Here is a 288,358-nt window from a genome sequence, read left to right as displayed (position 1 = left end):
CTAACTAGGGATTTGTACAGAGGCAGTATAATGCTCTCATCATGTGTATCCAGACCTCTTTTAATGCACCCCATGATCCTGTTTGCCTTGGCAGCTGCTGCCTGGCACTGGCTGCTCCAGGTAAGTTTATCATTAACTAGGATCCCCAAGTCCTTCTCCCTGTCAGATTTACCCAGTGGTTTCCCATTCAGTGTGTAATGGTGACATTGATTCCTTCTTCCCATGTGTATAACCTTACATTTATCATTGTTAAACCTCATCTGCCACCTTTCAGCCCAAGTTTCCAACTTATCCAGATCCATCTGTAGCAGAATACTATCTTCACTTGTATTAACTGCTTTACATAGTTTTGTATCATCTGCAAATATCGATATTTTACTGTGTAAACCTTCTACCAGATCATTAATGAATATGTTGAAGAGAACAGGTCCCAATACTGACCCCTGCGGTACCCCACTGGTCACAGCGACCCAGTTAGAGACTATACCATTTATAACCACCCTCTGCTTTCTATCACTAAGCCAGTTACTAACCCATTTACACACAATTTCCCCCAGACCAAGCATTCTCATTTTGTGTACCAACCTCTTGTGCGGCACGGTATCAAACGCTTTGGAAAAATCGAGATATACCACGTCCAATGACTCACCGTGGTCCAGCCTATAGCTTACCTCTTCATAAAAACTGATTAGATTGGTTTGACAGGAGCGATTTCTCATAAACCCATGCTGATATGGAGTTAAACAGTTATTCTCATTGAGATAATCCAGAATAACATCCCTCAGAAACCCTTCAAATATTTTACCAACAATAGAGGTTAGACTTACTGGCCTATAATTTCCAGGTTCACTTTTAGAGCCCTTTTTGAATATTGGCACCACATTTGCTATGCGCCAATCCTGCGGAACAGACCCTGTCGCTATAGAGTCCCTAAAAATAAGAAATAATGGTTTATCTATTACATTACTTAGTTCTCTTAGTACTCGTGGGTGTATGCCATCCGGACCCGGAGATTTATCTATTTTAATCTTATTTAGCCGGTTTCGCACCTCTTCTTGGGTTAGATTGGTGACCCTTAATATAGGGTTTTCATTGTTTCTTGGGATTTCACCTAGCATTTCATTTTCCACTGTGAATACCGTGGAGAAGAAGGTGTTTAATATGTTAGCTTTTTCCTCGTCATCTACAACCATTCTTTCCTCACTATTTTTTAAGGGGCCTACATTTTCAGTTTTTATTCTTTTACTATTGATATAGTTGAAGAACAGTTTGGGATTAGTTTTACTCTCCTTAGCAATGTGCTTCTCTGTTTCCTTTTTGACAGCTTTAATTAGTTTTTTAGATAAAGTATTTTTCTCCCTATAGTTTTTTAGAGCTTCAATGGTGCCATCCTGCTTTAGTAGTGCAAATGCTTTCTTTTTACTGTTAATTGCCTGTCTTACTTCTTTGTTTAGCCACATTGGGTTTTTCCTATTTCTAGTCCTTTTATTCCCACAAGGTATAAACTGCTTACACTGCCTATTTAGGATGTTCTTAAACATTTCCCATTTATTATCTGTATTCTTATTTCTGAGGATATTGTCCCAGTCTACCAGATTAAGGGCATCTCTAAGCTGGTCAAACTTTGCCTTCCTAAAGTTCAGTGTTTTTGTGACTCCCTGACAAGTCCCCCTAGTGAAAGACAGGTGAAACTGTACAATATTGTGGTCGCTATTTCCTAGATGCCCGACCACCTGCAGATTTGTTATTCTGTCAGGTCTATTAGATAGTATTAGGTCTAAAAGTGCTGCTCCTCTGGTTGGATTCTGCACCAATTGTGAAAGATAATTTTTCTTGGTTATTAGCAGAAACCTGTTGCCTTTATGGGTTTCACAGGTTTCTGTTTCCCAGTTAATATCCGGGTAGTTAAAGTCCCCCATAACCAGGACCTCATTATGGGTTGCAGCTTCATCTATCTGCTTTAGAAGTAGACTTTCCATGGTTTCTGTTATATTTGGGGGTTTGTAACAGACCCCAATGAGAATTTTGTTACCATTTTTCCCTCCATGAATTTCGACCCATATGGACTCGACATCCTCATTTCCTTCGCTAATATCCTCCCTTAAAGTGGACTTTAGACAAGACTTTACATAGAGACAAACCCCTCCTCCTCTCCGATTTTTACGATCCTTTCTAAACAGACTGTAACCCTGTAAGTTAACTGCCCAGTCATAGCTTTCATCTAACCATGTCTCGGTTATTCCCACTATGTCAAAGTTACCTGTAGATATTTCTGCTTCTAGTTCTTCCATCTTGTTTGTCAGGCTTCTGGCGTTTGCAAGCATGCAGTTTAGAGGATTTTGTTTTGTTCCAATCTCCTCGCTGTGGATTGTTTTAGAAATGTTCTTACCTCCCTTCTGAGTATGTTTTCCTCCATCTTCTTTGTTCAAGTCTAATGTTTTTCTTCCCGTCCCCTCTTCTTCTAGTTTAACGCCCTCCTGATGAGTGTAGCGAGTCTTCTGGCGAATGTGTATTTCCTAGGTTTGTTGAGGTGTAGTCCGTCTCTGGCGAGGAGTCCATCGTACAAGTAATTCACACCGTGGTCCAGGAATCCGAATCCTTGTTGTCTGCACCATCGTCTTAGCCAGTTGTTTGCATCAAGGATCCTGTTCCATCTCCTGGTGCCATGCCCGTCTACTGGAAGGATAGAAGAAAAAACTACCTGTGCATCCAGTTCCTTTACTTTCTTCCCCAACTCTTCAAAGTCTTTGCAGATTGTCGGTAGGTCCTTCCTTGCCGTGTCATTGGTGCCAACATGTATCAGAAGAAATGGGTGGACATCCTTGGAGTTGAAGAGCTTTGGTATCCTATCAGTCACATCCTTGATCATTGCACCTGGAAGGCAGCATACTTCTCTTGCAGTTATGTCCGGTCTGCAGATGGCTGCTTCTGTGCCTCTCAGTAGTGAGTCTCCCACCACCACCACTCTTCGTTGCTTCTTGGCTGTACTTTTTGCTGTCACTTGTTGCTGTGTGCCCTTTTCTTTTTTGCTTGCTGGTATTGCTTCATCCTTAGGTGTGCCATCTTCATCCTCTACAAAGATTTGATATCGGTTCTTCAGTTGTGTGGTGTGTCTTTTTATATACAGTAGTGTTTGTAAACTTCTGGTTTTAACTAGATATACAAACACACACACACGTGACATATGTATATATAGTGCGTGTACTATATACAGTATATATACAGTACAGGCCAAAAGTTTGGACACACCTCATTTAAAGATTTTTCTGTATTTTCAATGTCTATGAAATCTGTACATTCACACTGAAGTCATTAAAACTATGAATTAACACATGTGGAATTATATACTTAACAAAAAAGTGTGAAACAACTGAAAATATGTCTTATATTCTAGGTTCTTCAAAGTAGCCACCTTTTGCTTTGATGACTGCTTTGCACACTCTTGGCATTCTCTTGATGAGCTTCAAGAGGTAGTCACCGGGAATGGTTTTCACTTCACAGGTGCGCCCTTTCAGGTTTAATAAGTGGGATTTCTTGCCTTATAAATGGGGTTGGGACCATCAGTTGTGTTGTGCAGAAAAAACCCAAAAGAATATATACGGAAGCAAATGTCATAGGTATACAAACAGCAAAACTTTATTAAATCCTGATTAAAACAACTTCTTTTTTTATATAAAAAATATATTATATACCGTCCTCTGGGAAATACACATGCAAAATACAACTGCAGGCGCAAGGCCATGTACAACAACCATTAAAGTATGTAGAAAAGTCAGTATGCAGGGGTTGGATAACTATTACACAGTGGATTAATAGGCAGAGTAGTATATATTGTCATTCAAGATCAATCCAGGATCATTAATATATCTCTTGCTTATAGGGGTCACCGTACCCAGTATTATAATATGCATGGACCTATACCAAGAAATAAACATTAAGTAAAGTGCTTAGTGCTGTATAAACCAGTCTACATAGCTGCCACTAAATAGTTAATAGTAATCAAAAATAGGCTGTGCATAAAGGGCTTGTCACCACGCCATGCCCCATACTAGGTGCGTATCAAAGATAGAAAAAATGGAGGCAATACATAACCTGCACGTGCGGTCCTGAAGGCCCCAACGCGCGTTTCGCATCTTGCTTCTTCCAGGGGACTGTATGTATACTATGTAGACTGGTTTATACAGCACTAAGCACTTTACTTAATGTTTATTTCTTGGTATCGGTCCATGCGCCTGCAGTTGTATTTTGCATGTGTATTTCCCAGAGGACGGTATATAATATATTTTTTATATAAAAAAGTTGTTTTAATCAGGATTTAATAAAGTTTTGCTGTTTGTATACCTATGACATTTGCTTCCGTATATATTCTTTTGGGTTTTTTCATGATTTTTTGGAAGAGTCATTTAAATAGGCCAGGTCTAAATTATATGTTTCTGTGTTGTGCAGAAGTCTGGTGGATACACAGCTGATAGTCCTACTGAATAGACTGTTAGAATTTGTTTTATGGCAAGAAAAAAGCAGCTAAGTAAAGAAAAATGAGTGGCCATCATTACTTTAAGAATTGAAGGTCAGTCAGTCCGAAAAAATTGGGAAAACTTTGAAAGTGTCCCCAAGTGCAGTTGGAAAATCCATCAAGCGCTACAAAGAAACTGGCTCACATGAGGACCGCCCCAGGAAAGGAAGACCAAGAGTCACCTCTGCTTCTGAGGATAAGGTTATCCGAGTCACCAGCCTCAGAAATCGCAGGTTAACAGCAGCTCAGATTAGAGACCAGGTCAATGCCACACAGAGTTCTAGCAGCAGACACATCTCTACAACAACTGCTAAGAGGAGACTTTGTGCAACAGGCCTTCATGGTAAAATAGCTGCTAGGAAGCCACTGCTAAGGACAGGCAACAAGCAGAAGAGAATTGTTTGGGCTAAAGAACACAAGGAATGGGCATTAGACCAGTGGAAATCTGTGCTTTGGTCTGATGAGTCCAAATTTGAGATCTTTGGTTCCAACCACCGTGTCTTTGTGCGACGCAGAAAAGGTGAACGGATGGACTCTACATGCCTGGTTCCCACCGTGAAGCATGGAGGAGGAGGTGTGATGGTGTAGGGGTGCTTTGCTAGTGACACTGTAGGGGATATATTCAAAATTGAAGGCATACTGAACAAGCATGGCTACCACAGTATCTTGCAGCGGCATGCTATTCTATCCGGTTTGTGTTTAATTGGACCATCATTTATTTTTCAACAGGACAATAACCCCAAACATACCTCCAGGCTGTGTAAGGGCTATTTGACCAAGAAGGAGAGTGATGGGGTGCTACGCCAGATGACCTGGCCTCCACAGGGTTCTTCAAAGTAGCCACCTTTTGCTTTGATGACTGCTTTGCACACTCATGGCATTCTCTTGATGAGCTTCAAGAGGTAGTCACCGGAAATGGTCTTCGAACAGTCTTGAAGGAGTTCCCAGAGATGCTTAGCACTTTTTGGCCCTTTTACCTTCACTCTGCGGTCCAGCTCACCCCATACCATCTCGATTGGGTTCAGGTCTGGCGTAGCACCCCATCACTCTCCTTCTTGGTCAAATAGCCCTTACACAGCCTAGAGGTGTGTTTGGGGTTGAAGGACTATTGAAAAATAAATGATGGCCCAACTAAACGCAAACCAGATGGAATAGTATGCCGCTGCAAGATGCTGTGGTAGCCATGCGGGTTCAGTATGCCTTCAATTTTGAATAAATCCCCAACAGTGTCACCAGCAAAGCACCCCCACACCATCACACCTCCTCCTCCATGCTTCACGGTGGGAACCAGGCATGTAGAGTCCATCCGTTCACCTTTTCTGCGTCGCACAAAAATACGGTGGTTGGAACCAAAGATCTCAAATTTGGACTCATCAGACCAAAGCACAGATTTCCACTGGTCTAATGTCCATTCCTTGTGTTCTTTAGCCCAAACAAGTCTCTTCTGCTTGTTGCCTGTCCTTAGCAGTGGTTTCCTAGCAGCCATTTTACCATGAAGGCCTGTTGCACAAAGTCTCCTCTTAACAGTTGTTGTAGAGATGTGTCTGCTGCTAGAACTCTGTGTGGCATTGACCTGGTCTCTAATCTGAGCTGCTGTTAACCTGCAATTTCTGAGGCTGGTGACTTGGATAAACTTATCCTCAGAAGCAGAGGTGACTCTTGGTCTTCCTTTCCTGGGGCGGTCCTCATGTGAGCCAGTTTCTTTGTAGCGCTTGATGGTTTTTGCAACTGCACTTGGGGACACTTTCAATGTTTTCCCAATTTTTCAAACTGACTGACCTTCATTTCTTAAAGTAATGATGGCCACATGTTTTTCTTTACTTAGCTGCTTTTTACTTGCCATAATACAAATTCTAACAGTCTATTCAGTAGGATTATCAGTTGTGTATCCACCAGACTTCTGCACAACACAACTGATGGTCCCAACCCCATTTATAAGGCAAGAAATCCCACTTATTAAACCTGACAGGGCACACCTGTGAAGTGAACTGAAAACCATTCCTGGTGACTACCTCACCAAGCTCATCAAGAGAATGCCAAGAGTGTGCAAAGCAGTCATCAAAGCAAAAGGTGGCTACTTTGAAGAACCTAGAATATAAGACATATTTTCAGTTGTTTCACACTTTTTTGTTAAGTATATAATTCCACATGTGTTAATTCATAGTTTTAATGCCTTCAGTGTGAATTTACAATTTTCATAGTCATGAAAAATACAGAAAAATCTTTAAATGAGAAGGTGTGTCCAAACTTTTGGTCTGTACTGTATATATATATATATATACACACTAGATGGTGGCCCAATTCTAATGCTTTGGGTATTCTACAATATGTATGTATATAGCAGCCACATAGTATATAGCACAGGCCACGTAGTATATAGGAGTACTATGTGACCTGTGGTATATACCATGTGGCTGCTATATACATACATACATATTGTAGAATATCCGATGCGTTAATATAGGCCACGCAGTAAATAACACAGCCCACATAGTATCTAACACTGGCCACATAGTATATAGCAGCCACGCGGTATCTAACACAGCCCACATAGTACTTAGCAGTGTGGGCACCATATCCCTTTTAAAAAGAATAATTAAAATAAAAAATAGTTATATACTCACCCGGCGGGATCCAGCGTAGATCCAGCAAACCTCTGGCGATGCGCACGCGGCTGCCACCATCTTGCATTGCGAAATTACCCAGATCACTTAGCGGTCTCGCCAATGAATATCCGTGACAGAAGGACAGACAGAAAGACGGAAGTGACCCATAGACAATTATATAGTAGACTAGATGGTGGCCCGATTCTAACGCATCGGGTATTCTAGAATATGCATGTCCACGTAGTATATTGCCCTGTCACGTAGTATATTGACCAGTCACATAGTATATTGCCCAGCCACGTACTATATTGCCCAGCTACGTAGTATATTGCCCAACCACATAGAATATTGCCCAGCCACGTAGTATATTGCCCAGTCACGTAGTATATTGCCCAGTCACGTAGTATATATATATATTTTTTTTTAATTCGTTTATTTATTAATCACAAATAAAATACAGTATAGATGTTTGTCTTTGTTATTGACTTGCATGGTTACATTCGCAAGAACGAAAAAGACATCAGAGCATACATATGCCAATCATTTATATACTGTATATATAAAAGAAAAACATATATGTGAAATTATGGAACTGTCAGTACGTAAAGTTCCTAAACTACAACCAAACTAAGCCTCCAGAACTATTACTACGCCGCCATTTAACAGTAACATTATACTCTCCATTGCGCAATATCTGCAGAACAAGAGGTCAAATAAACTGTATCTTTATCAATTGGTTAGATCACAAAGTGAGATGGGATGCATTCCACCTATCCCTATTTTATTAAATTTGCCCGGGCAACCCCTATTCTGATAGAGTGTACACTCATATGGGACAATCGTGTTCACCAACTCAACCCAGGACCTGAGGATGGGGGGTGAGTTTCCCATCCACCGCAACGCTAACATCTTCCGTGCCAGAAATAGCGTTTCTCGTAAAAAAATCCCAACATAATGTTCCCAAGCCTCCTCATCCCACACTCCAAACAGACAGACCAGGGGTTCAAGAGGAACCGGGATTGATAGCAGTGAAGTCAATAATGACGTTACCTCCCTCCAATATTGAAAACTAATTGGGCACTGCCATATCATGTGTATAAAGTCAGCATCTGGTGAATGGCAACGCAGACATTCCGACGTCGAATATCGACCCATCCGAAAAAGTCTCACTGGAGTCAAATATGACTGATGAATTATATATAACTGGGTCATCTTGTTATTAATTGACGGGGATACTTTAAGGGGAGAGTCTAGAATGTCCTCCCACACTTCACTCTGCATATCAGGGATAAGTCCCTCCCACTTACCCTTAACCAAATCTATAGCTGAGTTCGTTCCCATTGACAACAGATATGTGTACAAAGATTAAATAAGACCCTGAGGTCTCTGTGATTTAAGAATACCTATCAGGGGCAAAGATGAAATGTTGCAGTTTGCTCCCACATTTCTAATATATGACTGAATGGCTGTTCTAAGTTGCAGGTAACGAAAAAATTGAGATCTTGGAAAAGCATATTTAGCTTGCAGCTGTTCAAAAGACATAAAGACCCCCTGATCGTGTAAATCTCCCACCGAGAAAACCTCGTAGGAAACCCAAAAACCTGCAGATGGGTGATCTACCAACATGGGGAAATAACCATTATCCCATAAAGGCATTTCAGCAATAATATCCCCAAACCCAATAGCTTTTTTAATCTGCCTCCAAGTTGATCGTGCCAATCGGAGCATGGGTAGCAAGCGGGGAGCGTTTATTATCCCCGACTTCAAAAGGCCCAATGGACATTTAGCACTAACAGAACAGACCAGGTGACTCTCAAAATTAGGGAGACAGTTATGAGGCATCCATTTACTTAGTGCCCTAGCCTGTCCCGCCAGATAGTATAGAAAAAAATCAGGCAATGCTGCTCCTCCCCCCTGCTTAGATCTCTGCAAAGTAGTTAATTTAAGTTTAGGCATACTTTTCCCCATATGAATGAAGCAACCTGAGAGTTTAAGTTGGTGAAAAAGAATTTCGGTACAGTTACTGCGCTATGTTGAAGACAATAATTGAATTTAGGGAGCAATATCATTTTAATGAGGTTAATACGACCTGCTACAGATAATGGAAGCTTACTCCAAGATGTAAATTTCGATTTAGCGTAGTCTAGCAGAGGGAAAATATTGAGTTGTAAGTCCGACCTACTATGTTGAGACATATATATACCCAGATACTTAAAGTTAGATACTATGGGCAACGAGGAAAGAGTATTAAGATTAGATGCTGGGGACTGAGAGAGAGGCAATAAAGCAGATTTATCCCAGTTAATATATAGGCCTGAGAACCCACTAAATCTATCTATGGTAGTAATCACCCTCGGTAACATCTCTTCCGTATTATCCATGAATACTATCATGTCATCAGCGTACAAACCAATGGTATCAATGCGATCCGCTATTTTTATACCCTCAATACCAGGGGAAGATCGGAGACGTATTGCTAATGCCTCTATTGCTAGAGCAAATAGGGCTGGGGAAAGGGGACACCCTTGACGGGTTCCCCTATATAATGAAAATGGCTCAGAAATGGAACCGTTTACAATTATGCGGGCCTTTGGTTTCATGTACAATACACTAACCCAATTCAAGAATTTATCCCCAAAACCATATTTCTACAGGCAAGCAGACAAAAAGGGCCATTCAAGAGAGTCAAACGCCTTAGCTGCGTCCAGCGACGCTAACGCCCAGTTATTATCAGGCAGCAAAGAACTATATTGGATTATCGATTGAACCCGCCTGATATTTATAGAAGTGCTCTTACCAGGCATAAAGCCAGTTTGATCCGGGTGTATAATGTCTAATATAATGGAGTTCAGCCTAGTGGCTAATATTTTAGTAAAAAACTTAAAGTCTACATTTACTAACGATATGGGACGATACGACCCGCATTCCAAAGGATCTTTCCCCTCCTTTCTGAGCACAATAATATGTGCCTCATAAAAAGTATCGGGCAGACATCCTCCTCTCCATATCTCTTTGAATACTTTCAATAAAAGTGGAGCTAGTACTTCCCGGTATTTCCTATATAATTCGACTGGAAAGCCATCTGGCCCAGGGTCCCTCCCAGAGGCCATATCCGTTATAGCTTGCTCTATTTCTTCTAGGGTGAATTCAGCGTCCATAAAGGCCTGTTGGGTGGAATTCAGTGTAGGGAATTCTATATCGGATAAATATTCTAAACAATCTGAAACACTGAAACCGCTCTTAGATTCATATAACCCTTTATAATAATTATAAAAACACTTAAGTATTTCCTCGGTGGTGGAGTTCAATGAGCCATCTGGTGAACGAAGTTGTATTATCATATTAGACGTATTGTGTTGACGTACCAGGAAAGCTAAAAATTTCCCAGCCTGATTCCCCATTTCAAAATACGATTGTCGCATAAAAAACAGCTTACATTTAGATTTAGTATCTAGGTGTTGGGTATATAATCTTTGCAGAGTTAACCACTCAACCTTATTATTATTAGTTTGACTAGCTGTATATGCGGCCTCAGCATCTTTCAAGCGTTGCTCAATCTCATTGTCGTCCCTCGATGTCACCCTTTTAACATAAGAGATCGTAGAGGACAAGCAGCCCCTTAGATATGCCTTAAGGGCGTCCCAAAATAAATTAATACTTTGAGGTTCTGGGTGAGATCGAATATAACAATTCAACTGGTCAACTGTCCTGTCATTTGAGTCTATTAGTTTAAGCCAAAAGGGATTCAACTTCCATATTCTACCATTATTCAGTTTCCCAAACGCAAGCGTGAGTATAATTGGACTGTGGTCTGAAATTCCTCTATTACCGTGCTCTATACTATCTACCCATTGCACCAAGCCACCAGATCCAAAAATATAGTCTATACGGGACAGGGAACTCTTAGTAGATGAGTGGCAGGTATATCCTTTTTCCCCAGGGTGACGTATCCTCCACAGATCCATCCAGCCGCTATTTTCTATGAACAATGCCAGCTGGGTCGGGGCCAATGAAGGAGACAAAGATAGAGGTTCCCCAGATGACCCATCTCCCAGTCTCAACCTATCAAGACCACTGTCCATGACTAGGTTAAAATCACCCATACAGATAACATGTGCGTCTGGGTAATTTAAAGCAAAACTCATTGCCATCTTAAGTACTGAAATATTAGCCGGAGGGGGGTTGTAAATGCACAATGTAACATATTCACGGGAATTAATTAATGCATGAACAAAAACAAAACGGCCCTCCGTGTCCCGCCGAGTCGTCCGGGCCTCCCATCGAACATCTCTGTGTATCAGCAATGATACCCCTCTCGAGTAGCTAGTATGAAACGCATGAACATGCCACTGTACCCAGGGTTTCTGTACACTTCTGGCCGTATCTCTAGTCAAATGCGTCTCTACCAGGGCCACAATATGAGGATGATATCGCCTGATCTGGGAGAACACCTTAATTTTCTTCCGGGGTGATTTAATACCCCGTATATTCCAGGTCATACATATCAACTCAGACCCCATATTGACTCCTTAACATATGGCATACAATAATGGTCAAGAGAAGTCTACAGATTACGCATAGATAATGATAACAGTTTCGGAGGCGGCTTTTACCTAAATACCCACTAGGGCTAGTTAAACTTAACAAAAAAAGAAAACCTAACAAGAACTGAACAATCCAGGAGCATAATTTAGCGCTCCCATCATCAAATAAACCTGGGGATACCCCCGCTGACTCCAGCGTCCGGTATTGTTGGTGTCTTGAACGCTCGCAGAGAGAGCTCCAATTCCGAAATTTAAGAGATATTAGTTGGTCGGAAGCTTATCAGGGTTCCGTTGCATTAGACTTCCCACGGGATTGCAGCCAGTCCTCTGCCTCTGATGGGTCAGTGAAGAATAAGGAGGAACCGTTACAGACCACCTGGAGACGTGCTGGATAGATCATGGAATAGATAATATTCTTGTCTCTGAGTTGCTTCTTAACGTCCATAAATCTTGCCCGCTGTTTCTGAAGTTCAACGGAGAAGTCCGGGAAAATCGAGATTGTAGCACTGTTAAACATGATGGGACTCTTTTGTCGTGCCAGTCGTAGGATAGCATCTCTGTCTTTACAATTAAGGATGCGTGCCATGAACGGCCTGGGTGGGGCTCCAGGAGGGAACATTGGAGAAAATGTGTCTCCCAAAGAGGATCTGAGCCAATCTTCCAGGAATTTTTCAGGTTGCTGGCCTTCTGAGCGCTCCGGCAGACCAATAATGCGAATATTGTTTCGGCGCAGTCTGTTCTCCAAATCGTCTGCCTTTTGTTTCCAGGCATTTGTAGAACCAGCAACTTTCGCTAGTTTTGCCTCCAGGACTACTGGACTCGTGACCCCGCCTAGAACTACTGAAAGGAGTCATTTTGACTCCTTGCTTGTTTTCGTTTATTTTTAGAGTTTCATTTGTGGTTATTTATTAATAATTATATTTTTTGTAATGTATTATTATTGTGAGATCCAACAGTAATGCTTTTGATTGTTTTTTTTCTGCTTTTCTTATTTTTCTACAGAAAATAACAATAATTATAATAGACGTTTTTCAAACATTTTTTTTTATTCAAGTGCACACATATAAACAACAACTGAAGAACAAAAAGCAGAGAAAATGTAGGTGGAGGAGCATAAAAATGAAAATATGGCGCAGAATTCACCTTCTAAACATTTGGTGTTTCGCATTTTAGGCATTGCCTTTGATTTATGGCAGTACATTGCCCACACAAAGACTTACCACAAGTCTTACAATTGCCGACAGATCTATTTTTCTTGCACTTTTCTTTGATCTGGCAAAATTTTGTTTGAACCATCACTTCTGAACATGTAGAAACTTGGGACGTGGAACCCTTTTCCCTATCTGTGACATAAGGACCACTCAACTCTCTCACAAGCGTTTGCAAAAATGCCTTGCGTGACATTTTTTGGTGGGTAATCTCCTTGAATATTATACATGCATTTATACCCGCAAAGTCTAAGGCATTTTCAAATGCATGAACAGGCCATCTCCTTGTGGATGTTCGTGTGGTATATTTTCGTGCCATCTGATCCACTACATCTACTCCATATTTTGTTTCATTGTAAAACTTTACCGTTTCTGGAGTTTTTTTAGCGGAATCAGACGCAACAACAACATCTGGATGGACGGAACTCAAAATGACAACATTTTTGTTGGGCTTTCCTTGATATACTGTAAGTGTAAAATTGTCTTCATTTCTAAACACTTTAGTGTTGTACAATTCCTCTTTCATGGATTTTATTTCTTTAGGCACTTCTCGCCTTATCTTATTCAGTGTTCCCACGATGGTTGTTCCTTTGCTTTTTAGCTGTTTAGCTAATTTTAATGAAGTAAAATAATTATCGGTTGTAACATTGCGACCTTTTTTCAAAAACAGGTTCAATAACTTCATTACCACATGGTCAGCTAAACGGTCCTCAGCACGGCGTGTGTCATCTTTGCCTAGATAAGGGAAGCCATTTGCCAGATATTTGCTCTCCTTATCAACAGCTAGCCAATATTTGTGGCCATATTTATCTGGTTTGGAAGGCATGTACTGCGTGAATGGACACCTAGTTTTGCTTGGGAAAAGTTGCTCATCCACCGTTATGTATGGGCCAGGTTTGTAACACGCAATACAATTTTCAATAAACCTGTCCCACACAGTAGAAAATAGAGCAAACTTGTCCGTTTGCAGTCTCTCCGATCGAGTAGATTTCTCATCAAATCTGAGAAACCTCATAATTTCAACAAAGCGGTCCCTAGACATTGTCGCTTTGCAAAACGGTATTCCCCAGTCATTACACCAAATACTGCTAATCGAGTGACGGTTCCTGCCAGATATTCCACGAGCATAGAATATCGCAATGAATGCATCTAGCTCCTCATCAGATAGAGTAAACTGTAAATTATTGTTCCTGCATGCTTCTGCAAGCATACAGTTCTTTATATGTGTCAATATATATGAATCAAAAAATAAACGCCATACGCTCAAAGGACTATCGATAATGATATTTCTTCTGGCGTATCCTGTAGGGCCAGGTGCTTCTCGAAGAATATTTTGGCTGTCACGCCTACCAGGCAAGTGTTGTCCAATTTCAACAGGTTTCCATTGAATACCATCCGCTGAAACTAGTATTCCTTCAGATTCGCCTTCTCTGGTGTTTGTTGTTGCATTACCTTCGCCGCCATCGTTATCTGTTGTTCTTTCATTTCTGGGACGTTTTGCTGATTTTTTCTGTCCACGACCAGGAGGATGGTCACGAGGCAACATAACTGCATGAGCCCGATCCCCAGTTGATGTGCTTGGAATATCTGGAAAAAAGTTGATGAATATTTAGAATTTTTGTTTTGTAAGGGTCCGTGCACACTGGCTGGATTAGCGGCGGAATATCCGACCGGATATTCTCACCACAATCCGGCCCGTACCTGCCCGCTCAGGTACAGAGCGGAGTTTCATACCTGAAGCTCCGCTCCGAACCCCGGGCTGGAGCCGCTGTCTGGGACGGAGCCGTGCTCGCGCGTAAGCAAGCGCTGCTCTGTCCCTGACAGCGGCTCCAGCCCGGGGTTCGGAGCGGAGCTTCAGGCATGAGCGGGCAGGTACGGCCTGTATTGCGGCAAGAATATCCAGATGGCTATTCAGCCAGAATTCTGCTAGTGTGCACAGGCCCTAACTCAGTGTGTGGAAGAACAAATAAATACACATAACTACTTACCTTCTGGATTTGTTCCTTCTGAGTCTTCAGATTCACTTGATATGTTCTGAGGAATGAAATCTTCATCACTGTCAGAATCAAATACATGTTCCTGCAATTCGGATTCCGATTCATCCTCCGGTTTGGATTGCAAAGTAGCCAGAATATCCTGAGGCTTTATCAAACGTCTTCTCTCCATATTCCTCACAAATTCCATAATTCTATATAGTTCCCTGCTGAAAAATAGAAATTAAATGAAAACTAAAAGAAATAATAACTGTTCTGCCACCTTCAAAAGTAGGTGGGCTGAATCAGTTGACAGACAGCTAAACTATTTCATAACAATTCATACCTGTATGAGTCTTCAGAGCTCGTATGTCTGCGTCTGTTCTCTTTGTCTCTTCAGCTGAACTGAAAGTAAAGTTACTATCCAGAATACTGTCTCCTGCTGGGACCTTAGAAAAACACCACCCTTCATTAGCATAAGATAAGAGCCTAGAGTAAACAAGCTATTTTGTTCAGCATTACACAGTAATACAAGCAGGTAAAACACAAGGAAAATGTGAAAAGTTGACATGTAAATTGAACTACATCTATATGAACATCAGGGTAAATAAGACAGAGTGAAAAAATTATGCACAAAACTTTATAGCAACATTTAGTGACAAAAGGACCTCAAAATATAGTAGGGAGTCAAAATGACTCCCTTCAGTAGTTCTTGGTAAATTTTGAAAAAAACGCGCAAATTTTTTACCAAAATTATTTATTCTCACAAAATCTTTTTTCACATCATATTTGAGGAAAGTCACCGAGTTTCAAGCCGGAATTCTGAAAAATGTAGTCACAGAAGAGAAATAAAAAACGAAAGGAGTCAAAATTACTCCATCAGTAGTTCTAGTGTTAATAGTGTCCTCCACCTGAGACATCCTTGTTTCCACTTCTGTTATACGTCCCTTCATAGTCTGCATGTCTTGCCTTAGGTGCCCCACCTCCTTGTGTACATCATCTATTTTTTCAGAAAGAGATGTTCTAGTTAGAGATATAGCTTGCATTAATTGTTCAGATGCTTGCTTAAGAGTCAAATCATCTTGCTCGCTCTCGTCAATACTATCAGAAAGACGGTTTTTCACCCGCTGAGCTTGTGAAGAATTATTTCTAAGAGATCTTGCACCACCCTAAGTGTCACTCCTAGCGAATTCTTTTAGCCTGTCAGCTGCAGTTGTATTCTTTGGACGGTGCATGATTAGTAATTATGTGGCACAGCAAGGTGATTAAGTCAGGTCTGTAGAAGTGTTATACGGTCACACCAAGGCTATTATATATGATGTATATCCCGCCTGGACACCTCTATAATCAGGAGGTACACTGATATATAATCAGGGGGCACAGGCTGGAAATATGGCGGAGACCCCTGTTACAGGGAAAGTTCTCCGCAGCAGCGGCAGCAGAGGGGAGGCCCAATAGATCTCCAGTCAGAAGTGCAGCCGGCTGAGTTGTAATTAATAGGGGAGCGTGGGGCTCAATCTTTCAGAGCACTCACCACAATTCCCCGTAATGTGTGTAGAATAAGCGCTCACCTCCCAGCCACGCTGCGGTGATGATGAGCTGCACCGCGTCTCCTACTGCAGGAGAGCGCGCTTCAGTAATGGCTGCCGCCCACACAGCCGCCGCCGCCAATGCAGGTCTCTCTGTCTCTCCATCGGGTCCGGGTCCTGCAGCTCTCACCCACAGGCGCCAGGTACCGTCCGGGGACCAAGGGGGGCTCCAGCCACAGCCACAGACAGCACCGCGCCGTCTGCCAATGGAGCGTCCTCCTGAAAAAATGGCCGCCACCACACGTGGAGCTCACCGCTCCGTTAAGTATCCTTCCTCTCCGGCTCCCTCCAGTCACTGCTGTGGTCCCTTCCAGGGGTCAGCAGCCTCCAGGTCTCCAGGAGCCCCAGCAGCAGCAAATTGTGCACTTAGAAGGGGGTCTTATATGCAGGATATATGCAGGATTCTAGGAGCTCTCTCGATATGCGTCCTTCCTCGCTCACTCCATAGCCACGCCCCAGTCACGTAGTATATTGCCCAGCCACGTACTATATTGTCCAGCCATGTAGTATATTGCCCAGCCACGTACTATATTGCCCAGCCATGTAGTATATTGACCAGTCAGGTAGTATATTGCCCAGTCACGTAGTATACTGCCCAGTCACGTAGTATATTGCCTAGTCACGTAGTATATTGCACAGCGACGTAGTATACAGCACAGAGCCATGTAGTATATTGCACAGCTACGTAGTATACAGCACAGAGCCATGTAGTATATTGCCCAGTCACGTAGTATATTGCACAGCGACGTAGTGTACAGCACAGAGCCACGTAGTATATTGCACAGCGACGTAGTATACGGCACAGAGCCACATAGTATATTACCCAGCCACGTAGTATATTGCACAGCGACGTAGTATATTGCCCAGCCATGTAGTGTATTGCCCAGCCGTGTAGCATATTGCACAGCGACGTAGTATACAGCACAGAGCCACGTAGTATACAGCACAGACACGTAGTATATTGCCCAGTCACGTAGTATACAGCACAGACACGTAATATATTGCCCAGCTACGTAGTATATTGCCCAGCCACGTAAGTAACAGGTTAAAAAATAAAAAACAAACATATACTCACCATCCGAAGAGCCCGTTGTAGTTCCGGCGCTTGTGTGCGGTGCATTTGGCAGCTTCCGGTCCCAGGATTGGTATGAGAGCAGGACCTGTGATGACGTCACGGTCACATGACCGTGACGTCATGGAAGGTCCTTCTCCCATAGCATCTTTGGAAGCGGAACCTGCCGTTTGCAGTGCCGAGGAGAGGACGCGACGGCAGAGGGTGAGAATAACGTTTTTTTTTTTTATTATTATTATTTTTAACATTAGATCATTTTACTATTGATGCTGCATACGCAGCATTAATAGTAAAAAGTTGGTCACACAGGGTTAATAGCTGCGTAACCGGAGTGCGTTACACCGCGGTCCGGTAACGCTGGCATTAACCCTGTGTGAGGGCTGACTGGAGGGGAGTGTGGAGCGGGCACTGACTGACTGCGAGGAGGAAAAAGCGGCCATATTGCCGCCGGACTGCGGCCGTCGCTGATTGGTCGTGGCAATGGTCGTGGGCGTTTTGCCACGACCAATCAGCGACTTGGATTCCATGACAGACAGAGGCCGCGACCAATGAATATCTGTGACAGAAAGACAGACAGACAGAAAGACGGAAATGACACTTAGACAATTATATAGTAGATATATACTGTGTATATATATATACATACATATATATATATATATATATATATATATATATATATATATATATATACACATACATATACACACACACACAGCTAGGTCCAGAAATATTTGTGCAGTGACACAAGTTTTGGCACTTTAGCTGTTTACCAAAATATATTGAAAAAGAAGTTACCGCATAAAATCAATGGGCTTAAAGTGCAGACTTCCAGATTTAATTTGAGGGTGTTCACATCCTAACTGGAGTAAGGGTTTAGGAATTACTGCTCTTTAGTATGTATGTAGCTGCCTCTTTTTAAAGTGGCCAAAAGTAATTTTACAATTATGGTACCTAAAAAGATCTTTAATGGACTGCATGGGCTTTCCCTTTAATCCATCATCAATTAAGCAAGTAGTAAAAGGTCTGGAGTGGATTACAAGTATGGCAATTGCATTTGGAAGCTACTGCTGTGAACCTACAACATGCGGTCAAAGGAGCTTTCAATGGCAATTTCATTAAGCTGAAAAAAGAAGAAATCCAATCAGAGAGATAGCAGAAATATTTGCAGTAGCTAAGTCAACAGTTTGGTACATTCTGCAAAAACAAGAGCACACTGGTGAGCTTGACAACTCAGACAGGCCAGGATGTCCACGAAAGACAACATTGGTGGATGATTGCAGAATCCTTTCCATAGTGAAGAAAACCCAGTCAGAACATCAACCCAAGTGATGAACACTCTCTAGGAAGTGTTTGTTTCAGTATCTAAGTCTACCATAGAAGGAAAACATTATGATATCAAATACCAAACCTCAACCCCATGCACAATGCATGTCACATACTTAAGACAAACATAAGACAGAAAGACTCACATACAGGCAACAACTGAAGTCAGCTTCAGTAAAGGCCTGTCAAAGTATCACAAAGGAGGAAACCCAACATTTGGTGACGTCCATGCTTCCAGACTTCAAGCAGTCATTGTCTGCAAAGGATTCTATACAAAGTATTAAAAATGATCATTTTATTTATGACAAAGTTAATTTGTCTAATTACTTTTGAACCCCTGAAATGAGACTTTGTAGAAAAGTGGCTCCAATTCCTAATTATTTCATATGACATTTTTCTTCAACTCCAGTAATTAACCCCTTTATGACATCGGACGTAATGATCCGTCCATGTGACCTTGGCGAATTTGACCATGGATGGATCATTACGCCATCGTGATCGTCCGCGCTCATGGGGGGTGCGGGCGATCGCCACCGGATGTCAGCTGATTCTGACAGATGACACCCAGCACTAGGTGCCAGGATCGGTCATAGATCGCTTCCACTACTTTAATCCCCAAAATACTGCGATCGAAAATGATTGCAGCATTCCGGAAGCCGGCACAGGGCTGACAGCCCCTCTGCCTTTGGATTGGAGAACCCGCGCCGTGATGCGGGGTCCTGATCGTTGGCATGGTGACCTGATGTCGTAATGATGACATCCGGGTAACCAGAGCTAGGAAACCTGGTGATCATGTGCAGTGTATGATCAGCAAATCTCCCTGTCAGTGCTGAGATGACAGTTTCTATGGCATGCAGATGCTGCTTCATCTGCATACTATAGAAGCGATCAGGCTGCAAAAAATGATTGTCCCATAGTAGGACAAAGTAAAAAAGTTGGAAAAAAGTAAAAACTATTCAAATAATTGTAAAAATATTTCAAAAAAATAAATAATAATAATAAAAAAATCAATATATAATCTACAGTATTTCTAAATGTTTGAATGAAAAAAATATTATCAATAAAAGTACATATATTTAGTATCGCCACATCCACAACGACCTGACCTATAAAACTGTCCCACTAGTTAACCCCTTTAGTGAGCACCATAAAAAAAATAAAAAACAAGGCAAAAAACAACGCTTTATCATCATACCGCCAAACAAAAAGTGGAATAACACGCAATCAAAAAGACATCTTGTCCCGCAATAAACAAGCTGCCATACAGCTCCATCAGCAGAAAAATAAAAAAATTATAGCTCTCAAGAGTAAAGCGATGCAAAAAATAATTACTGTATTTTCTGGTGTATAAGACTACTTTTTAACCCCTGAAAATCTTCTCAAAAGTCAGGTGTCGTCTTATACGCCAGGTGTCGTCTTATAGGGCAGATGCGGAGTAATCTGCGGTCGCCGCATATTGTGGGGGGAGCGGTCCCAATGACGAGGTGAGGGGGTGCCTCACCGGGAAGGTGTAAGTGAAGCAGAGGCAGAGAAGGAGATAATAGGATACAAGGGCGAGCCAGATGAGTGAAAGATGAGTTTTTTTCTAGGCACAGCACCGCTCTCTCTTTTTTGCATACCCTTGGCATCCCAGACGCTGACAGTTTGCTTCACTTACACCTTCCTGGTGAGGCGCTCCCTCACCTCGTCATCGGGACCACTCCCCCCCACTATATACGTCGACCGCAGATTGCTCCGCACCCACCCTATAAGACGACACCCGGCATATAAAACAACCCCCCACTTTTGAGAAGATTTTATATTTTAACTGGAAAAGTTGGGGGTCGTCTTATACGCCCAGTCATCTTATACACCGGAAAATTTGGGTACTTTTTCTATAAAACAGTTTTTATTGTATAAAAGCGCCAAAACATAAAAAATATATAAATGAGGTATTGCTGTAATCTTACTAACCCAAAGAATAAAACTGCCTTATCAATATTACCACACATGGAACAGTATAAGCGCCCCCCCCAAAAGAAATTCATGAGTTGCTGGTTTTTGTTCATTCTGCCTCTCAAAAATTGGAATAGAAAGCGATCAAAAAATGTCATGTGCCCAAAAATGGTACCAATAAACACGTCAACTTGTCCAACAAAAAACAAGACCTCACATATCTCTGTGGGCCAAAATATGGAAAAATTATAGCTCTCATAATGTGGTGATGCAAGAACTTTTTTTGCAATAAAAAGCGTCTTTTAGTGTGTGAGAGCAGCCAAACATAAAAACCCGCTATAAGGTCTCTTTCACACGTCCTGATATTTCCGGTACCGCAGATGTCAGTGTCCGTGTGTGTAATACCTGCGGCACATGTGTGGAATTTGAACTCAGCTTCCCAAAGATGTAATAAATGACAGTTAATTTGTGTTTTAATGATGGCAATAACTTTTTCACACAGGCCCATGTAGGTTTGAATTTCTGTTTCTCCTAAATAATAAAGACCTACATTTAAAAACTACATTTAGTGTTAACTTGTGTTATCTTTGTCTAATATTTAAATTTGTTCGATGATTTGAAACATTTAAGTGTGACAAACATGCAACAGAACAGGAAATCAGGAAGGGGCAAAACACTTTTTCACACAACTGTATATATCTTGAGAAAGGCTCCAAAGAAACAGCTTAAACATAGCTGGTTTGAGTGAATAAAGTATCTGCTTCACACTTTTTCAACATATCTACTATATAATCGTCTAAGGGTCACTTCCGTCTGTCTGTCCTCTCTGTCCTTCTGTCTGTCAAGGATATTTATTGGTCGCGGCCTCTGTCTGTCATGGAATCCAAGTCACTGATTGGTCTCGCCAGCTGCCTGTCATGGCTGCCGCGACCAATCAGCGACGGGCACAGTCCGATTAGTCCCTCCCTACTCCCCGCAGTCAGTGCCCGCTCCATACTCCCCTCCGGTCACCGCTCACACAGGGTTAATGCCAGCGGTGACGGACCGCGTTATGCCGCGGGTTATGCACTCCGTTACTGCTGTTATTAACCCTGTGTGTCCCCAACGTTTTACTATTGATGCTGCCTATGCAGCGTCAATCGTAAAAAAAATCTAATGTTAAAAATAATAATAAAAAAAAAACGCTAAGGCTAAGTGCACACGTCACAGAATTGCCGCAGGAATTTCCGCGGCAATTCTGCGCCTCCTGCCGCGGGTATATCGCATGCGGAATTGGCATGCATATTCCCGCAGAAAACTAGCATTTTGCAAGCATAATTAGCTTGCAGAATGCTAGCGTTTTCCAAGCGATCTGTAGCATCGCTTGGAAAACTGATTGACAGGTTGGTCACACTTGTCAAACATAGTATTTGACAAGTGTGACCAACTTTTTACTATTGATGCAGCCTATGCCGCATCAATAGTAAAAGATAGAATGTTAAAAATAATTTAAAAAAATAAAAAATGGTTATACTCACCTACCGCAAACAGCCGATCTCCTCAGCGACTTCCGTTCCTATAGATGGTGTGTGTGCAGGACCTTTGATGACGTCGCGGTCACGTGACCGCGGCGTCATCGCGGTCATGACGTAATCCTTCACACACCATCTACAGGAACGGAAGCAGCCGCGTGCAGCGCTGAGGGGCAGGAAGACTCCGGGGGCCATCGAAGGTGAGTATATCACGATTTTTTTATTTTAATTCTTTTTTTTTTAACAATTATATGGTGCCCAGTCCGTGGAAGAGAGTCTCCTCTCCTCCACCCTGGGTACCAACCGCACATGATCTGCTTACTTCCCGCATGGTGGACATAGCCCCATGCAGGAAGTAAGCAGATCAATGCATTCCTAGGTGTGCGGAATCCCCGCGATTCCGCAAATTTAATAAACATGCTGCGTTTTTTTCTGGAATGCGAATCCGCTCAGGAAAAAAATGCAGCATGTGCACAAAAAATGCAGATTGCATTCTATAAAATAGGATGCTTAATGTGAGCGTTTTTTTCGCGGTTTTATAGCGTTTTTATAGCGACAAACCGCAAAAAAAACATGAAAAATCTGCTACGTGTGCACACAGCCTAAGTCTTCTGGGTAATTTCGCAATGCATCCTGGGAACGGAAGATGGCGGCAGCTGCGCGCCCATCGCCACAGCGCCGTCGGATCCCAGGGGGTGAGTATGTAACTATTTTTTATTTTAATTCTTTTTTTTTAACAGGGATATGTGCCCACACTGCTAAATACTGCGTTGGCTACATGGCTGCTATATACTACGTGGGCAGTACTATATACTACATGGCTGCTATATACTACGTGGGCAGTACTATATACTACATGGCTGCTATATACTACGTGGACAGTACTATATATTACATGGCTGCTATATACTACGTGGACAGTACTATATACTACATGGCTGCTATATACTACGTGGGCAGTACTATATACTACATGGCTGCTATATATATACTACGTGGGCAGTGTTATATACTACATGGCTGCTGTATACTACGTGGCCTGTGTTAGATACTGCGTGGGCTGCGTTATATAAAACGCATCGGGTATTCTACAATATGTATGTATGAATACAGCCACATACTATATAGCACAGGCCATGTACTATTTGCATGCTATATACTACATGGCTCCTATATACTACGTGGCCTGTGCTATATAGTATGTGGCTGCTATATACATACATATTCTAGAATATCCGATGCGTTAGAATCGGGCCACCATCTAGTACATATATATTCACACACACATACATATAGTAGGGAAAAAAAGTATTTGATACACTGCTGATTTTGCAAGTTTTCCCAAATGCAAAGAATGGAGAGGTCTTTAATCTAGGTACACTTCAACTGCGAGAGACAGAATCTAAAAATACAAAAGTAAGAAAACAGAAGTTCACGTTGTATGATTTGTACATAATTAAATTGCACTTTATTGCATGAAACCAACAACCAACAAGCAATAATTCTGACTCTCATAGACGTGTTAGTTGTTTTTTTTAAGAAGCCCTCCTACTCTGCACTCAGTACCTGTATTAGGCCGGGGACACACACAACGTATTAAAAAACGGTCCGTTTTTGACGGACGAGAATCGCACAAATGTTACCAAAACAGTGATCCGTGTGCAGTGCGAGGATGCGATTTTCTCGCATCAAATGATCCATTTGACATCCGTGTGACATCCGTATGGCGAGATTTTCTCACACACTTGCAAAATGAGCAAATATTGGCTGAGCCTTTCCTGTCACCTGCCCAATGCCTGAGAATTTCTCGCAAGTCACACTGATGGTCCGTGTGCTGTGCTATTTTTTCTCACCCCCATAGACTTTCATTGGCGATTCTCGGCCGAGATACGCTGACAATCGCAGCATGCTGCGATTTCACTCGGATCCTGAATACGGCCGAGAAAATATCGGATGATGGGAGCTGCCCCATAGATTAACATTGGGACGAGCGCTATGCGATTTTTTATCGCATTGCACTCGTCCGTATTACGGTCTAGTGTGACCCCGGCCTCACTTGCACTCTGCACTCATTACTTGTATTAATTGAACTCACTACCTGATAAAAGATACCTGTCTACACCAGGGCTGGCTCCAGGTTTTTGTGGACCCTGAGAAAAAAGAGTCTCAGTAGACCCCTTTAACCCCTTAACGACCAGAGGTATTTTTGGTTTTGCATTTTCATTTTTTGCTCCCCTTCTTCCCAGAGCCATAACTTTTTTATTTTTTGGTCAAAATGACCATGTGAGGGCTTGTTTTTTGCAGGATGAGTTGTACTTTTGAATTACACCATTGGACTTACCATGTTGTATACCTGAAAACAGGAAAAAAAATTTGAAGTGCAGTGAAATTGCAAAAAAAGTGCAATCCCACAGTGTTTTTTTGTTTTGCTTTTTTTACTGTGTTCACTAAATGCCAAAAGTGACCTGCCATTATGATTCCCCAGGTCATTACGAGTTTCGACACCAAACATGTCAAGGTTCTTTTTTATCTAGGTGGTGAAAAAAAATCCAAACTTTAAAAAAAACTAATTGCGCCATTTTCCGATACCCGTAGCGTAGCGTCTCCATTTCATGATCTTGGGTTGGGAGAGGGCTTATTTATTTGGCGCAGATCCGATGTTTTGATCGCCCCTTATTGTATTTTAATGCAATGTCGTGGCAACCATAAAAAAATTAATTCTGGTGTTTTGACTTTTTTCTCGCTTAGCGTTCAGGTTACTCTTTTTTATTGAGCAGCACGGTGGCGCAGTGGTTAGCACTGCAGCCTTGCAGCGCTGGAGTCCTGGGTTCAAACCCCACCAAGGACAACATCTGCAAAGAGTTTGTATGTTCTCTCCGTGTTTGCGTGGGTTTCCTCCGGGCACTCCGGTTTCCTCCCACATTCCAAAGACATACTGATAGGGAATTTAGACTGTGAGCCCCATCGGGGACAGTGATGATAATGTGTGCAAAAATGTACAGCGCTGCGGAATATGTTAGCGCTATATAAAAATAAAGATTATTATTATTGATAGATTGGGCGATTCTGAACATGGCGATACCAAATATGTGTGTTTGATTTTTTTTTTATTGTTTTATTTTGAATGGGTGAAAGGGGGATAATTTGAACTTTTATTTATTTATTTTTTATATTTTTTAAAACATTTTTTTTAAACTTTTGGCATGCTTCAATAGTCTCCATGGGCTGCCATAACCCGATCGGCTCTGCTACATACAGGCTCTGCTTAGATCGCCTGTATGTAGCAGAATTACTCACTTGCTATGAGCACCGACCACCGGGCGGCGCTCATAGCAATCCGGCAGTCCGGCAGTGCCGAGTTGCCAACCATAGAGGTCTGCTGGAGATTTCTGGTTGTCATGCCAACCCATCGGCGACCCGCGGTCATGTGACACGGGCGCTGATGGGCGGAATTTCCGGCATGATTGCCGGGCGCGAGTGTTAAATGCCGCTGTCAGAGTTCAACAGCAGCATTTAACTGGTTAACAGCCGCGGGTGGATCGCGATTCCACCTGCAGCTGTTTCGGGCACATGTCAGTTGTTCAAAATAGCTGACATATGCCGTGAATTATCTCAGGATGATTCTGAGAAAGGTCAGGAATCAGCCCAGAACTACACTGGAGGACCTGGTCAATGACCTGAAAAGAGCTGGACCACAGTCTCAACCATTACTGTTAGTAACACACTATGCCATCATGGAATAAAATCCTGCAGGGTATGCAAGTCCCCCTGCTCATGCCAGCACATGTCCAGGCCCGTTTGAAGTTCACCAATGAGAATTTGGATGATCCAGAGGAGGCATGGGAGAAGGCCATGTAGTCAGAGGAGACAAAATTAGAACTTTTTGGTATGAACTTCACTCGCCGTGTTTGGAGGAAGAAGAATGATGAGTACAACCCCAAGAACACTGTCCCAACCGTGAAGCAGAGTGAGAGAAACTTCATACTTTGGGAGTGATTTTCTGCAAAGGGGACAGGATGACTGAAGGAAAGATGGATATGGTCATGTATCACAAGAGTTTGGCCAACAACCTCCTTCCCTCAGAAAAAGTATTAAAAATGGGTTGCGGCTGGGTCTTCCAGCATGACAATGATCTAAAATACACATTCAGGGCAACTAAGGTGTGGCTCCGTAAGAAGCATTTCAAGGTCCTGGAGCGGCCTAACCAGTCTCCAGACCAGTACCCCATATAAAATCTTTGGAGGGAGCTGAAACTCAATGTTGCATGAAACCTGAAAAGATCTGGAGAAGATCTGAATGGAGGAGTGGGCCAAAATCCCTGCTGCAGTGTTTAAACTTGGTCAAGAACTACAGGAAATGTCTGACCTGTGTAATTGCAAAGTTTTCTGTATCAAATATTAACCCCTTCATAACCTTGGGAATTTCCGTTTTTCCGTGTTCGTTTTTCGCTCCCCTCCTTCCAGAGTCATAACTTTTTTATTTTTCCATCAATATCGCCATGTGAGGGCTTATTTTTTGCGAAACAAGTTGTACTTTTGAACAACATCATTGGTTTTAGCATGTTGTGTATGAGAAAACGGGAAAAAAATTCCAAGTGGGGTGAAATTGCAAAAAAAGTGCAGTCCCACACTTGTTTTTTGTTTGGCTTTTTTGCTACGTTCACTAAATGCTAAAACTGACCTGACGTTATGATTCTCCAGGTCATTACGAGTTCATAGACAGCTAACATGACTAGGTTATTTTTTATCTAAGTGGTGAAAAAAAATTCCAAACTTTGCTAAAAAAAAAAAAAAAAAATGCGCAATTTTCCGATACCCGTAGCGTCTCCATTTTTCATGATCTGGGGTCGGTTGAGGGCTTATTATTTGCGTGCTGAGCTAGCGTTTTTATTGATACCATTTCGGTGCAGATACATTCTTTTGATCGCCCGTTATTGCATTTTAATGCAATGTCGCGGCGACCAAAAAAACGTAATTCTGGCATTTCAAATTTTTTTCTCGCTACGCTGTTTAGCGATCAGGTTAATGCTTTTTTTTATTGATAGACCGGGCAATTCTGAACGCGGCGATACCAAATATCTGTAGGTTTGATTTTTTTTTTATTGATTTATTTTGAATGGGGCGAAAGGGGGGTGATTTTAACTTTTATATTTTTTTTATTTTTTTCACTTTTTTTTTACTTTTGCCATGCTTCAATAGCCTCATTAGATCGCTGCTATGCAGCAGAAATGCAGGTGTGCTAGGAGCGCCAACCACAGGGTGGCGCTCACAGCTACCGGGGATCAGTAACCATAGAGGTCTCAAGGACCTCTATGGTTACTATACAGAAGCATCGCTGACCCCCGATCATGTGACGCCCGGCCGGAAGCGCCGGTTAAATGCCGCTGGTGAATTGCGATTTCACCCGCCGCTATTGCAGGCACATGGCAGCTGTTCAAAACAGCTGATATGTCCTGGCTTTGATGCGGGCTCACCGCCGAAGCTCGCATCAAAGCGGGGGTACTGACCTCGGACGTACTATCCCGTCCGAGGTCAAAAAGGGGTTAAGTTCTATTTTTCTATTGTATCAAATACTTATTTAATGCAATAAAATGCTAATTAATTATGTAAAAATCATACAATGTGATTTTCTGGATTTTAGAGATTCTGTCTCACACAGTTGAAGGTAACCTGTGATAAAAATTACAGACCTCTCCATTCTTTGTAGGTGGAAAAATTTGCAAAATCAGTAGTTTATCACTTATTTTCCACACTGTATCTACTATATAATTGTCTAAAGGCCCCTTCACATTAAGCGACGCTGCAGCGATACCGACAACGATCCGGATCGCTGCAGCGTCGCTGTTTGGTCGCTGGAGAGCTGTCACACAGACCGCTCTCCAGCGACCAACGATGCCGGTAACCAGGGTAAACATCGGGTAACTAAGCGCAGGGCCGCGCTTAGTAACCCGATGTTTACCCTGGATACCATGCTAAAAGTAAAAAAAAACAAACACTACATACTTACCTAACGCTGTCTGTCCTCCAGCGCTGCGCTCTGCTTCTCTGCTCTCCTCCTGTACTGTCTGTGAGCTGGAAAGCAGAGCGGTGACATCACCGCTCTGCTTTCCGGCTCACAGCCAGTGCAGGAGGAGAGCAGAGCACAGCGCTGGAGGACAGATGGCTGTAGGTAAGTATCTAGTGTTTGTTTTTTTTTACTTTTAGCATGGTAACCAGGGTAAACATCGGGTTACTAAGCGCGGCCCTGCGCTTAGTTACCCGATGTTTACCCTGGTTACCAGTGAAGACATCGCTGGATCGGTGTCACACACGCCGATCCAGCGATGTCTCCAGGGAGTCCAGCGACGAAATAAAGTTCTGGACTTTGTTCAGCGACCAACGATCTCCCAGCAGGGGCCTGATCGTTGGTCGCTGTCACACATAACGATTTCATTAACGATATCGTTGCTACGTCACAAGTAGCAACGATATCGTTAACAATATCGTTATGTGTGAAGGTACCTTAAGGGTCGCTCCCGTCTTTCTGTCTGTCCTTCTGTCTGTCTGTCATGGATATACATTGGTCGCGGTCTCTGTCTGTCATGGAAATCCAAGTCGCTGATTGGTCGTGGCAAAACGCCCACGACCATTGCCACGACCAATCAGCGTCGGGCACAGTCCGCCGGCAAAATGGCCGCTCCTTCCTCCCCGCAGTCAGTGCCCACTCCATACTCCCCTCCAGTCAGCCCTCACACAGGGTTAATGCCAGCGTTAATGGACCGCGGTGTAACGCACTCCATTAACGCAGCTATTAACCCTGTGTGACCAACTTTTTACTATTGATGCTGCGTATGCAGCATCAATAGTAAAAAGATCTAATGTTACAAATAATAATAATTTAAAAAAAAATGTTATTCTCACCCTCCGACGTCGCGCCCTGTCCTCGGCAGTGCAAGTGGCAGGTTCCAGTGCCAAGGATGCTATGCGAGAAGGACCTGCCATGACGTCACTGTCATGTGACCGCGACATCATCACAGGTCCTGCGCTCATACCAACCCTGGGACTGGAAGCTGCCGCGTGCACCGCACACAGGCGCCAGGACTACAAGGGGCCTTCGGAAGGTGAGTATATGTTTATTTTTTATTTTAGGTCTTTTTAAGCCTGTTACATACGTGGCTGGGCAATATACTACGTGACTGGCCAATATACTACGTGACAGGGCAGTATACTACGTGTCTTTGCTGTATACTACGTGGCTCTGTGCTGTATACTACGTCGCTGTGCAAAATACCATGTGGCTGGGCAATATACTACATGGCTGGGCAATATACTATGTGACTGGGCAATATACTACATCACTGGGCAATATACTACGTAGCTGGGCAATATAGTACTTGGTTGGGCAATATACTACGTGGCTGGGAAATATACTACGTGGCTGGGCAATATACTACGTGACAGGTCAATATACTACGTGGACATGCATATTCTGGAATACCCGATGCGTTGGAATCGGGCCACCATCTAGTATATATATATATATACAGTGGGGCAAAAAAGTATTTAGTCAGTCAGCAATAGTGCAAGTTCCACCACTTAAAAAGATGAGAGGCGTCTGTAATTTACATCATAGGTATACCTCAACTATGGGAGACAAACTGAGAAAAAAAAATCCAGAAAATCACATTGTCTGTTTTTTTAACAATTTATTTGCATATTATGGTGGAAAATAAGTATTTGGTCAGAAACAAAATTTCATCTCAATACTTTGTAATATATCCTTTGTTGGCAATGACAGAGGTCAAACGTTTTCTGTAAGTCTTTACAAGGTTGCCACACACTGTTGTTGGTATGTTGGCCCATTCCTCCATGCAGATCTCCTCTAGAGCAGTGATGTTTTTGGCTTTTCGCTTGGCAACACGGACTTTCAACTCTCTCCAAAGGTTTTCTATAGGGTTGAGATCTGGAGACTAGCTAGGCCACTCCAGGACCTTGAAATGCTTCTTACGAAGCCACTCCTTCGTTGCCCTGGCGGTGTGCTTTGGATCATTGTCATGTTGAAAGACCCAGCCATGTTTCATCTTCAATGCCCTTGCTGATGGAAGGCGGTTTGCACTCAAAATCTCATGATACATGGCCCCATTCATTCTTTCATGTACCCGGATCAGTCGTCCTGGCCCCTTTGCAGAGAAACAGCCCCAAAGCATGATGTTTCCACCACCATGCTTTACAGTAGGTTTGGTGTTTGATGGATGCAACTCAGTATTCTTTTTCCTCCAAACACGACAAGTTGTGTTTCTACCAAACAGTTCCAGTTTGGTTTCATCAGACCATAGGACATTCTCCCAAACTCCTCTGGATCTTCCAAATGCTCTCTAGCAAACTTCAGACGGGCCCAGACATGTACTTGCTTAAGCAGTGGGACACGTCTGGCATTGCAGGATCTGAGTCCATGGTGGCGTAGTGTGTTACTTATGGTAGGCCTTGTTACATTGTTCCCAGCTCTGTGCAGTTCATTCACTAGGTCCCCCCGCGTGGTTCTGGGATTTTTGCTCACCGTTCTTGTGATCATTCTGACCCCACGGGGTGGGATTTTGCGTGGAGCCCCAGATCGAGGGAGATTATCAGTGGTCTTGTATGTCTTCCATTTTCTAATTATTGCTCCCACTGTTGATTTCTTCACTCCAAGCTGGTTGGCTATTGCAGATTCAGTCTTCCCAGCCTGGTGCAGGGCTACAATTTTGTTTCTGGTGTCCTTTGACAGCTCTTTGGTCTTCACCATAGTGGAGTTTGGAGTCAGACTGTTTGAAGGTGTGCACAGGTGTCTTTTTATACTGATAACAAGTTTAAACAGGTGCCATTACTACAGGTAATGAGTGGAGGAAAGAGGAGACTCTTAAAGAAGAAGTTACAGGTCTGTGAGAGCCAGAAATCTTGATTGTTTGTTTCTGACCAAATACTTATTTTCCACCATAATATGCAAATAAATTGTTAAAAAAAAAGACAATGTGATTTTCTGGATTTTTTTTTCTCAGTTTGTCTCCCATAGTTGAGGTCTACCTATGATGTAAATTACAGACGCCTCTCATCTTTTTAAGTGGTGGAACTTGCACTATTGCTGACTGACTAAATACTTTTTTGCCCTACTGTATATACTAGATGGTGGCCCGATTCCAACGCATCCGGTATTCTAGAATATGCATGTCCACGTAGTATATTGCCCAGCCACGTAGTATATTGCCCAGCCACGCAGTATATTGCCCAGTCACGTAGTATATTGCCCAGCTACGTAGTATATTGCCCAGCCACGTAGTATATTGCCCAGCCACGTAGTATATTGCCCAGTGACGTAGTATATTGCCCAGGCACGTAGTATATTGCCCAGTGACGTAGTATATTGCCCAGTGACGTAGTATATTGCCCAGTGACGTAGTATATTGCCCAGTCACGTAGTATATTGCTCAATCACGTAGTATACAGCACAGAGCCACGTAGTATATTGCACAGCGACGTAGCATACAGCACAGAGCCACGTAGTATATTGCACAGCGACGTAGTATACAGTACAGAGCCACGTAGTATATTGCCCAGCTACGTAGTATATTGGCCAGTCATGTAGTATATTGCCCAGCCACGTATGTCACAGGTTAAAAAATAAAAAATAAACATATACTCACCTTCCGAGGGCCCCTTGTAGTTCGGTCACATAACCGTGACGTCATGGCAGGTCCTTCTCACGCAGGCGCGCAGGATCTGTGATGACGTCGCGGTCACATGACCGTGACGTCATGGCAGGTCCTTCTCGCGCAGGCGCGCAGGACCTGTGATGACGTCGCAGTCACATGACCGTGACGTCATGGCAGGTCCTTCTCCCATACCATCCTTGGCACCTGAACCTGCCACTTGCATGGAGTGGTCACCGGAGAGTCGCAAAAAGTGAGTATACAGTATAATGATTTTTAATTTTTTTAAATTATTTTTAACATTAGATGTTTTTACTATTGACGCTGCATAGGCAGCATCAATAGTAAGAACTTGTTCACACAGGGTTAATAGCGGCGGTAACGGAGTGAGTTACCCGCGGCATATTGCGGTCCGTTACCGCTGGCATTAACCCTGTGTGAGCGGTGACTGCGGGGAGTATGGAGCGGGCGCCGGGCGCTGACTGCAGGGGAGGGACTAATCGGACTGTGGCCGTCGCTGATTGGTCGCAGCAGCCATGACAGGCAGCTGGCGAGACCAATCAGCGACTTGGCTTCCATGACAGACAGAGGCCGCGACTAATGAATATCCGTGACAGACAGAAGGACAGAGACAGAAGGACAGACAGACAGAAAGAAGGAAGTGACCCTTAGACAATTATACAGTAGATATATATAAATATATATATATATATATATATATATATATATATATATATATATATATATATATATTATAAACATATATTTATATAGTGTGTGTGAGTGTGTGTGTAAGAGAGTGTGTGCAACAATCAGGGATACCTAATGTCCTCTTTGGTAGCACTGTCTCCCATAGTTACTTACTTCCCAGCAATCTTTAGTGTGCCAGTTTAAAACAAGGGTTGAATATAAAGCAGATGAAAGGCTAGGAGAAGACACTGAGTCTCCCCACAATAACTGAATAGTACACAAACTTGAATAATCATGATAAAACATAAAAGCATAAGACATAACATAACAGATACATTTATTATCAGATTACATACATTATGAAGAATGTCCATATCCTAATTACAGGTTAGGCACTTAAAATAACAACAGTGGGGTCATGTGTTATGTACAAGATTTTATAAATGCCCATCGTTGTTCTTACCTCACCCATCCACTTTCTAAGGAAGATTACTGGAATTGCCAAGTGATCTACATGGAAGATAGACAGGTTTTCAGGCTTGTAGCTGCTTGTATAAAGTTTCAGAGATTCTTCTCTCTCTCTAGCTATCAATTCTACTAAGAAATCCTAAAGATGGAAAGAGAAAATTGCCACTTGCAAATTACTCATGTCTTGAACACATCATTCATATAGTAGGCATTGCAAAGATGATAACACTTGAATAAAATTAGTAACTGTTGTTATCATCAAAATATATTATGTTCTGCAAAATTAAACATGTTAAGAGAGAAATTTATTTCATTAGACTTGTGCATAGTTCATTCTGTGCAGTGATGATGCACATTATGCTTCTGCAGTACAAGAAATGTTATATATAAACTAGTTAAATATGTAAAGACACATGGACCAATTCATCACTGCATTTTTGCAGATCTCTCAATTAGTGACTTTTTTGATTTATGACAAATTCATCAAACGATTTGCACCTTTTATTAAAGTTGTCCTGCTTAATTTTGTTGTCTTGTGTAATTTTAACTGTCACCTGCATCTCAAAAACAACTCCAGAATCCAACCTTTTCTCGCCCTCGAAACTGCAAAAACTCTTATTGTCGCCCTTATTCATTCTTGTCTGGACTATTGCAACTCTCTAAGATATCAAAAAGAGTGAAAGAGTGAAAGCAATACAGAAATAGGTGCATGCTAGGGATGAGCGGACCCGTGGAAGTTTGGGTTCTGGTACACGAGCCGAACTTTATTCCAAAGTTCGATTCGGATACCAGAACTGTACCCAAACTTGAACCAGAACCCGAACCCCATTGAAAACAATAAGGACCAAAACTTTTGAGCTGGAAAATCCCTCTCACTCTCTCTCTCTGTAATGGACTTCCCCCAGAACTCTGAACATTGCAACGGACTCCCAGGAGAAGTCCATGTTTGCTGTTTAGCACCCACCGGACACTACCTGTCCGGTACAAACTTTTAAGTTTGGGTACTCTCATCTCTAGTGCACACCTATAAATGCAAAAAATATATTTTATTGACATAGAAAAGCTCCAAAATTAAAAACAATTAAAACCATAATCTCCACATCGGCATCAGATTAAAAAACCAATATAGATAGATAGCCATATACCGTATACACTCATGTATAAGCCGAGATTTTGAGCATATTTTTTAGTGCTGAAACGCCCCCCTCGGCTTATACACGAGTCATTGTCCAGAAAGCCGGTGGGGGAGGGGGAGTGGCGGAACAGCGTCAGCAGCCGGCGGCTGTGATACAGTGACAACTGCAGCTGCAGCCGCCAGCTTCAAGAAGACATCATACTCACCCTGCTTGCGCCGTCGCTGCACCTTCGTCCCTGCATCTCAGTCCCTGCATCTCTGTCCCGGCGCTGGCAGCTCTTCCCCTGTGCTGAGCGGTCACGTGGTACTGCTCATTAAAGGTAATGAATATGCACACGTCTCCACTCCCATAGGCGTGGAGTCCATATTTGTTACCTCAAAGAGCGGTACCATGTCACCGCTGAGTACAAGAAGAGCTGATAGTGCCGGGACAATGGAGATGCAGCAACGACGCAAGGAGGGTGAGTAGGACGGGGGAGGTGTGAGCCATATGGGATCGGGGGAGCCGAGCCATGCGGGACCGGGGGCGCCGAGCCATGCGGGACTGGGAGCCATGCATACAACAGGGGGAGCCACATATAGCAGGACATGATGGGGGAAGCCACACATAGCAGGACAGGATGGGGAAGGCACACATAGCAGGACAAGATGGAGGGAGCCACACATAGAAGGACAGGATGGGGAGCCACACATAGCAGGACAGGACAGGGGGAGCCACGCATAGCAGGACAGGGATAAGGGGACAATGTATACCCGGCTTATACTCGAATCAATAAGCTTACCCAGTTTTTCGTGGCAAAATTAGGTGCCTCGGCTTATACTCTGGTCGGCTTATCTTATACTCGAGTATATACGGTAAATAATAAAAAAATATATGCAATGCTTCAAATATGCATGTGAATAAATAAAACTAGATATGGATCCATAGAGTTAGTATAGGTAATGTAGCAATATTGATGTCACAAACAATAACCAAATGGAGAGTAAATTAAATATCTAATCTAAATCAATTAATTTTTCTGAGGGGCCACATGAGAGACCGTGACTGTTGTCAAGGGTCGAACCAATAGACTGAAATTAAGTCTACTCAATATTAATATCAATATATTATAATATCATTGATAATTATATTATTCTTAATTGTATCACTTAATATTGAGCAGAATTAAGTATGCTGACATCGTCCTATAAAGGGTGGGCCATTTATATCGATACACCTAAATAAAATCGGAATGGTTGGTGATATCAGCTTCCTGTTTGTGGCACATTATATGGGAGGGGGAAAACTTTTCAAGATGGGTGGTGACCATTGCGGATATTTTGAAGTCGGCCATTATAGATCCAACTTTATTTTTTCCAATGGGAAGAGGGTCAAGTGACACATCAAACTTATTGAGAATTTCAGAAGAAAAACAATGGTGTGCTTGGTTTTAACGTAACTTTATTATTTCATGAGTTATTTACAAGGCTATGACCACTTATAAAATGTGTTCAAAGTGCTGCTCATTGTGTTGGATTGTCAATGCAACCCTCTTCTCCCACTCTTGACACACTGATAGCAACACCGCAGAAGAAATGCTAGCACAGGCTTCCAGTATCCGTTGTTTCAATGCTGCACATCTCATATCTTCACAGCATAGACAATTGCCTTCCGATGACCCCAAAGATAAAAGTCTAAGGGGGTCAGATCGGGAGACCTTTGTGGCCATTCAACTGGCCCACAACGACCAATCCACTTTCCAGGAAACTGTTCATGTAGGAATGCCTGGACCTGACACCCAAAAGGGTTAACCGAATGGTTCTGTTCGGAGTTTAGACGCTGGGCTGCTGAGGTTGCGTGGAATGACACCGCCTTGAGAGGGCTGTTCCGCAGGGGTCTGTCCAACCGTTTAAAGAACACTCTTAAGCATCATCCTCCCCCTGATACCTTGGAGAATGCCATGACTAAGGCGGTTTGTATAGACCGAAGGCTGTGTTCTAGAGGAATGATGCAACAGGAGGCACCTCTATACTGCAGCCTGAGGAACACAGCATTCTCTTCTGAACTCTTGGAGGTTGGTGCAGTCTCGTTGGAGGAGAGGGAGAGAAGACATCGCAGAGACAGCCAATTGTGCTTTTCCTGTAGAGCCTCTGGACATTGGAAAAGAAACTGTCCTTCCACTTCCCCCTCGGTGAAGACTTCAGTGAAACGACTAGGTCTGGGTGACGATTGAGGAGGTTGTCTAGACTCCCAGGTACTTTTGTCCTCGCTTTCTAAAATCCTTTTCCAGGTGGAGTTGGATCTTTCTGGTGGTCCCGTGGTGACTATCGCTTTGGTTGACTGTGGTTCTAGCATCAATCTGATTGACTCTCACATGGTTTCTCCTAATAAGATAGGGACAGTCAGGCTCAGGACTCCAGTCAAGGTGGTGGCTACTGACTCCTCTCCTCTCACTAAACATGGAATTTGTTTCATATCTGAGTTTTTTTCACTGAGGGTGGGTCCTGCTCACACAGAGATTACATTTTTTTGTTTTGGATAATTTGCCGGCAGGTCAGGTGTTAGGCATGACTTGGCTTCAACGTCACAATCCTATTATTGATTGGGTTTCTGGAGAAATAATTAAGTGGGGATGTAAGGCTAACAGCCAGTGTAATAATGTTGTATCTACTACCACTCCTGTGAAATCTGTTTCTGTGTGGTCTGTCGGTTTGGAGGGTATTCCGGAATACCTGAAGGACTTTGAAGACATGTTTTCCGAAAGCAAGGCATAGGTGCTTCCACGACATAGACCTTTCAATTGTGCCATTAATTTAATCCCAGGAGCTAAATTACCTAAAGTTCATCTGTTTCATTTGTCCGGGTCTGGGCGCCAAGCTAAGAAGGAATATATTTCCAAAAGTCTCCGCAAGGGGCATATTTGCTCTTTTATGTCACCTGTGGTGGCGGGTTTCTTTTTTGGTAAAAAGAAAGATGGTGGATTGCGGCCATGCCTCGACTTCCGGGAATTAAATAAAATTACTGTAAAGGACACATATCCCCTCCCTCTCATTCCGGACCTACTGTATGTAATCAACTTACTGGGGCCAAATGGTTCTCCAATCTTGATCTATGGGGAGCCTATAATCTCATAAGGGTCCGGGAAGGGGAAGAATGGAAAACTGCCTTCCTCATGATCGAGTGGCTGTTTGAAAATTTGGTCATGCCCTTCGGTCTCACTAACGCACCTGCTATTTTCCAGAATTTCATCAATGTTATTTTCTCTGATTTAATTGGGCATTTTATGGTGATTTATCTGGATGACATTTTAGTGTATTCTTCTGACAGCGAGTCTCACTTGCACCATCTGTGTATGGTTCTTACGAGACTCAGGGAATATCATTTGCATGCCAAATTGGAGAAATGTTCTTGTTTCGTTCAAGAATTGTCCTTTTTGGGTTTGATTGTGTCTGGTGAAGGATTCCGTATGGAGTCTGGGAAGGTTCAGGCCATTACAGACTGGGTGCAACCTTGTGATTTGAAGGGGTTGCAATGATTTTTGGGCTTCACAAATTATTACAGAAAGTTTATTAAGGGTTTTTCGTAGGTGATTAAGCCTTTGACCGACCTCACACACAAGGGGGCTGATGTGAGGAACTGGTCCGTATCTGCGAAAAATTATTTTCTGGCTTTGAAAAAATGTTTTTCTTCCGCTCCTGTGTTGGTTCAGCCACATTCGTCAAAACCTTTTATTGTGGAAGTTTACGCATCTGAGGTGGGGAGGGGGCAGTTTTGTCTCAGGGTCCTTCTACCCTTACTAATCTTAAACCTTCTGCCTTCTTTTCTAGAAAATTCTCTTCTGCAGAGAGAAATTATGATGTGGGCAATAGAGAGCTGTTGGCAGTCAAAATGGCCTTCGAAGAATGGAGGCATTTTTTGAAAGGGGCTGTTCACCCTATTACCGTAATCACGGATCACAAAAATTTAGCCTATATCAAATATGCCGAGAGATTGACCCCCAGACAGGCTCCATGGGCACTTTTTTTCCTTTTCCATATTACTATTACCTTTCATCCGGAATCCAAGAATGTTAAGGCTGATACTTTGTCTCGAAGTTTTGATCCCGTGTTTCCTCCCGAACCTCAATCCTCCATTCTTCAGCCACATTCACTCTACATGTATCTGGGCATGCAGCCACTGCCAGGTGCCCTGAGCCTCAGTTCCTGCACTGATTATGCTGTAATGGTTTCTGTTTGTGCTTAGGGCGTGCACGGCCACACTTCCCCTGCTTTTATCAGGGTTAGTGTGTGTACATGAAATGCTGTCCCCAGCCAATTGCTGAGGGGCAGCTCCTATATATAGTTCCCCTGCCCTATGGGCGGGGCCTGAGCTACTCACAAAGCTCCTGAACTTTGCTATGTGTGTTTTGTGTTCCTGCACCTCTCCTGTCCATGTTTTGGTACCAAAGTCCTTGCCTTGATTCCTGTTAGTCATGTTCTGGCGCCTGTCCTGGAGGAGGTATATCCAGGCCTGAATCCTTGATCCTGTACCTGTCCTGTACCTGACCCTGTCTGAATTGTGTCTGCTGTGTTATGTTCCTGGAATCCCTCTGCGTCTGGAGCCTCGCACCCAGTGACTTTGAGTCTCTTGTAACCGGTGTTTCTGCTGAGCATCTACTACTCTGTGCTCTGGCTACCATGCAGTGCTAGCTCCTGGCAGGCTCAGCAATCCTGCGGTTCTAGCACCATCCCACTTGAGTTCCTTCCTAGGTCCAATGCCCGGAGCCTGACGACCGCAGTCTGGAACCTGATGACCACTGCCTGGAGCTTGGAGCCTGATGACTGTGGTGGTGCCTGTAGGTAGTGTCGGATGTCCGGAACCGAATGACTCCTGTCTGATGTTTGCTGGTGACCCTGTGTCCTGATGTCCTGTCTGTGTCCTGATGTCTTGCCTGCACCCTAATGACCTCATGTACCCTGTTGTCCTACCCGTGGCCTGATGTCCCGCCTATGTGTGCCTCGGTGATATGTTGGTGCATTGGGGTCCACTGGGTGGTACCCTTCTGGGAGGTGTAGAATCGGGAGCCTGGCATAGTCATGTTTGGTTTATGTACTGTGTGACTTTACTTTAGTAAACTTTACTTTCTCTATACCTGAAGTTGTGCGGTGTAATCAAGCCCTACGGGTCTTTTTCCTTGTCCACATGCTCAGCTGCCACAGAACCCCGGTCTCTGCCCTCCCCTAGTTCGGGTCCGTATTGCATCCCCAGGGGACACGCGCCCCACGCCGTCGTGGTTGGTCGGCGTGGGGGCGTCTATTGGCTGGGCTGCATCTTAACATGACAATTTCCTCCTGAGAGCGGGACTCTCAGTGCCAGCGCTGCATGGTTTCAGGACACTTTTAACCTGCAGATTAACCCCGTATCTGCAGGTTAATAGCGTTATTTTACATGACAGGATCCCTTTAAGAGATATTAGAATATAATCATAGATTCTGGGGGAATTTATCAATCAAGACTGACATTTTAGTGAAGCAACAAAGACAGGGCAGCACAGTGGCGCAGTGGTTAGCACTGCAGCCTTGCAGCGCTGGGGTCCTGGGTTCTAATCCCACCTTGGACAACATCTGCAAAGAGTTTGTATGTTCTCTCCGTGTTTGCGTGGGTTTCCTCCGGGCACTCCGGTTTCCTCCCACACTCCAAAGACATACTGATAGGGAATTTAGATTGTGAGCCCCATCGGGGACAGCGATGATAATGTGTGCAAACTGTAAAGCGCTGCGGAATATGTTAGCGCTATATAAAAATAAAGATTATTATTATTATTATTATTATTAAAGACAGAGGCATAAAGTAAGTTATAAGCAATATCGCAGTAGAATAAGCAGAAAACATGAGCAATTCAAAAGCACCAAAAGTAGAAAGCCAGAGACCGTGATGAGAAGGGGGATTGAGGAGCAGATAAACCACACGTTCTGCCACATATTTTGACTTCTTCACTCTTCCCAGCACTGATTCTGGCCTTCTATTTTTGTTGCTTTTGAATTACCAGTATATTTTTCTTTACTCTACTGTGATATTCATTGCAACTCTTTGAGTTTTTATTATGTAGCATTTTGAGGCTTTTATAAGCTAGATTGTTTAAAGTGGAGTGTGATTTTGAGGGTTGAGGATTTTAGGGGGCTTATATATCAGCAGTACTGTTGTTATGGCACTTTTGTAGATTTTAAATATTTGCAAAGCTCAAGCTTCCTTTAGTTTATGTTAACTATTTCTAGTGTAGCTCAATATTATAATATGCCGCATACACATTTTAAGACAACTTATTTTATTCTTCTTGTTTGCTAAGACTGGCGTAAAAAGGAAAATGATTTGTAGCCAGCTTACCCAGTGAGGTTCACAATATACTAGGAGTACGGATATTTGTTCTGACAAAGGTGAAGTATCCAGGAGAAAAAAGAAAAATTATATCCAATGTGGGGGTAATTCACCAAAAATAAAGTATAGTTAGCACCCCCAGAAAATTTTTAATTTAAGTTCCTATTAGTGATGAGCGAATATACTCGTTACTCGAGATTTCTCGAGCATGCTCGGGGGTCCTCCGAATATTTTTTTGTGCTCGGAGATTTAGTTTTTCTTGCCGCAGCTGAATGATTTACATCTCTTAGCCAGCTTGATTACATGTGGGGATTTCCTAGCAACCAGGCAACCCCCACATGTACTTATGGTGGCTAACAGATGTAAATCATTCAGCTGCGGTGGGAGGAGTCACACATATTCCAAGCAGGGTACCTATGTCCCAGCTTGGTTATGTGGCGACGTTTCATAGATGATATTTTTTTCATCTGAGACGGACCCCATAGTGACCTAGATCTTTTTGTCTCTAATCTTTGTAAGAATGCCTTTGGTCTAGAATTTACATCTACCACCAGCACAATCAACATCAATTTTTTGGATCTTGAAATTTATGTGGAGTCGCATCACATATATACTAGGTGCCACCGCAAGGAGGTCGACTCAAATAGTTTTATTGACATAAATAGCTGTCATTTGCCGATGTGGTTAACTAACATTATTATTATCATTTATTATTATAGCGCCATTTATTCCATGGCGCTTTACATGTGAGGAGGGGTATACATAATAAAAACAAGTACAACAATCTTAAACAATACAAGTCACAACAGGAGGTACAGGAGGAGAGAGGACCCTGCCCGCAAGTGCTCACAACCTTCAAGGGATGGGTGAGAATACAGTAGGTGAGGGTAGAACTGGTCGAGCAGCGGTTTGGTCGATCGGTGGTTACTGCAGGTTGGAGGCTTGTTGGAAGAGGTAGGTCTTCAGGTTTTTTTAAGGTTTCGATGGTAGGTGAGAGTCTGATATGTTGTGGTAGAGAGTTCCAGAGTAGGGGTGATACGCGAGAGAAATCTTGTATACGATTGTGGGAAGAGGAGATAAGAGGGGAATAGAGAAGGAGATCTTGTGAGGATCGGAGGTTGCGTGCAGGTAAGTTCCGGGAGACCAGGTCACAGATATATGGAGGACACAGGTTGTGGATGGCTTTGTATGTCATGGTTAGGGTTTTGTACTGGAGTCTCTGGGCAATGGGGAGCCAGTGAAGGGATTGACAGATGCCAAATCACACGGGTGAGAAGTAACTGTTCCAGGCTTCAGGACTATACTATTGAAGCGGAATACTTAACCCAACAGTTTCTCGAGAAGGGATACTCTAGATCCCTATTGAATACTGCTAGAGAACAAGTCCGAATGACATCTAGGCATGCTCTGATCCATAAGACTGAATTAGCCCCAATGGGCTCACCCAGTCTAGCTGAACAAATTCATAATTAACCCATTATCACCCAATACCATCATAGTCATAAACAGTTCATCAACATTATTCGCAAACAATGGTTCATCCTCCAGGGTGATAAAAAGATAGGCGATCTTTTACCCGATTATCCTAAGTTTATATTCAGGAAAGCCCAATCACTAGGCAACCTGATAGCCCCGACCACAAAAGTAGCCATGCCGGTAGCCTCCGGCGCATCCCCTATGGGCTTTACACCATGTGGGACGTGCTCATGTTGTATTCGTACATCTTTTAAAAAAACGAGACATACCACATTTCATGATTGTCACAACAAAGAAACACAAGCACAAACTCATGGACCGGGTTAAGGAACATCTTAATAACATTGAAAAGGGCTCTAATGGCCACCCACTATCTAGACACTTAAAAGAATTCCACAACAAATCCACACAAGGAGTATATTTTTGGGAATTCAGGTGGTTCGTAGAAATGTAAGGGGTGGTCACTATCTTAAATGCATGTCACGGGTGGAATCCAAATTGATTTTTTACCCTAGACTGTTTGGCCCCAAAGGGTCTTAATCATGAAATTGAATTATATGCTTTTTCGTGACATCATGAAGCAATCCACACATGAGTAAAAGGATCCATTTAGCCCTTTATTCTCTAGTATGCAGTTGATTATTAATTATTATATTAATTTATTTCACTAAGGGGCCATATGTTATTCTTATTTCATTTATAGCCCTTTTTTATCTTATTTTTATTACATTTTTTATTATCAATACAAATACTGTGGCTGGCGGCACTTTTATGCAATCCTAAAAAGATGGACACCGCCGGATAACAGGTCAGACAGCATCCATAGTGCGTCCATCTGCCTCAGTATAGGGACTCTTTCACCAGAGGTTTCATCTGAATCACGTATTTCAAAGATTTACACAGAAACCCTGCTGCAAGCGCACAGCGCAGAGCGCAAGAGAAATGTGCGCCAAGCCTTACTGTGATCTTCGGGAGGCAGAATGATAAAATCAACAGCAGGTAAAAGAATTGGTTTTATTGATTTTTTTCGCCATTCACCATGGGGCACGGAAGTGATTAGGTGACTTTATTCTTTGGGTTGGTGCGATTACAGCGATCACAGATTTATATTGGGCTTTTATGTTAGTTTTTGAATCACCACATTTTAAAAGCTATAATTTTTTCATACTGTATCTTGGCCCACAGAGTCATGTGAGGGTTTGATTCTTTCTATACAAATTGACGTTTATTGGTTCCATTTTTGGGCACATGACATTTTTTGATCGCTTTCTATTCTGATTTTTGGCAAGCAGAATGAACAAAAACCAGCAATTTGTGAATTTCTTTTGGGGGGTTTATGCTTTTCTGTGAGTGGTAAAATTGATAATGCAGCTTTATTCTTCCGGTCTGTAAGATTACAGTGATACCACATTTATATATATATATATATATATATATATATATATATATATATATATATATACTAGATGGTGAATGTATGTACGTCGTGCTTAGCACAGCCACGTAGTATATAGCACAGCCATGTAGTATATAGCACAGCCACGTAGTACAGTATATAGCAGCCACATAGTATATAGCACAGCCCACATAACAGACAGCCATGTAGAATATAGCACAGCCATGTAGTATATAGCAGCCACGTAGTATATAACACAGCCCACGTAATATATAGCACAGCCCACGTAATATATAGCACAGCCCACGCAGTGAGACAGGCCACGTAGTATATAACACTGCCCACGCAGTATATAACACAGCCCATGCAGTATATAACACAGACGACGTAGTATATAGCACAGCCCACATAACACAGACAGCCACATAGTATATAGCACAGCCACGTAGTATATAGCAGCCACATAGTATATAACACAGCACACATATTATATAACACAGCCCACATTATATATAGCACAGCCCACGCAGTATATAACACAGGCCACGCAGTATATAACACACCCCACGTAATATATAGCACAGTTCACGCAGTATATAACACAGGCCATGCAGTATATAACACAGTCCACGTAGTATATAGCAGCCACGTAGTATGTAGCAGCCACAAAGTATATAACACTGCCCACATAAAATATAGCACAACCCACGTAATATATAGCACAGCCCACGCAGTATATAACACAGGCCATGTAGTATATAGCACAGCCCACGCAGAATATAACACAGCCCACGTAGTATATAACACAGCCCACAGCCCACGCAGTATATAACACAGGCCATGTAGTATATAGCACAGCCCACAAAGTATATAACACAGCCCACGCAGTATATAACACAGGCCGCACAGTATATAGCAGTGTGGGCACCATATCCCTGTTAAAAAAAAATTAAAATAAAAAATAGTTCGGTGTCCACGATGCTGTGCCGATGTGCGCGATGCTGCCGCCAGCTTCATTTCCCAGTGATGCATTGCGAAATTACCCAGATGACTTAGCAGTCTCGCGAGACCGCTAAGTCATCTGGGTATTTTCACAATGTATCTCTGGGAACGGAAGCTGCCGGCCGCATCGCGAGGAGCAGGAAAGCTGCGGAGGCGACGGAAGGTGAGAATAGCATGATTTTTTATTTTTTTTATTATTTTTAACATTATATCTTTTTACTATTGATGCTGCATAGCCAGCATCAATACTAAAAAGTTGGTCCGGGATGGGGAGACACACTGGCGCTGACTGGAGGGGAGTAGGGAGGGGGCACTGACTGGAGGAGAGTAGGGAAGGACCAATCAGCGACATGGGATTTCCGTTACGGAAATTGCAGACAGACAGACAAACAGATGGAAGTACCCCCTTAGACAATTGCATATATAGATTTAATGTTTTGTCAGTTTTACAGAATAAAAACTATCTTATAGAAAAAATAATTATTTTTGCATCGCTTTATTCTGAGAGCTATAACTTTTTTATTTTTCCACTGATGGAGCTGTATGATGGCTTTTTTTTTTGCGGGACAAGATGACTTTTTCAGCAGTACCATGTTTATATTCATCTTCGTTTTATTCCACTTTTTGTTCAGTGGTATGATGATAAATCATTGTTTTTTGTCTATTTTTTTACGGTGTTCACTAAAGGGGTTAACTAGTGGGACAGTTTTATAGGTCTGGAAGCAGCAATACCAATGCTATGCAAGCTGTCAGCGCTGCACTCAGTCAAACTTGCTTCACCATGATCTGAGCATGATCAAGCAACTTTGCTAGCCCTGGTGACCTGGATGTCATCATGACGACATTGGGTCATCACTGCAACAAGCAAGACCACACGGTGATGTCGCTGGGTCTTTCTTACCTCTGCCTGCTCCCAAAATGCTGTGATCGAGTTCAATCACAGCATTTAGGGGGTTAAAGTGCTGGGAGAAGTGCGGGACAGCTCCTGGCAGTGAGTGTCGGCAGTCAGAATCAGCTGACACCCGGCAGTGATCGCAAGCGCATAGAATCTGTGTGCACAAAATTGCCTGGACGTATCTATACTTCCCAGGTCGGTAAGTACCAGGCCACCTGGACTTATGAATACATCTAAAGTCGAAATGGAGCTAAAAGGGGTTTTTCCATGAACAAAGTATATTTTAATTAACCCATTATCTACCAATGTCCTTTTTTTGGGACACATAATCTTTAGCGTCTAGCAACTAAGATTTTATAATGTTTATAATTAGGTCCAATTTTTTGTGTTGTGTTTGTAAAAAGAATGTTTTCAAAATAGGAAATCATGTCATTGTCATTTTTAATTGAATATTGGGACGCCCTTTTCTAAAAAATCCGTACTTGTAAAAATTTTAATTTGGCAAGTAATGGGTTAATAGATCTTAAAATAAAAATAAGTTCCACAATTGGATGTGTTAACAAAATGTTCCTGTCCTGAGATAATCTTATAAATGTGCCCCTGCAGTGTACTGTGTAATGTCTGTGTCTGACCATGCAGGGACATAGTCTGATCATACCACATCTCCTGGGCAGGGGAAGCAAGCAAAGGAGAGTATACAGACAGGACAGCATGGGATCACAGCTGCTATTTTATGTGAGGCAAAACAAATTTTTAAACAGACAGGAATTTTTTATTTTTGCTACAGAAAGCAGTTGTGATCCCATACTGTTATGTCTGTATACTTTTTTGCTTCCTCCCCCTGCCCAGGAGCTGTGGTATCATCAGACCACTTCCTTGTATGGTCAGACACAGCCATTACACAGTACACAGCAGGGGAACATTTATAAGATTATCTCTACATATAAATGTTTTTGTTTTAACACATCCAATCATGAAACTTTTATTCCAAGATATATTATCGATTAAACTATACTTTGTTTGTGGGACAACCCCTTTAGGAGCAACAGAGCTTCATGTAGCAGTAGAGTTTATAAACATTTTGTTGGACAGTGAAGGATTGAATTTATACATTGGGTATTTTCAGTAATGCTGAAAACTAAAAAAAAAAAAACGAACATGCAGATATTTACAGATTTTCATTATGTACTAAAGTACTAAAACACCTTAAGTCGATGTGAAAGTAAATGTAAATTATGATGAAAAGCTTATAATAATAATAATATAATAATAATTTTTATTTATATAGCGCCAACATATTCCGCAGCGCTTTACAAATTATAGACGGGAATTGTACAGACAATAGACATTACAGCATAACAGAAATATAGTTCAATACAGATACCAGGAGGAGTGAGGGCCCTGCTCGCAAGCTTACAAACTATGAGGAAAAGGGGAGACACGAGAGGTGGATGATAACAATTGCTTTAGTTATTCGGACCAGCCATAGTGTAAGGGTACCGTCACACAGTGGCATTTTGATCGCTACGACGGTACGATCCGTGACGCTCCAGCATCGTAACAATATCGCTCCAGCGTCGTAGACTGCTGTCACACTTTGCAATGTACGGCGCTGGAGCGATAATTTCATGACGTATGTGCGATGTAGAAGCCGTTGGTTACTATGCGCACATCGTATACGATATCTGTTACACCATGCGATCATGCCGCCACAGCGGGACACTAGACGACGAAAGAAAGTTTGAAACGATCTGCTACGACGTACGATTCTCAGCGGGGTCCCTGATCGCAGGAGCGTGTCAGACACTGCGATATCGTAACTATATCGCTCGAACGTCACGAATCGTGCCGTCGTAGCGATCAAAATTGCACTGTGTGACGGTACCCTAAGGCTCAGGTGTTCGTGTAAAGCTGCATGAACCAGTTATCTGCCTAAGTATGTAGCAGTACAGACACAGAGGGCTAATACTGCATAAAGCTTTGTACAAAGTGGAGATTTCATTGTATTGAAAGAATGACAGCCAAAATCAGATTGTTTATCCAGTCGTCTTCCAAGTGTTTAAAGTCTACTAAAGAGCTACGTGCAATCCAACCTGTATACTGAGTGAGATATTATCTTATCCAGTTTGACCAACTGTCTTAGCAAAATTCTATTTCAAAGTCTTTATTAAACCATATAACAATACAGGTAATAACAAAAAAAAGCAAACAATGAGAACCAAAGGCCTCAATAGATGATCGATGCTAAAAATAAAAGTACACATAAGGAATGATCAGATTAAGAAACAGAACGTTATGGTAGTTTAGAAGCTGGGTAAATTGATAAGAATAACCGACCTGAGAGAAAGTAATTTAGCTTAACCCCTCTGTGACCTTAGACGTACTATCCCGTCGAGGTGCCCTAGGCTTATCTGACCCTGGACGGGATAGTACGTCATAGCCGATCGGCCGCGCTCACGGGGGGAGCGCGGCCGATCGCGGCCAGGTGTCAGCTGCTTATCGCAGCTGACATCCGGCACTATGTGCCAGGAGCGGTCACGGACCGCCCCCGGCACATTAACCCCTGGCACACCGCGATCAAAGATGATCGCGATGTGCCGGCGGTGCAGGGAAGCACCGCGCAGGGAGGGGGCTCCCTGCGGGCTTCCCTGAGCCCCCCGCAGCAACGCGATGTGATCGCGTTGCTGCGAGGGTCTCCTCACCTCCCTCCCTGCTCGAGCCCCGGATCCAAGATGGCCGCGGATCCGGGTCCTGCAGGGAGGGAGGTGGCTTCACAGAGCCTGCTCAGAGCAGGCACTGTGAAGGCTGCAGCGCTGCATGTCAGATCAGTGATCTGACAGAGTGCTGTGCAAACTGTCAGATCACTGATCTGTGATGTCCCCCCCTGGGACAAAGTAAAAAAGTAAAAAAAAATTTTTCCAAATGTGTAAAAAAAATAAAAAAAAATATTCCAAAATAATGAAAAAAAAAAAAAATATTATTCCCATAAATACATTTCTTCATCTAAATAAAAAAAAAAAACCAATAAAAGTACACATATTTAGTATCGCCGCGTCCGTAACGACCCGACCTATAAAACTGTCCCACTAGTTAACCCCTTCAGTAAACACCGTAAGAAAAAAAAAAAAAAAACGAGGCAAAAAACAACGCTTTATTATCATACCGCCGAACAAAAAGTGGAATAACACGCGATCAAAAGGACAGATATAAATAACCATGGTACCGCTGAAAGCGTCATATTGTCCCGCAAAAAAAGAGCCGCCATACAGCATCATCAGCAAAAAAATAAAAAAGTTATAGTCCTGAGAATAAAGCGATGCAAAAATAATTATTTTTTCTGTAAAATAGTTTTTATCGTATAAAAGCACCAAACCATAAAAAAATGATATAAATGAGGTATCGCTGTAATCGTACTGACCCGAAGAATAAAACTGATTTATCAATTTTACCAAACGCGGAACGGTATAAACGCCTCCCCCAATAGAATTTCATGAATAGCTGGCTTTTGGTCATTCTTCCTCACAAAAATCGGAATAAAAAGCGATAAAAAAAATGTCACGTGCCCAAAAATGTTTTCAATAAAAACGTCAACTCGTCCCGCAAAAAACAAGACCTCACATGACTCTGTGGACCAAAATATGGAAAAATTATAGCTCTCAAAATGTGGTATTGCAAAAAATATTTTTTGCAATAAAAAGGGTCTTTCAGTGTGTGACGGCTGCCAATCATAAAAATCCGCTAAAAAACTCGCTATAAAAGTAAATCAAACCCCCCTTCATCACCCCCTTAGTTAGGGAAAAATAAAAAAAAATGTATTTATTTCCATTTTCCCATTATGGCTAGGGTTAGGGCTAGGATTAGGGTTAGGGTTAGGGCTAGGGTTAGGGCTAGGGTTAGGGCTAGGGCTAGGGCTAGGGTTAGGGCTAGGGTTAGGGTTAGGGCTAGGGTTAGGGCTAGGGTTAGGGCTAGGGTTAGGGCTAGGGTTAGGGCTAGGGTTAGGGCTAGGGCTAGGGTTAGGGCTAGGGTTAGGGTTAGGGCTAGGGTTAGGGCTAGGGCTAGGGTTAGGGTTAGGGCTAGGGTTAGGGTTAGGGTTAGGGCTAGGGTTAGGGCTAGGGTTAGGGCTAGGGTTAGGGTTGGGGCTACAGTTAGGGTTGGGGCTAAAGTTAGGGTTAGGGTTTAGATTACATTTACAGTTGGGAATAGGGTTGGGATTAGGGTTAGGGGTGTGTCAGGGTTAGAGGTGTGGTTAGGGTTACCGTTGGAATTAGGGTTAGGGGTGTGTTTGGATTAGGGTTTCAGTTATAATTGGGGGGTTTCCACTGTTTCGGCACATCAGGGGCTCTCCAAACACGACATGGCGTCCGATCTCAATTCCAGCCAATTCTGCGTTGAAAAAGTAAAATTGTGCTCCTTCCCTTCTGAGCTCTCCTGTGTGCCCAAACAGGGGTTTACCCCAACATATGGGGTATCAGCGTACTCAGGACAAATTGGACAACAACTTTTGTGGACCAATTTCTCCTGTTACCCTTGGGAAAATACAAAACTGGGGGCTAAAAAATAATTTTTGTGGGAAAACAAAAAGATTTTTTATTTTCACGGCTCTGCGTTATAAACTGTAGTGAAACACTTGGGGGTTCAAAGTTCTCACAACACATCTAGATAAGTTCATTGAGGGGTCTAGTTTCCAATATGGGGTCACTTGTGGGGGGTTTCTACTGTTTAGGTACATTAGGGGCTCTGCAAACGCAATGTGACGCCTGCAGACCAATCCATCTAAGTCTGCATTCCAAATGATGCTCCTTCCCTTCCGAGCCCTCCCATGCGCCCAAACGGTGGTTCCCCCCCCCACATATCGGGTATCAGCGTACTCAGGACAAATTGGACAACAACATTTAGGGTCCAATTTCTCCTGCTAACCTTGGAAAAATACAAAACTGGGGGCTAAAATATAATTTTTGTGGAAAAAAAAATATTTTTTATTTGCATGGCTCTGCGTTATAAACTGTAGTGAAATACTTGGGGGTTCAAAGCTCTCACAACACATCAAGATGAGTTCCTTAGGGGGTCTACTTTCCAAAATGGTGTCACTTGTGGGGGGTTTCTACTGTTTAGGTACATTAGGGGCTCTGCAAACGCAATGTGACGCCTGCAGACCATTCCATCTAAGTCTGCATTCCAAATGGCGCTCCTTCCCTTCCGAACCCTCCCATGCGCCCAAACGGTGGTTCCCCCCCACATATGGGGTATCAGCGTACTCGGGACAAATTGGACAACAACTTTTGAGGTCCAATTTCTTCTCTTACCCTTGGAAAAATAAAAAATTGGGGGCAAAAATATAATTTTTGTGAAAAAATATGATTTTTTATTTTTACGGTTCTGCATTATAAACTTCTGTGAAGCACTTGGTGGGTCAAAGTGCTCACCACACATCCAGATAAGTTCCTTAGGGGGTCTACTTTCCAAAATGGTGTCACTTGTGGGGGGTTTCAATGTTTAGGCACATCAGTGGCTCTCCAAACGCAACATGGCGTCCCATCTCAATTCCTGTCAATTTTGCATTGAAAAGTCAAATAGCGCTCCTTCCCTTCCGAGCTCTCCCATGCGCCCAAACAGTGGTTTACTGCCACATATGGGGTATCAGCGTACTCAGGACAAATTGGACAACAACTTTTTGGGTCCAATTTCTCCTGTTACCCTTGGTAAAATAAAACAAATTGGAGCTGAAGTAAATTTTTTGTGTAAAAAAGTTAAATGTTCATTTTTATTTAAACATTCCAAAAATTCCTATTAAACACCTGAAGGGTTAATAAACTTCTTGAATGTGGTTTTGAGCACCTTGAGGGGTGCAGTTTTTAGAATGGTGTCACACTTGGGCATTTTCTATCATATAGACCCCTCAAAATGACTTCAAATGAGACGTGGTCCCTAAAAAAAAATGGTGTTGTAAAAATGAGAAATTGCTGGTCAACTTTTAACCCTTATAACTCCCTAACAAAAAAAAAAATTGGTTCCAAAATTATGCTGATGTAAAGGAGACATGTGGGAAATGTTACTTATTAAGTATTTTGTGTGACATATCTCTGTGATTTAATTGCATAAAAATTCAAAGTTTGAAAATTGCGAAATTTTCAAAATTTTCGCCAAATTTCCGTTTTTTTCACAAATAAACGCAGGTACTATCAAAGAAATTTTACCACTATCATGAAGTACAATATGTCACGAGAAAACAATGTCAGAATCACCAGGATCCGTTGAAGCGTTTCGGAGTTATAACCTCATAAAGGGACAGTGGTCAGAATTGTAAAAATTGGCCTGGTCATTAACGTGCAAACCACCCTTGGGGGTAAAGGGGTTAAGAGTGGGGTGGTTAAAACGTAACTTATTTATTTAATAAAATTAATGGACCAGTTTATGTATAGACAAAACAACCTAAGAAGTATGGATGCACATCTACTGACAAAGTAATACATGGGCAATCAAACCCTCAAGCATGTTAATGCTGTTGGCACCTTACAGATCAAAGACCTCTTCATAGAAAGAGGAACGTTCTCACCCACATCCTTCTTTATGTAGTAAAAGGTTGCAGGTGAGTTCTCCTAGTCAGGAGGATTGGGAGCTTGTTCAAAAAGTATCCAGAGGAAATTGAGCCTGAAATTCTCCCATGTGTTTCCTCTTAGTGATTCATCAGAGGAGTCTGATGGTACTTACAGTAGCGTGTTTGGCCACAACTTATCTCCTGAAGAACAAAGCGATGGGCAAGCCCCCAACTGCTAACATCTCCCCCGATTATCAGTCGTCCAGGACCTCTATTCACATTAGACTGACTGTCAGCCAAACTTTTCTGCAGATCATGTCTAAATCATTAAGATTTTGAAGCCGTTTCTTGTCAACTCAGAGCTTCAACTCCCTCCATATGTTTTCTATGGGATTAAGGTCTGGAGACTGGCTAGGCCACTCCATGACCTTAATGTGCTTCTTTCTGAACCATTCTTTTGTTGCCTTGGTTGTATGTTTAGGATCATGAAGACCCAGTGATGACAGATTTTAATGTCCTGATGGATGCAATGAGGTTTTACTCTACATGGCTCCATCCATTCTCCCTAAAACTAAAAGAAACCTCAAAAAGGACTATCATAAAAATACCGCACACTAGATATTCAATAAAAAATTGCCTTTATTAAATAATCAGTGGCAAACAGTGGTACTAAATATGTTAAAGACATGTGCACATATCTGGACCATACATCAAATGATAAAAATCTATATATAGCAATATAATATAATAGACATAAAACCTATAGAACACATGCCGGACCAAAAATATCACACAAATATATATATATATATATATATATATATATATATATATACACAGTGGGGCAAAAAAGTATTTAGTCAGTCAGCAATAGTGCAAGTTCCACCACTTAAAAAGATGAGAGGCGTCTGTAATTTACATCATAGGTAGACCTCAACTATGGGAGACAAAATGAGAAAAAAAAATCCAGAAAATCACATTGTCTGTTTTTTTAACATTTTATTTGCATTTTATGGTGGAAAATAAGTATTTGGTCAGAAACAAAATTTCATCTCAATACTTTGTAATATATCCTTTGTTGGCAATGACAGAGGTCAAACGTTTTCTGTAAGTCTTCACAAGGTTGCCACACACTGTTGTTGGTATGTTGGCCCATTCCTCCATGCAGATCTCCTCTAGAGCAGTGATGTTTTTGGCTTTTCGCTTGGCAACACGGACTTTCAACTCCCTCCAAAGGTTTTCTATAGGGTTGAGATCTGGAGACTGGCTAGGCCACTCCAGGACCTTGAAATGCTTCTTACGAAGCCACTCCTTTGTTGCCCTGGCGGTGTGCTTTGGATCACTGTCATGTTGAAAGACCCAGCCACGTTTCATCTTCAATGCCCTTGCTGATGGAAGGAGGTTTGCACTCAAAATCTCACGATACATGGCCCCATTCATTCTTCCATGTACCCAGATCAGTCGTCCTGGCCCCTTTGCAGAGAAACAGCCCCAAAGTATGATGTTTCCAACACCATGCTTTACAGTAGGTATGGTGTTTGATGGATGCAACTCAGTATTCTTTTTCCTCCAAACACGAAAAGTTGTGTTTCTACCAAACAGTTCCAGTTTGGTTTCATCAGACCATAGGACATTCTCCCAAAACTCCTCTGGATCATCCAAATGCTCTCTAGCAAACTTCAGACGGGCCCAGACATGTACTGGCTTAAGCAGTGAGACACGTCTGGCACTGCAGGATCTGAGTCCATGGTGGTGTAGTGTGTTACTTATGGTAGGCCTTGTTACATTGGTCCCAGCTCTCTGCAGTTCATTCACTAGGTCCCCCCGCGTGGTTCTGGGATTTTTGCTCACCGTTCTTGTGATCATTCTGACCCCACGGGGTGGGATTTTGCGTGGCGCCCCAGATCGAGGGAGATTATCAGTGGTCTTGTATGTCTTCCATTTTCTAATTATTGCTCCCACTGTTGATTTCTTCACTCCAAGCTGGTTGGCTATTGCAGATTCAGTCTTCGCAGCCTGGTGCAGGGCTACAATTTTGTTTCTGGTGTCCTTTGACAGCTCTTTGGTCTTCACCATAGTGGAGTTTGGAGTCAGACTGTTTGAGGGTGTGCACAGGTGTCTTTTTATACTGATAACAAGTTTAAACAGGTGCCATTACTACAGGTAATGAGTGGAGGAAAGAGGAGACTCTTAAAGAAGAAGTTACAGGTCTGTGAGAGCCAGAAATCTTGATTGTTTGTTTCTGACCAAATACTTATTTTCCACCATAATATGCAAATAAAATGTTAAAAAAACAGACAATGTGATTTTCTGGATTTTTTTTTCTCAGTTAGTCTCCCATAGTTGAGGTCTACCTATGATGTAAATTACAGACGCCTCTCATCTTTTTAAGTGGTGGAACTTGCACTATTGCTGACTGACTAAATACTTTTTTGCCCCACTGTATATAGTGAAAAAATTGGAACAGCATCAAATTACTACCTTACAAGGAGGCATGCAGAGCTCTTCCGACCAGCAATCCAATGGTCAGAAAGTAATAACTCAAAAAAGGAAAAGCAGCACAAAATAATTGGAAAAAAGTGGACTTTAATGCCTGAATGGCGTGGCCTCTACGTTTCGGAAGTGTTATCCTTTGTCAAGCAATGAATACAAGAGTGAGACCACATTTTATATCCAGCACATACATATCTCATTAGAAAATCTTTAAATATAATAAAGTCAATAATATTTAACGGTGTTATTGTGCATCATCAGTGTAACAGTGCAATTGTGCAAGTTACTCAGCCCATCAAACCACAGCTATTGACGGGTATTATGAATAACATACTGCGTGAAAATAATTAAAAATAGCTTAATGGCCAATTGTTATTAAAAACAAATCAGGTGTCCTTACTAACGATATTATAATCCAAGTATACTTATATACACAGCTCAGTAATGGCAGACATGATCACGGCGTTCCCAAGTGCCTACTGCACATGTCCGTGACATCACAGTCAGGGACCCGCAATGCTCTGCCCTGCAGCTGCTCAGAGCCTTCCGAGGACCATGGCGCCATGTTAGCTAGGGGCAGCTTTGCCCACACGGAGGACGGAACCACATAACTATTGCAATAGCAATATAAAAAATACAGTAGCGATCCTAGTAATCCCGAACTCTGCATTACTCAGGAATTACTGTACAGAATATGAAAAACATAAAAAAAAAATATATATATATATAAAAAAAAATTATGTATGCCATTCAGGCATTAAAGTCCACTTTTTTTCAATTATTTTGTGCTGCTTTTCCTTTTTTTGAGTTTATATATATATATATATATATATATATATATATATATATATATATATATATATATATATATATATATATATTGGAACAGCATCCAGTAATACCTCAATATCGTGCAGAGCTTTCCCAACCAGCAGTTCAAAAGCCCCCAGTGATAGTATCAAAAAAAGAAAAGCAGCACAAAATAATAGAAAGAAGTGGACTTTATTGCCTGATCTATATATATATATATATATATATATATATATATATATATATATATATATATAAACTACAGACCACAAAAGTTTGGACACACCTTCTCATTTAAAGATTTTTCTGTATTTTCATGACTATGAAAATTTTACATTCACACTGAAGGCATCAAAACTATGAATTACCACATGTGGAATTATGTACTTAACAAAAAAGTGTGAAACAACTGAAATATAGCTTATATTCTAGGTTCTTCAAAGTAGCCACCTTTTGCTTTGATGACTGCTTTGCACACTCTTGGCATTCTCTTGATGAGCTTCAAGAAGTAGTCACCGGGAATGGTCTTCCAACAATCTTGAAGGAGTTCCCAGAGATGCTTATCACTTGTTGGCCCTTTTGCCTTCACTCTGCGGTCCAGCTCACCCCAAATCATCTCGATTGGGTTCAGGTCTGGTGACTGTGGAGGCCAGGTCATCTGGCGTAGCACCCCATCACTCTCCTTCTTGGTCAAATAGCCCTTACACAGCCTGGAGGTGTGTTTGGGGTCATTGTCCTGTTGAAAAATAAATGATGGTCCAACTCCAACGCAAACCGGATGGAATAGCATGCCGCTGCAAGATGCTGTGGTAGCCATGATGGTTCAGTATGCCTTCAATTTTGAATAAATCCCCAACAGTGTCACCAGCAAACCACCCCCACATCATCGCACCTCCTCCTCCATGATTCACGGTGGGAACCAGGCATGTAGAGTCCATCGGTTCACCTTTTCTGCGTCGCACAAAGACACGGTGGTTGGAACCAAAGATCTCAAATTTGGACTCATGAGACCAAAGCACAGATTTCCACTGGTCTAATGTCCATTCATTGTGTTCTTTAGCCCAAACATGTCTCTTCTTCTTGCTGCCTGTTCTGTCCTTAGCAGTGGTTTCCTAGCAGCTATTTTACCATGAAGGCCTGCTGCACAAAGTCTCCTCTTAACAGTTGTTGTAGAGATCTGCTGCTATAACTCTGTGTGGCATTGACCTGGTCTCTAATCTGGTCTCTAATCTGAGCTGCTGTTAACCTGCGATTTCTGAGGCTGGTGACTCGGATAAACTTATCCTCAGAAGCAGAGGTGACTCTTGGTCTTCCTTTCCTGGGACGGTCCTCATGTGAGCAAGTTTCTTTGTAGCGCTTGATGGTTTTTGCAACTGCACTTGGGGACACTTTCAAAGTTTGCCCAATTTTTCAGACTGACTGACCGACCTTCATTTCTTAAAGTTATGATGGCAAAAGGTGGCTACTTTGAAGAACCTAGAATATAAGCCATAATTTCAGTTGTTTCACACTTTTTTGTTAAGTATATAACTCCACATGTGTTAATTCATAGTTTTGATGCTTTCAGTGTGAATGTACAATTTTCATAGTCATGAAAATACAGAAAAATCTTTAAATGAGAAGGTGTGTCCAAACTTTTGGTCTGTACTGTAAAACAATAGAAATCACTCCATTATAGTGACAATCCAAGTGCAGCAGTGTCAAAACAGATAGTGCAAACCCATAATGGCTCGCTCCAAGTGCAAATGTGTAAAAATAGGGGAAAAAGGATTTGGGGGGCAATATACCTTTAAGGTCCGCAAGGTCACAAATGACGAGCACACCCCGACACGCATGTCGGAATTCATTCCTTCGTCCCATTGATTCTACGTGGATGATGCGTAGAAGTATTCCTGTGCCTTTAGCAGAGAAACACCCCCAAAACATAATGCTTTCACCTCCATGTGTGACAGTGGGGATGGTGTTCTTTGTGTCATAGGCAGCATTTCTCTTCCTCCAAACACGGTGAGTTGATTTAATACCAAAGACCTCAATTTTTGTCTCATTTGAACACAGCACCTTCTCCCAATCACTCACATAATCATCCAGGTGTTCACTGGCAAACTCCAGAGGGGCCTGCACATGTGCCTTGTTGAGCAGGGGGACCCTGCGGGCACTGTTACCAATGGTTTTCTTGGTGACTGTGGTCCCAGCTGCCTTGAAACAATTAACAAGTTCCCCCATGTAGTTTTAGGCTGATCTCTCACCTTCCTCATGATCAAGGATACCCCACAAAGTGAGATATTCACGGTCATTTTGTATTTCTTGCTTTTTTGTACTATTGCACAACAGTTGTCTCCTTCTCACCCAGCACCTTACTTATAGTTTTGCAGTCCATTCCAGCTTTGTGCAGGTCTATCATCTTGTCCCTAACATCCTTAGAAAGCTCTTTGGTCTTGCCCATGTTGTAGAGGTTAGAGTCTGACTGATTAACTGAGTCTGTGGACAGGAGTCTTTTATAAAGGTGACTATGTAAGACAACTGTCTTTAATGCAGGTAACAAGTTGATTAGGAGCATCTAACTGGTCTGTAGGAGCCTGAACTCTTAATGGTTGGTAGGGGATAAAATACTTATTTCTCACTGCAAAATGCAAATAAATTTGTATAATTTATACAATGTGATTTTCTGGATTTTATTTTTGATATTCTACAGTATCTCTCAATGTTAACCCCTTTCTGCCAGCTGACGTACTATTCCCCTGCTTTGAGGTGGGCTCCGGCGGTGAGCCCACCTCAAAGCCACGACATGTCAGCTGTTTTGTACAGCTGACATGTGCGCGCAATGAGCGCGAGCGGAATCGCGATCCGCCCGCGCCCATTAACTAGTTAAATGCCGCCGTCAAGCGCTGACAGCGGCATTTAACTAGCGCTCCCGGCCGCGCGGCCGGAAGTGCTCGCACTGCGGACCCCCGTCACATGATCGGGGGTCAGCAGTGCATCGCCATAACAACCAGAGGTCTCCTTGAGACCTCTATGGTTGTTGATGGCCGATTGCTTTGAGCGACACCCTGTGGTCGGCGTTCAAAGCAACCCTGCATTTCTGCTACATAGAGGTGATCTGTACTTCACCTCTATGTAGCAGAGCCGATCGAGTTATGCATGCTTCTAGCCTCCTATGGAGGCTATTGAAGCATGCCAAAATTAAAAAAAAAAGTGATTAAAAATATAAAAAAAATAAAAAATATATAAAAGTTCAAATCACCCCCCTTTCGCCCCAATCAAAATAAAACAATTAAAAAAAAAATCAAACATACACATATTTGGTATCGCCGCGTTCAGAATCGCCCGATCTATCAATAAAAACAAAGGATTAACCTGACCGCTAAATGACGTAGCGAGAAAAAAAATCAAAACGCCACAATTACGTTTTTTTGGTCGCCGCGACATTGCATTAAAATGCAATAACGGGCGATCAAAAGAACGTATCTACACCAAAATGGTATCATTAAAACGCCAGCTCGGCACGCAAAAAATAAGCCCTCACCTGACCCAAGATCACGAAAATTGGAGACGCTACTGAAAATCGCGCTTTTTTTTTTTTTTTTTTTAGCAAAATTTGGAATTTTTTTTCACCACTTAGATAAAAAATAACCTAGACATGTTTGGTGTCTATGAACTCGTAATGACCTGGAGAATCATAATGGCAGGTTAGTTTTAGCATTTAGTGAACCTAGCAAAAAAGCCAAACAAAAAACAAGTGTGAGATTGCACTTTTTTTGCAATTTCATCACACTCGGAATTTTTTTCCCGTTTTCTGTTACATGGCATGGTAAAATCAATGGTATCGTTCAAAAGTACAACTCGTCCCGCAAAAAATAAGCCCTCGCATGGCCATATTGACGGAAAAACAAAAAAGTTATGGCTCTGGGAAGGAGGGGAGCAAAAAACGAAAATGAAAAAGCGGAAAAAGCTCCGGGGGTGAAGGGGTTAAAATTAACCTACCCTTAAAATTATAAACTGATCATGTCTGTCAGTGGCAAACTTACAAAATCAGCAAGGGATCAAATACTTACTTCCCCCACTGTAGGTGTCTTAGGAGGGTTGTTTCAGATGTTCACTTTTAGAATCTGAACTGTTATGATGCTTTAGTATTACTACATAAAAGGAAGAAATTTATATCTCTTTCATACTGAGTTTTTCTGTATTATCTGGTTTAATGCTATTTTGCTAACTGTCCTCTTGTGATTTTTAACCCCTTCATGACCTTTGACGTATAGATTTGTCAAAGGTCGCGCCCCTCCCTTTGATGCGGACTCCGGCACTCCGCAGCATTTTTCCCAGCACATGACAGCAATCGTAATCCACCCGCGGATGTTAACTTGTTAAATGCCACCGTCAGTCACTGATAGTGGCATTTAACTCGAGCGCGTCGGAGGCGCATCAAGAACCACCCATTGGCGCCCCTGTCACATGATTGTAGGGCGCCAATAGGTTGACATGACGGCAGGGGTCTGCAGAAGACCCCTATGCCTGTCATTGCATATCTGCCTGTGGCCAGAGTTTATAGGAGATAATTTTTTGCCACACATAGCAGGGCTGAAGACCTGCTATGTGCAGCACAAGCAATCAAATGACTGCAGCTTTAAGTCTCCAGTCCTAAGGAGACTACTGAAGCAAGTAAAAAAAAATGTTTTTTAAAAAATATAACAATTAAAATCACCCTGCTTTGCCCCATTAAAAATAAAACAATAATAAAAAAACAACAAATACATATTTTTGATATCGCGGCGTTCAGGAATGTCCGTAAATTAATCTGATCAGTAAATGGCATAACAAGAAAAAAAATCAAAATGTCAGAATTAGTTTTTTGGTCGCTGCAACGTTGCAATAAAATGCAATAACAGGCAATAAAAACATTGTATCTACCCGAGAGTGGTATCAATAAAAACATCAGGTGAGCAAGCAAAAAATAAGCCCTTACCCAGCCCCAGATTAAAAAAGAAAAAAAAAAAAATGAAGATGCTACAGCACCACTTTTTTTTACAGAAACTTTGAACTTTTTTCACCACTTAAATTAAAAAAAAAAATCCTAGGCATGTCTGGTATCTGCGTACTCTTTCTGACATGGAGAATCATAGTGGCAAGTAAGTTTTAGCATTCAATGAACATCAAAGTAACAAACAAAGAACAATTGTGGAATTGCACTTTTGCAATTTAACCGCACTTGGATTTTTTTTTTCTATATGGTAAAATCAATGGTGTCATTCAGAAGTAGAACTTGTCCCACAAAAAACAAGCCCTCACAAGGCCATATTGACGGAAAAATTAAAAAAGTGATGGCCCTGGGAAGAAGGGAAGCAAAAAACAAAATGTAAAAACGGAAAATCGCAAGGTCATGAAAGGGTTGAAAGCTGTGAAAGTTAATGGCTTTGACTGTGATAAAATTGTTGATACACCTCGGATAATGTGAATGCATTGATATCATTGTATTATCTAACATGTTACTTCAGTTCCATTAGCAGTCATTTTTACAGCACTTGGTCTATTTTTCCAGCATGATATATGCCTTTCATTTGTTCATGTGATGGTTGTAGTAAATACAAATAGCCCTGAACCCTACTGGCACAGATATATCTAATAACCTATATAATGAATACATTTGCTGCACACAAATAAATAATTTTCAGTGGTTTTCCACAATGGTGCTTTCGAAAAATACATTTGCCGGCAGTTCTCCACTGATGAGGAGACCATCGGAATGAAGGTGAAAACCAAATGATGCTTTACATCAAAAGCCCTCCAATGCTGGAAACTTACCATCTGCCTTTTTAACCACTCGTGTGGTTTTCTCTTATTGAAAAGATCCCGAATCAGCTGATGTAATTACTGTACTGACAACATATGTCAATTTTCAACAGAGGGGAAACTGTTCACAACTAATTACCCAGAAAATACTAGGGACGCGATTTGTGAGAATTCTGTCTGACGATGAAATCAGCCACTTTCCAAATGTCACAAATAAGATAGCTTGCTTAACAGAGCATCACATCTCTCTCAGCACAAAAAAAGCAAAAAATAAATGTTGCGTGAGGACAAAGGCTCTCTTGATACTAATAGAAAATGTACGCTCTGAAACACCTCGTACTCAGGAGAATTGGTGATTTAACCCGAAACAGACTTAACGCATATTGCAGTCAAGATTCTTTGAATTTGCCATAAAGCTAAGATCATACAGTATATAAGAGATTCATTATAGGGGTTGATGTAGTACAGGGGTCTCCAACATTTGGCTCTTTAGCTCCAACTACCACTATGCTATGGCTCTGGCGGGGTAGACATGGCATTATTATGCTACATGAGCCCTTCAGCTAATCAGCGGCTGTTATTAAGCTGCTGTGCTCTCATTATTTTGCACAAACCACAGACCAGTGGGAGAAGAGCACAGCGGCCCAATAGCAGCTGCTGATTGGCTGCAGGACTCACATGGCGTAAGAATGCCATGCGAACCACAGCAGACCTGGTGCCAACATCACTGGAACAACGTCTGTGCAGGGGGTAAGTACATGTTATTTTATTTTACATTGGAAACGACATTACAAGGACGGACTGACGAGTTTAATCTATGTCTGATATACAGTGGCATATGAAAATTTTGCGCACCCCTGGTCAAAATTACTTTTATTGTGAACAGCTAAACAAGTTGAAGATGAAATGATCTCTAAAAGGCCTAAAGTTAAAGATGGCACATTTCCTTTCTATTTTAGGCAAAAAATAAATTAAACAATTGTCTTTTTTTTTTTTTTTTTCCATTTTAAAAATTACAAAAAGAAAAATGGGCACATGCAAATGTTTGGGCACGGGCATAGAGATTTGTGTGCTCAGATAAACCTTGGTCAAAGTTCAGACCTTAATTAGCCTCTTAGGCTTACGACTTGTTCATCATCATCGTTAGGAAAAGACGGGTGATGTAAATTTTCCAGCTTTATAAAACCCAGCCTCCTCTAATCCTGTGCCAAAAAACAGCAGCCATGGGTTCTTCTAAGCAGCTGCCTAGCACTCTGAAAAATAAAATGGTGGAGGCCCACAATGAAGGTGAAGGCTATAAGATAGGAAAGCATTTTCAACTTTCCCTTTCCTCAGTTCAAAATGTAATTAAAGAATTGTAATAGTTAACAGAAACAGTAAATGTCAAGATAAGGTCTAGAAGATCTAGCAAAATTTTTGTGTGAGCTGCTCATAGGACTGCTAGCAAGGCAAATTAGTACCCTCACTTTAGCAGAGTCTGGAGTTGTGGTACATTGTTCTACTATTCAGAGTTACCTTCTCAAATACGGCCTTCAGGGAAGAGTCATCAGAAGAAAACTTCTCCCGCATCCTCACCATAAACTTCAGTGTTAGAAGTATGCAAAACACCAGCTAAACACGCCTGATGCATTTTGAAAACAAGTCCTGTGCACTGATGAAGTTAAAATAGAACTCTTTGCCCACAATGATCAAGGGTATGTGTGGAAAAAAAGGGCACAGAATTTCAGGAAAAAAAATCTCGCCAGCTATTAAGCCAGAAGGTGGCTCAATCATGCTTTGGCGTTGTGTTGCAGCCAATGGCATGGGGGACATTTCACAGATAGAGGGAACAATGGATTTTAAAAAATTTCAACAAATTCTTGATTAAAACATAACACCATCTGTAAAAAAAACTGAAGTTAAAAGGAGGATGGTTTCTACAAATGGATAACAATCCAAAACACACGTCAAAATCCACAATAGACTACCTCAAAAGGCGTAAGCTGAAGGTTTTGCAATGATCCTCACAGTCCCCTTATTTTAACATCATTGAAAAGCTGTGGCTAGACCTCAACATAATAGTGCATACAAGACAACCCAGGAATCTCACAGAATCGGAAGAATTTTCCAATAAAGAATGGATGAACATTCCTCAAACAAGAATTGAAAAAAACTTGTCTGGCTACAAAAAGCAAGCTGTGATACACTCAAAAGGGGGTGCTACTGAGTACTAACCATGCAGGGCACCCAAACTTTTGCTCCTGGTTGTGTCGACTTTCTGCGCTTTAACCCGTTCACCTCTTCTCTCAGACTTAGGGCTCCTTCACACATCTTTTTGTGTGTGAGTGCTATTTTCACAGATATCACTTGTACCTATAATAGTTAATGGGGCTATTCCAGACCTGGGCAAAGTGCAGTGCCACATCCGGCCCTCTGGCTTCTAAGTCCGGCCCACGGACCGACACAGCCGTGGGGCTGGAGACCAGAGGCCCACGGTCCGCATCGTGCCAGCCTGCTCGCTGTCTTCGTTGTCTCCATAGGCGCTGACTGCATTGGTGGAGGAGGGGCCTCCGACATATGGGGAGGCTATGGGGGCGTCATGCTCCACATAAGGAGGCTATGAGAGTGTCATGCTTCACATGGAGATGCTATGGCGGCATCATGCTGTACATGGCGAGGCTATGGGGGCATCATGCTGCACATGGGGAGGCTATGGGGGCGTCATTTTGCACATGGGGAGGCTATGGGGGCATCATGCTGCATTTGGGGAGGCTATGGGGGACTCATGCAGTATATGGGGAGGCTATGGGGCCTCATGCAGTATATGGGCAGGTTAAGGGGCCTCACGCAATGTATATAGGTAGGCCGTGTGGGGCTCATGCAGTGTATATAGGGAGGCTGTGTGAGGCTCATGCTGCATATGGGGAGGCTGGTGTGGGGCCTATGTCGCATATGGGGGAAGCTGGTGTCGGGCTCATGCCGCATATGGGGGAGGAAGGTGTGGGGCTCATGCCGCATATGGGGGAGGAATGTGTGGGGCTCATGCCGCATATGTGTGAAAAAGATGTGGGGCTCTTGCCACATATGGGGGTGAAGGTGTGGGGCTCATGCCGCATATGTGGCAGAAAGATGTGGGGCTCAAGCCACATATGTGGGTGAAGGGGGCCTCATGCAGTATATGGGGAGGCTATAGGGGCCTCACGCAATGTATATAGGGAGGTTGTGTGGGGCTCATGCAGTGTATATAGGGAGGCTGTGTGGGACCCAGGCAGTGTATATAGGGAGGCTGGTGTGGGGCTCATGCCGCACATTGGGGAGGCTGTGTGGGGCTCATGTTGCATATGGGGGAGGCTGTGTGGGGTTCATGCCGCATATGGGGAGACTGTGCGGGGTTCATGCCGCATATGATCATATCAATCTGCTTCTTATTTGTTTTTACTTCTGCTTTCTCACAACTCGCCCGCCCTTTAACACATTCTGGGCACTCTCTCTATATCCACCCCTCCCTTCTCCTCTCACTCATGTATAACTCTGGGGCTCTACTGACATTTCTTACCCACTCCAAACCAGCCACTACCTCCATGCAGCGCTCAAAACGTTCATACAAATCATGCCACCACCTGCTCTTTCTGTTTTTTCTCCTGCTACTAGTTGCAGGAGACATCTCCCCCAACCCTGGGCCTCCCTCCACCAGCATACATTACTCTCCTCCAGTTGCATATAGAAACCCTGCTAATCTTATTAACATTCAGTGCATGCCTTCTCCTATCGCTTTCCACTGTGCTCTCTGGAATGCACGGTCTGTGTGTAACAAACTAACTTACATTCATGATCTTTTCCTCTCTAATTCCCTTAACCTTCTGGCCATTACAGAAACCTGGATCCAACACTCAGACACCACCACCGCTGCCGCTCTCTCGTTTGGTAGGCTGAAATTTTCACATACCACCAGACCTGAGAACAGACAGGGTGGAGGTGTTGGTTTGCTCCTTTCATCACAATGTGCTTTCCAGGTCATCCCCCCAGTTCCCTCACTTACATTTCCTTCCTTTGAAATCCACGCTGTCAGACTCTTTAAGCCCTTCACCTTGCGGGTGGCGGTTGTTTATCGCCCTGCAGGCTCCTCCCGCCTGTTTCTAGACCACTTTGCCATCTGGCTTACTCACTTTCTATCCTGTGATATCCCCACCCTCATCATGGGAGACTTTAATATCCCCATCAATGATCCCCTCTCCCAATCTGCCTCTCATCTTCATTCTCTAACTTCTTCATTCGGCCTCTCACAGTTCACTAATTCTCCTACGCATGAGGACGGGAATACTCTGGTTTTCTTCCGTCCCGGATCGCTGCATGACTTTACTAACTCCCCTCTCCCGCTCTCGGACCACAACCTTCTTTCCTCCTCTGTCAAGAATTGTCTCCTCACCCAGGACACCCCCACTTACCACACTTATCGGAATACACGTACCATTAATACCCAGCAGCTTATGGACAACCTCCACACACCTTTGGCCCCCATCTCCTCCCTCTCCTGTCCAGACTTAGCATTGTCACACTTCAATATTACACTGAAGAATGCGCTAGATGAAGCAGCACCTTCTACACGCAGAAAGACAAAACACAGACAACGGCAGCCCTGGCACACTATGCAAACACGCTTTCTTCAGCGTTGCTCAAGGTGTGCAGAGCGGCAGTGGAGAAAATCTCTCTTAGCAGAAGACTTCATCCACTATAAGTTCATGCTCAAAACCTATAACTCTGCCCTTTCTCTGGCCAAACAATCCTACTTCACCATCCTCATCACCTCACTAGCCAACAACCCAAAACGACTTTTTGAAACCTTAAACTCCCTCCTGAAACCTAAAGTACAGGCCCCCATCACCAATCTAAGTGGTGAGGATCTGGCCACTTATTTCCTAGAAAAAATCAACCACATCCATCAGGATATCTCAGCCCAATCTCCTCAGTGCCTGGATCCCCTTCCCTGCCGCACCTCAAGCTCACTAGACATCTTTGAGCCTGTTTCAGAAGAAGAATTTCCAAGCTTCTCACTTCTGCTCGGCCTACAACCTGCAACAGTAACCCCATTCCTTCACCTCTCCTGCAGTCTCTCTCACCAGTGGTCACCACTCACGTGACTAAAATATTTAACCTGTCTCTTTCTTCAGGCATCTTTCCCTCCTCATTTAACCCTTATCCGGCTGAATAGGTACAATTGTAACTATTCCGTTTTAAAATTGCAATAACTTTTTTTTGAAAAGACGTAGAGGGCTGAAATTTCGTGACATCTCTACATTTTTGGTCCAGAATATATTGGCCAAATTTCAATAAAATATCTCCACCCGCTTCCGAGATAAGGGGTCGAGATCTTTTTGCATCCATAACAAGCTGCATAGGTACAAATGTACCTCATATATTTTGAATGAAGATAATGCAAGGGAAAAAGCATAAATTTTTTTTTAATGATAATGCTATTTAACTATTATAAACAAGTAAAAAACTGTTCATTTACATTATAAAAGAAAATGTAAGAAACTTTTTTTTATTGATTTTCTTTGCAAGTAATGCATGTTGGCTTTGCTACAGAGTGTTCATCGCAAATGGGTTTCACACAAACCACACAAGACTTTCTAGTCTTGCGTTGTTTTCGCCTCAGGTCTCTGCAGACATAGCAACTACCAACAACAGGGGAGGGTCCACGACTACCATGAGGTATTTTGGGGCCAGCTGCTGGCTGCGATGCTACCACAATGCATCGTCCAAGCACCATTTCTACTGCACCTCGAAGAAAATGGTTTCTCATTATCATTTTGTTTGTACTACGATCTTCAATTGCAATCATACACAGCTGATTTGCGAGATCTTTCAGGAACTTTCTTCGTTGATCCTTTGCCCTGAAGCTTGGATTGTGTTCTCTGTAGATGATGTAGGATGCTAACCCACTGACATCAATCATATTGTAGAAAAATGCCAAAGTCCAACGTGATGTTCGTCGTTTCACAGTGTACTCTCCCAACATTTTATCCATAACATCAACGCCACCTTTTGTTATGTTGTAGTATTTTATTATCTCTGGCTTGGCTGCTAGTGTCTCTTCAACTTCTCCCGTCATGTGCATAGATGATAGAAGCACGACTGATTTGTTCTTCTTTGGTACATATGAACAGACTGTTGCATCATGATTGTAGGCAAAATTTGTCGAGTATACAGGCCTTTCTTTGGCAGGCTGCATGTTGTTAGGTAGGAACCTTTTGTTTTTTCTCACTGTACCAACTAGTGTCATGTTCCAGGAGTTCAATACCTTAGCTAGTTCCATGGTTGTAAAGAAGTTATCGGTGGTGACATTTCTTCCAGAGCCTTTATACGAGCTCACTAGGTCCAATACTGTTCGTTCTCCAATGTTTACTTGTCGAGGACCATCAGTTGGTTTCCCAGTGTAGAGCTGACCTTGTAAAGGGTAGGCATTTGATGAGTCACAAGCCCAGAAAATCTTTATGCCATATTTAGCTGGTTTTGAAGGTATATACTGGGTAAATTTAGTATGACCTCTAAATGGAAATAATTGCTCGTCGACGGTGATACAATGATATGGCTTGTAGGCTCTCTCCAGATTACTGTTCAGCATTGTCCAGATGTCCCGTATTGGTGCAGCTTTATCTGTTTGCACACGTTCTGCACGTGTATTTTCGTTGTCAAACCTGATAAATCTGAGTATCATCTTGAAGCGGTCACGAGACATGGCTGCACGTATAAGAGGCAGAGCAGCAACATTCCACATTTCCTCCAGATTCTCTTTGTTGGCTCTGTGCACACCAGCAGCAATCAGTATGCCCAAAAATGCATGAAGTTCAGTTTCAGTAAATTGCTTGAATGTTTTTTGTGGTGGCCGTTTGGAAGAATCAGGAAAACGTTGTACCAGTTCGTTGTTGTAAGCATCACAAACTCTCTTGGCCTTTCGATTCGTTTCCCGTAATATGATGTCACACATCTCGGGAGTCATGATGGACTTGAATAGCTCTTTTGCTGTATATAGGTTGCTGATTGCTGCAGGGCCACCTCTTTGTCGTAGGACATTACGAGATTTTGTTTGTGCATTTGGCAGTGGATTACTGCACCATTGAGTTTCATCCTTAGCAGTCCAAATGTCGCCTGCACTTTGAGGCACAGAATCATCCTCAACACTTTCGTCTGATTCGTATTCATTTTCATGCTCTATGACCATTTCTTGTTCAATGTCTGAATCTTCTTCAGTAACATCCACTTGTGGTACATAGTTTTCATCATCAGATGGAACATATGGTTCATCCTCATGCTCAGAATCAGATTCTTCTAGCATTCGCATTATTTCGTCAGACGTAAATCTGTAAATATGAAAAAATGTAAAATAAATAATTTTCCGAAATACTACATTATTGGCTTTTCACAAAATTATACTAACCTGCAAACACGTTTTCTTGGATTATGGCGGAAACTAGATCCAGCATTACTATCACTCATGATGACTTGCTAGATGAATTTTGGCTTCGTATTTTGTGCTGAATATAAATAAAACATCGTAAAACAATATGTAGATACTAATTATTATCCATTTTTCGTATAAAAATTATACCTATAGTGATAAGTTTCATACAAAATATATGTAAGCCAAGTCCAGGCTGAAAGACAATTTGACTGTTCTGTCCCCACATAATGAGAATAAAGGTATAACTGGCTGTTAGATGCTGTGAGACTTTCCTACCTTCGTTTCCAAGAAATTGAAGACTTCACAAGCCTAGAAATGTGTGCTCACAGCAATGAGATGAACAGCAAAATGGCTAATGAGAGGAGGGAGGCAGGAAGACAAGTAGAAGCCACTCCCAGTTTGAATTAACTTAATTGACAGCAACATAAGTGACCAGTAACAACACTGAACAATAGATATCAGCATAACATTTGTAGCTGAATGAACTTTAGTTTCTGAAACCAAGTAAAGTCTTCCCACAGTGGAGGTATATGTGAAGGTACAATTGTACCTATGCAGCCTGTTAAGGTTGTAAAATTATGCAGCCTGACAAGGGTTAAACATGCCATCATTACCCCTTTACTTAAAAAGCCATCCCTGGACCAGAACTGCACTGCTAACTACAGACCTGTCTGTAACCTTTCCTTCATCTCTAAACTCCTGGAACGCTTTGTCCACTCCCATCTAATCCGCTATCTCTCGGATAACTCTCTTCTCGACCCCTTACAATCTGGTTTCCGCTCTTTACACTCCACTGAAACTGCCCTCATTAAAGTCTCTACTGATCTAATAACGGCTAAATCCAAAGGTCATTGCTCTCTGCTGATTCTCCTGGATCTATCTGCCGCATTTGACACTGTGGATCACCAGCTCCTTCTCACTATGCTCCGCTCCATAGGCCTCAAGGACACAGCCCTCTCCTGGTTCTCCTCCTACCTCTCTGACCGCTCCTTCACTGTATCTTTTGCCGGCTCCTCTTCCTCTCCTCGTCTCCTTACTATCGGGGTTCCGCAGGGCTCAGCCCTAGGCCCCCTCCTTTTCTCTCTATACACTGCCCCTATTGGACAAACAACCAGCAGATTTGGGTTCCAGTATCATCTCTATGCTGACGACACCCAATTATACACTTCTTCCCCTGACATCAACCCTACCCTAATTCAAAATACCAAGGATTGTCTGTCTGCTGTCTCTAACATCATGTCCTCCCTCTATCTGAAAATAAATCTCTCCAAAACTGACCTACTTGTGTTTCTCCCTTCTACTAACCTCACTCTACCCAACATCGAAATTACACTGGAGGGTTCGACCATAACTCCCAAGCAGCATGCCAGCTGTCTTGGGGTCATATTCGACACCGAACTTTCCTTTACTCCCTATATCCGATCACTCACTCGCTCCTGTCACCTGCATCTTAAAAACATCTCCAGAATCTGACCTTTTCTCACCTTTGAAACTGCTAAGACTCTTACTGTCGCTCTTATTCATTCTCATCTGGACTACTGCAACTCTCTTCTGATCGGTCTCCCTCTTACCAAACTTGCTCCTCTCCAATCCATCTTGAATGCGGCAGCCAGGGTCATATTTCTGTCCAGCCGCTTCACCAATGCCTCCATCTTGTGCCAGTCATTACACTGGCTACCCTGTTATGATCAAGTGACCTTGGAGCAGCATGAAAACTTTCACTGGAGTAGGTGGTAACTATACTGACTGCAAACCCTGATCTTAACACCGCAACTAGAAGTAGCCGTGGGGTGTACCTAACAAACCCTAGACACCTCGTCACAGCCGGAGGACTAAATACCCCTATAGATGGAAATAGGAATACTATCTTGCCTCAGAGCAGAACCCCAAAGGATAGGCAGCCCCCCACAAATATTGGCTGTGAGTAGGAGAAGAAAGACACACACAGTCAGAAAACAGGATTTAGCAAAAGAGGCCACTCTAGCTAAATAGGAAAGGATAGGACAGGATACTAAGCGGTCAGTATTAAAAATCCTTCCAAAAATATCCACAGTAGAAAATACAAAAACTCCACCATCTAACTAAAGATGTGGTACGTATATCTGCAACTCCTGAGAATCCAACAAGACTGAGAAAACACTGACACAGTCTAAGCTGAACAAGAGAAAAACAAATGAATAGCACAGAATATAAGCACACTGCATGTGTGCCACAGAAACAAAAACCAGACACTTATCTTTGCTGAATTGGCAGCTAAGCAGGAGAAGCCAGAAAGTGATCCAACACTTCACAAGAAACATTGACAACTGGAAAGGACTAATGAATCCTGCACACCTAAATATCCCAGTCAGAACTGCAATCAGCAGATACACCTGGCCAGGACTGCGACTCAGAGACAACTGCATTCCCACCTACAACCACTGGAGGGAACCCAAAAGCAGAATTCACAACACTACCCATTCGCTACAGGGTCTAGTATAAACTCATCTCCCTCACCTACAAAGCTCTCCATAGTTCTGCACTGCCTTATATCTCCTCTCTCATCTCTGTCTATCGCCCTACACGTGCCCTCCGTTCTACAAATGACCTAAGACTAATATCCCCCGTAATCCGAACCTCGCATCTCCGTCTCCAAGCTGCGCCAGCTCTCTGGAATGCACTTCCCCAGACGATCAGACTGATACATAGCCCCGACCTATTCAAGCGCGCTTTATAAACCCATCTCTTCAAACAAGCCTAGCACATCAACTACTCAGTAAACTAACTTTGCCCTGTTCCCTCCTTCCAATTATTCTGAATCTGCACCTAATATTCATCTGTCTCCACACCCTCCATACACATGATAACTGCACTTGATACATGACTATTGCACTTAAACACACGGGCTGATGACCAGATCATGCAGCTTTATATGAAAATCCCTATTTATTATAATTGCCAGACCTGAAATAACAAGCACTTTTCACCTATTGTGTCCCCCCATTTCCTTGTAGATTGTAAGCTTGCGAGCAGGGACCTCACCCCTAATGTCACTGTTTAAATTGTCTTAACTTGTACTCAATTTATTGTCTGTACATGTCCCTGCTTAATTGTAAAGTGCTGTGGAATATATGTTGGCGCTACATAAATAAAAATTATTATTATATGGCGGAGGCTGTGTGAGGCTCATGCCGCATATGTGGGAGGCTGTGTTGGGCTCATGCCGCATATGGGGGAGGCTGAGTGGAGCTCATGTATATATGGGGCTGTGGGGGGCTCATGCGATATACAGAAAGGGCTATACTCGGGTTCAAACGATATATAGAGGGATGTCAGAATACTTAATTCTACTCAATATTAAGTGATACAATTAATATTAATATATTGATTATCAATAATATAATAATCATAATATATCAATATTAATATTGAGTAGAATTAATTTCATCCTATTGGTTCGGCCCTCAACAACAGTCATGGTCTCTCATGTAGCCCCTCGGGAAAATTAATTGCCCACCCCTGGGCTATTCACATGTACATGATTTTTCACAGGGCAAACAGTCATGTGACATGTCTGATATTGATCTGAGTGTCGGATCAAAATTTGGCAATGGAAGTCTTTGGGTCTGTGAAATAATTGGATGTCTGTGTTCCACAAACTGGTAGATAAAAGAAGATAGAGAAACTTTTCTTTTCTCACATACCATTAAAACTCATGAAAATCGGACTAAACTCTGATGAAATTAAAATGACACTATGATGAAACTGATGAAAATCGCTAGTCAAACAGAGTCCATTTACCTCATACATGAAAAAAAACCTGATGTCTGATTGAGCCCTTATCAAAAGCAACAGGGAACCTGTATATAGCAGATAACCATGTGAAGATGAGGAAAGCATCCAAGTCTTCAGGGAGGACAGATTTCACAGTCTGAGAGCAAGATCAGAACCCACCGCAGACACTATAGGAAGAAATAATACACTCAGGGAGTCCGACCTATTGCACCCCCACGAATCCAAAGAATAAAGGGAGAAATAAAACTCATGCAGTGATCCACCGTCTCTAAGTTTTTCCAAGACAAAGGTGTTTCATCATCCGGCTAGGTAATAATCTTCAGGAAACCTCATTACCAGCAGGAGGCTGAGGTTCGGCTTTTTAGGGAAGCACTGACTACACCAATACTTTGTTCATAAAGTAATGACATATCCTAGTGATTACATTACAGTATAAAACAGGAAAACTCAACTACGGTAAATTAGTTAGCAATACTAAAAGTTTAATGAAACTTTTGATTGTTTAATATCAAGTATTGTAGATTAAACTGAATGAATATAATCTTTCAATATAAGATAAAAAGTTCATACCTTTGGGTCGAAAGTCACATTCCTTGGAAAAGTTTGTTGAAGATGAACAAACAGCTCCATATCCTCGGTTTGCAGGGTAGCCATGACTCGTTCAGCCATCGCAAAAATCTCCAGCCATGAAGGGAATATATTTTTAATCAAAAGATGTAGATACATGAATAATTCATATGGATGCTCAGCTGAAAAAGCAAAATATTTATTTCACAATCTAGATATAAACCCTGGGAAAGCAGTCAATTAGACACACAATAGAAAATTAGGAAAATGATAAAGAAATGTTACATGCAAATAAATTAGTTCATGATTCACATTTATTAATTGTCTCACAAAACACAAACTGATCTTCATTCAGTGCAGAGATCACCTCATTTTATGATCTTATAGAGTTTCTGGCTTAAATAGGTTTTGCCATGAGCAAAAATTCATTTTAATGAATACATCTTGGAATAATAATAATTGGATGTGTTTAAATTAAATGTTCCCGTGCTGAGATAATCTTATAAATGTGCTCCTGCTATGTACTGTGTAATGGCTGTGTCTGACCGTGCAGGAACATGATCTGATCATATCACAGCTCCTGGGCAGGGGAGGAAAGCAAAAGGGAGTGTACAGACAGTACAGTATCACAGCGATTCTTTTTGTGATGTAAAACATTTCTCTGCATGTTTATAAACAATGTTTTACTTAAAAAAAAGATCATTTGTTATCCCATGCTGTCCTGTCTGTATACTCTTTTGCTTCCTCCCCTGCCCAGGAGCTGTGGTATGATCAGACCATGTTCCTGCACGGTGAGACATGGCCATTACAAAGTACACAGCAGGGACACATTTATAAGATTATCTCATCACAGGAACATTAAACACATTCAATTATGGAACTTATTATTCCAAGATCTATTCATTAAAATTAACTTATATTAGTTGGAAAACTCCTTTAAGGTGTGTTTAATAGATTTCTGTAATTATTTGGCACGTTTGTGGGTATGCTTCTATTTCTGCGCTTTACCTGAATTATTATTTATTACCTTAAAGGAAGTAAAAAAAAAAGTGACTTATTGTTGAAAGTGTCAGGTTGGCGCCGTTATACTGATTAAAATGATACCTTGTTGATAAAATCTGTCTTGTGGTTGTTGTTTAACCCCTTCGTGACCGAGCCAATTTTGACCTTAATGAACAAGCCAATTTTTTAAATTCTGACCAATGTCACTTTATGTGGTTCTACTCTGGAATGCTTCAACGGATCACACTGATTCTGAGTTTGTTTTTCCATAACTTATTGTACTTTATGACAGTGGTAAAATTTCTTCTATATGACTTGCGTTTGTGAAAATATCTGAAATTTGGCGAAAAATTCGAAATTTTTGCAATTTTCAAACGTTTAATTCTTATGCCCTTAAGTCAGAGACTTATGTCACACAAAACAGTTAATAAATGAAGTTTCCCACATGTCTACTTTACATCAGCACAATTTTTGAAACATATTTTTTTTGTTAGGAAATTACAAGGGTTAAAAGTCGACCAACGATTTTTCATTTTTAAAACATTACAAAACCATTTTTTAGGGACCATATCAAATTTAAAGTGTCTTTGGGGGGTCTGTATGACACAAAATACCCAAAAGTGACACCATTCTAAGACCACACACCCCCAAGGTACTCAAAAAACACATTCAAGAAGTGTATTAACCCTTCTGGTGCTTCACAGCAGTTAAAGCAACGTGGAAGGAAAAAATGAACATTTAACTTTTTCCACAAAAATTTTACTTCAGCTTCAAATTTGTTATTTTCACAAGGGTAACAGGAAAAAATGGACCATAAAGTTTGTTGTATATTTTCTACTGAGTACGCTGCTATCCTATGTGTGGGGGAAATCCACTCTTTGGGCACAAGGCAGGGCTCGGAAGAGAAGTAGTACCATTTGACTTTTTGAACGCAAAAACAGTAAGAATCGAGAGTGGACACAATGTCGCGTTTGGAGAGCCCATGATGTGCCTAAACAGAGTAAATCCCCCACAAATGACCCCATTTTGGAAAGTACACCCCTTAGGGAACTTATCTAGATGTGTCATGAGCACCTGGAACCCCCAGGTGTTTCACAGAAGTTTATAAAGTAGAGCTGTGAAAATTAAAAAAAAAAAATCACATTTTATCCACAAAGATATAATTTTAGTACCAAATTTTAACGGGAGGTTAACGGGAGAAAATGGACCAAAAAATTTGTTTTGCAATTTCTTCTGACTATGTGGATACCCTATATGTGGAGGATAACCACTGTTTTGGCACACGGCAGAGCTCAGAAAGGAAGGAGTGACGTTTAGGAATGCAGACTTTGATGCAATGATCTGCAGGCATCATGTCACATTTGGAGAACATCTGATGTGCCTAAACAGTGAAAAAAAAACATAAGTGACCCCATTTTGGAAACTACATCCCTCAAGGATTTTATCCAGGGGTATAGTGAGCACTTTGACTGTTGTGAATTCCGCTCTTGGGCTCCCTCCGGTGGTTGTAAGTGGCACTTTTGTGAGTTCTGCTCTTGGGCTCCCTCTTGTGGTTTCAAGTGGTATGGCTGCTCCTTGGAGTTAGCTGTCTTCAGCTGCTTCCACTGATCGTCTTTTCTGCTCGGCTATTTATGCCTGGTTCTGTCCTTCAGCCAGTGCCACTTGTAATTGGTTCCTGGTTGGATTCACATCTCTTTGGATTTCCCTGTTATCCTGACCAGTTCAGCTAAGCTAAGTTTTTGCTTGCTCTTTTCTGTTCACAGTTTGTGGACTTATCCGTTCTGTGCTTCTATATTTGTCCAGCTTTATCAGTATGAATTAATTCTGTCTTGCTGGAAGCTCTGGGAAGCAGATTTACCCTCCACACCTTTAGTCAGGTGTGGAGATTTTTAGTAAACTCTGCGTGGATTTTTGTAGTGTTTAATACTGACCGCACAGTATTCCATCCTGTCCTATCTATCAAGTTAGACTGGCCTCCTGTGCTCATCCTGGTTTCATTCTGTGTATGTCTTTTCCCTCTCCACTCACAGTCATTATTTGTGGGGGGCTAATCTATCCTTTGGGGATTTTCTCTGAGGCAAGATAGTTTTCCTGCTTCTATCTTTAGGGGTAGTTAGCTCTTAGGCGGTGACGAGGTGCCTAGGGAGAGTTAGGAGCATTCCACGGCTACTTCTCGTGTTGTATTGAGCTTAGGGACTGCGGTCAGTACAGTTACCACTTCCTTCAGAGCTCGTTCCATGTTGCTCCTAAACCACCGCATCATAACAGTACAAGTGGCCAAAAATGAATTAAATGCATCTCAAAAGAAGGAAAAGAAAGTTGTGAACCATTTTTTTTTCTGTGCTCTAGTTTGTCTTTTTTTCCCTCTTGATATCTGGGTGGTTCAGGATATATGCTTTGGCATGGATGTTCAGGGTTTGTTTTCTTGTGTGGATCAACTTGCTGCAAGAGTACAGTGTATCCAGGACTACATTGTCCAGACTCCGGCTTTAGAGCCTAGAATTCCTACTCCTGATTTGTTTTTTGGGGACAGATCCAAGTTTTTGAACTTTAAAAATAACTGCAAATTGTTTTTTGCTTTGAAACCCCGTTTTTCAGGTGATCCCATTCAGCAAGTAAAAATCATCATATCCTTGCTGCGTGGTGACCCTCAAGACTGGGCCTTTTCTCTTGAAACAGGGGATCCGGCATTATTGAATGTAGACGCATTTTTTCAAGCACTCGGATTATTGTATGACGAACCTAATTCTGTGGATCATGCAGAAAAAACCCTGTTGGCCTTGTGTCAAGGTCAGGAAGCGGCAGAATTATACTGCCAGAAATTTAGAAAATGGTCTGTGCTCACTAAATGGAATGAAGAGGCTCTGGCTGCTATTTTCAGAAACCCTTTCTGAAACCCTTAAAAATGTTATGGTGGGCTTTCCTACGCCTGCCGGTTTGAGCGAATCTATGTCTCTAGCCATTCAGATTGATCGGCGTCTGCGCGAGCGCAAAGCTGTGCACCATATGGCAGTGTCCTCGGAGCAGAGTCCTGATCCTATGCAATGTGATAGGATTTTGACTAGAATAGAACGGCAGGAATTCAAACGTCAGAATAGGCTGTGTTTTTACTGTGGTGATTCTACTCATGTTATCTCTGATTGCCCTAAGCGTACTAAGAGAGTCGCTAGGTCTGTTACCATTAGTACTATACAGCCTAAATTTCTCTTATCTGTGACCCTGATTTGCTCATTGTCGTCCTTTTCTGTGATGGCATTTGTGTATTCAGGCGCTGCCCTGAACTTAATGGACTTAGAATTCGCCAGGCGCTGTGGTTTTTCCTTGCAGCCTTTGCAGAGCCCTATTCCTTTGAGGGGTATTGATGCTACACCCTTGGCCAAGGATAAACCTCAGTACTGGACGCAGATGACTATGTACACGTCCCCAGCACATCAGGAAGATTGCCGTTTTCTGGTGTTGCATAACCTGCATGATGTTGTTGTACTGGGTTTTCCATGGTTACAGGAACATAATCCGGTGCTGGATTGGAAAACTATGACTGTGACTAGTTGGGGTTGTCAAGGGGTACATAGTGACATTCCTTTGATGTCAATTTCCTCTTCCCCCTCTTCTGAGGTCCCTGAGTTTTTGTCGGATTTCCAGGATGTATTTGATGAGCCCAAGTCCAGTTCCCTTCCACCACACAGGGACTGTGATTGTGCTATTAACTTGATTCCTGGTTGCAAGTTCCCTAAGGGCCGACTTTTCAATCTGTCTGTGCCAGAGCATGCCGCCATGCGGAGTTATGTTAAGGAGTCTTTGGAGAAGGGGCATATTCGGCCCTCTTCGTCACCATTGGGAGCGGGTTTCTTTTTTGTTGCTAAGAAGGATGGCTCCTTGAGACCCTGTATTGATTATCGTCTTCTTAATAAGATCACGGTCAAATTCCAATACCCCTTGCCTTTGCTTACTGATTTGTTTGCTCAGATTAAGGGGGCTAGTTGGTTTTCTAAGATTGACCTCCGAGGGGCATATAATCTTGTTCGTATTAAACAGGGTGACGAATGGAAAAACGCATTTAATACGCCCGAAGGCCATTTTGAATACCTTGTGATGCCATTTGGGCTCTCTAATGCTCCATCTGTGTTCCAGTCTTTCATGCATGATATTTTCCGCAATTATCTTGATAAATTCATGGTCGTATATTTGGATGATATTTTGATTTTTTCCGATGATTAGGAGTCTCATGTGAAGCAGGTCAGGATGGTGTTCCAGATCCTTCGTGATAATGCTTTGTTTGTGAAGGGGTCTAAGTGCCTATTCGGAGTTCAGAAGGTCTCTTTTTGGGTTTTATTTTTTTCTCCCTCGTCTATAGAAATGGATCCTGTTAAGGTTCAAGCTATTCATGACTGGATTCAACCCACATCTGTGAAGGGCCTTCAAAAAATTTTGGGCTTTGCTAATTTTTATCGCCGTTTCATTGCCAACTTTTCCAGTGTGTTTAAGACCCTTACTGATTTGACGAAGAAAGGCACTGATGTGACGAATTGGTCCTCTGCGGCTGTTGAGGCCTTTCAGGAGCTTAAACGCCGATTTACTTCTGCCCCTGTGTTGCGTCAGCCGGATGTTTCTCTTCCTTTTCAGGTTGAGGTCGACGCTTCTAAGATTGGGGCAGGGGCCGTTTTGTCTCAGAGGGAGTCTGATGGTTCTTTGATGAAACCATGTGCTTTTTTTTCCAGAAAGTTTTCGCCTGCGGAACGCAATTATGATGTCGGCAATCGGGAGTTGTTGGCTATGAAATGGGCGTTTGAGGAGTGGCGACATTGGCTTGAGGGAGCTAAGCACCGCGTTGTGGTCTTGACTGATCGTAAGAATCTGGTTTACCTCGAGTCGGCCAAGCGGCTGAATCCTAGACAGGCTCGATGGTCTCTGTTTTTCTCCCGTTTTGATTTTGTGGTCTCATATCTTCCGGGATCTAAGAATGTTAAGGCTGATGCCCTCTCTAGGAGTTTTTCGCCTGATTCTCCTGGAGTCCTTGAGCCGGTTGGCATTCTTAAGGAAGGGGTGATTCTTTCTGCCATCTCCCCTGATTTGCGGCGGGTGCTTCAGGAATTTCAGGCTGATAGGCCTGACCGCTGTCCTGTGGGGAAGCTGTTTGTTCCTGATAGATGGACGAGTAAGGTGATTTCTGAGGTTCATTGTTCAGTGTTGGCTGGTCATCCTGGGATTTTTGGTACCAGAGATTTGGTTGCTAGGTCCTTTTGGTGGCCTTCCTTGTCGCGCGATGTCCGTGCTTTTGTGCAGTCCTGTGGGACTTGCGCCCGAGCCAAGCCTTGCTGTTCCCGTGCTAGTGGGTTGCTTTTGCCTTTGCCGGTCCCTGAGAGACCCTGGACGCATATTTCCATGGATTTTATTTCGGATCTTCCTGTTTCCCAGAAGATGTCTGTTATCTGGATTGTTTGTGACCGGTTCTCTAAAATGGTCCATCTGGTACCTTTGCCTAAGTTGCCTTCCTCCTCAGATTTGGTTCCATTGTTTTTTCAGCATGTGGTTCGTTTGCATGGCATTCCGGAGAATATTGTGTCTGACAGAGGTTCTCAGTTTGTCTCTAGGTTTTGGCGGGCCTTTTGTGCTAGGATGGGCATTGATTTGTCTTTTTCTTCGGCGTTTCATCCTCAGACTAATGGCCAAACTGAGCGAACTAATCAGACCTTGGAGACCTATTTGAGATGCTTTGTGTCTGCTGATCAGGATGATTGGGTGTCTTTCTTGCCGTTGGCCGAGTTTGCCCTTAATAATTGGGCTAGTTCGGCTACTTTGGTTTCACCTTTTTTTTGTAATTTTGGTTTTCATCCTCGTTTTTCTTTTGGGCAGGTTGAGCCTTCTGATTGTCCTGGTTTTGATTCTGTGGTGGACAGGCTGCAGCAGATTTGGACTCATGTGGTGGACAATTTGATGTTGTCTCAGGAAAAGGCTCAACGTTTTGCTAACCGCCGTCGGTGTGTTGGCCCCCGGCTTCGTGTGGGGGATTTGGTTTGGTTGTCTTCTCGTCATGTTCCTATGAAGGTTTCTTCCCCTAAGTTTAAGCCTCGGTTTATTGGTCCTTATAAAATTTCTGAAATTATTAATCCGGTGTCTTTTCGTTTGGCTCTTCCAGCCTCTTTTGCCATTCATAATGTTTTCCATAGATCTTTGTTGCGGAGATATGTGGTGCCGTTGTTCCCTCGGTTGACCCTCCTGCCCCGGTGTTGGTTGAGGGAGAGTTGGAATATGAGGTTGAGAAGATTTTGGATTCTCGTTTTTCGAGGCTGAGGCTTCAGTATCTTGTCAAGTGGAAGGGTTATGGCCAGGAGGATAATTCTTGGGTTGTTGCCTCCGATGTCCATGCCACCGATTTGGTTCGTGCTTTTCACTTGGCTCGTCCTGATCGGCCTGGGGGCTCTGGTGAGGGTTCGGTGACCCCTCCTCAAGGGGGGGGAACTGTTGTGAATTCCCCTCTTGGGCTCCCTCCGGTGGTTGTAAGTGGCACTTTTGTGAGTTCTGCTCTTGGGCTCCCTCTTGTGGTTTCAAGTGGTATGGCTGCTCCTTGGATTTAGCTGTCAGCAGCTGCTTCTACTGATTGTCTTTTCTGCTCGGCTATTTATGCCTGACTTTTTCTTTCAGCCAGTGCCACTTGTAAATGGTTCCTGGTTGGATTCACATCTCTTTGGATTTCCCTGTTATCCTGACCAGTTCAGCAAAGCTAAGTTCTTGCTTGCTCTTTTCTGTCCACAGATTGTGGACTTATCCGTTCTGTGCTTTCTATGTTTGTCCAGCTTATCAGTATGAATTATCTCTGTGTTGCTGGAAGCTCTGGGAAGCAGATTTACCCTCCACACCTTTAGTCAGGTGTGGAGATTTTTGTAATCTCTGCGTGGATTTTTGTAGTGTTTTATACTGACCGCACAGTATTCCATCCTGTCCTATCTATCTAGCTAGACTGGCCTACTGTGCTCATCCTGGTTTCATTCTGTGTATGTCTTTTCCCTCTCCACTCACAGTCATTATTTGTGGGGGCTAATATATCCTTTGGGGATTTTCTCTGAGGCAAGATAGTTTTCCTGCTTCTATCTTTAGGGGTAGTTAGCTCTTAGGCTGTGACGAGATGCCTAGGGAGAGTTAGGAGCATTCCACGGCTACTTCTAGTGTTGTGTTGAGCTTAGGGACTGCGGTCAGTACAGATACCACTTCCTTCAGGGCTTGTTCCATGTTACTCCTAAACCACCAGATCATAACACCCCCCATAGGCAGATTCTGTAGTATAAGGCAGCATCCCTTAAAAAAATACTCACTTCTCTTCTTCCTGGTTCCTGCGCTGCCATGAGTTTCCGCTCGTCTCGGCGCCAGGCAGTGACTCATCACGTCCCCTGTCAGCGTCGGCGACATCAGACGCTAACAGGGGGATGATGGGGGAAGGAGCGCAGCGCTCCTTCCCTCATCATAGCGGTCAGCAGTATCGGCTAAATGCCAGCACAGCTGACCCTGCGATGACAGGCGGGGGGCCCACTGCTGGCACCAGGCCCCCCCCCCCGCCTGGTCAGGGGCCCCATAGCGCCAGAGCAGGGAGATCGATTCTCTCTGCTCTGCCGCAGAAGGTAACTGTATCGGCCCGCGCAGCGCTCCGATACAATTACAGTAGCTTAGCTCCGGGTGGGTCCCCTCTGAGCTTTGGGCCCGGGGCGCCCACACCCTCTGCCCACCCGGTAGCTACGCTACTGTATTCACCTATATACACACACACATATATATATACATACATACACACACATATATATATATATATATATATATATACACACACACACACACATACGTATATATACACACAGTGGGTTAAATACCATAAATTAAGTTATGTGTAATAACTTGCTTACTGAAATTAAATTAATACTTCATACAATAGCTTTTGTTGGTGATAACCGCTTCAAGATGCCTCCTGTAAGGAACAACTAGTCGCATGCATTTCTCAGGTGTGATTTTGACCCATTCTTCCACACAAACACTCTTCAAATCCTGAAGGTTCTGTGGGCTCTTTCTATGAACTCTGAGCTTTAGTTATTTCCATACATTTGCCATTGGATTCTGGTCAGGTGATTGGCTGGGACATTCCAGCAGCTTTATTTTCTTTTTCTGAAACCAATTGGGAGTTTCCTTGGTTGTGTGTTTGGGATCATTGTCTTGCTGAAATATCCACCCTCATTTCATCATCATCCTGGTAGGTGCCAGATTTTTTAGAACATCTGGGTACATTTGTGGATTAATTCTCCCTGCAATTAAATGAAGTTTGCCAGTGACATATGCTTAAAATCAGCCCCACACTATGATGTTCCCATCTCCAAACTTCATTGCTTGTATGATGTTTTTGTGATTATATGCAGTGCCTTTTTGCCTCCAAACATGGTGTGTATTATGGCATCCAAAGAGTTAAATTTTGCTCTCATCTAACCAGACTATATTCTATACTTCCCCGAAGAAGTTAACAGGAAATGAGAGTAGGGGTTTCCTGCCTTCAGCAACCAGGTTAATAGATGAGTATTAGTGATGAGCGAGTGTACTCGTTATTCGAGATTTTAGTGCTCGGAGATTTCGTTTTATTCGCCGCAGCTGATTGATTTACATCTGTTAGCCAGCATAAGTACATGTGGGGATTCCCTAGCAACCAGGCAACCCCCACATGTACTTATGCTGGCTAACAGATGTAAATCATTCAGCTGCAGCGAAGAAAACTAAATCTCTGAGCAATAAAAATACTCGGAGGTCACCCGAGCGTGCTCAGGAAATCTCGAGCAACGAGTATATTCGCTCATCACTCATGAGTATACTTGTTCTTATATCTTTTGCTTGACCAGCTCTGTTCTACCTCACTTGCTAACAGACTTCAGTGTGGTTTGCATTAGTTCCAGTACAACTTTGTCTTATCCCTTTGGTATTTTATGGATCTTCTGTATGATTAATATTATGATCTGATCTTTCATCAAGACATGTCACTTGCTATTTTCTATATTTGCATCTACTAGCTCTCCCTGGCCCTCCCTATTTTTTCCACTTGGAAATTTAAAGAAATAATATAGCCTTATTTATCTCTCCTTGAACTCAGGACTTTTATGAGCGGTCACTTGCAATAATATCACTGTTGCTTGATATGTCTTGAATCGGTACATCTTAGGCTGCCGTCACACTAGCAGTATTTGGTAAGTATTTTACATCAGTATTTGTAAGCCAAAACCAGGAGTGGGTGATAAATACATAAGGGGTGACGTGTTTCTATTATACTTTTCCGCTAATTGTTCCACTTCTGGTTTTGGCTTACAAATACTGATGTAAAATACTGACCAAATACTGCTAGTGTGATGGCAGCCTTACCCTACCATGCTGCATGAAGGCGCTTTGCTACTTTGCTCTCCTTTTTCATTGTGTGTATAAGGCTACTTTCACACTTGCGTCGGTACGGGTCCGTTGCTAAGCATCGGGCCGACGTACCGACGCACGTTGAGAAATTTGTGCACGACGTGGGCCGCGGATGCAGTTTTTCAACGCATTCGCTGCCCATTCTGCAGTCCGGGGAGGAGGGGGCGGAGTTCCGGCTGTGCATGCACGGTAGAAAATGGCGGACGTGACGTACGAAAAAACGTTACATTGAACGCTTTTTCTTGACGGCGGTCCACCAAAACACGACGGATCCGTTGCACAACGGACGCGACGTGTGGCCATCCGTCGCGATCCATCGCTAATACAAGTCTATGGGCAAAAAACGCATCCGGCGAGCACATTTGCAGGATCCTAACCACAAACGTAGGCGGGCACCACTACTGGGGATCACCTATAGCATGCTACAAATAGGCACAACAAACAAAAAAGAGAAAAGGTAGCATGCATATCACAGGGATCACCACACAAAAGTATCAAAATATAATTTTTATTGAGTCAAAGCACAAACACTGCGAAAAAGTTAAAACCTTTAAAAATGCATATCACAACAAATACACAGACCCATAATAGGGTCATACCCTTGTCATACCCCAAACAAAAACAGCAGGAGACAATACATATGATGCTGATAAACCCTCACAAATAGCCACACAGAGAGAATGAGGTCATCTCATCAAAATAGTATAGCAAATGCATGTATAAAGAAGGTCCATTCCCAATAGGTTATAAGGTGCAATAATACATACTCCAAGCTTGTACGATGAAATGGTGGTCCTTCAAGAAATAATACCCAACAATAAAACGACCCATACAACCTGAGCCTGTAAATAGGGCTTCCTAGATAGGAGCCCAGTGAGGAGCATCAGTTCAATAAGAAATAGAAAAGCAGGGGTAGACGAGGGCATTGAACCGATGCTCCTCACTGCGCACCTATCTAGGAAGCCCTATTTACAGGCTCAGGTTGTATGGGTCGTTTTATTGTTGGGTATTATTTCTTGAAGGACCACCATTTCATCATACAAGCTTGGAGTATGTATTATTGCACCTTATAACCTATTGGGAATGGACCTTCTTTATACATGCATTTGCTATACTATTTTGATAAGATGACCTCATTCTTTCTGTGTGGCTATTTGTGAGGGATTATCAGCATCATATGTATTGTCTCCTGCTCTTTTTGTTTGGGGTATGACAAGGGTATGACCCCATTATGGGTCTGTGTATTTGTTGTGATATGCATTTTTAAAGGTTTTAACTTTTTTGCAGTGTTTGTGCTTTGACTCAATAAAAATTATATTTTGATACTTTTGTGTGGTGATCCCTGTGATATGCATGCTACCTTTTCTCTTTTTTGCTTACATTTGCGGGATCCGTTTTTTGCCCAAAACTACGGATTGCGACGGATTGCAAAAAACGCAAGTGTGAAAGTAGCCTTACCTTTTAAAATGTTTTTATCTTGTGATATAATAAAAATTATGTATTTTAGTATTTAGCGCAATACGTCCTTTTTTGGTTTCTTATATTCTATTCTCCCAGTATTCCACAGGCTTGTCTAAATGTTGTTGAGCAAACCTGAAACGCACTTGAACATGCTTTTTGTTCAGCAATGGAGTCTTGGGTGGTGAGCAGGTATACAGGTCATAGGGGTTGAGGGCATTAATTATAGTTCTCTTTGAAACAATTGTAACCACTGATTCCAGGTCTTTCTGTAGCTCTCCACAGGTGGTCCTTGGATCTTGGACAACTCTTCTGATAATTCTTGTCACTCCTCTGTGTGAAAACAGAACTAAAATTTTGTTTTTTATTTCATTTTTTCTAGTCTCGTTAGGAGACAATATTTTGTACTATGTACTGCATACAATTTTTTACTATATACAGCAGTATTGCAGTACACAGTATCCTGATCAGGTAATCGTAGGTTAAAGTCCCCTAGGAGAATTTAAACATTGAAAAAAAAAAACACATTACAATTTTAATCAAACCCCCCCCCCCCCCCACACACACACACACACACACACACACACACACACACATTTCTACATTAAAAATAATATTAAGTGAATTTAACATAGTTGGTTTTGCAGTATCCATAAAAGTCTGATCTATCAAAAGATGAAATTAATAAACCCAAATGGTAAAATATATTTAGAGAAAAAAAAAATAAAAACAGAAATGTGCAAGGAGGAACAGGAGGAGCACAGCCAGAGCCCTGCAAAATGACCTCCAGCAGGCCACAAATATGCATGTGTCTGCACAAACGGTTAGAAACCGACTCCATGAGGATGGTCTGAGTGCCCGACGTCCACAGATGGGGGTTGTGCTCACAGCCCAACACCGTGCAGGATGCTTGGCATTTACCACAGAACACCAGGATTGGCAAATTCGCCACTGGCGCCCTGTGCTCTTCACAGATGAAAGCAGGTTCACACTGAGCACATCTGACAGATGTGACAGAGTCTGGAGACGCCGTGGAGAGCTATCTGCTGCCTGCAACATCCTTCAGCATGACCAGTTTGGCAGTGGGCCAGAAATGGTGTGGAGTGGCATTTCTTAGGATGGCTGCACAGCCCTCCATGTGCTCGCCGGAGGCAGCCTGACTGCCATTAGGTTCCGAGATGAGATCCTCAGACCCCTTGTGAGACCATATGCTGGTGCGGTTGGCCCTGGGTTCCTCCTAATGCAGGACAATGCCAGACCTCATATGGCTGGAGTGTGTCAGAAGTTCCTGCAAGATGAAGGCTTTGAAGCTATGGACTGGCCCACCAGTTCCCCAGACCAGAATCCGATTGAACACATCTGGGACATCATGTCTCACACCATCCACCATCACGTTGCACCACAGACTGTCCAGGAGTTGGTGGATGCTTTAGTCCAGGTCTGGGAGGAGATTCCTCAGGACACCATCTGCCGCCTCATCAGGAGCATGCCCAGGCATGGTAGGAGATCATATAGGCACGTGGAGGCCACACACACTACTGAGCATCATTTCCTTGTCTTGAGGCATTTCCACTGAAGTTGGATCAGCCTGTAACTTCATTTTCCACTTTGATTTTGAGCATCATTCCAACTCCAGACCTCTGTGGGATATTAGTTGTGATTTACATTAATCATTTTTTAGGTTTTATTGTTCTCAACATATTCCACTATGTAATGAATAAAGATTTACACTGGAATATTTCATTCAGTGATATCTAGGATGTGGGATTTTAGTGTTCCCTTTATTTTTTTGAGCAGTGTATATTTTGAATAAAATATGTAGCTTTAATTTGTTTTGCCTATGCCTTTTTGTCCCTAATAACAATTTGGGATGTTTATTATGATTGGACTGAGGTTGGTAGGATACCATAAGCGGACATTTGATAGTTATAGCAGTTTTCAATATGTCAGGGGGTACTGTTTTTAAAATGGTATCACTTTTGGAGGTTTTCCAATATATAGGACCCCCAAAGTCACTTCAAACCTGGATAGGTCCCTAAAAAAATAAGTTTTGTAAATTTCCTTGAAAAAAATGAAAAATTGCAGCTACGTTTTTTAAAAAATTATAGAAACTTGATTCCAGCTCACCCAGTGAGCGTGGTTGCTCATCCAGACTCTGGCCTCGCCCTGGCCTCACATCAAGGAAAATAGAAAAAATTGGAGTCCAGCTCAACAGGACTGGATTTTCCTTTTCTTTTTGAAAAGAAATTATAGTGCATGCAAAAGAAAAATGTACATGGTCGACATGACCCAGTCGACGCGTTTCAACTGCACTAGGCAGTCTTACTCATGAGTCCCATAAACTTTAATGAGTGGATTCCGATATTGTAGTGAAATCACATAATGCTGTGATTTTTTTCACAGGCAGATTCGGTAAGTAAAAAAAAAAAAAAAAACCACGGCAATTGGCACTGACCCATTAAAGAGAATGTGACACGAGAAAAAATGCTACTAACTTGCAGATATGCAGGTTAATAGTGTTAATAACCTGTCCGACTCCTGCACTTACTCTAACGCTACAGGGAGAAAAGTAACGTAACTGGGTTCAGTCAAGGGGGTGGTGTCGGTTCAGTCACCACTGAGAATAAAGAGCAGCAGCGGTAATCGCACCCCCAGCCCTGATTGACAGCCGACCCCAATGCAGGGTCACAGTCAGTCAGGGTCAGGGGCTCGGTTACATCTGCTGCTCTGTATACTCAGAGTAGTGACTGAACCGGCGCTGCCCCGGTGTCAGAAATTGGAACGCTACTGGGGGGACGCCGGGCAGGTTAGTAACGTTATTAACCTGCAGATTAACTCCATATCTGCAGGGTAATGGTGCTTTTTTTCTGGTGACAAGTTCCCTTTAAACAATATTGGTCCAAGTGCTATCCAATAAAAAAAATCAGATAGTACTCATCCGATAAATACGGTGGTATGAGCGAGAATTTTGAAAGCAAACGGACATGATCCCACTTTGATATGTAACTATGCATGGGTTTGAAACTAGTAGTTTTGCTTTTTTTTCCCAACATATTACATAACTCAGTAAAAACAGTACAGATTTGTGGTGGCTATGGGGTGTAAATTGATTTGTGTTTAAAGAAAGTAACAAAAATATAATATCAAAATACATGATTAAATAAAATACATAATAGTTTAAACATAAGGACCTGAAGGCAATAACAACTCTGGTGAAAGATAACTAACTGGTACAAAAAAAAAAGAAATAAAAATTCCGGAAAGCAGGATGAACTTCCGATTGATTCTCCTTTTACCTGTACTTGGAGTTTGCCTGAATGCCATTTGGAGAGGGAACAGCCAATGGATATGATAGGGCTCATATAAACCATTATAAACGTAGAGAACATTTAATGTTTTGCTGGACTCATTAATCATTTCTTCATCTGATGCAAATGGATACATGGAAGGAGTGTTTCCAAATTTCTGTTAAGACACACAAGGACTCACTAATTAGCTCACCATGTATATGCCTCAGAAATAATAAAAACAATATTTGCTTAGAAAGTAAACGCGTATCACATAGATTTCATGATATATGCCATATGTAGGTATGCACAGAATGAAAGGGAACCTGTCACCAGGTTTGGCCGACAAGTTACGGCCACCGCCTTACAGGGCTTATATAGAGCATTCTATAATGCTGTATATCTGGCCCCAACCCGACTTGTAAGAGAAGAAAAATAACTTTTATTATACTCACCTGCGGGGCGGTCCGGTCCGATGGGTGTCGCTCTTCTTGGTCCGGTGCCTCCCTTCTTGCGATACCGCTCTCCTGCTTGCTTTGTGTGGATGACATGTCCCTGCATCATCCACACAGTGTGCTCGGCATTGCGCTCCTGCGCGGGTGAACTTCTCTGCCACGTTGAGAGCAAGGCAAAGTACTGCTGTGCACAGGAGCCAGAAAAGGTCAGTGCACTGCAGTACTTTGCCCTCAACAAGGCAGATAAATATGCCTGCGCAAGAGTGTGATGCCAACCAAGAAGGGCGACACTTTCTTACGCCCCGCAGGTGAGTATACTGTAATAAAAGTTATTTTTCTGTATATAAGCCCTGAAAGGGGGTGGCCACATCTCATATCGGACAAACCTGGTGACAGGTTCCTTTTAAGTATGGAGAATTATATAAAAGTGGTGCCTTGGATGACCAGTGCATTATAAGGAAAATATTCTCAGTAAGTTATAAGCAGTGCGCAAAAACTATACACTCTTGCGTTTCCTAAAAAAATGTATGCGTGATATTTGCTACAATATCATATGCCAAAAAAGAAAAGCTTAGCTAATATTGCTCGTATAGAGAATAATGAGATTACATATATTGTACATGTGATAGAGTGGTGTGCAAAAGGACTTAAATAAAAATATACCGTACTACTGCAGATGATCGAATATGCAGAGTAAAATTCGGCAAATCACACAAATTTATCAGGGAAATTCGGTTTGTATTGAAGTTATGCAATGCAAATTGAATGTTCCTTATTATGCTCTGAGGTCTCTCCATACCCCAGAGTGTGACAGACCTGATGTTAAAAAAAAAAAAGAAAAGAGAAATACTCATCTTACTCCTCACCTGTCCATTTGCAAGTGGAGGCCAGCTGGTCGCTATTTTGCTGAATTCACGTCAAGAGAACTGCAAAAAAATCTGTATTCTCCAGATTCTATAATAATTTTTGGCAAATTAGAGGAGAATTCAATTCCTGTCAAATAAAGTCGCTTATTGCGACATGCTACCTATCTACAGTATTCAGTTGCACACGTTTTCTGCAGTATTCATCTCTTAGGCTGGGGACACACACAATGTATAAAAATACGGTCCGTTTTACACGGAAGAGAATCGCACAAATGTTTACAAAACAGTGATCCGAGTGCAGTGCAAAGATGCGATTTCCTGGCATCAAATTATCCGTATGTCATCCGTACGACGAGATTTTCTCGCCGGCTTGCAAAACGGACATAGAATGGATCCATGGCCTCAAAAATTATTAAAAACATATATACAGTCTAAATATATATATATATATATATATATATATATATATATATACAGTATCTATATATATAATTGTCTAAGGGTTTTTCCGTCTGTCTGTCTGTCTGTCTTTCTGTCCTGGAAATCCCGGCTCTCTGATTGGTCGAGGCCGCCAGGCCTCGACCAATCAGAGACCGGCACAGCATCGACGTAGAAATCCCGCGTCTCTGATTGGTCGAGGCCGCCAGGCCTCGACCAATCAGCAACGGGCACAGCGACGATGATGTCATAAAGGACGTAGACATCCTGCGTCTCTGATTGGTCGAGGCTGCCAGGCCACGACCAATCAGCAACGGGCACAGCGACGATGATGTCATAAAGGACGTAGACATCCTGCGTCTCTGATTGGTCGAGGCCGCCAGGCCTCGACCAATCAGCAACGGGCACAGCGACGATGATGTCATAATGGTTGCCATGGCGACGATGATGTCATAAAGGTTGCCTCGACCAATCAGCAACGGGCACAGTCTGCCGCGAATTCTGGAATCATCATTGTCCATATATTACAGGGACATGCATATTCTAGAATACCCGATGCGTTAGAATCGGGCCACAATCTAGTGTATATATATGTACTGTATATATATATATACATACACAGTATATATATATATATATATATATATATATATATCTATATATATATATATATATATATATATGTCAGTGAGGCACATACAGTATATGTATATATATATGTATATTTCATACAGCGCCATATAGCAGAAAAGCTGGTAATTCAATTGCTGGCTTTTCCTATCTCCTTCCCAAACCCGAGAGGATATGAGACAATGCAAAATGCAAGGTTACATTAACCCTTCATTACCCCATATCCCACCGCTACAGGGGAATGGGAAGAGAGAGGCTAAGTGCCAGAATAGGCGCATCTTACAGATGTGCCTTTTCTGGGGTGGCTGGGGGCAGGTATTTTTAGCCGGGGGGGGGGGGGGGGGGTTGGGGGGTCCTATAACCATGGTCCCTCTCCAGGCTATTAATATCTGCCCTCAGTCACTGGCTTTACCACTCTGGCGGAGAAAATTGCGCGGGAGCCCACGCCAGTTTTTTCCGGGATTTAACCCTTTAATTTAATAGCTAGAGACACCAAATTTGACACAAAGACACTTCTTACATTACTCAAGAGGAATATGTAATAAAAGAAGGGATATGAGATGGTGTACTGCATGTAAACCATGTCTCACATCATGTCGGGTTTTGGAAGGAGATAGCAAAAGCCGGCAATTTAATTACCGTCTTTTCTGCTATCTAGCACTAAATTAAATATAAATATATATTCATGTGTGTCTCACTGACATATATATATATGTATATATACATATATATATATAAAGAGAGAGAGAGAGAGAGAGAGGAAAAAAAACCAATCAGCACTCCCAATGTGAACACGTGCAAGCTGCAAACTGCAACATACAGAGAGAAAAAATCACAGCAGCACATGTATATGAATCGGCCATGTGAAAACACAAACAAATATACATTTCTCAAAAATATTTTTTGATAAAAAAATTTTCAAAAATTTTTTTTTAAGAAAACTTACAGTTAAAGATGAAATGGAGATTCTTAGCGCATAAATTGGCCAATTCATGTGTGCCCATCAACCACGGCAATGTGATCTCCCCCTGATGGGTCCTACTCTACCATAGATGCCACTCTTGGGCCACCAGCCTACAACTCTGGACCAAACATGTCACTCTGGGCTAAGCCTACAATTTATGGGCAGGTTGAGTTGATTATCGCCACCTGCAAGGTCAATGGGAGGAGTGCAAGAATCTCCATTTCATCTTTAACTGTAAGTTTTCTGAAAAAAAAATTTTTGAAAAAATTCTTATGAAAAAATATTTTTGAGAAATGTATATTTGTTTGTGTTTTCACATGGCCGATTCATATACATGTGCTGCTGTGATTTTCTCTCTCTCTCTCTCTCTCTTTCTATATATATACCTATTCTATGTGTACACATTTATTCTACCTATTCTATTCTGTCAGTGTGATTTTACTGTACACCGCGCTGAATTGCCGGCTTTTCTATAGAACACAGGTGCGTATTTCTCGCAAGTCACACTGATGGTCCGTGTGTAATCCGATTTTTTTCTCGCCCCCATAGACTTTCATTGGCGATTCTCGGCCGAGATACGCTGACAGTCGCAGCATGCTGCGATTTCACTCGGATCCTGAATACGGCCGAGAAAACAACGGATAATAGGAGCTGCCCCATTGATTAACATTGAGCCGAGTGCTATGCGATTTTTTATCGCATTGCACTCGGCCGTATTACGGTCTAGTGTGACTCTGGCCTTACTGTGTGAACACAGACTATGATACGTGGTCTTTTAGCACTTACCTCCACAACAGCATTCTCAATAAGGCCAGAAATTGGGGAGCGCGTTGCACTTCTCAGCTTTAATTCATCACATCTGTGCTCCAGTGTTCTACCATAACGTTCCCTTGCTTCTTTTTCTATTATGCTGCAAAAATTATACAAATATGAAATTTCAGCAACTATAAAGTTACTTTCATAATTGGAAAACGATTCTATAAAAGTTATGGGTGATATTCTATTGTTATAATTTTGCAGGCTAAGGCTAAACGCAGGGCCGTATTTAGATTTTCTTCCCCCCAAGCACTTTTAGTGCTGCCTCCCCCATTGGTGAGTATGACACTATCCGCAGTGACTTTGGCAAGAATCGCTGATGTGAAAGTCGCCTTTTGCAGCAGATCAGGCAGTTTTTCTGCATCTGCCGCGTAACGGATCACTTACGGCAACACTGCGTTTGGTTTCATTAATTCCCTATGGGATTTGCGGTACTTGCTGTGATCTGGGAAATGCGGTACCATACCCCCCAACTTTTGAAGAAGGGAAAAAGGTGTAAAGGTTGCGGCTCACGTAGTGCGCCGCGGCAAATTTTGGGCCACGCCTCTGACTACACCCATTTCACAACTAATCACACCCATATCCAAGTCCCAACCACACCCATTCAGCACTGCTGATCACACTGTTTCATATACAATAATTAAAACCAAAAAAATATGGCCACGCAGTGCTCCATACTGTATAATGGCTACGCAGTGCTCCACATACTGTATAATGGCCCTACATGATGCTCCATACTGTATAATGACCACACATGATGCTCAATACTGTATAATGGCCACACATGATGCTCAATACTGTATAATGACCGCACATGATGCTCCATACTGTATAATGGCCATACATGATGCTCCATACTTTATAATGGCGCCACATGATGCTCAATACTGTATAATGGCCGCACATGATGCTCCATACTGTATAATGACCGCACATGATGCTCAATACTGTATAATGACCACACATGATGCTCCATACTGTATAATGGCCGCACATGATGCTCAATACTGTATAATGACCGCACATGATGCTCCATACTGTATAATGACCCCACATGATGCTCCATATTGTATAATGGCCACACATGATCCATACTGTATAATGACCGCACATGATGCTCCATACTGTATAATGGCCGCACATGATGCTCCATACTGTATAATGGCCACACATGATGCTCCATACTGTATAATGACCGCACATGATGCTCCATACTGTATAATGGCCCCACATGATGCTCAATACTGTATAATGACCGCACATGATGCTCCATACTGTATAATGACCCCACATGATGCTCCATACTGTATAATGGCCGCACATGATGCTCCATACTGTATAATGACCGCACATGATGCTCAATACTGTATAATGACCGCACATGATGCTCCATACTGTATAATGGCCGCACATGATGCTCAATACTGTATAATGACCGCACATGATGCTCCATACTGTATAATGGCCATACATGATGCTCCATACTTTATAATGGCCCCACATGATGCTCAATACTGTATAATGGCCGCACATGATGCTCCATACTGTATAATGACCGCACATGATGCTCAATACTGTATAATGACCACACATGATGCTCCATACTGTATAATGGCCGCACATGATGCTCAATACTGTATAATGACCGCACATGATGCTCCATACTGTATAATGACCCCACATGATGCTCCATACTGTATAATGGCCACACATGATGATCCATACTGTATAATGACCGCACATGATGCTCCATACTGTATAATGGCCGCACATGATGCTCCATACTGTATAATGGCCACACATGATGCTCCATACTGTATAATGGCCACACATGATGCTCCATACTGTATAATGACCGCACATGATGCTCCGTACTGTATAATGGCCCCACATGATGCTCAATACTGTATAATGACCGCACATGATGCTCCATACTGTATAATGACCCCACATGATGCTCCATACTGTATAATGGCCGCACATGATGCTCCATACTGTATAATGACCGCACATGATGCTCAATACTGTATAATGACCACACATGATGCTCCATATTGTATAATCCCCCTCCCCTCCTCCTGTATGCATGGCTCATAATTCCCCCCCCCTCCCTATGCATGGCTGATGGCTCATAATTCCCCCCCTCCCTATGCATGGCTGATGGCTCATAATTCCCCCCCCTCCCTCCCTATGCATGGCTGATGGCTCACAATTCCCCCCTCCCCCCCTATGCATGGCTGATGGCTCATAATTCCCCCCCCCCCTCCCTCCCTATGCATGGCTGATGGCTCATAATTCCCCCCCCTCCCTCCCTATGCATGGCTGATGGCGCTCATAATTCCCCCCCCTCCCTATGCATGGCTGATGGTGCTCATAATTCCCCCCCCCTCCCTATGCATGGCTGATGGCGCTCATAATTCCCCCCCCTCCCTATGCATGGCTGATGGCGCTCATAATTCCCCCCCTCCCTATGCATGGCTGATGGCGCTCATAATTCCCCCCCTCCCTATGCATGGCTGATGGCGCTCATAATTCCCCCCCCCCCTCCCTATGCATGGCTGATGGCGCTCATAATTCCCCCTCCCCCTCCCTATGCATGGCTGATGGCGCTCATAATTCCCCCCCCCTATGCATGGCTGATGGCGCTCATAATTCCCCCCCCCTCCCCTCCCTATGCATGGCTGATGGCGCTCATAATTCCCCCCCGTCCCTATGCATGGCTGATGGCGCTCATAATTCCCCCCCTCCCTATGCATGGCTGATGGCGCTCATAATTCCCCCCCCTCCCTATGCATGGCTGATGGCGCTCATAATTCCCCCCCCCCCCTATGCATGGCTGATGGCGCTCATAATTTCCCCCCCTCCCTATGCATGGCTGATGGCGCTCATAATTCCCCCTCCCCCCCTCCCTATGCATGGCTGATGGCGCTCATAATTCCCCCTCCCCCCCTCCCTATGCATGGCTGATGGCGCTCATAATTCCCCCTTCCCCCCCTCCCTATGCATGGCTCATCTCTCCACCCCCTCCCCGCTCCTTCTCCCGGGCCATATTGCATGGCGCGGGTGGCTTCCCATCCTCCCCCCGCCCCCCGTCCCTCATACTCACCTGTCAGCTGCCTGTCTGTCCCACACGCCGCGCCGACATCCCTCCGGCTCCGGCTCTGTCCCGCGGCGCCGCAGCGCCTTCTTCCTGAGTGAGCGGTCATGTCGTACAGCTAATTAAGGTCATGAATATGCGCATATTCATGACCTTAATTAGTGGTGCCACGTGACCGCTCACTCAGGACGCGCTACAGACGCTGAGACCAGGCATCGCTGGAGCAGGTGAGTATCGTCTTCAGGGAGGGTGGGTGGTACTTGGAGGTGGGGGGACTCGGAGGTGGGGGCCTGGGGGGACTCGGAGGCGGGGGGGGCGGGGCCGTCGGGCGCGTTTTTGACCCGGGCCGGGACTTATTAAAAAAAAAACACACCTTGCTCAGGTGCCGCCCCCCGCAATGTCGCCGCCCTAGGCACGTGCCCTCGCGTGCCTAGTGGCAAATACGGCCCTGGCTAAACGTCACGTCAAGTGGGACCTTTTGAGATGTTGCAGTCAAAAATGTAGGTGCACGCACCTGTATTCCTATACAATTTGAGAACAACATTCACAGACTGTCAAAAAAATAGTTTCCATTGTATCTAGATTTTATTTATTTTACTCACGTATATAACGCCATTAATTCAACAGCGCTTTATTATTATTATTATTATTTATTATTATAGCGCCATTTATTCCATGGCGCTTTACATGTGAGGAGGGGTATACATAATAAAACAAGTACAATAATCTTGAAAAATACAAGTCACAACTGGTACAGGAGGAGAGAGGACCCTGCCCGCGAGGGCTCACAATCTACAAGGGATGGGTGAGGATACAGTAGGTGAGGGTAGAGCTGGCCGTGCAGCGGTTTGGTCAATCGGTGGTTACTGCAGGTTGTAGGCTTGTCGGAAGAGGTGGGTCTTCAGGTTCTTTTTGAAGGTTTCGATGGTAGGCGAGAGTCTGATATGTTGTGGTAGAGCATTCCAGAGTAGGGGGGATGCACGAGAGAAATCTTGTATGCGATTGTGGGAAGAGGAGATAATAGGGGAGTAGAGAAGGAGATCTTGTGAGGATCGGAGGTTGCGTGCAGGAAAGTACCGGGAGACGAGGTCACAGATGTATGGAGGAGACAGGTTGTGGATGGCTTTGTACGTCATGGTTAGGCTTTTGTACTGGAGTCTCTGGGTGATGGGGAGCCAGTGCAGGGATTGACAGAGGGGAGAGGCCGGGGAATAGCGGGGGGACAGGTGGATTAGTCGGGCAGCAGAGTTTAGAATAGATTGGAGGGGTGCAAGAGTGTTAGAGGGGAGGCCACAGAGCAGGAGGTTACAGTAGTCAAGGCGGGAGATGATGAGGGCATGGACTAGGGTTTTTGCAGATTCTTGGTTTAGGAATGTGCGGATCCGTGAAATATTTTTGAGTTGGAGGCGGCAGGAAGTGGAAAGGGTTTGGATATGTGGTTTAACCCCTTCATGACCCAGCCTATTTTGACCTTAAAGACCTTGCCGTTTTTTGCAATTCTGACCAGTGTCCCTTCATGAGGTAATAACTCAGGAACGCTTCAATGGATCCTAGCGGTTCTGAGATTGTTTTTTCGTGACATATTGGGCTTCATGTTAGTGGTAAATTTAGGTCAATAAATTCTGTGTTTATTTGTGATAAAAACGGAAATTTGGCGAAAATTTTGAAAATTTCGCAATTTTCACATTTTGAATTTTTATTCTGTTAAACCAGATAGTTATGTGACACAAAATAGTTAATAAATAACATTTCCCACACGTCTACTTTACATCAGCACAATTTTGGAAACAAAATTTTTTTTTGCTAGGAAGTTATAAGGGTTAAAATTTGACCAGCGATTTCTCATTTTTACAACGAAATTTACAAAACCATTTTTTTTAGGGACCACCTCACATTTGAAGTCAGTTTGAGGGGTCTATATGGCTGAAAATACCCAAAAGTGACACCATTCTAAAAACTGCACCCCTCAAGGTGCACAAAACCACATTCAAGAAGTTTATTAACCCTTCAGGTGCTTCACAGCAGCAGAAGCAACATGGAAGGAAAAAATGAACATTTAACTTTTTAGTCACAAAAATGATTTTTCAGCAACAATTTTTATTTTCCCAATGGTAAAAGGAGAAACTGAACCACGTACGTTGTTGTCCAATTTGTCCTGAGTACGCTGATACCTCATATGTGGGGGTAAACCACTGTTTGGGCGCACGGCAGGGCTTGGAAGGGAAGGAGCGCCATTTGACTTTTTGAATGAAAAATTGGCTGCACTCTTTAGCGGACACCATGTCACATTTGGAGAGCCCCCGTGTGCCTAAAAATTGGAGCTCCCCCACAAGTGACCCCATTTTGGAAACTAGACGCCCCAAGGAACTTATCTAGATGCATAGTGAGCCCTTTAAACCCCCAGGTGCTTCACAAATTGATCCGTAAAAATGAAAAAGTACTTTTTTTTCACAAAAAAATTCTTTTAGCCTCAATTTTTTCATTTTCACATGTACAACAGGATAAAATGGATCCTAAAATTTGTTTGGCAATTTCTCCTGAGTACACCGATACTTCACATGTGGGGGTAAACCACTGTTTGGGCACATGGTAAGGCTCGGAAGGGAAGGAGCGCCATTTGACTTTTTGAATGAAAAATTATCTCCATCGATAGCGGACACAATGTCGCGTTTGGAGAGACCCTGTGTGCTTAAACATTGGAGCTCCCCCACAAGTGACCCCATTTTGGAAACTGGACCCCCCAAGGAACTTATCTAGATGCCTAGTGAGCACTTTAAACCCTCAGGTGCTTCACAAATTGATCCGTAAAAATGAAAAAGTACTTTTTTTTCACAAAAAATTTATTTTCGCCTCAATTTTTTCATTTTCACATGGGCAATAGGATAAAATGGATCCTAAAATTTGTTGAGCAATTTCTCCCGAGTACGCCGATACCTCATATGTGGGGGTAAACCACTGTTTGGGCACACGGCAGGGCTCGGAAGGGAAGGCGCGCCTTTTAACTTTTTGAATGGAAAATTAGCTCCAATTGTTAGCGGACACCATGTCGCATTTGGAGAGCCCCTGTGTGCCTATGCAATGGAGCTCCCCCACAAGTGACCCCATTTTGGAAACTAGACCCCCCAAGGAACTTATCTAGATGCATACTGAGCACTTTAAACCCCCAGGTGCTTCACAGAAGTTTATAATGCAGAGCCATGAAAATAAAAAATAATTTTTCTTTTCTCAAAAATGATTTTTTAGCCTGGAATTTCCTATTTTGCCAATGGTAATAGGAGAAATTGGACCACAAATGTTGTTGTCCAGTTTGTCCTGAGTATGCAGATACCCCATATGTGGGGGTAAACCACTGTTTGGGCGCACGGCAGGGCTCAGAAGGGAAGGCACGCCATTTGGCTTTTTAAATGGAAAATTATCTCCAATCATTAGCGGACACCATGTCGCGTTTGGAGAGCCCCTGTGTGCCTAAACATTGGAGATCCCCCACAAATTACCCCATTTTGGAAACTAGACCCCCAAAGGAACTAATCTAGATGTGTAGTGAGCACTTTGAACCCTCAAGTGCTTCACAGAAGTTTATAACGCAGAGCCATGAAAATAAAAAAAAAAAATTATTTTCTCAAAAATGAATTTTAGCCCGCAATTTTTTATTTTCCCAAGGGTAACAGGAGAAATTTGACCCCAAAAGTTGTTGTCCAGTTTCTCCTGAGTACGCTGATACCCCATATGTGGGGGTAAACCACTGTTTAGGCACATGCTGGGGCTCGGAAGTGAAGTAGTGACGTTTTGAAATGCAGACTTTGATGGAATGCTCTGCGGGCGTCACGTTGCGTTTGCAGAGCCCCTGATGTGGCTAAACAGTAGAAACCCCCCACAAGTGACCCCATTTTGGAAACTAGACCCCGAAAGGAACTTATCTAGATGTGAGGTGAGCACTTTGAACCCCCAAGTGCTTCACAGAAGTTCATAACACAGAGCAGTGAAAATAATAAATACGTTTTCTTTCCTCAAAAATAATTTTTTAGCCCAGAATTTTTTATTTTCCCAAGGGTTACAGGAGAAATTGGACCACAAAAGTTGTTGTCCAGTTTCTCCTGAGTACGCTGATACCCCATGTGTGGGGGTAAACCACTGTTTGGGCACACGTGGGGGCTCAGAAGGGAAGTAGTGACTTTTGAAATGCAGACTTTGATGGAATGGTCTGCGGGCGTCACATTGCGTTTGCAGAGCCCCTGGTGTGCCTAAACAGTAGAAACCCCCCACAAGTGACCCCATTTTGGAAACTAGACCCCCAAAGGAACTTATCTAGATGTGTGGTGAGCACTTTCAACCCCCAAGTGCTTTACAGAAGTTTATAACGCAGAGCCGTGAAAATAATAAATACGTTTTCTTTCCTCAAAAATAATTTTTTAGCCCAGAATTTTTTATTTTCCCAAGGGTTACAGGAGAAATTGGACCACAAAAGTTGTTGTCCAGTTTCTCCTGAGTACGCTGATGCCCCATGTGTGGGGGTAAACCACTGTTTGGGCACACGTGGGGGCTCAGAAGGGAAGTAGTGACTTTTGAAATGCAGACTTTGATGGAATGGTCTGCGGGCGTCACTTTGCGTTTGCAGAGCCCCTGGTGTGCCTAAACAGTAGAAACCCCCCACAAGTGACCCCATTTTGGAAACTAGACCCCCCAAGGAACTTATCTAGATATGTGGTGAGCACTTTGAACCCCCAAGTGCTTCACAGACATTTACAACGCAGAGCCGTGAAAATAAAAAATCATTTTTCTTTCCTCAAAAATGATGTTTTAGCAAGCAATTTTTTATTTTCTCAAGGGTAACAGGAGAAATTGGACCCCAGTAATTGTTGCGCAGTTTGTCCTGAGTATGCTGGTACCCCATATGTGGGGGTAAACCACTGTTTGGGCACACGTCGGGGTTCGGAAGTGAGGGAGCACCATTTGAATTTTTGAATACAAGATTGGCTGGAATCAATGGTGGCGCCATGTTGCGTTTGGAGACCCCCTGAAGTGCCTAAACAGTGGAAACCCCTCAATTCTACCTCCAACACACCCCTAACCCTTATCCCAACTGTAGCCGTAACCCTAATCACAACCCTAACCCCAACACACCCCTAACCACAACCCTAACCCCAACACACCCCTAACCCTAACCACAACCCTAATTCCAACCCAACTCTAAGGCTATGTGCCAACGTTGCGGATTCGTATGAGATTTTTCAGCATCATTTTTGAAAAATCCGCGGGTAAAAGGCACTGCGTTTTACCTGTGGATTTACCGTGGATTTCCAGTGTTTTTTGTGCGGATTTCACCTGTGGATTCCTATTGAGGAACAGGTGTAAAACGCTGCGGAATCCGCACAAAGAATTGGCATGCTGCGGAAAATACAACGCAGCGTTCCCGCGCGGTATTTTCTGCACCATGGGCACAGCGGATTTGGTTTTCCATATGTTTACATGGTACTGTAAACCCGATGGAACACTGCTGCGGATCCGCAGCGGCCAATCCGCACCGTGTGCACATAGCCTAATTCTAAAGGTATGTGCACACGCTGCGGAAAACGCTGCGGATCCGCAGCAGTTTCCCATGAGTTTACAGTTCAATGTAAACCTATGGGAACCAAAAATCGCTGTACACATGCTGCGGAAAAACTGCACGGAAACGCAGCGGTTTACATTCCGCAGCATGTCACTTCTTTCTGCGGATTCCGCAGCGGTTTTAGAACTGCTCCAATAGAAAATCGCAGTTGTAAAACCGCAGTGAAATGCGCAGAAAAACCGCGGTAAATCCACGATAAATCGGCAGCGGTTTAGCACTGTGGATTTTTCAAATCCGCTGCGGAAAAATCCGCATAGGACCAGAATACGTGTGCACATACCGAAACCCTAACCCTAACCCTACCCCTAACCCTACCCCTACCCCTACCCCTACCCCTACCCCTACCCCTACCCCTAACCCTACCCCTAACCCTAACCCTACCCCTAACCCTAACCCTACCCCTAACCCTAACCCTAGTTCTTACCCCAACCTTAGTGAAAAAAAAAAAAATTCTTTATTTTTTTTATTGTCCCTATCTATGGGGGTGACAAAGGGGGGGGTCATTTACTATTTTTTTTATTTTGATCACTGAGATAGGATATATCTCAGTGATCAAAATTCACTCTGGAACGAATCTGCCGGCCGGCAGATTCGGCGGGCGCACTGCACATGCGCCCGCCATTTTGGAAGATGGCGGCGCCCAGGAAAGAAGACGGACGGACCTCGGGCGGCCAGGTAAGTATAAGGGGGGGGAGATCAGGGCACGGGGGGGGCGTCGGAGCACGGGGGGGGTGGATCGGATCATGGGGGGGGTGGATCGGAACACGGGAGGGAGGATTGGAGCACGGGGAAGGATTGGAGCACGGGGTGGGGGATCGCTGTGCGGGGGGGTGGATCGGAGCACGGGGGGGGGGGGGTCGCTGTGTGCGGGGGGGGGATCGGAGTGCGGGGGGGTTTGATTGCAGCACAGGGGGTGTGATTGGTGCACGGGGAAGCGGACAGGAGGACGGGGGAGCGGAGCACAGGACGGAGGGGAGCGGACCACAGATCGGAGGGCTGGGGGGGCGATCGGAGGAGTGGGGTGGGGGCACATTAGTATTTCCAGCCATGGCCGATGATATTGCAGCATCGGCCATGGCTGGATTGTAATATTTCACCAGTTTTTTAGGTGAAATATTACAAATCGCTCTGATTGGCAGTTTCACTTTCAACAGCCAATCAGAGCGATCGTAGCCACGAGGGGGTGAAGCCACCCCCCCTGGGCTAAACTACCACTCCCCCTGTCCCTGCAGATCGGGTGAAATGGGAGTTAACCCTTTCACCCGGCCTGCAGGGACGCGATCTTTCCATGACGCATATGCTGCGTCATGGGTCGGAATGGCACCGACTTTCATGACGCAGCGTATGCGTCAAAGGTCGGGAAGGGGTTAAAGGAGAGATCAGTGTCAAGGATTACCCCAAGACAGCGGGCTTGTGGGACTGGGGAGAGTCGAGCTTTACACACATTATCATCACTGTCCCCATTGGGACTCACAATCTAGATTCCCTATCAGTATGTCTTTGGAGTGTGGGAGGAAACCAGAGAACCCGGAGGAAACCCACGCAAACACGGGGAAAACTTCTGGCAGATGTTGTCTTGGTGGGATTTGAGCCCAGGACCCAATCTCAGTTGTATTAAAAAGGTATACTCTAGCTTATGAGACTCAGTTGTAGAGCCAAAGGTATACAAAAAGAATATCATCATGCTAGACATTTGCCACTTAAAGGCGCAAATTGATTATTAAGGAGGACATTGTTTATCCTCTTAATATATTGCAGTCATCACATTATACAGCACTGTGCACTTACAATTGCTCATTTTGCCTTTCTACCCAGCTAATTCTTCTCTTTTCTCTGCTCTATGTAAAACAGGAAATCTCGTCTCTGCTTTTGTCATTCCTCTCTTCAACTTCCGACCCAGCCGCTCAACTCCTCACCCTGCAAGAAACGTTTGCAGTGAATCATGACTCATGAAGGGAAAATTGACCTCATGTTTCTACATAGAGCTTGGAAAGATTCAGCTATTCAGTTTTTATAATGTGATGTCATAGCTATAATGGAAAACAGAAAAATTAACAGAGTAGAAAGACAAAATGAGCAATTGTAAGTACACAGTGCTATGTAATATGATTGAAATATATTAAGAGGATAAAAATGTTGTTGGGAGTGCTTCTTAAAGGGGAATGTGTCTTTCAACTAAAGCTGCACCGACTGTGCCTCTATGAATGAAAGCCAGATGCTGCCAGGAAGAATAAAATTAATTTCTTCCCAGTAGCCAAGCTACCAGTGCAGCGGCCACATGGCCTTAGAATGCTATTAACCTCTTATCTACAGGTAATAGCGTTTTTCGTCATGTCAGGTTCCCTTTAAGAATCTTTTTGGTTGTTTCTTTGCAACATCTTTACCGTCACCATTTTTTTTTCTCGCAAGGTCCCTTTAAGAATCTTTTTGGTTGTTTCTTTGCAACATCTTTACCGTCACCATTTTTTTTTCTCGCAAGGTATAAACTAGTGAGTGGCTTCCAAGCTGCAGCTGCCTGAAGAATGGGAACGTCATCTTTGCAAAGTTAAAAGCGGTAAAACAAGCTCCAAATACTGAACATATGAACATCAAGTCGATTTTACATTGCAATCCAAATATTCGTTCTTTTTAAAGATTAGCACTTTTTCAAGATAGGCTATGGAGCGTACCTGCCTGAAACAGACCCCAAATTTGCTTCTAGTCTATAGCAAAGGGTGGTTTCAAGTACAACAAGGCCTATTGATATAGTTTCAGTTTTTGTTTATCCTTATTCTTATTTTACCAAAACTTGGCTTTCTTCAGTTATTACAATTTTGTCTCAAATGGAAAAAAGGCACTCTAAACATATCAGAAATCAAACAATCAGTAGGTATTGATAACGACTAAAAGACAACATTTTCCACTGGATAACAGTTATCACAATATATTTTTCTTCTTCGTAAGACAAAACATTCTGTTCTTCCCCAGGATGAGACAGACGGTGCTGACTCTGAAATCTGCCGCAGCACAATGAAAAGTGATAGTGTTAACCAGCTCTAGCTTTCAGATGTTATCGCTGCCTGATAATATGGAAGGCATCTTGTGTTTTCTACCGATGGAATATATGATTCTTCCTTACTGGTGTAATTTAGCCAATCGCCATTCCTTGAAAATGCAGTCATTCTTGGAAAATCCTATCTATAGATTTGAGAAGTAGCTAATCATATTCAGCAGTTGTTAAATTTGAATTCCTGGAAATAAGGTTCCTTAGGGAATAACAAAAGACTCGCTGGCAGCACTTCTGCGCGGCAGAAAAAGTGGAGAATATCTTCTGCAATTTGCACAACTCTCACTGCATTTTCCAGAGTACTGCTGCATCTTTTATCAAAAGGTCAGAATCATTCTTGTCATCCTGTCGGTAATTTGATTTGCGACTGCAAAATGTCTGCTTTACATGTATTTTGTTGCACCAGTCTATCCATCAGAGATGCTGAGCTGAGTGACATTGATATTACCGTCATTGGATTTATAAAGGGTAAATAGGTTATACTTGATTTAGGATCCATTTATCTCAATTCTTCTGTTTTATCTACTATACACGTAGATCGAGACATAAGGGTTCAGAAAAATGTACTACAGCGGTATGGAAACACAAGGTAATGTTATTTGTCTTCCATTTGAAGCACATTTTCACTTAAAGGGAACCTGTCACCTGAATTTGGCGGGACCGGTTTTCGGTCATATGGGTGGAGTTTTCAGGTGTTTGATTCACCCTTTCCTTACCCGCTGGCTGCATACTGGCCACAATATTGGATTGAAGTTCATTCTCTGTCCTCCGTAGTACACGCCTGCGCAAGGCAAGATTGCCTTGCGCAGGCGTGTACTACGGAGGACAGAGAATGAACTTCAATCCAATATTGCGGCCAGCATGCAGCCAGCGGGTAAGTTTGCCTTGCGCAGGCGTGTAGTACGGGGGACAGAGAATGAACTTCAATCCAATATTGCAGCCAGCATGCAGCCAGCGGGTAAGGAAAGGGTGAATCAAACACCTGAAAACTCCACCCATATGACCGAAAAAAGGTCCCGCCAAATTCAGGTGACAGGTTCCCTTTAAAGGGGTTGTCTCATCACTGCTCCTTTAACATGAAGGCTGCAAACATCGATTATTTAAAAAAAAAAAAATTACTGATGGTTGCTCATCTTCCCTGCAATTCCCCCTGTAGATGAAATGTTGTACTACATGCAAGAGTAAAAAAAAACAAAACACATAATCACATCCAAACAAATGTAACAAATTGTGGTGTTTCCTGATGACGAAGTCTTAGAACTTTGAAATGCATTGAATAAAACCACACTTTATACTGATAATACACCTGGACTTCCAGTTATTCAGCAGCGCAGAGTAAATCCATGTTTCACCCACTTGTTTTTTTCCTTCGGTTGGTCACTATTGGACCCGTGAATCTGCTGCAACGAATACTTCTAAAAGCTAAATTTTAGCCCTATCTGGTGAGTACAATTCAGTCATATGAAACCATTTGTATCCCGGATAAGACCCTATTTGCGCTATTTTCTCCAGCAGCACTCATGTGATTTTTTTAATTAACGCATATTTGAAAAAAGATTTGATAATGACATTAAATTGATAGAGACTGAAGATTAAAATACATTTTAGTTTCAAACCACCCTTTTAACTAGAGGAAAATAGGATTTAGCTATATTCTTTTTTTTTCATTATTAAAAAAGCAGCTATGGACAGTTGGAAGGAGGGAATTATAATGATGAAGGCAGTTACCACCCCAGTAACTACAGGGCGACAGAGGAAATAAATCAAAGTATGTCTGGATTGTACATGCCCTGAGTTAATTTTATATACATAGTCCAAAGAGAGGTAATGTAGGGTTTCATTTTTGGCAGATGGGCTCACACAATTTGATCAAAAAGTGCAATAAGAATTTCAAATACATAAGTATAGTCTATGAAGGAATATTGCAAAATTAATCTATTTATTGTATGCACTTGAAGTACTGTTATATACTGTTGTATTCTATGCTATTGCATTACAGTACACGCAATTTGCACCTGTGCAAATATTTCATCAGATGCGCTGATCTGTTCCATTTATTGCATTGTTACATGTTGGTGTGGTGACTGTTGCCATCTTGGCTGTGGACTCCTCCCCCGTGTCCAAAGTTGATTTTAATTAGAGCAGAAAATAACAGGATCCCACTTGCCATGTAATCCCTTTAAAAGTAAATATGCCAACTCGAATTTATAAGCATATTATTACATGCAACCATTAAAAAAAAACTACAACCATAGAACATGGGTCAGCAAGCATTTCTGATCCATAGAGGTGGATCAGAAACATTACTAAGAAATCAGCATTTTAATTGATATGCAAATCAGGCTAAAGAACTGTTTGTAAAATTGAAGCTTCTGTCACTCCAGCTCTATTCCATTCCCCTGTCGCCTCCTCCTGCTTGACTGATATCCTATATTTTGTTTGATTACATGCGGGAATAGAACTGGAGTGACAGAGGCTTCAGATTTACAAATATCTCTTCTGACTCATTTTCCATATCAATTCAAACATTGATTTCTCAATAATGGAGGAACAGACTGGTTACGTAAGGTACAGTACATGTGCATAGCAACAGTTTCATAGCAATTTGACTAGTTAAGCCACTAGACAAATTTACCAATTTTTCATGTCGAATTTGACTTTTTTTTTTGTGGTGACGATATCGCCTGTCATTCAATGTTACAAAATAACAGCTATAAGCATGGGCAGCCTAAGAATGAGTGCTCAGACATTCATTTATACAGTCAGTTGCTTCTGACTTTTGTTTCAAAAAGTTATAGGGAAACTGATCTCTGAATGAGTGCTATTGTTTTTACATGTAACCACATGGGAAAACGTAAAAGCGTCTCTTTTTTTGACAGATGTCTATTTTTGCCTTAGCAAGGGACTATGCCCTACAATATCTGGCAAGGAGCTTGATCAGCTTTACCTAAATTACTATGTTTGGGTTTTTAAGGTTTCAAGGAATTGATTTCCTATCTGAAGAGCATGATCAGACTCTCTATATAAACTATAATAATTTCTTAGTGTCACGCTTATGCAAGTAAAAACTCACCTTTGTGCAGCTTCACCATTGACAACGCTGGAATTACTCTGACAGTATGTGCTGAAATGAATACCATAAAATCTGATTATAGGAAGCTTACTTTATATTTCCTTCTCTGAAATTCTTTTCGGACCTTAGAAGTTTATCCATCCACATATACCGTCTGAGAGCTCTTGGAAGAAGGTGTCCATTAAGCCTATCGCATACTGAAGTCATGGTACTTGAGTCTAATGAAATGATTGCACAGATTGAATTACCCAGCACTTCAGCCCCAGAACAGCAGAAAGGTGGAGGTTTTATCTGAATCCCAGGAATTCCTATGGGAGAAACGATCATATCAAATACATCAAATAAATTGAAGGCTACTAGCTCAGCAATACAGCTTATATATTGTTATCCAATAAATCAATATCCCTACATGTAAAATATAGAAAAATTCAATATCTATGGAAGCTTTAATATGCCCTACACTACTGCTGTAGAGAATAATTCCCATAAATGAAAGTTTTACTAGAGCCAAACTGAATGTCTTGACTTTTTTTTCCTTTCTTATTATTATATTAGCAACATCCCAATATTCAATCTCTAACAAAATGAGACACATGTTCAATCATATCCATTGCACCATCATGGAGAGCATCACAGTGATTAAGAACATCTCTTTCTGTTGAATTTAGCCTAATATAGAAGTTCCAAGAAGGCCTCTTTGATGATAGCTGGAAAACTTGTTAGCGGCAATTTGGGCAGACGATTTGCAAGTTAGTTGCTCCGATGACAGAATGCCCATGTGGTTAGGCAACAGTAGTCTATTACATAAAATCACAAATTGAGGTTACAAAGAACCCTTTATGGGTCACATAGAAAGTGTAAATGTTGTCATGGTCCACTATGGTGTTCAGAATCAGAAACAAAGTTGTCAGGAAGGCAATGTCAGAACATGGTCTAAATGGAGATCACACCATGGTCAAACGTTAATTCCTATGTTGAACCTTGCCTTTGGTCTTCCCTTTTGATAGACATTGACTCTCTCTGGATACAGCACTTCATTGTTTGTTAACTGCAAACTCTGTGGGTACTTGCTGTCTTCTTATTGAAAATAATGTACTATATACAATGGGGAAAATAAGCATTTGATCCCTTGCTGATTTTGTAAGTTTGCCCACTGACAAATACATGGGCAGTCTATAATTTTAAGGGTAGGTTAATTTTAACATTGAGAGATAGAATATCAAAAAGAAAATACAAAAAAATCACATTGTATAAATTATATAAATTTATTTGCATTTTGCAGTGAGAAATAAGTATTTAATACCTCTGGCAAACAAGACTTAATACTTGGTGGCAAAACCCTTGTTGGCAAGCATAGCAGTCAGACATTTTTTGTAGTTGATGATGAGGTTTGCGCACATGTCAGGAGGAATTATGTTTATTATCCCTAGGAATAATGACTTTTATAAGTTTCCCGTCATACCTCTATTGAGACCGGGGGTACATTTTCTCCGACTTAACCACCTTGCAGCCGTCCATCATCCCCTGCCTTGCCTCAAGGGAGCCACCTCCTCTCTTTGTCGTGATGTCACGGGCGTCTTCGTGTAGCGGAGGCCCCAGATCCTGCCCTGCAGTGTGTGATGATGTATTCACACTGCGAGGCTGGGAATCTGGCACCTGCACAGTGGAGCCGGTCACCGTGCTCCATTGAAGATAGTGCCAATGTCTTGCAAGATTTATGAAGATAAACAGTGACGTTATGACAAAGAGAAGGCGGCGCCCGGAGGAGCGAGGGGGATGATGGACGGCTGCGAGGCGGTTGAGTCGGGGGGGGGGAGAAAACATACCTCCCTGACTCAATAGAGGTATGGCGGGAAATTTATAAAAGTGATTATTTCAGCGTTCTTAGGGATAATAAACATAAGAGCCACCTTCACAGAAGGCAGCCTTTGTGCTGCTGAAGGTGGCTCTTTTACTTTAATAGGCCCTGGAGGGGTGACAGGTTCCCTTTAATACTAGAAGTTAAAAAAAAATGAAGCAAAAGTGTTCCAAAAAGTAGTAAAAGCTAAAAAGAAAATGTATATAAACTACTAAAGACAATCCATGGTGCGCGCCGCATTTTAATCGATATGGATATACACTGCAAATTTCAATTATATGTCCTCTACATGCATCTGAAATGCTTTATGGCGCTCCTTAAATTGATTAAGACCTAAAAGAATCACATAATGTATACTCCTGCATCCACTGTCAATGTCCATTATCTCGCTGCAATCAATAGTCTTACGTAAGCATGTCCACAATAACAACCAATGACATATGTAACATCATGCTCAGCCAAAGAGCCATTTTTAGATCTACTAAATGAACTGTGTGACATGCTAAAGCTCGCCTGCAGAGAGGAAGGATTTACAGATTAGATTTGAAAGGATATATACTAAAACTGGGTCACTAGGAGATGCTAATTTTAAACATCTTCGTACTTATCACTTTCCTGTACCAGCCAGGCCAGTGTGCGCAGCCTTTGTTAAAAAGTGCAGTTACCGTATTCAATCTACGGTATTTATGCAATTGTTTTTGGTAAACTTTTATTCTGCAGTAAAAACACAATCTGAACAATTGTAAAACTATTCCCATTTCCTGATTCTGTCCAAATATACTTAAGAAAAAAAAAAACTAAAGGTTGATGCTACATTTTATTCCCCCCCTTTCCCCAGCCTTCTAATTACATATACATTCATGATGCAAATCTGAATGCTGTGCTGCATATGATCTTCAGCGGAGGTTCCAACAGTGGTGTGAACATAGCCGTAGGGGTGTATAAATAATGTGGAGACTGTGACATTTATTTTTGTGTAATAAGAAAATAGAAGGGTAGAAGTGTGTGTTATTCAATCTGTCTCTGAAAAATCTTCACCTACAGTTAGATCCAGAAATATTTGGACAGTGACCCAAGTTGTGGCATTCTAGCCATTTACCAAGACACTATTACATATGGGTTTAAAGTATAGACTCTCTGCTTTAAATTGGATTTATTCACATCCTAACTGGAGTAAGGGTTTAGTAATTACAGCTTTTCGATATGTAGCTCCATCTTTTTAAAAGGGACCAAAAGTAATTGGACAATTACGGTATATCAAAAAGTCTTTAATGAGGTGCATGGGCTATTCCTTTTCTAATCCATCATCAATTAAGCAGGTAGGAAAAGGTCTGGAGTCTGGAATTGATTACAGGTGTAGCATATGCATTTGAAAGATGTTGCTGAGAACCACATTGAAAGAAAACAGACCATCATTAGGTTGAAAAAAAGAAGGAAAGAGATAACAGAAATATTAGGCTACTTTCACACTAGCGTCGGATTCGGCCCGTCGCATTGCGTCGGGCCGAGATTCTGACGCTAGCGTTTGTTGTGCCGCACAACAGGTGCAGCGGATGCATTTCTCCGGCGCATCCGCTGCCCCATTGTAAGGTGTGGGGAGGTGGGGGCGGAGTTCCGGCAGCGCATGCGCGGTCGGAAAAAGCGGTCCGTCGACTGCAAAAAAACATTACATTTAACGTTTTTTGCTCCCGGCAGTCCACCACAACATGGCGCAACCGTCGCAAGACGGTTGCAATGTGTGTCGATACGTCGCAATGCGTCGGTAATGTAACTCTATGGGGCAAAAACGCATCCTGCAAATAACTTTGCAGGATGCGTTTTTTCCCCTAAACGACGCATTGAGACGTATTAAAAAAACGCCAGTGTGAAAGTAGCCGAAGTGAGTCAGTGTTTCAGTATCTAAGTCTACCATAAAGAGAAGATTTCATGGGAGCAAATACAAAGAGTTTACTACAAGTTGCAAACCATTAACCAGTCTTGTAAATAGACAGCCCAGATCAGAATTTGGCAAAAAATCTTAAAAAATCCAGTCCAGTTCTGGAGAAGCATTCTTTGGACAGATGAAACTAAGATCAACCTGTACCAGAATGATGGGAAAAATAAAGTATGGAGGAGGCTTAGAATGGCTCATGATCCAAAGCACACATCATCTGTAAAACATGGCGGGGACAATGTGATGGCATGGGCATGCGTGGCTTCCAATGGCACCAGGCTACTAGTTTTTGATGATGTGACTGAAGACAGAAGCAGCCGGATGAATTCTGAAGTGTACAGGGCTTTACTTTCTGCTCAGATTCAACCAAATGCAGCAAGGTTGATTGGACAGCACTTCATAGTACAGAGGGACAATGACGCAAAACATACTGCAAAAGCAACCCAGACATGTTTCAAGGCAAAGAAGGGAATATTCTGCAATGGACGAATCAATCACCAGATCTCAACCCCATTGAGCACTCATCGCATCTGCTTAAGACATCATTTAAGGCCGAAAGACCCACAAATAAGCAACAACTGAAGTTAGTTGCAGTATAGGCCTGGCAAAGCTTCACAAAGGAGGAAACCCAGCGTTTGGAAACCTCCATGGCTTCCAGACTTCAGGCAGTCATTGCCTGCAAAGGATTCTCTACAAAGTTTTAAAAATAAACATTTTATTTGTGGTTAAATTAAATTGTACAATTACTTTTGAGCCCCTGAAATGAGGAGACTTTGTAGGAAAATGGTTGCAATTCCCAAACATTTCACAGGATATTTTTTGTTCAACCGTTTAATTAAACCTGAAAGTCTACACTTCAATTGAATCTCAGTTTCATGTTAAATCCAAAATGGTGGCATGCAGAGCCCAAATTATGAAGATTCAGTCACTGTCCAAATATTTCTGGACCTAAATGTATTTATACATGTGGATTGGTGATATCTAAAGAGCGACGCTGCAGCGCCAAACAGCTGGTCAGCCGGCATGATACAGGAAGCCGTGTACCCTCTGCAGGTTTTTCGGCAAACGCTATGGCTTGCCAAATCAGAGTGAACCTGAGCAAATTCGCTCATCTCTAGTGATATAATCTATGAATTATTTGAATCCAAGAAGCCAGCCACATTAAAAGTGATCAAGACCCGTGGAATCGCGGCAGCGCGAAACGGCCGTCGTCTTGTGGAATCACGTTTTTTCCCCAATTCGTCCTGCCTTTTGACTACATGTCATAATAAAGAAGTGGATTTTAGCGGATGGTGAGTGCTTGCATTTTCTATAAGACTGTTGCACTTTATGTTTTGATTTTTTCATTGTGAGCACCCGATATCTGCATGGGCATTCACGCATCATGGGCAGCACGGTGGCGCAGTGGTTAGCACTACAGCCTTGCAGCGCTGGGGTCCTGGGTTCTAATCCCACCCAGGACAACATCTGCAAAGAGTTTGTATGTTCTCTCCGTGTTTGCGTGGGTTTCCTCCGGGCACTCCGGTTTCCTCCCACATTCCAAAGACATACTGATAGGAATTCTAGATTGTGAGCCCAATCGGGGACAGTGATGATAATGTGTGCAAAGTGTAAAGCGCTGCGGAATATGTTAGCGCTATATAAAAATAAAGATTATTATTATTATTATTATTATTATTATCATGAGGACATAGAAAGAGTGTGTGCAGGGGACAATAACCAGCTGTTGGTGCAGCTTCTTGCTCTCTTTTTTTCAGTTACATTAAAAGTAGATTCACACAAGCATATTTTTGGTCCGACGCAAGAAAGAAACAAACAACGGTAGGTCCAATTTTTTGTTCAATGGGGCAGTGCAGATGAGGGAATTTGCGTGAAAAAATAAAACGCAGAATGCACTGGTTTCCTTTCGTATATGGGGTGATTGGCTCATTCAAGTTTGTGGGTGCGCAGAAAAAAAACAAATCCCATATGGATCAATCGTAAGCGATCCGTTTTTTTTACAGATACATTGCAGTTCTGTAACATAGGAAACTGTTGTCTTGTAAATGATTAATAGCTGCTGCAAAAAAAATAGATTGCACTCAGATGACAAGTGAGAAAAAAAATCATCATCAAGTTTTTTGGATGATACTCTGACGATTTCATATACGCTTGTGTAAACCCGGCCTAATATGGATATTAATGCGCACTGAGATTTGGTGGTGCAGAATCTACCAATGGCAACAGTGAACTGCCAGGACACACACATATGTTATAGTAGGGTGACTACTTGAGATCACCAGCTAATGCGATCTTCAACTTCAGTTGTCTATAGCACAAAGCTGAAATACAGGATTATTATAACCGTGACATTACTGACACAAGTTCAGAAGACCATAGTGAGATATCTTCTTTTAGTGCTGTTCACTAAGGTAAATAAGCGCGCTCCTTCGTAACTATGGAAGTGAGATAATAAACCCTCACAAATAAGGAAAGAACAAGGGAATATTAATAAACCCTTGTCCCTGGTGGGAGCAGACGTGTGCGATTAAGGAACTATTTTCAAAAACTGTATTACCGTATATACTCGAGTATAAGCCAAGATATTCAGCCCACTTTTTGGGGCTGAAAGTCCCCCTCTCGGCTTATACTCGAGTCATACCCAGGGGTCGGCAGGGAAGGTGGAGCGGGGGCTGTCTAATTACACTCACCTACTCCTGGTGCGGTCCCTGCAGGTCCCTGGCTTCCCCGGTGCCGGCAGCTTCTTCCTGTACTGAGCGGTCACATGGTACCGCTCATTACAGTAATGAATATGCGGCTCCACCTCCGATAGAGGTGGAGCCACATATTCATTACTGTAATGAGCGATAACGGTGACCGCTCAGTACAGGATGAAGCTGCGGCGTCAGGGAAGCAGGGACTGCACAGCGCCAGGAGCAGGTAAGTATGACGGGGAGGGGAGCACTGCGCGATATTCACCTGCTCCCCGTTCCGGGCGCCGCTCTGTCTTCAGCAGTGGCGCTTAGGTCAGAGGGCGCGGTGACGTGGTTAGTGCATGCCCTCTGCTTGAACGTCAGTGCAGAAGACGCTGAAGATGGAGTGGCGCCCAAACAAGGAGCGGTGACTATTGAAAGTGCCGGGGAGATGATGCGACGGAGAGGTGAGTATGTGATTTTTTTTTTTTATCGCAGCAACAGCAAATGGGGCAAGTGTCTGTATGGAGGATCTATGGGGCCATAACGTTTGTGCAGCACTATAAGGGGCCATAACGTTTGTGCAGCACTATATGGGGCCATAACGTTTGTGCAGCACTCTATGGGGCCATAACGTTTGTGCAGCACTCTATGGGGCAAGTGTTTGTATGGAGCATCTATGGGGCCATAACGTTTGTGCAGCACTATATGAGGGCCATAACGTTTGTGCAGCACTATATGGGGCAATTGTCTCTATGGAGCATCTTATAGGGAATAGCAACCAAAATCCCATGTACATATTTAGAGACCAGGGTAGCAGAGAATATCTGAAAATAAAAAATCAGCTCCAAACAGTATCAGATAACAACAGGAGGGCAAAAAGAGCCAACTGATTATATCTAAAAGATATCATATCATTTTATTATATCATAGAAAAGGTAAAATGTCACAACAATATATAGAACACCAAAAACAATGCAGACTGTTATGAACCCCACCCACACCTATCCCCACCCCACATATACACTTCAATCCCTGAAAAAATAAATAAATAAAGGTCCAAAGACCGTAACTCAGGGAAAAGACAGTGCGTCCAAACATGGACATCAGGGAAGCAGCATGCATGAACCAGATGATCGGGAATAAAGTTACAGGTGTGTGCACCTGCTCGACTCAGTGTGTGCTTGCATGGCTGAGTTTTCAGTTCAAACAACAGTACTGTAAATCAAAAAAAGGGGAGGGTCGAAATGGTACACTGAGAATTTTTTCTCTCGCCTAAACGTGCACCAAGCACCCATATTTGTACAAGGATTAAAGTTCATATTCTGGATAATGAAAGCTAAGAAACTCAGCAGCATGTTGAGCACTGAGCAAACACAGTGGCAGTGTACCTTTTGTGTACTACAGTGAAAACAAACTCTCGTATTCTTCATCTGTCTGGTCTTTGTTGTAGGGTGGCAAGATGAAAGCCTCTTTGAACGAAGAAAAATAACCAGTCATGTTTTACGAAAACCTAAAGCAACTCTGCCAAAAGCATCTGGGAAGATGTGTTATGCTCTGATGAGACAAAGGTTGAAGTTTTTGACCATATTTCCAAAAGGTATGTTTAGTGCAAATCCAACAATGTGCATTATCAAAAGAGCACCATACCCACAGCGAACCATGGTAGAGGTAGCATTATGATTTTTGGGGTTCTTTTGGCAGCTAGAACTGGGGCTTTAGTCAAAATACAGGGAATTATCAACAGCTCCAAAGATCAGTCATTTTGTAAGAAAATCTCACCTTTCAGCACAACAAAGACACACAAAAAAAGTATATCTTGTAGTAAAGTGACACCATTTTAAAAACTGCACCCCTCAAACTACTCAAACCATATTACAAAATTGTATTAAAAGTTCAGGCACTTTAGAGAAATTAAAGTAATGTGGAAGAAAAAAATGAAAATGCTATTTATTCCCACAAAAAATATTGCTTTAGCCCCACAAAGTTTGCATTTTTACAAAGGGTAACAGGAGAAAATATTTTCCAACATTTGTGGTGCAGTTTCTCCTGAGTAAGCCAATACCTCATATTTGGTGGAAAACTACTGTTTGGGTGCTTGGCAGGGCCCGGAAAGGAAGGAGCACCATTTGACTTTTGGAATGCAAAATTCGATGGAATCGATAGAGAACACCATATCCTGTTTGCAGAGCTCCTGATGATGTGCCTAAATAGTGGAAACATCTCACAAGTGACCCCGTTTGGTAAACTAAATGTCTCAAGGAATTTATTTAGAGGTGTTAAGAGCATCTTGAACCCACAGGGGTTTCACAAAATTTCATAATGTTCAACTATGAAAATAAGCATTTTTCCCGCATAAATGTTGCTTCAGCCCCAAATTTTAAAGGGACCCTGTCACCTGAATTTGGAGGGAACAATCTTCAGCCATGGAAGCGGGGTTTTGGGGTTTTTGATTCACCCTTTCCTTACCCGCTGGCTGCATGCTGGCTGCAATATTGGATTGAAGTTCATTCTCTGTCCTCCATAGTACATGCCTGCACAGTCTGCAATCTTGCCTTGTGCAGGCGTGTACTACGGAGGACAGAGAATGAACTTGAATCCAATATTGCAGCCAGCGGGTAAGGAAAGGGTGAATCAAAAACCCAAAAACCCCGCCTCCATGGCTGAAGATTGTTCCCTCCAAATTCAGGTGACAGTGTCCCTTTAAATTTTCACAAGAGTAACAGAGGAAAATGGACCATAGAACTTGTTGTGCAATTTCTCTTGAGAACACAGATACACCATATATGTTACAAAACTACTGTTTGGGCACATGGCAGGGCTTTGAAAGGAAGGAGTGTTAATTGAATTCTGGAGTGCAGTTTTGACTGGAATAGATTGCGGATGTCGTGTCACATTTGAAGAGCCCCTAACATGAAAAAAACAGCAGAAACCGGCACAAATGACCACATTTTGGAGACTACACTTATTGAGGAATTAAACTAGGGGTGTAGTAAGCATTTTTAACCCTCAGGTGATTCACAGAACTGTATAACATTGAGTCAATGAAAAACTACCATTTTTTCCAGTAAAATGTTGCTTTGGCAAGTTTTTAATTTTCAAAAGAGATATTAGGAGAAAATTAATGGCACAATTTGATGTTGTTGAGTATGCAGATAACCCATATGTGATCAAAGTTCAGTAGGGAAGAAGCGCCATATTGGAGTTGAGATTTTGCTAGAATGGTTCGAGGGTTCCATGTCACACTGGCAGAGCCCAGAGGTGCCAGAACAGTAGAACCCCCATACGTGACCCCATTTTAGAAACTACACAACTCAATTAATTCATCTAAGTGATCATATTGACACTACAATTGTGTCACAGAATTGTATACCATTGGGCAGTGAAGAAAAAATAATTACATTTTTACCACAAAAAATTTGTTTTAGCCCCAGATTTGACATTTTCACATTGAGAAATGGGTACATGTAAAAACCATATGACTGTACTGTACAGTACTGATAAGCCACAAGGCAAAACTCAAGAGGGAAGGAGCGCTATTTGACTCTTGGAGCACAGACTTTCCTAGAATAGTTTGTGGACTGAATGCCCCTAAGTATCAGAAGAGCAGAATCACCCCTTAAGTGACCCCATTTTGAAAATTAGATCCTTCTACAGGTGTAGTGATGATTTAGACTCCATGGGTGTTTTCCAGTGTTTGGATTTAGGAGAGCAAAATTTCCTGGATTTCTTTAGGATGGTGAGGAGCCATAGCGCTTTTCCAGTGCCTTTGTGTTACCAATAACGTGGAAACCTCTATATCACTAAACCCTTAAATTTATGTTTTCCAATGACAGATAACGGACCTGAATGGGAACTTGATTTTTTGTGGATTGAGTTGAAAGTTTTATGGGGAACATTTTACACGACATTTTGAATCACATTTATCCTGCGTTCTCCGAATTACGTGATTCAGATGAAACACTCAACGGATCCATTCACCATAATGAGGCAGCAGCATTACTCTGGACTCTGTCTGGCCTCTGTTCAGCGGTGTCCTTCTTTTAGAAGTGCACAAAACTGTTTTTATGCATGCTTAACCCCTTCGCCACCTTGGGATTTTTGCACTTTCGTTTTTCGCTCCCCTTCTTGCTAGAGCGATAACTTTTTTATTCTTCGGTCAAAATGGCTGTGTGAGGGCTTGTTTTTTGAGGGACAAGTTTTACTGATCTTTATATCTATCTATTCTATGTGTATACACTGTATGTATTCTATCTATTCTATTGGGTCATGCTGTGATTTCACTGTACGCGGATGGCTGAATTTCTGGCTTTTCAAAGACAAGGGTGTGTAAAAATTGGATAGCACTCACATGGTCTGAGTGCCTTGCGATTTTTTTTATCACAACCATTGACACATCGGCGAGCCTCGTCCGAAATACGTGGCAAATAGCAGCATGCAGCAATTTATTTCTCAGTCCGATTTCAGCTGAGAAAAAAGATAGCAGATGAGCTGTAACTAACAGATTAATATTAGTCAGAGTGCAATCTGACTTTTTATTGGATTGCGCTTGTCTGTTTTCTTGCAGATGAGTCTGAGTCCTTATATAGAAATACATGCTGTCATGCTCATGTCAGGAGGGTGGACAGCCAGTCTGAGGATTGCAATACGATCCTTGAGCAAGTAATACATCCGTCTGACTGCACCCTAACGGAAAAATCTAGCGCTCAAAAAGTTAGACTTACAAGAGGAGAGACTGAAGTTGTTAAATACACATAATGATTTACTATTTAATTACGATTTAATTGTTCTTCACATGACTGATGGGTTCATGCCTAATTATCTTACATGCATCCAAAAAAGATGGTTCTTCTTGATGCAGTCAGTTCACTTGATGGTCTTCATTTACTCCTTTCTCTCTATCATCTACCCCCTTCATATCCTGCTTTTTAACCCCTTCTGATTTACCAGTCTTGGTTTATTTACAGTATTTCATGGCAAACTGATGTCAAGTCAGGGCGAGAGATTACATAACCACTGTGAGCTCTTTTCTCTAACCCACATGAGAGTGAATTTAGTTTCTTTCCACATGCTAATATTATCATGTTGAAGGTCTTCAATGCAGTTGCACTTTTGAACCAGTATTCAAAAATTGTAACTCCTGTAATTAGGGATTTGCATATCAATCCTGTGCTGCTGATGCTAATTTAACGGCAAATAAACTCTGTGATGTTTGCTACTTTCATTGTCTGTGCAAAACATGTGCAGAGGAGAAGCGCCCTGTTAGTCCTCAATCAGACAACCATTTTTTTCTCTCCCAAGTGAAAAATAACTGACAAAACAGTGATGAAAATCTGATCCAGCACACTGATAAAAATCGGTCTGAGTGCCAGTTTTTATTATCAGAGCTCCATCAGTATTTCTTGTACGCGAAAAAAAAAAAAATGATGGGAGGTGTATCAAGCTTCACCTTGCAAACAGTATACAAGTAGGATGCAAACAATGTGGTGTCCAAGTTATTCACAGACCCTTAGGCCATGTTCACACTATGCGTTTTTTACTGCGGAACCACGGCGATTTTGCCGCTGCGGGTCCGCAGCTGTTTTCCATGCAGGGTACAGTACAATGTTACCCTATGGAAAACAGAAACCGCAGTGCACATGATGCGGAAAAACCCGAAAAAAACCGCGCTGAATTGCTGCGGAAAAAAAGAAGGACCATGTCACTTCTTTGTGCAGAATCGCAGCGATTCTGCACCCATAGAAATGCATTGATCCGCTTACTTCCCGCATGGGGCTGTGCCCACCATGCGGGAAGTAATGCGGATAATGTGCGGGTTATACCCGGGGTGGAGGAGAGGAGACTCTCCTCCAGGCCCCGGGAACCATATTTGTATTAAAAAAAAAAGAATTAAAATAAAAAATCATGATATACTCACCTCTGAAGTCTCAGCGCTGCACGCGGCCATCCGGTCTCAGGTTTGCTATGCGACCAGGACCTTCGGTGACGTCGCGGTCACTGGTCCTGGTCGCATAGCATCTTTGGAACCGGACCGCCGCCTGCAGCGCCGAGGAGATCGGGACGTCAGAGGGTGAGTATACCATGATTTTATTATTTTTAACACTACTATTGATGCTGCATATTGCTGCATATGCAGCATCAATAGTAGGGGTAAAATCCCGCAGCGGAACCCGCAGGACAAACCGCGATAAATCTGCAGGGATAACCGCAGCGGGTTTGCCCTGCAGATTTATCAAATCCGCTGCGGGAGAACCCGCAGGATAAAAAGGAACGTTTGAATGTGGCCTTAGACTTGAGGAGCTTGATCTATGAGTTGGATTAAAAAAAACAAACAAAAAAAAAGTCTCCTTTTTTTCTTGTGTGAACAGTCTTTCCGCAAAAAAACATGGACATGTAAACAGCTTCATAGACTTATAGACTTTAATGGCTACATGAAAAGCAAGGACAGAAAAACAGAAAAGGACATGTGAAAAACAGATGTCTGAATGATACCTATAAGTCATTACCTCTCCATTCAGCAATGCCACTAGAGCAATGCCGCAGCTCTAGTCTACTACTACCCCATCTGCTAATAGGCATCTATAAGAGTAATCTTAGTATCAGATTGTCTCAACTCTGTTGTCGGGTGCCCCAGGACCAAAGGCCTCTCCCTTATCCCTAACGCTAAGGTCGCACTAGCTCACCCTTTTCCCCGGATTACTTCTGATGGTGAAGATGCTGAGGCCACGTACTTTGCCTCAGCTCCAGAATCTGCCCTCAGTCTGTAACCTTCCCCCACCCAGTGAAGAGGGAAGTTGTACTGTACCGTAATACACCAACCAGACTAACAAGGTAATACAAACAGGGATGAAGGAAAATACCAAACATACACACACAAATAACAGAGGGATGCATCGAGGAGTGGAGGATGGGGTTAAACCAAAGTATGAGAAGAAAAAGAATTATCACACACTCAAAACCAAGCAACAGTCACAGATAAATCCACCAAACCAACAACTTCTAGCCATGCAGCTTTGACAATGACTGCTAGCCAGGGCCCCGATGATATAGGTGATGGGAGTGGCTAACAGTGAACAGCTGAGCCTTAATGCAAAAAAGCATCCAGGAGCTCTCAACTGAGCAGATTAACCCCTGTACTGCTAACATAAACCTTAACCATATAATAATAATAATAATAATAATAATAATAATAATAATAATAATATGAGGGTGAAGTGCTTCTGATCAGTGCAGAAATCAGACACTGGGGTCTTCTGGCTCTTCTCTGTCGTGGTAAACCCGTGACACAGATGAATTTAAAGTAAAGAGAACTTTTCAGAAATTTACTATTATAGTCGGGTTTGACAATGGGTATTTGGCCCAAGAGTATTTTGTGCTGACAGAGCTGTCACAGACATAGACACTGTATATACATATAAGTGGCGAGTGCTGTCGCTTCCCTCGCACTAGGTAGCTCCGAGTCCTAGCACTGCCTGCTGTTTACTCCTAACAGTCAGGAGTCAGTGCTGCCGCATCCCTTGCACTAGGTAGGTCTAAGTCCTGCCAATGCCTGCTGCCTACCCCTACCCGTCAGGAGTCAGTGCTCCCTAATTCTTTGCTGAAGAGGTGGACAATGCTGCTTACTCCTTGCACTAGACATACTCCTGTCGCACTGCCACTAATCTCTATCAGTGAGGAACAGTGTTATGATCTGGTGATTAAGGAGTGACATGCGTCTAGCTCTGAGCAGGTGGCAACTATACTGACCGCAGTCCCTAAGCTCAACACTTAACATTGGTAAAGCTCCAGGACCAGATGGACTCAGCTCACGTGTCCTTAAAGTTTGTGCAGACCAGCTGTGTACTGTCTTTACACGCCTATTTAATGGAAGTATACAAACACAGAGGGTACCTGTGCTATGGAAAACTTCCTGTCTGGTGCCGGTACCCAAGACTTCTTCTCCTGCAACCCTAAATGACTATCGTCCTGTAGCCTTAACATCTCACGCTATGAAGGCCTTGGAAAGATTAGTGCTTGCTCACTTAAGACCAAGGGTCAATGCTTTTATCGATCCCCTTCAGTTTGCCTACCGACATAGATTGGGGGTGGATGATGCTATTCTTTCTCTGTTACATAGGGTACATTCATTTCTGGAGATTGACGGAACCACGATGCGAGCGATGTTCTTCGATTTCTCGAGTGCATTTAACTCCCTGCAGCCACTTTTACTACACAAAAAGATGACTGATATGAAGGTTGAGGAGGGGATGAGAAATTGGATAACTGACTACCTATCAGATCGGCCACAGTTTGTACAGATGGGAGCAGTGGTGTCAAGCAGATTATTGAGCAGTGTAGGTGCCCCACAGGGAACGGTGCTTGCACCCTTTCTATTCACACTGTATACTTCAGACTTTCAGTATAAATCTGAACTTTGCCACCTTCAAAAATTTTCGGATGACTCCGTGGTTGTGGGATGCATTAGGGGGGATCAGGGGGATGAGAAATACAGAAGTGTGGTGTCGAATTTCGTGGATTGGTGCAATGGTAACTATCTGCAACTAAATGTTAAGAAAACTAAGGAGTTGGTGGCCAACTATAGCAGGATTAAGTTGAAATGCTTACCGATCACTATTGCTGGTCAGGAGGTCGAGCAGGTGGAGAGTTACAAATATTTGGGGGTCCATTTGGATAGCAAACTGGACTGGAGATGCCACTCAGAGTTTGTCTACAAGAAGGGGATGAGCAGATTGTATTTCCTAAGGAAACTGAGGTCTTTTAATGTGTGCAGCAAAATGTTAGAAATGTTCTACCAATCTGTAGTGGCAAGTGCCATCTTTTTTGCAATCACGTGCTGGGGTAGTAGTGTGCGGGCCTCTGATGCTAATAAGCTGAATAAGATTATCAAGAAGGCAAGTTCTGCTGTGGGCTGTAATCTGGACTCTTTTGGGGAGGTAGTGGAGAGAAGAACTCTGAAAAAGTGTATGGCAATTATGAACAATAATGCACATCCATTATATGAGCTATTCATGAGACAGAAGAGCAGCTTCAGTAACCGGCTAATACTTCTGAGGTGTAAGAAGGAAAAATATAGGAAATCGTTTGTGCCAACTGCCATGGGAATGTACAATAATAACATTAGGGTTAAACCACCAAGGTGATAGTCTACTTATTTCTCTACATTTCAGTTCACTCGTTGTGTATGTCCTATTCTAATGTATAATGTTCTTCTGTCAACAAACTGTCATGTCAACTATGTAATTCCTTTATGATTTTTATGATTTAAGTTGTGCTGCTGTGATACCATAATTTCCCACGGGATCAATAAAGTGTATCGTATCGTATCGTAACACAACACTAGAAGCAGCCGTGGAATGCTCCTAACTGCCTAGGCATCTCGTCACAGCCTAAGAGCTAACTACCCCTAAAGATAGAAGCAAGAAAACTATCTTGCCTCAGAGAAAATCCCCAAAGGATAGATTAGCCCCCCACAAATAATGACTGTGAGAGGAGAAGGAAATGACATACGTAGTATGAAACAAGATTTAGCACAGGAGGCCACTTCTAGCTAGATAGAAAATAGCACAGGACAGAACGCTGTGCGGTCAGTAAAAAAAACTAGAAAACGTCCACCGCAGAGAAATGCAAAAATCTCCACACCTGACTAAAGGTGTGGAGGGCAAACTCTGCTGCCCAGAGCTTCCAGCTTAGCTGAATAGATCCATACTGAAAAGCTGGACAAATGAACAAAAACAAAGAAAGTGCTGAACAACAAGTCCACAACAAGAGAACCGCAAAAGGAGAAGCAAGGACTTAGCTTTGATGAACTGGTCAGAGTGTCAGGAATGTCCTAAGAGCAATGACTCCAGACAGGAACAATTGACAACTGGCATTGAATGAGGGAAAAGGCCAGACTAATATAGCCGAGCCAGAAAAACGATCAGTGAAAACAGCTGCTGAAGCTAAATCCAAGAAGCAGCCATACCACTAAAAACCACAGGAGGGAGCCAAAGAGCAGAACTCACAAAAATGCCACTAACAACCACCGGAGGGAGCCCAAGAGCGGAATTCACAACAGTACCCCCCCCCCTTAAGAGGGGTCACCGAACCCTCACCAGAGCCCCAAGGCCGATCAGGATGAGCCAAATGAAAAGCACGAACCAAATCGGCGGCATGAACATCGGAGGCAACAACCCAAGAATTATCCTCCTGGCCATAACCCTTCCACTTGACAAGATACTGAAGCTTCCGCCTCGAAAAACGAGAATCCAAAATTTTCTAAACCACATATTCCAACTCCACCTCAACCAACACCGGGGCAGGAGGATCAACAGATGGAACAACGGGCACCACATATCTCCGCAACAAAGATCTATGGAAAACATTGTGGATGGCAAAAGAGGCTGGAAGGGCCAAACGAAAAGACACAGGATTGATAATCTCAGAAATCTTATAAGGACCAATAAACTGAGGCTTGAACTTAGGGGAAGAAACCTTCATAGGAACATGACGAGAGGACAACCAAACCAAATCCCCCACACGAAGCCGAGGACCAACACACCGACGGCGGTTAGCAAAAGGCTGAGCCTTTTCCTGGGACAACGTCAAATTGTCTACCACATGAGTCCAAATCTGCTGTAACCTGTCCATCACAGAATCAACACCAGGACAATCAGAAGGCTCAACCTGCCCTGAAGAAAAACGAGGATGGAAACCAAAATTACAAAAGAAAGGCGAAACCAAAGTAGCCGAACTGGCCCGATTATTAAGGGCAAACTCGGCCAACGGCAAGAAAGTCACCCAATCATCCTGATCAGCAGACACAAAGCATCTCAAATAGGTTTCCAAGGTCTGATTAGTTCGCTCAGTTTGGCCATTGGTCTGAGGATGGAACTCCGAAGAAAAAGACAAATCAATACTCATCCTAGCACAAAAGGCCCGCCAAAACCTGGAAACAAACTGGGAACCTCTGTCAGACACAATATTCTCCGGAATGCCATGCAAACGAACCACATGCTGAAAAAACAATGGCACCAAATCAGAGGAGGAAGGCAATTTAGGCAAAGGTACCAAATGGACCATTTTAGAGAACCGGTCACAAACCACCCAGATAACAGACATCCTCTGGGACATAGGAAGATCCAAAATAAAATCCATGGAAATATGCGTCCAAGGCCTCTCCGGGACGGACAAAGGCAAAAGCAACCCACTAGCGTGGGAACAGCAAGGCTTGGCTCGGGCGCAAGTCCCACAGGACTGCACAAAAGCACGGATATCGCGCGACAAGGAAGGCCACCAAAAGGACCTAGCAACCAAATCTCTGGTACCAAAAATCCCAGGATGACCAGCCAACACTGAACAATGAACCTCAGAAATCACCTTACTCGTCCATCTATCAGGAACAAACAGCTTCCCCACAGGACAGTGGTCAGGCCTACCAGACTGAAATTCCTGAAACACACGCCGCAAATCAGGGGAGATGGCAGAAAGAATCACCCCTTCCTTAAGAATACCAACCGGCTCAAGGACTCCAGGAGAATCCAGCAAAAAACTCCTAGAGAGGGCATCCGCTTTAACATTCTTAGATCCTGGAAGATACGAGACCACAAAATCAAAACGGGAGAAAAACAGGGACCACCGAGCCTGTCTAGGGTTCAGCTGCTTGGCCGACTCAAGGTAAATCAAATTCTTATGATCGGTCAAGACCACAATGCGGTGCTTGGCTCCCTCAAGCCAATGTCGCTACTCCTCAAATGCCCACTTCATAGCCAACAACTCCCGATTGCCGACATCATAATTGCGTTCCGCAGGCGAAAACTTTCGGGAAAAGAAGGCACATGGCTTCATCAAGGAACCATCAGAATTCCTCTGTGACAAAACGGCCCCTGCCCCAATCTCAGAAGCATCAACCTCAACCTGAAAAGGAAGAGAAACATCCGGTTGACGCAACACAGGGGCAGAAGTAAATCGGCGTTTAAGCTCCTGAAAGGCCTCAACAGCCTCAGAGGACCAATTAGTCATATCAGCGCCTTTCTTAGTCAAATCGGTCAGGGGTTTAACCACACTAGAGAAGTTGGCAATGAAACGGCGATAAAAATTAGCAAAGCCCAAAAATTTCTGAAGGCTCTTCACAGATGTGGGTTGAATCCAGTCATGAATGGCTTGGACCTTAACAGGATCCATTTCTATAGACGAAGGAGAAAAAATAAACCCCAAAAAAGAGACCTTCTGAACTCCAAATAGGCACTTAGACCCCTTCACAAATAGAGCATTATCACGAAGGATCTGGAATACCATCCTGACCTGCTTCACATGAGACTCCCAATCATCGGAAAAAATCAAAATATCATCCAAATACACAATCAAGAATTTGTCAAGATAATTGCGGAAAATATCATGCATGAAAGAGTGGAACACAGATGGAGCATTAGAGAGCCCAAATGGCATCACAAGGTATTCAAAATGGCCTTCGGGCGTATTAAATGCAGTCTTCCATTCGTCACTCTGTTTAATACGAACAAGATTATATGCCCCTCGAAGGTCAGTCTTGGTAAACCAACTAGCCCCCTTAATCCTAGCAAACAAATCAGAGAGCAAAGGTAAAGGGTATTGGAATTTGACCGTGATCTTATTAAGAAGGCGATAATCAATACAGGGTCTTAAGGAGCCATCCTTCTTGGCAACAAAAAAGAATCCCGCTCCCAATGGTGACGAAGACGGACGAATATGCCCCTTCTCTAAAGACTCCTTAACATAGCTCCGCATAGCGGCATGCTCTGGCACAGACAGGTTGAAAAGTCGGCCCTTAGGGAACTTACAGCCAGGAATCAATTCAATAGCACAATCACAGTCCCTATGTGGAGGAAGGGAACTGGACTTGGGCTCATCGAATACATCCTGGAAATCTAACAAAAATTCAGGAACATCAGAAGAGGGGGAAGAGAAAATTGACATCAAAGGAACGTCACTATGTACCCCTTGACAACCCCAACTAGTCACAGACATTGATTTCCAATCCAGCACTGGATTGTGTACTTGTAACCATGGAAAACCCAGTACAACAACATCATGTAAATTATGCAACACCAGAAAACGGCAATCTTCCTGATGTGCAGGAGCCGTGTACATAGTCATCTGCGTCCAGTACTGAGGTTTATTCTTGGCCAATGGTGTAGCATCAATACCCCTCAAGGGTATGGGACTCTGCAAAGGCTGCAAAGAAAAACCACAGCGCCTAGCGAATTCTAAGTCCATTAAGTTCAGAGCAGCGCCTGAATCCACAAATGCCATGACAGAAAAAGATGACAATGAGCAAATCAGGGTCACAGACAGGAGAAACTTAGGCTGCACAGTACTAATGGTAACAGATCTAGCGACCCTCTTAATACGTTTAGGGCAATCAGAAATAGTATGAGCAGAATCACCACAGTAAAAACACAGCCCATTCTGACGTCTGTATCCCCACTGTTCCGCTCTAGTCAAAATCCTATCACATTGCATGGGCTCAGGAGTTTGCTCAGAGGACACTGCCATATGGTGCACCACTTTGCGTTCGCGCAGGCGCCGATCAATCTGAATGGCCAGAGACACAGATTCGCTCAAACCAACAGGTGTGGGAAACCCCACCATAACATCTTTAAGGGCTTCAGAAAGACCCTTTCTGAAAATTGCTGCCGGAGCCTCCTCATTCCATTTAGTGAGCACAGACCATTTTCTAAATTTCTGGCAGTACAATTATGCCGCTTCCTGACCCTGACACAGGGCCAACAGTGTTTTCTCAGCATGCTCTACAGAGTTAGGTTCGTCATACAATAATCCGAGCGATTGAAAAAATGCATCTACATTAAGCAATGTCGGATTCCCTGGCTCAAGTGAGAATGCCCAGTCATGAGGGTCGCCACGCAAAAGAGAAATAACTATCTTTACTTGCTGAATGGGGTCACCAGAGGAATGGGGTTTCAGAGCAAAAAACAATTTGCAATTATTTTTAAAGTTCAAAAACTTAGATCTATCCCCGTAAAACAAATCTGGAGTAGGAATTCTAGGCTCTAAGGCCGGAGTCTGAACCACATAATCTTGAATACTATGTACTCTTGCAGCAAGCTGATCCACACGAGAAAACAAACCCTGAACATCCATGCGTGCATCCAAATCCCGAATCACCCAGAGATCAAGAGGAAGGAAAAAGACAAAACAAACTAAAGAAAAAAAAATGGCTCAGAACTCTTTTTCTCTTCCTTCTTTTGAGAGGCATTCAGCTCAATTTTGGCCAGTTGTACTGTTATGATCTGGTGATTAAGGAGCGACATGCGTCTAGCTCTGAGCAGGTGGCAACTATACTGACCGCAGTCCCTAAGCTCAACACAACACTAGAAGCAGCCGTGGAATGCTCCTAACTGCCTAGGCATCTCGTCACAGCCTAAGAGCTAACTACCCCTAAAGATAGAAGCAAGAAAACTATCTTGCCTCAGAGAAAATCCCCAAAGGATAGATTAGCCCCCCACAAATAATGACTGTGAGAGGAGAAGGAAATGACATACGTAGTATGAAACAAGATTTAGCACAGGAGGCCACTTCTAGCTAGATAGAAAATAGTACAGGACAGAACGCTGTGCGGTCAGTAAAAAAAACTAGAAAACGTCCACCGCAGAGAAATGCAAAAATCTCCACACCTGACTAAAGGTGTGGAGGGCAAACTCTGCTGCCCAGAGCTTCCAGCTTAGCTGAATAGATCCATACTGAAAAGCTGGACAAATGAACAAAAACAAAGAAAGTGCTGAACAACAAGTCCACAACAAGAGAACCGCAAAAGGAGAAGCAAGGACTTAGCTTTGATGAACTGGTCAGAGTGTCAGGAATGTCCTAAGAGCAATGACTCCAGACAGGAACAATTGACAACTGGCATTGAATGAGGGAAAAGGCCAGACTAATATAGCCGAGCCAGAAAGATGATCAGTGAAAACAGCTGCTGAAGCTAAATCCAAGAAGCAGCCATACCACTAAAAACCACAGGAGGGAGCCAAAGAACAGAACTCACAAAAATGCCACTAACAACCACCGGAGGGAGCCCAAGAGCGGAATTCACAACAGAACAGACGGGGTACCTCTGTCAGTCAAGAGTCAGCATTAAATAATGCTTAAGGTAAGTGGCAGCTGTTGCTACCTATTTATTGGGCTAGGTGGCACTGACTGAGTTCAGACGCAGCCCGCCACGTGCTTCCATATTAACAGGGTGAGACCATTAACTACTCAGCCACCCAGCATTCACAGTCAGTACAGTAGTCCATCGTAGTAGAGTGCTAGCACTGGAGGCAGACTGATTGCTGCACTGTGGGACACGTAGACGGATTCCCTCCACCAGGACGGAGAGAATGCAGCCTCAGATTGACAAGCAAGCAGCGCCGCTGTCAGTCTGTACCATGTGCCAGCTCTAAACTACTACTCTGACAACTGCACTAATAAGGAGTGCTGGTATGAGAAATCGTCCAAGTTTCATCCAGAAAACTCAGACAATTTTCAACTAATTTTCAAGCGACTCTCAAACATGTGCCATCCGTGTGTCTGCTTTTTACATCTGTTTGATGATCGTGTCTGAACTGTTTTCATACATCTACATTTAAAAATGTACAAGATCAAAAATAGTTTAATAGGTTTATAATAGAAATGTATCTGTAAAAATCAGATGCCACTTGGATGTTTTTTGTGGGATCTGTTTTTTTTAGGCACCCATAGACTTGAATTGGTGAGTCTCATCCGAGACTTGGAAGAAAATAGTGCATGCTGTGATTTTTTTCTCATGGACAGTCGGACCCCCCAAAAATTTGCTCATCTGAACAGCCCTATTGATTATTATGGGTCATTGTGCTGTCCGTGTATTATGCGATTAAAAATCAGACAGCACATGTCCGATTTGTATGCTTGTCTGCATAAGTCCTTACTGGTCTGTCTCTGGCAATCAGAGTTCACTCAGCCGCTATTCCTTTCAAACTGCGTCCCTTCCGGGGTTCCTTCAGTGGTACCTACACTTTATTTCAGCCCTGATTATACTAAAATTGAAGAAACAAAAGTTGCATATTATTTATATAATCCTAAAATAGTAATCATGAAATTACAGTACTTGCCAATTCTACCTAATCCAACTGAATTATCAGTTAGTTTATTATTTGATCCTCTTTAATCCACAGTTTTCTCTCTAAATTAATAAGGACAATATATTATTGGATTGCAGCAATGTGTCTTATCTATTATTGGAGAAAGATTGCAGAAGAACAGAATGCTATATTTGCATAAAGAAGAAAGGGACCATGTCACTATGAAATTACAGTTCAATCTGCAGGCAGCATGATATGGAGCATGAGAACCTGGGCAGACAGATTCAATATAACCGATGTTATATTTATTGATATCTCTGCACATTCTGGGCTTTCCAGTCAAGTGGACGGTCCTAATCAGTGACTGAAAGCCTTTTTTGAAGTATTGGAACAATGCTACTCATCTGGGAGCGATCTGAGGTATCACAGGAACCATTTCTATTTAAAGTTCAGTCCTCATAAACAACATCACAGGAAAACTTAAATACAGCCTTTGCCAGGCATCAAGTGAAACATAAAGTAACAAATCCATACAATAGAGTTGGTGAGCCCGCCTGGCTTAGAGTTCAGCTTCTTAAGCTACCTTCACACTAAACGATATCGCTAGCGATCCGTGACGTTGCAGCGTCCTGGCTAGCGATATCGTTCAGTTTGACACGCAGCAGTGATCAGAATCCTGCTGTGATGTCGTTGGTCGGAGCTAGAAGGCCAGAACTTTATTTGGTCGCTGGCTCTCCCGCTGACATCGCTGAATCGGCGTGTGTGACGCCGATTCAGCGATGTATTCGCTGGTAACCAGGGTAAACATCGCGTTACTAAGCGCAGGGCCGCGCTTAGTAACCCGATGTTTACCCTGGTTACCATCCTAAAAGTAAAAAAAACAAACGCTTCATACTTACCTTCCGCTGTCTGTCCTCCAGCGCTGTGCTTTCCTGCACTCACTGTGAGCACAGCGGCCGGAAAGCAGAGCGGTGACGTCACTGTGACGTCACTGTGCTCACAGCCAGTGCAGAGAAGCAGAGCGCCGGGGACAGACAGCGGAAGGTAAGTATGAAGTGTTTGTTTTTTTAACTTTTAGGATGGTAACCAGGGTAAACATCGGGTTACTAAGCGCGGCCCTGCGCTTAGTAACCCGATGTTTACCCTGGTTACCGGCATCGTTGGTCGCTGGAGAGTCTGTGTGACAGCTCTCCAGCGACCAAACAGCGACGCTGCAGCGATCCGGATCGTTGTCTGGATCGCTGCAGCGTCGTTTAGTGTGAAGGTACCTTTAGTCCTTCAGCAAAGGCACTCAATCCAGGCGATCTGCACACCTCTATACACATAGACATGTGTGAGACAAACAGGTCTCATTTTACAAAGTGAACCACACCCAAGGGTGGAGATATGGTGAGCAGCAGTTCAGCTGCTCATAATCAACTTGTCATGGCCAATTAACCAATTTTTGTCCTAGTATTACTCTAGGTCAGTGTCGGCGAACCTATGGCACGCATGCCAGAAGGGGCATGAAGAGCCCTCCCGGCGGGAACGCTTGACATCTTCTCAGGACTAGTGCCGCCACCACTCTTCTCAGCCCCCTCACCATCTTCCTCATCAATAGCACTGTGGCAACTCTCCTCTGCATGTGCACCGTCCCATCAGATCACGCACCCTCCCATCAGTCTGCGTGCGGGCTGTGGAGAAAGGCGGTGCTAGTGCCACAGGTAGGTTTGTGATATATGAAGAGACCAGATCAGCGTTGGAACGGGCAGAAGTGAGTAGTTACCATATATGCTCGTGTATAAGCCGAGTTTTCAGCACATTTTTTGGTGCTGAAAACGCCCCCTCGGCATATACACGAGTCATTGTCCCAAAAGACGGCGGGGGAGAGGCAGAGCAGCGGTTCACAGGAAGCATGAGTCGGCAGCTGCGGCTAAAGCCTGTGCCCACTGCTAAATAGAAATGAATTTTCACTGCACTGGCAGTGAATATTCATTTCTCTTATAGCGCTGCACAGTGTCAGCAGCAGTCACTGGCTTCCAGCAGCTGCCGGGCTATCACGGGTGCCAGCTCATTAATGTAATAAATTTTTACCTCTATTCACTCTCATAGGTGTGGAGAGAGGTAAATATTCATTACTTTAATGAGCGGGGACACGTGATCACTCGGCCGCATATGCTGCTGGCACAGGAACAAGATGCTGCGAGGGCGCACAGGGAAGGTAAGTAGGATTTTTTTCTCATGGGGGCCATACATACAAGGATAGGGATGAGGAACCATGCATACAAGGATGGGAATAAGGAGGCATGCAGACAAGGATGAGGAAAAGGGGCCATGCATACCAGGACAGGGATGAGGAGCCATGCATACAAGGACGGGGATAAGGAGCCATGCATACAAGGATGGGGATAAGGAGCCATGCAGACAAGGATGGGGATGAGGAACCATGCATACCAGAATAGGGATTAGGGAACAAAGCATCAACGGCTTATACTTGTTTATACTTTATACTGCGTTTTCCCAGTTTTTCGTGGCAAAATTAGGTGCCTCAGCTTATACTCAGGTCAGCTTATACACAAGTATATATGTTTTCTTATGTGAGGTCATTATACTGTATGGAACACTATGTTAGCACATTATACAGTATGAAACACTATGTGGGGCCATTATACAATATGGAGCATTATGTGAGGCCATTATACTGTATGGAGCATTGTGTGTGGCCATTATACAGTATGGAGCACTATGGGGCCATTTTATAGTTTGGAGCATCGTGTGGGGCCATTATACTGCATGGAGCACTATGTGGGGCCCATTACACTTTATGCAGGACTACGTGGGGGGGGGGGGCATTACACTGTATGGAGGACTATGTGGAGCCATTATATGTTATGGAGATCTATGTGGAGCCTTTGTACTGTATGGAGGACTTTATGTTCCCATTATACAGTATGGAGGGCTGTGTGGGTCACCATTCTTTGTTGGGGAACTGAGGGGGGGACAGTAGGGTAATCATATTGTGCGTGTGGAGGAGTTCACTGTGGGGGTATCATACTGTGTTTGGGAGCACTTTTGTTTGCATCATACTTTATTATCTGTTTTATTCAAGGGTTTTTATCCTTTGTTATTAAATGTGTAAATTAGGCCATTGAGCCATATGCTTTTTACTGCTGTTACATAACATATTATATTATTCCACTATAATTCCAAAAGTTCATCGTTTTATTTGATAAGGAAAAACTTCCTCAATTATAGACATTTTTTTTAACAAATATCAAGGTTGGCCTGCAACTTTTTGCAAGCTTTTAACTTTGGTCCTCTGTGTATTTGAGTTTGACATCCCTGCCTTAAAGGGTTTGTTCTCATCAAAATAAAGGGTTACATTTGCAAAGAGGTTGTAAAAACAAACAACTTTGCAATTTTACTTTTGATTAAAAATCCTCTCCATTCTCAAGAACAGACCTTGACTAAAATTGGTGGCTAGTATGTTAGGGTACCGTCACATTTAGCGACGCTGCAGCGATACAGACAACTATGCCGATCGCTGCAGCGTCGCTATTTAGGTCGTTGTCGCCCTGCGCTTAATAACCCGATGTCTACCCTGGTTACCAGCGAACACATCGCTGGATCGGCGTCACAACACGCCAATTCAGCGATGACAGCGGGTGATCAGCGACCAAATAAAGGTCCTGATCATTCCCCAACGACCTCCCAGCAGGGGCCTGATCGTTGGTCGCTGTCACGCATAACGATTTCGTTAACGATATCGTTGCTACGTCACAAAAAGCAACGATATCGTTAACGAAATCGTTATGTGTGAAGGTACCTTTAGGCTTGGAGTGCAGTGCTTACAAGCTCTTTGATATTGAGTCTATAGCGTGCTAATGAACAAATTGTTTTTCTCATCTAAAACCTCAGTATTCAGGGCACTTTGCAAAAAATTAGTGGGCTTTGGATTGCAGTTTGGGCAATCGGTCTCTAAAAGATTTGCCATCACGGCTCTAGGTTTATTTTCCATCTACTATGTGTATAACAGCCACCCTACAGTATACACACATAAATAACTGTCAGTCACTGAATAGGACCATCCACTTGTCTGAAAAGCCTGAATAATTAGATATACAAATGAATAAAACACGAGCTATACTTATTTTTCACACATTTCATGGTACCTGCAGATTGGGCATCATTTTTAATGTGAGAGGTTTTCATTGAAGATTTTGCATGAAATTAAATTTCTACTACATTTGGACAAACACTGTCTAATGTGTATGGTGGCCACAATAGAAAGAAAGATGCGTCACATTGGATTGCAGATTGTGATCCTTTTGTTTTCCAGGAAAGAAGTTGTTCCTGTCTATAAAAGACTCAGGAGAGATAGCTGTAAGCCAACAGCTATCATACAGTATGTGAATGGGGGGGTGAGGCTTTAGGCTCACGGCTTCCATAGCAACCCGCTTACATCTCACACTCATGAGGCAGGGTGCAGAGAGGCTTATAGAGGGAGTTACCTTACCACTATAAGGGCTCATACTCACCTGCGAGAAACTCGGATGAGTCTCGCATGCTAATACCCGGCACTACACCTGACACTCAGGAGCAGAGCGTGCGGCCACATAGGAATACATGCAGCCGCACGCTCCACTCCTGAATGCCAGCAGCAGTGCCAGGTATTAACATGCGAGACTCATCCGAGTTTTTCGCAGGTGAGTATGAGCCCTAAAACAACAGTGCTACTATTGCCAAGGAGCAGCGGCATACTGCTAATGAGATGAGGGAGCCCGACACCGCCCACACCCTGCCCGGCATCCACATTTCAACTTTAGGGCTCATACTCATTTGTGAGAAAAATGTATGAATGCAATCCGATAAAAAAAATTAGATTGCACTCTACCTAATTTTATTCTATAACCTCACACCTCCGTCTCCAAGACTTCTCTCGTGCTGCCCCAGCTTTCTGGAATGCACTTCCCCAGACGATCAGACTGATACCTAGCCCCAACCTATTCAAGCGCGCTTTGAAAACCCATCTCTTCAAACAAGCCTACCACATCAGCTACTCAGTAAACTAACTTTGCCCTGTTCCCTCCTTCCAAATATTACTCCGAATTTGCACCCTACTATTCATCTGTCTCCGTACCCTCCATGCACACGATAACTGCACTTGATACTTGACTATTGCACTTAAACACACGGGCTGATGACCGGATCATGCAGCTTTATATGAAAATCCCTATTTATTATAATTGCCAGACCTGAAATAACAAGCACTTTTCACCTATTGTGTCTCCCCCATTTCCTTGTAGATTGTAAGCTTGCGAGCAGGGACCTCACCCCTAATGTCACTGTTTAAATTGTCTTAACTCGTACCGAATTTATTGTTTGTACATGTCCCCACTTAATTGTAAAGTGCTGCGGAATATGTTGGCGCTATATAAATAAAAAATATTATTATTATTCTATGATTCTCTACTCATTCAAAATTTTTTCTCAGCTCAAATCAGACTGAGAATAAAATCACAGCATGCTGCGATTTGCCTCATGAGACTTGGCAATGCAAGTCATTGGGTGCAAGAAAAAAAATCATACACCATGTGTGTGCCATCCCATTTTTATGCAACCATCTCCCAGAAAATCCAACACTTCATCAGCAGAGTACATTTAAATCACAGCATGACCTGTCAGAATACAATAGATATATATACATAGAATAGCTAGCTACAAATATGTGAGTGATATATATATATGTATATACGTATAATTAATACAGTGCTTGTGTATTTTACTGTACATGTATTTAATTCATAAATCAATAAATCACAGAAAAAAGTGGCATGAGTTCCCCCAAAATTTTGTCAACCAGCAGAGGAAAAGTGGACAAAGAAGGCTGAGTGAGGTGAGGGATCTGGTTGTTTACAATATGACTATAAGGTTAGTAATGGCGTGCTTCTCCATTACTAACCCCTGAGCTTGGTGTCAAGTGCCAATACAAAGCTGTCATCAACCCCAACCTTATTACCCCACTTGCCACCACATGACAAGTGGGAAGAGCGAAGTCAAGCACCATCTTATGCATGTGCCATTTTGAGAGCTGATGTTTTTAGTCTGGGAGGGAAACAATATTCATGTTCCCTTCCTAGCCTATTAATATAAGCCCACAGCTGTCTGCCTAGTCTTTGCTGGTTATTAATTATAGGTGGACACTACGTCATTTTTGGGGGGTCTCCTATTTTAATAACCAGTAAAGGCGAAGTATACAGCTGTGAGCTCCATGTTTATTACCCCCTTCCCAGGCTATAAACATCTGCCCCCAACTCTTTGCTTTTCCTCTGAAGGTTAACACAATTTCAGGAGATCGCTCGCCATTTTTTTCTGTAATTTATTCATTTATTAATTAAATACATGTACAGTAAGCTACATATGCACTGTACTAATTATATATGTCACTCACATATTTGTAGCTATCTATGCAGTGAAGAATATTTACTGTAAAAACTATCTTTAAATGACAGAGAATTACAGTATGTAAAAGCTAAAGTTAAAAATCGCATTGCATATGCATGTTATATGGACGCTAGGTGAGAAAAGTTGCATTGTACTTCCATGACACTCACACGACACTCGCATGACACTCAATCGACTTTTCATGAACAACATCGAACAGATTTTATTCACTTTGATGGGTATTAGCCCTTATGTGAATAATCAGGATGCCAATAAAGATGAGCACAGTGGTGGATCAGGAAACCGTCAGCTGTCTGATCTTCCATTCAGCCTGTAAATGTCAGTGCAACAGGCACAATGACATCAGCAGATCGCGTGCATCGGCTACACGGAGCCTCAAATCAAAATCAGCACAGACTAGAGCAGCGCATAGAGGGATCGAGGGGACTAGGTGAGTAATTTTTTATATACATTGTTAGCCAATACTTGTGGTGGGCAATCTGAGGACTTAATGTATGTCTGTGGTAACCATGGGAGCATCATACTATTGGAGAGGGGCTGTAGGGGGCATAACACTGTCCGTATGGAAACTGGGGTGGGGGCATCATATGGGGGAACTGTGTGGGCATCATTTTGAGTGGGAGAACTATGGGAACATCATTCTATGTTGGGGCATTGTGGGGACATCATACTGTGTTGGGGCATCACACTTTGCTGAGGGCATTCTGTAGGCATTATGGAGAATTAAGAAAGAGTAACTGTTATAGAAAAACAAAAAACAGCAAGATTACATAACACTACAATGAAAATATGGAGGCCAAAGAATATAGTAAAAAAAATTGTGTGCTTTTAAACTAGTACCATAATACATTTTTAAGGACTAGTCATTTTCATTTGCAAATCTATATAATAAACATTTGTAAACTGTTATCTGTTTTTCTCACAATAAACAGTGATAGCGGCTTGTATAATATGGATGGCAATGGGATCATTTCTATATGTGGGTAAATAAGTAATCGAGAAGTCACAGTGTGTCCTAGCTTTCAAGTAGACTAAATCACGGTAGTACAAAGAGCATCTGCTGAAATAGGCCGACAATGGCTTGGCTCAATGAGAAACAGCACTCAGTCTACAGAAGAGCACTTGATATTTATGGGCCTACAAAAGAGAACAGCAGACACATCAAAGACAGACGGCATCTCATGACACATAAGGAGTAGGAGGAGAACAGTTGCTCAGTTAGTATCCAATTCTTCTCTGACTCACTCTCGCTGGGTGACTTGTCTGTGATTTATGGTGTGACTAAAATGCCACTTAAGAGCCTTTCCCATTCATATTCCCATGTAGTTCTATGCTTCATCACCGGAACTTCAGACACACTAGTGTCATAACACAAGTGAATTACAGCTAGGCCATGTAAGACCGGTAAGAATTATTACATTTACATCCATTAATGAAAGCTAATTAAATTAACAACAGTTCATGTACCACAAGAAAAATATTTACTTACCATCACTTATTAAAGTGATCCACGGGGCCAGGGACTGAATTTAACATGGGAACATGTAAAACAGGTAATATACCAAGCACCCTCCTTTTGCAATATAGTGCCGCCAACTACTAGCCATCTTAATAATCCCAGCTTACTCGCTTTTTTGTCACCCTTTGGGCAAAATAGCTAAAGATAAGGTCAATAAATAAGTACAGTTTCTGCATGTACCTAACACAAGATGTCCATGGCACAGAGCTACACTGTGCTCATGCCCAGTTCAATGGTTTTTCAGGGACATGCCTCCAGTTTGAAATTTTGTGCCAGCCCCACCATTGCCGTAGATTGATTTCCTGGCTGTTCTGCATTCCCGCAGATTGAGATCTGGGTTCAATTACATCTCTAAAATACATCATTCAGATGAGATGTCAAACAGCACAATCATGGAGTTGATACAAAATTTCAAATAGGAGGCAGTGACCTGTTATTCAAAGAACGGAGGTAGGCGGATTAGGTGGGGAAGAAGGAGAAGACATAATGCTCAGTCCGGCACCTGTGCACCAAAATCTCATTACCCAAAAACATAAAATGCTGATTAAAGAAGAACCACAATGTGAATTTCTTGACCAAATGTATCAATGTAATCTATATTACAGCCCCATTATGGCTATGTCTTTACTTTAAATTGCAAAATTGTGCCGACGGGTTCTCTTTAAAGTGACAACGAATAACACTAAATCTACGATCTGTCACTTCATAAACATTTGTGTACCTCCAGTACTTTATGGGACAACTCTTTTTCCAACATACGACCAACACCTCATTTAAATAATGCACTAGAATAAGTAAATATAATACCTTTGTTACGGTTTGATGGAAATGTTTCCGCTCTGCTTATGGCTAAATGCAGATCTTTACTTTCAACCGATTTTGGCCGTTTCCTTGAGAATACTCTCCAAGATACAAAGTCTTCATCCATTTCTGAGCTATGGCTCTGAAACTACAATTTTGGTTGCATAAGATATGTTTAGATCAGAGTAGGAGCAGTTTAGTATTGCTTCACTATTTTTTTTAACCCATTCTGAGCCTTTTGTAAAAAATTTTCATGAGCCAGACAATCTATTTAGAGCATATTTTATGTTGCCAGTGCATCTACAGTAAAAAATAAAGTAACTTTGAAATTTACCTTGTTTTTTGGATTATAAGACGCACTTTTTTCACCAAATTTGGGGGGGATATGGGGGTGCGTCTTATAATCTGAATATAGCTTACCAGCTGCGTCCCAAGGTCGCTGTTGCACAAAACTTATGGCAGTGGCGGCAGGAGTGGGGTGATGCCGTGGGCCTCATACTGGTAGGAGGTGGTGTTCTGCGGTGCGGGGGCTTCACCGACAATTTGTGAAAGCCTGGAGCTCCCGAACTTTCCATGCTTTTCAATGCAGTGGACTCTGGGAAAATGGCCACAGGAGGCAACGCATTCGCAAATTAAGATCTTGGAACCGAGATCGGCTCCTGAGATATCAATTGCGAACGTGCCCACGCCTCCAATGACCATTTTCTTGGAGTCCACTGCATTAAAAAACATTGCTAGTGTGATGTTGCTGGGCTTTCACAAAATGTGGCTGGAGCTCCAGTACCGCTAAACACCACCTCCACCACCACCTACCAGCCTACTCCCGCAGCATCGCCTCACTCCTACCTCTGCCGAACACCACCTCCTGCTAGCCTGGGGCATGCAGCATCCCCTGCCTCCACTGCCATCTTCCTGCAGCAGCGACCCTGCCACCTGGGACCATCCCTAACTGCCGAGTCCCCCACACACACCCAGGTAAGCTACCACAAAAGTGGATTATAAGACGCACCACCATTTTATAAAAAAAAAAATTCCTCCCCAAAATTTGGGGAGCATTTTATAATCTGGTGCATCTTATAATCTGCCAAATACAGTAGCTTTGTATCTACAGCATCCATGTACACCTACAGTAGTGTTCAAAATAATAACTCTGTGCCCAAAAACATGAGTTAATCACAAAATCTTTATACTAGTTTTTATTTGCATGCATTGTGAACATTGCACACTGTTTTCAAATTCAAAACATTAAGAGAAATGTATAGAATTTTTAACTATTTTACAGAAAATAACAAAAAATGAACATTGGGCTGTCCTAAAAAACCGCAGTGTCTGCATTTGTTTTTACAAACTCACTATATGTACTATTGTTTTGGAGGATTTAGCATTCCTGTGAATCACCAACCTAATATTTAGTTGTATACCCACAATTTTTTAGAATTGCTTCACATCTATGTTGTATAGGGTCAACCAACTTCTGGCACCTGTCAACTGTTACTCCAGCCCAGGATGCTTGGACTACATCCCACAATTTTGTGGCATTTGTTGACTTTGCCTCAGAAACTGCATTTTTAATGCCACCCCACCAGTGTTCTATCAGATTAAGGTCTGGGGATTGGGCTGGTCACTCCATAACCTCAATTTTGTTGGACTAGAATCAAGATCTTGCTTGGTAGATCTGAGACCTCCGTCACTCCAGCTCTATTCCCACCCAACACCACCTTCTTCTGCTTGACTGACAGCCTCTATGTTGTGACTTCAGTCAAAGGAAGAGTTAGTCAGGCAGGAGAAAACAGTGCTGGGTGGGGAATAGAGCTTGAGTGACAGAGGCTTCAAAATTACAGGCTCATTTGTATATCAATTCAAACGCTGATTTTTCAGTTAGGCCATGTGCAGTATGGCCAGCGTTCATAGCAGATGAGATTTTTGCTACACATAGCAGGGATGCAATCTTGCAACCAAGCACAAGCAATAAAAATGTCGCAGCTTCAAATCTAAGGAGACTATTGAAGCAAGTTAAAAATATAATTAAAAAAAATATATAAAAAATATATTCAATTAACCCCTTTTGCCCAATTCAAAATAAAACAATAAAAAAGTATGAAAAATACACATACTTGGTATCGCTGTGTTCATAAACTACCTATCTATGAAAATGTAAAAATAATTAATCCAATCATTAAACGGAACAACAAGAAAAAAATTCAAAAGCCAGAATGACTTTTTTGGTACCCCGCAACATTGTGATAAAATGCAATAATGGGAGATAAAAACATAGTATTTACCCCAAAATAGTATCAATTGAAATATCAGCTCGGCGCACCAAAAAGAGGCCCTCATCCAGCCCAAGATCCCTAAAAATGGAGATGCTAGGTCTCGGAAAATGGCACCCCTTTTTTTTGGTTTTTTTTTCAAAACTTTTATTTTTTCACCATTTAAATAAAAAAGAACCTATACATGTATGGCATCTACAAACTCATAATGACCTATGGAATCACAGTAGCAGGTCAGTTTTAGCATTTAGTAAACATGGTAAAAAAAAATAAAACAATTGTGCCATTTTTTGCAATTTCACCACACTTGGAATTTTTGTTCCCCTTTTCCAGTACTCTATATGGTAAATTCAGTGGTGTTGTTCATAAGTACAACTCGTCCCACAAAAAAATTGCCCTTACACGGCCATATTGACAAAAGAATAAAAAATTATGGTTTTTGTAAGAAAGGAAGCAAAAAATTTAAACCACAAAAATGGCTCGGGTAAAGGGGTTGCATAAGTAAGCAGGAGTAATAATGTCTCCAGATCATTTGAACAAACACTTAAGATGGAGGTACAAAAAGCTGAAAATCAATATATAATTGATAACCACCAAACTAGCATAAAAGAAGCTGAACACCAGCTAGCAAAACATATGTTAACCAGAGTGGGCAATAACCATTTTTTTCCAAAAATTAAAAATATTTTGAAGAGGGGGAGAAGGCCGGTCATTTACTGGCAATCATATCAAAAGCCCAGCAGGAGAAGTCTTTTATTAAAGAGATGAAGGGAACAACATCCTAGACTATTTTAACAGTACTTCAGGGGTTATTTGAAACACATTATAAGTCTAGAGGTCCCTCCTCTGTAGACTCAAAAAAAACAGGAGGAACGAACTGGCCATGTAAAGGTATCTTTATCTTCTGACAGATTCCATTAATGTTTAATTTTAAAGAAATTAGTACAATAAAAAAGATGTATGTCATCTTTAAATAAACAATTAATATGTTTACCTTCTGTCTGGTTTCACATTGGGCTAAAAATAAATCCATTGCATTCTCAACTAGCTGGAAAGTGTGATTTATAAAACTTGTCATTTCTGGTGACACCTCTGTTGTGCCATCATCTAAAGAAATAATAGAAATGTTGCACATAAACTAATATTCCATTATTTTGTACATTAGGCGAAGATACTATTGCGTTATGAACATATCACCGCAAACCTGTTGTGCATCCAGATTGTTCGGCTGCTTTTTTCCATTGTTCCCTCAGGCTCAGCTTTACTTTTTTTTCCATTCTCGCATGCTCCACCTTACTCATGTTTGGAGGGTGCTGAACATGGAAGAAAAGGGTAATTAATGAGTAAAAAGAAATTGAGCAAATTTACTATTACTCTATAATATTTGGTGAGCATAAACTTAGTCTTGAGACTTTAATGGGCAGCGCAGTGGCTCAGTTATTAGCCCAATGCAATGGTCCGAGGTGTCTCCTCCAGCGGCTGCACTTTGCCACCACCCGGACTGAGAGTCGGACATTCTCTGAAACAGCTGTCAAGCTGACAGCACGACGGTTCTGAGTGAACAATTGTGGTTGCTTCTTTCAGACATGAGTAGAACTGAACCTCTGATAGCCGGGTCAGAGCGAAGTGAGCAACGTTATCAGGTCATGGGATCATGCTGAGGATATCACTCGCCAGCATTCAGGGGCGCAAACAACATTGGTGGTAAGTGCTCCAGACCAGTGGAACTGAATACACCAAAGATTTAGTGTAACCGGGGGACATTTGGTAGGGGTGTGGGGAGATTTAGTGTGGGGAGAGGGGTGGGGGAGATTTAGTGCAACGGGGGTTGGTGGGGAAAATATAGTGTAATGGGTGAAGATTTGAGGACACAAGTGTGGGGAGCAAGGAAGGGATGAGTGCAGACAAAATATGGGAAGCGGGAAAAAATTGAAGATGCAATATGAGGACCAATGGGTGAGATGGGAGCATGTATGAGGAAACAGTATAGGGGGATGCGAGCAGACACAATATGGTGAGAGGGGGCAAGGGTGTAGACACAGTATAGTGAGTGGGAGGATGGTTGCTGATGCAGTATAATGAGTAGGTAGTGGGTCAGGACACAGTATGAGGAGCAAGGAGGGGAATGTATGAGGGGGATGGGTGCAGACATAATATGGTGAGTGAGAGGATTGGTGCGGACACAAAATGGGAGGGATGGGTGTGAATACAGTATGGGTAGAGTAGGGGAGAGAATGTACAGTATGCGAACACAGTATTTGGAGACAGGGAATGAATGGGTGTAGACAAAGTATGGTGAGTGGGGGATGGGTGCGGACGCAGTATGGAGAACGAGGGTGATGGGATGGGTGTGGTCACAGTATGGTGAGTCGAGGGGATGTGTGAGAAGGCAGTATGAAGAGTGAGGGGTAAATATATGAGAAGATAATATGGTTAGCAAGGAGGATGTGAGAGGACACATTATGAGGAGGGATGGGGAAATGTGTGAGGAGACTATTAAGGAGAATAGTGTGGGAGACGGTATGGGGGGAAGAAAAGTGTGAGTGGGTAATTATTTTCTCAGGTGCTCAGTGTAGGGCAGATATTTATATTCAGGAGCATTATAATGACACTGCTGTTTGTAAGGCTATTGTGTTGGGATGTGCTGCAGAAGACTGGAGAAGATGGAATTCTGTAGAGACAAGCTGGGGATGAGAAAAGTCATCATGGCAGCACGGTAACTCAGTAGTTAGAACTGCAGCCTTGGGGTCCTGGGTTTAAATCCAACTAAGGACAACATCTGCAAGGAGTTTGTATGTTTTCCCTGTGTTTGCGTGGGTTTCCTCCTGGTACTTCAGCACTGAGGAATTAATGGTGCTATACAATAAAGTAAAATAAAAATAAATAAATCATGGCGTCTGGACAAGAATAAAAGGAGGAGAATAACTTCAAATCAGTGAAAATGTAATCTATAAGGTACCTGGATATAAATGTTTTTTTTCTGATACTGGCTAAATCTCATATTTATATTTGTTAGGAGCTTAAAAGTGGTATTGCAAGTTTGTGATGAGTCTGCAGTCATTCTTTGTGACTGCAGACATCTTAATTCTCACAGTGCGCACTGAACACTGTCAGGATTCTCTTGTGGTGGTGATTTGCATTTATGGGAACACATGCAAACTAGACATGTGTGGCCTCACTCAATGAAAATGAATCGAGCAAGCCAAACATGCCTACTCGGAATGTGGCCAGAAGTATGCAAATCACATAGTTGTGCTGACATGACAGTCCTCTCTTGCCCCCGGCAATGGAGAATCCTATAAGTGTGTGGTGCATGTGCTGTGAGAATTCAGCAGCCTGCAGTCATATATAGTGACTGCAGACTTTCCTCTCAAACCTGGACAAGCCCCTTAATTATAAAATGAAGCCCTGTAGCCAATCCTAACTGCGTGTAATATACTCACTGTCAGGATTCAGCTCTGATTGCAGGTTCCAGCAGTTATCACATGGTCACTTCAATCATATGTGAATTTCATACTTACGGTCACGTGAAAACGAGCTTCTCTTCAGTGAGCGAATTAGGGAGAGCAGCTCATTGGCACATGATTAAGTATGCAAATCGCATATGTGCCTGGGGTAAGGGGGGGGAAGACAAACTGAATTCTTGCCCCAGGTACCGGAAAACCTAGAAGCACCTCTGATTAGCACTATATCCTTGCAGCACTTGGGTCCTGGTTTCAAATCCCACCAAGGAAAACATCAGCAAGGAGTTTGTATGTTCTTCCCATGTTTGCATAGGCCTCCTGCCACTCTCCAAAGAATTTTCATTAGAGAATTTAGATAGTAATCTCAGTGGGGAAAGGGATGTTAATGTCTCATATTGGATTGAACTTGGCCCATCTTTGGATAATTTTGTATACATTTACAACTGTATGAAGATTGAAGTGCAAAATGCAAAAAGTGCCTAAAACCTTAAAGGGAATCAGTCACCCCCAAAATCGAAGAAAAAGAGGTTAGATTATATTCAGCCAGGGACGTTCCCGGCCTCTCTGACCTTTCCCGGTGCCTGCGCACAGCAGTACTTTGCTCTGCCCTCAACAGGACAGACAAAGTACATCTGAGCCGCAGCATGAAGACCAGAAGAGGATGTGATCCTATGAAGATGGGAGGCCCCGAACCGGACCGCGATGCCCATAGGATCGGACCGCCCACCCAGGTGAGTATAATCTAAACTCTTTTTCTCATCTTTCAGGATACATCGGGGGCTTATCTACAGCATTACAGAATGCTGTAGATAAGCCCCTGATGCCGGTGGGCTTAGCTCACCTTCGATTTTGGGGTGACAGGTTCCCTTTAATTAAGTGTTAAAGACATGTATGAGTTTTTTGTATTAATTATGCCAAAATTCTGGCGCATTTAACATATCTCTTAGAATGACTAGAAATATTGAAATCACATTTAATACTTGCAAATGACCAGTCTGTTGCAACATACTGTGAGTTACTTGAATGCTTCCACATACAGGTGCTTTTCACAAAATTAGAATATCATCAAAAAGTTTGTTTATTTCAGTTCAATACAAAAAGTGAAACTCATATTATATAGAGACATTACAAACAGAATGATCCATTTCAAGTGTTTATTTCTGTTAAATAATAGATATGTGTCATTGTGACTATTAGCTGCGGTGATGTGAGTATGGAAGTATGCTCCAGTACATATAGTGTTAAGACAGTGGCTCCAGGGCCAGGTTTTACGAGCAGTCAAAAGAGATGAGCGGGAACGACCGATCACATAACCCAACCCCAGTGGCGTGGTTTGGCTAATAAAATGAAGGCCAGATGGCTCATTCTGGGTCTGTGGCTGGAGGTGTGGAGACCTCCATTTTGTATGTGTGCTAAATACACTGACCTGAGAGGGCGGACCTGCAGTACTATATGGACTGTTTATTTTTTCTGTTTGCTTTTAACTTTGTGCCGGGAAAGGCTGTTTGTTTGTTTTCCTATGCAGAGCAGTTTATGCAGTTTTAATAACCTTGCTTGGACATTGTAAGGCAGTGACCGGTGTCATATGCGAGGGTCACTATGTATCCCCCAGGATGTGCTTAGAAGCATATTAGATCCGCTGGAGTGCCCTGTGCTCACAGCAGGTTTGCCTGTGAGAAACAGGGAAGAATAAAAGTGAGTGTGACCTGGATCAAGTTATTTGACCCAGAAATTATTCAGGAAAACCTGGTATGGGCTTTTATTTTTGAAACGGACTGCAGGAAGGTAGTGGGGCCGGTCCGTTTCCTCCAGCCCAGATCTTATAGTGGCCCATGGCCATAGAATCTGGAGGATAGAAAAAAAACCCTGCCAGAGAGTTTGGGTGTGTCAGTGTTGGTCTGGGAGTCAGACCTAGCAGGAGGCTTATGAGGAGCTCTTTCCCTGTGGAGCAACACGGGCCTGGCAGAGCCTGAAAAGCCTGACACCCCAGCGTATACAGGGGGTGTAATACGCTCACAGCAGCGGATTGTGGACTGTTGTTATTTTTCCCGGCTGCATACTGAAGGACTTGTTGCTTATGGTTTCGGTTTGTGAGTATGCTGTGAAATAAACAAGACTTTATTTTGAACTTTATATGGGTCACTGCCTATTCACTGCACAGCAAGGACATCGCTACATCACATTTGGTTGGAGAAAGCGGAGCAGTGTGAATTAAGGCATACCCAACGCCATTTGCATGTCTGTTATGAAGCCTGCTACATTGCAACTCAGGCCTACAGACAAAATGGAGGAGATCCTGAGGCAGCTGGTCCTCACACAGCAACAAACTAATAACCTGTTGCTGCAGCAAATTACAGCCCTGCGTGAGGCACCTCCAGCACCGACCCTGGAACGTCGCGATGCCCGAGACAAGGTCCGCTCCGCTTTGAGGAAATTGAGTCCGGAAGATGACGTGGAAGCTTTCCTCACCGTCTATGAGCGCACGGCAGAACGGGAAAATCTGCCAGCAGCACAGTGGGCTGAAGTTGTGGCTCCGTTCTTGAGGGGTGATGCGCTAAAGGCCTACTTTGACCTCAGTCGGGAGGATGCCCAGGACTATTCCAAGCTAAAAGGTGAGATCCTTGCCCGACTGGGGGTTAATACTTATGTGAGAGCTCAACGGGTGTTTTCTTGGACTTTTGTGGAAGCCCAGCCTGCCCGGTCTCAGATTTTTGACTTATTGCAGCTTGTGAAACGGTGGCTCCAACCTGAGACTTTGACCACAAGTCAGATAGTGGAGAGGGTGGTGGTCGACCGACTGGTGAGGGCTCTGCCAGCAGCCATACAGCGTTGGGTAGGTCAAGGGAACCCGGGTACCCTAGACCAGGTTGTAGGTCTGATAGAGCGATATAAGGCCACCCAGGACTTTATACGGGACACTGCTCCACTTCGGCTGTCACGTAAGGCTCCGCCAGCTCAGGAGTCTGAGAAAAGTCCACGACCCTCCACTGGGACAAAACCAGACCGAGTCTGTGCTGAGGGGTTGTCTCGGAAAGAGAGTGACCACAGACCTGTGTCCCCTAAACTGGCTCCAAGGTTACCTCGTGCCCCAGTCATTACGTGTTGGCGGTGCCAAGAACCTGGACATTTGGTTGCTAATTGCCCCCTAACAACGGAACCCATGGACTGCGGGTATACCCGCCGCGTGTCTATGTATGCCCAGCCAGTCTGCATTGCCACTACAGACCCTGCCGGTACCGAACCTCAGCTGTGCAGAGTGCTCGTTAACGGGTACCAAACAGATGCTCTCTTGGACTCGGGGAGCTTGGTGACCCTGGTACACGGGTCCCTGGTTGCTGGGGACAGTCCTAATGGATGAAAGGTTGGGGTAGTGTGCATATATGGGGACCTCCGAGAGTACCCGACTGTGGAGAGATAAAACATGTGGTGGGAGTGGTAAAGACTCTTCCGTATGGGACTGTGATGGGTAGAGACTTGCCGTTGCTCTGGTCCCTCTGGGAGACCAGAGTTAACCCTCTCAGGGTAAAAAGCATTCCGGGTGCGGAACCCGAAGATCCCAAGTCAGGGACACCTGCCGTAGGGGTCGCCACGATAGGGACAGTATGTAATCCCGATAGGTTTCCCCTAGAGGTATTGGCAGGAGAAGTGGAAGAGAATCCACCAATTCCTGAGCTGGAGGTGTCACCTGGTAAGTTTGGGACTGCCCAGCTCCAAGATCCCACTCTGACCCGGGCAAGGGAAAGAGTAATCGAGGTGAATGGGGTGGCACAACAACCTGGTGCAGAAAAGGAGTTTCCCCGGATGACGGTCAACCAGGAGTTACTGTACAGGGTTGATAAAATCCGGGATGAGGTGGTGGAACAACTGGTAGTGCCCCAACCCTATCGTCGGGCGGTGCTCGACATGGCTCACACTCACATGTTGGGGGGGCACTTGGGGGCCAAAAAGACGTTAGAGCGCATATTACAGATGTTTTTTTGGCCTGGTGTCTACGCTGAGGTTACAAAGTACTGTGACACATGTCCTGAGTGTCAACTAACCTCACCCACCACGAACTACCGGAGTCCATTAGTGCCTCTGTCCATCATAGAAGTACCCTTTGAGCGGATAGCGATGGATCTGGTGGGACCAATAGTAAAATCCGCCCGGGGCCATCAGCACATATTCGTAGTCGTAGACTACGCCACCCGGTATCCAGAGGCGATACCGCAGCGGCACACTTCGGCTAAACTAATAGCCCGTGAACTGTTTGCCATGTTTTGTCGCCTTGGGCTTCCCAAGGAGATCCTTACAGATCAGGGAACCCCTTTTATGTCTAAAGTGACTAGGGAGCTATGTAAATTGCTCCAAATTAAACAGTTGCGTACCTCAGTGTACCATCCAAAAACCGATGGGTTGGTCGAGAGGTTTAATAAGACCCTCAAGGCCATGCTCAAAAAGGTGGTCGCAGAGGATGGGAAGGATTGGGATATGTTATTGCCATATTTAATGTTCGCTATACGCGAGGTACCACAGGCGTCCACAGGGTTCTCCCCATTTGAGCTATTGTATGGCAGGCACCCGAGGGGACTGCTGGATGTAGCCAAAGAGACATGGGAACAGGAGCCCACTCCACATAAGAGTGTTATCGAGTATGTGGCAAGTATGCAGGATCGGATTGCAGTCGTGCAACCCATAGTAAAGGAGCATCTGTTGGATGCCCAGGCCGCTCAGAGCCGTACATATAATAAAAGGGCCACGGTCAGGACCTTTAAAGAAGGAGACCGGGTGTTGGTACTGGTACCCACCCCAGAGAGTAAACTCATGGCCAAGTGGCAAGGGCCTTATGAGATACAGGGGAAGGTGGGGGAAGTGAATTACAAAGTGTACTAACCCGGGAAAAGAAAACCCGAGCAGTTGTACCATGTAAACCTGCTAAAGGCCTGGAAGGACCGAGAATGTTTGGTCACAGATGCAACTACGGTCATACAATCGGAGGTCCCTCTGGCCCTGGCCAAGGACACAGCCAGGTGTGAGGTAAAAGTCAATGATGCCCTCACAAAACAGCAGCGGCGGGAGGCTCGAGCTTTGGTACAGCAGAATATGGATGTATTCTCAGAGCTGCCGGGGTGAACCTCAGTGATTCAGCATGACATTGTCACTGAGCCCCGGGTAAAGGTGCGGATGAAACCGTACAGAGTGCCAGAAGCCCGAAGGCAAGCCATCGCGGCCGAGGTAAAGCAAATGCTTCAGTTGGGAGTCATTGAGGAGTCCCGAAGTGAGTGGGCTAGCCCCATTGTACTAATACCAAAACCTGATGGGTCATTACACTTCTGTAATGACTTTAGGAAGTTAAATGAAGTGTCAAAATTTGACCTGTACCCCATGCCACGGGTGGACGAGCTAATTGAGAGACTGGGGAAGGCCCAGTACTTCACCACGCTGGATCTCACGAAAGGTTACTGGCAGGTTCCCTTAACAGAGTCAGCTAAAGAAAAGACTGCTTTTATAACCCCAGAGGGTCTCTATCAATACGTTGTCTTACCTTTTGGGTTACATGGGGCTCCGGCCACATTCCAGAGGCTGATGGACATTGTGTTAGCGCCACATAGAGATTACGCATCGGCCTATTTGGATGACATAGTCATCTTTAGTACCGACTGGGATACCCATCTGACCCAGGTACAAGCAGTGCTGGAGTCTCTTAGAGCCGCAGGGTTAACAGCAAACCCAAAAGAAATGCGCGATAGGTCTCACGGAAGCCCGGTACTTGGGATACGTGATTGGCCGGGGGGTTATCAAACCTCAAGTGAACAAAATTGAGGCCATTCAAAACTGGCCCAAGCCCTTAAGTTCCAAACAAGTGAGGGCATTCCTTGGCATCATAGGGTATTACCGTCGATTTATACCCAATTTTGCTGGTAAATCGGCTTCCCTAATGGACCTGTTAAAAGGGAAGAAAACGGTGATGGTCAAGTGGAATTCTCAAGCAGAGGAAGCTTTCCAGTCCCTGAAGTCGGCGTTGTGTGGACAGCCGGTCCTCATCAGCCCTGACTTCAAGAAAACCTTTGTTGTGCAAACCGATGCTTCAGAGGTAGGCTTAGGAGCGGTGCTGTCGCAAGAGGTGAACGGGGATGAGCATCCAGTCACCTATTTAAGCAGGAAACTGACCCCAGCAGAGAAAAATTATAGCGTAGTGGAGAAGGAGTGCTTGGCGATTAAATGGGCCTTGGAGTCTCTACGCTACTATTTGCTCAGGCGTCAGTTTCGTTTGGTAACAGACCATTCACCCCTTGTCTGGATGAGAAATGTAAAAGAGAGGAATGCCCGAGTCACCAGATGGTTCTTGTCCTTACAAAACTTCAGCTTCTCTGTGGAACATCGGGCTGGGAAGTCACAGGGAAATGCCGATGCCCTGTCACGGGCACCATGTATGCTGACGAATGTTCAACCCCACAAGTCTGAACAGAGGGGGGGTATGTAAGGCAGTGACCGGTGTCATATGCGAGGGTCGCTATGTATCCCCCAGGATGTGCTTAGAAGCATATTAGATCCGCTGGAGTGGCCTGTGCTCACAGCAGGTTTGCCTGTGAGACACAGGGAAGAATAAAAGTGAGTGTGACCTGGATCAAGTTATTTGACCCAGAAATTATTCAGGAAAACCTGGTATGGGCTTTTATTTTTGAAACGGACTGCAGGAAGGTAGTGGGGCCGGTCCGTTTCCTCCAGCCCAGATCTTATAGTGGCCCATGGCCATAGAATCTGGAGGATAGAAAAAAAAAACCTGCAAGAGAGTTTGGGTGTGTCAATGTTGGTCTGGGAGTCAGACCTAGCAGGAGGCTTATGAGGAGCTCTTTCCCTGTGGAGTAACACGGGCCTGGCAGAGCCTGAAAAGCCTGACACCCCAGCGTATAGAGGGGGTGTAATACGCTCACAGCAGCGGATAGTGGACTGTTGTTATTTTTCCCGGCTGCATACTGAAGGACTTGTTGCTTATGTTTTCGGTTTGTGAGTATGCTGTGAAATAAACAAGACTTTATTTTGAACTTTATATGGGTCACTGCCTATTCACTGCACAGCAAGGACATTGCTACATCACAACATACTTTATAACACCAGCTTAAAAAATGATTTTAAAATCCAAAATGTTGGCCTACTGAAATGTATGTTCAGTAAATGCACTCAATACTTGGCCGGGGCTCCTTTTGCATCCATTACTGCATTAATGCGGCGTAGCATGGAGGCGATCAGCCTGTGGCACTGCTGAGGTGTTATGGAAGCCCAGGTTGCTTTGGTAGCAGCTTCAGCTCATCTACATTGTTGGGTCTGGTGTCTCTCATCTTCCTCTTGACAATACCCCATAGATTCTCTATGTGGTTAAGGTCAGGCGAGTTTGCTGGCCAATCAAGCACAGTGATACTGTTGTTTTTAAACCAGGCATTGGTACTTTTGGCAGTATGGACAGGTGCCAAGTCCTGCTGGAGAAAGAAATTTCCATATCCATAAAGCTTGTCGGCAGAGGGAAGCATGAAGTGCTCTAGAATTTCCTGGTAGACAGCTGCGCTGACTTTGGTCTTGATAAAGACAGTGGACCTACACCAGCAGATGACATGGTTCCCCAAGCCATCACTGGTTGTGGAAACTTCACACTAGACCTTAAGCAGCTTGGATTGTCTGTCTCTCCACTCTTCCTCCAGACTCTGGGACCTTGATTTCCAAATTAAATGCAAAATTTACTTTCTTCTGAAAACATCACCTTGGACCACTGAGCAATAGTCCAGTTCTTTTTCTGCTTGACCAAGGTAAGATGCTTCTGGCGTTGCAAATTGGTCATGAGTGGCTTGACATAAGGAATGTGACACTTGTAGCCCATGTCCTGGATACGTCTGTGTGTGGTGGCTCTTGAAACAATGACTCCACCAGCAGTCCACTCCTTGTGAATATCCCCCAAATTTTTGAATGGCCTTTTCTTAACAATCATTTCAAGACTGCGGTTATCCCGCTTGCTTGTGCACCTTTTCCTACCACACTTTTTCCTTCCACCCCTTCGTCCCGTTAATATGCTTGGATACAGCACTCTGTGAACAGCTAGCTTTTTTAGCAATGACCTTTTGTGGAGTGTGTTATTGACTGCCTTTTGGACATCTGTCAACTCAGCAGTTTTCCCCATGATTGTGGAGCCTACTCAAACAGACTAAGGGACCTCTTTTAAACGCTTAGGAAGCCTTTGCAGGTGTTTTTTTGTTAATTATTCTAATTTAATGAGATAATGACTTTTGGGTTTGTATTGACTGTAAGCCATAATCAACATTAGCAGAAATAAACACTTGAAATATATCACTCTGTTTGTAATGATGCTATATAATATATGAGTTTCACTTTTTGCATTGAAGAACTGAAATAAATTAACTTTTTGATGAAATTTACATTTTGTGAGAAGCACCTGTGTTTGTGTGTATATACAGTGGGGCAAAAAAGTATTTAGTCAGTCAGCAATAGTGCAAGTTCCACCACTTAAAAAGATGAGAGGCGTCTGTAATTTACATCATAGGTAGACCTCAACTATGGGAGACAAACTGAGAAAAAAAAAATCCAGAAAAATCACATTGTCTGTTTTTTTAACATTTTATTTGCATATTATGGTGGAAAATAAGTATTTGGTCAGAAACAAACAATCAAGATTTCTGGCTCTCACAGACCTGTAACTTCTTCTTTAAGGGTCTCCTCTTTCCTCCACTCATTACCTGTAGTAATGGCACCTGTTTAAACTTGTTATCAGTATAAAAAGACACCTGTGCACACCCTCAAACAGTCTGACTCCAAACTCCACTATGGTGAAGACCAAAGAGCTGTCAAAGGACACCAGAAACAAAATTGTAGCCCTGCACCAGGCTGGGAAGACTGAATCTGCAATAGCCAACCAGCTTGGAGTGAAGAAATCAACAGTGGGAGCAATAATTAGAAAATGGAAGACATACAAGACCACTGATAATCTCCCTCGATCTGGGGCTCCACGCAAAATCCCACCCCGTGGGGTCAGAATGATCACAAGAACGGTGAGCAAAAATCCCAGAACCACGCGGGGGGACCTAGTGAATGAACTGCAGAGAGCTGGGACCAATGTAACAAGGCCTACCATAAGTAACACATTACGCCACCATGGACTCAGATCCTGCAGTGCCAGACGTGTCCCACTGCTTAAGCCAGTACATGTACGGGCCCGTCTGAAGTTTGCTAGAGAGCATTTGGATGATCCAGAGGAGTTTTGGGAGAATGTCCTATGGTCTGATGAAACCAAACTGGAACTGTTTGGTAGAAACACAACTTGTCGTGTTTGGAGGAAAAAGAATACTGAGTTGCATCCATCAAACACCATACCTACTGTAAAGCATGGTGGTGGAAACATCATGCTTTGGGGCTGTTTCTCTGCAAAGGGGCCAGGACGACTGATCCGGGTACATGAAAGAATGAATGGGGCCATGTATCGTGAGATTTTGAGTGCAAACCTCCTTCCATCAGCAAGGGCATTGAAGATGAAACATGGCTGGGTCTTTCAACATGACAATGATCCAAAGCACACCGCCAGGGCAACGAAGGAGTGGCTTCGTATGAAGCATTTCAAGGTCCTGGAGTGGCCTAGCCAGTCTCCAGATCTCAACCCTATAGAAAACCTTTGGAGGGAGTTGAAAGTCCGTGTTGCCAAGCGAAAAGCCAAAAACATCACTGCTCTAGAGGAGATCTGCATGGAGGAATGGGCCAACATTCCAACAACAGTGTGTGGCAACCTTGTGAAAGACTTACAGAAAACGTTTGACCTCTGTCATTGCCAACAAAGGATATATTACAAAGTATTGAGATGAAATTTTGTTTCTGACCAAATACTTATTTTCCACCATAATATGCAAATAAAATGTTAAAAAAACAGACAATGTGATTTTCTGGATTTTTTTTTCTCAGTTTGTCTCCCATAGTTGAGGTCTACCTATGATGTAAATTACAGACGCCTCTCATCTTTTTAAGTGGTGGAACTTGCACTATTGCTGACTGACTAAATACTTTTTTGCCCCACTGTGTATATATATATATATATATATATATATATATATATATATATATATATATATATATATATATATATATATATATATATATACACACACACAGCTCTGGCAAAAAATTTTGAGACCACTGCAAAATGTTCACTTTGTCTGATTTTTCTCTTTATAGGTATATTTTTTTGTAAAATGTAAATTGTTCTTTTAGTCTATAAACTTCTGACAACGGATCTCCAAATTTCCAAGAAATACATTTTGTATTTTTTTTTCTGACAAAGAAAAATATTCAAAATTAAAGAAAAAAACAGTGCTTTCAGACCTCAAATAATGCAAAGAAAACAAGTTCGTAATCATTTAGAAACAGCAATATTAATGTTTTAACTCGGGAAGAGTTTAGAAATCAATAATTTGTGGAATAACCTTTTTAATCACAGGTTTCATGCGTCTTGGTATGCTTTCCGCCAGTCTTTCACACGGCGTCGGGTGCAAAAATTTAAGCAGTTCTTCTTTGATGGCTTGTGACTATCCATCATCCTCTTGATTACATTCCAGAGAGAGGTTTTCAAAGGGGTTCAGGTCTGGAGATTGGGCTGCACATGATAGGGTTTTGATTTGGCGGTCTCTTAATTTTTGCCAGAGCTGTATATATATAATATATATATATATATATATATATATATATATATATATATATATATATATATATATATATATATATATCTATATCTATCTATCTATATATATTGTAGCGTTTCACCCGCTACGGGTCTAGGGGACACTCGCTTAGGTGCGGCGGGTGACACTCAGACACGTTTCTTTAAAAGTTCTCAGGTTTATTGCTCCATAAACCAGCAAGACAGGAACAGGTAAACAGTCTTACTTCAGATCGATGTTTCCTCAATGTCCATAATAGAGCTCCGCTCTCTCTCACGTCTGTGGGCACACAGACCGTGCTATGTCCAGCACGTAGGCTCTCCAGCCTAAAGATGGTCTCTGTGTGTTGTTCAGGATGTCTGTCCCCACTTGGAACCGTCCAACACACAGGCCACTATGCAGTGTCCAGCCAGGACACATGGAAGTGTGTCCACCCTGGCAGACTTCCAAACACACTCTCTCACCATGTGCTACACATCTCCATTAAGTAGCCTGAAACCACACCCATTGGTGAAGTAACGTCACATGATTAGACATGTGGCTATGACATCACCACAGGTCCTGAAACAAACATAAATAGGCATGGTTATGCCCCTTACCCAGGGGTGAGGTATATTGGTAGCCAGACCCTCCCATCTCTCATAGCTACCCGTAACCCGGACCCAAACATCCTAAACAATTCCTTATTGCCTTATGTGTATTAAACAAAACACTCCGGGTTACATCACAGCGGCAAGCCTTCTCTGTGATACATACCTCCCATCGACTATACAAGCTTTAGCCATGCTACATACCTCCCCCCTCTGCCTAAAGCCGTGGGGCTTGGCACTTGTCCTAAACCGACTAGAGACCCCTCTCAGTCGTCCCTGACAGTCAAACCGTCCGTTTAAGTCAGGGCCTGTCATTGAACCCCTTCGTCGGCATTCGTCATCCCTTTCGGTCAGATCCCTTAATAACGATGACCCCTTGTCATCTCGTCTGCTACAGGATCTCCTGCTTAGGTCACTTAACCCTGAGCTAACTGAGGCATCACTGCTTCCACCCGTTTCATCAGGCCACCTTCTCCCATGGTTTTTATTGCCTGGAGAGCAATCCATCCACTTTTCTCTATGTCCCCTACTAGCTTCCGCTTGAGGACTTCTGGTCTTACGCAAACTTCTTCGCATCTCTGGCAGCTGTCTATTAACTTGCCATCTCTCAAGTCTCAGCTGCTCTACCTCCCTTAGGTATGCCATGCGATATTCCAGGAGCATGCGGATATTCCTGAGACTCTCTGGATCCGACAACCAGGAACGGAACCATCCCATCTTCACCCAAGACCTGGACCTCTTCATCAGCGGGTATCCTCAGTCTCTTCAGACCGGATTTATCCACCATCTCCTGCATCACTCTCCCAAGTTTCCCAATGACTTTCGCCACCAGACCTTTAGGTACTTGGACTGTGTCTTCCACTAAGCCCAGCCGACTAAGAGCTTTCCTTTCACGCTCCAAACGTCGAATGGCTTCATCATTCTTCAAAATGATCTTCTGCTTTGTACGGAGGCAGTGTAGGTGCATATCCCTCAGGACAGCCACCCGCTTCACTGTGACTTCCATAGTCGACAGTATCACCAACTGTTTAGTCTCTGGTGCCCAGTGCACACTACATGCTTCCACCGCTTTTCTAAAGGCCTCATGCACACCTTCACCGGTACAGGCTTCATGCACATCCTCGGGTACATCTATCACACTCTTGAAGAGCGGGGTCTCACTCTCTTCATGGACGGACGGCTCCGGTTCTTCTTTGGACCTTTCCATTAAGACATCTGCCATCACCGGGTGACTGTCTTGTTCTGCCTTTACCGCGAGCTCTTCCTCAGTTTTACCCTTCTCAACAACCTTTGCCAGGATGGGTATCGGCAGCTCCGCCTTGTTATCACTCGGGGATGACTGCTGTACGTCTCGGACCCGTAACTTCTCCTCTGACAGAAGACTTCTTACTGCTTCTCGGAGCATTACCACATTTTCGCCTAAGGCCTTATTCTCACTGTGCCACACTGTCAGGTGACCTCTGAGCTCAGAGACCTCCTTCTCCATCTCATCCAACCTGTGCTCCGCCATTTGTCTCAGGGCCTTTTCTTGTTTGAGAGACTCTTTGAGCAGCTCTATCTCGCTTCTCCCATCCTCCGGATTGGTGGAGCATGCATCACTTGAGGAGGTATCTAATTCAGGCACCACTTCTTTGGTGGCCACCTCCACTTCTGCACCCTCAGACTTTGCACTGTCAGCGTCAACCCTCTCTGGGGTCTTAGCGGTGACATCCTTAGGTTCGTCCCGTTCCCCTGGGACTTTAAAGTACTCCAGACACTTCAAGTCCTCAGCACCAGATTTTCTGGAGCCTTCACCCTCTTCCGTCACATCTTCACAAGGTGCAACTGGTTCAGCCCCTTTGCCTTTTCTACGTCTCCGGCGACGGGAGGAAGACTTGCCAGCGGAACCTGAGTCAGCCTTACTGCACTCTTTTCCACTGGTGTCATCATCTGAATGGAAGTCACCACCACCCAATTGGTCTTCCTGGAACCGACAGTCCCCACTTAAACAGGTCACAATTTCTGGCATGGCTGTCACTGCCATCCTGTCTTCACCCTGTGGAGCCCTGTCGTTCCCCTGTGTCAGTATTTCTGATACCGGTACATCATACTCAGTTGTAGCACTTGTTACTGGCCTTGTCATGTCACAGTCACCCTTGGAGTCTGTGTCACACCCCACAATAAGGCGACCCCCCAAGTCACACTCTAACTGGGTGTCAGCTCCACTCTGTTTAACCACCACATCCTTATCTACCAGTTCATTACCAGTCACACTGTCGCACACTTCAGGTGACGTCAGGTCAGTAAGTTCGGCAGACGCACGGTTTCCTCTGGTCGCCCTTATACCTGACCCATCAGTGTTGGGAGGTGCTTCTGCCAATGTTGTCTCACCAAGTTGGGCCCGTTCACCATTTTCTTTGGGCATGTCCAGCTTAGGTCTGTCCACACTAGGGGGCGCATTCACATTACTACCTCCCATACACATAATTTCCACAAACACTTCACCTTTTTCCCACCAGTCCCACAGTGCTTCCAAATCTTGTCCTATTACCATAGGACACGGCAAGTTCGGGACTACAGCCACCTCATGGTATGTGGAAACATCAGCTGCGACAATGTAGAGAGTGGCTACCTGAAGACCTTTAGCGTCCCCACTTATGCCACTTATTTTCGCCTTTGTCCCAGGTGACACAGAACTTCCTGGAAGGGTCCTCAGCAAAGACGCTTCCCTCCCCGGGTCTAACAACCCCCGCACACGCTCTCCATCCAGCCAAAAAGGACACAGTCGTGACTCGTCACTGATCGGCTCCCCTTTTTTTGGTTCCGCCCCCTTTTGGGCAAGTGCTCTGTTTTTTGACACCACCCCTGTTCGGGTTACAGCCCCCTTTTGGGATTCCACCCCTTTTTGGGCTACTACCCCTATCTGGGTTACCGCCCCTTTTTGGGACTCCACCCCCTTTTGGGCAACCATCCCCGTTTGGGTCCCCGCCCACTTTTAGGGACACTCCCTTCCCTGGGGTACACTCTGTGGACTTCCCCACGGCACTCAGGCCCCAGTTCGCACAGTACACCACTTAGTCTCTGGGCCTGTACTGGCCCTTTAAGAGTCTGCAAAGAGAAAAAAAAAATGTTTTTTTTTTTTTTTTTTTTTTTCAACACTTCACCAGCTCCTGCTGGCACTGCTACAGCCCCTGCTGCAGTCCCAAATCACTGGCACCTCCGGGTGCTGATCACAAACAGCTGCTGCCGCCACTGCAGCTCCTGCTGCTGCGGAACCTCTTGCTGCAACCGCGCTGCACGGCTCAACCACAGACTTCGTGGACCCGCCGATCCACAGCAAGCCGCTTGTCACCTTCGTGGACCCGCCGATCCACAGCAAGCCGCTTGTCACCTTCGTGACCCCACCGATCCACAGCAAGCCGCTTGTCACCTTCGTGACCCCACCGAGCCACAGCAAACTTCGTGACCTCACTGAGCCACAGCAAGCTGACTCAGGAAAAAAAAACTCAGTCTCTTACTGACCTCTGGTCAGCAAAGCACAGACTCCTGTCTGTTACAAAAAATAATCACTGATCCCGATCAGCACAATACAAGGTTTTCAGACCGTTACGCACCCGGCTTTAACATAGCCCAAAAACAGTTTTTCACTGACCCCGGTCAGCACAATACACGGTTTTCAGACCGTTACCCGTTGGCAACTTCACGGGCTCCTGGACACCCCTCAGCCTCAGAGATGCCCAGACGCACTGTCTCTGTTTTCTTCCAGTCTGACCCCGGTCAGTACACACGGACACCTGTCCGTTACCTGTTGGTGCCCGGTTACACAGTTTCCCGGATCCCTCTTCTCCTCAGAGGTATCCCAAAACAACAGTTCTCACTGATCCCGATCAGCACTACTCACGGTTTTCAAGACCGTCCATTCCTCTGGCTCAGACCAGCCAGCGCTGCAACACGTGCTCCTTGGATCGTTGCCCGCAGTCTAAAACACCAATTGTAGCGTTTCACCCGCTACGGGTCTAGGGGACACTCGCTTAGGTGCGGCGGGTGACACTCAGACACGTTTCTTTAAAAGTTCTCAGGTTTATTGCTCCATAAACCAGCAAGACAGGAACAACAGGTAAACAGTCTTACTTCAGATCGATGTTTCCTCAATGTCCATAATAGAGCTCCGCTCTCTCTCACGTCTGTGGGCACACAGACCGTGCTATGTCCAGCACGTAGGCTCTCCAGCCTAAAGATGGTCTCTGTGTGTTGTTCAGGACGTCTGTCCCCACTTGGAACCGTCCAACACACAGGCCACTATGCAGTGTCCAGCCAGGACACATGGAAGTGTGTCCACCCTGGCAGACTTCCAAACACACTCTCTCACCATGTGCTACACATCTCCATTAAGTAGCCTGAAACCACACCCATTGGTGAAGTAACGTCACATGATTAGACATGTGGCTATGACATCACCACAGGTCCTGAAACAAACATAAATAGGCATGGTTATGCCCCTTACCCAGGGGTGAGGTATATTGGTAGCCAGACCCTCCCATCTCTCATAGCTACCCGTAACCCGGACCCAAACATCCTAAACAATTCCTTATTGCCTTATGTGTATTAAACAAAACACTCCGGGTTACATCACAGCGGCAAGCCTTCTCTGTGATACATACCTCCCATCGACTATACAAGCTTTAGCCATGCTACAATATATATATATATATAGATAGATATATATCTATCTATATATATATATATATATATATATATATATATACGTGTGCAGTGGACTATGTATAGATTTATTGTGTCACTGGCAAATGTAACATCCGTCTTGAAAGCTACAAGTAGCACCTGGGTGTTAATATGTACTTCCCTGAGACAAGTAGGCTCTGTCCCCAATCTCACCAGGGAGTCCTGCAGGAAGCCAAGAAGAAAGGTAACATTTGGCACCTCCTAGGTCTTGGAAGAGAGAGGTTAATTGCGGCCTGCTGGTATCTATCCATGAGAACCTTTACACAGGGTGTCTCAAGAGAAAAATAATATATTCATTGGGGGGCGCGGCCGTGGCCCAATCAAAAAGCCAGCAATTATGATATTAACCTGAGGGGGCGGTCAAGAAACCTGACCTCCAGGCCAAGCTATAAATTACAAAATTTAAAAAATTTAAAAGGATTGAAGTTTGGTCCTAGGTGCACTTTGTAAGCCAGTCACGTGAAGCATCACGTGTCTGTGACGTCATGCAAGGTCCTGCAGTTTCACTGCACCTTGCCGGCAATCTCTCTTTGGAAACGCCGGTTATCGCTAAGAAGCCAGGAGCGCTGCCCACGAGGTCAAGGGTGCCTGTCACCAGCCGGGACAGGATAACACCCCCTCCCCTCTCTATTTTTGGGAACATCAAGGAGCATCTTTCTGCATATCGTCGGGAGATATTATTTGTGGACACTTGGACAGTGCCATCTATTAGCCGCAAGGACTTTTCCTGGATAACAGTGCTGCATGATGTTTGCTGTCTTCGTTCTGACTAAGGTAATTGTTCAGATGAAGGGTGACATATAGCCCTTTTTTTGTAAGAAGTCTTTTAATTAACAGCTCTCTGAGAACTAATGGTATCTTCAGCGCAAATATATATATACTGCAAGCTATAAATTACGGCTGTATACAGAGAATTGTGTTCACATAATGGGGGCAGCCGAGCTGGTGTGATCCAATGTACATTTGTCCTACCCTCAGGGAGCAGAAAGCAACTACCAGTTAGATAATTTCTGTAAGTTTCTCCTCTTTATTTTTATACTGTTTTGCATAAGTTGTATGTCTTTTTATTATCATATTTTTATACCATTTTCTTATTGTAAGCACTGACCCTTTTGTTAATAAAGTATAAAACTTTAACAAGTTGAACCTTGAATGTTCTAAAATAATCCATAGCCTAAGGTGTGTGAGCCTTAAGAGTGATAGACATTATTAGTATTAATACTTCAGGACTCATCGCCCGTGTATTCGGTGAGTGGTGGCAGCGTGTATGAGCGGGTGTGTGGCCTGGGTCAGTGTGTGATTTATGCTCCCATTACAGCATAGGACAGAGGTTGAATGCCGGACTGAGAGAGGGGAGATAGATAACCCTTGCAGGAACAACCCCAAGTCACGTGTGAGAGCGGACACGTGACAAATTAGTTACACCACGGAGTAAGGGACAATTGGTGGCAGAGCGGTGGGATAGAATTATTTCTATTAGAGCATTAGTGCATGGTTTAAGCAATTATTCCCTGTACTAAAGAATTGGCATCCTTGCGAGGAGTGCACCAGTTCTACAAGGTTCAACTCAGTGCTTACTTAGACATACTTGCAAACAGTTCCCTTCCCCGTTTTTCTTTTCTATCTTTTATTTGGCAAAGGCTGTTCATCCATATGGCAGCCCAGAACAAGAAGCTGAGCAAAGAGGCTCTGAACGGCCTCTGTGAGCAGAGAGGAATAGAGACAGCTGACAGATCCAAGGAGCAGCTGATATGTGCCTTGGTCGAGCAGGACATGGTTGGGGGTTTGAAAAAAACCTGCAGGCATATACCATCTGCGTAGTGGGCGCAGTGTTGTGAATTCGGTGGCTGAATTCACTCCTGCGGTCACAAGTGGTACTGCAGCTTCTGAGCTTCCTCCCTCAGGTGTTCTGGTGAGCTCGTTAACTGCTTCATTACTTAACTCCGCCTGATGCTGCTATCCTTGCTCCTTGTCAATGTTTCAGTGTTGGATCTGAGCTTCTCCTGATTGTTCCTGTGACCTGCTGCTCTGTATAGCTAAGTGCTTTTTGCTTTTTTGTTGCTTTTTTTCTGTCCAGCTTGTCTTTTGTTTTGCTGGAAGCTCTGAGACGCAAAGGGTGTACCGCCGTGCCGTTAGTTCGGCACGGTGGGGTTTTTTTTGCCCCCTTTGCGTGGTTTTGCTTTAGGGTTTTTTGTAGACTGCAAAGTTCGCTTTACTGTCCTCGCTCTGTCCTAGAATATCGGGCCCCACTTTGCTGAATCTATTTCATCCCTACGTTTTGTCTTTTCATCTTACTCACAGTCATTATATGTGGGGGGCTGCCTTTTCCTTTGGGGAATTTCTCTGGGGCAAGTCAGGCCTATTTTTCTATCTTCAGGCTAGCTAGTTTCTTAGGCTGTGCCGAGTTGCCTAGGTAGTTGTTAGGCGCAATCCACAGCCGCTTTTAGTTGTGTTTAGGATAGGATCAGGTGTGCAGTCTACAGAGTTTCCACGTCTCAGAGCTCGTTCTTGTATTTTTGGGTATTTGTCAGATCACTGTGTGCGCTCTGATCGCTAAGCACACTGTGTTTCTGGATTGCCTTCATAACACCTGTCATTAGCAAACATAACAGCGCAGTATCTAACCCCAGGGTTGAGAGGCAAAGCCCTGGACGTTTTTGCTGGCCTCCCACCAGAGCTAGATGGGAACTATGAGGCCATAAAAGAGGCCCTGATCAGGAAATACAACCTGACACCAGAAGTGTATCGTAGAAAATTCCAGAACTTACAACGTGGATCAATTGACAGCTATGCAGATGTTGTGAGCACCTTGAGGACCACGTTCCACCAATGGATAAGGGGACTTTCTGTTAACAGATTTGAGGACTTAACGGATCTTATGGTCAAGGATCAATTTCTTCACATGTGCCCCACGGATGTACGACAATTTGGGTGTGATCGGGAGCCAAACTGTGGATCAGGCTGCAAGGAATGCAGACTGCTATGTGCCTAACAGGATGCCTGAGGTGCGGAAGCCATCAGGATTCAGCTGGAGGGGAGGTAAGCCAAATGAGGACCCTTCTCCCTCTGCCGGCCGATCACCAGTGCTGGCCAAGCCCACCTTCTATGGGGCCCCAGGGAATAGACATTCTCTAGGTGATGCACGCTGATGCTTCTCCTGCAACAAAGTGGGACATGTTAGCGCTGTCTGCCCTGATAGGGAGAAACGCCCAACTACAACCACAAAGCCGTCGGTGCCCCCACCATCTGTCCTCTTTATGGCCGGCTCTGATGCAAGGGCTAATGAGAACTGTCAATCTGTCACTGTTGGCAATAAAGTCACCATTGGTCTCAGGGACACTGGGGCAGAGGTGACCATGTTGCGTCCAGCCATGATAACCCCTGCCGATATCATACCAGGAAAGACTGTCTATAACCGGGATTGGAAGGGTCAACCCTGCCGTGCCCATGTGTTGTGAATTCCGCTCTTGGGCTCCCTCCGGTGGTTGTAAGTGGCACTTTTGTGAGTTCTGCTCTTGGGCTCCCTCTTGTGGTTTCTAGTGGTATGGCTGCTCCTTGGAGTTAGCTGTCTTCAGCTGCCTCCACTTATCTTCTCTTCTGCTCGGCTATTTAGGCCTGGCTCTTTCTTCAGCCAGTGCCACTTGTAAATGGTTCCTGGTTGGATTCACATCTCTTTGGAGTTCCCTGTTATCCTGACCAGTTTTGCAAAGCTAAGGTTTTGCTTGCTCTTTTCTGTCCATAGATTGTGGACTTATCCATTCTGTGCTTTCTATGTTTGTCCAGCTTATCAGTGTGAATTAATTCTGTATTGCTGGAAGCTCTGGGAGGCAGATTTGCCCTCCACACCTTTAGTCAGGTGTGGAGATTTTTTGTAAACTCTGCGTGGATTTTTGTAGTGTTTTATACTGACCGCACAGTATTCCATCCTGTCCTTTCTATCAAGCTAGACTGGCCTCCTGTGCTCATCCTGGTTTCATCCTGTGTATGTCTTTTCCCTCTCCACTCACAGTCATTATTTGTGGGGGGCTAATCTATCCTTTGGGGATTTTCTCTGAGGCAAGATAGCTTTCCTGCCTCTTTCTTTAGGGGTAGTTAGCTCTTAGGCTGTGACGAGATGCCTAGGGAGAGTTAGGAGCATTCCACGGCTACTTCTAGTGTTGTGTTGAGCTTAGGGACTGCGGTCAGTACAGTTTCCACTTCCTTCAGAGCTCGTTCCATGTTGCTCCTAGACCACCGTATCATAACACCCATGGCCCGTGTGTACCTGGACTGGGGAGCAGGGAAAGGACTGAAAGAAGTGGGAGTATCGGAGGCGATTCCCACCAATGTGTTGCTAGGCAGGACCTGGGGAGGATGGTGTCCCACTATGTTCCTCCCTTGCAAGTAAATGATACAGAGGAGGTGGAATAAAGTGACCCACAATGCACAGGACTGTAAATATGTGGCAGCTGTGACCCGGAGTCAGGCTGTGGCTCAGACTCACGCCCAGAGATTAAAGGATGAGTCTCAGACAGAACTGCCAAGACAGGAGGCCCATGCTGTGGTCCCGGAACCTCCTCACATGGCAGACCCACCAAGGACACTGATAACAGATACTGAAAACTCAGCTTCAGACCAGTGCCTGGCAGGCACACTAGGCCAGGGCCTGCAGGCTGACAGAGCTTCCAGGAGGCCCTGCGGACAGATGTCAGTCTGGTGGGGCTCAGATGTCTTGCAGACCAACCCCCTGCTGCTTCTGGCAAAGAGAGAGTATACTGGGACCAGGGCAGACTGTATACAGAGACTATCCCTACGGATACTACAGAATCTTGGGACTATGAAAGGCGGCTGATCGTCCCTTATCCATTTAGGGAACAATTATTGAGAATTGCCCATGAAATTCCTTTGGCCAGACACCTTGGAATACAAAAGACTAAAGCTCGCCTGACACATAACTTCTATTGGCCCAAGATGGGGACAGATATTGCCAATTACTGCCAATCATGTGTAGTTTGTCAGAGAGTTACAAAGTCCGGGAATATACAGAAAGCTCCATTGATACCACTGCCTGTGATCGATGAGCCTTTGCAGCGAGTGGCTGTCGATATCATAGGGCCACTATAAAATCACTAGCAGCTCTGGCAAAAAGTTCATCCTCACAGTGGTGGACTATGCTACACGATACCCAGAAGCTGCGTCACTGTCCTCCATCCGAGCAGACAAAGTGGCGGATGCTTTACTGACTGTGTTCTCTCGTGTGGCTTTCTCCAGGGAAATGTTGACCAATCAGGGAACCCAGTTCATTTTCGAAATGAAGGAACGCCTCTGTGGAAGAATACAAGTACAGCATTTTGTGGCCAGCACCTATCATCCCCAAACCAACGGACTCTGCGAGCATTTTAACGGAACATTAAAGCAAATGCTGAAAATGCTGGTGGAGACTGAAGGGAGAGACTGGATGCAGTACCTCCCCCATCTGTTGTTTGCGTACAGAGAGATACCCCAGGCGTTTACTGGATTCTCCCCCTTTGAACTGGTTTATGGGAGGAGGGTTAGGGGACCACTTGATTTGATTAAGGACTGTTGGGAGGACGACCCCAGAACTACTGGAGTCTCAGTGGTCGAATATGTACTTCGGCTCAGAGAGAGAATGCAAAAACTGAGAAACCTGGCCCATGAGAACATGACCCAGGCCCAAATCAACCAGAAGGTCTGGTATGACCGTAATGCCAGGCTGAGGGCCTCCGAGGAGGGACAGAAGGTTTGGGTGTTGGTCCCTATGTTGCAAAATAAATTGCAGGCCACATGGGGGACCATACACTGTACATAAGAGGCAGAATTATGTCAATCTCGTGGTGACACTAGATGAGCATGCAAAGCGTCAGAAAGTATTTCATGTGAATATGCTGAAGGCTCATGATGACAGAGAGACCTGTGTCTTGCCTGTCGGTAGCCTGCCTGAAGAGGGGGAGGCTGATCTGTTACTAGATGTGGGGGCTGGGACTCAGTACATGGAGTCCCTGGAGTCAGCAGCGTTTAACCCTGAGCTATCCGACAGTCAGAGGTCTGAGCTGATGGAGGCGCTCAGTGAGTTCACCAAAGTCTTCACAGGGGAGCCTGGGAGGACACACTTAGCAGCTCAACATGTGGACACTGGTACTAATCCCCCAGTACAGCAGTCTGCATACCGTGTGTCAGCAGAGGTGAAGGCACACATGAGGGAACAAGTAGAGGAGATGCTGAACCTCAAGGTGATACAAAAATCCCAGAGTGCCTGGGTCTCGCCTGTGGTTCTTGTCCCAAAAAAGGACCGTACTACCCAGTTCTCTGTAGACTACAGGAAATTAAATGTACTGACTACATGTGAGGTCTACCCCATGCCGAGGATAGATGAGCTGTTAGAGCAGCTAGCTAAAGCATCGTACCTCATCATCATGGACCTAAGTAGGGGATACTGGCAGATACCCCTGAGCAGAGAAGCTCAGGAGAGGTCTGCCTTTATAACGCCATTCGGGCTGTTTAAGTTTCTGGTGATGCCATTTGGTATGAAGAATACCCCTGCGACCTTCCAGAGGTTGGTCAATCACTTATTGGAAGGATGTGATGGTTTTGCCGTCACTTATCTTGATGATATAGCCGTTTTTAGCGATTCTTGAGAGGATTACCTCATACATCTTTCTCACGTGTTGCAAAGGCTTAAAACTGCAGGTCTTACTGTTAAACCAGGGAAATGTCAGGTAGCCATGCGGGAGGTACAATACCTTGGACACCGGGTGGGGGGAGGACTGCTAAAACCTGAGCCAGGGAAGGTAGAAGCCATTACGGCCTGGTCCACCCCATGAACCAAGAAGCAGGTACTGTCTTTCCTGGGTACAGCTGGCTACTATAGGAGGTTTGTACCAAACTACAGTGCTCTGGCCAAACCGTTAACTGATCTGACCAGGAAGAAACTTCCCAAAATTGTCTCCTGGAGTCCTCAGTGTGAGGAATCATTTTCTGCCCTAAAGTCGGCATTGGTTAGTTCACCTGTCCTGCAGGCCCCAGATTTCACTCGCTGGTTTGTAGTGCAGACAGATGCCAGCACCTATGGGCTAGGTGCGGTTCTCAGCCAGGTGAACCAACAAGGTGAGGAGCACCCAATTCTTTACCTAAGCAGGAAACTCCTGTCCAGGGAAGTGGCTTATGCCACCATTGAAAAGGAATGTTTGGCAATTGTGTGGGCTCTGCAGAAGCTGCAACCATACCTCTATGGGTGCAACTTCACCGTGATCACAGATCATAACCCATTGAGTTGGCTGAACAGAGTAGTTGGGGACAACGGGAAATTACTTAGATGGAGTTTGATACTTCAGCAATATGATTTCACAATTCAGCATAAGAAGGGAGTCGATCATGGCAATGCTGATGGCCTATCTCGCCAAGGTGGGGCAGAACCAGATACGTGCTCGGGAGCTGACCTGTAAGTCAACCCCCACACACGTTCATAAGGAGGGAGGTGTATTGAAATATGTGTGTGTATAAATATATATATATATATATATATATATATATATATATATATATATATATATATATATATATATATATATACACGTGGGCAGTGGACTATGTATAGATTTATTGTGTCACTGGCAAATGTAGCATTTGTCTTGAAAGCTACAAGTCGCCCCTAGGTGTTAATATGTACTTCCCTGAGACAAGTAGACTCTGTCCCCAATCTCACCAGGAAGTCCTGTGGGAAGCCAAGAGGAAAGGTAACATTTGGCACTCCCTAGGTCTTGGAAGAGAGATGTTAATTGCGGCCTGCTGGTATCTATCCGTGAGAACCTTTACACAGGGTGTCTCAAGAGAAAAATAATTTATTCATTGGGGGAGTGGCCGTGGCCCAATCAAAAAGCCAGAAACTATTATATTAACCTGAGGGGGCAGTCTAGAAACCTGACCTCCAGACCAAGCTATAAATTACGGCTGTATACAGAGAATTGTGTTCACATAATGAGGGCAGCCGAGCTGGTGTGATCCAATCTACATTCGTCCTACCCTCAGGGAGCAGAAAGCAACTACCAGTTAGATAATTTCTGTAAGTTTCTCCTCTTTATTTTTATACTGTTTTGCATAAGTTGTATGTCTTTTTATTATCATATTTTTATACCTTTTTCTTATTGTAAGCACTGACCCTTTTAAAGTATAAAACTTTAACAAGTTGAACCTTGAATGTTCTAAAAGAATCCATAGCCTAAGGTGTGTGAGCCTTAAGAGTGATAGACATTATTAGTATTAATAGTCAGGGACTCATCGCCCATGTATTCGGTGAGTGGTGGCAGCGTGTATGAGCTGGTGTGTGGCCTGGGTCGGTGTGTGATTTATGCTCCCATTACAGCATAGGACAGAGGTTGAATGCTGGACTGAGAGAGGGGAGATAGATAACCCGTGCAGGCACAACCCCAAGTCACGTGTGAGAGTGGACACATGACAAATTAGTTACACCACAGAGTAAGGGATCCGTGACAATATATATACTGTATATATATATATATATATATATATATATATATATATATATATATATATATAATTATTTATTTATTTATTTACACACACACATTTGGCTAGTTCTAAAGAAAGGGACCATCTTGGACGGTATATAGCAATTTTTCTTGCCGATATGTAAAACACTGACAATGGGTACATGATGACAATGTCTTTGCGAGAAAGAGTCCGGTTGTTTGCAGTGTAACATAAGCCAAGCTCTGGGATGCTATCAGACATTTATAAGTACATAATGCAATAGTGAATATCAGACATTATCTTGGGAGCAAATTTATGACTAATGCGTTCTTGATTTCAAGCAGCTTGGCCACAACAACATACGCTCTTAATTAAGCCACAGTAAATGTGTGTCTTAATAATATCTATATCAGGTCGTTTGTCATAAATGATGGGGTTTGTATTACTTACCAAAAGACCAGGGTCACTTGGATATTTACTAAAATGGTTTTGTACAAAGTTATTTCCTATGAGTTTGAATATCATTTGCCTTTCCTTGGGGTCATCAAGAAAAAATTGCATATTTTTGACAAAGGCAACAGTAATCCTGTTCAATACCTGCAGAAGAATTGGAGTTAAAAATGTCATAGTTTTTACTTTTTAAAAGTGAAAGAACATTTTGATCTAATTTTACCAATCCACTAAATGACATAAAAACCTTTATTGATATACCGTATGGATTTCACCAAAGGGCACAGAGGACACATTAAAAAACAAACAAATAAACACTCTATTTCATATTTCTATGTAGCAGTGTAGTCATTACAGGTGTTTCCAATTTTTGTATTACTAAAAGGGATTGGCCCCATTTAAGAAAAGTGTTTCCAATAAGTTTCCTTGGTAGCAAACACAAATTGGGTTTTACTTACCCTGCCTGGGTCCAGTGCTGGTCGCTGCGCTAATGTCACGTCGACAGCGCTGCAGACAACTGAACTGAGCGGATATGCTGATGTAGATGGCACAAGTCGCTCAGAGCTACTGAGCTAACTGATTGGCTTCCATGCTGTCACGCTCAGCCACTCGTGCTGTCTACATCACTAAATTGTCTTTCTTAAATGTACAGAGAATAAGGAGAATATGCTAAAGCCGCAACAAAGAAGCAAATTACTCTGGAAAACTGAAGTAACTGCAAATGATGAATTTGGGCCATAGTTTCTTCTTATCATTGAAGAACTCAACTGCCCACGTTTCACTCTAGATATCCTAGGATAATGTCAAGAGATAGGCTATGAGGCAGAGGCACCCAATTTCAACAGGAAGCAAGTTGTTTCTTGGAGAAGAAGGCTAGTATTTCAGTACAGAAAAAACAGCCTTACCAACACCAAGTTAGATCGCAAATGCACAAGCAGGATGCAGCAGACCACCATTATAAAGCCAGGGGCAACACAGGTGCAAAAAACTGATGAAAGCAGCCATTCACAAACCTACCAATTCATGGAGGAGGTAACTGACTTGTAAAAAATGCACACCGATGAGGTTTGAATAGAACGCCAGTCACACAGGTACGTGTGATGCGTGAGGACCCTTCTCATGGGTTGCGAACTTGTCTATTTTGGTCAAAATATCAACCAATATCTAATTTAATATTTTTATCGTATACAGTATTTTTAATTTTTTTATTGCACATTTTACCATTTTTTGCAGGATGCCGTCAGGCCCTTTTGTGTTGTCTGAGTGAACTGGGGCGGGGCGTCTGTCCTTGTGGGGTGCACTCAAAGTGCTGGACAGCCCGCCTGATATCATATTAGGGGCATCATTAATAGGATGTAAGTCAGGCATTGTGCATCACAAGTACCTGTATGACTGGCGTTCTATTCTAGCCTCATTTCTGTGCATTTTTTACTAGGCAGCCACCCCCTACATGAATTGGTCGGTTTGCTTGTAATCAGTGTGTGTGCATAAAAGCTGAGTGAGTTTCTGGGATTCAGACAGACTCTTGCATCTTTCATCCAGCCACTGACGTCACTGGATTGTGAATTATGGGGAAAGCAAAGGAATTGTCAACGGATCTACGGGAAAAGGTAGTTGAACTGTATAAAACAGGAAAGCGATACAAAAAGATATCCAAGGAACTGATAATGGAAGTCAGCAGCATTCAAACTGTGGTTAGCAAATAGAAAATCAGGGGATCTGTAAAAACAAAACCACGGTCAGGTAGGCCAACAAAAATGTTGACCACAACTGCCAGGAAAATTGTTTGGAATGCAAAGAAAAACCCACAAATAACATCAGCTGAAATACATGACTAGCAGTGTAGCTGTTTCAAGGTGCACATTAAGGAGGCACTTGAAGAAAAATGGGCTGCATGATTGAGTCGCCAGAAGAAAGCCATTAAGGTGCAAATGCAACAAAGTATCTCACCTACAATACGCAAAACAGCACAGAGACAGGCCTCAAAACTTCTGGAACAAGGTAATTTGGAGTGATCAGACCAAAATTGAACTTTTTGGCCACAACCATAAACGTTACATTTGGAGAGAGGTCAATGAGGCCTACAAAGAAAGGAACACCACTCCTACTGTAAAGCACGGAGGTGGATCGTTGATGTTTTGGGAATGTGTCAACTACTGTACAAAGGCACAGGAAACTTGGTCAAAGTTGAAGGAAAGATGAATGCAGCACGTTATCAGCAAATACTAGAGGCAAATTTGCACTCATCATCCCGGAAGATGCACATGGGACGTACTTGGACGTTCCAACATGACAACCATCCAATACACAGGGCCAATTTGACATGTCATTGGCTACAGCAGAACACAGTGAAGGTTCTGGAGTGCCCATCTCAGTCTCTTGACCTCAATATCATTAAGACACTCTGAGGAGATCTCAAGCATGCAGTTCATCTTAGACAGCCCATGAATTTACAAGAACTGGAGGCATTTTGCCAAAAAGAGTTGGCTGCTTTTCCATCTGAGATTTATTTAATCCATTTAAAAGATAATGAGCTCCAACACCGCACTATAGTGCACACTGGGACAAAAGAGCAACGCGTTTCGATCGCAGAAGCGATTAAATAACTTTAAAGAAGAAAATTCTTTTACCTTGAAGGAGCTGGAACAAAGACTCTTTTTTTTTACTATCATTCATACTCTCTGAAAAAAGGGCAAGAAAGCAAAAATTCTGTCGAGGTATGTAAAATTTTGAGCACAAGTGGGGTCTGTAGTCTTTATCCCGACCGACAAAGTCGGGGAAAAGAAGGATCATTCTAGGATCAGTAGAAATTCAACGACCAATCCCTTTGTTCACTCAAGAGGTAAGCTGCTGCCAGAGGTAGTGGCTTACACCCTTCTCCCATTCAAAAGACATGCACGCTCAGCCGTGCATGAATGCTTACAAGTGTGGAAATTGTCTCTTCAGAGAGGACGAGGACTAGAACTCTAGTGCCACCTATTGGAAGTAGCAATCCTAACAGTCAATGTCAACCCTTTAACGAGCCTTGTCAAGTGTGGGGCATGGGAGAGACAGACCGCTATCTAAGGTGTATGGACACTGTAAGTCCACATAATATAAAGTAAAGAACGGAATCCGACTAGAACATATTGCAATTGAATGTGCACAACCACGGACGATAATAATTGTCTAAATTGTCTATTTGACCATATCCCGCATAAGTCAGTTGAAGAATGGTCTAGTTTTTAATCTTCCCAATTAGCCTAACCAATATATAATTGGACATTCTTGGCATCACAGTTTATAGTGAAAAGCATTCAGTTTTATTTTCTACATTTAGAAATGAAGAACAGGTCTAGATTTCACCATGTTCCATGCTATAATTAATCTCTAATGCATCGGTACATGGCAAACAAAAGTGTGACTCTAGCGGAAATCCTACCAGCTAGAACTGTAAGAGATCATGCATCGCCTGCTAATGTATTGAATTAATATTTAATGTTGATCTGCAGGGAAGAACAAAAGTACAATAAGTATCATTGGCATCACTTTCCTTCTGTGCTGACATTTCCTTATTATCAGCTATTGACTAACTTACTAATGCACTCCACCAATGCCTGCAAATGAATCAAAAATTCAATCAATAATCAAAAGTGAATGATCTGTGAATGTTTCTTTTCAATTTGTGCCAGATGATAGTCTCTGCATAATATTCACCTATATTTTATCATGCTCTCAGAATGGAGGCACTGCGGATTTTTCAGCTATGAATTTTCGGGCAGCCAGTGCTTAAAAGCTATGAATTAACACATGTGGAATTATATACTTAACAAAAAAGTGTGAAAGAACTGAAATTATGTCTTATATTCTAGGTTCTTCAAAGTAGCCACCTTTTGCTTTGATGACTGCTTTGCACACTCTCGGCATTCTCTTGATGAGCTTCAAGAGGTAGTATATAATTCCACATGTGTTAATTCATAGTTTTGATGCCTTCAGTGTAAATGTACAATTTTCATAGTCATGAAAATAAAGAAAACTCTTTAAATGAGAAGGTGTGTCCAAACTTTTGGTCTGTACTATATATATATATATATATATATATATATATATATATAGACTGTCAGGGCCGGCGTCAGCACCAGCTGTACCCAGGCAAGTGCTGGGGCCCCGAACAAATGGGGGGCCCACTCGTGGCCGGGACACCAGGGGGCCTGGGCCGCTCCCCCAGCAGCTTCAGCACTACTTGAGCTCAGCCGTCACTTAAACAAACATGGCCACGCACAGAGCACTGTGCAGCTATGTCTGATAGTAATGATGCGGCCGGGCCGACACACAAGCAAAGTTAAAGGCACAGTGCCGGCCCGACCGCATCATTAGTAGCAGACACAGCTGAACAGTGCACTGTGCGCGGCCATGTTTGTTTAAGTGATGGCCATCAAGCAGCGCGCTATCCATAGCCACATGCCAGAGGAGCCTGATGGGCAACAAGCAAGGGGGAGGTGAGGGAGGCTTGTGTCTGTCTGTATGTCTGTGTATGCATGTATGATGTGCATATCTGTGTATATCAGTGTGTATGACTGTATATATTTATGAATTTTTGTGTATTTGTCTTCAAATATATGTATGTACATGTCTGCGTATTGTATGTGTGCATGTCTGCGTATTGTACTGTATGCGTGTGCATGTCTGCGTATTGTATGTGTTTGTATGTCTGCGTACTGTGTGTGTGCATGTCTGCGTACTGTATATGTGAATGTCTGAGTACTGTATGTGTGTGCATGTTTGAGTATTGTATGTGTATGTCTGAGTACTGTACGTGTGTGTATGTCTGTACTGTATATGTGCATATCTGCGTATTGTATGTGTCTATGTCTGCGTACTGCATCCTTGTGCATGTCTGCTTATTGTATGTTTGTGTATGTCTGCATACTGTATGTGTGTGTATGTTTACGTATGGTATGTGTGCATGTCTGCGTACTGTATGTGTACATGTCTGCGTATTGTATGTGTGCAGATCTTGCCTATGTGAAGGATAAGGGGGAAGGCTAGGCCCTGTGTAGTATATCTATATTTCTCCGCTGTATCTGTGCATCATGAATCGTATGTGGGCCCACTGAGACGCTTTTGCCTGGGGCCCACAAAAACCTGGAGCCGGCCCTGTAGACTGTATATATGTTTTCATGAATATTTGAGCCCATGGATCCATTATATGTCCTTTTTGCAAGCCGGCGATACGGATGTCACACGGATGCTTAGAAGCGAGAAAATTGCATCCTCGCACTGCACACGGATGACATATGGATCACTGTTCAGGGAACATTTCTGCGATTCTCGTCCGTGTAAAACGGACTGATTTTTTTATACATTGTGTGTGACTCCAGCCTAAAGGAGATCCCCCAACATTAAACATAATGGTATTTTACTTACTGATCAGAAGGGGTCTGAATGTCAGGACCTTGCAAAAGAGCAGGGGCAGCAGCATTTTCCCCCTCCACAGCAGCACTGCCATCTATCTGCAGTGTAGGGAAGTGCAACACAACCCTATGTATGAACGGAGCAGCTCCCTGTACAGCAGTCCCACTTTGACAGTAAAAATGATGAAGGAGAATTGACCCCATAACTGAGCGTATTTACACCATTGTATAATAATTGGGAATATCTCTTTAAAAAAAAAAAAAAAGTAGTATCTGCAGATTATTTAACCTTTTTTTTCCCTAGGGTTGGATTTTTTTTTGCAATTTTTGTAAGGTTGTTTCCACCAATCTCTCCCATGGGGAAACAATGTACAGTCTGAGTTATGTCAACGCTGCAGTTTTTTACTTGGAACCAGAGGTGACGCCAGGTCACCAATAAGCTGCAACCTTAGAAGGAATATAGACTTTTCAATGACTGTCCAATAATACGGAAAATATGATGGTTCAGAAAATCAGAACCCGTCCAGTCCCTTTTGGGCTGCATTCATTTATATCTTCAGTTTTAAAGCTGAAGTGTTAAACAGGTAAAATTTTACTTTTATTCCACTTCCACATATGTAACAAATATTTTATATGTACCTGCCTGAAATCAGCTGGGCAAGGAGTTCGGCAAGCCGGAAAGCCCCCAAGGCAAATGTTAGGATTTGTTTCAGCCTTGTGGTATTGTGCTTTGGGGTAGTGTGGTGCCACCTGCAGGTCATTTTTCCTTACTGCAGTTTTCTGAAAATGAATGTTTAAAATGTATGTGTGATAACATCGTGGATGTGTGGTTTATTTGGCTATTTTATTGCTGAAGGGGGCAAGTTTACCTTTCAAATGGTGTATCATTTGTGTGTGTGGGTGCAGTATGAACGGCGATACAAAGTAATCACCGAAAAAGAGTGTTTTGAAATAATACAGAAGGATAAAGAATGTGTGTAATTGCAATAATTTTCTGGGAGAAATATTTTTTGGAACAATTTCAATGGTGCCAACACTTCCATCCGTGACTGTATATACAGTGCTCAGCATAAATGAGTACACCCCAACAGATTTTTCAGAAAACCTTAAGTTTCAGAATCAACATTTCCTATGGGATACAATATTACAAAATACTCCCACAAATGTTAGCTATTGATAACAAACAAGAGTTGTTAGTTTCCTAACAAATTCATTCAGGACCATGTTGAAACAATAAGTACACCCACCAATTAAAGTATTGGGCTTTGTTTCCACAATGAGCTTTTGGGGAGTTTTTGATATTGCAGATTTTCTGCACCATTTTCGCATCCATGAAGTAAAATGCCGATAGTTTACCTGCATTTTTTCGAAAATACAGACAGTAAGACAATCACCCAAAACTAATTGTAGGAACGTGCACAGCCGAGTAAAAGGGTAACAATGTTTTGAACTTTTGACTTTCAGGCTCCATATCTCAAGATCTGCTACTGCTTCAAATGTGAGACTGCCATCATTTTATAGGCAATCATCTTGGCTATCTCATACATAAATTTGACATGCAGCCATTTAGAATATGATTAGTTATGCAGATTCTTGTCATGTTACTGAATTGTTACTATTTTGCTTCTGATGGTGGAAAAATCTTTTTCTTCCTGTATACTACAAATTACAACCTGTTTCTCACATTCCCGAATAGCAGAATTCAAGCACAGGTAAGACTAATTATTCTATAACAAGTGTCCAGTAACAAGTTGACTATAAAAGGGCATTACCTAACTAAGAAAACCCCATCCCATTTGAAACTGTCAGCGATGGCACCACATGGAAGAGAAATGTCACAAGAGCTGAAAGAAAAGAATAATTTATTTACAAAAGAAAGGTGATGACAACAAGAAGAGCAGCAAAGCTTAACTTATCAATCAGAATACTTTAGCGAAAGTTATAAAAAAAATGAACAAAGATGGAACTGTAACCATCTCACAGAGGCGTTCAGGCTAACCATGGAAATTAAAACCTAAACACTGGGTGTGTGAGATGAAAGCTAATGAAGTGTATGTAATCACTTTTATGTCTGTTCTACTCTGGGCACTTTGTAATAACACACAGCTCTGTAATGAAGTAATGTGAGCAGACTATTAGTCATTACATGACTCACATTGGTACCGCCCTCTTTCGTTTAAAAAAAACAAAACTCTGGAACAGATTCTCAGGGAGAACGGTGCCAGCTCGGAGATCTTAAAGGGAACCTGTCACCCCGTTTTTTGAGATTGAGATATAAATACTGTTAAATAGGGCCTGCGCTGTGCGTTACAATAGTGTATGTAGTGTACCCTGATTCCCCACCTACGCTGCGCAATACATTACCAAAGTCGCCGTTTTCGCCTGTCAATCAGGCTGGTCAGGTCGGGTGGGCGTGTTCACAGCGCTGTTTCTTCCTCAGCTTTACGTTGGTGGCGTAGTGGTGTCCGCACGTTGAGGTGACTAATCCACTGTGGGCACGTGAACAAGGAGCGCGCGATCTGCGCTATCACCCTCTGTCATCGGTGGGGGCGGCCATCTTCCTGGGACCGCGCGTGCGCAGATGTAGTGCTCTGCTGCACGGGGCTTCAGGAAAATGGCCGCGGGATGCCGCGCGTGCGCACAAGAGATCGCGGCGGCCATTTTCCCAAAGCCGAGTTTGCATCTCGGCTTTGGGAAAAGTGCGGACACCACTACGCCACCAACGTAAAGCTGAGGAAGAAACAGCGCTGTGAACACGCCCACCCGACCTGACCAGCCTGATTGACAGGCGAAAACGGCGACTTTGGTAATGTATTGCGCAGCGTAGGTGGGGAATCAGGGTACACTACATATACTATAGTAACGCACAGCGCAGGCCCTATTTTGTTCAACTTTCTATCACCTGCATTCCCATATAGACAGCAGATTCCCTTTGAAGAGAGTCTGTCATTAAGTTTTTGCAGCTTAATCGTAGAGCAGCTTAGTGTAAAGGCAGAGACCCGGAAAAGATCATGTGTCACTTATTGGGCTACTTGCTGTAGTTATGATAAAAATCACTAGTTTATTAGCAGGAGATTATCACTAGAGGACTAATAAACCTGCTGACATGTAGTCCTCCATATTCTCCCACCCCAATGTGCAGATTTCTGACTATTCACAGTGTACGTGTACACAGAAAGCTGTCAATCAGTGATGTGGGCGGGGTTATACAGAACTCAGCATTTAGAGTACTGGCAGATCTGTAGCACATAAAATAGTAATTGTATCAAAACTGCTGCAAGCAGCTCAGTAACTGGTACACATCGCTGGAATCAGGATCTTTGCTCCTGAATCATAATACCCTCAGATGAAGGAGCAAAAACCTGGTGACAGATTCCCTTCAAATGCAGGAGAAATTGTAGTTCCATTCAAAAAATATTTGCAATATGAATGAATATGACCAGGGTATGCAAGTGTCCTTAAGTCTTAGACCAGTTTATTTATGAAGAGAAATACCAATCTGATGAGAGTGGGTATTCATTATTTCTTAGTGTGATTAGGCTGCCACCATGTGGAATATAATGCAACTGTTTTCTTGGTCATAATCTTTATGTTGCCACCATGTGGTTATTAAAGGGAACCTGTCACCCCCAAAATCGAAGAGGAGCTAAGCCCACCGGCATCAGGGGCTTATCTACAGCATTCTGTAATGCCCCCGATGTATCCTGAAAGATGAGAAAAAGAGGTTATATTATACTCACCCAGGGGTGGTCCTGGTCCCGGTCCGGCGCCTCCTATCTTCATCAGATGACGTCCTCTTCTGGTCTTCATGCTGCGGCTCCGGCCCAGGCGTACTTTGTCTGCCCTGTTGAGGCCGGGCCTCTCTGACCTTTCCCGGCGCCTGCGCACTGCAGTACTTTGCTCTGCCCTCAACAGGGCAGACAAAGTACACCTGCGTCGGAGCATTACAGAATGCTGTAGATAAGCCCCTGATGCTGGTGTGCTTAGCTCACCTTCGATTTTGGGGGTGACAGGTTCCCTTTAAAAATGTCACAAATATTATTGCATCACCATCATACCTGACTATATATATTTTAAAAATAGTTTAAAATCTTGACAGTCCTAAATAACATAGGAGTCTTTGAAAATGGCATCCGGACACTCCTGGCAGCGGGATTGTCCCCAGGAAGCAAATATCAGCGGGGACAAGTTAAACATCAGAATTTGAGCTGCTAGGAAATAGTGTGGAAACCGTCTTGAGGAACGTTTTTTCGTCCAGCGAAAAAAGCGCAGTGACAGAATTGGGGGTCTCTCTCTCGCTGTCTGTCTCGCTCTCGCTCTCTCTCGCCGTCTCTCTCTCTCGCTGTCTCTCTCTCTCTCGCTCTCTCTCTCGCTCTCTCTCTTTCTCCCTCTCTCTCTTTCTCTCTCGCTCTCTCTTTCACTCGCTCTCTTTCTCTAGCTCTCTTTCTTTCTGTCTTGCTCTCTCTTTCTCTCTCGCTCTCTCTCTCTCACTCGCTCTCTCTTTCTCTCTCGCTCTCTCTCTAGCTCTCTCTCACTCGCTCTCTCTTTCTCTCTTGCTTTCTCTCACTCGCTCCCTCTTTCTCTCTCGCTCTCTCTCACGTTCTCTCTCGCTCTCTCTCTCTCTCGCTTTCTCTCTCGCTCTCTATCTCTCGCTCTCTCTCTCCCTCTCTCTCTCTCCTCCAGGAAGTCACTGTAAATGTTAAAAATAGAAAACCGGATCCGGCAGAAAAACGGATCCGTTACATCAGTTTTTTCACTATTTGCAACGGATCCGTTTTTTGGAACATTAGCTGGATTCTGCCTGAAACAAGAGAGAGGGATTCTTGCTCATTTTTCTTCATTCTTACACAAAAGAAGCAGCAGTATGGAGAAAATGAAACAGTTCAACTGAGAAGTGTAGCTGTAAACCCAGCTGTGGCATAAACGAATATACTTGCCAGAAGACCACAGCCAATGTGTTTCTCTGCTTATGTTTGGCTCTGCCCCTCTCCCCTCTTCCCCTCACTTCTCCATAAACTTCAATATGCTGTGTAACTAGATACTTCACCTATAGGTGGCACTACAGTTCTAGTCCTCTTCCTCTCTGAAGAGACAATGTCACAGAATTACCGCAACAGAATGGAGCCAGAAGACTGCTGTGTTCAATTGCTCCTACTCCTGCTGTGAAAAGAAGCAATTCACCTTCTTTTTAAATGGTGATAATTTCTTTTGGCAGAACAGGAGTTAATCGACCATGCTGGGAGCTCTGGGAGTCTGAGCTCTCAGCTGAGCTCGGTTAGCCACTTCTATTCCATTTATAATCTGGGTCCTGATTGAAACACATCGGCAGATCTAGCTTATGCTGCATGGCTTGGAGGAGAGTAGTGATGAGTGAGTATACTCGTTGCTCAGGTTTTCCCGAGCACGCTCGGGTGACCTCCGAGTATTTATGACTGCTCAGAGATTTAGTTTTCATCACGGCAGCTGAATGATTTACAGCTACTAGCCAGCTTGATTACATGTGGGGATTCCCTAGCAACCAGGCAACCCCCACATGCACTTATCCTGGCTACTAGCTGTAAGTCATTCAGCTGCAGTGCTGAAAACAAGATTTCTCAAGCAAGCTCGGGTGTCCTCCGAGTATTTGTAAGTACACGGAGGACACCCGAGCTTGCTTGAGAAATCTCGAGTACCGAGTATATTTGCTCATCACTACTCATCACTAATGATGTCAGAAGTTATTTTAAAACAAGTCGATCGCACAATCACAACTGTATTCTGTCTTACACAATTAGTTTTTATACTGCGGCGATGAAAACTAAATCTCCGAGCAGTCATAAATACTTGGAGGTCATCCGAGCGTGCTCGGGAAAACCCGAGCAACGAGTATACTCGCTCATCACTAGAGGAGAGGTGTTTTGGTGGTTATATGAGAAGACGTTTAGAGGCGTTATCTGAGACTGTTGCGTGGGTTTGTAAGTGTGATAATCCCCTGCTCCCCTTCTTTTACTTTGGTTTTTCCTTGTCCTCCCCCCCCCCCGTCCATTCCTTTGTTACATGTGAGTGAATATTTGTATGCCTGGTATTTTCGGCTACCCTTATTCGTGCGGCCTTGTTCATCGGGTTGGTGTACTGTGGAGCACGGCATCTCCCCTCTTCCCGGGGAAGGGGGGTGGAAGAACGGACGGAAGGCTGATTCAGGAGATAAGGCAAGGGTGGAGGTTCCGGCATCTTCACCTTCAGAAGTATCCTGGGAAATAGGGAGAGCTAGGGCGCTCCCTAGTGTTAAGAACACGGAAGGAGTCCCTGGTCTCGGGTTACCTGACAGCTGAGCCATGACAGATTATTTGCATATTTCCCAGAGGAGAATTGCAGCTTAAACGTCTCCTCACCTTGGCATGTCAGGCTTGACAGGTCCCTGTCCGCAAAAACGTTACCCCTTGGATCCTGGTCAGTCGCCTCTCATCCAGCCAAACCAGATCTCATATTTTGCACTGACAAGGGGCAGTACCGTGAAACACAGTGTCTGTAAATTGAGATTTTGGTTTTGAGCTTTATCCTAATTCAGGTGACAAGGCTCGTTAAGTGGTCAATATTGACTTTTAGTATTGCTACTTCCTATAGGTGGCACTAGAGTTCTAGTCGCCTTCCTCTCTGAAAAGACAATTTGCATAGATTCTTCACTGTGCTGGCAGTCCATCTTGAAAGACAAGACTTATTTCAGCTGGGTTTTTTTCAGAGTATATGGTGAGCTCAGAAGACAGGAGGGAATTGAAGGTTTAGGTCACTGACGAAGAAAGCAGCAGCATTCTCTGAAAATGTATTAAAACATTTCCTATATTTGCTTTTACTATTGCTTTATGCAAAATTTGCTGCAAGTATACTGTCCAAAAGACATCAGGCTTTAGACACGGCCCACAAGCCCAGCAGCTACGTATATCCTCTAGTTATGAGAACCTACAGAAGTCAAATGTGATTTGGATATGGTCTATCTCAAAATCACATTTAAAAACAGGAAAATAATGCCTGTGTGGAGCAAGAAGCAAATTGTGACATCCACAATATTACCAAATGAATACTTGTTTTATAGTGTAAATGTACAAGAGCCATACCTTATTCCATGGGCTGCCTGGTAGTAATGTACTGTGTAAGCAAAAATCCAGCCAAGGCTCCTTAAGACGTTCACGTCTGTCACCAGAATGGTTATGTTGAGCAGAAGGCATCTCCATTCCTGCTAAAAAAAACAGTAAACTAACATATTATACTATAACAATACAATAGAAACCAACCCAGCTGCATATCAAATGCTAAGAGAATGGGGCACCTATGGTGGCCCACCCTAAAACAGCTACACCAACTCCAAAAAACATGGCAAATAGGAGAAAAAGGAGTACCAGGCGATAATTTTACTACAAAACAGTATAAATCTTTATTAAATATCAAAAAGAATTAAAAAAAAACACATTAAATACAGTAACCCATACTCCACGGAGGTACAGACAAGAAGAGAGGTAACCACCTCAGCAGTGCAAGGTATCAGGCATTATATTATAGTCATGATGCAAAAACAAGACCACGGAAAAAGGATGCCCCCATATTAATTAAACAAACACACATCACAAAGGATAATATCTAAAAGTGCAAGGGGACAAGCTTACCCAGGTCTGTGAGATAGAGAGATGGTCACCCCCAAGGACGGATGTCAGCCCCAACGCACGTTTCGCTGGCACAAACACAGCTTTCTCAAGGGGATAACAATACAATGTATTATGTAGGTATAATGGTAATTATGTTGCTCTGACTAGATCTAAAGTGACCAGGAGAGCAAGGGTATCCTCATTTCCAAGATCCTATCTCGATATGTAGTAGGTGTAGTAATAATAATATTAGCAAATACCTCCAATTAGAAATGTAGTATAGTTGTTCAGAGTCGCAATGTCTCTTACCCCATGTGCGGGCATTGCAGGATCTTAGGTATCCATGGTTGCGACCACTAGCAACTAGCTAACTAACTGTTACTATATCAGTGGTCATAACCATAGATACCTAATGTCCTGCAATGCCTGCAAATGAGGAAAGAGACAGAGCGAATCTGAAAAACTATACTACATTTCTAATTGAAGGTATTTGCTAATTTTATTATTATTACCCTTACTACAAAATAAGATACAGTAATATCTTGGAGATGGGAATAGCCCTTTAAGGGCAGGTGCAGATGGCCGTCGATTATCTCAACCAAGAGGATTGGGCCAATTATACAAATGACAATCTGATCACAGTTTGAAGAATACTGGTGATATCATTAAGATCTCAGATACAAATACAACGATGACTTGAGCAAAAAAAAAGGGACTATATTAGTCCATCTGGTGTCGCAACGTTTCGGCTATGAACGTCATTTCTCAAGCCAAGTCTATTTTGCATATATCTATCTGTATATAATATTGTTTTATTAGTTTGAAAACTAGCTTGAAATGACAGAGAATTACTGTATGTAAAAGATGATGTTAAAAATGTATGACATACGGATGCTAGGTGAGGAAAAAACACACACTCGAATGACAAGCGGGTTCTAGGTGAGAAAAAAAAACGCATGACACTCGTCGGACACTCTCCAACTTTTCTGTCTGAGAATTTCAGCTACTTTCTATACGCAGATGTGAGCGAACCCTAATGCAGGTCCTCAGAAATGAGAGCCATGCTTTATAACCCCTCCCCAATCATTCTCCAAGATGAGAATCCTGAAGAGAGGACCCTTCCCCTCTAATCAAGGGATTTTCAAGCCCTTGACCCCTTTCTGACAATGGACGTAATGATCCATCCATGTGACCTGGGCGAACTAGACCATGGACGGATTATTATGTCATCGCGATCGCCCGTGAACTCAAGAGGTGCGCAGGCGATCGCCACCACGTGTCAGCTGATTCTGACAGCTGACAACCGGCACTGAGTGCCAGGAGTGGACTGCTCCCATCACTTTAACCCCCGAAATGCTGCAATCGAACACGATTGTATCATTCCGGAAGCCGGCAGAGGGCTGACATGCAAAAAAACAATGCTTTATCATCATACCGCCAAACAAAAAAGTGGAATAACACGCGATCAAAAAGAAGGATATAAATAAACATGATACCACTGAAAACGTCATCTTATCCCGCAAAAAAAAACAAGCCGCCATATAGCTCCATCAGTGGAAAAATAAAAAAAAGTTACAGCTCTCAGAATAAAGTGGTGCAAAAATAATTATTTTTTCTATAAAATAGTTTTTATTGTATAAAAGCGCCAAAACATAAAAAAAGATATCAATGAGGTATCGCTGTAATCGTACTGACCTGAAGAATATAACTGCTTTATCCATTTTACCACACACAGATCGGCATAACCCCCCCTAAAAAAGATATTCCTGAATTGCTGGTTTTTATTAATTCTGCCTCACAAATATCGGAATAGAAAGTGATCAAAAAATGTCATGTGCCCAAAAATGGTACCAATAAATATGTCAACTCATCCCGCAAAAAACAAGCCATCACTTGATTCAGTGGGCCAAAATATGGAAAAATTATAGCTCTAAAACTGTGATGATGCAAAAAATATTTTTTTGCAATAAAAAGTGTCTTTAGTGTGTGACAGTAGCCAATCATAAAAACCCGCTATAAGGTCTCTTTCACATGTCCTGATATTTCCAGTACCGGAGATGTCAGTGTCCGTGTGTGTAATACTTGTGGCACACGTGTGGCATCTGTGTGCCGCATCAGTACCATACGGATGGGCGCCAGCGAAGAAGCGTTACAATAAGCGCTGCTCCCCGGTGCCGGGTGCTGAACGTGGCTCTCATCAGTCTCTCCTGCTCTTCCGGCGATCGGCACGTAACCCGAGACTGTCGTAAACCGACTAACTGTATAGGATTAGTAATGGATAGGTGTCTTATACACGCTTCTCCATTACTAAGCCGTGGGTTTGATGTCACTTGACAATACAAAGGTGATATCAACCCCACCAATATGAACCTCACTTTCCACCACTACAGGGCAAGTGGGAAGAGCCGGGCAAAGTGCCAGAATTGGAGCATCTAATAGATGTGCCTTTTCTGGGCAGTTGCGGGCTTCTATTTTTAGGCTGGCGGGGGGTTAATATCCATGGCAGGATGTGATCTTTCATTGCATGCCCTTCAGTGTTCAGTAGTGAACACGGTGTGTGTGTGCTAACAGAGCAAGAATAAATTAATAAGCTGGTGGCAATCAAAATACACCTCCCTGCCCAAGAATGCAGTTCCTGAGAATCTGACCGATGGCCTGATAAAAGGTCATCGAGGGCCGTTAATGGACCTAGGGCCTGAGGTTCCCCATCCCTGGACTAAATAAAAGCGAGTGTGCTTTGAGGGGAGTGGCTTGAATAAAAGGGTGTGGCTAGCCTACATCAGAAACAGTATTACAGGATAAAGTAGTAGTATTCCATAAGGTGATCATTTACACCAAGCTAACAATATACACCCTTGATAGTACTCATGCATAATATGCCCTAGATACCCTGATAATACACAATACTATACAATATACACCCCCTGCATGCCCACATTTATTGATCACTCTGCAGCTGGCACTTCTGGTTGGCATTTGTTGGGGAAAAAGTAGCTAATAAACTGATAGGAATATATTTTGCTTCCATGTAGAAGAGCTTATTTATCACCATGGCAAAAGGAAGTTGGCACTGTGCCATCACAAAATCTGCAGCTGCCACACAATTATGCCCAATGTAAATAAAACTTAGGAAAGGAGGTCACAACATTGGCATGATTTTTTATGAGGACATCTGTGACTTGTCCTCTTATATTGCTACAGCCAAGTATCAGCACAATAACATAATGTCCCAGTACCATGAACCAGTAAACCTTTTTCCCTTTAAGAACTGTACGTTCTGATTAGAACTACCTATTTCCTTTTACTGCACCCCCTACAGGACCTCTGCCCCAGCTCATAACCTTCCTGTAGCAGCTGGCAGACAATCACATCTCTTCTCTCATTCATTACCATGGAGCACAGAGATGAGACCTGTGCTGTGATTGGCCCATGTTGCATACAGCGCTGAATGGCGGTGATAGTGCTGAGCGTTGTAATTTCCAGCTATAGAGCTTCTAGCCTTTTTAAATGAGAATGATTCGCCCCCTCCCTTGGCAAGCTGGTGAAAACTATATACCATTATACATCCCATCTGTGTAATTCCAGCCAGGTATATTTTTCTCTGACATGCCCCGCGATTCAAATAAAACATACATTATAGATCCATGTATGTGCATCATTAGAGACCTACTAGAATTGTCTGAGAAAAAGCCCGCCATGGACGGCGTCGGACTAATCTCATCTCTTTCTAAAGTCCCTGGCCAGGTCTTCTAACTATAATTTATCTGAAGCGTTTCAGAGAATATCATACCTGGTGTCACGGGTTTACCGTGACAGAGAGGGGCGAGAAGACCGTGGTGTCTGATTTCACATACTCCTGCACTGATTAGAAGCACTTCACTTTCACAGTAAACAGTGCAGGTTTCTGCTAGCGGTGCAGGGGTTAATCTGTTCAGTTGAGCGCTTCTGAAGCTTTCCTGCTTTGATGATCTTAGCTGTTCAGTGTTCGCCACTCCCCTCTGCTACATATACTCACCTCTGGCAATCAGGGATAGCCAGTGTTAGATTCATACTGCCTGGTTCTGGAGTAGGAGGTTTTGTTTGTTGGAAGAGGCATTTGGAGTGTTGTTCAAGAGACTGCTGCTTGGTGATTTGTCTGTGATTTTTTTCCTTCCTTTACTTCCTGGTGTTCCACTCTGTTAGTTGTGAGTACATATTTGTATGATTGGTATTCTCATTTAAAAGTTGAAAAGTGGGGCCCTGTAGTTGGTTTCTGGTGGGCCCTTAGCACCCCAGTCCAACACTGCATCTGTGGAATTTGGCAGTTGGACCAGGGCAGTCTTCACCTTCACGGCCGGCATCCTGGGCCCCCCTTTCGCTTACTAGGTCACTTAGTCACTAGACCACATTTGATGTCCTGACAAGCGTTCAGGGGCCCTGTATACACCAGAGGCATCCAGAATGGAACATGCCAGCCACAGATGTGAAGACTGCTATGATCTGGATCACAGGACTGGAAACCGGACCAGAGGAGTGCAAATCTTTTTGATTAACCCTATAAAGTTTTCTAAGGGGTCAGTTTTGCGTCTGGGGGTGCATGTAGCATTTTGCTGTCCAGCCGTGGACATCAGACATACACACAGAGTGTGCCACTTTTTACATCTACTTTAGCCAAAAACTATTTGGCTGCGTGAACGCACACTGGTTGACAGATACATCGCATACAGTACGGCTTTACGTTCACAGCAACTTTCTGATAATATTTTAATCATTTTTTACATCTATTAAAAAAATAACAATGGAAAGGGAATGACGCCTCGTGTGATATGTTTTGACAAATTAGTATATAAAACAAAGGTACCCAGAGATACAGAGGTACAAGGGGGTGCTCACTTCTATTGTTAGTAGCGCACCTCACTCTGGGGTAAAGGGAATGGTAGTGATTGCAGATGCCTGGCTTCTCCTGGTGTGCCTTCTGGAGTGTTCACCTGATAACAGTAGGTATATAGAAGAAAAAAGATACTATACTTGGCGCTGTCACTCCAACAGAATGTAGCATTGTTTCAAAGATAAGGTAAAAGATGTTATTTTATTCATAAAGTGTCTTAAAAGGTTACACACTTTGGGGACCTGCTCCCCTTCATCAGACCAAACACAGGACACCTCTCCATGAGTGTCATTCCATTCCTTTGGTGGGCACCTACTGTATGTCTGACACTGACTTGTCTCTGCTTCCAATCCTTATAAAAGAAGCAACATCGCCACCTAGTGGTCACTGCAGAGAATGACTTATGCTAGTGTAAACTACACCTCAACCAATGAAAACCTACTACTATTATTTTACCATGTAACAAGTGGTACTGATTCACAAATGCATAGAATCCTGGGTGCACCTGCAGACAGGACAGTGAGGGAGCCATTATACTTGGTGCCAGTCAGGCAAAACAAACTGAATGTGGTAACAGGTGAACCAGCCTCTCATAGGGAAGCACAGCTAAGCCAAATAGCCAATATGGTAAGTGGTCTCTGAATGTGATTTTATAAAGATCATTTGTATTTCTGCTTATAAATGATTCCGAAAAAACAAGTAGGACAGTCCAAGAGGCATCACATGTCACATTCAGGGGCAGCAGGACATTCAGGGCCGCTCAGAAGCTTGCAGGAGTGGGATTTATGGCAGACACCTTGGCGCCATTGTGCCTTTATGTTGTATTGGGGCACACGACTGTGTACATTTCATTTTGGTTGGATGTCACATGGTTGTCTAGTGAAGATAAGTTACCACTTATCCAAGGGATAGATAATAATTTACAAATCGGTTGGGGTCCAACCAGTGAAACCTGCACCGACCGGCAGAATGGGGCACAGGCCCAACCACAGCAACATTCATTTTTAACAGGGCTTCCAGAAAAAGTGCAGCACCCTAGGAAATTAATGGCGCAGTGGTCAGGCATGTGCACAGCCGCTCCATTCTAGGTGTGAATAATAACTGGGATAAAAGTTCTGAAGATTACTGCAATTTCCAGTGGTTGGACCCCCCACACTGGTCTTCAGCTCTTCACCTATCCTACTCCACTCAACCACTCCTTTAAAGGGAATCTGTCACCCCCAAAATGGAAGGTGAGCTAAGCCCACCGGCATCAGAGGCTTATCTACAGCATTCTGTAATGCTGTAGATAAGCCCCCAATGTATCCTGAAAGATAAGAAAAAGAGGTTAGATTATACTCACCCAGGGGCGGTCCTGCTGCGGTCCGGGGCCTTGCATCTTCTTACGATGACGTCCTCTTCTGGTCTTCATGCCGCGGCTCCGGCGCAGGCGTACTTTGTCCTGTTGAGGGCAGAGCAAAGTACCGCAGTGCGCAGGCGCCGGGAAAGGTCAGAGAGGCCCGGTGCCTGTGCAGTGCAGTACTTTGCTCTGCCCTCAACAGGGCAGACAAAGTACGCCGGAGCCGGAGCCGCAGCGTGAATACAAGAAGAGGACGTCATCGTAAGAAGACGGGAGGGCCCGGACCGCGACACCCATCGGATCGGACCGCCCCTGGGTGAGTATAATATAACCTTTTTTTCTCATCTTTCAGGATACATCGAGGGGCTTATCTACAGCATTACAGAATACTGTAGATAAGCCCCTGATGCCTTTGGGCTTAGCTTATCTTCGATTTTGGGGGTGACAAGTTCCCTTTAAAGCCACATTCACACATTAAGTATTTTACCTCAGTATTTTACCTCAGTATGTGTAAGCCAAAGCCAGGAGTGGGTGATAAATACAGAAGTGGTGCATATGTTTCTATTATACTTTTCCTCTGACTGTCCCACTCCCGGTTTTAGCTTACAAATACTGAGGTAAAATACTGACCGTGTGAGCGTGGCCTGACGTCTTCTATCAGAATGACCACTGCATGAGGCTATGTTCACATGTCCTGTCCGTTAGAACGGATATAACAGCAATCCATTAGCAACTTGGGCAGACATTAATTTTTTGTCCAGCTAAAAATCTGATTTCAACTGGATCTGTTTTTTATACATTGAAGTCTATGGAAAATGGATCATTAATCAGCCATCCATTATTCTCCCATTTGAAAAGGATCCGTTTTTTGCTGACTGGATCAGTTTCATATGGAAGAAGACGGAAGGCTATAGAATGGATCCATTTTCCATAGATTTCAATGTTAAAAACACCAGCCCCAGTTGAAATTAGTTTTTTCAGCCAGACAAAAAAGTAATGTGTGCAAAACTCGTCAACGGGTTGTTCCTGGGTTCGTTCTACAGAATTCCTAATATTTTATCACTCTGTTATGGGATAGTTGAAAAAAATAATCATAGAAAACCCCAAATGAATTTTATTTATAAATATCTAAAAGGCCACCAACCTGTGGCTGCACCAAGAAAAACAAAACAAAACACACTGTGACAAAAACTAGTGTATGGGGGGAAAGATAATCCCTAAATCGTGTCTATGCTGATCGCTGCCTACCAGCGGGGGTTAGCGCCCTAGGGGGAATGTTATGGCGTCCCCGCTCCGCGACGGCTTACCCTAGGGTCCCTAGATAGCCCTAGTATTTCCAATGGGTCCCTCTACCCACACAATGACAATGTGCTAAAGGTACCCCTAATAAGCTAGACAAGTGACACACCTATGTATAGCGAATCCTAAGCCCCAACACCGTGAAAATAAAAACAAAATGAGAACATGTGGTAGGCTTTTGACGGTGAAGATGAAGGTTTGACTATCGAGACACATGACAGATCTATCGGGCCTCCTGGTGAGCCAGAGGGGCGAAACGCGTTGAGGCGGTTGATGACAGTGGGCTGACGGCGCGGCACCTAACGATGAGTACCAATTGTGCAGCTTCATATATGATCAAGTGATGTTGACAGGGGTCTTTTTGTTCTGTGTACAGCATTGGTACTTATCTGTGCGTGATAGGTCACGATTCATCGGGCAGTTGGCCCATTCCGTGACTTACATATGAATCCATAGGATTTGATACTGATTGTGACCCACTGCACAGACACGCTTGGATTGCAGCTATTAACACAAAGAATTTTTGGATCCAAGTGGGATCGATCAGGTGCTTAATCTGTATCTTATATGACCGTCAAAAGACTACCACATGTTCTCATTTTGTTTTTATTTTCACGGTGTTGGGGCTTAGGATTCCCTATACATACAGTCATGGCCAAAAGTTTTGAGAATGACACCAAAATTATATTTTCACATGATCTGCTGGCCTCTGGTTTTTATTAGTGTTTGTCTGATGTTTATATCACATACAGAAATATAATTGCAATCATATTATGAGCACCAATAGGTTATATTGACAGTTAGAATGAGTTAATGCAGCAAGTCAATATTTGCAGTGTTGACCCTTCTTCTTCAAGACCTCTGCAATTCTCCCTGGCATGCTCTCAATCAACTTTTGGACCAAATCCTGACTGATAGCCGTCCATTCTTGCATAATCAGTGCTTGCATTTTGCCAGAATTTGTTGGTTTTTGTTTGTCCACCCGTCTCTTGATGATTGACCACAAGTTCTCAATGGGATTAAGATCTGGGGAGTTTCCAGGCCATGGACCCAAAATCTCTATGTTTTGTTCCATAAGCCATTTAGTTATCACCTTTGCTTTATGGCAAGGTGCTCCATCATGCTGGAAAAGGCATTGTTGGGCGCCAAACTGTTCTTGGACGGTTGGGAGAAGTTGCTCTTGGAGGACATTCTGGTACCATTCTTTATTCATGGCTGTGTTTTTAGGCAAGACTGTGAGTGAGCCGATTCCCTTGGCTGAGAAGCAACCCCACACATGAATGGTTTCAGGATGCTTTACAGTTGGCATGAGACAAGACTGGTGGTAGCGCTCACCTCTTCTTCTCCAAATAAGCTGCTTTCCAGATGTCCCAAACAATCGAAAAGGGGATTCATCAGAGAAAATAACTTTGCCCCAGTCCTCAGCAGTCCACTCCCTGTACCTTTTGCAGAATATCAGTCGGTCCCTGATGTTTTTTCTGGAGAGAAGTGGCTTCTTTGCTGCCCTCCTTGAAACCAGGCCTTGCTCAAAGAGTCTCCGCCTCACAGTGCATGCAGAAGCACTCACACCAGCCTGCTGCCATTCCTGAGCAAGCTCGGCACTGCTGGTAGTCCGATCCCACAGCTGAAACAGTTTTAAGATACGGTCCTGGCGCTTGCTGGTCTTTCTTGGGCGCCCTGAAGCCTTTTTGACAACAATGGAAGCTCTCTCCTTGAAGTTCTTGATGATGCGATAGATTGTTGACTGAGGTGCAATCTTTGTAGCTGCGATACTCTTCCCTGTTAGGCCATTTTTGTGCAGTGCAATGATGGCTGCACGTGTTTCTTTAGCGATAACCATGGTTAACTGAAGAGAAACAATGATACCAAGCACCAGCCTCCTTTTAAAGTGTCCAGTGATATCATTCTTACTTAATCATGACTGATTGATCGCCAGCCCTGTCTTCATCAACACCCACACCTGTGTTAATGGATCAATCACTAAAACGATGTTAGCTGCTCCTTTTAAAGGGAACCTGTCACCTGAATTTGGCGGGACCAGTTTTGGGTCATATGGGCGGAGTTTTCTGGTGTTTGATTCACCCTTTCCTTACCCGCTGGCTGCATGCTGGCCAAAATATTGGATTCAAGTTCATTCTCTGTCCTCCGTAGTACACGCCTGCGCAAGGTAAGATTGCTTTGCGCAAGCGTGTACTACGGAGGACAGAGAATGAACTTCAATCCAATATTGCGGCCAGCATGCAGCCAGCGGGTAAGGAAAGGGTGAATCAAACACCAGAAAACTCCGCCCATATGACCCAAAACTGGTCCCGCCAAATTCAGGTGACAGGTTCCCTTTAAGGCAGGACTGCAATGATGTTGAAATGTGTTTTGGGTGTTAAAGTTCATTTTCTGGGCAAATATTGACTTTGCAAGTACAGTAATTGCTGTTAAGCTGATCACTCTGACATTCAGGAGTATATGCAAATTGCCATTACAAAAATGAAGCAGTAAACTTTGGAAAAATTACTATTTGTCTCATTCTCAATAGTTTTGGCCATGACTGTAGGTGTGTCACTTGTCTAGCTTATTAGGGGTACCTTTAGCACATTGTCATTGTGTGGGTAGAGGGACCCATTGGAAATACTAGGGACCCTAGGGTAAGCCGTCGCGGAGCGGGGGCGCCATAACATTCCCTCTAGGGCGCCAACCCCCCGCTGGTAGGCAGCGACCAGCATAGACACGATTTAGGGATTATCTTTCCCCCCATACACTAGTTTTTGTCACAGTGTGTTTTGTTGTTTTGTTTTTCTTGGTGCAGCCACAGGTTGGTGGCCTTTTAGATATTTATAAATAAAATTCATCTGGGTCCGTTCTAACAGATGATTACTGGACATGTGTCACTGTCCCCGGTGGGAGTGAGATGGGGAGATGTGACAGTCACCAGTGCTGGAGCCCGGGCCCTGACAGCTGGGGAGCACAGCAGGAGCCGCACACCTCTGCCCTGCAGACAGTACACACCGCGTACATTACCCCACTAATGCACCACTCGCTCCCCACATAATAAAGATACAACATATCAGTCACCTGAGTCGGAGTCCCGTTGCTAAGGCCGATAGACGCCAGCCACCTTGTCCTTGGCAACGACGTAAGCGTCCATCCCCTCCCCCTATACGTGTGAGCGCTCAGGAGCCGGAGTGTTGGCAGTAGCTCCGCCTCCCACATGACGTCACCGCCCGTCATACCGGTAGCAGCCGGAACCCGAGTGTCCCGGAAAGCGCGGCTTACCTGTGACCTGCCGAGTGTCGCCGCTGACGGAGATGGGCGCGGACGGTCTCGCCTCTCGGCAGCAGCATGAAGCTACGAGCAAGTTCTGAGCGGTGAGGACGGGGTGCACGTAGCGGCGTGACGTCATCGGCTGCCACTGGCCGGGTACTGGGGGCGGCCACAAATGCCGTGCTCTTCCCCGGCAGCCCCTCAGGACGCGCTCAGCCTCAGTGAGGGGTTTCTCCTCCGTCCTTATTTCTTGCGGTTCTGAGACCCCATTTGCCTTCCATCTGGTAAACGTGTCCAGATGTGGTGGGCTGGTGAGACCCCCGGCTCCGCCATTGTCTGTGCCCCCATCACTCCAGGGGCTTAAATCCAAACTGAAGTTTGTTAAAAAAAAAAAAAAACCCAACCTTTAATTTGTGTTTTGTTTTTTTGTAAGGACCCTTTTCTTTTTGCATTCCAAGCTGTGGTTTTATTTGTACCATTATGGGGTACACACAACATTGTCATTATTATTTTTTTTTTATAATAACTTTTTTTAGTGTTCGGCTTTTATGGGTTAAATACTTGTATATTGGAATTTTAGTCCTACGATTTTTGACCCTGCAATCGCTCGTGCTACATGTTCTACTTCTATATACGGCATTACTCACAGGATATCCAAGATGGTGGCCGTCAGCAGGACTGTGGTAACCTTGGAAACCCATCGGCACCCCACTATTATTGCGCCTCAGTGAGGGGAGGGGCGCGCAGTGGGCATTCCGATTACCAGGGCTATATAAGTGGTTAATCGGCAGCGAGCTCTGATCCGGGGTCCGTGTGCGAATTGTGCCCCCTCCAATGCTGCTAGCAGAGGTAGCGTGCCCCTGCAGTATGGGGGAAGCGCAGGGAGGCTGATGCTGCTCAGATCTTGCAACCCAGTTGGCACAAGAGCAGGCTGTAAAATAGCGGGGCACATTCCCATACTGAACCAATCCCAAGGGGCACTTGCATGAATACATTACCAGAACCACCATCAGTACATAAGGCATCACCAGATCCAAGTTTTGAGGATTTGGAAAGTTTATGCTCCACAAAAAATTAGTTTGAACACACGCGAACTTAAACTGATTTCTTTTTTTTTCTTTTTTGCAGCAGAAATTCACCAAATCCTCCTCCAAATCTCTTAAGTTTTAGCATTTGTAAGTTTTAACATAGTCATATATCACGCTATGGATTGCTGCATGTGTGCAAGATCTGAACCATCGTCAGTTCACAAATAGGGTCGCCAGAGCCGCCGTCTGTACCTGTATACAGCACCAAGCTTAGTGCAGTGATCAACTGTAGTGTCAGGTCAGCCCCCTAAATACCGTAATTGTGTTGCTGGAACCTGCAACTCCCAATATGTCATTAGCAGTGGTAAAGAGATACTGGGAGTTGTTGTTGCCAGCCATCATCAAACTTGGATCATACAAGAACCACAGTTCTGATGACACACAGGCAGTATCACAAATGAACATGTACCTTATAGGTGACATCTTCTATGATTGGAGTCATTCCCATCCCTTTTGTCTCCATGTAGTACAGATGTCATGAGATTTCACTCCCACTGCTTTTCTCTCCAGATTTCCTTCTTTGGTCTTTTGCAGCACATCTTGACACGGTGCCCTCCGAAATAAAAGGATCATTATACTGCCCCATGTGTAAAAATCTCCCTTGTCCCACCCCCTGAATAAATAATTGCCCCTCACTGTGCTTCCTGCACAAATTATCCCACCCACTGCCCCTCCCCGCGACGTCCTCCCGACACTGCCCCTCCCCGCGACGTCCTCCCGACACTGCCCCTCTCCGCGAGGTCCTCCCCACACTGCCCCTCTCCGCGAGGTCCTCCCCACACTGCCCCTCTCCGCGAGGTCCTCCCCACACTGCCCCTCTCCGCGAGGTCCTCCCCACACTGCCCCTCTCCGCGAGGTCCTCCCCACACTGCCCCTCTCCGCGAGGTCCTCCCCACACTGCCCCTCTCCGCGAGGTCCTCCCCACACTGCCCCTCTCCGCGAGGTCCTCCCCACACTGCCCCTCTCCGCGAGGTCCTCCCCACACTGCCCCTCTCCGCGAGGTCCTCCCCACACTGCCCCTCTCCGCGAGGTCCTCCCCACACTGCCCCTCTCCGCGAGGTCCTCCCCACACTGCCCCTCTCCGCGAGGTCCTCCCCACACTGCCCCTCTCCGCGAGGTCCTCCCCACACTGCCCCTCTCCGCGAGGTCCTCCCCACACTGCCCCTCTCCGCGAGGTCCTCCCCACACTGCCCCTCTCCGCGAGGTCCTCCCCACACTGCCCCTCTCCAGGCGTATGGGTACTATTACTGATAGGAACAGTCAGGGATAGGCAGATGGGTACCATTATTCATAAGGACAATCAAGAACGGGAAAGTAAGAAAATAAATAAAAATAAAAGCAGCACTCAGGTGGAATACTATAAAAAAAAAAAAAAAAATTTAAATAAAAAAAGGGGGTGATGAGTAAAAGATATTAAGTCTGATCCGGCAAGAAATGTCACAATGTCAAATGTGATTCCGTAAAGCAATTCATATCTCATTTGGGCCCATATAGTGTCTACAAATCAATTCCTATTTTATAAAAATGGATACATCAGTTAGTAGAGTAAGGTAAAAGCATAATTATTCAGGAATAGAATCCATAATTACCGTAATAGACATTTTAGTCCCGTTAGCTAGTATCCTTTAATCAAGGGTGTAAATATAGTGGGTGCAGGGATTAACCCCTTAAGCCCCAAGGGTGGTTTGCACGTTAATGACCGGGCCAATTTTTACAATTCTGACCACTGTCCCTTTATGAGGTTATAACTCTGGAACGCTTCAACCGATCCTGGTGATTTTGACATTGTTTTCTCCTGACATATTGTACTTCATGATAGTGGTAAAATTTCTTTGATAAGACTTGCGTTTATTTGTGAAAAAAATGGATTTTTATGCCCTTAAGTCAGAGATATGTCACACAAAATACTTAATAAGTAACATTTCCCACATGTCTACTTTATATTAGCACAATTTTGGAACCAAATTTTTTTTTGTTAGGGAGTTATAAGGGTTAAAAGTTGACGAGCAATTTCTCATTTGGGGTCTATATGATAGAAAATACCCAAGTGTGACACCATTCTAAAAACTGCACCCCTCAAGGTGCTCAAAACCACATTCAAGAAGATTATTAACCCTTCAGGTGTGTCCAATTTGTCCTGAGTACGCTGATACTGCATATGTGGGGGGGAAACCACCGTTTGGGCGCATGGCAGAGCTCGGAAGGGAAGGAGCACCATTTGGAATGCAGACTTGGAATGGTCTGCAGGCATCACATTGCGTTTGCAGATCCCCTAATGTACCTAAACAGTAGAAACCCCCCACAAGTGACCCCATATTGGAAACTAGACCCCCAAGGAAGTTATCTAGATGTTTTGTGAGAACTTTGAACCCCCAAGTGTTTCACTACAGTTTATAACGCAGAGCCGTGAAAATAAAAAATCCATTTTTTTTCCACAAAAATTATTTTTTAGCCCCCAGTTTTGCATTTTCGCAAGGGTAACAGGAGAAATTGGACCCCAAAAGTTGTTGTCCAATTTGTCGTGAGTACGCTGATACCCCATATGTGGGGGGGAACCACCGTTTGGGCGCACAGTAGAGCTCGGAAGGGAAAGAGCACTGTTTTACTTTTTCAACGCAGAATTGGTTGGAATTGAGATCGGACGCCATGTCGCGTTTGGCCCCAACCCTAACCCTAGCCCTAACCCTAATGGGAAAATGGAAATAAATAAATTTTTTTTTATTTTATTATTTTTCCCTAACTAAGGGGGTGATGAAGTGGGGTTTGATTTTACTTTCATAACGTTTTTGTTTTTTTTTTTTAGCGGATTTTTATGATTGACAGCCGTCACAGACTAAAAGACGCTTTTTATTGCAAAAAATAGTTTTTGTGTCTCCACAGTTTGAGAGCTATAATTTTTCCACATTTTGGTCCACAGAGTCATGTGAGGTCTTGTTTTTTGCGGGACGAGTTGACGTTTTTATTGGTTTTTATTTTCGGCACGTGACGTTTTTTGATCGCTTGTCATTCCGATTTTTGTGAGGCAGAATGACCAGAAACCAGCTATTCATGAATTTCTTTTTTTGGGGGGAGGGGGGATTTATACCGTTCCACGTTTGGTAAAATTGATAAAGCCGTTTTTTTGTTGGGGTCAGTACGATTACAGCGATACCTTATTTATATAATTTTTTTTATGTTTTGGCGCTTTTATACGATAAAAACTATTTTATAGAAAAAATAATTATTTTTGCATCGCTTTATTCTGAGGACTATAACTTTTTTATTTTTCTGCTGATGATGCTGTATGGCAGCTTGTTTTTTGCGGGACAAAATGACGTTTTCTCCGGTATCATGGTTATTTATATCCGTCTTTTTGATCGCGTGTTATTCCACTTTTTGATCGGCGGTATGATAATTAAGCGTTGTTTTTTGCCTCGTTTTTTTTTTTTTTTCACTGCGTTCACTGAAGGGGTTAACTAGCAGGACAGTTTTATAAGTCGGGTCGTTACGGACGCAACGATACTAAATGTGTACTTTTATCGTTTTTTTTTTTTTATTTAGATAAAGAAATTTATTTATGGGAACAATATACATATATTTTTTTTCTTTATTTAGGAATTTTTTTTTTTTACTTTACAACATTGCCCCGGGGCGGGGGTCATCATGTTATAGGGTCAGATCGCTGATCTGACACTTTGCACAGCACTGTGTCAGATCAGCGATCTGACATGCAGGGCTGCAGGCTTGCCGGCGCTTGCTCTGAGCAGGCAATGAAAACACCAAAGTCATTTTCTCAGTAAATTAGAATACTTTATAACACCAGCTTGAAAAAATTATTTTAAAATCCAAAATGTTGGCCTACTGAAATGTATGTTCAGTAAAGGCACTCAATACTTGGTCAGGGATCCTTTTGTATCAATTACTGCATCAATGCAGCGTAGCATGGAGGCGATCAGCCTGTGGCACTGCTGAGGAGTTATGGAAGCCCAAGTTGCTTTGGTAGCAACCTTCAGCTCGTCTGCATTGTTGGGTCTGGTGTCTCTCATCTTCCTCTTGACAATACCCCATAGATTCTCTATGGTGTTAAGGTCAGGCGAGTTTGCTGGTCAGTCAAGCACAGTGATACTGTTGTTATTAAACCAGGTATTGGTACTTTCGGCAGTGTGGACAGGTGCCAAGTCCTGCTGGAGAATGACATTTCCATCTCCAAAAAGCTTGCCAGCAGAGGGAAGCATGAAGTGATCTAAAATTTCCAGGTAGATGGCTGCGCTGACTTTGGTCTTTATATAGTGGACCTACAGCAGCAGATGACATGACTCCCCAAACCATCACTGATTTTGGATACTTCACACTAGACCTTGGAAATCAAGGACTCGGAGTCTGGAGGAAGAGTGGAGAGGCACACAATCCAAGCTGCTTGAGGTCTAGCGTGAAGTATCCACAATCGGTGACGGTTTGGGGAGCCATGTCATCTGCTGGTGTAAATCCACTGTGTTTTATCAAGATCAAAGTCAGTGCAGCCGTCTACCAGGAAATTTTAGGCTATGTGCACACGGTGGCCGCTGTGGAATCGCAGCAGTTTTCCATGCGGTTTACAGTACCATGTAAACCTATGGAAAACCAAATCCGCTGTGCCCATGGTGTGGAAAATACCATGCGTAAACGCTTTGTTGTATTTTCCGCAGCATGTCAATTCTTTGTGCGGATTCCGCAGCATTTTACACCTGCTCCTCAATAGGAATCTGCAGGTGTAAAACCTCAAGTGGAATCCGCACAAAAAAACCTGGAAATCCGCGGTTCATCCGCAGGTAAAACCCAGTGCGTTTTATCTGCGGATTTTTCAAAAACGGTGCTGAAAAATCCGCACACAAATCCTCACCATGTGCACATAGCCTTTCAGCACTTTCTGCTTCCCTCTGCAGACAAGCTTTTTGGCGATGTGAATTTCATTCTCCAGCAGGACTTGGCACCTGTCCACATTGCCAAAAATACCAATACCTGGCTTAAAAACAACAGTATCACTGTGCTTGATTGGCCTGCAATGACTCTATATAATGAGTTTCACTTTTTGTATTGAAGAACTGAAATAAATTAACTTTTTATGATATTCTGTTTTTGTGAGAAGCACCTGTATGAGAAGACTAAACTCTGAAAGACCAGTGGTTGGTATTTGAAGGCCTGGTTGGCAGATTTTGCATTCGGACCCACAAGTTATGCCAGTGCTATAACCAATCATCAGGGTGTTATGATAGATTTTATAAAGCACAATTTATAGAGCTACACCCTAGATTGTAACTTACTGAGGATTCATCCGCCATAATTATACATAGAGTATTAGCTGTAGACTGTGTACTTTTGAATCGCCAATAAAAAACTTCAAAGTAGCTGCACATAAAAATGCAGACATACCAGTTTGGCCGGATTTCCCACTAAGGTACTACATCAATCTATCAAATAGCAGATGGTGGTACCAGAGCTCAAGGCAAAGCAGAATAGCAGTGTATGAGAGTTAGTACTCATCCAGTTTACAGATGGATTTACTGATCCACATCATTCTGTTGATATGCCACAATGCTGGTCTGCAATAGTGGGAGTTCCGATCTCATATGAGGTGCAACCACTGCAACTCATCGGCCGGTGTCTTAGTGTGAATCGACACTATACATGATTTGGTGACATTAACACAATTCGTCACTTAACATAAGTTCATCAGGGGGAGTTCTATATTATTATTTAGTATTATAGCGCCATTTATTCCATGGCGCTTTACATGTGAGGAGGGGTATACATAATAAAAACAGGTACAATAATCTTGAACAATACAAGTCACAGCTGGTACAGGAGGAGAGAGGACCCTGCCCGCGAGGGCTCCCAATCTACAAGGGATGAGTGAGGATACAGTAGGCGAGGATAGAGCTGGCCGTGCAGCGGTTTGGTCGATCAGTGGTTACTGCAGGCTGTAGGCTTGTCTGAAGAGTTGGGTCTTCAGGCTCTTTTTGTAGGTTTCCACGGTAGACGGAGAGTCTGATATGTTGGGGTAGAGAGTTCCAGAGTAGGAGGGATGCGCAAGAGAAATCTTGTATGCGATTGTGGGAAGAGGAGATAAGAGGGGAGTAGAGAAGGAGATCTTGTGAGGATCGGAGGTTGTGTGCAGGTAAATACCGGGAGACGAGGTCACAGATGTATGGAGGAGACAGGTTGTGGATGGCTAATGTCATGGTTAGGGTTTTGTAGTGGAGTCTCTGGGCAATGGGGAGCCAGTGAAGGGATTGACAGAGGGGAGAAGCTGGGGAATAGCGGGGGGACAGGTGGATTAGTCGGGCAGCAGAGTTTAGAATAGATTGGAGAGGTGTGAGAGTGTTAGAGGGGAGGCCACAGAGCAGGAGGTTGCAGTAGTCAAGGCGAGAGATGATGAGGGCATGGACTAGGGTTTTTGCAGATTCTTGATTTAGGAATGTATGGATTCGTGAAATATTTTTGAGTTGAAGTCGGCAGGAAGTGGAAAGGGCTTGGATATGTGGTTTGAAGGAGAGATCAGTGTCAAGGATTACCCCGAGGCAGCGAGCTTGTGGGACTGGGGAGAGTGGGCAGCCATTTACTGTAATGGATAGGTCCGTTGGGGGGGGGGGGGGGTGTCGCGTGAGATGGGGGAAAGATGATGAATTCTGTTTTGTCCATGTTATTTATCCAAATTACCAAAAAAACAGCAAAACGAGGCAGAGCTTCTTACCTGCCTAGGCCTCTAAACAAATGCACTATCAGGATGCAGTGGACCCATGTGGTTAAGATGGAGACTACACAGGTGCAGCATAACCGATGAGGCAGCCACTCTCAACCTACCAAACTAATGGAGGGGGTGGCTGCTTGGCACATTGCTGCACATAAAAGACTTGTATGTGGCGCTGTTCACACAATGGAGATGCACAGCATCCAGGCAAGCCTAGTAGTGACACCCTTCTATTAGATCAGGCTCTGCCTCGTTTTGCTGTTTTTTTCTATTTTTTGGAGGATCTTTGAATCCTCTTCTTATGCTCTTGCTGTTTAGAATTAGGACTCGTAAGCGTGGGGACCCTTGACGCGGGTTACGAGCTTGCGTATTTTGGCCAAAGTATAAACTAATACCCCACAAAAAAAATTTTATATTTTTTTTGTGTTTTTTGCACTTTTTTTCGGGGTGCAGTTGGGCCCATTTTTGTCTTGTAAACTGTGGTGTCTGTTCACATGGGGTGCATTTGGATAGCGCTGGGCAGGCCCGCCTGATCTAATAGAAGGGTGTCACTACTAGGCTTGCCTGGATGCTGTGCATCTCCATTGTGTGAACAGCGCCACATACAAGTCTTTTATGTGCAGCAATGTGCCAAGCAGCCACCCCCTCCATTAGTTTGGTAGGTTGAGAGTGGCTGCCTCATCGGTTATGCTGCACCTGTGTTGTCTCCATCTTAACCACATGGGTCCACTGCATCCTGATAGTGCATTTGTTTAGAGGCCTAGGCAGGTAAGAAGCTCTGCCTCGTTTTGCTGTTTTTTGCTATTTTTTGGAGGATCTTTGAATCCTCTTCTTGTGCTCTTGCTATCCAAATTACCAACCATGAGCCAAATAAAGTATAACATGCACACACAATGTAACAATAGTTGAAAATAAGAGAAAATCCCACTTGAATATCATGAATTTTGTTGTGTCACCACACCAGAAACCAGACAGGGAGGATAGAAGTAAGAAAATAATAATCATAAGGAATAATAGGAATGATATTATCTTTCCTAATAGATACTAAATATGGTAATACAATGAAGATACAAATGAGAAAATGTCAAAAACAAGTCATGTACTGGTGTGTGAGCATGAATACCTCTAGGATCAGGCAGACTGGCAGTAATACTCATACAAACAGATAGGTACAAGCGGACGGCATAAATAATCATAGGGATGTTGAGGAACAGGCAGGCTGGCACTAATAATCATAGAGATGGCCAGGGATGGGCGCTAATGCTCTCAGGGACAGTTATGAATGGGCGAACGGGTACTGAAGCTCTTAGGGACAGTGATGAATGTGCGGATGGGTACTAATGCTCTTAGGGACAGTCAGGAATTGGCGGACGGGTACTAATGCTCTTCGGGACAGTCAGGAACGAGCAGGCAGGTACTAATGCTCTAAGGGACAGTCAGGAATGAGCGAGCAGGCGTTAATGCTCTTAGGGACAATCAGGCACTTAGCCTCTCTCTTCCCACTGCCGTGTAGTGGTGACATATGGGGTAATAAGGGGTTAATGTCACCGTTGATTGTAAGACGCCTATCAATTATTAATCCTGTAGTTATTAATGGGTTAAAAAACAGCCAGAAAAAGTATTTTAATGAAATAAAACACTACACATTTTTTCATAATTTTTATCCTAATTTAGCCTAATCCAATCGAAGCCATCAATCACCTGCAAAAAAATCTAAAAAAAACACAAATACTCCCTGTTCCGATGTAGTCCGACGACTATCTCCGCTATAGAGTGGTCACATCAGCAGATGTGACCACTCTATAGGGCCTCCGATGACACACTGACCGGAGATAACTCTCCCGCAGTGTATCATCGGAGTTCACTTTGCAGCACTACAGCCGTGAAAAAATTCTCACGGTGTAGTGCCGCAAGTGACAGGTGAACTCAGGTGACCTGTCGGTGGCGGAGTGATGCAGTGAGGAGGATTATCTCCGTCATTGTATCACCGGAGAGCAGTCTCATCTGCTGTTGTGACAGCTCTCCACAGGAGATCGTCGTGGGACACTCGTTATTAATTGGATTACGGCGGACACAGGGAGTATATTGTTTATTATTTTAATTTTATTTGCAGATGATCGATGGCTTCGGGGATTAGGTGTATATGGTAAGTATGTACTATATGTGTACTGTATGTGTGTGTTGTTTTTGTTTTTTTTTCAAACATTCAACACATTAGCCAGATGATGGGACTACTGTCCCATCATAGGCTAATGGTGTCACTGTAGCATGCATAGTCAGATGGGATTAGTAGTCCTATCGGACGATGCCTGCTTACACACAGACACACACACAGACAGATTCACTCAGACTCCCACACACATACACGCACATAGCTCCACCCACACACTTCCCTCCTCCCGATCTGCAGCGTTTCTAGCACCCACATCCGCAGCAAATCCGCGATTTTGCTGCGGATGTGCCTGACTCAATGGAAGTCAATGGGTGCAGATCCGCAAAAAGAATTGACATGCTGCGGAAAAATAGATGCGTTTCTGCACGGATTTTTCCGCAGCATGTGCACAACAAATCTCCATTTCCCATAGATTAACACTGGCTGTTCACTACACTGCGGATTTGATGTGAATCTGTGTGGCCAAAAACGCTGCAAATCCGCAACGTGTGCACATAGCCTTAATCTCCACGTCAAGGCTTCAGGACTTGTACAGATCTGATCATGCGATCGTAAACGTGCATGTCCAGACCCACATTTGTGCCTTTAGTGATGACTGCACATTTCAATGAGCAATAATACTTAAACACACAAAAGTGTGCAAATAAGGGCTGGGATAGCGGTTAAACTTGCCAGCTTTAGGACTGCCAGAGCACTACCTGACCAGAGATGTTCATCACACTCTAGGAATGGTGCTGCCCTACATGCCAAAATGAGTTGGACAAATGATGATCAACAACTTGCTGACCATCCTATCATTCTGAAACCTCATATTGGTGTGTGTGTGACTCTGCAAGAAGGTTCTTGATTTGTTCTTGCAAAGTCATTGGCTGCATGAAGATTGTGTAGGAGCAGGTAGCTGGTAGCCTGCTGGAAGACCAAATATTGGTGGTTGATGCCTTTCAATGGCTAACTGAAAATACAGCACATATTTCTTTACAACAGAACATAGATTACAGCAGTAATAAGACAAATGATTGAGGCAGAACTATCTATATGGAAGTGAGAGAGAACAGTTGTGCCATTTAGCATTGAAGCAGTTCCTAGAAAAGTATGACAAGTTTATTGTCCGCTGATGGAGGTCTGATCCATGGTTATGGTCTCGCCATAAGGTCTGGAGGACAGGTGAAGATATAAAGCATGTGGCTCATTTATTAGCGCTCGGAGAGTGTCAAACATTGTCCCAGAATCTTCGGTCTCTCTAGGATCTTTCAATACTAATATTTTCATGCCTGTGATATTATCAGGGCTACAAAATACTTTGCCACAGGCCGATCTATTCTTTGTGTAATGATGAGATGTCCTTATTTTTCTTAGTTTTGGTCCTGCATCCCCTACATAACGAATACAGAAATGGGTATTACCACCTCTGCCCTCCTGATCACTGTATACACAGAGCTGGATGGGCACAGACAGCATGTTGTCCTCCTGTTGTAGCAATGTGATTGTCAGGAGGGAGCAGGACCTGTTGGGTTTAATTTTAGTGGACCTTTGTGCGGTTTAAAATATATGAAAAAAATGAAAACTATTTATTTTTTTTTTAGCTTTACACTTTCCCACAATAGTATTAAAAAGTAAAATATAAAATAATGACAATGACCTAAAAATTAGGCTCCACAACATATTTTACCAGTTTGGGAGTCCTTCTTTTTAGTAAAGTTTTCTTTTCTTATTTGGGCTCCTGTGGATTAGACTGTGTTATCATGTATTCTTTCCATTTTAGGAAATGTAGCAGTGAGGCTTGTAAGTTGGAAGAAGAGAGGACCGCCATCATGCAGACAAGCGCTGGACATGCCCATCAGACGGGAAATGGTGATGGCTTGCCCTGCCTTTCTCTCCCAGCTAACCGCTCACCCGCCGAGGGCTCCGGCATCTCTGGAGATGTAGCAATAAATATACACTCAGAAAGTGGCACAAGATCCGGCCCAAGGCATGCCAGACCAACCATACGGATTCAGAATCGACCTGGTCACACACACTCTCATGCCAGTGATGTGGGGGGGCATAACGATCCAAATAACACAGACCCAAGAGAACATGGAAACAGCATCTCCGAGGTCCTGCATGTCTATCAGTGGTTGGATAAAAGCTTTCCATATATTTTAATCTTTAGTGCCAAACTCATTGTTCAGCACCTAACCGGTAGGTCTCCTTTTCTTTCACTCACATTGTAGTTAGTTTTGTTCTGCTTAAAGAAGATTAAAGAAAATCTGTCACAAGCTTTTTGCTACCTTAGAGAGCAGAATAATGTAGGGGCAGAGACCCTGATACCAGCAATCTATTGCTTATTTTACTGGTTGCTGTTGCTTTGATTAAAACTATTCTCTTCTATGGATCTGCCAATTCTCTAATACTGAGCTCTGTATAATGTCATCCACACCACCCAATGATTGACAGCCTTCTGTGTACACTGTGCATAGGCAGAAAGCTGCCAATAATTGGTGGCGGTGGGATTATACAGAGAAAGGAGGACTACATGGCATTAAGCAGCAAGTCCTGTAGTGTGATGACATCAATTTTATCAACAGGTGGTTATCAAAACTGCAGCAAGCAGCCTTGTACCTGTCAAATTGCTGGAATCAGGTTCTCTGTCTCTACATTAGGCTTCTCTTAGATTAGGTGGAAAAACCTGGTGATGGATGCCCATTAACACAGTTAATCCCCAGATTCAATGAAATTACTGTTTGGTGCTGTTCTCGTGATGAGTCGCACCGTTCCGTTCACATGTCCTTTCTGGAATGATTGACAGCGGTCGGAAAACCTCACAGGTGTATACCTTCAATGTGCCATGCAACCAGCTTGCCGGATTTAATTTTGACGTTTTATTTCATATAGAGGGCCGTTAATTTAACAGATTTTGTTGTGTTTTATATTCTAACTTCTTTTTATTTTTTTTTCTGTTAGGCATTACTGTTGGAATTGGCCTGCTAACAACTTTTCTGTATGCAAACAAAAGCATTGTAAATCAGGTTTTCCTAAGAGTAAGTAAGATCATGGATAAGGATTACTGACACAAACGCGTGAAGATTAGGAGTCTGTGGAGTGAAATCATGATTTAAGGCAGTCTGGGAAAAGGTTTTTTTTTTTTTTCCCCTCAAGTGTTTTGATATGAGCTGCTTCAAAGAAGTGAATTGTGGTGCGTTTTTTTGTTTCTTTCCAGGTGTTTTTCAAAACCTGAAGAGAAATCAAATGATTGAATATATGAAAAGCAAAGTGTTTTTTTTTTTTTTTTTTTGTTTGCTTTTTTTTAAATTGTAAGCAAACTGTTTTGTTTTTTTTTACAAGAAATGAAGTCTTTCTAGCGTGTTCAGGTTATGTTCACAATTTGTCTTTTTTTTTTTCTTCTTTTTTGTGTGTGTGTTTCCAGAGCAGAAAAAGCAATAAATAGCTACTCAAAAAAATGGACCGATTCATATGTTCAGGCTTTTGAGCTTTTAAAAGAAGTCCCGTACATTCTTCCGGCATTTTCTGATGAGAAGACGCTCAATATTTTAGAATGGACGTTAATGATGTCCGGAGGATGCGACGGTGACTCTTTGAGTGTTTTGTGAGGGTTTTTGTGTAAAAAAAAAATGCTAGCGCGGTCTTCATTGATTAATAGAATTTAAAAAAAAATCTAGAAAATGATCATAAAAGACCCTTGAATTACACACACAAAATAAAAGATGGATAAAAAAAAGGCAGCATAAAAAATAATTCAAAATGGGATCCGGAAACGATGAGTAAATGCTAAAAAAAAAAACACTTTAGGTTTTCAAAACTGCAGAGAAAAGGTGCAATTCCGGAAGTGTGTTTGGCTTTAAATATTATTTTTGTCTGCTGGAAAAATGTTACCATACCCTTAGGGTAGGTTCACAGTACCGATGTCTCTACATCCGAGAAAAACAGTCTGATTATTCTGATCAGAATGCTATCAGGTTTTCTTGGACGTGGAGAGAAAAAAAACACGGATACCACTCGTACTAGAAAATCGGTTGTGTGCACGAGCCCTTTCTGGAGGGGGGTCCGATCTACTACAAGAACTGAGTGCAAACACCCTAATGGAGAGTTGTTGTTTTTTCATCTACATACACAGAGCATGCCATCAATGATAGATATATAACATTTTTTTTTACTTGTTTCATAGGATAAATATTCCAAATTACAATGCGTCTGGCTCCTGATATTTTTGGCCGGCTGCTCAGTGCTTTTGTATTACAGCTTCTCATCTCAGGCACTTTATTATAGGTACGTCTTATATTTGCAGTATATACATATATAGTTATTCTTGTAAATTAAATCCCATTCTGACAAAGAAGGAACAGGGAGGGAATTGGATTAGTAACTTGTAGTATAACATGGGAGTTGGAAGTACCCCCCCCACACTCTCAAATAAAAACTTAGACTTCTGGCCAATGTTATTCTATAATACCAAGAATGTTTTAGGAAGTCTTTTTATTATTTCCAGGTTACATTACTTTGTTTCTTTTTACCCTCTTTATTTTTATAGCTTGGTTTTTATGAATCCAGCTCTTGGACCTTTGCAGTTCTGGGATGCTTTGTGGGTTGTGGGTATAACAGACTTTGTTGTGAAATTTTTCTTCATGGGCCTGAAGTGCTTGATTCTCCTGGTGCCTTCTGTTATGATGTCACATACAAGCAAGGTAATCTGTTACAATATTTGATATGCCTTAGTCCTTGAAGTATATTCTGATGTAGATCTATAGATCATATTTAATAATATTGCAAGTCATATGAAAATTTGGACCGTTTGCACAGCTTTTACCCTCTAAAAGATTTGTTTCCAAAATCACAAGTTATCCCCTGCCTTTCAGATAGAAGGTAACTTGCTGCTCCTGTGAATCTGATTACTTGCACACCCTGGCAATTGCAAGGTTCGGGCTCTGTTAGACCAAAACACATTATTGCTCTGCCTCAATCTCCATTTAACCCCTTAATGACCGCCGATACGCCTTTTAACGGCAGCAGTTAAGGGTACTTAAACCACAGTGCCACTTTTTAACGGCAGTGTGGAATAAGTGTATAATGCCCCCTGAGTCGGAATTTTTCCGGGGTCTCCGCTACCAAGGGTAGCGGATACCCCAGAGAGAACATGATTCGGGTCAGTTGTTACCGACACCGGTGATGCGATCGTCATTATTAACGGTATAACAGCGATCGCAACAAAAAAAGTCAGATTTTCCATTTAATTTCTCTCCTCTGATGTGAACACACATCAGAGAAGTAGGGTCCCCCGATTTCCTTCCCCCCCCCCCCCCCCCCCCCGGTACCTCCGTAGTCCCTGCATTTCCCTGTGATGTCCCCCAGGCTGCCGGCGTTTTCTTCTAGGAGAAAATGGCGGGCGTATGCTTAGTGCGCCCACCGAGATCTGCCGGCAACAATAGGACATTTTTCCTATTGGTTCATTTTGAACACTGTGATAGGGTCTATCACAGTGATCAAAATAAAAAAAAAATAGTAACTGAAACCCACTTTTATTTCCCCCTTAGTTAGGTAAAAAAAATGAAATAAAAAAATATATTTCCATTTTTCCATTAGAGTTGGGCCAAAGTGAGTTGGGGTCAATAAAAAGTAATACTTTATTGGAAAAACCATATATAAAAAATGATATGCGATACACGTAATACAAAGGGATGATAAGACACTGAAAGATACCGGACTAGTTGAACCGCAGGTCAGAGGGAAGTTCAAGGTGCCCAAAGCATAAACACATTCATAAGTATCTATATCTGGTATGTGCCAAGTATGAAAGGGGACTAAATCCGCAATCATCAAAAAGTGGTAAAGGAATCTATAGGCATAGAGAACATATTGGTAGTAACTGTTTACCTTAGACCTGCGGTGCCACAGCCACTACACGCATTTCGGCTAGAGTGCCACCTTCCGGGAAGAAGGCACTCAAGCCGAAATGCGCATAGGGGTCGTGGCACCGCAGGTCAGAGGTAAACAATTACTACCAATATGTTCTCTGTCTTTTAGGGTTGTTATCGGGGTCAGGGGTGTGTTGGGGTTAGGGTTGGAGTTAGAATTGGGGGGTTTCCACTGTTTAGGTATATCAGGGGGTCTCACAAAGCGACATAGCGCCACCATTGATACCAGCCAATTTTGCGTTCAAAAAAGTCAAACAGTGCTCCCTCCCTTCTGAGCCCTGCCGTGCGCCCAAACAGTGGCTTTTCCACACATATGGGGTATCGGCGTACTTGGGAGACATTGCACAACAAATCTTGTTGTCCATTTTCTCCTAATACCCTTGTGAAAATAAAAAAAATTGGTTCCAAAGTCAAAAAAAAAATTTGTGGGGGGGAAAAAAAAATTAATGTTAATTTTTTCCTTCCACATGGCTTTAGTTCTCATGAAGCACCTGAAGGGTTAATAAACTTCTTGAAAGTGGTTTTGAGCACCTTGAGGGGTGCAGTTTTTAGAATGGTGTCACTTTGGGGTATTTTCTGTTTTATTGACCCCCCAAACTCACTTCAAATGTGAGGTGGTCCTTAAAAAATGGTTTTGTAAATTTTGTTGGAAAAATGAAATCGCTGGTCAACTTTTAACCCTTTTATAACTTCCTAACAAAATAAAAAATTGTTTCCAAAATTGTGCTGATGTAAAGTAGACATGTGGGAAATGTTACTTATTAAGTATTTGGTGTGAATTATCTCTCTGATTTTTAAGGGCATAAAAATTCAAAGTCTGAAAATTTTTGCCATATCTCCATTTTTTTCATAAATAAACGCAAGTCATAGTGAAGAAATGTTACCACCAACATGAAGTACAATATGTCATGAAAAAACAATCTCTGGAACGCTTCAACGGATCCCGCTGATTGAGTTAAAACCACATAAAGTGACAGTGGTCAGAATTGTAAAAATTGACTTGGTCATTAAGTACCAAATTGGCTCTGTCACTAAGGGGTTAAATGGAGTGTATGCTTGATCACCACTCCTTTCATAGTCTGGACATTTTCCATGGCCACCAGAAAAACCTGAGTGTGGAAGTCTGTTTCTAGCAGTACCATTAACAGGGAATGGAGTGGAGGTTAAGCATGCATTCCTCAACTCCATTTGAGAAAGCACTGCCATTTTGCTAAATTAAAAAGGACCAGGAAGGGGTTAAAAATAATCTTATACTCTTAGGCCCTCTCCATATCTGTAGCATCAGCACCGGGCCTCCAATTGGCTCTTCTGTCTTTTATCTTTATTCTGGGTCTCCCGCCACTTACAACCAGATGTTCACTGGTGTCACATGGGGCACAACACTTGTTGGGTTGGTGGCAAGCATTACATCCCACAAGACATGTTATGGAACTTAGTGACTAGAAGACTCGGCCACCCGGAACAAATATAATGGACAGAGAAGCCGATTGGGTGACCGGCAGCGCTGGACAGCTACCGGAGGGCCAAAAAGAGGTGTGTGTGTATTAACCCCCTTTCTGGCAGATTCAACTGAGATCAAATTTATTTGATGCAAATCAAATTTTCCCACTGAAGTGGGTGAATCTGCCCAAATCGAATAAAGGGAGATTCGCTGAACTGTGCTGTTGACTATTGTTGTTTTTTTTTTCTCTAAATATAGTATTGCATGACACCATTAATAAATCCTGAAATTGATGGCATTTTTATTAGGCTGCAGGGGCTGGATTTGTAGAACTGAGCTCAGCAGTATTAGGTAACTTGCCGAGGAGGAGCTCAGCACTAGTTGTCTGAGCAGCTCCTCGGTCACAGAAAGCCCTCTCTCTATGCATCATTGAGGGTCCTGTAGTCTGATACAGCTATGTTCCATCTGATATTGTTAGCAGTGATGTCACAATTGTTGCTTCAAGATCTGGTCTCCTTATTTCTGACATTATCAGTGCCCCTAAAACCAGCACATAACATGATTGGCATATTGTCTGAATACCTGAATGTGCTTGGGATACAATTAATTATCATGTACTTGTATTACCTTGGAGGGGCATGTATTATTCAGTATAATTCATTAGTCCATGGGGAAAGCCAGATTGATCACTGTAGTTACATTCTACAGGTAAAAAAGTATTTTGCTATTGGAATTTAGTTGATTGGCTCCTTTTAGGCAGTATATTTATGGAGACTATAAAGGCGACTATTCAGGGAGCCCTCTGCAGTTTTATTTCCCAGGGTTTCAAGGAAAAAGTGTGGTGCTAGGAAGTACCGTAGTTTTCTCAGTGCTTAATTGCAAAATGTGCAGACTCCAGCTCCTCTTGGGTGGATGACTTTACTCCAGCTTCTCTTGGGTGGATGACTTTGCTCCAGCTCCTCTTGGGTGGATGACTTTACTCCAGCTCCTCTTGGGTGGATGACTTTGCTCCAGCTCCTCTTGGGTGGATGACTTTGCTCCAGCTCCTCTTGGGTGGATGACTTTGCTCCAGCTCCTCTTGGGTGGATGACTTTGCTCCAGCTCCTCTTGGGTGGATGACTTTGCTCCAGCTTCTCTTGGGTGGATGACTTTGCCTTTCTATTTTAGGGCTTTTGGTACATGTGTTTAGAAGAAGTTTCCCAGTATTATTGCACGTTGGTCTCTACACCTGTCTGGTTCCGTTACCTGATCGATTATGAGGCTCAAACCAGTGGAGCTGAATGGCATTTTGGTATTCTGTTGGCTTTGCTCTACCTCATCATAAAAGTAAGTACACATGTGCCTGCTTCAGTTTTATATTTTTAGATGTGTATTGCCTTTTTTTTCTGTGTTTCCCTATTCTAAAGGTGTTGGCTGATTATTTTACTTACTTATCACACTTAGTGCATGTACCTGAGACTCTAGATATAATCATCTCCCAAGCAGCTGTCAGATTAGAACTGATATTCTGCATCTATCCAGCATGCAGGCTCAGATACTGTAAGGTGCTCAACTGTCCCTGGACAAGGTTTTCACTAGTTTAGAGAGATTTCCATAGGGTAGGAGACAACTTCTCTTACACCTGGGACTTTCCAAGAATGAGGCATTGGAACCTGGGAGCTTGGCTTTGCAAAGTCTTTAACCCCTTCATGACCCCAGCTTTTTTCGTTTTTGCGTTTTCATTTTTCGCTCCCCCTTCTTCCCAGAGCCATAACTTTTTTATTTTTCCGTCAATTTGGCCATGTGAGGGCTTATTTCTTGCGGGACAAGTTGTACTTTTGAACAACATCATTGGTTTTAGCATGTCGTGTACTAGAAAACGGGAAAAAAATTCCAAGTGCGGTGAAATTGCAAAAAAAGTGCAATCCCACAATAGTTTTTGTTTGGCTTTTTTGCTAGGTTCACTAAATGCTAAAACTGACTTGCCAGTATGATTCTCCGAGTTCATAGACACCAAAAATGTCTAGGTTCTTTTTTATCCAAGTGGTAAAAAAAATAAAATCCAAATTTTGAAAACAAAAAAATGTGTAATTTTCTGATACCGTAGCGTCTCCATTTTTCATGATCTGGGGTCAGGAGAAGGCTTATTTTTTGTATGCCGAGCTGTCGTTTTAGTGATACCATTTTGGTGCAGATGTGTTCTTTTGATTGCCCGTTATTGCATTTTAATGCAATGTCGCAGTGACCAAACTAAGTAATTTTGGCATCTCAATTTTTTTTTTCTCGCTACGCCGTTTAGCGTTCAGGTTAATACTTTTTTATTATTGGTAGGTTTGATTTATTTTATTTATTTATTTATTTTTTTTTGAATGGGGAGAAAGGGGGGTGATTTAAACTTTTTTTATATATATTTTTCTTTTATTTTTTTTCCATATTTTTAACCCCTTCATGACCGGGGGATTTTTCGTTTTTCCGTGTTCGTTTTTCGCTCCCCTCCTTCCCAGAGCCATAACTTTTTTATTTTTCCGTCAATTTGGCCATGTGAGGGCTTATTTTTTGCGGGACGAGTTGTACTTTTGAACGACATCATTGGTTTTAGCATGTCGTGTACTAGAAAACGGGAAAATAATTCCAAGTGCGGTGAAATTGCAAAAAAAAGTGCAATCCCACATTGGTTTTTGTTTGGCTTTTTTGCTAGGTTCACTAAATGCTAAAAATGACCTGCCATTATGATTCTCCAGGTCATTACGAGTTCATAGACACCAAACATGACTAGGTTATTTTTTATCTAAGTGGTGAAAAAAAATTCCAAACTTTGCTAAAAAAAAAAAAAAAAAATTGCGCCATTTTCCGATACTCGTAGCGTCTCCATTTTTCATCATCTGGGGTCGGTTGAGGGCTTATTTTTTGCGTGCCGAGATGACGTTTTTAATGATAGCATTTCGGTGCAGATACGTTCCTTTGATCGCCCGTTATTGCATTTTAATGCAATGTCGCGGCGACCAAAAAAACGTAATTCTGGCGTTTCGAGTTTTTTTCCCGCTACGCTGTTTAGCGATCAGGTTAATACTTTTTTTTATTTGATAGATCGGGCGATTCTGAGCGCGGCGATACCAAATATGCGTAGATTTGATATTTTTTTTTATTGATTTATTTTGATTGGGGCGAAAGGGGGGTGATTTAAACTTTTATGTTCTTTTATTTTTTTCACATTTTTTTAAACTTTTTTTTTTTAACTTTTGCCATGCTTCAATAGCCTCCATGAGAGGCTAGAAGCAGGCATAGCACGATCGGCTCTGCTACATAGCAGCGATCTGCTGATCGCTGCTATGTAGCAGAATTGCACGTGTGCTGTGAGCGCCGACCACAGGGTGGCGCTCACAGCGACGGGCAATCAGTAACCATAGAGGTCTCAAGGACCTCTATGGTTACAATATACAAGCATCGCCGACCCCCAAACATGTGACGGGGGTCGGCGATGACGTCATTTCCGGCCGCCCGGCCGGAAGCGGTAGTTAAATGCCGCTGTCTGCGTTTGACAGCGGCATTTAACTAGTTAATAGGTGCGGGCAGATCGCGATTCTGCCCGCGCCTATTACGGGCACATGTCAGCTGTTCAAAACAGCTGACATGTCCCGGCTTTGGTGCGGGCTCACCGCGGAGCCCTGCATCAAAGCAGGGGAGCCGGCATCGGACGGTATAGTACGTCCGATGCCGGTAAGGGGTTAAAACCTTTTTTTTTTTTTTTTTTTTAACCTTTGCTATGCTTCAATAGCCTAGAGGCTGGCACACCTCGATCGGCTCTGCTACATAGGAGCGATGCATAGATCGCTCCTATGCGGTAGATTTACTGCATTGCTATGAGCGCTGACCACAGGGTAGCGCTCATATCAATTCAGCATCTCAAGGAGACCTCTGGTTGTTATGCCGATGCATTGCTGACACCTGATCACGTGACGGGGGTCAGCAATGCGCTTATTTCCGGCCCGATGGCCGAAAGCGCTAGTTAAATGCCGCTGTCAGCGTTTGACAGCGGCATGTAGTTAGTTAATAGCGGCGGGCAGATTGCGATTCCACCCGCCGCTATTGCGGGCACATGTCAGCTGTACAAAACAGCTGACATGTCCCGGCTTTGATGCAGGCTCACCGCCGGAGCCTGCATCAAAGCTGGGGTTCTGACCGCGGACGTACTATTCCATCCGAGGTCAGAAAGGAGTTAAATTTCCTACAACAATGAAGAAAAATAGTGGTGGGTCTTTCATTGGATTTGTGTTAAATTAGTGATGTGGATTACTCCAGAGATGGATGTATAGCTTGTTTTTTTGTGGGCTAAACCCCCCTTAACCCATTACTTGCCAAATTAGAAATTTTTATTTTACAGATTTTTCAGAAAAGGGCATCCCAATATTAAATTATAAATGACAATGACATGATTTCCTATTTTGAAAACATTCATTTTACAAACACAACACAAAAAATTGGACCTAATTTTAAAATCTTAGTTGCTAGAAGCAAAAGATTAGGCATCCCAAAAAAGGACATTGGTAGATAATGGGTTAACTTTTTATGTGGAATATATTTATATAGCAGCAACATAGGAAAATTAAGAAAAACATACCATAAGGAAACAGCCTTACCAAAACCTGTCAGATGATAAGTGGACTAGCAGGATGCAGCAAGCCCCCACTATAAAGGCAGGGGCACAGGTGCAAACCACTGATAGAAACAGCCACCGCCACACCTACCAAACTATGGCGAGGTTGGCTGCCTAGTAGAAAAATTGCACACAAATGAGGCTTAAGTAGAACGCCAGTCACACAAGTATGTTTTTCTTAATTTTTCTATGTTGCTACTTTTGAAATTAGTGTTAGGACTCGCAAGTATGAGGACCCTTGACGTTGGGTTGTGAGCTTATCTATTTTGGCTAGAATATCAACCAATGCCTCATTTAATGTATTTATCATATGCATTCTTATATTTTTCATCTTTTATTGCACTTTTTATTATTTTTTTGCAGGATGGAGCCAGGCCCCTTTTTGTTGGCTGGGTGTACTGGGGCATCTGTCCCTGTGGGGTGCATGTATATAGTGATGGGGAGCCCGCCTGGCGCCTGACATATTATGGGCGTCATCAATAGGTTGTAAGACACTTTGCATCACAAATACCTGTGTGACTGGTGTTCTACTCAAGCCTAATTGTGTGCTTTTTTTTTCTACTAAGCAGCCACCCCCTCCATAATTTGCTAGGTGTGTGGGTGGCTGTTTCTATCAGTAGTTTGCACCTGTGTGCTCCCTGCCTTTAGGGTATGTGCTGCGGATTTTCCCGTAGCGGATTTGATAAATCCGCAGTGCAAAACCGCTGCGGATTTTCTGCGGTTTCTATTGCGGATTCCGCTGCGGGTTTAGACCTGCAGTTTTCTATTGGAGCAGGTGTAAACCCGCAGCGGAATCCGCACAAAGAAGTGACATGCTGTGGAATGTAAACCGCTGCGTTTCCGCGCGTTTTTTTCTGCAGCATGTGCACTGCGGATTTCGTTTCCCATAGGCTTACATTATACTGTAAACACGCATGGGAAACCGCTGTGGACCCGCAGCGTGTGCACATACCCTTATAGTGGGGGTCTGCTGCATCCTGCTAGTGCATTTATCATCTCACAGGTTTTGGTAAGATAATGTTTATATGTAGAATTATATCTTGATGGCATAGACTCGGTATATTGTGAACTGTATGCATGATGGAATAAGCAATGTACAACCTTTTGATATATAAACGAGTGCACTGAAAAATGCTGATTTCTTGTTTCCATTCCAGTTATTTGCATGCCTTTCTTTCCAGCTCGTCATTGTTTTCGGACAGTGGAGAACATCTGCTGATGTATTACGACTGTTTTTTACTCAGCCTGTAAGTAATCCTAAAATATAATTCTATTCCTTAAGTATAAAAACTAATTGTGTAAGACAGAATACAGTTGTGATTGTGCGATCGACTTGTTGTAAAATAACTTGTGACATCATTAGTGATGAGCGAATACACTCGGCACCTCGAGATTTCCTGAGCATGCTTGGGGGTCCTCCGAGTATTTGTAAGTACTCGGAGATTTAGTTTTCAGCACTGCAGCTGAATGACTTAAAGCTAGTAGCCAGCATAAGTACATGTGGGGGTTGCCTGGTTGCTAGGGAATCCACACATGTAATCAAGCTGGCTAGTAGCTGTAAATCATTCAGCTGCGGCGCTGAAAACTAAATCTCCGAGTAGTCATAAATACTCGGAGGATCCCCGAGCGTGCTCAGGAAATCTCGAGTACCGAGTATATTCGCTCATCACTAGTGATGAGCGAATGTGCTCAGATAAGGTGTTATCCGCGTATACTCGTGTGCTAACAGAGTATCTTCGGTGGGCTCTAAAATATGTTCAAGGCCCCGTATCTGCTTTTCTACCGCCACAGCACATACAGGCAGTCCCTGTATGTGTTAAGGCTGTTGAACAGCAGCCGCTGGGTTCCGAACATATTTTCGATCATGCTGAAGACATTCGGTTAGCACACGAGCTTGCGCGGATAACACCTTATCTGAGCACATTCGCTCATCACTAGACCTCACCCACCAACCTGATGCTTACATCCTGATGTTTATTTTTTTTATTGTAATTGTTAATCACCTTGGACCTGCAATCCTCTCTTCGTTGTGATACCACAGTATTGCTGTTTATAGCAAAAATCACAATCTCCTTTGGAATCCTGCTACATGCACGGAGGTGTTTTTAACAGACCCCCAGCTGTCATACAAAACCATCAGCGCTTTGTGATCATGTCACAGGCAGGCGATGGGCATATAGAATGTTTTTAAGCAGCATTTAACAGGTTGGCATTCTCTGTCAAAACTCCGCTACAACTGTGGTTGTTAGAAGAAGGTACTGACTAAATATCAGATATTTTCTGCTGTGTATGGGGCGGGTTCACCCCCTGAGCCTGCTCCATACACCTGCTCCCTACTTGCACTGTACAGTCATGGCCAAAAGTTTTGAGAATGACACCAAACTTATATTTTCACATGATCTACTGCCCTCTGGTTTTTATTAGTGTTTGTCTGATGTTTATATCACATACAGAAATATAATTGCAATCATATTATGAGTACCAATAGGTTATATTGACAGTTAGAATGAGTTAATGCAGCAAGTCAATATTTGCAGTGTTGACCCTTCTTCTTCAAGACCTCTGCAATTCACCCTGGCATGTTCTCAATCAACTTCTGGACCCAATCCTGACTGATAGCAGTCCATTCTTGTATAATCAATGCTTGCATTTTGCCAGAATTTGTTGGTTTTTGTTTGTTCACCCGTCTCTTGATGATTGACCACAAGTTCTCAATGGGATTAAGATCTGGGGAGTTTCCAGGCCATGGACCCAAAATCTCTGTTTTGTTCCATGAGCCATTTAGTTATCACCTTTGCTTTATGGCAAGGTGCTCCATCATGCTGGAAAAGGCATTGTTGGGTGCCAAACTGCTCTTGGACGGTTGGGAGAAGTTGCTCTTGGAGGACATTCTGGTACCATTCTTTATTCATGGCTGTGTTTTTAGGCAAGACTGTGAGTGAGTCGATTCCCTTGGCTGAGAAGCAACCCCACACATGAATGGTTTCAGGATGCTTTACAGTTGGCATGAGACAAGACTGGTGGTATCGCTCACCTCTTCTTCTTCGAATAAGCTGTTTTCCAGATGTCCCAAACAATCAAAAAGGGGATTCATCAGAGAAAATGACTTTGCCCCAGTCCTCAGCAGTCCACTCCCTGTACCTTTTGCAGAATATCAGTCAATCCCTGATGTTTTTTCTGGAGAGAAGTGGCTTCTTTGCTGCCCTCCTTGAAACCAGGCCTTGCTCAAAGAGTCTCCGCCTCACAGTGCATGCAGAAGCACTCACACCAGCCTGCTGCCATTCCTGAGCAAGCTCGGCACTGCTGGTAGTCCGATCCCGCAGCTGAAACAGTTTTAAGATACGGTCCTGGCGCTTGCTGGTCTTTCTTTGGCGCCCTAGAGCCTTTTTGACAACAATGGAAGCTCTCTCCTTGAAGTTCTTGATGATGCGATAGATTGTTGACTGAGGTGCAATCTTTGTAGCTGCGATACTCTTCCCTGTTAGGCCATTTTTGTGCAGTGCAATGATGGCTGCACGTGTTTCTTTAGAGATAACCATGGTTAACTGAAGAGAAACAATGATACCAAGCACCAGCCTCCTTTTTAAAGTGTCCAGTGATGTCATTCTTACTTAATCATGACTGATTGATCGCCAGCCCTGTCCTCATCAACACCCACACCTGTGTTAATGGATTAATCACTAAAACGATGTTAGCTGCTCCTTTTAAGGTAGGATTGCAATGATGTTGAAATGTGTTTTGGGGTTAAAGTTCATTTTCTGGGCAAATATTGACTTTGCAAGTACAGTAATTGTTGTTAAGCTGATCACTCTGACATTCAGGAGTATATGCAAATTGCCATTAGAAAAAATGAAGCAGTAGACTTTAAAAAAATTAATATTTGTCTCTTTCTCAAAACTTTTGCCCATGACTGTACATGTACAGCGGGTGTCAGTAAAGGGGTTAAAGAAGCCTGCCGAATTTCAGAATGTAAGAAGGATGCAGGGAATGGGCTGTAGAAACCTTTATCTCTTGGTTCTTGTGATCTGCAGGGCCCCATTGGTGGACCCTCTCTAGCAATACGCCAGAACACTGTGAGATGTGGACACTCCTTTGAGAGCCTTCTATTATTTTCTTTCTCTTGCCATAACTTTGGCTTTCTTAATTTTCTGCCCCTTGCTTTCAAGCTGTTGATTAATCTTCCTTGTAAGCGTTTTTAGAGCGTTCCCCTTCCTGATATTGGAATAGTGTCCCCTCCATACTGTAAATAGCTTCTTCCACCAATCTTACATTCTCAGTCACTGTCCTGTGGGTCGACATGTTCAGCATATGTTGGCTAGGGCGTTCATATGAATCTTCAGAAAATGACCTATCTCTTTCAGTCAGGTTTTTGTTTTACATGTATTTTAAAGTCCTTTTTGGCAATGTTGCTTTGTTTTTTTCTTATCATAATCTTTATTTAAAAAAACAAAAACAAATGAGTAATCTTGCAATGATCACAGTGGCCAGTAGGACTTTACAGACTCCTGTCCTCTAGGAAAAGGTTTCAGGAAGCATATTATCAGCATAATTCTAATAACAGGTAAAATCTCTGTACATTGTTGAGAACACAACAGTCAGCAGACCTGCCCCCCCATCTCTTTCCAATGACCGCTTCACACGCTCATTAGATGCTCCAATACAAAACACAGGATCCTAGTCTGTTCATTGTGGCTAATTTATATGTGCTATTTCCAGAAACAGTCTAAAAAAGCCCAGTGAGCAGTGCCAGAATTGTAAGATTTTTTTTTTTTTTTTGTTTAATTCAGATTGTAATCTGAAAGGGGAAAAAAAAATACCCCAACTTTTAAAGACCTGTAATCGGATCATGACTTTACTTCAGTTATTTTTAATTAATGTATTTTTTTTAGCCTTTGTTGTGGGAAAGAGGGGATTTCCTGCGTTGTGGAGAAGGAGCGTTCCCTGTCTGCGGCCATTTTCCCTCCCCCTGCCTTGCTTCAACAGTGACCTCTAGATCCCTCCGCCGAGCGTCTGTGAGGCCTGTCTGCTGCTCTTGCACTCCTTTTCCCTGAAAGCAGCGCTACGGTCCCCCTGACCCTGTGGGTGGGTTTGCTGCAGCTCTTTCTGGGGGCGGAAGAAGAACACCAGGGACTTTTTTTCTGAAAGAGGGGCCGCATAGTAAAGAATTCCTTTGCTCGTGTGCGCTCTCTGCTGACATCCAGTGGCTGTTTTATGTACTTGCACCCTTATCTGCAAAAACAAGTTGTGTATTGGGGCTCTGCCTCCACCTAGTGGCTGGTCTTAAAACCTACAGTCAAAGCAAGAGTCTTTGTCAAGCTATACAGAGGACTTTACAGTTAAGTTGTTTCTTATTCTTGATGTAAAGGTACCTTCACACTGAACAACTTTCCAACGAGAACGACAACGATCCGTGACGTTGCAGCGTCCTGGATAGTGATCTCATTGTGTTTGACATGCAGCAGCGATCTGGATCCCGCTGTGACATCGCTGGTCGGAGCTAGAAGTCCAGAACTTTATTTGGTTGTCAAGTCGGCGTGATTCGTCATGTTTGACAGCAAAAGCAACGATGCCTGCAATTTTTTCATGGAGCGAACAACCAGCGAGAACGATAAGCGAGTCGCCGTTACGTCACAGGATCGCTCCTGCATCGTTCTGGAGTTATTGTGTTTGACGTCTCTACAGCGAACTAAACAGCGACGCTCCAGCGATCGGCTCGTTGTCTATATCGATGCAGCGTCGCTGAGTGGGACGGTACCTTAACTTTAAAAGTGACATTAGGGACTTGACCTTGTTGTAGAGCACCAACCAGAGGAGGGAATAATCCTTACAGCCATGTGAGAGTCTAGAAACCATTTCTCCAGCCAAAAATCCTTTCATTTTCAGGACTCGTAATGTTCTAAAATAACATTTAAGTTAATCAATGAGGTCCCCGGTACACGGTTTCCAGCCTTCGTAAGAAATTTGCCTAATGCTAACGGGCATTGACTCTTCCGGTAGACAAGGAGCCCACGCTGGGTGACATCTTTAAGGTGATCACCGATTGTAACTCTCTTCTCTCCAGCCTCAGTGTGCAAGTGGGGGCACTTGTAGAGGAACTCTCCTTGGTGACACAAGATTTAAGGAAGGTAAATGAGAGAATAGTGGAAGTAGAAAATAGCGATATAGAGGACAAACGTTCTCATTTGCAGGCTTGAAACATCAGGAGATAGTTGGCTTTGACATGCTTTCCTCCTGCCAGAATGGAGCCTCTCTGTCGCAGCCTTTCTGTAAAGAGAGACTGCCCTTTATCCATGTTTAAAAAATACCCAAATAAGCACTGTGTTAAAGGGAAATAAAGTGCAACCTTACGCGAGAACTTTTTTTTTTTCTACCTACATGTAATCCTTGAACATTCCAACATAATGCACAATCAGTGATATTACACTACATTGATTCACACTGAAGAAATCCATTAATTAAACACTCTTAATTATTGCAAGAAATGACTCAATGAGAGCTTTAAAAAAAAAAAAAAAAAACGCCTGGCGTTCCATTTGTATTTAACTGTATGCACAAACAAGTGTTAATAATTCAAGGCATATTCCCATCTCCATGATCCTATCTCAATATGTAGTAGGTGAAATAATATTGGCAAATATCTCCAATCAGAAATGTAGTACAGTTTTTCTGATTCACTTTCTCTTTCCTTTTGTGCAGGCATTACAATATGTAGTAGGTGAAATATTAGAAAATACCTACAATTAGAAATGTAGTATAGTTCTCCTGATTTTCTAGGTCTCTTTCCTCATGTGCAGGACCTTAGGTATCCATGGTTAGAACCAGTAACAACTAACCGTCACTATAGCAGTGGTTGTAACCATGGATACCTAAGGTCCTGCACATGAGGAAAGAGACCTAGAAAATCAGGAGAACTATACTACATTTCTAATTGTAGGTATTTGCTATTATTATTTCACCTACTACATATTGGGGATAGGATTTTGGAGATGGGAATACCCCTTTTGAGTTTTCAAGTTCTTGGCATTTAAAATGAGGTCACAGAAGATGGATGCCAGCCCAACAACAGACAGCTGTTGCATATGGCCACCATTAGTTATTGGCAGTTTTTAGCACCAGTGATAAAACAAAGTTAATCGTGAATTAGAGGTCTTGTTTGCTTGACCTTTTATTTTTTCAAATCCCCTCATTTCAAGAGCCCAAATACAAACAATGGTTACAAATATTGAAAAAAAGTGACATCAGTCCATCAAATTATTTCTTTCTCCATCAGTAATACGTTCTCTAGCGCAAGATTATTTATAACCTATAATGATATTTGTTGTCAGAAAAGCATCTAGATCTGTTTTTCTATGTGGAAATAGTGTCTGCCATTACTACCTCTTATGGTAGGACGTTCCACAGTCTGGCTGCTCTGTTAAGAACCCTTTCCTATTTAGATACCAGAATGGCCTTTCTTTTACATGTAATTAATGCCCCCCTGGTCCTTTAGTAAGGTCCTTGGAAGGAATAAATCACGTGCCAGTCTGTTATAATGACCACACATGTATTTATACATATCGCCTCAACCATTTTTTTTTTTTTTTTTTTTAAAGTTCCACAAACTCAACTTTTCTAACCTCTTATTATAGAAGAAACCTTCCATCCCACGTAATGATCTAGTTACCTGCCTTTGAACTGACTATAACTAATAGGGAATCCAAAACTGGATCCCATATTCTAGTTATGGCCTTACAAGTGATGTATAGAGGGGTAACAATACATTGGGATCGCAGGATTTTATCTTTTTTTTTTTTTGTATATGCATCTTAAAATCTTAGAATGTGCGCTATGCTAGTCTTGATGAATTTGCTCCAAACTATACAAAATCTTTAAATAATTTCAACAAATAACCCAGGTGTGTATAAACCAAAGGTAAAAAGAAGTGTTGCACAAAAAGTATATATAATTTATTAAAAATAATTTTATTTAGGATTGTTAAAAGGATATTTTAAAATATGGGTTATTTGTTGAAATGATGTATCTTGGGGATGTGTTTTACCCACTGGTATGGGTTTATTAAAATATTAGGACTTAGTTATATAAAATCTTTAAATGTGGCTTTCAGAATTTTGGGTTGGGTAGTAACCTAGCACTGTGATTCACGAGGAACCGTATCTCTGAGGACATCTAGTCTTTGATGGCTTGCATTTGCTTTATTTGAAACTCACTAATTTTCTGCATTAGAATACCATCACATGCAATTATATTGTTTTTAGCATTTTGTTCATATACTTCCCTTTTTCCTGCAGAATTATGGCGTGGCTGCAACCAAAAGGCAGTGTTCAGAAGCTGGAGACATCTGTGCAATATGTCAAGCTGAATTCACTAAACCGACTGTTCTTATATGCCAGGTAACAATGCCCCTTTCAGAGTTGTTTACTTGTAACAGATCCTGATTAGTGATGAGCGAGTATACTCGTTGCTCGGGTGACCTCCGAGTATTTGTTAGTGTTCGGAGATTTAGTTTTCATCGCCGCAGTTGAATGATTTGCAGCTATTAGCCAGGCTGAGTACATGTGGGGGTTGCCTGGTTGCTAGGGAATCCCCACATGTAATCAACCTGGCTAGTAGCTGTAAATCATTCAGCTGCGGCGGTGAAAACTAAATCTCCGAACACTAACAAATACTCGGAGGTCACCCGAGCAACGAGTATACTCGCTCATCACTACTCCTGATGGATCCCATTGACTTCAGTATTGATTTAGCATAAGATGTTACAAAAGACAGAATACGTGCACAGTTATGTCGTTTTTATATGTTGGGTTCCACATGGATTCCATCTGAACAAGACGGTTCCACATACCCTAGCCAATAAGGAAATGTTGAGTTATGCGACACCAGAATGCTTTGTAACATAAAATATATTTCTCGTTTCTTCAGCACATTTTCTGTGAGGAGTGCATCTCTCTCTGGTTCAATAGAGAGAAGACCTGTCCTCTCTGCCGGACCGTGATTTCCAGCCACAACCACAAATGGAAGGATGGAGCCACCTCCCTACAACTGCGGCTCTTCTAGTCTTAAGTCTCCGCAATACAATGTTGACTGCATTTACTTCATTTAGTTTTGTTTTCCTTTTTTCTTTTGGTGTATAGATTTACTTAAAAATATTTTGGCGACTTGTTGAAATGAAGGGCTAGACGTTTAATGGATTTGTTTTGGGTTTTACATTTTTATTGTGCGTGTTCTGGTTTACTCCTAATGTCGGGTTTCTTCCCTATGCAAATGTCCTACTTGTATAAGAGATTTAGTGGTTCAGAGCCAAACTCCTTTATATTACAATAAATCATACTGCTTTTTATCATTGTCATCACTTCTAGAATGAATTGCATTTGAAGACATGCAAGTTATGGCATGGGTGACTATATGCGTGTCATACTGGAAGTGGATTACTTTAAAGCACCACCCCAGCTTTGTATGTCATGTCATGTAAGTTCCTTGCCCCTATCAACGTAGTTACCAGTCGTAAGTCTGAGAACCAGAACGATTTATACAGAGAGCTTGTTACTGTTAGCTCTGACTTCTGGTCAGTCAGAAGCTGTGGTCACAATCAGAAGATGACCGCTCGTAAGTATATTACTAGGGGCAGGGAGCTTGCATTAGTGGCACCACTCCAGAGATGAAATAAAATATATCATTTTTTGGACTAGAAGACTCACTTTTTTTTCCAAAGAAAAAAAATTTAAGGGAGGGGTGGGGTGGAATGAGGGTGCGTCTTTTTGTACGGATGTACTTACCAGGAGTGTGGCGTTAGCAGGAGTCAGGCAATTCTGCTGGGCCTGGGCTGTAAGAGAGGGTGTTTAGCGGTTCGCTGCGGGGCGATGACCCAGGCTGGTGCAACAGGTTTGGCGGTGGTCCAAGGGCTCTACCGACATTTTGTGAAAGGACAGAAACCCTGCACCTCCATTGCTGCATTGTGATGGCCTCCGGGAAAATGGCTATGGCGCATGTGTGGGTTGAGATATCTGCTCCAGGCTTTCATAAAATGTTGGCGGAGCCCCTGCACCGCCAAAACTGCCGCACCAGCCTTGGATAACAGTCAGATCATCACCAGACCACCGAACACCTCCAGTGACCCCTCTCCACTAGTGCTCCCGATTACCCAACCTCCCCGGTAAGCTGAATTCGGACTGAAAGTCGGACCCCATTTGACGCATTAATTTTTTTACCCCATTTACCTTCTGAAAATTTGGGGTGCGTCTTAAGTTCTGGTGCGTCTTATGGTCTGAAAAATACGGTAACACCGCAGTGGTGCGTTAAAGCAGCCGACCAACTTTAATAAATAACATTTATTCTTTCTCTAAGAAAAAAATTACATGAACTTCTACTAATTTATGTATGAATTCCCAAAATCGGTAGGTAAATGGCATTTCTGGACATGACATTGCTTGTTCCCTTAAAGAAAATAGTGGGCAGCTGCAGACATTTTATTAAATAACATTAATTAGAGATAATGCCACTCTAAACAAACTTCTGGGTTGTGAAATCCCGGCATGTAGCGCGGATCCCACAACCCTCTGCCACCCACTTACCTGGCAAATTGAGATCTCTTGTGTTTTATCACAGGATTTTTAACACCGCGCTGCCGCTATTATGTACACAGCAGTTGCCAATCGTAAAATTACATCCCAAAGCGCTCCGAAAACAGCACATTATGTACCTAGCAGTTACAGATCGGTAACACCTATGCACTTAATGCAGCAATGTTGTTTTGGTTAAAGGCACAAGCTCTCGCTTTTTGCCGGTAAGGGGGCAGCAGAGGGTTCTGGGATCCCGCTCTGCATGCTGGGAAACTTCTAGCAAATATTGGGTCCTCTAGCCTTCTTCAGACCTTTGTTTTTCATGTGCGTGTTCTAACCGTGTTTTTTTATGATAGAGCAAGAATTTATTAAATTCTATGGTGGTATTCACATGTCCGTTTTTTGATCGGCGTCACAGATCAAACTTACCCATTCAAATCTATGGGTCCACGATAATCGTGGCCAGCACTTTTCCATCTTTGTGCTGTCCGTCATTAATATTGTAATGTATATTAAAAGCTTTGCAAATGATGAACTTATTTCTTTATAAGTGAAAATTGCTGATAAAACCCTGATGGGAAAAGCTAACATACTGAGCAAACGCTGCTGAAACTCGGACCTAAAACACCGATAAACCCTGACCGTTTCTTGCGTAGATGAAAAGTCAAGGCCATCTAAATGAGGCCTCACGGTGACATTAGGGACATTTCTTCTAAGTAACGTTATTTAGTAAAATTGCCTGTCTGCAGCTGTTTTCTTAAGTAAAGGCGATAGGACTGCGTAGCAATATTTGGTTTGGCCGCATCCTTGCCTCATATTTTCTTTTAGATTTCATATTATGGAGAGTCTAAGGTTAAAAGGTAAATGAACAATATTATCCATACTCTTCATTTTCCCATGGTGTATGGCCCAGGCATCACCATGGTCAGTCTGATGAGGCTCCGCTAGAAAAAGTTTGAGAAAACCAGAAAGAGTCTAAGTTGTGCATAATAATGTAAATTTCAAATTTTGTTGTTGTTAATTTTTGTGTTTGTGTACAGGTTTGGAAAGATGACCCCATATTTTCTGTCACTTTTTTACTGAGACTAAATTTATATTTTTTCCATCGTGCATGCTTTTGTTAGACTCCATCATTATTTCGTCTTTTACAGTATTATGACTTGGAATCCACTTTTGGAAAACATTAGACATTTTTGCACCCCGTTATGTTCTTGATATCCCTTTTAAAGGTGGCGTTTTATTTCAAAATGCAGATTTGAAAGCCTATGGTGATTAGTGAGTCCCATATGTTATACAGTCATGGTCGTTTTATAGTGCCAGCATAATCCACAGTACTTTTCAAGTTCAGAGTACTTTGCAAGATGACGAACGTATCAATAATTCAAACTATAGGCGTGAGGACTCCAATCACACATGGGCAGCCCGAAATCGACTTTTATATTATGAATAGTGATGAGAGAACATGCTCAGATAAGGGTCATCTGAGCATGCTCGGGTGCTAACTGTGTGTCTTCGGCGTGAGCGAATAATATGTTCTAGTCCCCGCGGCTGCATGTCTCGCGGTTGATCGACAGCCGCAACACATGTAGGGATTACCTAACAAACCAGGGATCCCTGCATGTGTTGTGGCTGTCAAACAGCCACAAGACATGCAGCCGCGGGGACTTTAACTTTATCTTCGGCGTGCTCTAATAATCTTAGTACATGAGCATGCTTAGATAACACCTTATTCGCTCATCACAAATTATGAATTTCATTTTGGATGTGGTTGAATAAAGAGATGGTGTTAAATTAATGCCAGAAATCCGTTTCTGGCCAAACATTGTGGCCACTGCGGTGGAAATAAGTTTCCTGCTGGCCATGCAAATGATTGTGGGCCATATAATATATGGGCAGGGTCCAAGAAAAGCCAGTGTGTCCCTTAGTTAAATGATATCCGCTCTAGCTTATAGAGGATATGACGCTATATAATAATCTTGTGCCCTAATGGGCTGCATGACATAGGATTGTCTTTGTAAGACCTCTTCAATATGCTAAAATTGGCCACATTTACATGATGTATTACAGGAGTTTGAGCGCGATTTGTACCACTCTACTGTATATGTATGTACACACAAAAACCAAAGCAAAGCCATTTTTCTTGTTTGTATTGTTTTTGTTTAATTCCGCACCTCCACTGTGTCCTAAGTAAAGCCACACCAGCATTCTAGTAAGTTCTCCACAGAACTGCAGCATTTCTACAATGGATGGTATAAATCCTAGCTTTACTAGCTGGCATCCAGCCTAACAGATTGTGTACGACTTTCTATGCTAAAACCTTGTTTATACGAAAAGAATGATTTATACGAGTCATTTGGAAACGTATTTTATATTCGCCTAAAACAGAAGGTATTCTGAAAAAAAAAAAAGGCACTTTTTAAAAATGTATATTGCATCTCGTTTCTTCATTCAGTGCATGTATGTAAAGAATCAATCTGTTTATTTATAAGAAACTGCTTAATAAATGTATCTTCTCAGTACTGGAATTGCTGACTTTTTTTTTCTAAGGGTTTGTACGCACCTTGAGTATTTGCTTGCAGAATTTTCTGCAAGGTTTCTGCATCTCTTGGCAGCAAAAACGCTGCGGAAAATCTGCAGCGTTTTTAGCTGCGTTTTTCCCTGTGCATTCAATGGGTCAAAAATGCACGCAAAAACGCATAAAGAATTGACATGCTGCGGATTTAAATGCACAGCAAATTGTGAAAGGAAAATAGTGATCATGCGCACAGCATTTCAGGATTGTCATTGACTTTGCTGGCATAAGGATTTCCTAGCGTTTTGGGGCTAATTCCACGTGGAAAAAAGCCGCAAAAACACATCCTGTGCTCACAGTCGAAAGTCTTTGCTGAATGTGTATATTGTTTGCTTATTGGTAATGTCCATGCGATTGTGCTAAAACTGCAGGCAAAGTAACTTGCATGCATCTTCCTATATTCAGTTTGATAGGTCCTGTGATCTTCGGGAGGCAGCCACACACTACCGCTTGTGATGAGCGAATATTTCCCAAGCACGCTCGGGTGTCCTAATATTTTTTAGTGCTCGGAAATTTAGGTTTTATTGCCGCAGCTGAATGATTTATATCTGTTAGCCAGCATAAGTACATGTGGGGGTTGCCTGGTTGCTAGGGAATCCCCACATGTACTTATGCTGGCTAACAGATGTAAATCATTCAGCTGCGGCAATAAAAACTAAATCTCCGAGCACTAAAAAAAAATACTCGGCGGACACCCGAGCGTGCTCGGGAAATCTCGAGTAACGAGTATATTCGCTCATCAACACTTGTAACCCTACCCTAAACCGTCATTCGAAAGCAGGGGCGCACAAAATTTTTCTCTAGTAACCCCCCACGACAGCACACCTGGAGGATGTTATCCCTTCCCTAATAGGACAGGAAATGACAGAGGTTAAATAACCCCTCCCACAACCTCCCCATCCGTGTTCTTTCTTGTCCCTACTAGGGATGAAGAGATCATCAACGGTGTACTGTGCCGCAATAGTCACCGGGGGTAAAGAGATTCTGGCAGGGGAGCAGACTTGCCTCTTCTCCCAGAGCGCTGCTCCCGTCTCCATCCTGGAATCTGAAACCCCCCTCCAGTTTGCACTTCGGGTAAGGTCTGTGGGGAATTCTTCGGCTGGAGGCCTTTCTGAGCTCTCAGACCTCTTCAGACCTTCTCCTCCGGCATTGTGGAGCAGCGTGTCGCACCGGGTGCGCACTTCTGGGTCTAAAGCCGGCGGCAGTATATGACATCAGATGCCGGCCGGCTTCAGCATACAAGGAAGATTTTTGCTTTCCACGCTGGAACGCATGGCCACATTGCATCACAGATGGTGTCGGTGGGTCCACCCACACCTGGACATCGGAGGGAGGAGGTCCTCTAATCAGAGGACAGGCGCTGGAGTCCGGTCACCCCTATAAGAGCCCCGGACAAGGAAGACATCTAAGTTAGGACCACTGTGTGGTAAACAGCATGGAGATGTCAGGTTCCTCTCACTCTGCATTTGCAGATCCCAGCACCTTCCCGTTCCCAGTAAGTCCTCTGGCACTGGGTGTCCATTCCCTGTGTGCAAGTTTAGAGCCTTATTATTCCTTCTCCCCTTTATTGTAGGGGGACAAGGAACCTGCACCAGGAAGCAAGTCCAAGACTTCATGGAGATGTGCAGTCTGTACAAAAAAGCTGGCCTTTTCGCATTATTATTATTTTATTATTATTATACATTTTTATAGCGCCATTTATTCCATGGCGCTTTACATGTGAATACGGGGCAAATATAGACAAATACATTAAACATGAGCAGATAACAAGGCACATGAGTACATAAGGAGGGAGGACCCTGCCCGCGAGGGCTCACAGTCTGCATTAGAAGACATTATGCAAAGAGTGCACTGAGAAAAGTCATCAGGGAAGAGAAACCATACTTGATGGAAGAAATGAAGGGCCTAATCCAACATAAGATAAAGACCTCCCTAGCTGCCTTTTCCCAGCCCGCACCCTCCCCCTGTGTCCCACCAGAAGCTAAAAGGAGGAAGCTTAATTTAGAGGAGGAAAGGGATGATGACTCTCAGGATGGAACGTCGATCCCAGACGAGCCTCTGGAAGAGGGCTAATTAATCCTGGACCCAGAGGTCTCCCAACAGGAGAGATATTACTTTTCAGGGATATAGAGGAACTCCTCACAGCAGTAAGGAGGACCATAGAGATTGAGGAGAAGACTGCCCAGACGGTACAGGAAGAAATGTTTGGGGGTCTCCGTTCTAGGAAGAAGCAGGTGTTTCCCATTCCTAAAAACATCCGGGACCTGGTCCTAGAAGAGTGGGATTCCCCAGAAAAGAGGCTGACTATTCCAGTGGAGATGAAGGACAGGTTCCCTGTAGACGACGAGACGGCATCATGCTGGTCAGAGATTCCAAAAGTCGACGTCCAGATTGCTCGGGTAGCTAAAAAGACCACACTACCATTTGAGGATGCCTCACAGTTGAAGGACCCTCTAGAACGCAAGATGGATGGGCTACTGAGGAAATCGTGGGAAACTGCGGCATCTTTACTGAATACCAATGCTGTATCTATCTTTGTGGCCTGATCGATGTACCATTGGCTGGGGCAGCTGGAGGAACACCTGTCAACAGGTACTCCCAGAGAGGACATACTAGCTTCTCTGCCTCTCCTCCAGCAGGCAAAAGGATTCCTAGCAGATGCCTCTGCAGAATCCGTGAGAGTGGCAGCAAGATTGTCAGGGTTGTCAAACTCTGTGAGACGAGCACTCTGGCTAAATTCTTGGAGCGGGGACACGACTTAAAAAATGAAGCTGTGTTCTATCCCCTTCAAAGGGCAATACATGTTTGGTCCTGCCCTTGATGAGCTGTTAGAAAAGGCTTCGGACAAAAGGAAGACCTTACCGGAACCTAAGAATACTAGGAAAAGACCCTTCCGCTGCCAACAAGAGCATACACCTCAGTACAAGGGGAAGGGCAAGTCAGGTCGCTGGAGCTACCCGAAAGGGGGGAAAGACAGAAATCTTTTTCTTCCTCACTCCCAGAGGCAAAAGAAGCCATGACGCCAACACGGTAGGAGGTCGCATCTCAAACTTCCTTCCGCAGTGGCTCAAGATCTCGTCAGATTAATGGACTCTAAGATCAGTCAGGGAAGGAATAAAGATAGTTTGCCTCATATCCACCAAAAACAATAAAAACAACATGACTCTCCTCTCCAGAGCTACAATCCACCTTGGCAGCGGGAGTAAAAAACCTATTATCCACAAATATAGTCTCCATAGTCCCGGAGAGGGAAAGGAACAGGGGACATTACTCAAACCTGTTCCTCATAAAGAAACCAAATGGGTCCCATTGGGTTATAATCAATCTGAAACCCCTGAATCATTATATAATAGAAGATTTAAGATGGAATCCATCAGGTCAAAAGGACAATCCATCCAACTTATCGGAGATTCCTAAGATTTGCAATCGCCCAAGGAGAGCACACAGACCAGTATCCATTTTACCAAACGCGGAACGGTATAAACGCCCCCCCAAAAGAAATTCATGAATAGCTGGTTTTTGGTCATTCTGCCTCACAAAAATCGGAATAAAAAGCGATCAAAAAATGTCACGTGCCCAAAAATGTTACCAATACAAACGTCAACTCATCCCGCAAAAAACAAGACCTCACATGACTCTGGAAAAATTATAGGTCTCAAAATGTGGTAATGTAAAATATATTCTTTGCAATAAAAAGCGTCTTTTAGTGTGTGACGGCTGCCAATCATAAAAATCCGCTAGAAAACCCGCTATAAAATTAAATCAAACCCCCCTTCATCACCCCCTTAGTTAGGGAAACATAAAAAAACAATTAAAAAATGTATTTATTTCCATTTTCCCATTAGGGTTGGGGTTAGGGTTAGGAATGGGGTTAGGATTGGGGTTGGGTTAGGGTTGGGGCTAAGGTTAGGGTTGGGGCTAGGAATGGCGTTAGGGTTGGGGCTAAAGTTAGGGTTAGGGTTGGGGCTAAAGTTAGGGTTAGGCTATGTTCACATTTGCGTTGTGCGGTGCTGCGTCGGCGACGCAACGCAAAACTTAAACAAGAACGCATGCAAAACGCATCATTTTGTGACGCATACGTCCTTTTTTGGCATGATTTTGGACGCAAAAAAAATGCAACTTGCTGCGTCCTCTGCGCCCTGACGCTTGCGCCAAAAAAGGCGCATGTCACAAAACGCAAGACAACGCATGTCCATGTGCCCCCATGTTAAATAAGGGTGCATGATGCATGCGTCGCCGCGGCTGCGCCCGACGCAGCCCCGCAAAACGCTAATGTGAACGTAGCCTTAAGGTTACATTTACGGTTGGGATTAGGGTTAGGGGTGTGTCCGGGTTAAGGGTGTGGTTAGGGTTATGGTTGGGATTAGGGTTAGGGTTTCAGTTAGAATTGGGGGTTTTCACTGTTTAGGCACATCAGGGGCTCTCCAAACGCGACATGGCGTTCGATCTCAATTCCAGCCAATTCTGCGTTGAAAAAGTAAAACAGTGGTCCTACCCTTCTGAACTCTCCCGTGTGCCCAAACAGGGGTTTACCCCAACATATGGGGTATCAGCATACTCAGGACAAATTGGACAACAACTATTGGGGTCCAATTTCTCTTGTTACCCTTGGGAAAATTAAAATTTGGGGGGCTCAAAAAAATTTTTGTGGGAAAATTTTTATTTTTTATTTTCACGGCTCTGCATTATAAACTGTAGTGAAACACTTGGGGGTTCAAAGCTGTCAAAACACAGCTAGATAAGTTCCTTAGGCCCATCAGGGGCTCTCCAATGTGACATGGTGTCCCATCACAATTCCATTCAATTTTGCATTGAAAAGTCAAATGGCGCTCCTTCCCTTACGAACTCTGCCATGCAACCAAACAGAGGTTCACCCCCACATGTGGGGTATCGGCATACTCAGAACAAATGGCACAACAACTTTTGAGGTCCAATTTCTTCTCTTACCCTTGGGAAAATAAAAAATTGGGGGCGAAAAGATCATATTTGTGAAAAAATATGATTTTGTATTTTTATGGCTCTGCATTATAAACTTCTGTGAAGCACTTGGTGGGTTAAAGTGCTCACCACACATCTAGATAAGTTCCTTAGGGGGTCTACTTTCCAAAATGGTGTCACTTGTGGGGGGGTTTCAATGTTTAGGCACATCAGGGGCTCTCCAAATGCAACATGGCGTCCCATCTCAATTCCAGTCAATTTTGCATTGAGAAGTCAAACGGCGCTCCTTCCCTTCCGAGCTCTGCCATGCGCCCAAACAGTGGTTTACCCCCACATGTGGGGTATTAGCGTACTCAGAACAAATGGCACAACTTTTGGGGTCCAATTTCTTCTCTAACCCTTGGGGAAAAAACCAAATTGGAGCTGAAGTAAATTTTTGGTGAAAAAAAGTTAAATGTTAATTTTTTTAAAAACATTCCAAAAATTCCTGTAAAACACCTGAAGGGTTAATAAACTTCTTGAATGTGGTTTTGAGCACCTTGAGGGGTGCAGTTTTTAGAATGGTGTCACACTTGGTTATTTTCTATCATATAGACCCCTCAAAATGACTTCAAATGTGATGTGGTCCCTAAAAAATATTGGTGTTGTAAAAATGAGATATTGCTGGTCAACTTTTAACCCTTATAAAAATTTTGGTTCCAAAATTGTGCTGATGTAAAGTAGACATGTGGGAAATGTTACTTATTAATTATGTTACATGACATATCTCTGTGATTTAAGGGCATAAAAATTCAAAGTTGGAAAATTGCAAAATTTTCGCCAAATTTCCTTTTTTTCACAAATAAACGCAAGTTATATCGCATAAATTTTACCACTATCATGAAGTACAATATGTCACGAGAAAACAATGTCAGAATCGCCAAGATCCGTTGAAGCGTTCCAGAGTTATAACCTCATAAAGGGACAGTGGTCAGAATTGTAAAAATTAGCCCGGTCATTAACGTGCAAACCACCCTTGGGGCTTAAGGGGTTAAATATTTAATTCAGTGATATCTAGAATGTGGGATTTTAGTGTTTCCTTTATTTTTTTGAGCAGTGTGTATATTCCACAATGCAACTTCTCCTGTTCTGTATATACAGTGGGGAATATAAGTATTTGATACTCTGCAATTTTGCAAGTTTTCCTACCTACAAAGCATAGAGAGAGGTAAACTTCAACTGTTAGAGACAGAATCTAAAAACAAAAATCAGATTGTATGATTTTTACATAATTAGCATTTTATTGCATGAAATAAGTATTTGATACAATAGAAAAACTTTAATATTTGGTACAGAAGCCTTTGTTTGCAATTGCAGAGGTCCGTTCTTGACCAAGTATGCACACACTGCAGAAGGGATTTTGGCCCACTCCTCTATACAGATGTTCTCTAGAAGTTTCACGGCTGTTGCTGGGCAACATTGAGTTTCAGCTCCCTCCATAGATTTTCTATTGGGTTCAGGGCTGAGACACTCCAGGACCTTGAAATGCTTCTTAAGGAACCACTCCTTAGTTGCCGTGGCTGTGTTTCGGGTCATTGTCATGCTGGAAGATCCAGCCATAACCCATCTTCAATGCTCTTTCCGAGGGAAGGAGGTTGTTGGCCAAAACCTCGCAATACATGACCCCATCCATCCTCCCTTCAATATGGTGCAGCCCCAAAGTATGATTTTTCCCCCACCATGCTTCACAGTTGGGACGGTGTTCTTGGAGTTGAACTTATCCTTCTTCCTCCAAATATGGCAAGTGGACCACAAAGTTGTATTTTGGTCTCATCTGACCACGACTGTCATTGGCGACCTTCAAACAGACCTGGACACGTGCTGATGTGAGCAGTAGGACTTTGTGCCCTGCAGGATGTTTATCCGTGACAGCGTAGTGTGGTACTAAAGGTAATGTTTGAGACTGTGGTCCCAGCTTTCTTCAGATCATTGACCAGGTCCTCCCATCCAGTTCTGGGTTGATTTGTGACCTTTTTAATAATCATCCTTACCCCACGAGAGAAGATCATGCATGGAGCCACAGACTAAGGAAGATTGACCATCATCTTGTGTTTCTTTCATTTTCTAATGATTGCACCAACAGTTGTTGCTTCACACCAAGATGCTTGCCTTTGTTCTGTAGCCCATTCCAGCCTTGTGCAGGTCTACAATTTTGTCCCTGGTGTTTTTAGAACGCTCTTTGGTTTTGGCCATGGTGGAGAGGTTGTAGTGTGTTTGAGTGTGTGGCCTGATGTCTTTTATACAGGCAATGAGTTCATACAGGTGCAATGAATACAGGTAATGTGTGCAGAGTAGGAGGGCTTCTTAAAGAAAAACTAACAGGTCAGAGACAGCCAGAATTCTTGCTTGTTGAAAGGTACATAGATACTTAATTGCATGAAATATTAAAAATCATACAATGTAATTTTCTGTTTTTTAATTTTAGATTCTATCTCTCACAGTTGAAGTGTACCTATGATAAAAATTACAGACCTCTCCATTCTCTGTATTTGGGAAAACTTGCAAAATTGGCACTTTATCAAATACTAGATGGTGGCCCGATTCTAACGCATCGGGTATTCTAGAATATGCATATCCACGTAGTATATTGGCCAACCACGCAGTATATTGCCCAGCCACGTAGTATATTGCCCAGCCATGTAGTATATTGCCCAGCCACGTAGTATATTGCCCAGTTACATAGTATATTGCCCAGTCACGCAGTATATTGCCCAGTCACGTATATTGCCCAGTGACGTAGTATATTGCCCAGCCACATAGTATATTGCTCAGCCACGTAGTATATTGCACAGCGACGTAGTATACAGCACAGACAAGTAGTATACTGCCCAGTCACGTAGTATATTGGCCAGTCACGTAGTATATTGCCCAGCTATGTAGTATATTGCCCAGCCACATATGTAACAGGTTAAAAAATAAAATAAACATACTCACCCTCGGAGGGCCCCTTGTAGTCCTGTCGCCTGTGTGCAGTGCACGCGGCAGCTTCCGGTCCCAGGGTTGGCATGAGCGCAGGACCTGTGATGACGTCGCGGTCACATGACTGTGACGTCATGGAAGGTCCTTCTCGCATAGCATCTTTGGAACTGGAACCTGCTGCTTGCACTGCCGAGGACAGCACGCACGTCGGAGGGTGAGAATAACCTTTTTTTTATTATTATTATTTTAACATTAGATCGTTTTACTATTGATGTTGCATACGCAGCATCGATAGTAAAAAGTTTGTCACATGATATAGAGAAAGCCTTTGATTCAGTCTCATGGCCCTACCTATTTGAAGTTTTATCAAGATTTGGTATCCCCCATAACCTCATTTCGTGTCTACAGCTACTATATGACAGACCTGCAGCATACCTAAAGCTCCCGTCCACCCGACCCACCCCTATTATCATCCAAAGAGGGACAAGACAGGGCTGCCCACTCTCGCCAGCTTTATTCGCCATGGCCATGGAACCACTGGCTGAAACTATATGACTCAACCCGGACATACTTGGCCCTATGTGATTTGACACACAATATAAAGCTAGCTTGTTCGCAGACGATCTGCTGCTGACTCTCTCCAGCCCACTCACCACCCTCCCAAATTTGTTTTCGGTCCTCCATACATTTGAGAAGATCTCAGGTCTCAAAATCAATGTTGATAAGTCCAAAGCTTTGTTCCTCAATACCCCCAAAAATTTGCAAACAAATATAATCTCTCAATTTAAGTTGACGAAGAACGAACACTACATAACATATCTTGGAGTAAACCTCACCTCACACCGATCAACTCTATTTAAGTGGAATTACCTCCCCCTAATAAAGAATCTTCGAGCAGATCTCACCAAATGGGCCACTATGAAACTATCATGGCTGGGCAGACTGCACGCAATCAAGATGGTCTCCCTATCTAGATTCCTGTACCTCTTCCGCTCCCTCCCCATTCCGTTACCCCATAAGACGCTTCATGAGATCCACTCTTTGATCTCAAAATTTATTTGGCAAGGAAAAAAACCCCAGAATTCGACAAAAAACTATGTTCATACACAGAAAGCTGGGAGGGCTATCTCTACCCAACTTTACCTTGTATTACAAGTCCGCCCAAATAGCCCAGCTGACCAACGCCTGTGCCTCCAGCCGCGCACCCAGATGGGTTGGACTGGAATCATCATTCCTACACCCATGTTCCCTATCTAGCCTTATGTGGACCACACAAAATCTCCCAAAAAACTTGCACAATACGGCGCCATTTGCGGCGCACTCCCTGATCCTCTGGAGGAAAGAGAGGTTCAAGTTTGGCCTCCAGTCTGTGGCTTCCCCGTTGACCCCTCTTTTCCACAACCCCATGTTTGGGCCTGGAATTGATCCTCGCCCATATGCTTGGTGGATAGCTAACGGAATTTCCACCTTAAAACAGCTCTGTTCACCCTTCAACATACTCCTAACCAGACAAGAATTCCTCCAGAAGCACAATCCGCCCGCCAGGGAGACCCTACGTATTTGCCAGATCTTTCACTTCGCGGAACGACTTTTACAGCACAAGACTCCATTCCAAATGACTGGCTTTGAATAGAGGTGTTTGGATGACCCGTTGGGTAGAGGAACTATCTCTCTGCTGTATTCGTCTCTAAACGTTACACATGGGGCTGACAAATTAAAATACATGACCCAATGGGAGGAGGATCTGGGTATTCAGCTAACTTTGGAGGAATGGAGACGATGCTGTGACACTCTCTCTAGGGGTAGCCATCAAGCCTCCCTGGCAGAAACGTCCATCAGACTCTTACATAGGACATACCAGGTCCCGAGTAGACTACATGCCATATACCCTGGTGTATCGGATAGATGCTTTAGGGGGTGTAACGCTGTGGGTGACATGAAGCACATTTGGTGGGAATGTCCGGTTGTCACGGCACTGTGGCGGGAGGTTGGGTTGCTGATTGAGCAAATGTATGAGAGGCCGGTGCGGCCCAACCCGGCTACCTTTCTCTTGGGCGCCAAATGCCCGGGCTTCACCAATCGGTTCCACAGGTTGACTAACCAACTATGCATGGCTGCTAAGCTTCATATAGCTACCAACTGGAGGTCCCCCTCCCTCTCTATGCAAATAGTCAGAGACAAGATGAATTCATTCTTACTGTATGAACGTATCCACGCAACAAGAGAAGATTTGTGGGACACCTTTTACCAGGTCTGGAGGCCATGGATGGATCGCAACACGAACTTGAACCTAGACCAGACCCTGTCATTATCTATATGATACTCCATTGAAACAATAACTTGAGGGGAAAAGGGGAGAAGGAGAAAAGGAGAGAAGAAATTTTTTTTTTTTTTCCTTTTGATGGTTGGGGGACCGGGGCGTGGGGACTTGGGAGCTTTCAGTGGGAGGTGGGGGGGAGGAGGAGGAATTTATAGTTTTGAAAAACTTGTCTTGTGACTGTACTGTACTTGGTTATGAAAAATAGCACAAAACCTTATTCCCCACCCCGAATTTCCCCGTGTACATCTCCCCTTGTACTTGTCTTGTCATAATCTGTCCACTGATGTTATGTTTATATTGGTTTATATATATTTCCATTTCTTGATTTATATAGAAGTCTATTGATCCCCCTTATGAGGGAATTTGTTGTAAAATCATTATGCTGATAAAAATAAAACTCATTGAAACTAAAAAGTTTGTCACACAGGGTTAATAGCTGCGTAACCGGAGTGCGTTACACCGCGCTCTGGTAACGCTGGCATTAACCCTGTGTGAGGGCTGACTGGAATATGGAGCGGGCACTGACTGCGTGGAGGAAAGAGTGGCCATATTGCCGCCGGACTGTGGCCGTCGCTGATTGGTCGTGGCAATGGTCGTGGGCGTTTTGCCACGACCAGTCAGCGACTTGGATTCCATGACAGGCAGAGGCTGCGACCAATGAATATCCGGGACAGACAGAAAGACGGAAGTGACCCTTAGACAATTATATAGTAGATTTTCTCCACTGTATAGCACTGTCGTAGCTGTTTTCGTTCTGACCCAGAGTCAGATAGCCAGATCACCAGTAAGGCCAAATTGTGAAATTACTCCCTTAATTGACAAGCGCTTGGAGAAATAGGAAACTGCACACGGATTAAGAGCAAGTCATTTTATCTGATATACTGAAACACAAGGCTGCATTTGGCTGGATCTGAGCACACAATATGGCTCTGAATACCTCAGAATTCATTCGGCTGCTTCTGTCCTGTGTCACATCATCAATAAATACTAGTGACCCAGTGCCACTGGCAGCCATGCATGCCCAAGCCATCACACTGCCTCCGCCAGGTTTTACAGATGATGTGGTATGCTTTGGATCACGAGCAGTACCATGCCTTCGCCATACTTTTCTCTTTCCATCATTCTGGTAGAGGTTGATCTTGGTTTCATCTGTCCGAAGAATGTTCTTCCAGAACTGTGCTGGCTTTTTTAGCAAAGTCCAGTCTAGCCTTTTTATTCTTGATGCTTATGAGTGGCTTGCACCGTGCAGTGAACCCGTGCTTTCTTTCTATCTCAGGATAGATTTTGCCACTCCTAATATTGTAGCAATTTCTCAGATGGGTTTTTCTGTTTTCGCAGCTTAACCCCTATCTGACCTCGGACGGGATAGTACGTCCGAGGTCAGATCCCCTGCTTTGATGCAGGGCTCCGCGGTGAGCCCGCACCAAAGCCGGGACATGTCAGCTGTTTTGAACAGCTGACATGTGCCCGTAATAGGCGCGGGCAGAATCGCGATCTGCCCGCACCTATTAACTAGTTAAATGCCGCTGTCAAACGCAGACAGCGGCATTTAACTACCGCTTCTGGCCGGGCGGCCGGAAATGACGTCATCGCCGACCCGCGTCACATGATCGGGGGTCGGCGATGCTTCAGAATTGTAACCATAGAGGTCCTTGAGACCTCTATGGTTACTGATCCTCGGCAGCTGTGAGCGCCACCTTGTGGTCGGCGCTCACAGCACACCTCCATTTCTGCTACATAGCAGCAATCAGCAGATCACTGCTATGTAGCAGAGCCGATCGCGTTGTGCCTGCTTCTAGCCTCCCATGGAGGCTATTGAAGCATGGCAAAAGTAAAAAAAAAAAGTTGAAAAAAATGTTAAAAAAATAAAAAAAATATAAAAGTTTAAATCACCCCCCTTTCGCCCCAATCAAAATAAATCAATAAAAAAATATAAAATCTACGCATATTTGGTATCGCCGCGCTCAGAATCGCCCGATCTATCAACTAAAAAAAAGCATTAACCTGATCGCTAAACAGCGTAGCGGGAAAAAAAATTCAAAACGCCAGAATTACGTTTTTTGGTCGCCGCGACATTGCATTAAAATGCAACAACGGGCGATCAAAAGAACGTATCTGCACCGAAATGCTATCATTAAAAACGTCATCTCGGCACGCAAAAAATAAGCCCTCAACCGATCCCAGATCACGAAAAATGGAGACGCTACGGGTATCGGAAAATGGCGCAATTTATTTTTTTTTTTTAGCAAAGTTTGGAATTTTTTTTCACCACTTAGATAAAAAATAAACTAGACATGTTAGGTGTCTATGAACTCATACTGACCTGGAGAATCATAATGGCAGGTCAGTTTTAGCATTTAGTGAACCTAGCAAAAAAGCCAAACAAAAAACAAGTGTGGGATTGCACTTTTTTTGCAATTTCACCGCACTTGGAATTTTTTTCCCGTTTTCTAGTACACGACATGCTAAAACCAATGATGTCGTTCAAAAGTACAACTCGTCCCGCAAAAAATAAGCCCTCACATGGCCAAATTGACGGAAAAATAAAAAAGTTATCGCTCTGGGAAGGAGGGGAGTGAAAAACGAACACGGAAAAACGAAAAATCCCAAGGTCATGAAGGGGTTAAGGATGGCTTGTTACGCCTGCATGGAGAGCTCCTTTGACCGCATGTTTACTTCACAGCAAAATCTTCCAAATGCAAGCACCACACCTCAAATCAACTCCAGGCCTTTTATCTGCTTAAAGGGACTCAGAACAAATGGCACAACTTTTGGGGTCCAATTTCTTCTCTAACCCTTGGGGAAAAAACCAAATTGGAGCTGAAGTAAATTTTTGGTGAAAAAAAGTTAAATGTTAATTTTTTTAAAAACATTCCAAAAATTCCTGTAAAACACCTGAAGGGTTAATAAACTTCTTGAATGTGGTTTTGAGCACCTTGAGGGGTGCAGTTTTTAGAATGGTGTCACACTTGGTTATTTTCTATCATATAGACCCCTCAAAATGACTTCAAATGTGATGTGGTCCCTAAAAAATATTGGTGTTGTAAAAATGAGATATTGCTGGTCAACTTTTAACCCTTATAAAAATTTTGGTTCCAAAATTGTGCTGATGTAAAGTAGACATGTGGGAAATGTTACTTATTAATTATGTTACATGACATATCTCTGTGATTTAAGGGCATAAAAATTCAAAGTTGGAAAATTGCAAAATTTTCGCCAAATTTCCTTTTTTTCACAAATAAACGCAAGTTATATCGCATAAATTTTACCACTATCATGAAGTACAATATGTCACGAGAAAACAATGTCAGAATCGCCAAGATCCGTTGAAGCGTTCCAGAGTTATAACCTCATAAAGGGACAGTGGTCAGAATTGTAAAAATTAGCCCGGTCATTAACGTGCAAACCACCCTTGGGGCTTAAGGGGTTAAATATTTAATTCAGTGATATCTAGAATGTGGGATTTTAGTGTTTCCTTTATTTTTTTGAGCAGTGTGTATATTCCACAATGCAACTTCTCCTGTTCTGTATATACAGTGGGGAATATAAGTATTTGATACTCTGCAATTTTGCAAGTTTTCCTACCTACAAAGCATAGAGAGAGGTAAACTTCAACTGTTAGAGACAGAATCTAAAAACAAAAATCAGATTGTATGATTTTTACATAATTAGCATTTTATTGCATGAAATAAGTATTTGATACAATAGAAAAACTTTAATATTTGGTACAGAAGCCTTTGTTTGCAATTGCAGAGGTCCGTTCTTGACCAAGTATGCACACACTGCAGAAGGGATTTTGGCCCACTCCTCTATACAGATGTTCTCTAGAAGTTTCACGGCTGTTGCTGGGCAACATTGAGTTTCAGCTCCCTCCATAGATTTTCTATTGGGTTCAGGGCTGAGACACTCCAGGACCTTGAAATGCTTCTTAAGGAACCACTCCTTAGTTGCCGTGGCTGTGTTTCGGGTCATTGTCATGCTGGAAGATCCAGCCATAACCCATCTTCAATGCTCTTTCCGAGGGAAGGAGGTTGTTGGCCAAAACCTCGCAATACATGACCCCATCCATCCTCCCTTCAATATGGTGCAGCCCCAAAGTATGATTTTTCCCCCACCATGCTTCACAGTTGGGACGGTGTTCTTGGAGTTGAACTTATCCTTCTTCCTCCAAATATGGCAAGTGGACCACAAAGTTGTATTTTGGTCTCATCTGACCACGACTGTCATTGGCGACCTTCAAACAGACCTGGACACGTGCTGATGTGAGCAGTAGGACTTTGTGCCCTGCAGGATGTTTATCCGTGACAGCGTAGTGTGGTACTAAAGGTAATGTTTGAGACTGTGGTCCCAGCTTTCTTCAGATCATTGACCAGGTCCTCCCATCCAGTTCTGGGTTGATTTGTGACCTTTTTAATAATCATCCTTACCCCACGAGAGAAGATCATGCATGGAGCCACAGACTAAGGAAGATTGACCATCATCTTGTGTTTCTTTCATTTTCTAATGATTGCACCAACAGTTGTTGCTTCACACCAAGATGCTTGCCTTTGTTCTGTAGCCCATTCCAGCCTTGTGCAGGTCTACAATTTTGTCCCTGGTGTTTTTAGAACGCTCTTTGGTTTTGGCCATGGTGGAGAGGTTGTAGTGTGTTTGAGTGTGTGGCCTGATGTCTTTTATACAGGCAATGAGTTCATACAGGTGCAATGAATACAGGTAATGTGTGCAGAGTAGGAGGGCTTCTTAAAGAAAAACTAACAGGTCAGAGACAGCCAGAATTCTTGCTTGTTGAAAGGTACATAGATACTTAATTGCATGAAATATTAAAAATCATACAATGTAATTTTCTGTTTTTTAATTTTAGATTCTATCTCTCACAGTTGAAGTGTACCTATGATAAAAATTACAGACCTCTCCATTCTCTGTATTTGGGAAAACTTGCAAAATTGGCACTTTATCAAATACTAGATGGTGGCCCGATTCTAACGCATCGGGTATTCTAGAATATGCATATCCACGTAGTATATTGGCCAACCACGCAGTATATTGCCCAGCCACGTAGTATATTGCCCAGCCATGTAGTATATTGCCCAGCCACGTAGTATATTGCCCAGTTACATAGTATATTGCCCAGTCACGTAGTATATTGCCCAGTCACGCAGTATATTGCCCAGTCACGTATATTGCCCAGTGACGTAGTATATTGCCCAGCCACATAGTATATTGCTCAGCCACGTAGTATATTGCACAGCGACGTAGTATACAGCACAGACAAGTAGTATACTGCCCAGTCACGTAGTATATTGGCCAGTCACGTAGTATATTGCCCAGCTATGTAGTATATTGCCCAGCCACATATGTAACAGGTTAAAAAATAAAATAAACATACTCACCCTCGGAGGGCCCCTTGTAGTCCTGTCGCCTGTGTGCAGTGCACGCGGCAGCTTCCGGTCCCAGGGTTGGCATGAGCGCAGGACCTGTGATGACGTCGCGGTCACATGACTGTGACGTCATGGAAGGTCCTTCTCGCATAGCATCTTTGGAACTGGAACCTGCTGCTTGCACTGCCGAGGACAGCACGCACGTCGGAGGGTGAGAATAACCTTTTTTTTATTATTATTATTTTAACATTAGATCGTTTTACTATTGATGTTGCATACGCAGCATCGATAGTAAAAAGTTTGTCACATGATATAGAGAAAGCCTTTGATTCAGTCTCATGGCCCTACCTATTTGAAGTTTTATCAAGATTTGGTATCCCCCATAACCTCATTTCGTGTCTACAGCTACTATATGACAGACCTGCAGCATACCTAAAGCTCCCGTCCACCCGACCCACCCCTATTATCATCCAAAGAGGGACAAGACAGGGCTGCCCACTCTCGCCAGCTTTATTCGCCATGGCCATGGAACCACTGGCTGAAACTATATGACTCAACCCGGACATACTTGGCCCTATGTGATTTGACACACAATATAAAGCTAGCTTGTTCGCAGACGATCTGCTGCTGACTCTCTCCAGCCCACTCACCACCCTCCCAAATTTGTTTTCGGTCCTCCATACATTTGAGAAGATCTCAGGTCTCAAAATCAATGTTGATAAGTCCAAAGCTTTGTTCCTCAATACCCCCAAAAATTTGCAAACAAATATAATCTCTCAATTTAAGTTGACGAAGAACGAACACTACATAACATATCTTGGAGTAAACCTCACCTCACACCGATCAACTCTATTTAAGTGGAATTACCTCCCCCTAATAAAGAATCTTCGAGCAGATCTCACCAAATGGGCCACTATGAAACTATCATGGCTGGGCAGACTGCACGCAATCAAGATGGTCTCCCTATCTAGATTCCTGTACCTCTTCCGCTCCCTCCCCATTCCGTTACCCCATAAGACGCTTCATGAGATCCACTCTTTGATCTCAAAATTTATTTGGCAAGGAAAAAAACCCCAGAATTCGACAAAAAACTATGTTCATACACAGAAAGCTGGGAGGGCTATCTCTACCCAACTTTACCTTGTATTACAAGTCCGCCCAAATAGCCCAGCTGACCAACGCCTGTGCCTCCAGCCGCGCACCCAGATGGGTTGGACTGGAATCATCATTCCTACACCCATGTTCCCTATCTAGCCTTATGTGGACCACACAAAATCTCCCAAAAAACTTGCACAATACGGCGCCATTTGCGGCGCACTCCCTGATCCTCTGGAGGAAAGAGAGGTTCAAGTTTGGCCTCCAGTCTGTGGCTTCCCCGTTGACCCCTCTTTTCCACAACCCCATGTTTGGGCCTGGAATTGATCCTCGCCCATATGCTTGGTGGATAGCTAACGGAATTTCCACCTTAAAACAGCTCTGTTCACCCTTCAACATACTCCTAACCAGACAAGAATTCCTCCAGAAGCACAATCCGCCCGCCAGGGAGACCCTACGTATTTGCCAGATCTTTCACTTCGCGGAACGACTTTTACAGCACAAGACTCCATTCCAAATGACTGGCTTTGAACAGAGGTGTTTGGATGACCCGTTGGGTAGAGGAACTATCTCTCTGCTGTATTCGTCTCTAAACGTTACACATGGGGCTGACAAATTAAAATACATGACCCAATGGGAGGAGGATCTGGGTATTCAGCTAACTTTGGAGGAATGGAGACGATGCTGTGACACTCTCTCTAGGGGTAGCCATCAAGCCTCCCTGGCAGAAACGTCCATCAGACTCTTACATAGGACATACCAGGTCCCGAGTAGACTACATGCCATATACCCTGGTGTATCGGATAGATGCTTTAGGGGGTGTAACGCTGTGGGTGACATGAAGCACATTTGGTGGGAATGTCCGGTTGTCACGGCACTGTGGCGGGAGGTTGGGTTGCTGATTGAGCAAATGTATGAGAGGCCGGTGCGGCCCAACCCGGCTACCTTTCTCTTGGGCGCCAAATGCCCGGGCTTCACCAATCGGTTCCACAGGTTGACTAACCAACTATGCATGGCTGCTAAGCTTCATATAGCTACCAACTGGAGGTCCCCCTCCCTCTCTATGCAAATAGTCAGAGACAAGATGAATTCATTCTTACTGTATGAACGTATCCACGCAACAAGAGAAGATTTGTGGGACACCTTTTACCAGGTCTGGAGGCCATGGATGGATCGCAACACGAACTTGAACCTAGACCAGACCCTGTCATTATCTATATGATACTCCATTGAAACAATAACTTGAGGGGAAAAGGGGAGAAGGAGAAAAGGAGAGAAGAAATTTTTTTTTTTTTTCCTTTTGATGGTTGGGGGACCGGGGCGTGGGGACTTGGGAGCTTTCAGTGGGAGGTGGGGGGGAGGAGGAGGAATTTATAGTTTTGAAAAACTTGTCTTGTGACTGTACTGTACTTGGTTATGAAAAATAGCACAAAACCTTATTCCCCACCCCGAATTTCCCCGTGTACATCTCCCCTTGTACTTGTCTTGTCATAATCTGTCCACTGATGTTATGTTTATATTGGTTTATATATATTTCCATTTCTTGATTTATATAGAAGTCTATTGATCCCCCTTATGAGGGAATTTGTTGTAAAATCATTATGCTGATAAAAATAAAACTCATTGAAACTAAAAAGTTTGTCACACAGGGTTAATAGCTGCGTAACCGGAGTGCGTTACACCGCGCTCTGGTAACGCTGGCATTAACCCTGTGTGAGGGCTGACTGGAATATGGAGCGGGCACTGACTGCGTGGAGGAAAGAGTGGCCATATTGCCGCCGGACTGTGGCCGTCGCTGATTGGTCGTGGCAATGGTCGTGGGCGTTTTGCCACGACCAGTCAGCGACTTGGATTCCATGACAGGCAGAGGCTGCGACCAATGAATATCCGGGACAGACAGAAAGACGGAAGTGACCCTTAGACAATTATATAGTAGATTTTCTCCACTGTATAGCACTGTCGTAGCTGTTTTCGTTCTGACCCAGAGTCAGATAGCCAGATCACCAGTAAGGCCAAATTGTGAAATTACTCCCTTAATTGACAAGCGCTTGGAGAAATAGGAAACTGCACACGGATTAAGAGCAAGTCATTTTATCTGATATACTGAAACACAAGGCTGCATTTGGCTGGATCTGAGCACACAATATGGCTCTGAATACCTCAGAATTCATTCGGCTGCTTCTGTCCTGTGTCACATCATCAATAAATACTAGTGACCCAGTGCCACTGGCAGCCATGCATGCCCAAGCCATCACACTGCCTCCGCCAGGTTTTACAGATGATGTGGTATGCTTTGGATCACGAGCAGTACCATGCCTTCGCCATACTTTTCTCTTTCCATCATTCTGGTAGAGGTTGATCTTGGTTTCATCTGTCCGAAGAATGTTCTTCCAGAACTGTGCTGGCTTTTTTAGCAAAGTCCAGTCTAGCCTTTTTATTCTTGATGCTTATGAGTGGCTTGCACCGTGCAGTGAACCCGTGCTTTCTTTCTATCTCAGGATAGATTTTGCCACTCCTAATATTGTAGCAATTTCTCAGATGGGTTTTTCTGTTTTCGCAGCTTAACCCCTATCTGACCTCGGACGGGATAGTACGTCCGAGGTCAGATCCCCTGCTTTGATGCAGGGCTCCGCGGTGAGCCCGCACCAAAGCCGGGACATGTCAGCTGTTTTGAACAGCTGACATGTGCCCGTAATAGGCGCGGGCAGAATCGCGATCTGCCCGCACCTATTAACTAGTTAAATGCCGCTGTCAAACGCAGACAGCGGCATTTAACTACCGCTTCTGGCCGGGCGGCCGGAAATGACGTCATCGCCGACCCGCGTCACATGATCGGGGGTCGGCGATGCTTCAGAATTGTAACCATAGAGGTCCTTGAGACCTCTATGGTTACTGATCCTCGGCAGCTGTGAGCGCCACCTTGTGGTCGGCGCTCACAGCACACCTCCATTTCTGCTACATAGCAGCAATCAGCAGATCACTGCTATGTAGCAGAGCCGATCGCGTTGTGCCTGCTTCTAGCCTCCCATGGAGGCTATTGAAGCATGGCAAAAGTAAAAAAAAAAAGTTGAAAAAAATGTTAAAAAAATAAAAAAAATATAAAAGTTTAAATCACCCCCCTTTCGCCCCAATCAAAATAAATCAATAAAAAAATATAAAATCTACGCATATTTGGTATCGCCGCGCTCAGAATCGCCCGATCTATCAACTAAAAAAAAGCATTAACCTGATCGCTAAACAGCGTAGCGGGAAAAAAAATTCAAAACGCCAGAATTACGTTTTTTGGTCGCCGCGACATTGCATTAAAATGCAACAACGGGCGATCAAAAGAACGTATCTGCACCGAAATGCTATCATTAAAAACGTCATCTCGGCACGCAAAAAATAAGCCCTCAACCGATCCCAGATCACGAAAAATGGAGACGCTACGGGTATCGGAAAATGGCGCAATTTTTTTTTTTTTTTTAGCAAAGTTTGGAATTTTTTTTCACCACTTAGATAAAAAATAAACTAGACATGTTAGGTGTCTATGAACTCATACTGACCTGGAGAATCATAATGGCAGGTCAGTTTTAGCATTTAGTGAACCTAGCAAAAAAGCCAAACAAAAAACAAGTGTGGGATTGCACTTTTTTTGCAATTTCACCGCACTTGGAATTTTTTTCCCGTTTTCTAGTACACGACATGCTAAAACCAATGATGTCGTTCAAAAGTACAACTCGTCCCGCAAAAAATAAGCCCTCACATGGCCAAATTGACGGAAAAATAAAAAAGTTATCGCTCTGGGAAGGAGGGGAGTGAAAAACGAACACGGAAAAACGAAAAATCCCAAGGTCATGAAGGGGTTAAGGATGGCTTGTTACGCCTGCATGGAGAGCTCCTTTGACCGCATGTTTACTTCACAGCAAAATCTTCCAAATGCAAGCACCACACCTCAAATCAACTCCAGGCCTTTTATCTGCTTAAAGGGACTCTGTCACCTGAATTTGGAGGGAACAATTTTCAGCCATAGGGACGGGGTTTTCGGGTGTTTGATTCACCCTTTCCTTACCCGCTGGCTGCAAAATTGGATTGAAGTTCATTCTCTGTCCTCCGTAGTACATGCCTGCACAAGGCAATCTTGCCTTGCACAAGCGTGTACTATGGAGGACAGAGAATGAACTTCAATCCAATATTGCAGCCAGCATGCAGTCAGCGGGTAAGGAAAGGGTGAATCAAACACCCGAAAACCCCGTCCCTATGGCTGAAAATTGTTCCCTCCAAATTCAGGGGACAGAGTCCCTTTAATTGAGAATGACATAACGAAGGGATTGCCCACACCTGTCCATGAAATCGCCTTGGAGTCAATTGTCCAATTAATTTTGGTCCCATTAAAACAGGGTGGCACATGTTAAGGAGCTGAAACTCCTAAACCCTTCATCCAATTTTAATGTGGATACCCTCAAATGAAAGCTGAAAGTCTGAACTTCAACTGCATCTGAATTGTTTTGTTTAAAATTCATTGTGGTAATGTCTATAACCAAAATTAAACAATGTTGTCTCTGTCCAAATATATATGGACTTAACTGTATGTTTGGTAGCACCGCCTCTGGAACAACACGACCTGTAAAACTATCTCACTAATTAATCCATTCAGTGAACACAGTAAAAAAAAAAAAAAAACTAAGCAAAACACGATGCTTTATCATACTGTTGAACAAAAAGTGGACTAAAACGCAACAAAAAAAGATGAATGTAAATAAAAATGGTATTGCTGAAAATGTCATCTTGTCCCGCAAAAAATATAAGCTGCCATACAGCTCAATCAGCCAAAAAATAAAAGTTATACCTCTCAGAATATAGCGATGCAAAAATAATGATTTCTTCTAAAATACAGTTTTCATGTAAAAGCGCAAAAACATAAAAAAAATATAAATATGATATTGCTGAAATCATATTGACCCAAAGAATAAGGGTATGTTTCCACGTTCAGGAAACGCTGCGTGTTTGACGCTGCTTAAAGCCGCAGCGTCAAACACGCAGCGTCCAGATGTTACAGCATAGTGGAGGGGATTTCATGAAATCCCGTCTCCACTCTGCGGTAAAACATGCAGGCGGCAGACCCACATAAATGGACATGTGGCGCGTCTTTTCAGAAAGCAGCATGTTTGTCTACAATGCGGCGACTGAGCTCAGTCGCCGCGCCGTATATTTACCATAGATTATGATTAGCTGCGGTAAAACCACATCTAATGATTAGTCACATGCGTAGAAACTGCGTAAATGCAGCTTACTACGCATGTCTGCCGGCTCACCTGTCCCACCGCTGAAGTCCCTCGTCCACTGCAGTTCTCGCGATAACTTATCGCGAGAACTGCCGTGCACGTGACCGGGACTTATCTCCGGTCACTAGTCTGGTTCTCAGAAACAGCTGATCAGCTGATTGTGAGAAAGCTGCTGTGTAGGTGATCGCTGGAGAGTTATCTCCGGCGATCATCTACAGGTTCTGCTACATCTGGATGTCAGGCATCCAGATGTAGCAGAGCCGGACTCCATACAACATACACCATGCGACATACAACATGCGACACACGACACGCAACATATACCATGCGACATACAACATGCACCATGCGACATGCACCATACAACATGTACCATGCGACATGCACCATACAACATGCACCATACATGTACAATGTGACATACAATATGCACCATGCGACATACAACATGCGACATGCAACATGTACCATGCACCATACAACACATACATACACTACATACATATAGACATACAGTACATATAACAGAGTACATACTCACCATCACCTTGATCCCCGAAGCCATTGTCACCTGTAAAAAATATTAAAATAATAAACACTATACTCCCTGAGTCAGCAGATATCCAATTAAAACGAGTGTCCCACAATGATCTCCCATGGAGAGCAGCCACATCAGCTGATGCGACCGCTCTCCAGGGGCTCCAGGAACATAATGACAGAAGGTATCCTTCAGCAATGTATTCCTACGCCCCTTTGAGAAATAGTCCCTAGTCTCACTTGTGGCACTGCTGTGTGGGAAAATTCCCACGCAGCTTTGCCATAAAGTACGACCCTGAACTAAGGTAACCTCAGTGATACACAGCAGGAGCCATTGTCTCCTGTCAGTGTGTCACTGGAGGGCCTATAGAGCAGTGACATCACCCGATGTTACTGTTCTATATGGGAGATAGTCATGGGACCCTCGTTATTAATTGGACTACGGCGGACAGGTAGTATATGGTTGGTTTATTATTTTAATTTTTATGCAGGCAATCAAGTATGGTAAAATTAAGAATATTAAAATATTTTTTTTCTGGCTGTGTCTTTATTTTTTTAACCCTTTCACTACTGTAGGATTAATAATGGATAGGCGTCTTATTAACGCCTCTCCATTATTAACCAGGCTTAATGTCACCTTACATTAGCAAGGTGACATTAACCCCTTATAACCCAATATCCCGCCGCTACAGGGGAGTGGGAAGAGAGGGGCTAAGTGCCGGAATTGGCGCATCTTACAGATGCGCCATTTCTGGGGCGGCTGGTACTTGTAGACAGGGGGGCCAATAACCATGGCCCCTCTCTAGGCTATGAATATCAGCCCGCAGCTGTCTGCGTAGCCTTTATGGCTATAAAATATAGGGGGACCCCACGTCATTTTTTTTGGGGGGGGTCCCCTTAATTTTATAGCCAGTAAAGGCTACGCAGACAGCTGCGGGCTGATATTCATAGCCTAGAGAGGGGCCATGGGTATTCTCCCCTTCCCAGGCTATAAATATTGGCCCCCAGCCGTCAGCTTTCCCCATCTGGCACAGAAAATTGCGCGGGAGCCCACGCCATTTTTTTCCCTTTTTTTAAAAATGAAAACTTCATAAATATCAGCCGTGATATCACATATCTACTAGATGGTGGCCCGATTCTAATGCATTGGGTATTCTAGAATATGTATGTATGTACGTAGCGCTGTGAGTGGGGGTTAAATTCCGCTCCAATATCGCTAATTGGTCGTGACCGGAAGCGTAGTATATAGCACAGCCACGTAGTATATAGCAGCCACGTAGTATATAGCACAGCGATGTAGTATATATAGCACAGTCCACGTGGTATATTGCAGCCATGTAATATATAGCACAGCCACACAGTATATAATACAGCCACATAGTATATAGCACAGCCCACGTAGTATATAGCACAGCCCACACAGTAGATAGCACAGCCACGTAGTATATAGCAGCCACGTAGTATATAACACAGCCCACGTAGTATATAACACAGCCCACACTGTAGATAGCACAGCCACGTAGTATATAGCAGCCACGTAATATATAGCATCCACGTACTATGTAACACAGCCCATGTAGTATATAACACAGCCCACGTAGTATATAGCACAGCCCACGCAGTATATAACACAGCCCACGTAGTATATAACACAGCCCACGTAGTATACAGCAGTGTGGGCACCATATCCCTGTGAAAAAAAGAATTAAAATAAAAAATAGTCATATACTCACCTTCTGTCGTCCACCGAAGCTGTCCCGCTCCTCGCAATACGGCCGGCAGCTTCCGTTCCCAGAGATGCATTGCTAAATTACCCAGATGACTTAGCGGTCTTAGCCAGAGACCGCAAAGTCATCTGGATAATTTTGCAATGCATCTCTGGGAACGGAAGCTGCCGAGAGCATCGGGAGGAGCGGGAAAGCTGCGGAGGCGATGAAAGGTCAGAATAGCATGATTTTTTTTATTATTATTATTTTTATCATATCTTTTTACTATTGATGCTGCATAGCCAGCATCAATAGTGAAAAGTTGGTCCAGGAAGGGGCGACACACTGGCGCTGACAGGAGGGGAGTAGGGAGGGGCCAATTCGCGGTCGGACTAAGCCTGTCGCTGATTGCTCGCGGCCTGCCGACTGCGACCAACAAGCGACTCGGGATTTCCGTTACAGACAGAAAGACAGACAAACAGATGGAAGTACCCCTTAGATGATTATATGTATCTTTATAGATAGATATATCTATACATAGATATACTAAACATCGGGCTTGGTATTATCTATCTATCGTATCTATCTATTATCTATCTATCAATCTATTATCTATCAATATATCTAGCTATCTATAGATATATCTATCGATAGATATATTTATAGATAATAGATACGATAGATAGATAGATACGATAGATCTATCGATTATCTATCTACATATCTATCTATCCCATATCTATCATCTATCTATCATCTATCTGTCTGTGTGTGTAAACATTATTCTTCAATGGAGTATGTAAATGAAGAGGTTGGACAAGAAATTACATCACCCTTTTTTTTGGCATATGTTTATTGAGCTTATAAAAACACACACAAATCCGCATGAAAAATGCATTAAAAACGCGTCAAAAACACATGAAAAACGCAGGTGACCTGCCAGTGACCTCAGGTGCAGATTTGGTGCAGATTTTAACTGTGTCAAATCCCGATGCAATCCTGAACGTGGAAACATACCCTAAAGCTGCCTTATCAATTTTACCACACGAGGAAAGGAGTAAAAAATAAATAAAACCAATTCTTCACCTCCTGTTGATTGTTCATTCTGACTCCCAAAGATCACAGTAAGGCTCGCCTCACATTTATCCTGAGCACTGCGCCGAGCGCTTACACTGGGGTTTGTGTGTAAGGCTAGGGTCACAATTGCGAGTGCAATGCGAGTCTCTCGCATCAATACCCGGCACTGCTGCCGGCACTCTGGACCGGAATGTTTAACTGCATAGAAATACATGCAGCCGCACACTCCGGTCCCGAGTGTCGGCGGCAGTGCCGGGTATTGATGCGAGAGACTAGTGCGAGTTTCTCGCATTGCACTCGCAAGTGTGACCCTGGCCTAAATCTTGAAATACATGATTCAGATGGAACCCACAGTGGGAGATTCCCTATATTGAGGCACTGTGGATGTTGTCTGGCAGCCTATGATCCAGCGGTGTCTGTCTTTTTAGGCGTGCATAAATGTGTCGTTGGCCACAGCTTTGTGTACTTCTGAAAAGAAAGATGTTAAAGATGGCACCAGAGATATCACGCAGAACGTCACTGCTGCCACCACATGTGAAGAACCCGCACCTCGCCACCCTACCTGAGGTGACTATTACGTCAGAAGGATGACGTAACACGGTTTCCCCACTTTCACCAACGTGATGTTCCGCAACCCCTGAGAACAGGTAAGGTCAGCTTGGTACAGTTTTACACAGACATCCCTATCCACATGGGTCCAGGGAGGCACGGGGCTGTTACAACTGCCTCATGACGTTCTGCTGCTGCTATGAGTGTCTCGTAGGAGGCCTGGTCTCCTTCCTTGAGTCTGGCCAGGGCAGCTTGCAGGAGTGTATCCGAGCCTGCTTGGCTGGGTGGGGGGGAGGTGGGGCGCAGCATACTGCAGAGCTGACTGCCAGCGACTGGCTCCTTTGGTAGCCTGGGTTGGATTCCTCCTTTGCTTCAGCAACATAGTTTTTCACCTCCTCCTAACCATCCATAGCATTGGCCATCTGTCTGGCTCTGCCCCTGGTGTCACTGGCCATCCTTAATAATAATAATAATAATAATTTTATTTATATAGCGCCAACATATTCCACAGCGCTTTACAATTATAGAGGGGATTTGTACAGACAATAGACATTACAGCATAACAATAAACACAGATAAAAACAGATACCAAGAGGATTGAGGGCCCTGCTCGCAAGCTTACAAACTATAAAGAAAAAGGGGAGACATGAGAGGTGGATGGTAACAATTGCTTTTGTTGTTTGGACCAGCCATAGTGTAAGGATCGGGTGTTCATGTAACCGGTTAACAGCCTAAATATGTAACAGTACAGACACAGAGGGCTATTAAATGCATAAAGCGTATGAGAACATGATGCAAGGAACCTGATTATGGTTGAAGTTTTTTTGAATGGGCCACACAGGGATAGTTAGGTTAATGCGTTTGAGGCGGTAGGCCAGTCTGAACAAATGCATTTTTAGGGAACTCTTAAAGCTGTTGGGATTGGGGATTAATCCAAAGAATTGGCGCAGCACGTGAAAATTCTTTGAGACAGGAGTGGGAGGTTCTGATTAATGAGGATGATAACCTCAGGTCCTTAGCAGAACGGAGGGCACGGGTAGGGTGGTAGGCTGAGACTAGGGAGGAGATGTAGGGTGGTGCTGAGCCATGGAGAGCTTTGTGGATGAGGGTAATAGTTTTGTACTGGATTCTGGAGTGGATGGGTAACCAGTGTAATGACTGGCACAAGGTAGAGGCATAGATATAACGATTGGTGAGGAATATGATCCTGGCTGCAGCATTCAGGACAGATTGGAGAGGGGAGAGTTTGGTAAGAGGGAGGCAGATTAGTAGAGAGTTACAATAGTCCAGACGAAAATGAATAAGTGAAACAGTAAGCGTTTTTGCAGAGTCGAAAGTAAGAAAAGGGCGGATTCTAGAAATGTTTTTGAAGTGCAGATAACAAGAGCGAGCCAGTGAGTGGATGTGGGGGGAGAATGAAAGCTCGGAATCAAGGATGACCCCAAGGCAGCAGGTATGTTGCTTGGGAGTAATGGTGGAACCACACACAGAGATGGCAATTACAGGCAAGGGTAGGTTAGTAGAGGGAGGAAACACGAGTTCAGTTTTTGACAGGTTCGGTTTCAGATAGAGGGTGGAAATGATGTTGGAGACAGCGGTAAGACAACTACTGGTGTTTTCTAGAAAGGCCGGCAATCTTTGGTCACTGGCACAGAGCTGCAACCTAATGCACCCACACACCTTACAGCATTTGCACTTGGACTGTCTAGGGCTGAGCTGATCTTAAGACCCCCAGAGGTAAAAGGTACTGCCGGTAGTCTTGGGTCTCACACTCACACACACTATTATCTCGATCCCACTGCGCTGCCACCACTTGTGAAAGATAGCACCAGAGATATCAAGCAGAATGCCACCGCTGCTACCACATGTGATGAACCTACTCCTTACCACCCTACCTGATGTCACTATTACGTTAGACAGGACAGACACGTAAGGTTGATCGAATAGCTTTGGATAAGAGCTTATCCAAAAAGCTATAGCGCTTCCTAAATGGCTGCATCGGTAACCTGGATACCTAGAGCACTCCATGGAAAGCTTGTTTGTTGTGCTATTCATGCATGCTTTGTGACTATCACACAGTCGCTACACATGCAGCTGCAGTGCTGAACAGGTGATTATCGGGAGCGCTCCAGGTATCCAGTGCAGCTATTTCGTAAACGCTATAGCTATTCGGATAAGCTCTTATCTGAAGTTATTCAATTAACCCTAGGAATACGGTCTCCCCACTTTCATCAATGTGACATTCCGACACGTAAGGTCAGCGTAGTACAATTTTACACAGACACCCTCTGTCCCCACAGGCCCAGGGGTGCACAGGGAGTGAGAATGTGGCCAACAGTCACTGATGTGGCACCACACTCTCTCACAATCCTGACAAGCTGAGAGGCCCATTTGACATGCACCAGTGAAACAGAGTGCTGCCCACCCGGTAGAACTGCCACCAGTTCTTCATTAGATATAAATCTGGTCCGTTAACGGGATTATATCGGGACACAAACCAGCTCCAATATCATGGAAAGTTATACAGAGAAACGGACAAGTGGATTCATGGATCGAGAAAAGAGCAGTCTGAGGTTAAATGATATATTTAATCGCCTTAAGAGCATACTAGACAATACACTAAATACACAATGGTTATACATATATAATGGTCAGATATGCAAATACAATAGTGGTAGGACAAAGTATGCAGAATATAAGAATGAGTTACCAGTGAGATGATAGGATAAAGCAATAGGCCATGCATTACATGAGCATTCAACCCCTTGGGGTCCCTGCCCACTGGGCTGAACCTAAATCCCCTCCCCTTGCCTCTAGCAGCTAAAAACTCAAAAACCTAAGAAAGGTCATAACTCTTTTAATTAACTATCCTAGGAAGGCGGTTTTGGCATCATCAAATCAAGCTGGGCCCCTGCTATGCGCTGAAACTAAACATATCCTTGCTATCTGGTTCCTACTAGCCATTCTAACATTCTAAGTACTTACTGATCCTGTGGTGATCGAGACCCTAAAAGTCATTCGGTCCACTCCAGAGATCTCAAAAATGTAACTGGTGTGTGGTCAGGATGTATTATAAGTCCATATTACTCCATAGCTGTCTGAACAAAGCAGTTAGACCATATGTTATGGATCCACAGTGGGTCTTCCTACACTAGGTACTTTGTGGGTGTGTGAATTCCTTCTTTGAAGCTGAAAAGTTGCCACTCACCGAAACCCTCTCCCCTCCCCCGCCCCCCGCCTGGTGTCTTGTTATAGCCGCATATTTTCAGGGGGATAGTAAGTCAATAAATCCCCCCATCCTTCACAAAGGACAATGCTGAACAGAGGCTAGATGAAGGCAACAGTAGTTTTGCTGCGTCATTATAGTGAATGGATCCCTCATGGGTTTCATCTGAATCAAGTTACTTGGAGGTTGAGATAGAAACCCCAATATAAGCGTAGAGCTCAGGTTAAATGTGATCCCAAATCTTATGTAAAATGTTCCTAAAAAACAAAAAAGCCTCAAACTAATCCACAAAAAAACCCAAGTCTCCTCTCAGGTGCGTCATCTGTTATCGGAAATATAGGGGGCTTCCACGTTACTGGTAGTACAAAAGCTCTGTAAATGCTAAATGACTTCTCGTCAACCAAAAAGAAGTTCTGCAAATTCTGCACTCCTAAATCCATAATGCCCCCTATCTGAGCCCCAGTGTGCCTAAACCACATTTAGCGCCCATGTGTTTGGTATTTCTGTAACAATGACAGCCCTCCTACTGTAATTTACGGGTGCATGTCTCCAGAAGCATGAGCTTGGCACTACCATGTACTGGTCACTACAGTGTATTGGAGACTACTATGTACTGGGCACTAAGACAGTTTGCAATTTTCATATCATCAAAACGACCTGGCACTCAAGTGAAATGGTGTTGAAAATAAGAGTTCCTTTTATTTTGCATACATTATTTGTGGTTTTTGGTCTGCACACAGACCTTCATCAGAACTAGAGGGGATATACAGAAAGGAAGATTGATATGTCATATAAGTGACTAAATTATAATGAGGCAATTGTGTCATCCCTTCAGGTATTTGTAGACAGCTATTAAGTCTCCTCTTAGCCTTCTTTTTTGCAAGCTAAACATTTCCAGATCCTTTAACCTTCCTCGTAGAACATACTTTGCAGTCTACTCACCATTCTGATAGCTCTTCTCTGAACTTACTCCAGTTTTTCAATGTCCTTTTTTTTTTAAATGCGGTGCCCAGAACTGGACACAGTTTTCCAGATGAGGCCTGACCAAGGAGGAGTAGAGGGGGGTGGGGGGGATTTACTTCATGTGATCTAGACTCTACGCTTCTTTTAATACATCCTAGAACTGTGCCTTTTTTGCTGCTGCATCATGCTGACGACTCATGTCCTGTCTGTGATCTATTAGTATACCCAATTCTTTTTTACACATCTTTTTTTGTGACATAACTCTGATTTAAGGGCACAAAATTTTAAAGTTTGAATATTGCAAAATTTTTACCAAATTTCCACTTTTTTTCACAAATAAACACAAGTCATATCAAATAAATTATGCCACTATCATGAAGTACAATATGTAACGAAAAAAAAACCTATCAGAATCAGTGGGATCTGTTGAACAGTTCAATAGTTATTACCACATAAAGTGACACTGGTCAGAATTGTAAAATTAGGCCTGGTCATGGAGCTGAAAATGGCTTTGGGGAGGGGGGGGGGGGGATAAAGGGGCTAATGTTTGGGACTAGCCCAATGTGGGTTGGGCTAGGCTGAAGGGAAAGCAATAGTTTCCCATTGAGGCGTCAGGCCCCGAAGTGCATAGAAAATAATAATAAATATAGTCCAAGATGGAGAATATACAGACGGATCTCTCACACATACTCATAACCAAGTGGGAGAGCTTATAGCAGAGAGACCACAAAAAATGCTATTTGGACATTCCAAAAATCTGAATCAATATACCCAAACAATATACCCAACAAAGTATAAACTTTATTAGACAATACTTCACAAACAAAAAATGTAAATATTAAAATAAAAAAAAAACAATAATTGCAAACTATTTCAGCAAGAGAAACAAAAGTAGCACAGAATACACAATGTGAACCTCTGATGATACCATAGACAAATAACAGTAAAGTACAAAGTACATACTGGGTAGGCATGTGCAGGGTAATAAGTATAGTTAGTATCTGAGTCCTTAAGGATCCGGAATCAAGTGTTCCATATTTTAACGGTCAACCCCACCCCTCAACTCCTTACCCATTGCGTGGCATCAGAAGGGTCCACAACGTAGCCCCAACGCGCTTTTCGCGTCGGCTTCATCAGGGGGCCCCCTGACGAAGTGAGCGGACACCGGGAGAGATAGCATAATCTAGAGCAGAAATGAGGAATCGTGACTGAGGGACAGAGCCATTTACTGGAGATGGGTCCTGGAAGACTACGCCTAGCAGTACGGCCCAGAGTTATTAACTCCTAAAGGTAGCGGGACTAGACAGGATGGAGTATACAAGACAAAGAGTGCCCCATGTGGGATTTCCAGAGCATCAGTAGAAGATAACCGGTTACACTGGTACCTTAGAGGAGAAAGAATACGCAAAACAACAGGTTGAGTAAAGGACTCTTGCTAGCTGAACTGTAATCTCAAGCTGGGTGGTGGTGAATACATAACGAGTAAAGAAAGAAGAGAAAAGGATTGAATTTGCTTGACAAAAATGTTATTCATTATCAAGGAAACGTTTGAGAAGATATGTGCCTCTATCTACTGTATATAACCCTTAAAGTTCAGTAAAAGGTTTATTTTGAACTGATCTTCTCCCTCTTTGAACTGTCAAACATCTTGTTCTGGCCAACCAGCAACACCTGTTACATGCAGTCTGCACGGGAGTAGTGCTCCCACAGCACAAGTTCACACACCAAGCCAGGACCCCCACCTTCATGTAATGTGCCAGGGCGCAAGAGACAAGTACATCACCCATGGCTACTGCCCCACCCCACGTTAAATGCCAGGGCTTCTTTTCTATCCCAGTCCAGCCCTGAAATACCGTGAGTACATGAAAGCAGCACCAGAACCACCATCAGTACATGTATACAGTACAAAGCTTAGCACATTGATCAACTGCGAACCATACAGGAACCACAGTACTGATGTAGTCAACATAACAAATAAACATTTGCATCCAGGTACCTAATAGGTTACATCTTCTCTTATTGGAGTTGTTCCCATCCCTTTTGTTTCCATGTAGCATGTAGATGCCATGAAGAGATTTAAAACCCAGAGCTGGTCCCTATAGACTTCCCACTTCTCCATCTTCAGCAGCACTCCCTGACATGGTACCCTTAAAAATAAAAGTAACATTATACTGCTCCATAAATATCTCCCATGCTGTGTCCCTGAATAGCTAATTGGCTCTTACTGTGCTTCCTGCACAAAATATACCCCCCCACACACTATCCCATTTCATGATGTGCCTGCACATATCCCCCACACTAACCTTTTCCATAATGTCTCCCCACATAAGTCTCCCTACAGCTATACTATGCCCCCTTTCACAATCCCCAATAGTTGCCCCATAATATCTTCCATTGCCCCATTATGTGCCTTCGTAGTAACACAACCATTCCCTCCACTGGATCCATCTTCGAAAATACCATGATATTTAATCTTCAGCTTTTCCGTGGAGTGCTAAAGCCCCCGTCACACACAGCGAGATCGCTAGCGAGATCGCTGCTGAGTCACAAGTTTTGTGACGCAACAGCGATCTCAATAGCGATCTCGCTATGTGTGACACGTAGCAGCGATCAGGCCCCTGCTGTGAGATCGCTGGTCGTGTCGGAATGGCCTGGGCCATTTTTTGATTGTTGAGGTCCCGCTGGGTAGCACACATCGCTGTGTTTGACACCTTACCAACGACCTCGCTGACAGGACGTCCCATTGAATCGTCATGAAATAGGATCGTTGTACAGGTTGCCAGCGACCACATAGCGACGCTTGAGCGATCCCTGACAGGTCGTATCGTTGTCGGAATCGCTCAAGCGTCGCTATGTGTGACGGGGCCTTTACTGGGGCCCAACAGAGTCAACACAGCACCGACAGCAGTGTGATGAAGTTAGAAGTGAATATATTTTAATATGGAAACAAAAAATCCAGCATCTCCCAGACAGGGATGCAACAAACTCTTTTGATGAGCTGCATGCGTATGTTGTGCAGGCCTGTCCTAAAGGCTCATGCAGACGTCAGTATAATTCAGTCTGATCTTGGACAGCATAGCACAGATTGGCTGCTGCTCTTATTACCTGAGCATCACAGCTTCATTATATATTGTCTATGATGCTGTCGCGCTCAGGTCGGTATACAGGCAGCCAATACTTGCATTAGTATCAATTTGCAAGGATGTTTGCATGGGCCTTACAGATGTCTACATAGAAATAGTATGCTAGGAACAAAATGGAAGAATTGGTAGGATGTTACACAGGATAGCACATTGGTTTTGTTTCTAATCTATAACCATGGAGGCAGAGAATCTGCACAAAGTATAGCAGCAAAAAAAACCTGCTAAAGGGTACTTGCCTTAAAAAAAAAAAATAATAAAAATAAGACTCCAGTTGGACCTTGTTGCTCCATTTGTGTCTTATTTTGTTCCAAATATGTTTGGTCCAAATCCTCTCCATTTGCTTAATGGAATTCTGTGTGGCTTATATTAAAGGGAATCTGTCACCCCTGAAACTCTTTGTATACAGTTGTATAGGAGACTTGGCCTGTATAATACCTGCAGTATAGATTTCCTTTAAACTGTACAGAATACCAGTTTTATAGCATATGCAAACAAGGACACCCTGATGCACTTCTTGGCATGGCCAAGGGCTCAGTGCACCATTCCACCCTCATATAGCAGCAGGCCATGCACCTTCCCTTAGTTTGGCAGCGCTCTCTTGCCTAGAGCAAGCACTGTCTGAATTGAATCCCTAGGCCGGACACTAAGGCTGCCGTCACACTAGCAGTATTTGGTCAGTATTTTACATCAGTATTTGTAAGCCAAAACCAGGAGTGGGTGATAAATACAGAAGTGGTGCATATGTTTCTATTATACTTTTCCTCTAATTGTTCCACTCCTGGTTTTGGCTTACAAATACTGATGTAAAATACTGACCAAATACTGCTAGTGTGACGGCAGCCTAACACTACAGGAGCTGAACAGGCAATCACTCAATATCAGTGTGAGAGTGCGTTCATATCTCTCCTGTCTGCTGCACCTGCTTTCTGCACTCAGGATCATACAGTTAAATAATAAGAACAGAGCAACATATACGTCCGAAACTGGACAGAAGAACTCCCATACAATGTACATATATCATCTGAAGAAGGAGTCACGAAACTGTCATGTAATGTATAATAGGTAACAATATTTATTGAACAATATATCAGTAAAAGGTATGAATAAAATCCAAAAAACTCAGTCATGGTAAGGTAACTATGTGAATGGTGGATACAGGTAACACTCAAGTACCACACACACACACCTAGAGGTCAACGACCAGAGATCACAAGTTCACAGATACATAGTATATAGTGAAGACACAAAAGAGAATAGTGAAACCAAAAACACTCAGTTTGAAAAAATGTTGCAGTAATCCGCAAGTGCTAGTAAAAGATGTAAAAAACAGGGTATTTGGTTGATACGTTTTTTGCAAAAAATGTATACTAAGCTGCTCTACCAATCTTCACGGTATACCCTTATCAGAGCAGTCCTAACTAATGTATGCAATCCCTATCTGATGTATTTAAAAACCTGATCATCTGTATATAACCTGTGTGAACAGGGTTCAGAGAGGAAAAATCCATGTGTGCATACAGGGTAGAACAGCTTTTGTGCAGATAGCCCAAGAGGAGTGGTGGAACTCCCCAGTCTTGTAGACACAAGAGAACAATTATGGAAACAGGAACACATGGGCTACTTGCACAGTGAACAAGTCTGTAGGATCATGTTCACACACCACCAAGAAACCTGAAGACACAAAAGAGAATAGTGAAACCAAAAACACTCAGTTTGAAAAAATGTTGCAGTAATCCGCAAGTGCTAGTAAAAGATGTAAAAAACAGGGTATTTGGTTGATACGTTTTTTGCAAAAAATGTATACTAAGCTGCTCTACCAATCTTCACGGTATACCCTTATCAGAGCAGTCCTAACTAATGTATGCAATCCCTATCTGATGTATTTAAAAACCTGATCATCTGTATATAACCTGTGTGAACAGGGTTCAGAGAGGAAAAATCCATGTGTGCATACAGGGTAGAACAGCTTTTGTGCAGATAGCCCAAGAGGAGTGGTGGAACTCCCCAGTCTTGTAGACACAAGAGAACAATTATGGAAACAGGAACACATGGGCTACTTGCACAGTGAACAAGTCTGTAGGATCATGTTCACACACCACCAAGAAACCTGAAGACACAAAAGAGAATAGTGAAACCAAAAACACTCAGTTTGAAAAAATGTTGCAGTAATCCGCAAGTGCTAGTAAAAGATGTAAAAAACAGGGTATTTGGTTGATACGTTTTTTGCAAAAAATGTATACTAAGCTGCTCTACCAATCTTCACGGTATACCCTTATCAGAGCAGTCCTAACTAATGTGTGCAAGTAGCCCATGTGTTCCTGTTTCCATAGTATATAGTGAGTAGTTCACATATAGAGTCCCACTGAGGGCTCCCTATCATGAATGAATAGATGATCATATAAAGGACTTGATCTCACCCATTATGGTCGCGGTGTGTGTGTGGCAGCGCCAGCCCCTACGCGCGTAGGCTTCTTCGGGGGGCCGTGCAGTGTGTGTCACTGGCAAGTTTTATATACAACCACCGCACTTGAGGCTAATCGCGGGACTCAGTGTACGGCGCATGCGTCGATGACGTCAGCGCCGGAACTAGCATCACCGCTCGGCTGTCCGGGGCGAGCGAGAAGCCAGGGAGCCATCTCCATGGCAACCATGACTCACACGCACGAACCAATGGACGCCGGCGGCGATGCACCGTCACGCCCACGTCACCGTCATGCGCACAAGTCCCGGAGAGAGGAACAATAGGACTAAGTGTAAGTACCGCTGTGAATACAAGTATAGGGGCAGGAAAGCTAAAGTGCAAGTGCAAAGTGATATATGTACATTGTATGGGAGTTCTTCTGTCCAGTTTCGGACGTATATGTTGCTCTGTTCTTATTATTTAACTGCAAATTTCTGTGTTCACACAGCTTCTAGTTCCGAGCACATGGATTATCGTGCACGTGAGAAATCATGGTTGACGCAACTAGATAAAGTGTTTTGTGAAGGACCGGGTAACACTTCAGATCCTAAATCCAGAGATATCTTTGAAATGAGGAATAAATTTAAGGAACTACTGAATAAACGCACACGTATTTGGTGGAATAAAGCGTTCCTTGAAAGATACATATCATGCGGTCTGATACCGAGGGGACTGAGAGTCCAATTGTTTCCCTCATTCACTGTGGAGGAGGAGGTGTTTAAAGATAAATGGGAGGAGGTCGCCACACAATGCTCGAAAGGCTTGGAGCTCCTTATTAAATCAAATGAAACCAAATTGACTGAACTTAATATGATCCAAAGTGAAATCAATAAACAAGCCCCGGCTGAGCTGGTTACTAAATTCACTGGTGAGATGGATGCTGACTTGGAGAGATGGGAAAATGATATTGTCACTAGGAATACTAAAAAATACCAGCGGCACCTGACAGACTTGAAAAATAATAGGATCTGTAGATGGAGAAGGAATCTTCCCAATGTTAATCCACAAGCACGTGGTAGATGAGTATCCTTCTCCTCTGTATCATCGAATGAGGAAAGAAACTATGTAGCGGAGACAGAGGAGGGACCCTCCAAGAGAAAATTGGTTGAGGAGCGGAAAAACTACAATAAACGTAAAGCCTTCAACTCCCCACAAAGGGAGAAGGCGAAAACTAATCTTGAGGTAATAAACCTCTCCCCTCAACCATTGATCAAATCTCTGTCCTACAATTGGGTCTCTCATTTGTGCCCACTAACTCTTTTGATTTTTTTACAGTCTTAAAGGACCTTAATTTATTTTCAAGAAAGCTGGTACTGAAACGTTTACACTCTAAATACGAATCTTCCTCAGACTCAATACCGATTTCTGAACAGGAGACTCTCCACATCTTGGAGGAACTGGAGGCCGAGGCACTACCGGAACCCTCAGGTATTTCTCCTCCGTCTATTGCCCCCAGATCTGCCACATTTCCTCCCTTGTCACTGGTACCGCAGGTGGATATATTCACCAGATTGGTAACGGAGGATCTGAAAAAATTAAGAACTAAGAAAGTGAATAATCTGACATTTAATCAAAAACAGGCCCTTACACAGTTACGTACTAGGAGGGATGTGGTGATTAAACCAGCGGACAAGGGGGGAAATGTGGTGCTCTGGCCGGTTGAGAAATATGAGAAAGAAGCCTTCAAACAATTGAGGGACAAAGACACCTATAGTGTGTTGAAGGAGAACCCTATGAAAAACTTCCAGACGCAGGTGTGCAATATTCTGGATATAGCATTTGAAAGGGTAGTCATCACCAAAAAATTAAGGGATGGCCTAACTGTAGAATTTCCACGTGTATCCACTTTCTATCTTCTCCCCAAGATCCACAAAGACGCTCAAAACCCTCCTGGGCGTCCGATTGTCTCTGGCATGGGAGGGCTAAACGAACCACTGTGTAAATATATTGATCACTATCTTAGATCACAGGTGGAGACTCTGCCCTCCTATGTCAGGGACACTACGGACGTCCTGAGACGTTTGGATGGTTTACATATTGAGCCCGACATGCTCCTCGTGACGGCTGACGTGGAAACTTTGTACACGTGCATCGATCACGAGGATGGCATAAGGGCTGCAAGTTTCTTTCTGGAGTCCAGTAATCTAGACCCGGATGTCAGAGATCTGGTGTTGGATTTGTTGCGGTTCATCCTGGAACACAATTTTTTTTACGTTTAAAGACCGATTCTTCCTGCAGAAGCGGGGGACCGCTATGGGGGCGGCATGTGCGCCCTCGTATGCAAATTTTTTTTTGGGATTCTGGGAGCGGGAAAATTTTCCTGAGGACGCACATGCCGCCCCCCAGATCCTTGGTTGGTACCGCTTCATAGACGACATCCTTTTCATCTGGCAGGGATCGGTCGATGATTTGGATTTATTTATGTCCAGGTTGAACCGCAACGACTACAATATCAGACTCACGTATTCTTGGCATCCAAAAGAAATCTCTTTTCTTGACATCAAAATATATGTACAGCCTGATGGCTCACTGGACACGGATGTGCATAGGAAGGAAACTTCAGTCAATGCACTACTCCATGCATCTTCCGCACACATGAGTTCAACCATCAGAGCTGTGCCTGTGGGTCAATTTCTCCGGATGAGGAGAATATGTACTTCAGAAGAGGCTTTTGAGCGTCAGGCAGTGGACCTTGGGGAGAGATTTAGCGAACGTGGCTACAGTAAGAGATGCATTAAGTAAGGATATAAGAGGGCCAAAAATGTCAGTAGGACCTCCTTACTCTCCCAGGATCATTGCCACCATGCGTCTGGAGGTAAGAATCAGATTAAAAAGAAGGGTCAATATGGGCAGCAAGGTGCTACCCGTTTCATCACTACCTCCAATTCTAAGTGGGAAGAAATTAGGTCAATCCTGTCAAGACATTGGTCGGCTCTGAAAACAGACCCGATCCTAAGTCAGCATCTATCTAGTTATCCATTGATGACGGCTAGACGTGGTCAAAATTTGCAAGATATACTCGTTAAGAGTCATTATGTGGCGAGCCCCCCGGATAGGTTCGGATTAGGAAAACCAAGGGTTGGTTTCTTCCCCTGCATGGAGTGTTTAGCATGTAGAAATCATCAGAGAGCTGTATCTTTTACATCCTCAGACGGGGCACATGAATACAAAATCAAGGAATTTATCTCGTGTAAGAGTACTTCCGTTATTTACTACGCCAAATGTACATGTGAACTAGTATATGTAGGATTGACAACTAGGGAGTTACGTGTGAGAACACGTGAACACGTGAGAGAGATTATGGCCGCAAGGGAAGAGACTGATATAGGAAACCTAAAAACACTCCCAAGGCATTTCAGGGAAAAACACAACTGTGACCCTAGGGATCTTAAAATACGGGGCATTGATAGGATCCATATTGGCATCAGAGGTGGAGATATCAAACGCCTTTTATTCCAACGTGAATGCAGGTGGATTAATGTCTTAAACACAATGGTCCCCTCCGTACTTAATGAACAGAATAATTTCACATGTTTCCTCTAAGACTATCTGGATTTAGTTTTTTATGTCTTTGTGTGTCTCTTTTTATTTTGCTGTTACGTAATTTGTGTCTTTTTTGCTATTTTATCTTTAGTCGTTCATGATGGGAAAACTATTGTTTATTGACCTCCATCGCAAATTGACGTGAGAGAATGAAAGAGGGGAACTAGATTCATCTATGGACTCATAGCACATGTCTGGAAAATCATACTTCATTCACGGATTTGTTTGCTATATATTTTTTTATTTGTGTTTTTGTCCTCATGTTATATTGTAATATATTATATTGTGTACTTTGGCCAGCATATGCTATGTTTGCGCATTTATCACTTGCACAGCACTTTAGCTTTCCTGCCCCTATACTTGTATTCACAGCGGTACTTACACTTAGTCCTATTGTTCCTCTCTCCGGGACTTGTGCGCATGACGGTGACTTGGGCGTGACGGTGCATCGCCGCCGGCGTCCATTGGTTCGTGCGTGTGAGTCATGGTTGCCATGGAGATGGCTCCCTGGCTTCTCGCTCGCCCCGGACAGCCGAACGGTGATGCTAGTTCCAGCGCTGACGTCGACGCATGCGCCGTACACTGAGTCCCGTGATTAGCCTCCGGTGCGGTGGTTGTATATAAACCTTGCCAGTGACACACACTGCACGGCCCCCCGAAGAAGCCTACGCGAAACGCGCGTAGGGGCTGGCGCTGCCACACACACACCGCGACCATAATGGGTGAGATCCAGTCCTTTATATGATCATCTATTCATTCATGATAGGGAGCCCTCAGTGGGACTCTATATGTGAACTACTCACTATATAATATGTTTCTGTGAACTTGTGATCTCTGGTCGTTGACCTCTAGGTGTGTCTGTGTGGTACTTGAGTGTTACCTGTATCCACCATTCACATAGTTACCTTACCATGACTAAGTTTTTTGGATTTTATTCATATGTTTTACTGTTATATTGTTCAATAAATATTGTTACCTTTTATACATTACATAATAATAATAATAATAATTTTTATTTATATAGCGCCAACATATTCCGCAGCGCTTTACAAATTATAGAGGGGACTTGTACAGACAATAGACATTACAGCATAACAGAAATACAGTTCAAAACAGACACCAGGAGGAATGAGGGCCCTGCTCGCAAGCTTACAAACTATGAGGAAAAGGGGAGACACGAGAGGTGGATGGTAACAATTGCTTTAGTTAGTCGGACCAGCTATAGTGTAAGGCTCGGGTGTTCATGTAAAGCTGCATGAACCAGTTAACTGCCTAAGTATGTAGCAGTACAGACACAGAGGGCTATTAACTGCATAAAGTGAATGAGAACATGATGCGAGGAACCTGATAGTTTTTTTTTTTTTTTTTTATAAATAGGCCACACAGGGATAGTTAGGTTAATGCATTGAGGCGGTAGGCCAGTCTGAACAAATGAGTTTTTAGGGTACGCTTAAAACTGTGGGGATTGGGGATTAATCGTATTAACCTAGGTAGTGCATTCCAAAGAATCGGCGCAGCACGTGTAAAGTCTTGGAGACGGGAGTGGGAGGTTCTGATTATTGAGGATGCTAACCTGAGGTCATTAGCATGACCGTTTCGTGACTCCTTCTTCAGATGATATATATAACTCAGGATCATACAGTAGTGGGCAGCTGTTTGCCTCCTGCAGTGCCAGTGTGGACATGCAGGGCCAGTGACCCATTTCAGGCCGTGCTCATTCTGGGTAAGTGAGCTATGTCACTCATGCTAAAGGAGAGGTGCGTGGATTGTTGATTAATGATGGTATCCGGGACTTTAACAAACAAAAAAATGTACCCAAGCACGAATAGGCAGGTAATTGCAACTTACCTACCTATTGTGTCCGATGCCGTCCTTCCCCGGCACAGAGTGGTCACAGACTGCTCCTGCCGGGATTCAATAGCCTCTGCTGAAGTCACATCTACAAATCGAAGGCTTCATTTCCGTTCTGCTCTGTGGACAGGGCAGGACTTTTGACGTCATTTTGATTGACAACTGGTCGTCGTAAGTCACGCCAAATTACGTCAGCAGAGGCAGCTGAATCCCCAGCAGTAGCGGCATGTGACTGCTCTATACAGGGGAAGAACGGCACCATGCACAACAGGCAGGTAATTTGCAGTTACCTGCCTGTTAGTGCTTAGGCACATTTTTTTTTTAAGTCCCGGATATACCCCTAATGAGGTAAAATAGCACACTGAGCCCTTTACCACACCAAGGGTGCACTGAGGAAGCCACATTTGCATATGCCATAAAATCATTTTTCTGCACAACTAAAGAAGGAAAATCTACAATGCAGATTTGAGTCCTAGGGGCCAAGTCCTCCCCCAGAGGACTGTATAATTACGGTAGTTTAAATTGAGCCCTGGAACTAAAAAACTCCCTTTAACCCCTCTGTGACCTTAGACGTACTATCCCGTCGAGGTGCCCTGGGCTTATCTGACCCTGGACGGGATAGTACGTCATAGCCGATCGGCCGCGCTCACGGGGGGAGCGCGGCCGGATGTCAGCTGCTTATCGCAGCTGACATCCGGCACTATGTGCCAGGAGCGGTCACGGACCGCCCCCGGCACATTAACCCCTGGCACACCGCGATCAAAGATGATCGCGAAGTGCCGGCGGTGCAGGGAAGCACCGCGCAGGGAGGGGGCTCCCTGCGGGCTTCCCTGAGACCCCCGGAGCAACGCGATGTGATCGCGTTGCTGCGAGGGTCTCACCTCCCTCCCTGCTCCCTCCAGCCCCGGATCCAAGATGGTCGCGGATCCGGGTCCTGCAGGGAGGGAGGTGGCTTCACAGAGCCTGCTCAGAGCAGGCACTGTGAAGCCTGCAGCGCTGCATGTCAGATCACTGATCTGTGATGTCCCCCCCTGGGACAAAGTAAAAAAGTAAAAAAAAAATTTTCCAAATGTGTAAAAAAAAAAAAAAAAAATATTCCAAAATAATGAAAAAAAAAAAAAAATATTATTCCCATAAATACATTTCTTCATCTAAATAAAAAAAAAAAAACAATAAAAGTACACATATTTAGTATCGCCGCGTCCGTAACGACCCGACCTATAAAACTGTCCCACTAGTTAACCCCTTCAGTAAACACCGTAAGAAAAAAAAAAAACGAGGCAAAAAACAACGCTTTATTATCATACCGCCGAACAAAAAGTGGAATAACACGCGATCAAAAGGACAGATATAAATAACCATGGTACCGCTGAAAGCGTCATATTGTCCCGCAAAAAAAGAGCCGCCATACAGCATCATCAGCAAAAAAATAAAAAAGTTATAGTCCTGAGAATAAAGCGATGCAAAAATAATTATTTTTTCTGTAAAATAGTTTTTATCGTATAAAAGCGCCAAACCATAAAAAAATGATATAAATGAGGTATCGCTGTAATCGTACTGACCCGAAGAATAAAACTGATTTATCAATTTTACCAAACGTGGAACGGTATAAACGCCTCCCCCAATAGAAATTCATGAATAGCTGGCTTTTGGTCATTCTTCCTCACAAAAATCGGAATAAAAAGCGATCAAAAAATGTCACGTGCCCAAAAATGTTTTCAATAAAAACGTCAACTCGTCCCGCAAAAAACAAGACCTCACATGACTCTGTGGACCAAAATATGGAAAAATTATAGCTCTCAAAATGTGGTATTGCAAAAAATATTTTTTGCAATAAAAAGGGTCTTTCAGTGTGTGACGGCTGCCAATCATAAAAATCCGCTAAAAAACTCGCTATAAAAGTAAATCAAACCCCCCTTCATCACCCCCTTAGTTAGGGAAAAATAAAAAAAAATGTATTTATTTCCATTTTCCCATTAGGGCTAGGGTTAGGGCTAGGGTTAGGGCTAGGGTTAGGGTTAGGGCTAGGGTTAGGGCTAGGGTTAGGGTTAGGGCTAGGGTTAGGGCTAGGTTTAGGGCTAGGGTTAGGGCTAGGGTTAGGGCTAGGGTTAGGGCTAGGGTTAGGGTTGGGGCTACAGTTAGGGTTGGGGCTAAAGTTAGGGTTAGGGTTTAGATTACATTTACAGTTGGGAATAGGGTTGGGATTAGGGGTGTGTCAGGGTTAGAGGTGTGGTTAGGGTTACCGTTGGAATTAGGGTTAGGGGTGTGTTTAGATTAGGGTTTCAGTTATAATTGGGGGGTTTCCACTGTTTCGGCACATCAGGGGCTCTCCAAACACGACATGGCGTCCGATCTCAATTCCAGCCAATTCTGCGTTGAAAAAGTAAAACAGTGCTCCTTCCCTTCCGAGCTCTCCTGTGTGCCCAAACAGGGGTTTACCCCAACATATGGGGTATCAGCGTACTCAGGACAAATTGGACAACAACTTTTGTGGACCAATTTCTCCTGTTACCCTTGGGAAAATACAAAACTGGGGGCTAAAAAATAATTTTTGTGGGAAAACAAAAAGATTTTTTATTTTCACGGCTCTGCGTTATAAACTGTAGTGAAACACTTGGGGGTTCAAAGTTCTCACAACACATCTAGATAAGTTCATTGAGGGGTCTAGTTTCCAATATGGGGTCACTTGTGGGGGGTTTCTACTGTTTAGGTACATTAGGGGCTCTGCAAACGCAATGTGACGCCTGCAGACCAATCCATCTAAGTCTGCATTCCAAATGATGCTCCTTCCCTTCCGAGCCCTCCCATGCGCCCAAACGGTGGTTCCCCCCCACATATCGGGTATCAGCGTACTCAGGACAAATTGGACAACAACATTTAGGGTCCAATTTCTCCTGCTAACCTTGGAAAAATACAAAACTGGGGGCTAAAATATAATTTTTGTGGAAAAAAAAATATTTTTTATTTGCATGGCTCTGCGTTATAAACTGTAGTGAAATACTTGGGGGTTCAAAGCTCTCAACACATCAAGATGAGTTCCTTAGGGGGTCTACTTTCCAAAATGGTGTCACTTGTGGGGGGTTTCTACTGTTTAGGTACATTAGGGGCTCTGCAAACGCAATGTGACGCCTGCAGACCATTCCATCTAAGTCTGCATTCCAAATGGCGCTCCTTCCCTTCCGAACCCTCCCATGCGCCCAAACGGTGGTTCCCCCCCACATATGGGGTATCAGCGTACTCAGGACAAATTGGACAACAACTTTTGGGGTCCAATTTCTCCTGTTACCCTAGGGAAAATACAAAACTGGGGGCTAAAAAATAATTTTTGTGGGAAAAAAATTTTGTTTTATTTTTATGGCTCTGCATTATAAACTTCTGTGAAGCCCTTGGTGGGTCAAAGTGCTCACCACACATCCAGATAAGTTCCTTAGGGGGTCTACTTTCCAAAATGGTGTCACTTGTGGGGGGTTTCAATGTTTAGGCACATCAGTGTCTCTCCAAACGCAACATGGCGTCCCATCTCAATTCCTGTCAATTTTGCATTGAAAAGTCAAACGGCGCTCCTTCCCTTTCCGAGCTCTCCCATGCGCCCAAACAGTGGTTTACTGCCACATATGGGGTATCAGCGTACTCGGGACAAATTGGACAACAACTTTTGAGGTCCAATTTCTTCTCTTACCCTTGGAAAAATAAAAAATTGGGGGCAAAAATATAATTTTTGTGAAAAAATATGATTTTTTATTTTTACGGTTCTGCATTATAAACTTCTGTGAAGCACTTGGTGGGTCAAAGTGCTCACCACACCTCTAGATAAGTTCCTTAGGGGGTCTACTTTCCAAAATGGTGTCACTTGTGGGGGGTTTCAATGTTTAGGCACATCAGTGGCTCTCCAAACGCAACATGGCGTCCCATCTCAATTTCTGTCAATTTTGCATTGAAAAGTCAAACTGCGCTCCTTCCCTTCCGAGCTCTCCCATGCGCCCAAACAGTGGTTTACTGCCACATATGGGGTATCAGCGTACTCAGGACAAATTGGACAACAACTTTTGAGGTCCAATTTCTTCTCTTACCCTTGGAAAAATAAAAAATTGGGGGCAAAAATATAATTTTTGTGAAAAAATATGTTTTTTTTTATTTTTACGGTTCTGCATTATAAACTTCTGTGAAGCCCTTGGTGGGTCAAAGTGCTCACCACACATCCAGATAAGTTCCTTAGGGGGTCTACTTTCCAAAATGGTGTCACTTGTGGGGGGTTTCAATGTTTAGGCACATCAGTGGCTCTCCAAACGCAACATGGCGTCCCATCTCAATTCCTGTCAATTTTGCATTGAAAAGTCAAATAGCGCTCCTTCCCTTCCGAGCTCTCCCATGCGCCCAAACAGTGGTTTACTGCCACATATGGGGTATCAGCGTACTCAGGACAAATTGGACAACAACTTTTTGGGTCCAATTTCTCCTGTTACCCTTGGTAAAATAAAACAAATTGGAGCTGAAGTAAATTTTTTGTGTAAAAAAGTTAAATGTTCATTTTTATTTAAACATTCCAAAAATTCCTATTAAACACCTGAAGGGTTAATAAACTTCTTGAATGTGGTTTTGAGCACCTTGAGGGGTGCAGTTTTTAGAATGGTGTCACACTTGGGCATTTTCTATCATATAGACCCCTCAAAATGACTTCAAATGAGACGTGGTCCCTAAAAAAAAATGGTGTTGTAAAAATGAGAAATTGCTGGTCAACTTTTAACCCTTATAACTCCCTAACAAAAAAAAAAATTGGTTCCAAAATTATGCTGATGTAAAGGAGACATGTGGGAAATGTTACTTATTAAGTATTTTGTGTGACATATCTCTGTGATTTAATTGCATAAAAAATCAAAGTTTGAAAATTGCGAAATTTTCAAAATTTTCGCCAAATTTCCGTTTTTTTCACAAATAAACGCAGGTACTATCAAAGAAATTTTACCACTATCATGAAGTACAATATGTCACGAGAAAACAATGTCAGAATCACCAGGATCCGTTGAAGCGTTTCGGAGTTATAACCTCATAAAGGGACAGTGGTCAGAATTGTAAAAATTGGCCTGGTCATTGACGTGCAAACCACCCTTGGGGGTAAAGGGGTTAAGGTTATTATTGAAATTGCACAACCTTTTCACCCTTGTGCTGGGGCCAATCAACTTTGCAGTCACTTTGATAAATTGGGTGTGTGTAACTTACCTGCAAAACTCCCCCTGCACACAGCTATTTTAAATTAGTAATAATAATAAAAGAAAAAAAAAAAAAAAAATAATATATATATATATATATATATATATATATATATATATATATATATATATATATATATATATATATATATATATATATATCTATCTCTCGCACACCAGACCATGGGTTCACCTTTTGCAACTATGAGAGCCTCCACTTTTCTAGGAAGGCTTTACACAAGATTTCTTGGGACTGCGTCTGAGAATTTGTTCCTTTATAGCAAGAGGAGAATTTGTTAGGTCGGACACTAGTCTTGACTCAAAAATTATGTCTTGCCCTCCTTGGCATTCCTAAGAAGTTGCTGGAGCTTAAGTTAATGCTTCGATTTGAAAAAGATTGCGTGGCCTTTACAAGGTCATGACACCATTCCTTTACATACCTCACTTTACGCCGTATGGCTCAGTCTGCTGGAATAAGAAAAGGTCTTCCCCCACTTGTTCCCACAAAGTTGGAAGTACAAAATTGTTCAATTTTTTTTTTTTGCTGTATTCTTAACATTGCAAAAATGGAAGCTGGCACGTTTAAGCAGGCTGCGCTGCGGGAATGAAGTGTCATGGGATTAGAAAGTGGTTTTATTAATACCAACGCACTTCTGCGCCAGACTGGCACCTTTCTCAGCTTCCATTTTTTACATTTTACCTCTGAAACAACCTTTACCTCCAGCCAAGGGGCAGTAGCAGTGGCTTTCCATGCCTTCATAGGTGTTATGCCTGCTGACAACACCTCTAGACGGGTGCAACCATTGGTTATACCTATCCCTTACCAGATTGCCCAATTATTTGTGCGCTTCTGTCCCTCTCCAGGAGCTTCTCAGTCTTATTAACATAAAAATGTTACTTTACATCTGTGGTGGCTCGTGTTCTAAGCAAACAAGCGCTCCTCTTTCGCGGATAAAAAGAAAGACGTGTGACGCACGACATGCTGTTATGTGGGCATTGCTTAAGGATTCTGATGCAGCGATTTAAAGGTATAGCACCACCTTGCCTAGCAGCTTTAGTGATGCTGTACTTTGGTTTCAATCACCTGTGGCCGAACTATAATCTGTAAAATATGATGCAGATTATGAAGCAGCAGTCAGTGATTTTAAAGTACAATATCCCTAAAGCATTGGGCGGCCGTGAACTGTTTCTAAGGAACTGCCCTGGGGGCAAATGTCCCTCTGCCCAGTCCGCAATATGACGTAACTGTACATCAAGTCAGGAAGGGGTTAAAAGAATCTTCCAAATAAAATGCATAATCTGTGTTATACTTAGTGCAGGGGCGGACGGGGCGAATTATGATTTAGGTTGAAATTACACTAAAAGGATAAGTCTTGCACCCTCAAGCCCTGTGCTAGACATAACACACAGTGTATCATATTTTTGCCGGTGTGGAAATAAAGCATAAAATGATGTTCTCACTCTAAATATTTTTTACTATTTCTGCCAGGGGTAAACAAATCAGGTTGCATACAGGGGATGGTCAAACAGAAAGTCTATAGGATATATAGTTATTGATATTAGTTGCAATTTTTAGATGACTGTAAGGGTATGTTCCCACGATCAGCGCTTGTTCAGGCTTTCACACAGCTGAATTTCCGCATGAATCCTGCACCTCAGCTCACTTGTGTTTTTGGAGCATGCGTTTTTGTCTCTTTGGCATGTTAGATAAGATATGCATAAGAGATAGATATGGGGTAGATAGATATATCCTATATATATATATATATATATATATATATATATATATATATATATATATATATATATATATACACATACACCGTTCATACTCGAGTATAAGCCGACCCCCTAATTTTGCCACAAAATACTGGGAAAACTTAATCACTCAAGTATAAGCCTAGGGTGGGAAATGCAGCAGCTACCGGTAAATGTCAAAAGTAAAAATAGATACCAATAAAAGTAAAATTAATTGAGACATCAGTAGGTTAAGTGTTTTTGAATATCCATATTGAATCAGGAGCCTCATATAATGCTCCATAAAGTTTATGATGGCCCCATAAGATGCTCCATAGACACATTTGCCCAATATTATGCTGCACAAATGTTGATTATGGCCCCATAAGATGCTCCATACAGGTATTTGCCCCATATAGTGCTGCACAAACGTTATGGCCCCATAAAATACTCCATACAAACATTTGCCCCATACAATGCTGCACAAACGTTGATTATGGCCCCATAAGATACTTCATACAGACACTTGCCCCATATAGTGCTGCACAAATGTTGATTATGGCCCCATATAAAGCTGCACAAACGTTATGCCCCATAAGATGCTTCATACAGACACTTGCCCCATTTTCTGTTGCTGCGATGAAAAAAAAATCACATACTCACCTCTCCGTCGCTCAGGCCCCCGGCACTTTCAATATTCACCTGACTACATTCCGGCAACGCTCCATCTTCAGCGTCTCCTGCACTGACGTTCAGGCAGAGGGTGCGCACTAACCACGTCACCGCGCCCTCTGACCTTAGTGTCACTGCAGAAGACGCTGAAGACAGAGCGGCACCCGGAATGAGGAAAGGTGAATATCGCGCAGCGCTGCGCTCCCCTCCCAGTTATACTCACCTGCTCCTGGTGCTGTGCAGTCCCTGCTTCCCCGCGCCACAGTTTCTTCCTGTACTGAGCTGTCACCGTTACCGCTCATTACAGTAATGAATATGCGGCTCCACCCCTATGGGAGGTGCAGCCGCATATTCATTACTGTAATTAGCGGTACCATGTGACCGCTCAGTATATATATCTATATATATAGATATATATACACACAGTACAGACCAAACGTTTGGACACACCTTCTGATTTAAAGATTTTTCTGTATTTTCATGACTATGAAAATTGTAAATTCACACTGAAGGCATCAAAACTATGAATTAACACATGAGGAATTATATACTTAACAAAGAAGTGTGAAACAACTGAAATTATGTCTTATATTCTAGGTTCTTCAAAGTAGCCACCTTTTGCTTTGATGACTGCTTTGCACACTCTTGGCATTTTCTTGATGAGCTTCAAGAGGTAGTCACCGGAAATGGTTTTCATTTCACAGGTGTGCCCTGTCAGGTTTAATAAGTGGGATTTCTTGCCTTAGAAATGGGGTTGGGACCATCAGTTGTGTTGTGCAGAAGTCTGGTGGATACACAGCTGATAGTCCTACTGAATAGACTGTTAGAATTTGTATTATGGCAAGAAAAAAGCAGCTAAGAAAAACGAGTGGCCATCATTTCTTTAAGAAATGAAGGTCAGTCAGTCTGAAAAATTGGGAAAACTTTGAAAGTGTCCCCAAGTACAGTTGCAAAAACCATCAAGCATTACAAAGAAACTGGCTCACATGAGGACCGCCCCAGGAAAGGAAGACCAAGAGCCACCTCTGCTTCTGAGGATAAGTTTATCTGAGTCACCAGCCTCAAAAACCACAGGTTAACAGCAGGTCAGATTAGAGACCAGGTCAATGCCACACAGAGTTCTAGCAGCAGACACATCTCTACAACAACTGTTAAGAGGAGATTTTGTGCAGCAGTCCTTCATGGTAAAATAGCTGCTAGGAAACCACTACTAAGGACAGGCAACAAGCAGAAGAGACTTGTTTGGGCTAAAGAACACAAGGAATGGACATTAGACCAGTGGAAATCTGTGCTTTGGTCTGATGAGTCCAAATTTGAGATCTTTGGTTCCAACCATCGTGTCTTTGTGTGATGCAGAAAAGGTGAACAGAAGAACTCTACATGCCTGATTCCCACAGTGAAGCATGAAAGAGGAGGTGTGATGGTGTGGGGGTGCTGTGCTGGTGACATCGTTTGGGATTTATTCAAAATTGAAGGCATACTGAACCAGCGTCGCTACCACAGCATCTTGCAGCGGCATGCTATTCCTTCCGGTTTGCGTTTAGTTGGACCATCATTTATTTTTCAACAGGACAATGACCCCAAACACACCTCCAGGCTGTGTAAGGGCTATTGGACAAAGAAGGAGAGTGATGGGGTGCTACGCCAGATGACCTGGTTTCCACAGTCTCCAGGGGTGAGCTGGACTGGAGAGTGAAGGCAAAAGGGCCAACAAGTGCTAAACATCTCTGTAAACTCCTTCAAGATTGTTGGTAGACCATTTCCGGTGACTACCTCTTGAAGCTCATCGTAGAGAATGCCAAGAGTGTGCAAAGCAGTCATCAAAGCAAAAGGTGGCTACTTTGAAGAACCTAGAATATAAGACATATGTTCAGTTGTTTCACACTTTTTTGTTAAGTATATAATTCCACGTGTTAATTCATAGTTTTTATGCCTTCAGTGTGAATTTACAATTTTCATAATCATGAAAATACAGAAAAATCTTTAAATGAGGTGTGTCCAAACTTTTGGTCTGTACTGTATGTATGTATGTATGTATGTATATGTATATATATATATATATATATATATATATATATATATATATATATATATATATATATATATATATATATACATATACACAGTGTCTACAAGTAGTATTCAACCCCCTGCAGATTTAGCAGGTTTACACATTTGGAATTAACTTGGCATTGTGACATTTGGACTGTAGATCAGCCTGGAAGTGTGAAATGCACTGCAGCAAAAAAGAATGTTATTTCTTTGTTTATTTATTTTTTTAAATTGTGAAAAGTCTTTTCAGGGGGTCATTTATTATTCAACCCCTCAACCCACCAGAATTCTGTTTGGTTCCCCTAAAGTATTAAGAAGTAGTTCAGGCACAAAGAACAATGAGCTTCACATGTTTGGATTAATTATCTCTTTTTCCAGCCTTTTCTGACTATTTAAGACCCTCCCCAAACTTGTGAACAGCACTCATACATGGTCAACGTGGGAAAGACAAAGGAGCATTCCAAGGCCATCAGAGACAAGATCATGGAGGGTCACAAGGCTGGCAAGGGGTACAAACCCTTTCCAAGGAGTTGGGCCTACCTGTCTCCACTGTTGGGAGCATCATCTGGAAGTGGAAGGCTTATGGAACTACTGTTAGCCTTCCACGGCCTGGACAGCAATTGAAAGTTTCCTCCTGTGCGGAGGCCAGGCTTGTCCGAAGAGTCAAGGCTAACCCAAGGACAACAAGGAAGGAGATCCGGGAAGATCTCATGGCAGTGGGGACATTGGTTTCAGTCAATACCATAAGTAACGTACTCCACCGCAATGGTCTCCGTTCCAGACGAGCCCGTAAGGTACCTTTACTTTCAAAGCGTCATGTCAAGGCTCGTCTACAGTTTGCTCATGATCACTTGGAGGACTCTGAGACTGACTGGTTCAAGGTTCTCTGGTCTAATGAGACCAAGATCGAGATCTTTGGTGCCAACCACACACGTGACATTTGGAGACTGGATGGTACTGCATACGACCCCAAGAATACCATCCCTACAGTCAAGCATGGTGGTGGCAGCATCATGCTGTGGGGCTGTTTCTCAGCCAAGGGGCCTGGCCATCTGGTCCGCATCCATGGGAAGATGGATAGCACGGCCTACCTGGAGATTTTGGCCAAGAACCTCCGCTCCTCCATCAAGGATCTTAAGATGGGTTGTCATTTCATCTTCCAACAAGACAACGACCCAAAGCACACAGCCAAGAAAACCAAGGCCTGGTTCAAGAGGCAAAAAATGAAGGTGTTGCAGTGGCCTAGTCAGTCTCCTGACCTTAACCCAATTGAAAACTTGTGGAAGGAGCTCAAGATTAAAGTCCACATGAGACACCCAAAGAACCTAGATAACTTGGAGAAGATCTGCATGGAGGAGTGGGCCAAGATAACTCCAGAGACCTGTGCCGGCCTGATCAGGTCTTATAAAAGACGATTATTAGATGTAATTGCAAACAAAGGTTATTCTACAAAATATTAAACCTAGGGGTTGAATAATAATTGACCCACACTTTTATGTTTAAAATTTATAAACATTTAACTGAGCAACAAAACGTTTTGGTTTGTAAGATTTATGCATCTGTTAATAAATCCTGCTCTTGTTTGAAGTTTGAAGGCTCTAACCTATTTGCATCTTATTAAACCTGCTAAATCTGCAGGGGGTTGAATACTACTTGTAGGCACTGTATATATATATATCCCTCTCGGCTTATACTCGAGTCACGGTCGGCGGGTGAGGGGGAGAGAGGTCTGAGGCATACTCACCTGCTTCCGGGGCTCCTGGCGCTCCCCCTGCCCGTCCCACGGTCTTCGGTGCAGCAGCTCTTCCCCTGTTCAGCGGTCACGTGGAACCGCTCATTAAACTTATCAATATGGACTCCACTCCCATAGGGGTGGAGCCGCATATTCATTCCTCTAATGAGCGGTGCCAGTGACCGCTGACAGAGGAAGAAGCTGCGGCACCCAAAGACCAGCTGTCCGGGAGGAGCGGGACGCCGGGAGCAGGTAAGTATTACATATTCACCTGTCCATGTTCCACACGCCGGGCGCCGCTTCATCTTCCCGTCCTCTGGGTCTGTGCAGGTCAGAGGGCGCAATGACGTATTAGTGTGCGCGCCGCCCTCTGCATGATCAGTCAGAGTCAGTGCGGAGAGACGTAGAGACGGGACGCTGAGGAGCTGCAAGCAAGAGAGGGGAGTATGGCATTTTTTTTTTTATTGCAGCAGCCGCAGCATTATATATACCGGTGGCACAGTTTTATATGGCACATCTATGGGGCAATAATGAACGGTGCAGAGCACTATATGGCAGAGCTTTCTATGGCACATCTATGGGGCAATAATGAACGGTGCAGAGCACTATATGGCAGAGCTTTCTATGGCACATCAATGGGGCAATAATGAACGGTGCAGAGCACTATATGGCACAGTTTTATATGGCACATCTATGGGGCCATAATGAACGGTGCAGAGCACTATATGGCAGAGCTTTCTATGGCACATCTATGGGGCAATAATGAACGGTGCAGAGCACTATATGGCACAGCTTTATATGGCACATCTATGGGGCAATAATGAACGGTGCAGAGCACTATATGGCACAGTTTTATATGGCACATCTATGGGGCCATAATGAACGGTGCAGAGCACTATATGGCAGAGCTTTCTATGGCACATCTATGGGGCAATAATGAACGGTGCAGAGCACTATATGGCACAGCTTTATATGGCACATCTATGGGGCAATAATGAACAATATGGAGCATTATATGTGGCACAGCTTTACATGGAGCATCTATGGGGCAATAATGAACGGTATGGAGCATCTATTTTTATTTTTGAAATTCACCGGTAGCTGCTGCATTTCCCACCCCAGGCTTATACTCGAGTCAATAAGTTTTCCCAGTTTTTTGTGGCAAAATTATATATTTAAAAATATATATTTAATGCAGTGTGTGTACTTAACAATACATGTATTAACCTAATATAAGGGAAAAAAAATATGATGTGGTGTCCCCCCTCCATTTTTGGCCAAGGTAAAGCAGACAGCGACGGGCTTATACTATCAGGCTGGGAAGGTCCCTGGTTATTGGTAGTCAACTTTCCTCGCCTCCGGCGACTGCGAATATCAGGAGTTACATGCTACTCACAGGAGTCAGGTAGTGACATCAATGCTTATAAGCACAGGCAAACAAGAAATAGAGCTGATCGGCACTGAAGGGGTTACTTGTGAGACAGCACAGCTGCGGGGGGGAGAAGTCCCAGTGGTAGGCTAGACGGGTTTCAGCTTATACTGAAGGTGGGGAGGTGCTTGCTCAAACTGAATTGTTTATACTGCGAAGCAAAGAGATAAAGAAAGCAGCACTCACCCAGATTCTTCAGATGCAAAAAACTCCTTTAATAGGCATGGCACACAGTTCCAAACTTGGTGTACAACAGGCTACGGCATGAGAGGAGGGCGGTGCGGGAGGGTGCAGTGACGAGACAGACGACGGCCGTTTCGCGCAAAAGCGCTTCTACGGGTCCATGTGAGTTGTGCTGGTGATGTCAGTTCCTTTTGTAGGAGTGGACTTCACCCAAGTGTTACATATAAACATAATTAATTAAAACATACTGCATTAAAAACAACAACATCACTTGTTCTTCTATCACATTAATTCAACACGGATTAGATAAAAACTGCCATGTCTAATTTATCATTTAGACCCCAAGGACCTTGTGCATTCGTTTTCAGAATCCATCTGGCTTCGCACTGCAATAACAACTTATTATGGTTACCACCCTGCTGGGGAGTTTTAACTATCTCTAAGCCAGCGTAACTAAGAGAACACGGGTTACCACCGTGTACATCTTGTACATGCTTGACTAGGCGTACTCGCCCCTTCCCCGTCAAAATGGAATTGTAGTGCTCACGAAACCTCACCATTAGGGGTCTAATAGTTTTACCAATGTAAAAACGATTACATGGACAGTAAATCACATAGACTAAATATTTGCTCTTACAAGTAACAAAGTCTCTTACAGTGTGCCAAAGAGTACCCACTTTGAGCGGATTATCCGTTTTATGTAAGTGGCACATACTACAATTACCGCACTTGAAATTACCTTGCGGCAAAGAATTCTTGATCCAATCATTATTAACAGCGGCGAGACGATTTTTTATTACTAAATCTCCTATGTTGACAGGGCGTCTATAAGCAAAACGCGGGCTAAAAGTAGTTAAACTACGGAAATCAGAATCATTAGTTAGCACATGCCAATTTTTTCGTACGGCCGCGTGAATCTCATTGTCAAGCGTACTATGTTTAAATACAAACGAAAAAATACCGCTATTATTACCATTAGCTGGCCTGCTTTGCTTCTTTTTATTCTTACCCCTTTTCAGAAGGTCCATTTGGGATAGACTCGCCGCTCGTAATTCTGCCTGCTGTAATATGTGGCTAGGGTACCCCCTGTTTTTAAAACGTAATTTCAAATCCTGTATTTGATTTTGGTAACTTTCCTCGCAGTTATTGATTTTCCTCAACCTTACCATCTGACTATACGGGATGCTATTCTTCGTATGATCAGGATGGGCACTATGATAATGCAAGACATTATTGGTTGCGGTTGTTTTCCTATGGACACTCGTTTTTAATGCCCCCTCCCTGATCTCTATTTTTACATCAAGAAAGTCCAACTCATTATTTCCGAAAACTGACGTAAATTTCATATTTTCATTATTATTTTCGTTCAGAAACACCACAAAATCATTAAAAGTCTGTTCTCCTCCATCCCACACAATAAAGACATCATCAGCAAAACGCAGATATAATCGTATATGTTTCAAATAGGGGTTTAGGGGCCCGGTGACGTGTTTCTCCTCGAACGCTGCTAAAAACAGGTTCGCGAAAACGCACGCCACCGGGGTACCCATCGCGGTACCAACCCTTTGGCTGTACCACTTGTCCATGAACATAAAGGTGTTATTGGATAAAACAAAATCCAACCCCTCCAAAATGAAAGATACAAAATCTTGATCTTTTTCTGTGTTCGCCAAAATCCGCTGAATTGCTTCCAACCCCTTTTGCTGCGGGATTCTGGTATATAAGTTGACGATGTCAATTGAAGCTAAGGAGAAAGTAGGTTGCCAGATAAAGTCATTGAGGGCCAACAAAAAATCCCCTGAATCTTTAACAAAAGATGGTACATTTAAAAGTAGGGGTTTTAATAGCCAGTCCAAGAATTGAGAAAGTGGTTCTGTCACAGAGTTTTTTCCCGAAACGATGGGGCGTCCCGGAGGTCTCTCCGCGTTTTTGTGCACTTTCGGGATGCTATACCAATTTGGATATTGCGGGAATTCTGGTATTAATTTTTCCGCTCGTTTTTGTGTTATCGTCCCTTTTTCCACATACTTCCGTAGAAGAGTCCTCAATTTAGCCTTGATACCATTTGTGGGGTTTTTATCCAGGATTGAATAAGTGTTAGTATCATTTAACTGGGATAGCGCCTCTTCTATGTAATACGATTTATCTAAAATTACTATATTGCCGCCTTTGTCGGCTTTTCTAACGATGACGTCATCCCATTTTTGTATTTCCCCTAACGCTCTCTTCTCCTGCACTGATAGATTTTTTGGCGGTTGTCTATATAAAATTGCTTCTATGTCTTTGATGACTAAATCTTGGAAGAGATCTATGTTATTACCCGGAGAAATTGGGGGCATCCAGCTAGACTGAACCCCTCCCACGAATGGATCCACAGGAGCAGCGTCACCGTGCATCCGCCATTCCTCAGATACTTCCTCAAGATTATAACTCAAACCAGCCAATAAAGTAGTCATTTCTATGTCCCTTTGATCTATGTTAGGGTACGCCATAAAACCCAGAGGTCCCACTGTGGCCGGTGTATCTGTGGTGACCGGTGCTGATATTTTTTCCTTATTTCTACAAAAATGTTTAAACAAATGCAACTTTCTCACACTCTTGAACAGATCGATTTTAAATTCACTTAAATCAAACTCTTCCGGCAAACAAAAATTAACCCCCCGTGATAGAACTTTAATTTGGTCCCCTGTGAGTATTTTATTAGATAAATTAATGATATGAAGGGAATCATCTGTATGGCCCCCCGTGTCTAATGTAGTTATTGCCTCCAAGACACGTTTTTGCGTTTTTTCCACACACTTTTTTCTCCTGCCTCTCCGGATCTTTTTCCCCCTAAAGGGATTTGGGATGTAGAGGATGATGGAACTGGGGATGTAACATTTGGAGTTGAGGCCACATCTTCACCAACCTCTTCGGTTGCACTTGAATCGGAATCTGTAATCCACCCATCGCGGGAGATTTTTTGCTTTTTTCCGAACTTCCTCGACCGATTTCTAGCAAAAGACCTATTCGAGCTACCGGTGCCTTTATTCCACGTGAAGATCTGGCCCGACTCAAAGTCCCGTTTATCTCTCAAAAATTTCTCTTTTTTCTTTTCTTTGGTGTCCATCTGAACAATAATTAATTTTTTCTCCAGTTTCTTCTCAAACGATTTAAAGTTGTCCTTACTGATGCGAGAAGATAATTCCTGCTTGGATTTGTCCAATTGCTCACATATTGATGCATAATCCTTTTCGTTCTGGGCTGTAACTAATTGTAGTAAATTCTGGGAACACTGCAGATGTATTTGTTCCCAAGCCTTTTGAAAACCAGGATCTTCTTTGAACTGTGAGATTTCTTTAAAGACCCTTAGGCCTCTTGGGACTCTGTTACACTCTATATAAGATTTCAGCGACTTTATCGTCCAGTAGAGGCGGATTTCTTTTTCTGCCAGAATCTGGATTTTCGATTCCAGTGATTTAGTGCTAATTAGTTCCAATTCATCTTTGTGATTACACTCCGTGAAGAACTCCCCCGCCCTCTCTCTGCCGGCCAATAAGCCATTTACAGCTTCACCGTCATTAGCCATACCTTCCATTTCATCTATCTGCATGAGTGAACACAGCCTGCTCTCAGCCCACTCTTCGTGCACAGATCCAAAAATACGTATATAAGCACAGGCAAACAAGAAATAGAGCTGATCGGCACTGATAGATAGATGAAATGGAAGGTATGGCTAATGACGGTGAAGCTGTAAATGGCTTATTGGCCGGCAGAGAGAGGGCGGGGGAGTTCTTCACGGAGTGTAATCACAAAGATGAATTGGAACTAATTAGCACTAAATCACTGGAATCGAAAATCCAGATTCTGGCAGAAAAAGAAATCCGCCTCTACTGGACGATAAAGTCGCTGAAATCTTATATAGAGTGTAACAGAGTCCCAAGAGGCCTAAGGGTCTTTAAAGAAATCTCACAGTTCAAAGAAGATCCTGGTTTTCAAAAGGCTTGGGAACAAATACATCTGCAGTGTTCCCAGAATTTACTACAATTAGTTACAGCCCAGAACGAAAAGGATTATGCATCAATATGTGAGCAATTGGACAAATCCAAGCAGGAATTATCTTCTCGCATCAGTAAGGACAACTTTAAATCGTTTGAGAAGAAACTGGAGAAAAAATTAATTATTGTTCAGATGGACACCAAAGAAAAGAAAAAAGAGAAATTTTTGAGAGATAAACTGGACTTTGAGTCGGGCCAGATCTTCACGTGGAATAAAGGCACCGGTAGCTCGAATAGGTCTTTTGCTAGAAATCGGTCGAGGAAGTTCGGAAAAAAGCAAAAAATCTCCCGCGATGGGTGGATTACAGATTCCGATTCAAGTGCAACCGAAGAGGTTGGTGAAGATGTGGCCTCAACTCCAAATGTTACATCCCCAGTTCCATCATCCTCTACATCCCAAATCCCTTTAGGGGGAAAAAGATCCGGAGAGGCAGGAGAAAAAAGTGTGTGGAAAAAACGCAAAAACGTGTCTTGGAGGCAATAACTACATTAGACACGGGGGGCCATACAGATGATTCCCTTCATATCATTAATTTATCTAATAAAATACTCACAGGGGACCAAATTAAAGTTCTATCACGGGGGGTTAATTTTTGTTTGCCGGAAGAGTTTGATTTAAGTGAATTTAAAATCGATCTGTTCAAGAGTGTGAGAAAGTTGCATTTGTTTAAACATTTTTGTAGAAATAAGGAAAAAATATCAGCACCGGTCACCACAGATACACCGGCCACAGTGGGACCTCTGGGTTTTATGGCGTACCCTAACATAGATCAAAGGGACATAGAAATGACTACTTTATTGGCTGGTTTGAGTTATAATCTTGAGGAAGTATCTGAGGAATGGCGGATGCACGGTGACGCTGCTCCTGTGGATCCATTCGTGGGAGGGGTTCAGTCTAGCTGGATGCCCCCAATTTCTCCGGGTAATAACATAGATCTCTTCCAAGATTTAGTCATCAAAGACATAGAAGCAATTTTATATAGACAACCGCCAAAAAATCTATCAGTGCAGGAGAAGAGAGCGTTAGGGGAAATACAAAAATGGGATGACGTCATCGTTAGAAAAGCCGACAAAGGCGGCAATATAGTAATTTTAGATAAATCGTATTACATAGAAGAGGCGCTATCCCAGTTAAATGATACTAACACTTATTCAATCCTGGATAAAAACCCCACAAATGGTATCAAGGCTAAATTGAGGACTCTTCTACGGAAGTATGTGGAAAAAGGGACGATAACACAAAAACGAGCGGAAAAATTAATACCAGAATTCCCGCAATATCCAAATTGGTATAGCATCCCGAAAGTGCACAAAAACGCGGAGAGACCTCCGGGACGCCCCATCGTTTCGGGAAAAAACTCTGTGACAGAACCACTTTCTCAATTCTTGGACTGGCTATTAAAACCCCTACTTTTAAATGTACCATCTTTTGTTAAAGATTCAGGGGATTTTTTGTTGGCCCTCAATGACTTTATCTGGCAACCTACTTTCTCCTTAGCTTCAATTGACATCGTCAACTTATATACCAGAATCCCGCAGCAAAAGGGGTTGGAAGCAATTCAGCGGATTTTGGCGAACACAGAAAAAGATCAAGATTTTGTATCTTTCATTTTGGAGGGGTTGGATTTTGTTTTATCCAATAACACCTTTAAGTTCATGGACAAGTGGTACAGCCAAAGGGTTGGTACCGCGATGGGTACCCCGGTGGCGTGCGTTTTCGCGAACCTGTTTTTAGCAGCGTTCGAGGAGAAACACGTCACCGGGCCCCTAAACCCCTATTTGAAACATATACGATTATATCTGCGTTTTGCTGATGATGTCTTTATTGTGTGGGATGGAGGAGAACAGACTTTTAATGATTTTGTGGTGTTTCTGAACGAAAATAATAATGAAAATATGAAATTTACGTCAGTTTTCGGAAATAATGAGTTGGACTTTCTTGATGTAAAAATAGAGATCAGGGAGGGGGCATTAAAAACGAGTGTCCATAGGAAAACAACCGCAACCAATAATGTCTTGCATTATCATAGTGCCCATCCTGATCATACGAAGAATAGCATCCCGTATAGTCAGATGGTAAGGTTGAGGAAAATCAATAACTACGAGGAAAGTTACCAAAATCAAATACAGGATTTGAAATTACGTTTTAAAAACAGGGGGTACCCTAGCCACATATTACAGCAGGCAGAATTACGAGCGGCGAGTCTATCCCAAATGGACCTTCTGAAAAGGGGTAAGAATAAAAAGAAGCAAAGCAGGCCAGCTAATGGTAATAATAGCGGTATTTTTTCGTTTGTATTTAAACATAGTACGCTTGACAATGAGATTCACGCGGCCGTACGAAAAAATTGGCATGTGCTAACTAATGATTCTGATTTCCGTAGTTTAACTACTTTTAGCCCGCGTTTTGCTTATAGACGCCCTGTCAACATAGGAGATTTAGTAATAAAAAATCGTCTCGCCGCTGTTAATAATGATTGGATCAAGAATTCTTTGCCGCAAGGTAATTTCAAGTGCGGTAATTGTAGTATGTGCCACTTACATAAAACGGATAATCCGCTCAAAGTGGGTACTCTTTGGC

At 43.2% G+C, this 288,358-nt stretch overlaps 2 protein-coding genes across 3 annotated transcripts; one reads left to right on the top strand and one right to left on the bottom strand.

The window, feature by feature from the left end:
• Positions 1–72,653: 72,653 nt before the first annotated feature.
• On the bottom strand, positions 72,654–181,473 carry LOC138671647 (uncharacterized). The gene is made up of 10 exons (XM_069759818.1): positions 181,357–181,473; positions 168,873–169,019; positions 141,676–141,784; positions 141,466–141,578; positions 138,208–138,349; positions 106,996–107,212; positions 92,051–92,174; positions 87,921–88,089; positions 72,742–72,920; positions 72,654–72,698 (listed from the first exon to the last, which is right to left on the bottom strand). Exons 1-10 carry the CDS (start codon positions 181,471–181,473, stop codon positions 72,654–72,656), a joined length of 1,362 nt encoding a protein of 453 aa, XP_069615919.1.
• Positions 181,474–192,586: 11,113 nt separating this feature from the next.
• On the top strand, positions 192,587–227,666 carry RNFT1 (ring finger protein, transmembrane 1). Of its 2 annotated transcripts, none has more exons than XM_069757205.1 (9): positions 192,587–192,745; positions 204,371–204,789; positions 205,552–205,628; positions 206,774–206,874; positions 207,137–207,290; positions 211,126–211,284; positions 215,773–215,838; positions 222,880–222,981; positions 223,511–227,666. In XM_069757205.1, exons 1-9 carry the CDS (start codon positions 192,720–192,722, stop codon positions 223,643–223,645), a joined length of 1,239 nt encoding a protein of 412 aa, XP_069613306.1. In that variant the 5' UTR covers positions 192,587–192,719; the 3' UTR covers positions 223,646–227,666. The 2 variants fall into 2 exon arrangements, with proteins under 2 accessions (XP_069613306.1, XP_069613305.1); XM_069757204.1 differs by having other exon boundaries at positions 215,749–215,838; positions 223,511–223,926.
• Positions 227,667–288,358: the final 60,692 nt, after the last annotated feature.

This window comes from Ranitomeya imitator, chromosome 3 (assembly GCF_032444005.1).
Source record: "Ranitomeya imitator isolate aRanImi1 chromosome 3, aRanImi1.pri, whole genome shotgun sequence".
NCBI lineage: Eukaryota > Metazoa > Chordata > Amphibia > Anura > Dendrobatidae > Ranitomeya > Ranitomeya imitator.
The sequence above is the reverse complement of the archived record's forward strand: the minus strand, read 5'-3'. Positions and strand labels throughout refer to the sequence as shown.

Bases quoted from the DNA above. Each gene is read 5' to 3' on its own strand.
- RNFT1 (XM_069757204.1), top strand. From the start codon at position 192,720: ATGAAGCTACGAGCAAGTTCTGAGCG. The intron at 211,285-215,748 runs GTAAGTACACAT...TTTCCATTCCAG, and splicing joins TGCTCTACCTCATCATAAAA to TTATTTGCATGCCTTTCTTT. The intron at 215,839-222,879 runs GTAAGTAATCCT...TTTTTCCTGCAG, and splicing joins GACTGTTTTTTACTCAGCCT to AATTATGGCGTGGCTGCAAC.
- LOC138671647 (XM_069759818.1), bottom strand. From the start codon at position 181,473: ATGGAGATGCCTTCTGCTCAACATAACCATTCTGGTGACAGACGTGAA. The intron at 92,175-106,995 runs GTAAGCTTCCTA...TAATTTTTGCAG, and splicing joins TTCAGAGAAGGAAATATAAA to CATAATAGAAAAAGAAGCAA. The intron at 88,090-92,050 runs GTAAGTGCTAAA...GTGTCTTAACAG, and splicing joins TTGAGAATGCTGTTGTGGAG to AAATTTGGAAACACTCCTTC.